This window comes from Homo sapiens, chromosome 9 (genome assembly GCF_000001405.40).
Source record: "Homo sapiens chromosome 9, GRCh38.p14 Primary Assembly".
In the NCBI taxonomy this organism is placed as follows: domain Eukaryota; kingdom Metazoa; phylum Chordata; class Mammalia; order Primates; family Hominidae; genus Homo; species Homo sapiens.
In genome coordinates this window covers 129,515,464-129,753,356 of record NC_000009.12, presented here as the reverse complement: position 1 = coordinate 129,753,356, position 237,893 = coordinate 129,515,464, and the positions used below count along the sequence as shown (strand labels likewise).

The 237,893-nt window shown below is 53.4% G+C and overlaps 5 protein-coding genes and 3 long non-coding RNA genes across 31 annotated transcripts, besides 47 other annotated features; 5 read left to right on the top strand and 3 right to left on the bottom strand.

The window, feature by feature from the left end:
- The first annotated feature begins 314 nt into the window (after positions 1–314).
- PTGES (prostaglandin E synthase) lies at positions 315–15,008 on the top strand. Its single transcript, NM_004878.5, has 3 exons — positions 315–470; positions 4,620–4,702; positions 13,497–15,008. Exons 1-3 carry the CDS (start codon positions 345–347, stop codon positions 13,744–13,746), a joined length of 459 nt encoding a protein of 152 aa, NP_004869.1. The 5' UTR covers positions 315–344; the 3' UTR covers positions 13,747–15,008.
- Positions 10,160–10,660: an enhancer, noted in NCBI's record as "H3K4me1 hESC enhancer chr9:132504976-132505476 (GRCh37/hg19 assembly coordinates)". NCBI's record gives its function as "activates a minimal SCP1, AML or CMV promoter by ChIP-STARR-seq in primed H9 embryonic stem cells {active_cell/tissue: H9 hESC(primed)}" and the evidence as "EXISTENCE:reporter gene assay evidence [ECO:0000049][PMID:30033119]".
- Positions 15,666–15,915: an enhancer, noted in NCBI's record as "active region_29119". NCBI's record gives its function as "activates an Ori minimal core promoter by ATAC-STARR-seq in GM12878 lymphoblastoid cells {active_cell/tissue: GM12878}" and the evidence as "EXISTENCE:reporter gene assay evidence [ECO:0000049][PMID:35858748]".
- Positions 26,413–26,606: a silencer, noted in NCBI's record as "fragment chr9:132489030-132489223 (GRCh37/hg19 assembly coordinates)". NCBI's record gives its function as "represses an EF-1alpha promoter that drives an FKBP-Casp9 reporter gene in an ReSE screen in both phorbol 12-myristate 13-acetate-treated (for megakaryocytic differentiation) and untreated K562 erythroleukemia cells {active_cell/tissue: K562 | K562(+PMA)}" and the evidence as "EXISTENCE:reporter gene assay evidence [ECO:0000049][PMID:32094911]".
- LOC124902284 (uncharacterized) lies at positions 26,490–27,068 on the top strand. Its single transcript, XR_007061815.1, has 2 exons — positions 26,490–26,608; positions 27,025–27,068. It is a non-coding gene; the product is annotated as an uncharacterized LOC124902284 (long non-coding RNA).
- Positions 28,146–28,645: an enhancer, noted in NCBI's record as "H3K4me1 hESC enhancer chr9:132486991-132487490 (GRCh37/hg19 assembly coordinates)". NCBI's record gives its function as "activates a minimal SCP1, AML or CMV promoter by ChIP-STARR-seq in primed H9 embryonic stem cells {active_cell/tissue: H9 hESC(primed)}" and the evidence as "EXISTENCE:reporter gene assay evidence [ECO:0000049][PMID:30033119]".
- On the bottom strand, positions 30,683–87,710 carry PRRX2 (paired related homeobox 2). 2 transcript variants are annotated; one of them, NM_016307.4, is made up of 4 exons: positions 87,231–87,710; positions 33,939–34,126; positions 32,583–32,761; positions 30,683–31,140 (listed from the first exon to the last, which is right to left on the bottom strand). In NM_016307.4, exons 1-4 carry the CDS (start codon positions 87,487–87,489, stop codon positions 31,005–31,007), a joined length of 762 nt encoding a protein of 253 aa, NP_057391.1. In that variant the 5' UTR covers positions 87,490–87,710; the 3' UTR covers positions 30,683–31,004. The 2 variants fall into 2 exon arrangements, with proteins under 2 accessions (NP_057391.1, XP_016870292.1); XM_017014803.1 differs by lacking the exon at positions 87,231–87,710 and adding an exon at positions 54,548–54,641.
- Positions 34,651–40,463, top strand: PRRX2-AS1 (PRRX2 antisense RNA 1). Its single transcript, NR_132102.1, has 2 exons — positions 34,651–34,784; positions 40,096–40,463. It is a non-coding gene; the product is annotated as a PRRX2 antisense RNA 1 (long non-coding RNA).
- Positions 40,120–40,935: an enhancer, noted in NCBI's record as "H3K27ac-H3K4me1 hESC enhancer chr9:132474701-132475516 (GRCh37/hg19 assembly coordinates)". NCBI's record gives its function as "activates a minimal SCP1, AML or CMV promoter by ChIP-STARR-seq in naive H9 embryonic stem cells {active_cell/tissue: H9 hESC(naive)}" and the evidence as "EXISTENCE:reporter gene assay evidence [ECO:0000049][PMID:30033119]".
- Positions 67,058–67,602: an enhancer, noted in NCBI's record as "H3K4me1 hESC enhancer chr9:132448034-132448578 (GRCh37/hg19 assembly coordinates)". NCBI's record gives its function as "activates a minimal SCP1, AML or CMV promoter by ChIP-STARR-seq in primed H9 embryonic stem cells {active_cell/tissue: H9 hESC(primed)}" and the evidence as "EXISTENCE:reporter gene assay evidence [ECO:0000049][PMID:30033119]".
- Positions 73,085–73,585: an enhancer, noted in NCBI's record as "H3K4me1 hESC enhancer chr9:132442051-132442551 (GRCh37/hg19 assembly coordinates)". NCBI's record gives its function as "activates a minimal SCP1, AML or CMV promoter by ChIP-STARR-seq in primed H9 embryonic stem cells {active_cell/tissue: H9 hESC(primed)}" and the evidence as "EXISTENCE:reporter gene assay evidence [ECO:0000049][PMID:30033119]".
- Positions 73,586–74,086: an enhancer, noted in NCBI's record as "H3K4me1 hESC enhancer chr9:132441550-132442050 (GRCh37/hg19 assembly coordinates)". NCBI's record gives its function as "activates a minimal SCP1, AML or CMV promoter by ChIP-STARR-seq in primed H9 embryonic stem cells {active_cell/tissue: H9 hESC(primed)}" and the evidence as "EXISTENCE:reporter gene assay evidence [ECO:0000049][PMID:30033119]".
- Positions 75,382–76,225: an enhancer, noted in NCBI's record as "H3K4me1 hESC enhancer chr9:132439411-132440254 (GRCh37/hg19 assembly coordinates)". NCBI's record gives its function as "activates a minimal SCP1, AML or CMV promoter by ChIP-STARR-seq in naive H9 embryonic stem cells {active_cell/tissue: H9 hESC(naive)}" and the evidence as "EXISTENCE:reporter gene assay evidence [ECO:0000049][PMID:30033119]".
- Positions 83,198–83,697: an enhancer, noted in NCBI's record as "H3K4me1 hESC enhancer chr9:132431939-132432438 (GRCh37/hg19 assembly coordinates)". NCBI's record gives its function as "activates a minimal SCP1, AML or CMV promoter by ChIP-STARR-seq in naive H9 embryonic stem cells {active_cell/tissue: H9 hESC(naive)}" and the evidence as "EXISTENCE:reporter gene assay evidence [ECO:0000049][PMID:30033119]".
- Positions 83,698–84,199: an enhancer, noted in NCBI's record as "H3K4me1 hESC enhancer chr9:132431437-132431938 (GRCh37/hg19 assembly coordinates)". NCBI's record gives its function as "activates a minimal SCP1, AML or CMV promoter by ChIP-STARR-seq in naive H9 embryonic stem cells {active_cell/tissue: H9 hESC(naive)}" and the evidence as "EXISTENCE:reporter gene assay evidence [ECO:0000049][PMID:30033119]".
- Positions 105,224–105,972: an enhancer, noted in NCBI's record as "H3K27ac-H3K4me1 hESC enhancer chr9:132409664-132410412 (GRCh37/hg19 assembly coordinates)". NCBI's record gives its function as "activates a minimal SCP1, AML or CMV promoter by ChIP-STARR-seq in naive H9 embryonic stem cells {active_cell/tissue: H9 hESC(naive)}" and the evidence as "EXISTENCE:reporter gene assay evidence [ECO:0000049][PMID:30033119]".
- Positions 110,840–111,439: a silencer, noted in NCBI's record as "silent region_20387". NCBI's record gives its function as "represses an Ori minimal core promoter by ATAC-STARR-seq in GM12878 lymphoblastoid cells {active_cell/tissue: GM12878}" and the evidence as "EXISTENCE:reporter gene assay evidence [ECO:0000049][PMID:35858748]".
- Positions 111,206–118,752, top strand: ASB6 (ankyrin repeat and SOCS box containing 6). Of its 3 annotated transcripts, NM_017873.4 has the most exons (6): positions 111,206–111,470; positions 112,635–112,816; positions 113,849–113,955; positions 114,047–114,155; positions 114,698–114,784; positions 114,900–118,752. In NM_017873.4, the coding sequence occupies exons 1-6, from the start codon at positions 111,358–111,360 to the stop codon at positions 115,565–115,567; spliced, it is 1,266 nt and encodes a 421-aa protein (NP_060343.1). In that variant the 5' UTR covers positions 111,206–111,357; the 3' UTR covers positions 115,568–118,752. The 3 variants fall into 3 exon arrangements, with proteins under 3 accessions (NP_060343.1, NP_821066.1, NP_001189332.1); NM_177999.3 differs by lacking the exon at positions 114,047–114,155; NM_001202403.2 differs by lacking the exon at positions 114,698–114,784.
- Positions 112,146–112,702: an enhancer, noted in NCBI's record as "H3K4me1 hESC enhancer chr9:132402934-132403490 (GRCh37/hg19 assembly coordinates)". NCBI's record gives its function as "activates a minimal SCP1, AML or CMV promoter by ChIP-STARR-seq in naive and primed H9 embryonic stem cells {active_cell/tissue: H9 hESC(naive and primed)}" and the evidence as "EXISTENCE:reporter gene assay evidence [ECO:0000049][PMID:30033119]".
- Positions 112,703–113,260: an enhancer, noted in NCBI's record as "H3K4me1 hESC enhancer chr9:132402376-132402933 (GRCh37/hg19 assembly coordinates)". NCBI's record gives its function as "activates a minimal SCP1, AML or CMV promoter by ChIP-STARR-seq in primed H9 embryonic stem cells {active_cell/tissue: H9 hESC(primed)}" and the evidence as "EXISTENCE:reporter gene assay evidence [ECO:0000049][PMID:30033119]".
- On the bottom strand, positions 117,222–144,485 carry NTMT1 (N-terminal Xaa-Pro-Lys N-methyltransferase 1). Of its 15 annotated transcripts, none has more exons than NR_104596.2 (4): positions 127,062–127,194; positions 120,556–120,707; positions 119,136–119,303; positions 117,222–118,149 (listed from the first exon to the last, which is right to left on the bottom strand). NR_104596.2 is itself a non-coding variant. In NM_001286796.2 (4 exons), the coding sequence occupies exons 2-4, from the start codon at positions 120,651–120,653 to the stop codon at positions 117,893–117,895; spliced, it is 672 nt and encodes a 223-aa protein (NP_001273725.1). In that variant the 5' UTR covers positions 120,654–120,707; positions 144,179–144,485; the 3' UTR covers positions 117,222–117,892. The 15 variants fall into 15 exon arrangements, 14 of the variants coding, with proteins under 14 accessions (NP_001273725.1, XP_047279215.1, NP_001273726.1 ...); NM_001286796.2 differs by lacking the exon at positions 127,062–127,194 and adding an exon at positions 144,179–144,485 and having other exon boundaries at positions 119,051–119,303; positions 120,492–120,707; XM_047423259.1 differs by lacking the exon at positions 127,062–127,194 and adding an exon at positions 144,179–144,485 and having other exon boundaries at positions 120,492–120,707.
- Positions 121,216–122,006: an enhancer, noted in NCBI's record as "H3K4me1 hESC enhancer chr9:132393630-132394420 (GRCh37/hg19 assembly coordinates)". NCBI's record gives its function as "activates a minimal SCP1, AML or CMV promoter by ChIP-STARR-seq in primed H9 embryonic stem cells {active_cell/tissue: H9 hESC(primed)}" and the evidence as "EXISTENCE:reporter gene assay evidence [ECO:0000049][PMID:30033119]".
- Positions 126,683–127,221: an enhancer, noted in NCBI's record as "H3K27ac hESC enhancer chr9:132388415-132388953 (GRCh37/hg19 assembly coordinates)". NCBI's record gives its function as "activates a minimal SCP1, AML or CMV promoter by ChIP-STARR-seq in naive H9 embryonic stem cells {active_cell/tissue: H9 hESC(naive)}" and the evidence as "EXISTENCE:reporter gene assay evidence [ECO:0000049][PMID:30033119]".
- Positions 126,830–127,069: a silencer, noted in NCBI's record as "silent region_20386". NCBI's record gives its function as "represses an Ori minimal core promoter by ATAC-STARR-seq in GM12878 lymphoblastoid cells {active_cell/tissue: GM12878}" and the evidence as "EXISTENCE:reporter gene assay evidence [ECO:0000049][PMID:35858748]".
- Positions 129,074–129,123: an enhancer, noted in NCBI's record as "active region_29118". NCBI's record gives its function as "activates an Ori minimal core promoter by ATAC-STARR-seq in GM12878 lymphoblastoid cells {active_cell/tissue: GM12878}" and the evidence as "EXISTENCE:reporter gene assay evidence [ECO:0000049][PMID:35858748]".
- Positions 129,134–129,273: an enhancer, noted in NCBI's record as "active region_29117". NCBI's record gives its function as "activates an Ori minimal core promoter by ATAC-STARR-seq in GM12878 lymphoblastoid cells {active_cell/tissue: GM12878}" and the evidence as "EXISTENCE:reporter gene assay evidence [ECO:0000049][PMID:35858748]".
- Positions 131,433–141,132, top strand: C9orf50 (chromosome 9 open reading frame 50). 4 transcript variants are annotated; one of them, XM_011518655.2, is made up of 9 exons: positions 131,433–131,528; positions 131,955–132,071; positions 132,590–133,290; positions 133,527–133,617; positions 133,721–133,837; positions 137,710–137,873; positions 139,760–139,922; positions 140,106–140,250; positions 140,903–141,132. In XM_011518655.2, exons 3-9 carry the CDS (start codon positions 132,783–132,785, stop codon positions 141,008–141,010), a joined length of 1,296 nt encoding a protein of 431 aa, XP_011516957.1. In that variant the 5' UTR covers positions 131,433–131,528; positions 131,955–132,071; positions 132,590–132,782; the 3' UTR covers positions 141,011–141,132. The 4 variants fall into 4 exon arrangements, with proteins under 4 accessions (XP_011516957.1, XP_011516958.1, NP_955382.3 ...); XM_011518656.2 differs by lacking the exon at positions 131,955–132,071; NM_199350.4 differs by lacking the exons at positions 131,433–131,528; positions 131,955–132,071 and having other exon boundaries at positions 132,256–133,290.
- Positions 132,144–132,794: an enhancer, noted in NCBI's record as "H3K27ac-H3K4me1 hESC enhancer chr9:132382842-132383492 (GRCh37/hg19 assembly coordinates)". NCBI's record gives its function as "activates a minimal SCP1, AML or CMV promoter by ChIP-STARR-seq in naive H9 embryonic stem cells {active_cell/tissue: H9 hESC(naive)}" and the evidence as "EXISTENCE:reporter gene assay evidence [ECO:0000049][PMID:30033119]".
- Positions 141,294–141,793: an enhancer, noted in NCBI's record as "H3K4me1 hESC enhancer chr9:132373843-132374342 (GRCh37/hg19 assembly coordinates)". NCBI's record gives its function as "activates a minimal SCP1, AML or CMV promoter by ChIP-STARR-seq in naive H9 embryonic stem cells {active_cell/tissue: H9 hESC(naive)}" and the evidence as "EXISTENCE:reporter gene assay evidence [ECO:0000049][PMID:30033119]".
- Positions 141,794–142,295: an enhancer, noted in NCBI's record as "H3K4me1 hESC enhancer chr9:132373341-132373842 (GRCh37/hg19 assembly coordinates)". NCBI's record gives its function as "activates a minimal SCP1, AML or CMV promoter by ChIP-STARR-seq in naive H9 embryonic stem cells {active_cell/tissue: H9 hESC(naive)}" and the evidence as "EXISTENCE:reporter gene assay evidence [ECO:0000049][PMID:30033119]".
- Positions 142,117–142,206: an enhancer, noted in NCBI's record as "active region_29116". NCBI's record gives its function as "activates an Ori minimal core promoter by ATAC-STARR-seq in GM12878 lymphoblastoid cells {active_cell/tissue: GM12878}" and the evidence as "EXISTENCE:reporter gene assay evidence [ECO:0000049][PMID:35858748]".
- Positions 142,550–142,599: a silencer, noted in NCBI's record as "silent region_20385". NCBI's record gives its function as "represses an Ori minimal core promoter by ATAC-STARR-seq in GM12878 lymphoblastoid cells {active_cell/tissue: GM12878}" and the evidence as "EXISTENCE:reporter gene assay evidence [ECO:0000049][PMID:35858748]".
- Positions 142,630–142,679: a silencer, noted in NCBI's record as "silent region_20384". NCBI's record gives its function as "represses an Ori minimal core promoter by ATAC-STARR-seq in GM12878 lymphoblastoid cells {active_cell/tissue: GM12878}" and the evidence as "EXISTENCE:reporter gene assay evidence [ECO:0000049][PMID:35858748]".
- Positions 145,838–146,475: an enhancer, noted in NCBI's record as "H3K4me1 hESC enhancer chr9:132369161-132369798 (GRCh37/hg19 assembly coordinates)". NCBI's record gives its function as "activates a minimal SCP1, AML or CMV promoter by ChIP-STARR-seq in naive H9 embryonic stem cells {active_cell/tissue: H9 hESC(naive)}" and the evidence as "EXISTENCE:reporter gene assay evidence [ECO:0000049][PMID:30033119]".
- Positions 148,562–149,061: an enhancer, noted in NCBI's record as "H3K4me1 hESC enhancer chr9:132366575-132367074 (GRCh37/hg19 assembly coordinates)". NCBI's record gives its function as "activates a minimal SCP1, AML or CMV promoter by ChIP-STARR-seq in naive H9 embryonic stem cells {active_cell/tissue: H9 hESC(naive)}" and the evidence as "EXISTENCE:reporter gene assay evidence [ECO:0000049][PMID:30033119]".
- Positions 150,219–150,338: an enhancer, noted in NCBI's record as "active region_29115". NCBI's record gives its function as "activates an Ori minimal core promoter by ATAC-STARR-seq in GM12878 lymphoblastoid cells {active_cell/tissue: GM12878}" and the evidence as "EXISTENCE:reporter gene assay evidence [ECO:0000049][PMID:35858748]".
- Positions 152,588–153,087: an enhancer, noted in NCBI's record as "H3K4me1 hESC enhancer chr9:132362549-132363048 (GRCh37/hg19 assembly coordinates)". NCBI's record gives its function as "activates a minimal SCP1, AML or CMV promoter by ChIP-STARR-seq in primed H9 embryonic stem cells {active_cell/tissue: H9 hESC(primed)}" and the evidence as "EXISTENCE:reporter gene assay evidence [ECO:0000049][PMID:30033119]".
- Positions 155,721–155,940: a silencer, noted in NCBI's record as "silent region_20383". NCBI's record gives its function as "represses an Ori minimal core promoter by ATAC-STARR-seq in GM12878 lymphoblastoid cells {active_cell/tissue: GM12878}" and the evidence as "EXISTENCE:reporter gene assay evidence [ECO:0000049][PMID:35858748]".
- Positions 164,992–165,675: an enhancer, noted in NCBI's record as "H3K4me1 hESC enhancer chr9:132349961-132350644 (GRCh37/hg19 assembly coordinates)". NCBI's record gives its function as "activates a minimal SCP1, AML or CMV promoter by ChIP-STARR-seq in primed H9 embryonic stem cells {active_cell/tissue: H9 hESC(primed)}" and the evidence as "EXISTENCE:reporter gene assay evidence [ECO:0000049][PMID:30033119]".
- Positions 166,256–166,365: an enhancer, noted in NCBI's record as "active region_29114". NCBI's record gives its function as "activates an Ori minimal core promoter by ATAC-STARR-seq in GM12878 lymphoblastoid cells {active_cell/tissue: GM12878}" and the evidence as "EXISTENCE:reporter gene assay evidence [ECO:0000049][PMID:35858748]".
- On the bottom strand, positions 168,804–177,950 carry LOC105376292 (uncharacterized). 4 transcript variants are annotated; one of them, NR_188669.1, is made up of 5 exons: positions 177,759–177,950; positions 173,038–173,306; positions 172,799–172,878; positions 170,589–170,710; positions 168,804–168,984 (listed from the first exon to the last, which is right to left on the bottom strand). It is a non-coding gene; the product is annotated as an uncharacterized LOC105376292 (long non-coding RNA). The 4 variants fall into 4 exon arrangements; NR_188668.1 differs by adding an exon at positions 175,704–175,836 and having other exon boundaries at positions 168,804–170,710; positions 172,799–173,306; NR_188666.1 differs by having other exon boundaries at positions 172,799–173,306.
- Positions 169,026–169,583: an enhancer, noted in NCBI's record as "H3K27ac-H3K4me1 hESC enhancer chr9:132346053-132346610 (GRCh37/hg19 assembly coordinates)". NCBI's record gives its function as "activates a minimal SCP1, AML or CMV promoter by ChIP-STARR-seq in naive H9 embryonic stem cells {active_cell/tissue: H9 hESC(naive)}" and the evidence as "EXISTENCE:reporter gene assay evidence [ECO:0000049][PMID:30033119]".
- Positions 172,726–172,775: an enhancer, noted in NCBI's record as "active region_29113". NCBI's record gives its function as "activates an Ori minimal core promoter by ATAC-STARR-seq in GM12878 lymphoblastoid cells {active_cell/tissue: GM12878}" and the evidence as "EXISTENCE:reporter gene assay evidence [ECO:0000049][PMID:35858748]".
- Positions 180,954–181,815: an enhancer, noted in NCBI's record as "H3K27ac-H3K4me1 hESC enhancer chr9:132333821-132334682 (GRCh37/hg19 assembly coordinates)". NCBI's record gives its function as "activates a minimal SCP1, AML or CMV promoter by ChIP-STARR-seq in primed H9 embryonic stem cells {active_cell/tissue: H9 hESC(primed)}" and the evidence as "EXISTENCE:reporter gene assay evidence [ECO:0000049][PMID:30033119]".
- Positions 181,816–182,679: an enhancer, noted in NCBI's record as "H3K27ac-H3K4me1 hESC enhancer chr9:132332957-132333820 (GRCh37/hg19 assembly coordinates)". NCBI's record gives its function as "activates a minimal SCP1, AML or CMV promoter by ChIP-STARR-seq in primed H9 embryonic stem cells {active_cell/tissue: H9 hESC(primed)}" and the evidence as "EXISTENCE:reporter gene assay evidence [ECO:0000049][PMID:30033119]".
- Positions 182,373–182,667: an enhancer, noted in NCBI's record as "tiled region #9056; HepG2 Activating DNase unmatched - State 1:Tss, and K562 Activating DNase unmatched - State 5:Enh". NCBI's record gives its function as "activates a minimal TATA promoter and a strong SV40 promoter by Sharpr-MPRA in HepG2 and K562 cells {active_cell/tissue: HepG2 | K562}" and the evidence as "EXISTENCE:reporter gene assay evidence [ECO:0000049][PMID:27701403]".
- Positions 182,680–183,543: an enhancer, noted in NCBI's record as "H3K27ac-H3K4me1 hESC enhancer chr9:132332093-132332956 (GRCh37/hg19 assembly coordinates)". NCBI's record gives its function as "activates a minimal SCP1, AML or CMV promoter by ChIP-STARR-seq in naive H9 embryonic stem cells {active_cell/tissue: H9 hESC(naive)}" and the evidence as "EXISTENCE:reporter gene assay evidence [ECO:0000049][PMID:30033119]".
- Positions 194,315–194,459: an enhancer, noted in NCBI's record as "145 bp enhancer 89 fragment used in the MPRA reporter construct; PK_construct_427". NCBI's record gives its function as "activates an SV40 promoter by MPRA in HepG2 cells {active_cell/tissue: HepG2}" and the evidence as "EXISTENCE:reporter gene assay evidence [ECO:0000049][PMID:23512712]".
- Positions 194,381–194,394: a transcriptional cis regulatory region, noted in NCBI's record as "HNF1 motif; enhancer activity is reduced when this motif is scrambled". NCBI's record gives its function as "necessary for full MPRA enhancer 89 activity {active_cell/tissue: HepG2}" and the evidence as "EXISTENCE:site-directed mutagenesis evidence [ECO:0005528][PMID:23512712]".
- Positions 194,472–195,117: an enhancer, noted in NCBI's record as "H3K27ac-H3K4me1 hESC enhancer chr9:132320519-132321164 (GRCh37/hg19 assembly coordinates)". NCBI's record gives its function as "activates a minimal SCP1, AML or CMV promoter by ChIP-STARR-seq in primed H9 embryonic stem cells {active_cell/tissue: H9 hESC(primed)}" and the evidence as "EXISTENCE:reporter gene assay evidence [ECO:0000049][PMID:30033119]".
- Positions 195,766–196,411: an enhancer, noted in NCBI's record as "H3K27ac-H3K4me1 hESC enhancer chr9:132319225-132319870 (GRCh37/hg19 assembly coordinates)". NCBI's record gives its function as "activates a minimal SCP1, AML or CMV promoter by ChIP-STARR-seq in primed H9 embryonic stem cells {active_cell/tissue: H9 hESC(primed)}" and the evidence as "EXISTENCE:reporter gene assay evidence [ECO:0000049][PMID:30033119]".
- Positions 196,412–197,059: an enhancer, noted in NCBI's record as "H3K27ac-H3K4me1 hESC enhancer chr9:132318577-132319224 (GRCh37/hg19 assembly coordinates)". NCBI's record gives its function as "activates a minimal SCP1, AML or CMV promoter by ChIP-STARR-seq in primed H9 embryonic stem cells {active_cell/tissue: H9 hESC(primed)}" and the evidence as "EXISTENCE:reporter gene assay evidence [ECO:0000049][PMID:30033119]".
- Positions 197,707–198,354: an enhancer, noted in NCBI's record as "H3K4me1 hESC enhancer chr9:132317282-132317929 (GRCh37/hg19 assembly coordinates)". NCBI's record gives its function as "activates a minimal SCP1, AML or CMV promoter by ChIP-STARR-seq in naive H9 embryonic stem cells {active_cell/tissue: H9 hESC(naive)}" and the evidence as "EXISTENCE:reporter gene assay evidence [ECO:0000049][PMID:30033119]".
- Positions 204,742–205,242: an enhancer, noted in NCBI's record as "H3K4me1 hESC enhancer chr9:132310394-132310894 (GRCh37/hg19 assembly coordinates)". NCBI's record gives its function as "activates a minimal SCP1, AML or CMV promoter by ChIP-STARR-seq in primed H9 embryonic stem cells {active_cell/tissue: H9 hESC(primed)}" and the evidence as "EXISTENCE:reporter gene assay evidence [ECO:0000049][PMID:30033119]".
- Positions 227,807–228,307: an enhancer, noted in NCBI's record as "H3K4me1 hESC enhancer chr9:132287329-132287829 (GRCh37/hg19 assembly coordinates)". NCBI's record gives its function as "activates a minimal SCP1, AML or CMV promoter by ChIP-STARR-seq in naive H9 embryonic stem cells {active_cell/tissue: H9 hESC(naive)}" and the evidence as "EXISTENCE:reporter gene assay evidence [ECO:0000049][PMID:30033119]".

Sequence of the window (237,893 nt, the reverse complement as noted above, 5' to 3'; positions counted from 1 at the left end):
AGCCTCATCATTCCCTAGAAGGCAGGCACCACCACATGCTCCCACACTGTAGATAAGGAAACAGCTTTGAAACAGATTTGAAAGTGTTTGAGGATTTGCCTGGAAGGAGGGCTCCAGAGCCAGGGACTGGGTCCGGGACACCCGGAGACTCTCTGCTTCTTGGAGCTCCGGCAACTGCTTGTCTTTCTCTTCACAGGAGAAGGGGGCCCTGCTGCCGCTGCCGTGGGGCGGGGCGTGGGCGGTGCTGGCTGCAGGAAGGCTCTCCCCTCCCACTTTGTGCTTTCCCTGCAGGCTGCTCCTCTGTCGAGCTGATCACACCCACAGTTGAGCTGCGCTGGCCAGAGATGCCTGCCCACAGCCTGGTGATGAGCAGCCCGGCCCTCCCGGCCTTCCTGCTCTGCAGCACGCTGCTGGTCATCAAGATGTACGTGGTGGCCATCATCACGGGCCAAGTGAGGCTGCGGAAGAAGGTATGTGCCTCCCTGGGGGTCCCCGGCCTGGGTCATACTTGCTTCTCTCCACGTCCTGTCAGGAAAGCCCCGGGATAGGGAAACATGGCCAAGGTGTGTGCAGGGCTGGGAGGTGAGCACCTCTTCCAGCCCCGCCGGGGGGCTTCCTGCCAGTCCCACGTGTCAGCAAGGCCTGCACCTTCTCCTCTCTGGCTTAAGAGCACTTACTCGCTTGCCGTGCCACCGGGCTGAGTTCTTGGCATGGAGAGAGCCAGCGAGTGTCTGTGAGAGAAGCAGGTTCTGGAGGGTGGAGTGTGGGAGCGTGACAGCACAAAGCCTCTGTCTAACCTGGTGGCTTCCCGGCACGGGAGGTCTGATATCTGGGTGGAGTGGGAACCGGCAAAACAGGAGTCCGAGAAACGTTTAAGTGGAAATTCCCAACTCCTGGCAAATGTCACTAACAAGCCCACTGTAGCCTCCAAAGGCCAGCTCCCAGCCGGGCACCGTCGGGGTGCTCAGCGAGGAATTTCCCCACTAATCCGAGCCCCTGAACCAAAACAACATTAACGAGTCCCAGAGCTGGGCCGGGGCAAGTTCCAGTAGCGTCCGTCACACTGGTTGGCGAGTCTGCAAAGTCATAGGCTGAGCTTGTCGGCTGTCCTGGCGGCAGAATGCAGAAAGACCCCAGGCACCTGTTACTTCCTCCCCAGGTATTTTAATAAAGCAATCATTTCCTGAAACTGTCTCTGTCTTCCCCTGTGTCCAGTTCAAAGGCGAGGTGAGGCAAGGCTGGCTCTGGCACTGCATGCGGGTGGATCCTGGGGAGTGAGGATCTTGGCCACAAGCCAGGCTCAGGCCCTGCTGCAGGTACAGGCAGGATTAAAGGCAGGGCAGCTGCCCAAGTGATAGGATGCCCGGAGGCTACAGCACACTGATAGCTTCTGACTTCTCCCTGCCTTGGCTGGTCCTGGGATATGGGATCCGGGCATCAAGTAGAACAGCTGCATTCACTCATTGAATCCTTCCCAGAGGACCGAATGTGGCCCGGAGCTGAGCATGAGATCCCCGCCACAGCCCTGAGGGCAGGGGAGGCGCCATAGTCATCCTGTTTTCTAGGTGAGGAACCTGGGCTCAGAGAGGAGACATCACTTATGAAGGTCACACAGCCCGGTTTGAACTCCAGTGTCCAGCTTCAGAGCCCACATCCTGTCTTGGAGGCGGGGGTTTCTGTTTTGTTTTTTTTTTCTGCTGTCCAGGCTGGAGTGCAGCGGCATGATCTCTGCTTACTGCAACCTCCACCTCCTGGGTTCAAGCAATTCTACTGCCTCAGCCTCCCCGGTAGCTGGCATTACAGACACACACCACCATGCCCTGCTAATTTTTGTATTTTTAGTAGAGATGGGGTTTCACCATGTTGGCCAGGCTGGTCTTGAACCCCTGACCTCAGGTGATCCACCCGCCTCAGCCTCCCAAAGTGTTGGAATTACAGGCGTGAGCCACCGCACCTGGCTGAGGCCTGGGTTCTTACCAGCAGGCCAGCGATTCCTTTTTTTTTTTTTTTTTTAATTATTATTTATTTATTTTAGAGACAGGGTCTTGCTCTGTGGCCCAGGCTGGAGTGCAATTGTGCGATCATAGCTCACTGTAGCCTCGACTTCCTGGGCTCAGGTGATCCTCCCACTTCAGCCTCCCAAGTAGCTGGGACTATAGGTGTGCGTCACTGCTCCTAATTTTTTATGTTTTTGGTAGAGATGGCTTTTGCCATGTTGCCCAGGCTGGTCTCAAACTCCTGGGCTCAAGTGATCCTCCCATCTTGGCCTCCTGGAGTTCTGGGATTACAGGTGTGAGCCACTGTGCCCAGCTGTGATTTCCTTTTAACACGAATTCGGGGAAGGGAGGAGGTGAACCTGTCCCAGAGCCTTTCTGCCTGATTGGCAGGGACACCGCAGAAGGAAACCCCCACTCCTTGGGCTGCTCCTGAGGTGTTCCTCATGACAACGTGGCCCCCTCTTATCTCTGCTCTGGGCGCTAAGTATCATCCAGGAAGGACTTGCTGGAGGTGACAGTCACAGGCCCTGGCTCCTCCACCCACCAGCCTGGGGACCTGGAAAAGTCTGGGAGCTCAGTGTCCTCACCTGTAAACGGGGGTCGTGACAGCAGCGCCAGGAGAATGCAACGCCCCACCAATGTTTGTCCTTAAGACTTATAAGTAACTGAAATTAACATGAGCATCGCAGCCTCAGGTCACTTTCAAGGGACCTCAACCAAAGGCTGGCCTCCACCCCAGCTAAGGTGGCACCTCGGCCGCTGACACTGGGGGCTTCCTGGCCTGCACTGCAGCTGGCTCTGGCCTGGCTGACTTGTATCTGAGTTGTATCTCCAGGGGGAGCAACTCCATGGGCAGTGGACTCCTAAAGGCAGTGCCCACTGTATGCTGAGGCCCCTTGAAACGTATCACAGATCCACGGACAGAGCCTTCGGTGTTGGTGATTCACTGATTTCAGGGCCAGCAGAGAGGAATTTTGGGTGTGAAGGTTCCAATCTCGAAGATCTGAGCTGCATTCTCCTCTGGGGTAGGGCAGGGCAGGCCCACCAGGGAGGACAAACCAGCCCTTGGGGGACAGTCATGAGTCAGAAGCACAGGATTTGCCGTCAGCTGAACAATTTAGAAAACCTGCTCCTGAGATTCAGGCTCTGCTGTGGGCCTGGTGGGGTCTGACTGTCTGGATGCCAGCAGGGAACAGTGGAGCAAGAGTCATGGGCCTCTGATGATCTCAGTGTGACTTTATGTCTCTGCTTTCCAATGAGAGAAAGTGACAATTCACTGAGCACCTCCTTGTGCTGGGCATTGTCCTAGCGGCTTCTCCAGGTCTCCCTCTCACTCGTCACACAGCACATGAGCTGTGATTTCTCCTGAGTTTTCAGAGTTCAGGATCCTGTGGTTAATCAGCGCGGAGCTGGGTTTTCAGCCTGGGGCTCTCAAGACCTTCTCATGGCTTTTAGTGCAAAGTCCAAATTCTTCAGGTGCTGCCAGGACCCCTGATGACCCCTGTCCCTTTATCTTGGGCCCCTGTCCCTTGCCCTCTGTGCTCCCGTGTGCTGGTTTTCTGTTCTTCACACATGCCCAGCTTCTTCCAGCCTCAGGGCCTTTGCACGTGCTGTCCCTTCTGCCTTGAATGTTGTTGCTCCAGCCCTCCCTTCATCTGGTTAATGTCAATGCATCTTTCAAGCCTCAGATTGTTTGTTTTATTTTTTTTGGAGACAGAGTCTGGCTCTGTTGCCCAGGCTGGAGTGCAGTGGCAAGATCACGGCTCATTGTAGCCTCGACCTCCCAGGCTCAAGCAATCCTCCTGCCTCAGCCCTCCTGCCAAGTAGCTGGGACCACAGGTGTGTATCACCACACACAGCTAATTTTTGTATTTTTTATAGAGGGGGTTTCATCATGTTGCCCAGGCTGGTCTTGAACTCCTGAGCTCAAGTGATCCAACTGCCTCGGCCTCCCAAAGTGCTGAGATTACAGACATCAGCCACTGTACCCAGCTTGTTTGTTTGTTTTAGAGATGGGGTCTTGCTATGTTGCCCGGGTTGGTCTCAAACTCCTGGAAGCTCAAGCAATCCTCCTATCTTGGCTTCCCAAAGTGCTTGGCTCACAGGCGTGAGCCACCACACCTGGCTTGTTTTAGAGATGGGGTCTTGCTATGTTGCCCAGGCTGGTTTTGAACTCCTGGGCTCAAGCAATCCCCCTGCCTTGGCCTTCCGAAGTGCTGGGATTACTGGTGTGAGCCACCTCATCCAGCCCTAAGCCTCAGCTTTCATGTCACTGCCTCAGAGAAACTTTCTCAGAGCCTCAGACTGGGTCAGGTCCCACGTAAACATTCTCAAGGCCAGCCGTGCCTTCTTCTTAACAGGTGAGACACCCTGGCCTTCCCTGGTTCATAGGCAACTCCCCCATCGGACTGTGAGCTTCATAAAAGCAGAGACAGGGGGGCCTTTTCATGGTGAGCTACCAGCCCCTGGCACAGGGTAGGAATCGTGGATGATGGTTGGATGGGTGTGTGTGCAACTGCACCTCTGTCCTGCCACTGTGAACTCTGGTCATGGACAAAACATAGCCCCAGGTGACTGGGCCGTTTGTCTCACGAGGAGTGACTCTCAACTGGTATATTTCAGGCCTTTGCCAACCCCGAGGATGCCCTGAGACACGGAGGCCCCCAGTATTGCAGGAGCGACCCCGACGTGGAACGCTGCCTCAGGCAAGTACTTCGGGCCCCTGGCCTGGCCACACCTGGCCATGGCCTGCCCTTTCAGAACTTCTTCTGCACACAGGGGACTTGGAGGACTCCCAGGGGCTGAGGTTTTCTGTGTTCCTGATCTTCTCTGACTGTTTTACTTTATTCAATGATTTAATTTCAAATGAACTTTGGAAAAGTAAGACGTGGTCATGACTCATAATTACAAAGTGAGAAAGGTGGTGACTTCAGTGAACATTCAGTCTCCCTCCTACCTCTGACCTCCAGGCACTACGCAGTTCTACTGGCCAGGGGCAAACACTCCTGCCAATGGCCATGCATCTTCCCACAGAGATTTGCTGCATTTACAAACATGTGTGCCACGCTTTTCCCGTTCTGCCCCATAGAATCACCCTTTATCCTCTGGTCTGTACTATGCTTTTTTTTTTTTTTTTTTTTTTTTAATATGGCAACAGAGTTTGTTCCATATCGGCTCACAGAGGAGTTGCATTCACTGTATTGGTGCTCCAGTATTTATGTTGCCACTCTGTTGAATGTACAGCCCATAACTTCCCTAACCAATTCCCCTGCGATGGGCATTTGGGCTCCTTCTGTGTTATGAACAGAAGGCCTCAATACCTCTTTTTTTTTTTTTTTTTTTTTTTTTTTGAGACAGAGTCTCACTCTGTTGCCCAGGCTGGAGTGCAGTGGTGCCACCTTGGCTCACTGCAACCTCCGCCACCCGAGTTCAAGCGATTCTCCTGCCTCAGCCTCCCAAGTAGCTGGGGCTACAGGCGTGCACCATCATGCCTGGCTAATTTTTGTATTTTTAGTAGAGATGGGGTTTCACTATGTTGGCCAGGCTGGTCTGGAACTCCTGACCTCAGATGATCTGTCCGCCTCGGCCTCCCAAACTGCTAGGATTACAGGCATGAGCCACCGCACCCGGCCTCAACACTTTTTTCATTTGCCTTTATGGGTATGTGTGAGTAAAACCGCAGGATGCAACAAAATCATGTCCCACTACTGGTGTGGGAGCCATTTTTCCATCCCTCTGACAATGCAACTGACAACTCATTGTATTGGCATATTTGGGTGGATTCCTACCAAGGTGATAGGTGAAAATTTATATCACATTTTTGTTTTGCTTTGCACTTCTTTATTCTTAGTGAAGTTGAACATCTTTTCATATGCTTAACATCCCCCTGGTCAATTAAAATGAATTTCCTCATTATAAAAATCAGAACTCATTACAGACGATTTGGGTAATACTGAAAAAACACAGAGACAGAAAGGAAAACCACTCACAGTTCTAATCACAGTTCACACTTGCATCTCTCTCCTCTTTGTCTTCTATAGCTAAATATTTTCCATAAAATTAGGCATGCATTAGGTACACCCAATTTGGAGTTCTGATTTTCTTTTATTAACATTATTTTGCGAACACTTTCCATGTTGGTAAATGTTACTAAAAAAATTATTCTTGACCAGATGTGGTGGCTCATGCCTATAATCCCAACATTTTCGAGGGCCGGCAGATCACTTGAGGTCAGGCCTGGCCAACATGGCGAGACCCTGTCTCCACTAAAGATACAAAAATTAGCCGGGCATGGTGGCACGGGCCCGTAGTCCCAGCTACTCGGGAGGCTGAGGCGGGAGAATGGCATGAACCCAGGAGGCGGAGGTTGCAGTAAGCCAAGATTGCGCCACTGCGCTCCAGCTTGGGGGATAGAGTGAGACTCCATCTCAAAAAAAACAAAAGATCCTTAAAAAACTGGCTTCGTAAAATCCCATCAGAGACTAAATGCTAATTTCACATAATCACAGTCAATATTAAATTTTTTTGGCAGTTTCTGCTCTGCCATCTTTTACCAGTTAGCTGGAGAGTGAGGCGATGGCACTCCAGGGGTTGGGGTCATCGGAAGAGCTTGAAGGGGAAGTGGGGAGGACGGAGAGCTGGACAGGCTGAGGCCGGAGACAAACTGTCTCATGGGTCTCAACACATTCCCCTGCATCACAGGCGGAAATGGGTGGGACACTGTCATTTAAATAATACAAATTTCTTTCACTTGAAAGAAAGTCTGTGGGTTTTTTTCTTATGTTTTTCTTGGCCATTGACAATAATATGTCCACTTGTGGTTTTAAAAAAATTACAGACCTGTGTCATGTAGGAAGTGAAATTCCTTGCTATTTTACCCTTTCAAATCCTTCATATGAGGCCCGTCTCTCCATTAATGAGCCCTTACTACATCCCAGACACTGTGCTAAGCACTGGCTGTACTTTCAAGAACAAAAGCCTTCTCCATACATGACTTCCATTGGTGACTCTTGTCCCCAGCTGTGGCGGCCCTCCTGGACAGTGGAGAAGGATGGGATGAGCTGTCCAGGCAGCAGGAGGCCAGGACGGTGGGTTGCCCGGGGCCAGCTCACAGCAGCCACCAAGAGGATGCGTTTTGGCTCCTCCCAGGCTGCAGAGGTTTTATGTAGCAAAGCTTTCATGTGGCACAATGTGGCACAGGAGTGGCCAAGTGGCCTTACAGATACTTGGTTTATTTTTACTGGCTGAAACCATGCCCCATGGAGAGACGATAGACCCGGGTGGCGCCGAGACATTTCCACCCAACCAATCTTTTTTTTTTTTTTTGAGACAGAGTTTCGCTCTTGTCCCCCAGGCTGAAATGCAATGGCACGATCTCGGCTCTCTGCAACCTCTGCCTCCCGGGTTCGAGCAATTCCCCTGCCTCAGCCTCCCGAGTAGCTGGGATTACAGGCACCTGTGACCACGCCAGCTAATTTTTGTATTTTTTTTTTAGTAGAGACAGAGTTTCACCATGTTGGCCAGGCTGGTCTCAAACTCCTGACCTCAGGTGATCCACCTGCCTCGGGCTTCCAAAGTGCTGGGATTACAGGCGTGAGCCATTGCGCCCAGCCCAAAATAACCCCTCATCTACAGTACTGGGGTTTAAATGGTAGAAATTCATTTCAGCACTTTCTGAGTGCGTCTTATCTAATAATACTTTATAGCCATTTGGTGAGGACTTACTGGAAGCCGACTGTATACTGGGCCCAAGTCAGACCTGGGGAGTGCCTGGGTCCCCTGGGCCCCTCCTCTGCCACCTGATTTCACAGAACCTCATGGAAACTTGAGTGTGCAGAACTAAGAGAATTCTATATCCTGCCGTCTGCTACCGGAGAACTGGCTGGAACCCGAAGGGGGAGACCACCTGGAAGCAAAAGTTGGTTAAATATTAGACCAGGGTTTATGGTATGATTCGAGTCACCCTTCTGTCAAATAGGAAAGCACTTCAGTCTTGGTTCTTGGAGCATGAATCTGCCTTGCAGGTTAGCACATGCTGCAGTCCAAATGTGAGCCTAGTTCTGGGAGAAGCCAGGGACTAGCCACCTTTTCAGGATACCTATCCGGAGTTCCCGGCAATGTGCGTCTGGGCCAGAATCTGAGGTTGGGTGTGTGGAACTGCACGGAGGGGTTACCTGTGTGGTCCCAAAGAAGAGAGGCAAACGTGCGACCTAAGCTTGGAGCATTTCTGTTTGGAGTGTATAGACTTAAACTGAGTGAACTGATTTGTCAGGAAATTGGGTCCCAAAATGTCAGCCCTAGAAGTCCCTTAGATGTCATCCAGCATGTACATTTTGTACATAGTGAACGCAGTCCCAGAGAGTGAGAGAGATTTGCCTGAGGCCATGGAGCTAATAAGCACCACAGCAGAACTGGAGGTTTCCAGCCTAATACTCCCTTCCGGCTGCACCACGAAGTACTCAAAAAAAATTTTTTTTTTTTTTGAGATGGACTTTCACTCTTGTTGCCCAGGCTGGAGTGCAATAGCGTGGTTTCGGCTTGCTGCAACCTCCGCCTCCCGGGTTCAAGTGATTCTTCTGCTTCAGCCTCCTGAGTAGCTGGGATTACAGGTGCGCGCCACCACTCCTGGCTAATGTTTGTATTTTTAGTAGATGCAGGATTTCACCATGTTGGCTAGGCTGGTCTTGAACTCCTGACCTCAAGTGATCCGCCTGCCTCGGCCTCCCCAAAGTGTTGGGATTACAGGCATGAGCCACCTCGCCCGGTCTTTTTTTTTTTTTTTTTTTTTTGTGACAGGGTCTTGCTCTGTCGCCCAGGCTGGAGTGCAGTGGAATCCCGGCTCACTGATGCCTTGACCTCCTGGGCTCAAACGATCTTCTCACCTCAGCCTCCTGAGTAGCTGGGACCACAGACACGTGCCACCATGCCTGGCTAATTTTTAAATTTTTATTGTTGTAGAGACGGGATCTTGCTATGTTGCTCAGGCTGATTCCAGCACCCAAGTGATCCTCCCACTTCAGCCTGAGATCACAGGTGTGTGCCACCACACCCAGCCCCATAACGTGCTTTTGATTCATTTGGCCGGAGCATCTGAGGGCAGTCAGAAAGTCTGGCAAAGCCAAGAGGGTGAAGTGAGCTTTAGCGATGGTGTCCAGGACAGGGCTGGTGATGGCGATGGAGGAGATGGCGGCTTGCTTAAAATCTCCCTACTCAGTCAAGCACAGTGGCTCACATCTGTAATCCCTGCACTTTGGGAGGCTGAGGCGGGTAGATCACCTGAGCTTAGGAGTTTGAGACGAGCCTGGCCAACATGGCAAAACCCTGTCTCTACTAAAAATACAAAAATTAACCAGGCGTGGTGGGGCTCGCCTGTAGTCTCAGCTACTCAGGAGGCTGAAGCACGAAAATCACTTGAACCCAGGAGGTGGAGGTTGCAGTGAGCCGAGATCACGCCACTGCACTCCAGCCTGGGGCACAGAGCGAGACTCTGTCTCAAAAAAAAGATCTTCCTACTCAGTGTCCAGGAGTGTTGTAAGCACTTTCCAGGAATTCACTCACTTGGCACTCTGAGGAGGGGCCTGGCACTCTCGGCTCTGCTCCTGAGGCTGTCCCTCTATGGGAAGGCGATTTCACTGTCTTGTATACCTGCCTTTGAAACGAAGCAGGCACTGCATTGCGTCAACCCTGATACAAAGTCAAGGAAATTGGCCCCACCGTGGATGCCAGCAGGGCTGGGGGAGAGAAGAGGAGACCCTGTGGAGCGGCCAGCAGCTGTCCCTGTCCTGGCCATCTGGGGATCACTGTCCTCACCGCTGTCACCTATGCAGGAAAATGCAGCTGGTGTGGAAAAGTCTGTGGAGGGTGAAGGCAGGCCTGATGCTGCAGGAGGCAATACAAGTCCAGTCTAGTAGGAATTTGCTTTGGGTGGCTTTTACCTTAAAAAAATGGTTATTATTTGAATGATGCATTTCACCCGAGCACGTCTGTGGTACGTGCCTGCCTCCATGTCTCTCGGTTTGGAGCCTGGAGGTGGGAGGAGGGAGGTGAGCTTTCTTCCATCATTCCTTGGTGTCTCCATTGCTCCCTGTCCCTGGCCACTGCGGCCTCGGAGGGGCCCCTCTGCGGTTTGAGACAGACCAGACGAGTGAGGGAGGGCTGGGCCAGCCCCAGGGGCTGACAGTCAGAGCTCCTGACCACCTCTCCTCCCACGCTGGTGACCGCTGAATTGCTGCCCAATGGCTGGAAATAGAAGGTGGGGCTCAGTCCCCGCTTTTTCTGCAAGGCCTGCTCCTCCCCAGCCTGCAGACATGCCAGGCAGAGCAGGATCCACGTCTGCCATGAACTTCCCGTCTTGTTCCTCCTTCCCACCCTGTGTTCCCCAACTTCTTTCCTTCACCCACTCTTCAGGGTTTGGCTATGTTTGTGAACTATCTGTACTATGATTCTCTTAACAGCTTTCCAAACATTGACTTACTCTTTTTTTTTTTTTGAGACGGAGTCTCACTCTGTTGCCCAGGCTGGAGTGCAGTGGCGCGATGTTGGCTCACTGCAACCTCTGTCTCCCGGGTTCAAGAGATTCCCCTGCCTCAGCCTCCCGAGTAGCTGGGACTACAGGCGCCTGCCACCACGCCTGACTGATTTTTGTATTTTTAGTAGAGATGGGGTTTCACCATATCAGCCAGGATGGTCTCGATCTCCTGACCTCGTGATCCGCCCGCCTCAGCCTCCCAAAGGACTTACTCTTAAAATATCAACACATACTTTAAGGAATAGCTGAGTGAACGAGTTGCATATGCTGGTTGTGCTTTTCCTGAAACTTTCAAATAAACATTACAAAACTCCTCATCCAGGTGGCACTCCCTTGTGAATCACTTGTGACAGGCAGACCTCATTTTGGGACATAATCAAAAATGGGTTTTCCAAGGGTGTCCCTCTAATCAGCCTGTAGGGGGATGTGGGTACCCACAGCTCAATTGCCAGAGGACGGAGTGATTTTTGTTTTGTTTTATGTTTTTTTTTTTTTTTTTTTTTTGAGACAGAGTCTCACTCACTCTGTCGCCCAGGCTGGAGTGAAGTGACACGATCTTGGCTCACTGCAACCTCCACCTCCCAGGTTTAAGTGATTCCCTGCCTCAGCCTCCTGAGTAGCTGGGAACTACAAGCACACACCACCATGTACAGCTAATTTTTTTTTTTTGTACTTTTAGTAGAGATGGGATTTTGCCATGTTGGCCAGGTAGGTCTCAAACTCCTGTCCTCAAGTGATCCACCAGCCTCAGCCTCCCAAAATGCTGGGATTACAGGCATGAGCCACTGCACCCGGCCAAGGATGGAGTGATTTTGGAGGAACACCTATTGCCTTTCCTCATCAGTCCTGGTAAGGGACTTACTTGACAGGGAGGTGGCCCCAGTCTTTGGTTTCTCCCTCTCTTTTATTTTATTTATTTATTTTTTTGAGAGGGAGTTTCCCTCTTTTTGCCCAGGCTGGAGTACAATGGCATGATCTCAGCTCACTGCAATCTCCACCTGCCCGGTTCAGGTGATTCTCCTGCCTCAGCCTCCCGAGTAGCTGGGATTACAGGCATGCACCACCATGGCTGGCTAATTTTGTATTTTTAGTAGAGACAGGGTTTCACCATGTTGGCCAGGCTGGTCTCGAACTCCTGACCTCAGGTAATCCGCCCGCCTTGGCCTCCCAAAGTGCTGGGATTACAGGCGTGAGTCTGTAATCTCCCTCTTATGTCTTCCCTGAGGGCAGTACCCCAGGATCTATCCAGAGCCAGCCTCTGACAGACACAGGCAGGCCACAGTGTTCCCCACCGCTGGGTGAGAACTGCCCTGCCACAGACTTGCTTTCCTTGTGTCTGGGTTGCAAGGTCAGGATCTGGGGGAAAAGGAGAAGAGGGGTTCATGTCAGTCTCGGGATATGCGGACCCAGATGCCAGGTGCTGTGTCCTGAGTTTGGCCTGAGAAAGATCTAGGCCCTGCTGGGTTTACAGGAGTTTTGTACACTCAGATTGAATTCCTCTCCCTCTCTTATCTGCCTCACTCCCTCTTGTGCACCGCACTGTAGCCATGGGCTCACCTTTCTGCACATTGAACATGCTGTGCTTATTGTGACCTCAGGACCTTTGCACACACTGGTCTTCCTTCCTGGAATGCTTTTCCCCTGCAGGGCCAGCTTCTCATCATTCAGGCTTCTGCACATATGTCTCCTTCCCTGCCCACCCCCACCCCAGGCACGCTGCAGAGCTTCCTACAGTGTGGGGTGGCCAAGCACTCCAGGCCCCCTCTTTCCTTTTGGTCAGGCCCACACACCATCGCACTGGCCCAAGAATCGTCTTGCCAGTGAGAGGGAAGAGGAGGACCCTGCAGCGGGTCCCCACTCAGTGCTGCTAGTCTGGGCCTGGCCCGAGGAGACGGTGTTATTGGTGGAATGTATGTCAGCAGGAAGGCCCGGAGAACATGCTTCTGTTCCTGCACCTCACACGCGTGGCCTGTCCTTGGGGGAGGTCATGCCCTGGGCACTGAATTCCTGTTTATTTGAGCTTCCAATGTGGCAATCTATGGGTTTAGTTGCTCATTCAGTCTCTAATTTATGGGACTCAACCTCCCCACCCTTCATAAAGGAAGCCGGCCATTAGTAGGAGTCTGGAAAATGTGAACCAGCAGAAGTAGGTGAGTTTTCTGAGTTTTCTTTCTTGGTCATTTATTTATGGTGGGGTTATACAGAGCCCCTCCGCCCCCACCACACATATGCACATGCTTGATTCCTTTCAACAGAAAAAGAGGCAGGAAAGGATGTGTAAAATGAAGAGCTTCACCGGGGGCTGGCCATCGGTTGGCTCCAGTGAGTGGGAGCGGATCTTGTTATGATTGTCCCTGAAAGGACAGGTGGTAGTTAGATTTAGGGGGAAAAGGAGACAGAGCCCGGCATTCATTTCAAAGGCCTGCTCTTGGGCTCTAGCCCCTTCTACTCGGGAGGGGCCCAGGAAGCTGCATTCAGAAGGAGGATGACCTCAGGCCTGACTCAGAGAAGCCCTGCCCTGGAGGTAAAGAGCACAAACTCCAGTCAGAACTCGGTTCCAATCCCAGCTCCTCCACTCGTTGGCTCTGTAAAGCACTCAGCACCTCTGAGTCCCACTTTTCCTGCCTGGTATCCAAGGGCTAGAGAGGAAGGTGGGGGAGAGTATGGCAGGAGTGGGGTCCCGGCAAGCCATAGAGGTATGGTAAGAGCATCCTGGACCAGTAGCCCTCTGACTCCCAGCCCATGACGTGGCCTCGCTGCCTCAGCTGCTTGCAAGCATAAGCTTGGAGCTGCCTTCTTCTGGACTCTGGGGTATCCATCTCCTTGACCTGGCTGTGAATGGATTTGAGTGTGTGATATGCCTGAAATGACCCCCAGTGGGTCAAAGCACCCCCAGCTTCCATGACACTCTCAAAAGGGCCTATGGCCCCAAAGCTAATACCTGGCTGACCGCACCCCTCTTGTCTCCCCAGGGCCCACCGGAACGACATGGAGACCATCTACCCCTTCCTTTTCCTGGGCTTCGTCTACTCCTTTCTGGGTCCTAACCCTTTTGTCGCCTGGATGCACTTCCTGGTCTTCCTCGTGGGCCGTGTGGCACACACCGTGGCCTACCTGGGGAAGCTGCGGGCACCCATCCGCTCCGTGACCTACACCCTGGCCCAGCTCCCCTGCGCCTCCATGGCTCTGCAGATCCTCTGGGAAGCGGCCCGCCACCTGTGACCAGCAGCTGATGCCTCCTTGGCCACCAGACCATGGGCCAAGAGCCGCCGTGGCTATACCTGGGGACTTGATGTTCCTTCCAGATTGTGGTGGGCCCTGAGTCCTGGTTTCCTGGCAGCCTGCTGCGCGTGTGGGTCTCTGGGCACAGTGGGCCTGTGTGTGTGCCCGTGTGTGTGTATGTGTGTGTGTATGTTTCTTAGCCCCTTGGATTCCTGCACGAAGTGGCTGATGGGAACCATTTCAAGACAGATTGTGAAGATTGATAGAAAATCCTTCAGCTAAAGTAACAGAGCATCAAAAACATCACTCCCTCTCCCTCCCTAACAGTGAAAAGAGAGAAGGGAGACTCTATTTAAGATTCCCAAACCTAATGATCATCTGAATCCCGGGCTAAGAATGCAGACTTTTCAGACTGACCCCAGAAATTCTGGCCCAGCCAATCTAGAGGCAAGCCTGGCCATCTGTATTTTTTTTTTTCCAAGACAGAGTCTTGCTCTGTTGCCCAAGCTGGAGTGAAGTGGTACAATCTGGCTCACTGCAGCCTCCGCCTCCCGGGTTCAAGCGATTCTCCCGCCTCAGCCTCCTGAGTAGCTGGGATTACAGGCGCGTATCACCATACCCAGCTAATTTTTGTATTTTTAGTAGAGACGGGTTCACCATGTTGCCCAGGAGGGTCTCGAACTCCTGGCCTCAAGTGATCCACCGGCCTCGGCCTCCCAAAGTGCTGGGATGACAGGCATGAATCACTGTGCTCAGCCACCATCTGGAGTTTTAAAAGGCTCCCATGTGAGTCCCTGTGATGGCCAGGCCAGGGGACCCCTGCCAGTTCTCTGTGGAAGCAAGGCTGGGGTCTTGGGTTCCTGTATGGTGGAAGCTGGGTGAGCCAAGGACAGGGCTGGCTCCTCTGCCCCCGCTGACGCTTCCCTTGCCGTTGGCTTTGGATGTCTTTGCTGCAGTCTTCTCTCTGGCTCAGGTGTGGGTGGGAGGGGCCCACAGGAAGCTCAGCCTTCTCCTCCCAAGGTTTGAGTCCCTCCAAAGGGCAGTGGGTGGAGGACCGGGAGCTTTGGGTGACCAGCCACTCAAAGGAACTTTCTGGTCCCTTCAGTATCTTCAAGGTTTGGAAACTGCAAATGTCCCCTTGATGGGGAATCCGTGTGTGTGTGTGTGTGTGTGTGTGTGTGTGTGTGTGTGTGTGTGTGTTTTCTCCTAGACCCGTGACCTGAGATGTGTGATTTTTAGTCATTAAATGGAAGTGTCTGCCAGCTGGGCCCAGCACCTCGTCTTGGGTTGCGCGTTCCTGGTGTTCCCTGCTGCCCAAGCTGGCCTGATGCTCCAGCGCGCTGGGCGTTCTTGCCGGTGACTGTCTACAGCCAGTTTGGCGGGACAAGATCTCTGGCGCAGACACCAACGCGCCCTGGCTGGGTGTTAATCACACAGCAAGCAGCAGCCTCCTGCCTCCCGTTGGGGCGGGTAAGGTGGCATCTGGCGAGGTGAGCCAGGAGCACCCAAATCCTGCCCCGGCCAGGTCACCCCTCCCTGCGGGGCTGCCCCGCCCGCGGGCTGCCATTATCAGCTCCGTCAACCAGGACACGGAGACTCCAGGAGGCCAGCGCCCGGAAGTGCGGGGCCAGGTCTGAAAGTCGGGGCTGCCAAAGTCCCTGGGCGGAGCCCCTGTGCTGCACGGCCTCACTTTCCCTGAACGCCCCCTCCCAGCACCCCGAGGCCGGAGCCCCTCTAACGGATGGGACCTGCCGTGCCGGGGGTTCTCCAGCAGCGCAGGGACCCCAGGCCCCGCCAGAAAGCGCCGTGAGGCCCCGGGTCCCGTTCGGAGCTGAGAGGGGAAACACTGCCCCCTGGTGGTAAGGGGACGCCTCTGTTTTTGGGCCGCGGCGGCTCTCGGGAGAGAAACGGGAAGGGCGCGATCCAGTATTGAGCACCTACTGCTTGCTAAGCGTTGGGCTGGGCATACTAGTTGGATTTTTTTCCAACTTATGTCTGTAATTCAAGCACTTTGGGAGGCCGAAGTTGGAAGATCTGAGCCCAGGGGTTTGAGACTAGCCTGGGCAACAGAGCTAGATCCCTTTTCTACCAAAAAAAAAAAAAAGAATTAGCCGGGTGTAATGGTGCCTGCCTATGGTCCCAGCTACTCGGGAGGCTGAGGCAGGAGGATCGCTTGAGCCTGGGAAGTTGAGGCTGCAGTGAGCCGAGATCCCACCACTGCACTCCAGCCCGGGCAACAGAGGGAAAATGTCTCAAAAAAAAAAAAAAAAAATCCCCAAAACAATCCGAGGCAGGAGGGATTTCCGCTTTCTAGATGAGGAAGGTGAGGGTTTTTAGATGAGAGAGGCAAGGTTCACAGGAAGGAGGCTTGTAGGGGGTGTCTCCTCACAGGGGAGAGGTGACTTGCCTGCTGTCCCTGGGCTCGGACAGTGTAAGGCCAGAGGGAGGACAGATCCCAGGGCAGGGGCCATCCAGGAGGCGAACCCAGCGTGCATTCTTGTTGTTGTTGTTGTTGTTGTTTGAGATGGAGTCTCACTCTGTCACCCAGGCTGGAGTGCAGTGGTGCCATCTCGGCTCACTGCAACCTCTCCTTCCCAGGTTCAAACCATTCTCCTGTCTCCGCCTCCCGAGTAGCTGGGATTACATACAGGCATGTGCCACCACACCCGGCTAATTTTTATATTTTTAGTAGAGACAGGGTTTCACCATGTTGGCCAGGCTGGTCTCGAACTCCTGACCTCAAGTGATCTGCCTGCCTCAGCCTCCCAAAGTGCTGGGATTACAGGAGTGAGCCACCGTGCCTGGCCACAGCAGCGTGCGCTTTTATATTTATATTTTCCTTCCTGGGGAAAGAGGGGCTCTGTGGGCAAAATAACCTGCTGGGAACCCACCGGACCCAGGTGAGCAGGGGCATCGGATGCCCATGGCAATACTGTGAACCTGGGGCGTGGGTGAAGGAGGCGGCCCCCACCACACTGGAGCCGCAGAGACCACGAGACCATGAGGTCCCCTGCCCGGCACCGCCCCTGTTCTGTCGGCTTGTGAGTGCCTCCTCAGGGTGGGGTGGTGCCCGATGCTGGGGTGGCAACCTCATCCTGCCCCCCGTCCCCATGCATGCAGCTCCAGCCTGGGGTGGGCGGGCTCCGCAGGACGGCGCCCGTGATGACCCCAAGGCTCAGCGCCCTGATGGAGGCAGATGGGGCCTTTTAACCCCTGCTGGGGAGCGGCTGCCTGGGGAGGGGGCAACTCACCTGCGGTGGGGGGTGAAAGAGCGGTTTTAAGGGGACCATCCAAGCCAAGAAAGCAAGGAGCAAAGAGAAGAGCTCAGCAGCTCTCCCCAGACCCCTCCACCTTGAGCTTGGGAAGTGGAGGGCGGTGGGGAAAGTTGGGGAGGAAAAGTGTGAGGGTTGATGGTGTGGAGGGGAGATGTACGGAGGGGCGTGGGGGTAGGGGGAGGGAGTGGGGATGGGGGAGGGATGGGGTATGAAAGGGAGGCGTGGGGGGTGTGGAGAAGGGGTGGATATGGAAGGGAGGGGTAGGGGTGGGGTGGGTGTTGGGGATGAGTGTGGGGGAGGGGTGGGTATGGAAAGGAGGGGCAGGGGTCGGGGTGGTTGTGGGGGAAGATTGGGACATGGAAGGGAGGGGTGGGGTGGGGTGGGTGTTGGGGATGTGTGTGGGGGAGGATTGGGGTATGGAAGGAAGACAGGGTGGGGTGGGGTGGGTGAGGGTGTTGTGGGAGTGGTGCGTATGGAAGGGAGGCTTGGGTTGGGCTGGGTTGGGGGTGGGTGTCGGGGAGTGGTGGGTATGGAAGGGAGGTGGGGGTGGGAGACAGATGGGCATAGAAATGAGGTGTAAGTGTGGGAGGGGCTAAAGGGATCAGCAGTGTGGGGTCACGAGCCTCTGGCCCTTATCAGGGAGTCTGGGGCTGTGGGTCACGCCGGGATGGGCTTGGCATGGCTGGCTTTGTTTCCTAAGAGGACCTCTGGCTCTGCCGTGGGAGGGCAGGGGGTGTGGACAGCCAGGCAGTGGACACAGTGGGCAGTGGCATGGCTCTTGCTTCCCCAGTGGCTTGGACAGTCCCCTGGCTACTCGCCCAGGAGCTGGAGGACCCAGGTGCGGGGGAGAGAAGAGAGGGGCAGTACCCAGGATGGTGTCTGGGCTGCTATGAGGAGCCCATTGAATTTTTTAAGGGAGAGAAGGAGGCCCTGGAGGCCTGTGCTGCTCCCACCCAAGATCAGACCCAACCCTCGGGGATGGGGAGGGCCAGGAAGAGGTCTTCTGGCTCCACAGCCAGGGCCCTAGGGGGCCAGGGCCCATCTCCCGGGCAGCAGTGGAGCACAGTAGGCCAGCGAGGCAGGGAGGGCATCTCATGGTTTTCTTTTTTCTTTTCTGAGACAACAGTCTTGCTCTAGCCCAGGCTAGAGTGCAGTGGCACGATCTCGGCTCACTGCAGCCTCCGCCTCCTGGGTTCAAGCGATTCTCCTGCCTCAGCCTGCCGAGTAGCTGGGATTACAGGCATGCGCCACCACACCAGGCTAATTTTTGTATTTTTAGTAGAGACGGGGTTTCACCATCTTGGCCAGGCTGGTCTCGAACTCCTGAACTCAGATGATCCGCCTCGGCCTCCCAAAGTGCTGGGATTACAGGTGTGAGCCACCATGCCCAGCCGCATCCTTTTCTTTTTCTAACAGATGGGGGCGGGGGGAGTCTGGCTCTATCATCCAAGTTGGAAAGCAGTGGCACCATTGCAGCTCACTGCAGCCTTGAATTCCTGGGCTCAGGCAATCCTCCCACCTCAGCCTCCTGAGTAGCTGGGACCACAGATGTGTGCACCACGCCTGGCTAAAGCACCTCATGGTTGATCGCATCTTCCGAACTGACCAGAGGCAGAGTGGGAATTGGTACCGAGTGCAAGATGACCTCAGGCACTGGCGGGGTTCTTCCTGACCTCATCCCCCACGCCTGTGGCCCCCCACGCCTGCAGCCCATCTTCCTCCCAACTCCCCCCAGATTTAGCTCAACTCCTGGGGGCTGTCTCCTCCTTCCTGACCCTGGAGTTGGGGGCACTGGGAAGGGTGGGCCTCGGCTGTCTGTGGTCTAGGGGGCAGAGGGCACTGAGCAGAAGCCTGGGGGGCCCAGAGCCTCGATTCAGGGAGGCAGGCAAGGACTTTTTCCTCTTGGGGGCAGTGAATGGGGCCAAGGTCCAGGCCTGCAAAGCTGAAGCTGCCCTAGTTGGGGCCCACTGTCTGGAGCATCTTCTCCCGAGCTCTGAGTGAGCAGTTGGAATTCATGTAGACCCAAGGCCCAGGGAACAGGATAGCAATCTGGGGGCCTCTTTTCATGATATGTCAGTGAGATCTCATGTTACAGAAGCCTTCATTCCCACCCCACACACCTTCTTAGGAGGAAGCCCATGGCAGGTGATGGCAGCTGTGCCCTGCCCACCTGGGCTCCCCCATCTCTCGTGACAGGCCCACCAAGGACCTCCTGGGGCTCCCTCGACAAACAGGTTAATGAGTCTAATGTCTCAAGGCTTCTGAGAACCTCCCTGGTGCGTGAGGACCTTGAGGGTGAGGATGAGGGCAGGCAATGATGACAGTGGACAGAGGGACCTGCTGTTCACCGCCTTGGATGCTGGTCTGCGAGGCAGGGATCGAACCTGGGGACCCCCTGGGAAGGCAGAATCCACAGGATTGAGGGGATTCCTGGGCCTCTGTGTGTGTATCCTGGGAGGATGCTGCGGTTGGGAACAGGTTTCCAGGCAGGCCAGGCTGGAAGGTTGCACTGTTTCTAATTCAAGGCAGTCCAAAGAGGGATTATCTGTTGGGGCTGGTAAGAATCCAGGCAGGCTTCCCAGGAGAGGCATCGCTTGAATTAAAACTTGTTTATGTTTTTAGGCTGGGTGCAGTGGCTTACTCCTGTAAATCAACCCCAGCACTTTGGGAGGCCCAGCCAGGCTGATCATTTGAGACCAGGAGTTCGAGTCCAGCCTGGCCAACATGGCAAAACTCCATCTCTATTAAAAATACAAAGATTAGGTCGTGTGCAGTGGCTCACGCCTGTAATCCCAGCACTTTAGGAGGGTGAGGTGGGCGGATCATGAGGTCTGGAGATCGAGACCATCCTGGCAAACATGGTGAAACCTCAGCTCTACTAAAAATAACAAAAATTAGCTGGGCGTGGTGGGCGGGTGCCTGTAATCCCAGCAACTCAGGAGGCTGAGGCAGGAGAATCGCTTGAACCCGGGAGGCGGAGGTTGAAGTGAGCCGAGATCGCACCACGGCACTCCAGCCTGGGTGACAGAGCGAGACTCTGTCTTAAAGAAAGGCTTGTTTAAGTTTCTGAACTTGTTAATTATATGTACTTGCAAGTAATGGTCGATGTCACAGGTTTAGAAACTACAGGAAAGCTCACAAGAGCTCACAAGAGAAACATCAACCCCTCCAGGAATCACCATGCGGAGGCTGACCCAGGCCGGGCTCCGGGCGCTCTGGGACTCCTGTTCAAGCGCCTTGCAGTGAGGCCCTGGGTCACTGCAGTACCTCCCGACTGGATCCCTGAGTCTACCCTGGGCCCTTACGGTCACTCCCCACCCAGAGTCAGAGGCCCCCATCACCCCTGTGTGCGAAGCCCTCAGGTGGCTTTGATCCTGCTTGGAGGAAGGCCAAGTTCTCAAGAGGCCAGCAAGGTACCTCGAGGTCGTCAGTGTGCAGACCCCCTTTACCTTCTGTGTCTTTATCTCATTGCCCGTGTCCCCCTAGGATGTGCACTTGAGGGGCACCGGGATTTCGGTCTGTGCCGTTCTCTGCCGTGCCTGTGTCCCCGGCTCCTGGGGAAGATATGTTAAGTGAAGAAACGGATGTGAATGATGAGTGTGTACATGCACGTGTGTGTGGATACAAGCAGAGGGCCACAGGGAGGTTCAGGTTGTTTTTTCCCCCACCGGACCAAATTGAAGACTATATTCAGGATGGAATTCCACAGCAAAAGATATTTACAGAGGGCTTCTCAGCATCGGGGAGACGCCAGTGTGTCACAGCGGTGAGTGCTGTCTGTGCTCGGGGCTCACAGCCTTGAAGAGACACCTAAGACTTGCTTTTTTTATCATCGCTTGAGAATTTCCTTTGATCATACATCTGCATGTACTCCTAGGGGTCTCGGTGGTCAGTGGCATGAACTGTGACAGTGCCCTTGCACGGTACATCATCATCCTGGAGACCCTCATCATTTATTTAATCAGCCCTCGTTGTTGGATAATTGATTCATCAGGGTGCATGAGCACATGCCATGCTTTCAATGGGCGTCTTCGTACATCAATCTCTGTGCACAGCGGATGCAGGACAGGCGAGCCTCAAAGCAAGGCTTAGCCCGTGATGGTTCTTGGCTTTGCCCAGGAAATAATTCAAGGGCAAGCCATGGTAGAGCAGAAGAAAACAGCTTTATTGAAGCAACGGTGTCACAGCTCCGTGACTGCTCCTGCAGAACAGGGCTACCCCCACAGGTAGAGAGGGGCAGCTCAGGGCAGTTTTGCGGACATATTTATACCTACTTTTAATTATATTTTAATTAATGTAGATTAAGGGGCAGTTTATGCAGAAATTTCTAGGGAAGGGGTAGTCACTTTTGGGTTGTTGGGTCATTGCCATGGAAATGGGGGGTAACTCCTGGGTGTTGCCATGGCGATAGTAAACTGACATGGCACACTGGTGATCTGTGGTATGGAAAGCTGCTTCTGCCCCCGTCCCTGTTTTGGCTAGTCCTCAATTGGTCCGGTGTCTGAGCCCCACCTCCAGAGTTGAGTCCCACCTCCTACCTCACAGCCATTTCGTTAAAGTATGTTTCTTTCTCTCCCTTCCTTCCTTCCTTTTCTTTCCTTCCTCCCTTCCCTCCCTCCCTCCCCGTCTCTCTTTTCTTTTCTTTTCTTTTCTTTTCTTTCTTTCCTTCTTTCCCTCCCTCCCTTCCTTTCTTTTCTTTTCTTTCTTCTTTCTTTCTTTCCAAGACAGGGTCTTGCTCTGTCATCCAGGCTATAGTGCAGTGGCACAATCATAGCTCACTGCAGCCTTGACCTCCTGGGCTCAAGTGATCCTTCCACCTCAGCCTCCCAAATAACTGGGACCACAGGCATGCACCACCACACTTGGCCAATTTTTTGACTTTTTTGTAGAGACAAGGTCTCGCTATGTTGCCCAGGCTGGTCTCAAACTCCTGGACACAAGCGATCCTACTGCCTCAGCCTCCCAAAGTGCTGGGATTACAGGCGTGAGCCACTGTGCCCCTCCTAAAATATGTTTCTAGAAGTAAAACTGCTGGGTCAAAAAGGCATGTCTGTTTGGGACGTGTAGTACATATTGTCCTCCAAAAAGATGGTTCCAATTTGGACAGGATTTTTTAGAGTGTTGTCAATTTTTAGTACCTAAGTAGAGAAATTTACAAGTATATATATAAAGAATAGGGACCACCCAGAATCCCACCTCCCTGTAAAAAGTCACTGGTCACATTATCGTTTATGACTTTCCAGATTCTTTTACTATGCATGTTAAACATATATAATGTCATATGGATATATGTGGATATATATATCTAAAAGAGAGAGTGAGCCTGGGAGGTAGGCAGTGTTTCTCCACCTCTAAGCCCCTTTTGATGATGTTATTGTGATGGTCCCTAGAGATGCAGGTTTGAGGCCACCCAGCTGACGGTGGCTGCCCCCTCAGTATCTACACCAGCCAAGAAGAGTTTGAGTAGCTTCACTTTTAGAAGTTTGAATTATGAAACTAGGGCTTTTTTTTTCCATTTTCCAAATATAAAATTATAACACGGAGTTATATATATTTTTTATTATGTTTGCTGACTGTCCAGAATTGAACTTGGCCAGGCGCAGTGGCTCACGCCTGTAATCCCAGCACTTTGGGAGGCCCAGGTGGGTGGATCATTTGAGACTGGAGTTCGAAACCAGACTGGGCAACATAGTGAAACCCCATCTCGAAAAATAAATACAAAAATTAGCTGGGTGTGGTGGCGCATGCCTGTAGTCCCAGGTACTTGCGAGGCTGAGGCAGGAGGCGGAGGTTGCAGTGAGCCCAGATCATGCCACTGCACTTCAGCCTGGGTGACAGAGTGAGGCCATGTCTCAAAATAATAATAATAATAAATAAAAAAAAATTTAAAAGGTGACACTACATTGTAACCTCATTGGAGTGGATTTTTGCTGGCAAAGGGGTTGGATGGGAAGCTGTTGCTACAGGGAGACAGGGAGGAGGGATACAATGGAAAGAGGGGACCGAATTGTTAGGATTGTCTGAAGAATCTGGCCAGGTGCAGCAGCTCACGCCTGTAATCCCAGCACTTTGGGAGGCTGAGGCGGGCGGATCACCTGAGGCCAGGAGTTTGTGACCAGCCTGGCCAACATGGTGAAACCTTGTCCCTACTAAAAATACAAAATGAATCAGGCGTGGTGGCAGGTGCCTGTAGTCCCAGCTACTCAGGAGGCTGAGGCAGGACAATCGCTTGAACTTGGGAGGTGGCGATTGCAGTGAGCCGAGATTGTGCCATTGCACTCCAGCCTGGGTGACAAGAGCGAAACTCTGTCTCAAAAAAAAAAAAAAATCTGGGTAGGGACGAGGCGGGGTTAAGGTTGGATGGTGGCACTGTAGACACCTGGCCTGGGTGATTGATCTTTGCTGCAAGGGCCCTGGGGAGCCAAGGGAGGCTCTAGGCAGGGAAGAGACATGATCCGTGATCAAGGCTGTGTTTTAGACAACTGGCCTGTTGACTGTGCAGAATGGCCAGGAAGGAGATAAATAAGACAAGAGGCTGTTTACTGTGGACTGGCAGGTAATTAGAGCAGGGGCCTACCATCCAGTCTGCTCTGTGGCAGGTCTGGGGGTTCCCTGGGTGTCCCGTGGGCCAAGGGAGGCCAAGCTCAAGGTGAACTTTCTTTTCTTTCTTTCTTTTTTTTTTTTTTTTTTTTGCGGGGGGGAGACAGAGTCTTGCTCTGTCGCCCAGGCAAGAATGCAATGGGGCAATCTCGGCTCACTATAACCTCTGCCCCCCCGGGTTCAAGCAATTCTCCTGTCTCAGCCTCTGGAGAAGCTGGGATTACAGGTGTGCACCACCACGCCTGGCCAATTTTTGTATTTTTAGTAGAGACGGGGTTTCACCTTATTGGCCAGGCTGGTCTCCAACTCCTGACCCTCAGGTGATACTCCCGTCTCGGCCTCCCAAAGTGCTGGGATTACAGGTGTGAGCTACCGCACCAGCCAAGGTAAACTTTCAAGCTTCATTCCCACCTGTGTTAGTTTTTTATGGCTGTGTAACAAGTTGCCAGTTTAAAACTATACACGCTTACGATCATACAGTTCCTGTAGGTCAGGAGTCTGGGCGAGGCTCAGCTTGGTGCTGTGCTCAGGACCTCCCAGGGCTGCAATCGAGGTGTCATCCAGGCTGAGTCTCACTTGAAGCTCAGTGTCTTCTTCTAAGCTTGTTTGAATTGTAGGCAGAATTGGGCTCCTTGTGGTTCTGAAACTGAAGCCCTCAGCTCCTGGCGGCCTCCCCCTCCGCAGGCACTTCACAGCATAGCTGTTTGCGTCTTCCAGCTCAGCAGGAAAGTGGCTGTCTGCTTGGAATCTCTTCTTTCAGGGACAACCTGGATCTTTCAAAAGGCTCGCCTGATTAGGTCAGGCCCACCAGGGAGAATCTTCCTTTTGCTTACATCAGCGTCAACTGAGTGGAGACCTTAATTACATCTGAAAAATCCTTTCACCTTTGCCGCACTCTATTTGTCAGAAACAAGCCACAGTTTCCGCTCAAGGAGAAGGGATTACACAAAGGTGGGACTACCTGGGGTGGGAATCACAGGGCCATCTTTTTTTTTTTTTTTTTTTTTTGAGACGGAGTCTTGCTCTGCAGTGCAGGCTGGAGTTCAGTGGTGTGATCTTGGCTCACTGCAACCTCCACCTCCCGGGTTCAAGCGATTCTTCTGCCTCAGCCTATCGAGTAGCTGGGATTACAGGTGTGTGCCACCACGCCTGGCTAATTTTTTGTATTTTTAGTAGAGATGCCATGTTGGCCAGGCTGATCTCAAACTCCTGACCTCAGGTGATCTGCCTGCCTTGGCCTCCCAAAGTGCTGAGATTACAGGTGTGCGCCACTGTGCCCGGCTAATTTTTTGTATTTTTAGTAGAGATGCCATGTTGGCCAGGCTGGTCTCAAACTCCTGACCTCAGGTGATCTGCCTGCCTCGGCCTCCCAAAGTGCTGGGATTACAGGTGTGAGCCACTGCGCCCGGCTGGCAGGGCCATGTTAGAATTGTATCTGCCACACCGTCTCTCTTTTGAGTCCCCCTTCTGATTTCAAGGTGCTCATTCCTGACTGCCTTATATCCCAAGCTCAATCCATTCCCACTTTTTCTAAGGTGTGAACTAAGAATTAAGAAGTTCTTGGAGAGCCATTACGCAGTGGCTCACACCTGTAATCCCAGCAGTTGGAGAGGCCAGAGCGGGAGAATCACTTGAGTCCAAGAGTTTGAGGTTATAGTGAGCAAGGATCTCACCACTGCACTCCAGCCTGGGAGACAGATGTTCTCAAACACACTGTTTCCAGTACCTCCACTGACCAGCAAGTATCCAGAGGACACATCTAGCTCTGTGTGAGGCACCAGGGGGACACAAAACACAGGGAAGAAAGCACTTTTTTTTTTTTTGAGACGGAGTCTCACTCTGTCACCCAGGCTGGAGTACAGTGGCATGATCTCAGTTCACTGCAACCTCCGCCTCCCGGATTCAAGCAATTCTCCTGCCTCAGCCTCCTGAGTAGCTGGGACTACAGGTGTGCGCCACCACGCCTGGCTAATTTTTGTATTTTTAGTAGAGACGAGGTTTCACCATGCTGGCCAGGCTGGTCTCAAAATCCTGACCTCGTTATCCGCCCGCCTCGGCCTCCCAAAGTGTTGGGATTACAGGTGTGAGCCACCAGTCCCAGCCAAAAGCACATTTTTTTTTAACCTTTGAAGACCTTATTATGTACTCGAGGCTGTTACATTGGCCTGCTTTCTTTTTAAAGATTGTTTTTTCTATAAAGTTATTTTAAAAATATGGAGACTCGTGGATTGTGAGTCACCATAAAATTTAAGCTAATTGGCCTGGCAGAGCGGCTCAGCCCTATAATCCCAGCACTTTGGGAGGCCCGGGCAGGTGGATTGCCTGAGGTCAGGAGTTTGAGACGAGCCTGGCCAACATGGTGAAACCCTGTCTCTACTAAAAATACAAAAAGTTAGTTGGGTATAGTGGCGCAGGCCTGTAGTCCCAGCTACTCGAGAGCCTGTGGCAGTAGAACCAATTGAACCAGGGAGGTGGAGGTTGCAGTGAGCCGAGGTTGTGCCATACTCCAGCCTGGGTGACAGAGTGAGACTCAGTCTCAAAAAAAAAAAAAAAAAAAAAATTAAGCTACTCACATTTTGGCTTGTGTCTTTCCAGATTTTTTACATTGCACGTATAAAATATGTGATAAACACTGATGTGCACATTGCTTCCCCCGCCCCCCGATTTTGAGATTTTGATTATTTTTCAAAGTAGAGCTTAGAGACGGGTTTGCTGGGGGAAAGCATGTGAATATCTTCACGGCTGTTGGTTCCTGTTTCCTAAGGCTTCTGTAAACGCTGTAACCCCTGCTGGTGGTTTGGGATTTGCTTGTTTCTTTGTCTTTCCAGAGGAGGCTGGGTCAGGAGCCCGTTGCCAGCCCTGGAGATCTCCCAGGAGAGCGGAGAGGATGGGGTGTGTGCGGCCACATCGCGGGAACCCAGTCCAGGGCCCTGCAGCGGCCCCACGGCGCCCCCCAGGGGCGAGAAGCAGAGGTGCAGGAGCCGGAGGTACCAAGTTGATTTGGGTCCCCAGCTGGGGCTCCTAAGGCTAGTGGACATCAAAGGAACGGGGGAAGAGCCTCTGGACCGGGTATGCCGGGTCTCTGGACAGAGAAAGTGCCATTTCACCCCAGGAAGGGGAGTACGTATATTTTCTCAAACTCCATCCCTCACCCTGTGCTCCTCCACCGTAAACACTGAGGCACCCATTTATGGGCGGGAACTTTGTGCCAACAACCCTATGCAGTGGGTTCTGTAATTATCCCCATTTTACAGACAAGGAAACCAAGTCCCCGAGAAGTGCCTTGTCCAGGGTCACAGGACCAGAAACTCTAGTCTTTATTTCTCTGGTTTGGGTTTTTGCAAGAGCTGACTGTCTTTCCTTCAATCTCTCTCTCTCCTTCCCCCTCCCTTTCTCTCTCAAGTTCTTTTATTTCACATAAAAAAAAATAAAAGCAGAGACACGCAATGCCCTCTCCCAAACTCAAGCTCACTTGGCCAAATGGGCAAAGGCAGCAAGTTCTTCAGCCCAGGGCAGGGCCTTAGGTACCTTGTCCTCATGGAAAAATGATACCCTGGGATGGGTGCCCAGGAAGCTGCCCACACAGCCCTGCAATTAGGGCTACAATAGCGACAGCAGTGTTTGAATATTTTCTCTTTTATAGGGAGGGCTGCCTCGACCCCTCCCTCAGCTTCCCGGAGCAGCATGTGTAAACGATTAAGCTGGTTTGTTTTCTCTAGAGCGTTCGGAGGAAGTGACATTAACATCCTCATGGTCCAACGGCAAGGCCAGCACCTCCGTGGGAAGGTCCCCGTTTTTTTCTGAAGCTGGCCTTCCTGGGACTGGCCTCCCAGGCCCCCACCTGGTGTGACCTCATCACTGCACAGGCAGCCTCAGCCTGGCGATTCTTCAGGGTGCCCTCCCTTTGGGTTGAAAAGTAGAAAGGCCTGAGATGCCTGCACCAGGCCTGGAGCACTGGCCAGGGGCCTGGGTTGGGGGGTCTGTCCACTCACGAGCTCCCAGGTTAGTGCTTCCTGGGGGAAAACAGCCTGCTCTTCCCGGCTGCCCGTGAGTGCTCTGCTCTGGGCCCCCATGCTCTGGACCAAATGCGGGCACAGATCCCCCAGATGGGGAAAGGGAGCAAGCTTTGTGCCTAGGAGGACACTCAAGCCAGGTTGGACCCCAGCTCTTGTCTGGGTGGGAGGACAGGCCTGCATCTTCCAGAGGCTTCCACCAGGCAAGTCCCATGGCCAGGATCTCTTCTTCCTGGTCACTCCTGTGTGTCTAACCCCAAACCAGCTTTTTTTTTTTGGCAGAATCTCACTCTATCAGGCTGGAGTACAGTGGCCTGATCTCGGCTCACTGCAACCTCCACCTCCTGGGTTCAAGTGATTCTCCTGCCTCAGCCTCCCGAGTAGCTGGGATTACAGGTGTGCCCCACCACGCCTGGCTAATTTTTGTATTTTTAGTAGAGACGGGGTTTCACCGTGTTGGCAAGGCTGATCTCGAACTCCTGATCTCAAGTGATCTGCCCGCCTCGGCCTCCCAAAGTGCTGGGATTACAGGCGTGAGCCAACGTGCCCAGTCTGCAAACTGGCTTTGAAGGCTCCCAGTCTCCCCAGCCCATCACCAAGTCACCAATTCCTGTTTTTTTTTTTTTTTTTTTTTTTTTGCTGCATCCGAAACATCTCCCAGCTCCACCAACTCTGTCCCCATCTGGCCCAGGCCACAGCCCCTCCCACCTGGACACCCGCCCTGGCCTCCGCAAGGGGCTGTCTCCTTCACTCTTAGCCCACGGTCCCTCTTCCTCATGGAGGCTCAGGGCACGTCCCTCCACCAAGCAAATCCCCTCCATGGCTCCCCACAGACAGGGTGACATCCAAACATCTAGTCCCGGCCACACAAACCTCGTTTGAGCCAGTTCCTGTTCCTCTCCACCTTCACCCGGCACCAGGAGATCCAGCCCGGGAACAGCTCCCACTGGCCCAAAGAGAAGCTTCTGGCCTGCCCCAGGGCTACACTCATGCAGTCCCCTCAGCCAGAAACACCGTTGCCCCTCCCCCCTCTTTGGTGAACTCTTCATCCTCTCAGGCATACCTCCTCCAGGAAGCCTGCCCAGATGCCTTCAACAAGGTTTGGGGCCCCGTCTGTGCTCCCTGGGCCCCTGCAGCACCCCCTCATAGCCTTAGTGGTGCTGTAATTATTCCTTTGTCTTTGCCTCCTCATAGCATGGCGCAGCCTCTGCGGCCAGGAACCTTGCGTTTCATAATATTTTCTCAGTGCAAGAATGGCAAATGGAGGTCCAGAAAGCACTTACCCGAGGCAGAGGCCAAACTGAGCCAGAAAACACAAATCTGACTCCCCCTCCTCCCCCAGTCCAGGGCACAGGCCTGGCCCTCACAGTCAGGTGGGGCTGAGCAGCTGTAGACCTCAGCAGAACTCCCCCTCCCCTCCACCCCAGCCCCCACTGGTGCCCCAGGCTCTCCTGCTGGTCAGAGGCCCTGCTGCGGCCAGGGAGGAAGCCGTCCAGCCACCGAAGGAAGAAGTCACACAGCGACCGGGCGGTCACTCTTCCCCAGGTGTGTTTGCACATCTGAAGGGGCCACGTTCTGTGGTGGAAATCCGGATGGAGTATGGGGAAGAGTATTCAGGGGTGTATTGGGGGCAGGTGGGAGATGGTCCTCACTTTATTCACAAGTGTAGCTGCTGTACCTTCTAACTAAAGTGGGGGCCAGGCACAGTGGCTCACGCCTGTAATCCTAGTACTTTTGGAGGCTGAGGTGGGTGGATCACCTGAGGTCAGGAGTTCAAGACCAGCCTGGCCAACATGGCGAAACCCCATCTCTACTAAAAATACAAAAAATTAGCTGGGCGTAGCAGCGGACGCCTGTAATCCCAGCTACTTGGGAGGCTGAGGCAGGAGAATTGCTTGAACCCCTGGAGGCGGAGGTTGCAGTGAGCTGAGATCGTGCTGCTGCACTCTAGCCTGTGCGACAGAGCAACACTCCGTCTCAAAAAAATAGAATAGATAGATAAAGAAAGAAAGAAAGAAAGAAAGAAAGAAAGAAAAAGAAAGTAGGTTGTCCCCGTGCAGACTACTCATGTGTGGAGCCCCATGGCTGGCACTTTAGGGGCATGGTGACCCTGCATGGGCAGGGCGGGATACTGGAGAACTGGCCCAGCTCATTGACTCCATCGAGATTCCTTGCTGTGCCATCTGCCACCCCGCCACCCCAAGGGCCAGGGTTCCCACCACCATTGCCCAGGGCTGACCGTCTTTGTGCCCTCTGGGATGGGGGAGTGTTGTCCTACCTCCCGGGGGCTGGACTGGGGTGACTTTGAGCAGAAAGGCTCTCCTGACTTCCCTGGTGGGCGTGGGGACAGGTAGAGGGACTGGCCTCAGACCATCCCTCACCCCTGTTTTCTGCAGATCCCTCGTAAGTGGTGTCACTGGCTGGTGGCACCCTCAGTTACTGGCTGCAAATGGGTGGGTTGAGGGACTTGAGTCTTCTGCTGGCCTCAGCTGTCCTGGGAGCCTGGCCGGGACCTACAGTCTGCACCTGTTTTCTGGGCCATTTCCTCAGCCCCTTCATGGTTAAATGGCCGGAGAGATCCCACGCCTTCTGTGTGCCCAGAAGCAAGGGACTGAATGTCCTTCCATCTGTCCCACACACCCTCTGGCCAGTCTAGGAATCCATGATCACCCATCCTGCCCCGCAATAGGATGGGGAGACGATCCCTGCCCAGGTTCACACAGCAAGGCTCTGCCCAAACATCTGGGTGTCCCCTTGGGACTCAAGATGGGAGATGGGGTCTAGGGTGGGTTTCTGTCCTCCTCTCCCACCCCCCCAGCCCCCATTTCTGGGGGCCCTGCAGGGTGACAGAGGACTTCATTCCCGGGAACAGTACAGATATGAGGGCAGTGGGCCTCCCATGGCTGCTGGTCTGAGCCAGGCCGAGGCGGTCTCCATGCCTGCTGCAGGCCAGAAAAGGGCCCAGGAAGGCCATCCAGCCCTGTGGGGTCCCAGCTCTCATCTCAGCCACCAACATTGTTTGCGGCCCTTACCCACCTTCCTGCAACCTTTTGGGGCTTAAAAAAATGGTTTTATTTCTTAAAGACAAAAGCTTTTTGGTTTTAATACACAAACTAAATGAGGTCCTTGGCAGGCTCTTCCACCTTCCGGCCCAACCCCTCCAAGGGTTGTGGGCTGCAGTCTCTGGTGGCCAAGGACAGAAGAGCTGGGCCCGGCTGCAGGGGCCTCAACAGCCTCGTGGGCTCGGGAGTCCAGGCTGGACAGACGGGCCAGGAGAGCTCATCCAGGAGAAGGTCACTTCCTGGGCGTCTGCCCCCTTTTCTATTGCTGTCCACCCAGGGAGGCGTCTGGGTCCTGGTGGGACTGGACTTCAGTTCACCGTAGGCACCTGGCTGTGGTGCAGGCTGAACTCCTTGGCCTTGAGACGGAGGCTGGCGATGCTGTTGGCCATGTTGACCCCTGGGGTTGCGGGGCCTGAGCTCCCAGGGCTGTAGGGTGGCACTGTGCTGGGGGCGACATGAGACACAGGTCACATGGGTGCGGTTGGCTTCTGGGTATCAGTGCTCGACCCCAGCCTCTGGTCCTGCCACCCCCCTCCTTAGCTTGCTCTCCTGGGCAGCCTTCACCCAGGACTGGGGGTGATTTGGAGCTGTAGGGTTTGGGCAGGAGTCAGAAGTCCCCCCAGCTCAGTGCTGGGACACAGGAGCCTCCATATGAGCCATGAGCTTCCTGACAGCAGGGCCTGGGTTGGTCCATGCCCCCCTCCATGCGTACCCTGGGCCTGGCTCTCAGCAGGATGGAGGCAGAATGAACAGGCACCTGGATTTAAGGATGCCCCTTGGGGCCAAGCGTGGTGGCTCACGCCTGTAATCCCAACACTTTGGGAGGCCGAAGTGGACGGATCACCTGAGATCAGGAGTTCGAGACCAGCCTGGCCAACATGTTGAAACCCTGTCTCTACTAAAAATACAAACAATTAGCTTGGCGTGGTGACGGGCGTTTGTAATCCCAGCTACCCAAGAGGCTGAGGCAGGAGAATTGCTTGAGCCTGGGAGGCGGAGGTTGCAGTGAGCCGAGATTGCACCACTGCACTCCAGCCTGGGTGACAGAGCGAGACTCTGTCTCAAAAATAAATACATAAATAAATAAGGATGCCCCTTGGTTTTCCTGCCCCCTGTAACGATGAATAGGGAGGGAAGTTAGGAGGGCGGTGAGGACTAAGAACCCTCAAGCGGACCCACGAAATCCCTGTCCCCCCACATGACCATGGCTCCAGCAGAGCCACCCTCACAGCCCAAGGAGCAGACGGCGCCTCTGGAGCTGTGGGGTATGGTGGCCCGACTCTCGAGCACCTCCTGCCGACCATGTCAGAGTCTTTCCAGCTTTGATCCAGACAAAACTGCCCCAGAACTTGGCTCTGGGCCCCAGCCATGCCCGCAGGCCAGGGAGACCATTTCCTCAGCCCTCCCAGCGTCAGTTTCTCGTCTGGAGGGTGGACACAGGGCGCTGGGGCCCCCGTGACAGCCTAGGAATCTTCCTGCAGGTTTTCTACTCCCTCAGGGTGATGCCTGTACTTTGCTCCCCCTCCAGATAGGCCTGTTTTCTCCCGGCTCCAGGTGTTCACGCACACACTCACACCCCTGTGGACACGCATGCTTGCACGCTCCTTTGCATACGCAGGCATGTGCATGCACACTCACAGTCATGTGTGCCCACATGTACGTTGACACACACACACATGCCAACTCTTACAACATGCACGTGCAGGTGCTCGTGAACACCCACTCACAGGCACACTCGCCACACATCACTTGGTGTACCCCAGATCCCAGGGGCGCGTGGACACCATTCAAGCTCTCTCCAGACCCTCAGAGGAGTCCAGGCCGGAAAAGCCCTCTGGGATTCCTCGAGCTGCCCCTTCCTGGCCCAAAGGTGTTCCCGCTCTCACCTGTAGGGGGACGAGGCTGTCCAGGAGAGATAATCTGGACTCAGGGCGGTGGGCCGGGGAGCCACGGGCTGCTCGATGGCGGCCTCCTGGCTGTAGGACTTGAGCAGCGAGGCAGAGCGGCTGGCCAGCATGGCCCTTTCATTCCTGCGGAACTTGGCGCGGCGGTTCTGAAACCAGACCTGTGGGTGGGAGGGTGAGCAGGGTGCAGCATGGGCAGGGGGGACCCAAGTCCTTCTGGACCTGGGTGTGTGCCTGCTCTGTCACCAGCCCAGGGCTGGCAGCGTCACCTCTCTGACCCTCAGTTTTTTCATCTGTAGAATGGGGATGACAAATGACGCCTGCTGCTGGGTATGTGTTGGAGATTGAGAACACCAATGAATGGAGAATGAATGGAGAATGTGTTGGAGAATGAGAACGAATGGAGAGGCACTCGGCCACTGGGAGCGAGGTGCTTGCTGAGCACTCGCGGGGAAAGGCGCTTGCTGAGCACTCGGGGGGAGAGGCGCTTGCTGAGCACTCGGGGGGAGAGGCTCTTGCTGAGCACTCGCGGGGAGAGGGGCTTGCTGAGCACTCGCGGGGAGAGGCGCTTGCTGAGGACTCGCGGGGAGAGGCGCTTGCTGAGGACTCGCGGGGAGAGGCGCTTGCTGAGCACTCGGCTCAGTGCTGGCACAGAGTTAAGAACTTGAAACTGGAAAAGGACTTCTTTATCAGAACCCTTGGTGCCAGGCATTGTTCTAAGCGCTTTACGAAAATTTATTTTTATTTGTTTGTTTGTTTGTTTATTTATTGAGACAGGGTCTCACTCTGTCACCCAGGCTGGAGTGCAGTGGCGCAATCTCAGCTTACTGCAACCTCTACCTCCCGAGTTCAAGCGATTCTCCTGCCTCAGCCACCCAAGCAGCTGGGATTACAGGCGCGCGCCAGCACGCCCGGATAATTTTTGTACTTTTAGTAAAGATGGGGTTTCATTATGTTGGCCAGGCTGGTCTCAAATTCCTAGCCTCAAGTGATCCACCCACCTCGGCCTCTCAAAGTGCTGGGATTATAGGCATAAGCCACTGTGCCTGGCCGCTTTATGAAAATTTTAACTCTAATCCTCGAAGGACCCCTATAGCAAAGACCTACGTGATCCTCATTTTCCAGGTAGGCAGGTGCCTGCAGCACAGACAGCTTAAGTCACTTGCTCAAGGGCACACAGCCAGTAAGTGGCAGGGCTGGGATCTGAACCCCCGTCCTCCTGGCCTCAGATGCTCCTGCTCAAACACCCCTCCTGGGCAACTGTGTAATCCCGGGTGAACAGTGGCTGTGCGCTCCCACGCGCACGCTCCCACGGGAGGCCCGGGACTGAGCGCTCACCTGAACGCGCGCCTCGCTGAGGTTGACGCGCCGGGCAAGCTCCTCGCGCACAAAGGCGTCGGGGTAGTGCGTGCGCTCGAACACGCGCTCCAGCGCCTGCAGTTGGCTGCTGTTGAACGTGGTGCGGTTCCGCCGCTGCTTCTTCTTCCGCTTGGCGGCGCTACCGCGCCCCGGGCTGGGACACTCACCTGCGGAGGTTGGGGGGGCGGGATGGTCAGCAGGACGGCCAGTGGCTACAGTCACAGTTCAGCCCCCAACTCTGCAGTTTGCTCTGAGTGCTTTAGTGCCGCCGCCAGGAATGCGTCCCTTTAATTCACTCCCTCATTCCTTCCTTCTGGCATCCACCCATCCATTCACTCTTCAACACGTATTTACTGAGCACCTGTGTGGCAGGCCCAGTGCTAGACTCCGGGGAGATAACGGAGAACAAAAGCAGCCACACCCCTGCCCTGTGGAAACCCCAGTCTGAGCCAACTGAGATGGGACCACGGCAAGAGCCCTGGGGACAGGTGTCCCTTCCACCAGGGACAAGTGACCTGCTCAAGGAGGGCTCAGGAGACACCTGAGTGTCCCCAGCACCCGGCCCAGGCTGTGGGGCATGGCACATTCTGCATGGACACCTGTTGCTGACATGTAATAATAATAATAATTAATATGTCATAAAGAGCAGTGGGAGTCAAGGCTCAGGACCCACAGATTCTAGGAAGCTCCCAGGAGCCCTAAAGACAGATGTCGTGATCCTCATCATTCCTAAGGAGGAAGAGTCAGAGAGGCTATGGTCTCGGGCCCAAGTTCAAGGTCCCAGTGGAGTCATTGTTGGTGGAAGGATCTGAACCCACCAATCGGGTACGAGAGTCCTCATCTTCTCCTTTTTAGCCAATCAGGCAGCTGTTGAGAGCAGCCTTCCTTTCCAGAGGGCCTACTAGGCCAGAGGCTGTACTGGGGGCCGGGGAGAGACCAACCAGAGGGATCCATCGGCAGGGGAGGCAGGCCCCGAATAAGCTTTGGTGGGGCCGTGGGGTGGGTCAGGGCAGGTGTGGGCCAGGGCACGGGAGGATGCTCAGCTCTGGTGGGGATGAGGAGCTGGCCGGGGAGGCCCCTCAGGAGAGGTGGAGCTTGCAAAGGGTTTGAAGGATCCCCAAGAGTTCTCCAATCAGTTAGAGAGTGAGGGAGGGTGTCCAGCCAAGGCCCAGCAGGGGCGGTGGAGGATCCCAGCAGGGGACCTGACCGAGGGTGGTGCTGGCCTGTGGTACAGAACTAGCAGCTCTGGTAAGGAGGGCCCAGCAGAACCCTGGGGAGGTCCTGGAGTGGCAACCTCTGGGCCCAGCCTGTACCTTGGGGGAGGGGGTGGGGGGGCGTCCAGCTACTATTTCCACATTTAAACCTTATCCAAGGGCACCTCTGACCCTTCATCCTCTAGGGCTCAGCCTATTGTCCACTCCTCCAGGGGGCCCTCCCTGATCACCTGAGTCCACATGGAACCAAACCCCCTTCCCTCCAGCACTTAGAATCAACTAATGCTGCCGGTTCAGCACTTCTTTTGTATCTGATTTTTTCTCATTAAAAATGTGTATTTTAATAACCAAGTAATCACACTGCTTGTCACAGTAACAGATTCAAACAACACAGATGGGTATAAAGTAAAACAAAATACTCTCCCCTCCCCTATCCCACTCCCCACATTTTCTTTCTTTTTTCTTTTTCTTTTTTTTTTTTTTTTTTTGAGGCGGAGTCTTGTTCTGTCCTCCAGGCTGGAGTACAGTGGCATGATCTTGGCTCACTGCAACCTCTGCCTCCCGGGTTCAAGTGATTCTCATGCCTCAGCCTCTCGAGTAGCTGGGATTACAGGCGCCCACCAACATGCCTTGCTAATTTTTGTATTTTTAGTAGAAACAGAGTTTCACCATGTTGGCCAGGCTGGTCTCGAACTCTTGGCCTCGAGCAATCTGCCCGCCTCGCCTCCCAAAGTGCTGGGATTACAGGTGTGAGCCACCATGCCCAGCCCCACTGCCCACATTTTCTAAGATTACAAATACAAGTTTAAAAAATGGCCAGGCGCGGTGGCTCACACCTGTAATCCCATCACTTCGGGACGCTGAGGCAGGTGGATTACTTGAGGCCAGGATTTTGACACCAGCCTGGGCAATATGGTGAAACCCCATCTCTACTAAAAACAAAACAAAACAAAGACAAAGACAAAAGAAATTAGCCAGGCATGGTCACAAGTGTCTGGAATCCCAGTTACTCCAGAGGCTGAGGCACAAGAATCGCTTAAACCCAGGAGGCTGAGGTTGCAGTGAGCCAAGATTATGCCACTGCACTCCAGCCTGGGTGACAGAGCAATACTCTGTCTCAAAAATAAATAAATAAATAAATAAAATTTAAAAATAAAATTAAAAATTGACAAGCACACACTGGGGCTTCAACTTACCTCTTTTTATTTAATAATATTCTGGATACCTTTCCATCTTAGTGAAACAAACCTAACCATCTTTATTGCGATTGTTTTTCCAAAATGTATTTTCCCTCTTGTTCCCTCTCCCCTACCTTCAGGAACCATTTTAAGAGTTAGTTCTTCCTTTATCCCTCCAGCATTGCTTTTTGCAAATATAACAAAATATGTGTAATATTTTCTCCCTTTCTTCTATCAAAAGAAAGCATAGCGGCCAGGCACGGTGGCTCATGCCTGTAATCCCAGCACTTTGGGAGGCCGAGGCAGGTGGATCACCTGAGGTCAGGAGTTCAAGACCAGCCTGGGCAACATGGCAAAACCCAGTCTCTACTAAAAATACAAAAATTAGCCAAGTGTGGTGGTGCATGCCTGTAATCCCAGCTACTCTGGAGGCTGAGGCAGGAGAATCACTTGAACCTGTGGGGTGGAGGTTGCTATGAGCCGGTACCGTACCACTGCACTCCAGCCTGGGCGACAGAGTGAGACTCTTGTCTCAAAAAAAAAAAAAAAAAGAAAGAAAGCATAGTATGTACTGTTCACTTTTTGCCCCACCTAACGATATTTCCCAGGGATTCCCCCATTCAGCACACCGGAGCCCTTCATGTTCCTTTTCACAGCTGCATAGCAGTCTACCATGTGACTCTGCTGTGTTTATTCAACCAGAGCCCTATTGATGGGCATTTGGAGGGTTTCCAATCTCTTGGAACTAGAAGAATGCCACAATGCATAACCTCATGCAAATATGATTTTCTATTTTTGCCAGTGTATATTTAGGACAGATTCCTAGAAGTGGAATTTCTGGGCCAATGAGTGAATGCTAGATGTGGCCAAATTCCCTCGTATAACTGGTCTTATTTTGCATTCCCACCGGCCGGGTTTGGGGCGACGTGTTTTGCCTACAGTTTGGCCAACAGAAGAGCTTTGGATTTTAGTCCATACCTTGTATTTTTGTTTCCCCAGTTACATGTTCCCATTTTACACCCGATGTTCTTTGCACAGTACTGGGCATTTGTTCAGTGAACTGTTACTGAGCTTCTAGAACATGCCAGGCCCAGTGATGGGTACTGCTGAATATCTGCTTTTAATCAGTTCCCAGGTTAGGAGGGTTTACTGACTCTTGAGCAACCAACTGATTTGATGTAAGGTTAAATTGCTCCATGAGACTGTAAATGAGTGTGTGTGTGTGTGTGTGTGTGTGTGTGTGTGTGTGTGTGTGAGAAAGATGTCCCTGAAGCTGGGTTTGGACCACTGCTTCTCAACCGAGGGCAATTTTGCCCCTGTGAGACATTTTTGATCGTTAGGACTGGGGAAGGGGTGCTACTAGGATCTAATGGTAAAGAGGCCAGGAGTGCTGCTAAATATCTTTTTTATTTTTTGAGACAGGGTCTCACTCTGTTGCCCAAGCTGGAGTGCAGTGGCGCAATCGTAACACACTGCAGCCTCGACCTCCTGGGCTCAAGCAATTCCCCCACCTCAGCCTCCCAAGTAGCTGGGACTACAGGTGCCTGCCACCATGCCCAGCTGATTTTTATTTTAATGTAGAGATGAGGTCTTACTATGTTGCCAAGACTGGTCTTAAACTCCTGACCTCAATTCTCCTGCCTCAGCCTCCCAAAGTACTGGGATTACAGGCACGAGCCACCATGCTTGGCCTTGCTAAATATCTTTCAAGACACAGGACAGGCCCCCACGTCAATGAATTATCTTGTCCAAAATGTCAATGGCACTGAGGTTGAGAAACCCTGGTTTAGAGGGATGACTAGGAGGTTATGTTCAGAAGTTTCCCCCTTTGGGAAATACTTGCAAACATACGGGACCAGGCGGGGGCTGTGGGGGCAGTGGGGAGGGAGCACGTGGTGGCCCTGTGGAGCTGGTCTCATTGCCGGGACCGCTTCACTCTTCACTCCTCAAGCAAAGGCGAGGATGGATGAGAATGTCTGCTGCCTGTGAATGTCTTTCCACCCCCACCACCTCGATGAGGAAGAAACTTTAAACCGAAACAAGAGCCCTTGCGCTGAAAACTGGGTGGTGATCAATAGCCTGAAAGCAGGGATGGAAGTTTCTGGAAAGCCAGTCATTGCAGGGGTCATTTCCACCCCCCTTCAGGCAGTTCCTCTTGGGCACACACCCAACACAGGAGGCATTTCAGCCAAAAAAGGAGACATTTTCGGGAAGTTTCTGAGCAATTCAAACCTGGGGGTGTTTAAATGAAAACCATTTTGCAGCCTTCGCCTTGCCGAGTAAGCGCCCGAAGAAACAGCTCCACTTTCATGCCAGTTAAGCTGTGTGGCGACATGGAGCCAAAATCCTCATGCAGAGGCATTTACCCCCACCCCAGCCAGCCCCAGACCGCCCCCAACACTGGCTGGCGTCCTCACTGCTTCCCAAGTCAGCTCTGCCCAGGGTCGTGCCAAGGCAGCTGTGATGGGATGCGCTCAGCCAGAGCCGGTTGGGACAGGAGTGGTGCCAAGTGCTCCACGTGTGGCCACCCACCGTCCCCTGCATCCACCCTAGGAGGCACTGTGCCATTTTATTTTATTTTATTACTTTTTTTTTTTTTTTTTGAGACAGAGTATCGCTCTGTCCCCCAGGCTGGAGTGCAGTGGTGCGATCTCGGCTCACTGCAACCTCTGCCTCCTGGGTTCAAGCGATTCTGCTACCTCAGCCTCCAGAGCAGCTGGGATTATAGGCTGGAGTACAGTGGCACGATCTCGGCTCACTGCAACCTCCGGCTCCTGGGTTCAAGCGATTCTCCTACCTCAGCCTCTCGAGTAGCTGGGATTACAGGCGTCCGCCACATGCCTGGCTAATTTTTTTTGTATTTTTAGTAGAGATGAGGTTTCACCATGTTGGCCAGGCTGGTCTCGAACTCCTGACCTCAGGTGATCCACCTGCCTTGGCCTCCCAAAATGCTGGGATTACAGGCGTGAGCTACCAATGGAATCATTTTACACACACGGAAACTGAAGCTGTGAGAGTGTCTTGCCCAACGTCGTACATCTGGGATTGAAATCGATGTCTGTTGGCCAGGTGCAGTGGCTCATGCCTATAATCCCAGCACTTTGGGAGGTCGAGGCAGGCGGAACACCTGAGGTCAGGAGATCAAGACTAGCCTGGCCAACATGGTGAAACCCCATCTCTACTAAAAATAAATAAATAAATAAATAAATTAGCCAGGCATGGTGGCGGGCACCTGTAATTCCAGCTACTCAGGAGGCCGAGGCAGGAGAATCACTTGAACCCGGCAGGCGGAGGTTGCAGTGAGCTGAGATCACGCCATTGCACTCCAGTCTGGGCAACAAGAGTGAAATTCCGTCTAAAAAAAAAAAAGAAAGAAAAAAAAGGAAGAAATCGATGTCTGCTGGGAGGCCTGGCCAAGCCAAGGCTGCGAACCCCTCTTCACGGGGCCTCCTCCCTCTTCTACCTCGCTCCCAGGCTCAGCAGCGTAGGGGGCCTGTCACACGCTCAGTCCCAGCTCTCTGATCCCATGGGTGGGCGGGGTCAGGAGATGCCATGGTGGGAGGCCTCCAGCCTCACGTCACCTCTTCGTCCTAAAGGAAGCCCTCACCCCTGGGAGGGTGTGGGATAGCACCTTGCTGAAGGACACACCAAGCTGCTGTGAGGAGTTGAGTGTAGCTCAGTGCCAAGGACATAGTAATTGCTCAATAAATGTTCACTCCCCTTAACATGATTGCTTTTGTGCAGCCAGCTCTGTATGAGAAGACAAGGACCTTTCTCCATGATCCTTTCGTCCCTGTAGCCCAGCCTACAGCAGAAAGATGGGGCTGCACCCCTGCCGTGGGCTGAGGCTGGGAAGGAACGCGGACGGGGAGGAGGACCCAGGCAGCACCTCCCCGCGGACCAGAACTCGAACCCACAGCTCTGGACTTAGCCGGGGGCTCTGGCGCTCGCCTCCGCCTCCGAGCGGATGTGCCGGATATTTGTTGCCCTAAGTTCCTGAATCACCTCCTGAGAAATGCATTGTGGTGGGCGTGTGTGTTCCTCTGGGGACTCCGTGCTTGGGCTTAAAGCATTTAGGAAATCAATAAAATAAATACTCTCTAAGCCTCAGGCCACTGGCGTCAGGTCCCTGCCTTTTCACGGGGGCCCTCTCCTCCGGTCAGCAAACCCTGCGTCTGCACTCTCCAAGGAGGGCCGTGCCCAGAGTCTCTTTTTGTTCAGGAAAAGTTCTGCTTTTCCCTGAGACTGAAACAAAGCATGAAACCGCCTCCCTTTGACCAGGCTGTTTAGCTGCTTTTGTAGGGGGCCTGGATCCCAGAGGAGAGAAACGAGCTCAGATGGGGGAGGCCTGTCTCGCGCTGTCTCCTCCTTAAAACCAAAACGACATCGTCCCCGATTACATTACAGTGAAAAAATGACTGGTGCACGGTTTTCTGCCATTAAATTATTTCACACGTACCATTTAGTTGGCTGACTGGGGGCCAAAGGCATTTAAAAACTCTGCTCTCAGCCAAATGATCAAGTGTTCCCACCGCCCTCCCCTGTGCCTATGGTTTTTCTTATTCCGTGTAATTTAAGGGTCTAAATAGTCTGGAGGGAATTAACTGCAGATTCTTCCTAAGACAAATAAACTCAGCCTCTTCGTTCCTGCCTTTCTCAAGCTGTTGAGAGACACACTCTATTTGTTTTTGCTTCAAATAGTCAGTTTGCGCCTGACCCCCGGGCTGAGGTGAGCTCCAACCCAAATAAATAACTTTTATTAATTAGCATTTATTCTGAGCAAATAAGCAGCCCTCCTCACCACCCCCAACGTGATCTCTGCCAACAGGATCGCAAAAACAAACAACGGGTCCTTGGGACCTCGATGTGGATTTAACAAATTAACACTGGGCCTTCTCAGAGGAGCCTCGGAGCTGGAGAAATATTTACAGCCTGGAACGTCTTAGGCAAGAAGTGGAGGTGGGGTAGGGTGGAGAGGCCGTGGAGGCTTCGGTTTCCCCCTGAGATTTCTTGGTAGAGATTTGGGTTCCTTTGAAGGGCCCCTGGGAGAAGGGCTCAGACAGGAACTCTGAAACCACATCCTTAGCCACTGCCTGGCATCATCAGCAAGGACACAAGTGGCCCTGAGGGAGGCTTGAGGGAGGATTCTCACCTCCCCCAGTAAGGAATGGAAGGCAGTACCGCCTACTGGTTAAGGAGGTGGCCGGTCCGGGTCTGGCTCTCAGGCCGGTCCGCCTCACTAGCAGAGTGCCGTGGGTGAACCTTTAACCGCTCCCAGCCTCAAGAATCTCACCTGAGGCCGGGCGCCGTGGCTCATGCCTGTAATCCCAGCACTTTGGGAGGCCGAGGCGAGTGGAATGCCTGAGGTCAGGAGTTTGAGACCAGCCCGGCCAACATGGTGAAACCCCGGTCTCTACTAAAAGTACAAAAAAATTAACTGGGTGTGGTGGTGTGCACCTATAATCCCAGCTACTTGGGAGGCTGGGGCATGAGAATTGCTTAAACCCGGGAGGTGGAGGTTGCAGTGAGCCGAGATCATGTCACTGCACTCCAGCCTGGGCAACGAAGCAAGACTCTGTCTCAAAAAAAAAAAAAAAAAAAAAAAAGAGAATCTCACCTGAAAAATGGGAATAACAGGATCTACCTCATTTAACCCTCATAACAACCCAACACGGCTGGCTCCTAGTTCCATTTTACGTAGGAGGAAACTGAGGAACAGAGAGTTAAATGACATACTGATGCCACATGACCAGGAAAGACCAGAGCTGGGATTGGAACTCAGAGAGCAGCACACAGTCCGGGGTCTTAGCCACTTCCCCACACTGCTGCCTGAGTCACCTCGGCATGGGAAGCCAGCCCCAAGATCCTCGTGGTGCTGGGATTCTGGGGGTCTCCCTGGTGGCTTAACAGTGTATGGATCAACAAAAAGGAGGGAGGCTGAAGGCAACAGAAACATTCTTGGGGCTGCAGCATGTGGCTTCAGGCACACAGGCAGCAGGGCAGCGAGGATTAAGGATGTGTGCAGGCCCAGCCCCAAGCCCTGTGAGGGTGGGCCACAGTCAGGCCGGGCACAGAGAGAGCTCAACAACATGTGAAGACAGAAAAGAAGGAAGGGGAGAAGGGAGGATAGAGGAGAAGAAACATGGTCCCTGGGGCCTCATGGAGAAGGATCCCGGGGCTTCTAGGCTGTTCCAACCCCAGGAGTGCAGCCCTGCCCCAGCCAGCACCCCGACCAAGGGGCCCAAGAGCTGACTTTCGTTTTGTTTTGTTTTTTGAGATGGAGTCTCACTCTGTTACCAGGCTGGAGTGCACTGGCGCGATCTCTGCTCACTGCAATCTCCGCCTCCCAGGTTCAAACGATTCTCCTGCTTCAGCCTCCCGAGTAGTTGGGACTACAAGTGCCTGCCACCACACCCAGCTAATTTTTTGTATTTTTAGTAGAGACGGGGTTTCACCATGTTGGCCAGGATGGTCTCGATCTCTTGACCTTGTGGTCCACCCGCCTCAGCCTCCCAAAGTGCTGGGATTACAGGTGTGAGCCACCGCGCCCGGCCAAGCTAGCTTTCAATCAGGCCAAGCTGGCCTCAACCCCAGAAATTCAGGGACCAGGTGTAAGGCACAAAGGAGGGTCTTGGGTCCTCTGGTGCCAGTTACAAGGCACAGGTCCATCTTCACCTCCCTGGACCATTGCTGGATGGGGCCACCTAGGCCACTCCAGTAGGCAGAGCCAGGGCAGGTGGCCTCAGGGCTGCCCGGCCGCTGTTCCAGGTCCCTGCCTCTTTGGGGTCACTGCTTGCATCACACACACCACGCCCTCTCACCATGGACCCCTGCCTGAGCTGGCAACGTCTCCTCCCTCTCTTGCTCACTTTCAGGTCTCAGCAGAGATGCCTCCTCCTCCAAGAAGCCCTCCTGGACCCACAGGCTTAAGCTCCCAAAAAGCCCTGTGCCTCTCCCATTGTAGCTCTGTTATACTGTAGGGTAAGTGTGGGGTCATCGGTCCAGTAGGGGCTGGGACTTACTGTTTTCTGTCTCCTTGGAATGCATCACAGGGGCTGGCACAGGGAACCTCTCATCAATCTGTGTTGAGTGCTGAGTGTTGAGTGAAGGGGAGGCATGGGAAGGGCCGGGTGAGCCTGCAGAGCCCGCCCTCCTGTGCAGGGGTCTAGGTTCCTCCCCTGGAGCCATGGAGGCCTGGTGAGGACACGTCCTCCGAGTGAGGAAGAGGCTGGGGGAGGCCGGCCACCACCAGCCACTGCCCTGCCACACTTTTAAGAATGTTTCACCTCATTAATTTTGAACAAAAACCCGTGACGCTGACACATTTTTATAGCTACCAGCCTGGAGAAGGAGAAACACATCCCGGGAAGGAAGGTGATGATGGAAGCCGCAGTGGGGCCCGAGGAGTCAGACAGGTCCCCAGGGGGCCCCATCCCATGGCTTCCCCGGCCTCGGCACAGCACACAAGAGCGAGAGGCATGGGCCACCCAACCTGGGACTGCCGTGCTCTGACCTGCTCCCAGCCCTGGGGGCCGGTAGCCAGTGTGGCTGCAAGAATGGTGGCTAGTGTGGCCTCCGCAGGCTCAGGATGACCCTGGAGTTTGGAGGAGGCTGGAGGAGGTTCCCTCATGTCCCCCACAAACCTCAGCAGAGCCCTGCTTGGAGGCAGTTGCGGTGTATCTGGGTCTCTCTGGGGTCGGGAGCCTCACCCCTAAATACATGACATGCACACATTTCCATGGGGCCACCAGACCCACAAGAAAGCGGAGGGGCCAGTGACCCAGCAGGAGCTGCCCCTGGAAGGGAGCACAAGCACCTTCCCACCTCTGGGCCTTGGTATCTGCTGTTCCCTCTAGCTAGGGCACCCTTCCCCCATCCCCACCGCACTGGCTAAAGCTGACCCAGCCCTGGATTTCAGCCTACATGCCCAGCCCTGAGAGGCCTTCCCGGCTCCCATACAAGCGCAGGTCTCCTTGTTATGGACTCCTAGGCCTTCTCCCTCTCCTGCACATCTGCAATTAACTAAAACAGAGAAATGACGTGTTTGGGTTATCTGCTTCATGCCTGTCTATCCCACATTTGACTCTAAGATCCAGACGGGCAGGGCCTGGGTTTTCCTTGTCAATGCTGTATCCCCAGGACCAGGCAAGAAGTTTGGTTTCAAAAATATTTCTGAATGAATGACTATGTAAATGAAGGAGCGGCTCACTCCAGAAAAGGATCTGAAGTCTCAACTTCCAAAGCCAGGTCCCTTTATCTTCAAAAGGGCCAGACGATGGCTGTTAGATGTGACATCAAAAACACAAGCAACTACAGAAAAAAAGATAAATGGAACTTCATGAAAACTAAACAGTTTTGTAACTGTTATAACCATTAAGAAACTGAAAAGACAACCCACAGAATAGAAAAATTATTTACACATTACATATTTGGTAAGGGACTTATGTTTAGAAAATATAAAGAACCCTTACAGCTCAATAAAAAGACAAATATCCCAATTTAAAAATGAGTGAAGGATTTGAGTAGACATTTCTCTAAAGAAAATACACAAATGACCAATAGGCAGAAAGACGCTCAAAATCATCAGCCAGCAGGGAAATGCAAATCAAAACCATGATGAGACAGACTTCACACCCACTAGGATAGTTAGAATCAAAAGACAGATAACGGCCGTGCATGGTGGCTCAGGCCTGTTTAAGCCCAGCACTTTCAGAGGCCGAGGCAGGTGGACTGCTTGAGGTCAGGAGTTCGAGACCAGCCTGACCAACATGGTGAAACTCCGTCTCTATTGAAAATACAAAAATTAGCCAGGCGTGGTGGCAGGTACCTGAAATCCCAGTTACTCGGGAGGCTGAGGCAGGAGAATGGCTTGAACCTGGGAGGTGGAGGTTGCAGTGAGCCGAGATCACGCACTGCACTCTAGCCTGGGCAACAGAGCGAGACTCCAGTAGGCTGAGCCAGGGCAGGTGGCCTGATAACACCAAGTGCTGGCCAGGAAGTGGAGAAACTAGAACCCTCATACACTGCTGGTGGGAATGCAAGGTACAGCTGCTGTGGAAAACAGTCTGGGAGTTGCTCACAAGGTGAAACATAGACTTACCATCTGACCCAGCAATTCCACTCTTAGGTACAGACGCAGGAGAAATGAAACATGTGTCCACACAAAAACCTGTACACAATGACATATGTCCATAGCAGCATTTTTTTTTTTTTTTGAGACACAGTCTCCCTCTGTCACCCAGGCTGGAGTGCAGTGGCACGATCTCGGCTCACTGCAACCTCCTCCTCCTGGGTTCAAGCAATTCTCCTGCCTCAGCCTCCCTGGTAGCTGGGACTACAGGCGCACATCACCGTACCGGGTTAATTTTTGTATTTTTAGTAGAGACGGGGTTTCACCATGTTGGCCAGGCTGGTCTCGAACTCCTGACCTCAGGTGACCCACCAGACCAGCCTTGGCCTCCCAAAGTACTGGGATTACACGTGTGAGCCACCGCGCCCGGCCATAGCAGCATTATTTATAATAGCCAAAAAGTGAAAGCAACCCACATGTCCTTCAACTGGTGAATGAATAAATAAAATGTGGCCCATTCATGCAATGGAATAGTATTCAGCAATAAAAATAAATGAAACACTTAGAGATGGTAACTGTGGGTTAACCTTGAAAACATGATGCTAAATCAAAGCAGCCAGCCAGAAGGGAATATATAGTGCATGATTTCTTTTATTTATTTATTTATTTATTTTTTGAGACAGAATCTCACTCATTATGTTGCCCAGGCTGGAGTGCAGTGGCGCCATCTCAGCTCACTGCAACCTCTGCCTCCTGGGTTCAAGCGATTCTCCTGCCTCAGCTTCCCAAGTAGCTGAGATTACAGGTGCCAGCCACCATGCCTGGCTAATTTTTGTATTTTTAGTAGAGATGGGGTTTCACCATGTTGGCCAGGCTAATCTCGAACTCTTGACCTCAAGTGATCTGCCCGCCTTTGCCTCCCAAAGTGCTGGGATTATAGGCGTGAGCCACTGCACCAGGCCCTAGTGAATGATTTCTTTTATATGAAATGTCCAGAATAGGCAAATCCATAGAGATGGAGGTAGACTGGCAGCTGCTGGGGCTGGGGGGACTGCAGTGAGGATGCTGGAGAGTGACAGCTAAAAAGTGCAGGGCTTCTTTTGGGGGTATGAAAATGTTTTAATATTTATTGTGATGATGGTTGTACAACTGAATATACTAAAAAATCACTGGACTGCACATTTTATCTTTCTAATTTAATTTTATTTTTTGAGATGGTCTTCCTCTGCACTCAGGCTAGAGTGCAGTTTTGCGATCATGGCTTACTGCAGCCTCGAACTCCTAGGCTCAAGTGATCCTCCCACCTCAGCCTCCCCAGTAGCTGGAACTACAGGCATGCGCCACCATGCTCAAATAATTATTTTTTTTTTTTTGAGATGGAGTTTCACTCTGTCGCCCAGGCTGGAGTGCAGTGGCGTGAACTTGGCCCACTGCAACCTCCGCCTCCCAGGTTCAAGCGATTCTCTTGCCTCAGCCTCCCGAGTAGCTGGGATTACAGGCGCATGCCACCACGTCTGTTAACTTTTGTATTTTTGGTAGAGACAGGGTTTTACCGGGTTGCTCCTGACCTCAAATGATCTGCCCCCCTCGGTCTCCCAAAGTGCTGGGATTACAGGTGTGAGCCACCGCGCCTGGGAAAAAAAAATTTTTGTGTAGAGATGGGAGTCTCACTATGTTGTCCAGCCTGGTCTCAAACTCATGGCCTCAAGTGATCCTCCTACCTTGGCCTCCCAAAGCACTGGGATTATAGGTGTGAGCCACCACATCCGGCCCTGGACTGTGCACTTTAAATGGGTGATTGTACAGTATGTGAAATATACGAAATAAAATTATTCCTAAAAACACACAGAAAAAGGAGGTGGTGTCAAGAGAAGCATTGAGATTGGAGAGAATGGCAAGCAAAGGATATCTCCTGAGTCTCTGGGGGTGCCACAGGTAGTGAGGTGACAGGGGGTGAGGAGTGAGGTGGGCTGGGGTGCCGGGGAGGCCCCAAGAGGTCAGGGGCCTCTGGGTTAGGGTCTTTGGGGAACCCTCAGTGAGAGAGCCAGCAGGAGTGGCTCTTGAACTCCTGACCTCAGGCGATCCACCTGCCTCGGCCTCCCAAAGTGCTGGGATTACAGGCATGAGCCACCGTGCCCAGCCAGGGAGTGGCTCTCGCACAGAATGTCCCCATGCGGCCGGGTCACAGCAGCAGGCTAACGGTAGCGGGGAGCCAGGGTTGGGGACAGGTGAGGCCAAAAGTTCTTCTGAGCCCAGGATCCTTGAGAAAAGGAGTCTTCAGGGCCAGGCACAGTGGCTCGTGCTTGTAATCCCAGCACTTTGGGAGGCCGAGGCGGGCAGATCACCAGAGGTCAGGAGTTCAAGACCAGTCTGGCCAACATGGTGAAACCCTGTCTCTACTAAAAATACAAAAATTAGCCGGGCATGGTGGCACCTGCCTGTAATCCCAGCTACCCGGGAGGCTGAGGCAGGAGAATTGCTTGAACCCGGGAGGCGGAGGTTGCCGTGGGCCAGGATCAAGCCACTGAACTCCATTTGCCTCCTGTTCACAGGCAATCAAAGGGCCAGGGGGGCCAAGGCCAGATGCAGCCGAGTGGCTCTGAGGCCCTGGCTCCCCAGCGTGGCCCTAGCAGGAGCCTCCCCTCATATCCCTCAGCCCCTGCGTTTTGGTGCCTGACTACCTCCCTCTGCACTAGGAGCTGGGGGTCCCAAGTCCAGCTCAGTCTCTCTATTCCTGAGACCCCAAAACTAAGCTCTAGAGAGGGGGGCACCTGTTGGAATGGGGTGCGGGGTGGGTGGGAGGCAGGGAGTCACCCAGGAGGAAGGGGAGCAGCCCTCTGCTCGAAATTTGGTCTAAGAGAGGGGTTCATGTCTGTCCCGTCTGGTTTTAATCTAAGGTTGATGGCCAAATGCCAGGTTTATTGTAAAGCCTACATTTTAATAAGGCGCTGGTATCGGGAGGAAAGCTGCCCTCGTTAACTGTTTCCAGACCACGATGAAGTTTTCTGCTCAGGGCCCAAGGTGGGTTTTTCTCTCCCATTTAAGAGCTCCTGGGCCTCCTAAAGCCCAGAGCCAGTTGGGAACTTGGGGTGAGGGCTGGGGCCCAGGCACAAAGATGTTGACTTCGTGTGGCTTGGTTTTGCAACAAACCTGCAAACAGCTCTGCGGTCTCAAACCTGTCATTCTTGTCGTCTCGAGGACTCAGGGTCTGAAGGGACTTTAGAGGTCATCTGTCAAGACCCCTCATTTTGCTGATAGGAAAACTGAGGCCTGGAGGGGCAGTGACTCGGCCACGCACTCACAGCAAGGCAGTGGAACCCCAAGTTCTGTCTGCTGAGATGTGCTGCCTGCAGACACACATGCGCTTCCTTCCTGCTCCCATCTCTGTTCCCGGGTTTCCTGGGAGGATGCAGGAGAGAATATTCCCAACCCAGCAATTGGGTTAGGGGGGCTACCAGCAGCCCACCCAGATAGCAAACGCCTGCCTGCCCTGAGCATCTGAGAATGAGAAAAATTGCCCCCGTGTGTCCTCAGACAAGAGGTCTCTCCTCTTGGATTCTTGGTTTCACCATCTGTATTGGGACAAAACAGTATCTCTCCCTCCCTCTCAGGTGGCTCAGTGAGGATGGCGTGGCCCAGGGCTCTCCCAAGGACATGCTTAACGTGGTGCTCCAGAAATGACTGCTAACCCCACTATTATTCATCCCATATGAAGGCTAGGCCTGGCCTGGTGGTTCTTCCCCACTTTAATCATGAACCCCCCTTGAGAACTCTGAGGAACTCTACGAACCATTCCCTAGAAAAACACAGGCGTGCAGAAAAGTTTGCATGCAATGTTGTACGGAGAGGTGGTTCACACACTTTGAATCCTGTCCACAGACCCCACCCTAAAGCACCAGCTCCATGGAAAGTCAGTTCTCTCTGTCCTGGAAGAACCTGCCCCTCTGCCCCCTCTTGGGGTCCCCTGGCCAGCCCTTCATGGCGAGCAGCCCAGACAAGGGCAGTGCCTGCGAGGCTGACGGGACCTGCCGTGCCCCTGGCTCTGGGCAGTGCTGCATTCCCAGAGAGGCTCAACTTTAAACATCGCTGGAGGTTTCTATGACCCATTTGTGAGTTCCGGGCAGTGCTGGAAAATGTGAGTCTGAGCCTTGCTCGGCAAAGCTCCAATGGCGTCCTGAGTGTTTCTGCCGCGCCCCTCACCGCAGCATGGGACTGTGGTGAGGCGAGAAGGACTTCTTCCACACCCTTAATTTTTTTTCTTTTTTGGTTTCCATTTAACCCACTTTATTATGCGCCTGGCACTGGGTTATGGAGCCCTGCGTCGTACAATGCAGAGGGTACTGTTATTAAGCCCTGTTCACAGTCAGGGGCAATGAGATTCAGAGAGGTAAAGTACCAAACCCAGGTACCACTGCCAGTGATCAGGGGTGATTTATGTCCAGACTCTGTCCCCAAAGTGGCTGGTATCTGGATGAAAGCTGCCCTTGGAAAAGTTAACCATTTCCAGACCAGGCGAAGTTGCTGCTAAGGGTCCCATGTGGGAAATGAGCTCTTCCCCATTTAAGAGCTCCTGGGCTGCTCATAGTCTGCAGCCAGGACCTGCAGGGAAGCCAGGGCAAGTGCTGGTGGCCAGGCGCAGAGACCGTTCAGACTCCTGCGGCTTAATTGGCCACCCCTCTCTACCCGAACAAGTCGGAATGCTCGGCCCACACCCACCCACCTGGCTCCCCTGCTATGTCTCAGCCTCCACCAGGTACCCACCAGCTGCTGTGCCCCACCCAGGACAGCCTCACCAGTGGGGTGCATGCTCAGAGTCTGGGCACGGGGCCATCTTCGACATCTCCAGCATGTTTCCAATCACATCCTCACACAACAGCCAACCCTGGCTCTAGAAAATTCTCCATTACAGTAGGTCCTAGTCCACCTCCCTGTGGTCCCCACGACATGCTGTGTTTACACTTTGAAGGGCAGCACACAGGACTCTATTCCTCAACGACCCCCTTGCTAGCCTCTGAGGGCAGCTGTTCTGGTGATTTCAGCCACAGCTCTGGGAGCTGCCCCGCCCCCCTTGCCACACTTTGCCACGTGAAGAGGCTGGCACCACATCTTCCGCATTTCTTAAAAGGGAGTCCACTGACAATTTGCCTGGGAATTCCCCGGGAAGCTTGTTAAAGCCAGACACTCCCATCTCAAGGGTCCAGCTGGGAATCTGCAGTAGACACTCCCTCACCCGCAAGTTCAGGAACCACAAGCTTCAGAGCAGACATCTGGGAATGACATGGCTCAGACTGAAAGACACCAGTCCACACTCTAGCTCTGTACCGTCCAACGTGGGAGCAACGAGCTGCACGTGGCCATCTCAATGAAATTCTCACTGATTAAAATGAAATAAAAATACAAATTCCATTCCTCAGTCGAACAGGCCACATTTCAAGGGCTCAATATCCACACATGGCCAGTGGCCGCCACATTGGACAGCACAGATAGGAAACATTTTCATCATCACAGAGAGTTCTAGAAAGTTTTTTTTTTTTTTTTGAGACGGAGTCTCGCTCTGTCGCCCAGGCTGGAGTGCAGTAGCGCGATCTCTGCTCATTGCAAGCTCCGCCTCCCGGGTTCACGCCATTCTCCTGCCTCAGCCTCCCGAGTAGCTGGGACTACAGGCGCCCACCACCATGCCCAGCTAATGCTTTTGTATTTTTAGTAGAGACAGGGTTTCACCGTGTTAGCCAGGATGTTCTCGATCTCCTGACCTCGTGATCCACCCGCCTCAGCCTCCCAAAGTGCTGGGATTACAGGTGTGAGCCACCGCGCCTGGCAGTCGTAGAAAGTTTTGAGACGGAGTTTCACTCTGTCGCCCAGGCTGGAGTGCAGTGGTGCGATCCTGGCTCAGGGCAGCCTCTGCCTCCCGGGTTCAAGCGATTCTCCTGCCTCAGCCTCCTGAGTAGCTGGCATTACAGGCACCCGGCATCAGGCCTGACTAATTTTTTTGTATTTTTAGTATGGATGGGGTTTCACCATGTTGGCCAGGCTGGTCTCCAACTCCTGACCTCAAGTGATCCGCCTGCCTTGGCCTCCTAAAGTGTGGGATTACAGGCGTGAGCCACTGCGCCTGGCCTAAGGACATTTGAAAGGAAAAAAATCTCCTACAAATCCCACGACAACAGCATATCTGTTTAATTCTTTGCATACTTTTTGTTGCATGTCCACATGTATCTAGCTATCACATGACTCCATTTACAGTGTGCATGAATATCATTTTCTGTTTTGGATGGGGCATGGATTAAGAGCCTAGGATTGTGATCAGACACACCCAGGGATGCTGCGTATGGTTGCACAGGCTGTGCACTGTACAACTTCAGGGGTGCCATTCCCACAGACTCCAGTGTGACTGGTGTCCCCTGCAGTTATGCAGTGGACAACCTGCCCAACCATATCCCGCTTTCCTGGAAATAGCTGCATTCTGGTTCTGGCTTTCCATGCCAGCTCTGTGAGCTCTGTGAGACTCAGTGTCCCCACTGTAAGTGGGAACAGCAACACCTAAAGTGCCTCGACAATACCTGGCACCCAGTTAGTGGTCAAGTAACATCAGCTATCGCGTTGGTGACTGCCATGACCTCACCATTTTATGAAGCGAAGTCAATGTGATGGTGCAGGTAGACTGCTTCCCGCTGTGAGCGACACACAGTGAACGATGGTCCCTCAAGCTCCATCCTAAACCCTCTGCTCTGTTTCCTATCTTCTTCCTCACGTTAGTGTGAGCGGCTGCATCACTTCCCCTAGTGGGGATGCCAAAACGGCCTCACAGCCCTTCCCCTCTTGTGGGATATTTAGGTCTCTTGCGATTTTCCTCTATTGTAAACACTGTGAAAAATGTCTCATTTCTTTGTCCTTCTGCTGGATTTCAAGACCCCAAATCCTTCACATAAGTTCTTCCAACAGCGCTCTCCTCTCCAGAAGGAACCTTTTTGCTACCAAGTTGGTCAGAACAGGCCAGCCCACAAAAGGTGGCGTACTGGCTAAGCACCGTGGCTCACGCCTGTAATCCCAGCACTTTGGGAGGCTGAGGCGGGTGGATCGCTTCAGGCCAGGAGTTTGGGACCAGCCTGGACAACATGGCAAAACCCCCACCTTTACAAAAAATTAAAACATTAGCCGGGCATGGTGGCACGCACCTGTAGTCCCAGCAACTCAGGAGGCTGAAGTGGGAGGATCACTTGAGCCCGGGAGATGAAGGTCACAGTGAGCCACAATTGTGCCACTGCACTCCAGCCTGGGTGACAGGTTCAGACCCTGTCTCAAAACAACAATAACGGCCAGGTGTGGCTCTGCAATCCCAGCACTTTGGGAGGCGGAGGCGGGCAGATCACTTGAAGGCAGGAGTTCAAGACCAGCCTGGCCACCATGGTGAAACCCCGTCACTACTAAAAATACAAAAATTAGCCGGGCTTGGTGGCATGTGCCTGTACTCCCAGCTACTCAGGAGCCTGAGGCAAGAGAATCGCTTGAACCTGGGAGGCGGAGAGCCGAGATTGCGCCACTGCACTCCAGCCTGGGCGACAGAGCGAGGCTTCATCTAAAAAAAAAAAAAAAGCCAACAACAACAACAAACCAAAAAAAAATACAGCACCCCACTGAGGAAGAGCTGGACCCTGGCGGCAGGCTGCCTAAGTTCAAATCCCAACTTCACTGCTGTGTGACCCTGAGGAAGTTACAACCTCTCTGTGCTTCAGTTATCCCATCCAGAAAATGGGGATAACAAGATCTTCCTCCCAGAGTTGTTGTGAAAATTAAATGAAAGAATATATATATAAGGTTCTTAAAGCAGTGCCTGGCACGTAGTAAGTGCTAAATCACGTTAGCCATTAGTATATTTATCTGGAGTTAGGTGCGTGTGCGTTCCCCTCCCACACTTGCTGTATATTGGCTGTGCAGCTTTGAGGCAATTTACTGAACCTCTCTAGACCTCGGTTTGTAACTGTCTGGTGGAGACTTGGGATGCTGAGAGGCAGAAGCAACCATGTGCCTGGCACGCTGAGGTCTCTCTCCTGAACAGCTGCTGTCGGTGCCTCAGAGACCAAGTTCTCTGCTCCCTGGGACACTTCCTCCCCAAAGCTTGCACTGACACACACAGAGCAGAGGCTGCCCTGAAGGTGCCCAAGGAAAGAATTCATCCTTCGTGGATGCTTCCCAGAAAGCTGGGCTGGACCATGTAGAAAGCCATGGCACAGTCACACACTGGATATTCTTTATTCCGGGCGGATGCATAGCAGGTCCTCAATAAATACTGAATGAATATGTAAGTGAATGAATGAATGGATTTTGGCTCCTGATGGGAACATAATCTCAATTCTCTGCTTGCCCAAACACCTGAAAATTTGTATGCACTATACACCATTACAAGCCTTCTCACTTCTGGACCCTCCTATCTGCAGAAACTAATATATTGATGGATATATGTATACACACACACACACACACACACACACACACACATATATATATTTTTTTTGAGACAGAGTCTTGCCCTGTTGCCCAGGCTGCAGTGCAATGGCGTGATCTCGGCTCACTGCAACTTCCACCTCCTGGGTTTAAGTGTTTCTCCCACCTCAGCCTCCCAAGCAACTGGGATTACAGGTGCGCACCACCACGCCCAGCTAATTTTGTGTGTATATATTTTAGACGAGGTTTCACCATGTTGGCCAGGCTGGTCTCGAACTCCTGACCTCAAGTGATCTGCCCACCTTGGCCTCCCAAAGTTCTGGGATTATGGGCGTGAGCCACTGCGCCCAGCCTATTGATGGATTTTTTTAATTGACAGGCCAGAGCATGGGCTAGGGAAATCACCTCCCACAGGGAAATGCTTCAGCCTGGCTTTGCTGGTGCTCATAGTCAGAGGAACAGGCACAGCGGCCTTCCTGTGGGGAAGGGCCTCCAGCATGCCCTGGGAGGGAAGGGACAGTCAGGCTATCCTGATGGCCCTCCAGCTGGGCCAGCATCCTCCCTCTACTTCCTAGAGTTTAGGAACGAACCACCTTGTTTCCTGAGCCTCCAGACACCAGGAAGATTTGATCCCAAGCCCAAGGTTTCATCTCTGGAGTCCAGCAGGCAGGGTGGGAATCCTACCTTCTCCACATCCCAGCTCTGTGACTTTGAGCCTGTGACCGCTCCTCTCTGGGCCTGTTTCCCTGTGAAGTGGGCCCATAGGGCCTCAGATGGGATGGTAGTGACGTGAGGTAGTGACGTGAGGGGGCGTCCACCCAGTACTGACAAATGGCCAAAGCCTTGGCTGCCCAGTCTGGGTTGTCTCAACCTCTGCCCACACGCGCCTAGCAGGGATTAGTCTCTGAGTTGATGTGCATGGCTGACACCCCCACCCTACCCAGCATCCCAGCTCCCCTTTTCCGGAACAAGGAAGGCAGGCGTGGCGGGAAAAACCCGCTCTTGCCACGTGTGTTTCACCAAACACCCTCCTCCCGATCATGGGGAAGGGCTGCACACCAGGGGGAACTCGGGGAACTGCTGAGTCCCAAGCCCTGGGCAAGCCCTCTTCTCTGCAGCCAGACTGGGTTGGCCTGGCCCAGCCCGGCCTGGCAGCACCACCGCCTGGTCTTACGCTTCCTTTTGGTGGAGAACCATGGAGACAGAGCCTAAGTGCCCCCGCCCCCCCCCCCCCCCGCCCCATCCAACCACCCATTTCTCCTAAGCTCCCCTGCTGGGAGCTCCCAGCTCCACTGCTCACTTTATAGGCCCTGCGAGGGGGCCCAGAGAGCTGAAGGGGCTGGTCCAGAAAGGCAGAGCACCCCGAAGCTGCCTGGGGACGGGAAGGCTCGGTGCTGACAGCAGCCAGGACCAGGGACCACCTTGTGGTTAAGACAGATTTGGTGCGGAGCTGGGACCGGCCTCAATGAAGCCCTTGTACTCACCCAGTGGGTGAAAAGCCCCCTTCCGAATCCCGGCGCTTAAAACCCTCCAACCTCCACGCTCCCCTCCCCCACCCACATTTTGGCGTTTCTCGCATGCCCCAAAGGCCTCATCTTAGGGGAAGCTCTGACTCAGAATTTTGAAAAATCTTACGCACAAACTTAGGAAAACAAACTTCGGGGGGCGGGGAAGCGTCCCCAGCCCTTTGTGGGGTGGAGACAGCGGGGGCGCTAGCAGGGGGGCAGGTTTCTGAGAAGCCATCTTTCCCTCCCCCGGGACAGGGCCGAGGGGCGAGGCGGACCCCACCCGTCTCGTGGGTGGCTTTCCCATCTGGACGGGGAGCTGGCTTGCTGGGCGGGGGTCTCCCCTCCGCACGCGCGGGTCTGGGGTCGGTCCGAAATCCAGGGGATGCCAGGGCCGGCGCGCCAGCCGCCGCCGCCCAGCCCGGCCATGTGCGCGCCAGCCAGTGCGTGCGAGCGCGCCGCGCTGGTGGCGGCCAGAGCGGCGCCGCGGCACATCTGGTTCCAGACGAGCCCCTGGCGCCTGCCTCGCCGCAGTCCCGCGGCCCAGACACACAGACGTTAATAGATCCCGCGCCCAGCCCCGCGCTGCCCGCGCCGCCGCCGCCCAGCTGCTCCGAGGGTGCGCGCCCCGGCCGGGCGGGAGGGGGCACGGCCTAGGGGAGGGGGAGCGGGACGCAGCGCTCCCCTGCAGCCCAGCCAGCTCCCTCCTCGCCTTCCTTCCAGCTCAGACACCTCCCTCTCCACTCCCGCTCTCCAGGCAGGTCCCGGGTGGGAGCCAGGACTGACTGCTCTTTCCTATCCTGGCACCGAGTGCAAGGGAATCCAACCCCCGATTAGTGACAAAGGCAGTTCCTACGTGTCCAGCTCCGGCCAAGGCCAAGGCTAAGGGCCAGGCCGGGCCGGGCGCCTATGGGCGTGTCTCCACACACGGTAACCCTATGAGGCAGGTACTGCTGCTACCGTCCCCGTTTAACAGTCGGGATAACCGAGACTAGGGAGGGAGGTCAGTCGCCCAAGGTCACACAGCGAGAAAGCTGCAGAGCGGCCATTCAGCTGGTCTATCGGACTCTGGCCCCAGGGGGGTCCGCGCTGCACCCCCTCTTCAACTGCTAGCCCACACACCTGGAACTCAAAGTCACCTTCACCCGGGGCGCCCCTCCCTTGCCCTCCCTCTGTCAGGGACCCCCTCTGCACCTGCAACCTTGATCCCTTAGCGAGGGTCCTCCCACCCAAGCATCTGGGGAAAGTGAAGCTTTGTGGGGACTCTGCAGGAATTTGCCCAGCTCCTTTCCCTTGGCAAGGCGGCAAGACAGCTGCTTATTTGGAATCCACCCCTTATCAAACCGGGAACCGAGGGTAGCTTTGCTTTATAAAATGTATTTTTTAAAAATTATTATTACTATTATTTTTTTCGAGACAGGGTCTAACTCTGTGGCGCAGGCTGGAGTGCAGCGGCGCGATCTGGGCTCCGCTGCAGCCTTGAACTCTCAGGCTTAAGCGATCCTCCCACCTGAGCCTCTAGAGTAGCTGAAATTACAGGCGCCCACTACCACGCCTGGCCAATTTTTGTATTTTTTGTAGAGACGGGGTTTCACCATGTTGCCCAGGCTGGTGCCTAACCCCTGGGCTCAAGCGATCCATCCGCCTCAGCCTCCCAAAGTGCTGGGATTCCAGGCGTGAGCCACCGTGCCCAGCCAAGGTGCCCTGCTTTAGAAGTACCATTCTACTATTCAGGGGTATGTGGCTTGTTTTCGTTTTGAAAAGGGGGCTGTGAGCATTAGGACCCCCCACACTAGATTCCATGATAATACATCTGAGTCTTAGCCAGTTGGTGAGTGGAGGTGGGTTTTGTCTTCCTCCCTTTCTCTCCTTCTGTGACTCCCTACCCCACCTTTCTTTTTTTTTTCGTTTTCTTTCTTTTACTGTGGACTTTAGCTCCTATGGGCTAAGCATGTGTGCTTGCAAATTCCAAGTAATTTGTTGGCTCCAGATTAAACTTCAGCTTTCCGCCTTCTCAGAGGGGGCTTTATAAGGAAATGGGGCCACATCAAAGTGCCATGTTCACCCTTAAAATGGGAGAAGAGTGTTTTTTTCTGAGCTGCTTACATGACAGCAGAGGTTCTGTTTAGAACTTTCCCGTTAATGCTCTCTGAATTCACTTGTGGGGGCTTGTTAACTTGGGCTGTCAGAAATTCTGGATTTTAGAAAAAAAACTCACTTTTAAAAAGTTCCCCGCCTAAAGGTAGTGAGGCCCATAATGGCCTGGTGAATGTGCCTAAGCATCTGAAAGCAGCGGGAAAGTCCTTTTGACTTCCCAGCCAAGTCTCCTGTTAAAGGTTTGGGGTGGCGGGGGCCTGGAGGAAGAGCAGCGTGGGCCAGGAAAGGGAGGTGCCTGCCAGCTGGGGGCTCCCGGCCCGGCTCCCAGCTCTGTGCCAGGCTAAGACTGAGCCCTTCCCCAGCAGGCCTGAAAAGGGGGTAAACACAACAAGGCTGTGGGGTGTATAAAAACCAAACCAAAGAAGCACATTGGTCAAGTAAAGCCCAGAGCAAGAGACCGGGAATTTGGAGGGAAGCTGATTCTTCAAGCATCTGCCATTTCCGCAGCCTCTCTCTTTGAAAAGACAGTTTCCTCTGGGGCTAAAGACAGCTGGTGGCAATTTCAGGTCACAGAACTCTGTCCTCTTGCCTTTCCTTCTCCTCCATGGCCTCTCCTCTGTCCCCCTTAGCCAGAAACCTCTGGAGGGAGTGTTGATTACGGGCCACCTATCCACACTCACGGACTGTGGGGTGGAGAAGGGAATAATCCTCCTAGAACTTCTAGAATGACCCTGGATCTTCATGAGGCCCTGGCCTTGGCCAGGTCCAGCCACTTGCCTGTGGGGTGTTGGGGTTCTCCCTGGACTGCTAGGTGACCCCAAAAGATTAATCAGTGGGTACTGGGACCCTGCCCCCAGACCCCTCTGAGCCAGCCTGCAGCTCGCCCCATTCCTCCTCCATGGTGAGCCCTTTCATCTGGAAGCTGCAGGCAAGTGGGTCTTGGGGGGCTGATGAGAGGGGATGGTGGCTGAATCCCCCAGGCCAGAAGGCTGGCCCAGCCATGAAGCCTTCGTTGGACCACTAGGGTCATGGCACACATCATAGTGTTTATCACTATTCTGAATGGGGCTCCCTCCGCTGCCCCCCATGGACTCCCCTATGTGCCAGGTACTTTAAACACACACACACACAGAGCTTGGAGGAATCCTCACACCTGCAAACCCAGGAAGCAAGTATTAACAAGAGGAAGAAACAGGATCTGTGGGGTCAAGTGACTTCTCTAAGGCCACACAGCCAGTTGGTGGAAGAACTGGGACTCATCCACATCCTGATGCACCAGATTCCAGCACCCAAGCTTCCAACCCCTGAACCGCGCTGCCTCCCTGCCGAGCACGCATGAATCTCCCTTCACCTTCTCCCCAGGAGGCAGCCAGCACAGAATGTCAGAGTCAGAAGGGACTTCTGAAGGGCTGGACACGGTGGCTTATGCCCATAATCCCAGCACTGTGGGAGGCCGAGGCGGGCGGATCACTTGAGGTCAGGAGTTGGAGACTGGCCCAGCCAACATGGCAAAAACCCATCTCTACTAAAAATACACAAGTTAGCCGGGCATGGTGGCACACACCCATAGTCCCGGCTAGTCGGGAGGCTGAGAGAATGGCTTGAATCCAGGGAGGCAGGAGAATGGCTTGAATCCAGGAGGCAGAGGTTGCAGTGAGCCAGGATCAGGCCACCGCACTCCAGCCTGGGCCACAGAGGGAGACTGTCTTAGAAAATTAAAGGGGAGACGTGGGGTGTTTTTGAGCACACTCAGGCCGGGGCTGGCTCATGGTGTCATTTCCCTGCCACTCCTGATCGCCTGCTAGTAGCTGCTTAGAACCCTGTGTTGTGGAGGATTCGGAGGGTCTCTGGTGGATGAGCTTCGTCTGCCATGGGCTCAGGAAGAGCTTCAGAAAAACCCCAAGCAAGGACTCTGCCTTCACTCCCTGCTGGGGGCCCTTTCTACCTCCAAGGACACAGCAAACTATGTCACGTGTGGCATCGTCTTACCATCCCTTGTCCCTTGACACGCTCATTTTGGGAAGTTCCACATAGACCACAGAAAGACATTTGAAGAGAATGATGTTCAATTCTGCCTTTTAAAATAAACAAGCAGCAATGTGGCATTGCCAGGAGGCAAACCCTCGTCCCTCTTCCAAGGCCTTGGTGGTGGCAGGAAAAATTATCCAACCTCTCTGGACATATTTCCAATAGGGACAATATTCTTCCTCCTGCACATAAATACTGTATTAACCAGTAATGATGGCAAGGCGAGTTTTGCCCCAAAAGAACGATCTTTTTTTTTTTTTTTTTTGAGACAGAGTTTCGCTCTTGTCGCCCAGGCTGGATGGAGTGCAATAGCGTGATCTCAGCTCACTGCAACCTCTGCCTCCTGGGTTCAAGTGATTCTCCAGCCTCAGCCTCCCAAGTAGCTGGGATTACAGGCACCCACCACCATGCCCAGCTAATTTTTGTATTTTTAGTAGAGACGGGGTTTCGCCATGTTGGCCAGGCTTGTCTTGAACTCCTGACCTCAGGTGATCCGCCCGCCTTGGCCTCCCAAAGTGCTAAGATTACAGGTGTGAGCCACCGCACCCAGCTGAGAACAATCTATTTTTTTTAAAAGACTATCTACCATGAGAAAACTTCTTTAGCAGATTAAATTATAAACAACCTGATTTTAAAATGGACGGAAGCCCTGAGCAGACACCTCACCAAAAAGACAGACAGATGGCAAGTAAGCATATGAAAGATACACCGTATCTTGTATCACTGGGGAAATGCAAATTAAAACTACAGTGAGATACCACCACACGGCTATTAGAATGCCCAGAATCCAGAACACTGACAACCAAATGCTGGCGAAGATGTGGGGCAACAGGAACTCTCATCCACTGCTGGCGAGAATGCGAAATGGTACAGCCACTTTGGAAGACAGCTTGGCCGTTTCTTACAAAACTAAACATACTTTTACCGTACGATTTGGCCATCACACTCCTTGGTTCCTACCCAAATGAGGTGGAAACTTCTGTCCACAAAAAGGCCTGCCCAGGGATGTTTATAGCAGCTCTGTTCATAATTGCCAAAACTTAGAAGCAACTAACACGTCCTCCAGTAGGTGAATGGATAAACTGTGCTACATCCAGACAAAGGAATATTACTCAGCACTGAAAAAAGGAGCTATCGAACCATGAAAAAATGTGGAAGAAACTTACATGGATATTTACTAAGTGAAAGAAGCCAACCTCAAGAGGCTACATACTGTATGATTCCAACCACATGACGTTCTGAAAAAGGCAAATCTTTGGAGATAGTAAAAGGGTCAGTGGTTGCAGGGCTGCAGGAGGGACGGATGAAGAGGCAGAACCCGGGGGACTGTTAGGGCAGTGAAGCCACTCTGGGTGATACTGCAGTGGTGGATCCGTGTCATTATGCATTTCTCTAACCCCACAGAATGAACAACACCAAGAGGGAACCCCAATGTACACTATGGACTTTGAGTGATGATGGTATGTCACTGTAGGCTCACTGACTGTAACGAATGTAACACTCTGGTGGGGGATGGTGGGGGTGGAGGTGGGGACAGGAGATAGATGGGGAATCTCTGCACTTTCCACTCAACTTTGCTGTGAATCTAAAACTGCTCTAAAAAAATAAAGTCTAGGCCAGGCGTGGTGGCTCATGCCTGTAATCCCAGCACTTTGGGAGGCAGAGGAGAGTAGATCACTTTAGGTCAGGAGTTCGAGACCAGCCTGGTCAACACAGCAAAACCTTATCACTTCTAAAAAAAAATACAAAAACTAGCCAGGCGTGGTGGTGTGTACCTGTATAGTCCCAGCTACTTGGGAGGCTGAGGTGGGAGAATCGCTTGAACCCAGGAGGTGGAGATTGCAGTGAGCCGAGATCACACCATTGCACTCCAGCCTGGGTGACAGAGTGAGACCCTGCCTCAAAAATAAAATAAATAAATAAATAAATAAGTACCGTCTAGGCCAGGCACGATGGCTCATACCTGTAGTCTGGGCAAACACAGTGACACCCTGTCCCTACAAAAAAAATTTTTTTAATTAGCTGAGCATGGTGGTGTGTGCCTGTAGTCCCAGCTGTTAGGGAGGCTGAGGTGGGAGGATGGCTTGAGCCCGGGAGATGGAGGCTGCCATGAGCTGTGATCATGCCACTGCACTTCAGCCTGGATGACAGAGCTAGACCCTGTCTCAAAAAAAAAAAAAAAGTATATTTAAAAAGGGAAAAGAATATTAAAAAATAAATTTCACAACTGGCTCTCTGTGGGGGAGGAGATCCTTAATTTACAGTGTTTGTCAATTTCTGGGGTATAAATACTTCTACCATGGCCAATTTCAAGCCACAACATAACATCAATGAAGACGAAATCGAGAAGAGGTGCCCTAAAGCCCACCAGTGTGTGGTATTCCTACCATCCAGATACCACAGTGCAAATAACCTCAAGCATAAATAACAGCAAAATGTAAAATTATGAGAAAGAGATGAGATCTGAGTATCTATTGCCTGTGTTTTAAATATAATTTCTGTGATTGTAAGTTTATATAATTTTTTTTTTTTGACAGAGTCGCTTTGTCATGCAGGCTGGGTGCAATGGTGCGATCTTGGGTCACCGCAACCCCTGCCTCCCAGGTTCAAGCAATTCTCCTGCCTCAGCCTCCCATGTAGCTGGGATTACAGGTTCCCGCCATGACGCGTGTCTAATTTTTTTTTTTTTTTTTGTATATTTAGCAGAGACAGGGTTTCACCATGTTGTCTAGGCTGGTCCCGAACTCCTGACCTCAAGTGATCCACCCGCCTCAGCCTCCCAAAGTGCTGGGATTACAGGCATAAGCCACTGTGTCCGGGCCTTAATTTTTAATAATATCTGTGTTTGACAACCAGCTTCCAAAATTCTAAAAACTTAACAATAGGCTCTTGTGCAGTAGGACAAGCGGGCACAAGCACACCACTCTAGTTTACAGCCCACCTAAAGGAGAGGGTCTTATTTTTGCCTCTCTCCTCTCATCCTTACCCATATGCAGCTGTGTTTTGTTGGAGATGGCCTCATGGTGTAGAGCCCATTTGAGAGTTAAGAGCTGGCACTGGCTGGGCGCGGTGGCTCATGCCTGTAATCCCAGCACTTTGGGAGGCCAAGGCGGGCAGATCATGAGGTCAGGAGTTCAAGACCAGCCTGGTCAACATAGTGAAACCCCATCTCTACTAAAAATACAAAAAATTAGCCAGAAGTGGTGGCAGGCATCTGTAATCCCAGCTACTCAGGAGGCTGAGGCAGGAGAATCGCTTGAACCCAGGAGGCGGAGACTGCAGTGAGCCGAGATCGCACCACTGCACTCCAGCCTGGGTGACAGAGCGAGACTCCGTCTTAAAAAAAAAAAAAAAAAAAAGAGCTGGCACCGTACTTATGGTGCTAGTCATGTCTGTCCAAGGACTAGCAGCCCCCAGAGCTGCTGCCTTTGGGAGGGCCCTCTCAGGTCTCCAGATCCTGGGTACCTTGATCAGGGTTCAGATCCTACCCATTGGCGTGATACAACCTGTGTGCCAACTCCATCACCTGCGCCGGGCAGCAGGGGCCTTTCTAAAGTGAGTTGTTACCCTCAAAAGTGTGCCCAGAGGGCTGGAAAAGTCATGTTGGAGAAAACTCGGGCCCCAGCTCTTAGGCCAACTCTCAGGGAGAGAATGACGCAGCCCTGAAAACAGAGGATCGCAGCGGAGAGGAGGACAGGCTGGGTAAGGTGGGAGGGATGAAGGCAGCAGGGTGGGACAGGGCCTCGGCCCTAGCTGCACGGGGCATTACTGGGGAGCAGTAGAGGGTGGAGCCTTTAAAAATAAGATGCTATTGGCCAGGCGCGGTGGCTCACGCCTGTGATCCCAGCACTTTGGGAGGCTGAGGCGGGCGGATCACAAGGTCAAGAGATTGAGACCATCCTGGCCAACACGGTGAAACCCCGTCTCTACTAAAAATACAAAAAATAGCCAGGCGTGATGGCGCGCGCCTGTAATACGAGCTACTTGGGAGGCTGAAGCAGGAGAATCGCTTGAACCTGGGAGACAGAGGTTGCAGTGAGCCAAGATTGTGCCACTGCACTCCAGCCTGGGCGAAAGAGTAAGACTCCGTCTCAATAAATAAATAAATAAGCAAAATAAGATGCCAAGCCCCCGCCCCCACCCCGGAGAGTCGGACTCCACAGGTTCGGAGTGAGGCCTGGCCATCAGCATTCATTGAAAGCTCGCCAGCTCATGCTACCGTGCAGCCAGGGTTGAGGACCACTCACTGGCGACACCAAGTGCAAGGTCTTTGCGCATCAGACCAGCCTAGAGTTGAGGCCCAGCCCTATGGCCAGGGACCACTTGTCCCAAATAAGCCTTGGTATCTTCATCTGCAAAAGCGACATCTACTTACAGGGTTGGTATTGGTGATAACTCAAGCAAACACGCACAGTGGGAGATGGGAGAATGGGAAATGATGATGGATGCCACTAACTCGCGTGGAGCAATTCCTTCAAGCGGAGCACTAAGCCAAATGCCTGGTCACACCGAAATCTGGCAGTCCTGAGAGACAAGCATTATCACTTACTCCCCTTTTCCAAACGAGGAAGCCCTGGCTCAGGGAGCATGGTGACCTGCACAAGTGGCAGAGGCAGGATTCCAGCCGAAGCAGGCAGGCTTCTTACTGAAGACCCCTGTGCTCTGGGAGCTCAGAGAAGAGCTTAGGGGTGGAGAAGGCAGGGAAGCTTGAAGGAGGAGAGAAATGGAGAGAAGACAGGAGTGTGTTCAGGAGCACAGGAGTGTCTCTCTGTGCCATGAAGCCAAACCAGCACCCCTAAGCCATGAGCCTACCCGCAGCCAACGACACACAACATTTCTGGCCTCGTGCACACTTCACCTCTTTTCTGTGAGACCCAACCTGAAAAGATTCTATTCTGTATGATTCCAGCAACAGGACAGACACTTTCCTTTCCTTTCCATTCTATGAATGAGAAGCCTGAGGCCGCAGAGGGGAGGATGCTAGGCCTAGAGCCACCCAACCAGAGGGTGGTGCTGTGTGAACTGGTGAAGAGAGTAAACAATGGGCTCCTACTCATCCTACAAGACCCAACTGGAAAAGCCCTCTCCTGATGCCCAGAACCCCTGTGCACGTTTGCTTCAGCCTCCTCACACTGGGTTCCAGGCTTGGTCTCCTGTCCTAGCTCTGCTAGGCTCCCAGGTTTCAGGTGTCTCTTTGGGGCCCATGCCATTGAATGGCAGGAGACAGAGTGACAGAAATGTGGACCCAGTGAGCCCTCCTGGCTGTTCTCCTTCAGAGTCAAGAGACCTTGTCCTGACGTGGATGATGCTTCTTGGGAGAAACGTGAGGTCAGTGTGCTACTGCGTGTTTGCGGGGTAGGGAAAGGAAGGCACCTGGGGCAGAGACTGTGGGAGGGAGTTCATGATCAGAGACCACACTGTAGACACAGGTCCAGGGTAGCTCTTCAAATGACCCCCATTATATCATGGGGCTCTTCCCAGTCCTCAAAGCCATTTCTTGACCGGGCACGGTGACTCACACCTATAATCCCAGCACTTTTAGGAGGCTGAGGTGGGAGGATCGCTTGAGTCCAAGAGTTCAAGACCAGCTTGGGCAACAGAGTGAGACCCCCATCTCTACAAAAAAGACAAAAATTAGCCAGGCATGGTAGTGGCATGCCTGTAGTCCCAGTTACCTGGCAGGCTGAGGTGGGAGGATGGCTTGAGCCCAGAGGCGGAGGTTGCAGTGAGCCAAGATAGCACCACTGCACTCCAGCCTGGGTGACAGAGTGAGACCCCCATCTCTACAAAAAATATAAAAGTTAGCCAGGCGTGGTGGTGCACACTTGTAATCCTAGCTACTCAGGAGGCTTAGGCAGGAGGACCGCTTGAGCCCAGGAGGTCAAGGCTGCGGTGAGCAGTGATTGCACCACTGCACTCCAGCCTGAGTGACAGACTGTCCCCGCTACCTCCAGAAAGCCCTTTCTCATCCACCCTCAATCACTGTGCGAGGGGGCTACTGTCATCAGGTTGCTTTAGAAAAGGAGAAACTGAGGCTCAGAGAGCTGATGCTGCCTGCCTAGGCCTGCCCGGCCAGGGTCTGAGCCAGTCTGTCTGCCTGCCCTTGTCTCCTGGGCCATGCTACCTTTCTGCTCCCCAAATCTCGGGTGTGATGAGTTCCCACACCAACCAGGCTGCTAGAATTCCACGGAGTTGGCGCAGCGATCAAAAGGGTATAGTTTGTGAGTCACTCATTCATTCATCCAGGCAGCATTTACTGAGCACCACCCTTGTGCCAGGCGCCACTGTTGACACAGCCTTGAGTGTGCAGAGGGAAGCCGGCTGGTACAGCGCAAGCAAGTTGAGTTAGTGACGGTGGAGTGGCTGCCAGCCCTTCCTCTGGCACGCGGCTCCTCCTCTCTGTGCCTCAGTTTCCCAGCCACTCATGGATCATTGTAAGGATTCTGAGATGATGCCTGGAAGGTGGTCAGGTGGCAGGACTCACAGGGGTCCCTGGGGCCCTCCACACCCCTCACCAACCCCGAGGGGCCCGCTGAACAACACCCCTGCCAGGCCTCGAGGCCACTTTTGCCCCTTTCCTTCCATGAAGCATCTGTGCATGTTGAATGCAGCCGACTTTTTTTCTTTTTTAATGTTTTATAGAGTTGGTGATCTCATTCTGTGGCCTAAGCTGGTCTTGAACTCCTGGCCCCAAGTGATCCTCCCACCTAGGCCTCCCAATGTGCTGGGATTACACCATGCCCGGCCTGCAGCCTGCCTCAGCCAAGTAGGAGGAGGGCACCTGAAGAAGCAGATCTGTCCCCTTTACTACTCCCCCACCCCCTCTGCAGGGGGCTTCCCTGCAGGTGGCTGTCCCTCAGCCAGCGCCAATCAAATATGGAAAAGAGCCTGCCTGCAATTGCTTAATTCTCCCCTGCCCAGGGCCTGCCCCCAACCCGGGCTCCTCTGATTTCATTAGCATTCTGCCCAGACCCCACTCCCCCGCTGGACCCATCAAGGCCCTCCCCCGAAAAAATAAGGACATTGGAGTATTTTCTGGAAGGGAGGGGAGGGGCCTGGGTGGAGGAGGGGCGGCCGGTGGTGAGGGCGAATCCGGAGGCTGCAGATGACCAGGGATCCCCCTTCTGAGCAGGTCCTGGTGTGGGGCAAGGTGAGGGAGGCACCCAGGCTGCAAAAGTAAGAGGGTCAGCTGTGTGTGGTGGCTGTAGCCTGTAATCCCAGTGCTTTAGGAGGCTGAGGTGGGAGGCTCATGCCTGTGATCCCAGAGCTTTAGGAGGCTGAGGTGGGAGAATCACTTGAGCCCAGGAGCTCAAGAACAGCCTGGGCAACACAGTAAGACTCCTCTTAAAAAAATTAGCCAGTGTGGCAGCGTGCACCTGTGGCCAGCTACTTGGGAGGCTGAGGCGGAAGGATCACTTGAGCCCAGGACATGGAGACTGCAGTGAGCTGTGATCGCACCACTGCACTCCAGCCTGGGCGACACAGCAAGACCAAGTCTCAAAAACAAAACAAAAGTAAGGAGGTCTGCATCCAGATACCCGCCCCTCATGGGCCCAGCCCTAACAGCGATGCCTCCTTGCCTCTGCTCCTGAGGCATCTCACTCCCCTCACCCTTGTCTTGACTCTGGTTCTGAGCAACACCAGAAGGGGAGCCTACATGCCAGCCCAGGGTCTAGTTCCCAGGACCTGCCCCCTCCAGCTTCACTGGGTGCCCCTGCCCCCTACGAGCCCCACCCACTACAAGCCATCCTGGCCTTCCTTATGCTCCTTGGACGCTGGTACTCTGCTACTTCCAGTCTTTGCACATGCAGTTCCCCCTGGCTGGAAGACTTTTCCCACCTCTTCACAAAGCCCAACCCAGCCCTCACCTCTCTTCTTAGACAACACTTCCTGTAGGAACCCTTCCCTCACTGGTCCAGAAAGGCGTGGGGGTCTGGCCACGTCTCCCAGCCACTCCACCATCACTAACTCAACTTGCTTACACTGCACCAAGAACCGGGTTCCCTCTGCGCCCTCAGGGCTGTGTCAGCAGTGGCGCCTGGCACATTGTCGGTGCTCAGTAAACACTGCATGGATGAATGAATGAATGACTCACAAACCACGCCCTTAAGTCTTTGGGTGCATAATACCTAAGGCCCTGGAGCTTTTTAAAGGCCCAGGAAAATGGGAGACTGGAAATTGTTTTTAACTTAGTTCCAAAGTACAGTGAAGAAGGGAAACTGGCCGGGCGCAGTGGCTCATGCCTGTAGTCCCAACACTTTGGGAGGCTGAGGTGGGAGGACTGCTTAAGTCCAGCAGTTCGAGACGCTCGTCTCTACAAAAAATTTAAAGAATTAGCCAGGTGGGGGTGGTGGCACATGTCACCCAGCTACTCAGGAGGCTGAGGTGGGAGGATCAACAGCCCAGGAGGTTGAGGCTATAGTGAGCTGTGATTGTGCCACTGCACTCCAGCCTGGGCAACAGAGTGAGACCCTGCCTCAAAAAAATAAAAATAAAAAAAGGAAATGAACAAACAGTGAGTGAAATGTGGACTGCCTGTGATGGCACGGCAAGCGGACCACAGTCCACCCTGCTTTTGGCTCCGCATACTTGCCATGGTGCTTAATGTAACGTGAGGGGGATGCTGCTACTGGTAGGGGGCCCTGGGCCCAGCCAGACCCCAACTTGCCCTGCTCCCTGGCCTCCCAGGCCTGTGCTTGGAACCAGGTAGGGTGGTGATGACCCCTCCACAGCTTCCTGAGTACCACTCAGCCCACGGGGCCCACTCTGGCCAGAGTGATGCCCTCAGCCCAGGGAGAGGGCAGGAGGGGCGTCAGTGGCACACTGCCTGCCCTGGTAGAGGGGACAAGATGGTGGAAGGGTGGCCCAGTGGCAGTTGTCCAGGCCTCCTGGTTGCTTTGAGAGTCATGATTGACACAGGAACCCCGGAATGAGTTCCCTCAACTCCACCCACAAGCTTGGTGACCTTGGGAAAGCTTCTTGACCTCTCTGAGCCTTGGCTGCCTCGTCTATAAAGCAAGCACAATTAACAGTCCCTCCGTGATTAGGTGAGACAATACATGAGATGTACCTGAAGCACTGCTTGTCCTGTTTAGAGAACTCTTCCTTTATAAACGTGAGTTCTGTTACACCCAGGAGCACCACGTGGAGAGCAACCTCCCTACATTCCCCGTCCCAGAGGTGCCACTGAGGCCCCACCCCACACAGCCCAGGCCTCGGCCAATCAGCACTCCACTTCTCTTGGCCATATGATTGGTTCAGAAGTGGGTAAGGACCCAATCATGGCACAGCGAGACTTTTTCGGAGATTTCTGGTCTCTTTTCTGTTGGGGTGTGTGTGGGTGTGTGTGTGTGTGTGTGTGTGTGTGTGTGTGTGTGTGTGATTTCTGGTATCTTTTCTGTTGGGTGTGTGTGTGTGTGTGTGTGTGTGTGTGTGTTGTATCTGTGTGTGTCTCTCTCTGTGTGTGTGTCTCCTCTATAGGAAAGGGTGAAGCCAGAGAGAGAGAACCCAGGCCCCAGTGTCATTGCTTAAGCCTGGATCCAGCAGTGCCTGAAGTCCCACCCTGGATTTCTAAATTAGGCTAATAAATATATCCTAGTTTGCTTAAGCTAGCTGGGACCAGTCTTCTACCCATCATAGGTGACAGCCTTGACTGATATAATGCCAAAGTCCAACTATAACCGTACCCTTGTCCTCACCCTGGCAGAACTAGAGTAGTGTGGCTCCCACTCCAGGAACCCCTCACCCCCAGGTCTGCAGGGAGCACAGTGCCAGAGGGACTGGTGGACCTGCCTCAGGAATCTTCTCTCCTCTGCTCCCATCGCTGCCTCCACCACATGGGGTCCAGGGTCATGGGTCCCTCTCTGGGCGAATTTAGGATGTGAGTCTCTGCAGCCTGTTGGGAGGGGCTCCCGTTAGCCATAGCCTTGTACAGGAAGAGGGTAGGGACAGGAGGGCTCTGAAGTCTGATCCTGGGCTTTAGCCTTACCTCTGCAGGTGCTGGCTGTGCAGCCTGGGGGTGGCGCTCCCGCCTCTGAGCCCCAGAGGCCCCTGTGCTTCTCTTCGGTGGAATTTAACAGCACTGCAGTAAATTACCTGCCTGTGTCTTTTTTATTTTTTATTTTTTTTTGAGATGGAGTCTCGCTCTGTCGCCCATGCTGGAGTGCAGTGGCGCGATCTCTGCTCACTGCAAGCTCCGCCTCCCGGGTTCCCGCCATTCTCCTGCCTCAGCCTCCCGAGTAGTTGGGACTACAGGTGCCCGTCACCACGCCCAGCTAATTTTTTGTATTTTTAGTAGAGACAGGGTTTCACCGTTTTAGCCAGGACGGTCTCGATCTCCTGACCTCGTGATCCGCCCACCTCGGCCTCCCAAAGTGCTGGGATTACAGGCGTGAGCCACCGCGCCCGGCCTCCTGCCTGTGTCTTTATCAGTTACCTGTAAGCTCGATAAGGGCTGGCAGGTGGGTGTGTGCCCAGGACCTGCACAGAGCAGGGGCTCTCAAGAAATATGTGCTGCAGGAAGGAGCCTCTGTTTCTCATCTCTAAAATGGAAATGTCAATATCTGTCTATAAAGATGAGGGGAGACCGTGTGTGTCATGTGCTTAGTCTGTAGTGGGGGCTTCCTAAAAGGGAGATGATTAATTACTGTTATGAAGGGAGTCCCAGGAGGGGTTCCTGATGGGCAGTGACTTCACCCAAATAAGACTTAATGGTGGCCTGGCAGGAACTGGCATAGCCAGAGGGAATTTTTTTTTTTTTAGACAGAGTCTCACTCTCACCCAGGCTGGAGTGTAGTGGCGCCATCTCAGCTCACTGCAACCTTCGCCTCCCAGGTTCTAGCAATTCTCCTGCCTCAGCCTCCCGAGTAGCTGGGACTACAGGTGCATGCCACCATGCTGGATTAATTGTTGTATTTTTAGTAGAGATGGGGGGGGTTCACCATGTTGGTCAGGCTGGTTTCGAACACCTGACCTCAGGTGATCCGCCCACTCCGGCCTCCCAAAGTGCTGGGATTACAGGCATGAGCCACTGGGCCCGGCCAAGGAGGGGAAGATTGAGGGACGGGTCTGGGGTCTCCATGGTGGTGCTGGAAGACCTGAGGATGGAGCCCCTCTCTGGGGCTGTCCTTGACCCCGCCACAGGCCCAGGCTTTTGTCTGCTGTGCCAAAGACTGGGTAGGGCCACAGATACCTGAGCTGTTTCCGGGATTGGGCGAAGCCATTGCTGAGAGGGGGTGGAGACACTCCCTGCCCTCCTCCCTCCAGCTTCACCCTGGACCAGTCAAGAGACAAAGGAATAAACAAGTCCCTATTCTCACCACCCCGCCCCAGGGTGGGGCTGGGGCGGAGGAGTGGAGTTTTTGCCTTAATATGGAGCTAGTGTGGGTTGGGACAGTTCTCCAACCCCATGCTAGGGAGATGAGCGTCCTTGGGGGCCTGCGGTTGCCAGGGGTATGGCTGGTCCTCAGCCCCTCCTCTCTTAGGGGCCCTCACAGGAGTTGCGAATAATAGCAATGGCAGTAATAGTAACATAGTGCGCACAGCAGCAGCGGCGGGGACATCTGTGCCAGGACTTTGTGAAGTGCTTCCTATCTCTCTGCATCCTCACCACCCACGCCTCTGAGTAGGTGCTGTCACCGTCCCCACCTCACAGACCAAGAAACTGAGGTTGAGGGAAAGAAGCCCCTTGCCCCAGGGAGCCAGGTGGGATCCATGTGACATCCTGGCCCCACTCTGGACCTCCTCTCCCTGGGGTACCTCGGGCACAGGAGGAGGCCACGGGCATTTGGCCAACAGCTCCCCAGAGCTGCTTTCCTCCTAAGACCCACGCCTCCTCCTCAGGGACCAGCCTGTACCGTGGGAAGGTGGAGGGAGGAAAATTCTCGGCGCCACAGGCAGCCCATACGCTTCCAGTCACTGCTGTGGTTCCCCATTTTGAATAAAGCAGCAAACATGTGCCCGTGATCCCCAGGGAGCCCAGAAGCCTCCAGAACCTGGAGGTTCTTCCGCAGCGGGCTCCAAGCTGTCCCTGTGCCGAAGGAGATGCATTGGCCTTTAGTGTTTCTGGAATGGGGTTCACTCCCCACACCGGGGCTCCCATCCCACACCATCTGCCCCAGCCTCAGATCCACTATTCACTTTGGGTTTCCATCTGGTTCTGGTTTTGGGGGGTGGAGGGAGGGCGGGTTTAGGGAGGAGCAGAGAGGGGGCACCGGATGGAGGCAAATCCAAGACATTCACAACTTTTCTGGGTGCCCCAGACACGGGCATCTCCCCACCTGCTGCCGCATCCACAACCCCCAGGGCTGCTTTATCATCAAGGAACCTGCTTTCTGTTTTTTTTTGAAATGGAGTCTTGCTCTGTCGCCCAGGCTGGAGTGCAGTGGCATGATCCTGGCTCACTACAACCTCCACCTCCCGGGTTCAAGCAATTCTCCTGCCTCAGCCTCCCGAGTAGCTGGGAGTACAGGTGCACACCACCATGCCTGGCTAATTTTTGTATTTTTAATAGAGACGGGGTTTTGCCATGTTGGCCAGGCTGGTCTCGAACACCTGACCTCAGGTGATCCGCCCGCCTCAGCCTCCCAAAGTGCTGGGATTACAGGTGTGAGCCATCACACCCAACCAGGGAACCTGCTCTCTGATGCCTGCTTGGACCTCAGTGTCCTAGGCAGAAAAGGAGCCAGCACTGAAACCAGCTCTCCCAGGGATGCCAATGCCACATGGAACCCAGCTTTGCCGGAGCCCGGGGACTGGCTCAGAGTGTGGGTGCGAGTGCATGTGCACGCTCTAGGCACGCAGGGAGTACCCATCTGCAATGCTCCAGGCTGCAAATCTGAACGTGTCAGCCTTCCTCCCCAAGGTCGTCTTAGCCACAGACCTTCTAGATGTCGTAATTAATCTCTAATTTGAATTTTTAACTTCAAACACCACATTACAAAAACAGTTGTGTTTTATAGATGGTATCTGCCATTATATATGGTTACCATTTGTGCTGTGGAAAATAAAGCAAGATGCCTCCTTCTGCACAGGAGTGGCGGTCACATCCAGCCAGAAGCTAGGTTCAGTGCAGTGGATCAGCACTGTCCTTCCAGAGAGGGGATCCCAGGTCGCCAGGCAGGGCTGGGCAGGGGAGAGGGATCTGGGTCCTGTGTGCGGGCTGGGGGCGGGGTGTTGGGCTGGGTAACTTATCTCCCTTTTGGAAAGCATGGTTAGATACCAGCAAAGCCGTGAGGCAAGCTCCTGACACCCAGAACTCTGTTCCTAATCTCAGCTCCCCTTCCTGTGGGGCTTGGGGAAACCTCTCCCTCAGTTTTTCCATCTGTGAAGGGAACGTGATGGTCCTAAATGGGACATCTGCCCCTCCTCCCAGGTGTCTAGGGCGGGTGGGGGGGGTGGGAGAGAGAGAGAGAAAGCAAATTGTTATTTTTCCTTTTCTTTTCTTTTCTTTTTTTTTTTTTTTTGAGACGGAGTCTCGCTCTGTCACCCAGGCTGGAGTGCAGTGGCATGATCTCAGCGCACTGCAACCTCCGCCTCCCAGGTTCAAGCGATTCTCCTGTGTCAGCCTCCGGAGTAGTTGGGATTACAGGTGCACGCCACCACGCCCAGCTAACTTCGTATTTTTAGTAGAGATGGGGCTTCACCATGTTGGCCAGGCAGGTCTCGAACTCTTGACCTCAGGTGATCCACCCTTCTCAGCCTCCCAAAGTGCTGAGATTACAGGCATGAGCCACCGTGCCTGCCTAAATTGGTGTTTACTGAGCACTCTTCAGGGGCGAGGCAGGCGTAAAGCTAATCCCCTACCTGCCTGGTCTTATCGACTCCTCTGAGCAGCCCAAACCCCAGGTACTATTATGATGATCATTTTGCAGGTGAGGAATTTGAGGCTCAGAGACATGAGTGCTTTGCCAAGATCACCCAGCAAGTGGAGCTGAGGTTGGGCCAGAATCTCCACAGCAGAGCCGGGCCACTCCCCAGCGTGTCCTATCCCTGGGAAACGGAGGCCCTGGAGGGGTGCCCTTGGGAGCTCTCTGGAGCTGGCTCTACATTTCTCTGTCTGCATCACCACTGAGCTGCATGGGGGACAAGAGGGGCTGCCCCTGCCCCTAGCCCGCCTGCCTGGGCCAGGGATCACCTCTGGTTTCGTTCAGCAGCCCCTGCTCCAGCGTTATGGAACCTTCTTACCTTTCCCTTCCTAACCAGGCCTGGAGAGGCTGGGTAAGGTCGCAGTCAGCCCAATCCAGGGACTCCAGGTCGGCAGGGGTAGGGAATAGATCACAGTCAAGAGCCCAAGGCCTGGTGCCCCCACGTACTTACTGTGTAACTTGGCTTCCTGGGCCTCAGTTTCCTCACCTAGAAAATGGGGTCATAAAACCGCCTGCCTTCTAGAATGTTTGGGAGGATTTAATGAGATGATCCATGCAGAGGGTGTAGCACTTGGCAGGTGCACAATAAATGGTCCTCTTGGATCATGGGGCCGACGATGATGGAGGTGGGCCCTCACAGCCACCTCCCCCCTGCCACCGTCACCCAGCTCAACTGTTCCGACTCTGCAGCAGCACCCCGGACTCCCTCCATTCCTTGTGGAATACAGGATTCAAGGTCAGATAGCCTGGGATGGCCTTCCTTCCTCATCTTGTGAACAAAGCTTCCACCCCAGGGTCGTCATGCACTTGGGACACACAGCCCTGGTCCTGGGTCCCTGACACCATGAATTCATCACCAGCCATGGCTCCCCAGTGCCTGGACATCTGCACCCCCGTCCCCACCTCCCTGATTGGTGCTGCCGTCCTGCACGTGGTGGACTGCGACGTGGGGCACGGCCACCTGCCCCACCTCTGGCTCTAAATGGCTCCTGGAGCTTTCCCTCCCTGGCTGAGGATCTGGGCTTCTCAGGCAGTGCAGGTCTCACGGCAGCTGGGCCAGGGGCAGCCAGTTAGGGGCTTGTGGTCAGCTCCTTTGGAGACTGGGGCAGCCCAGCGAGCTCTGGGCAACTGAGACACAACTGTCATCCCCATATCACACACTGGCTTCCCATGTGACCGTAAGAGATGCTCACTGAGAGCGCCCCCAGAGAGGGCCGGAGTGAGTGGCCACTCTGGACACTCACAGACACACAGAACGCATCCCCACTGCTCTTAACACAAAAGTCACACACCTCAAACAAGGTCTGCCAGATCACAGGCCCCCATCATGCTCTCTCCCACCCTTTCTGCTCCAGAACAGCCATGCTCTTTCCAACTCGGAGCCTTTCCGTCTGCTGTTTCCTCCACCCGGCGTGCCCTCCCTGACCTCCTCTACTGGACAACTCCACTCATTCTTGAGGTCCCTTCTGAAATTCTGTTTCCCCCAGGAAACCGTCCCTGAACCTCCAGACAATGTAGGGGCCCCGTCGTGTGTTGTCATAGCATCCAGCATGTCTCCTTCACACCAAGGACCACAGCTCCCTTGATTCCTGCAGGGGCCCCTGTGCCTGGCCAGGGCCTGGCGTGCAGTAGGTGCTCAACAATATTTGTGGAAGGAGAGAAGCATTCACAGAAGGCCTCCCTGACTTTTCCTCCCTTGACAGAGAAACCAGCCCCTTGAAAAAGCCGCCCCCTAGGCTGGGCACAGTGGCTCACGCTTGTAACCCCAGCACTTTGGGAGGTCGAGGCAGGCGGATCACCTGAGGCCAGGAGTTCGAGACCAGCCTGGCCAACGTGACAAAACCCCATCTCTACTAAAAATACAAAAATGTGCCAGGCATGGTGGTACGTGCCTGTAATTCTAGCTACTCGAGAGGCTGAGGCAGGACAATCACCTGAACCCTGGAGGCGGAGGTTGTAGCGAGCCGAGATTGCGCCACTGCACTCCAGCCTGGGCGACAGAGTGAGACTCCATCTCAAAAAAAAAAAAAAAAAAAAAAAGAAAGAAAGAAAGAAAAAGCAGCCGCAGCCTTAAATTTGCTGCAACAGCAACAGTTTTCTTTAAACAGCAACCCTGCTTTCAGCTGGTATTAGATCTTTGCCTTTTCTTTCTTCCTTCCCAGTGAAATCAGAGTAGTCCGTTTTTACTTCTTGTCTCTAGCAATTTCCCGCTTTGAGCCCTGACACTCTCCTCCCGCAGGGATGTGGTGGTGGGGCGGCCCGCTCTGCGGGAGAGGCTGGCCTTCCAATTAAAACATGATGTCTCTAGGAAACATGAGCTTCCCTAAGGCAAGGGCCCCTCCCTGGTCACCCCCCTCCCCATCACAGCAAGGCCTGGAGCCTCCCCGCCTGACCATGCCACGGCCCAGTGTCTGCATGGGTGTGTCCCTGCAAATGGGGGGTTTGGAGGGGGGCCTTCCTCAGGACACTGCAGAGCTCTCCAGGCAGGAACCGGGAGGTGGGGAGGAACCCCCCCATCCCTCCTGGGCCTCCCCCAGAGGCAGAGCCTAGGCTGCTTCTAGCAGGAGAACCCCGCGCGGCTCCTTGGCCATCTGAGGCACCGGCGTGAGGTGGCCAGTGTGATACCTGGGCTCTGGGGATCACTGCGTATTTCCTGGGTCAAGTCACTTTATCCTTCTAAGCCTCGGTTTCCTCGCCTGTAAGATGAGGATAAAGCTTCACCTCTCTCGTGAGGCTGCTGAGTGATTCAGTGAGAGGCTCTGCATAAATCCTAGAGCTCGGAGACTGGCAGATGGTAAGAACGGGATCGCTGGGGGCGCTCTGTGCTGAGATTATGCCCTTTGGGACCAGGGCTGGCCTGTTCACTGGGATTTTCCCAGCACCACGCCTCAAAACAACACGCACATGCGCTGAACAAATGAGCAAATAAGGAGAATCCTATGCAGTTTTCTTGCAAGCAAAATGCAGAGCAGGATCTTGGTGGCAAGTGGGGAGGCACGGAGTTTAACATACAGTCTCTTAGGGGGAAGGCAAAGGGGTCTCTTCTGTGGCTTCACCATGAGGGGAAATGAAACAAAATGCCCATTTGTCTTTCTTCCCAACTTAGGGAGGTTTTCTCTGGATTTTTCTCCCTAGCCTAGGATGCAGCCCTTCTTTCTCCAGGTTTGAGGACAGAGCCCCTCTGAGCTGGGGGCATCACGCTTCGGCTTCTGGGGAGGCCCCGGGTCTCCCAGCACCCACACTTGGAATGATGTCTGCATCTGGAGGCCCCTCTGGCTTCCAAGCCCGCAGGGTTAGTGGTGGGGGCCTCAAGGGGTTGCCTGGCCTCAGTGAGGGCTAGGGAGCTCATCCTCTACATCAACTGTGGACTGGAAGCCGTCTGAGGGCAGGGGCCGGTTCAGACCCACTTCTGAATGCCTCAGTCCCTGCTTCACAGTGTCCTGAAAGCACATGGGCTCTGGCTTCTCCACCCCCTGTGTGACCTTGGGCAAGTCACTTAGCCTCTCTGAGCACAGGGTTCCTCAGCTGTAACCACGATTGCAGATACTCTTTCTTCTGAGCACTGTCTGGCTGCCTGCTGAGAACTCCACTTCCATCATCTCCCAAATCCATAAAACCTCCCTGCAAGAAGGTGTGACTCTTGTCCTCCCCAGATGACAAATAAGGAGCTTAGAGAGAAACTAGCCATGGTCCCTCAGCGGGCCAGAGGTGGGGCTGGAGCTCAAGATCTGGCTGTTGCTTCCCATGTTCTTGGCCATGCCACCCCTGATTCCCACCGTCCCAGGGCCCAACCCCTCGCCAACAGACCCTCAGACATGGGCTCTCAGCAAGGAGCGGGTGAATGACTGAGCAGGAGGAAGGACAGAAGGAGAAGGAGGCTCCCAGGTCCCAGAGGGTGCAGACCCAGCCCTGGAAAAACGGGAGGGTGCCAGACATTCTACACCCACCTGGGGTGGGAGCAGCCTCCACCTGAGGCTGAGTTGCCCACCGGCTGCCCACTGGCTGGACCAGCTGCCTGAGGCACCATCTTGAGAGCATTAGAGGGCTGCTGTTAACAGCTGTTTTCTGTTACGCGTTATTTGTTAGTCTAATGAAAGGAGGTGCACTGGCTTTCAAGACCTCGGCGTTCTGCGGGGTTTTATACGGGAGGCCCGCGCAGAGCTCTGGCGGCGAGAGAGGCTGCGAGGCCCCTGCCAGGCGCGCCCGCCTGGCGGCTCCCGCTTTGATTCCGAGGTTTGCAGCCATCCGCGTGGTAATTCCAGCTCTGGTTAAATGTCATTTTTAATAACGCCATCTCTGGCGTGTAAACGTCTGCGCCCACGGCAAGAAGGGAGGCCAGCGAGGGGGAGACCGGCAGTGGGGGAGGACAGACAGGGAGGCGGGGGTGGGGGCAGGAGGACAAAGTCTGGGGCAAGGCAGCCGCCCCCTGGGGGCAGTGGATCCCCATCCCCAAGAGAGCCCTTTGAGGGGACCCCATGGGGGAGGGAGGGTAGCAGGGGGGCAGGAGGTGCCGGCAGGATGCCAGGAGGGGGCTTGTCCAGTGGCTCCAGCTCAGCAGGGGTGCTTTTGACTGCCTCCTACACCCCAACCCTGGCCACCAAAGCTAGAGGGGGTCAGGATGCTGGTGAGGGAGAGACAGGAATCGTCCCTATCACATCACCCCTGCATTCCACGCCCCTGGGCTGCCTTGGGCTGGTACTCAGTAGGTGCTCAATGGATGCTGGTGGATGGTCGAGAGCAAATACTTCCTCCTAGACCCGGCAGTGCAGCTTTGGCACAAAATCCAGTCCCTGGGGATGCTGGGGCTTAGCCTCAGCGCAGCCCCCTCCCTCTCCTGTATACTGGACACTTCCGGGCCCTTCCAGGTCCAGAGCCAGCCTTATGCATCCTGCGGCAGCTCTGCCCGGCCTCTCTGTCCCCTCGAGAGGACCGCTTTCCACTCGGGTAAACTGAGGAGGGTAATGGAGGCAGAGTCAGCTCTGGAAGGAGCCCGCAGCAGGGTACAAGAATCGCTAGGCAGGGGGCTATTGAATGCAGACGCATAGGCCTAGGCTCCGAGTCCGATCCGGTGGGTCAGGGTGGGACCTGGGAACACGCACCAGCTCCCTGGGTGATTCTGACGCAGTGACTCCTGGGACCACACTAAATATGTCCATAAACAAATGTCCAACCTTCTTGTCTTGCAGATGGGGACACGGAGGCTCAGACCAGCCACAGGGTGTGTCTCAAGCTGTAGAGCTGGGCAAGGCGAGGCAGGAACCCCATGTCCTGACTCCTAGTCTGGGGCCCTTCTCACTGCGTCTTGGGCAGCAGTGTTACAGGAGGTCACCTGCCCTCACCTTGTCAAATCTCAAGCAACTGAGGTGTTCGCTCAGCTCTGGGGGCGGGGGGGTCCCTCTGTGGAAGTTTCCAGTCCTCACAGCCTGGGCCTCCTTCTCTGTCATTGTCTCACTCCCAAGTCTTCTCCAAAGACTGCGAGTTTTGCAGCCCACAGCCTGTTGCCCGGTCCCCAATCCTACAGGCCTCAGCTCCTTGGCTGCTCCATCACCCGTTGCCCCCACTCACTCCTAGCCCCTCCTACCGCCCCCAAACTGGAAGGTCCAGGCTGCCCATCCCACGCACAGAAAAGCAGAATCAATCACAGAGATAAACCAGAATAATATCTTCCAGAGACTGCTTCATTTTTAGGACACAAGGAAAGATATCATTAGCCATCAAGGGCGCCATGGGGACCCATTCTGTCATCTTGGTGGCCCCCCAGAGCCTGGCTGGGCACAAACAACTTCCGTGATGTGGAAGGGACACAGAGCAGGGCAGCTGGACCCGGGCTCAGGGCAGCGAGAGCAACCAGGGACCCAGTGCTTTCTGGGTCTCATAACAACCTCTGTTTCCAGGATCTGGTGCGATTCTGTGGCTCCTGGGTTCTGGCTAGAGCGGGGTGTCCTGGTAAGCCATGCTCCTTGGGAGGGGCAGCCGTGGCCAGCTCTGCCTCTTCCAGGCTGGGGATGCTCTGCCACCTGCCCCCCTGCCCCACGTCACCTCCCTACCTGCGGGATGCTGACCGCCGGGCACCCCATCTCTTCGTCTGCTCAGTGTGGGAGCCAGCAAGATAACCCCAACCTCCCTCTGTCTAAACAGGAAGCTCCCACGACTCTCTCCTACTCACCACCTCGCAAAAGGCACTTAACCCTTGGCCCGCACAGGTGCAGATGTATCTGCCCATCTACTCTCCAGCAGCTGCGGCCACCCTGACCACTAACAGCCAGGGCTCCATCAGGGGGCCGGGCTGGAGCCCTCGTGATGAGGGGCGTGTGTGTGCCTGTGTGTGTGTGTGTGTGTGTGTGTGGCATGGGGGGTATGGGTCTGTGTGTGTCTTTGTGTCTGGGAGTCTGGGAAAGCCAGACCATGTGGTTCCCAAATGCCAGCCTAGGACAAAGTTTTCACCGACAAAATGAGAAAAATAGGGGCAATAAGTGAGCTTTTTATGAAGCTAAATGAAGTCAATTTTGGGAACCTTTGTTTGTTTCGTTTTTTTATTTTTTGAGACAGGGTCTTGTTCTGTTGCCCAGGCTGGAGTGCAGTGGTGTAATCACAGCTCACTGCAGCCTCGAACTCCTGGGCTCAAGGGATCCTCCTGTCTCAGCATCCCGAGTAGCTGGGGCTACAGGTGCATGCTACCATGCCCAGCTAATTGTTTTTAATTTTTACTGTTTGTAGAGGCAAGGTCTTGCTACATTGCTCAAGCTGGTCTTGAACTTTTGGTCTTAAGCAATCCTCCAGCCTCAGCCTCCCAAAGTGCTAGGATTACAGGCTTGAGCCACCTTGCCCAGCCAAGAACCTTTCTGTACTCAGAGATGAAGATACTAAAAGGTTCTTTCTTGGATGAAAGGGTGGGAACATAGGGCTGTGAGTAAATGGCTTTTCTTGGCAAACCTTTAACGCTGTCCACTGTATGCCACTTCCTCTCAGTTACTGGAAATTTAACTGGACTTGAAAACTGGAAGTCTGGGAACCACAGGCCGGCAGTGGAACTCAAGGATTGACACATTATAGGTGTTCGGAAAATGACTGTAGAATGAATGAATGAATGAATGAATGAATGAATGAATGAATGAACAAGTGCGGGAGCTGGGGATGGAGGGGGAAAGGGAACCTGTCCTATTGCTGTTACACAGAGACAGGGACCCTCCACAGCTCTCGTGCATCCGGGCAGCTGGAGACAGGTGAGGGAGGCCGTTCCGGTTATTTCTGGGCAGGAGGGGAAGGGCATCACCCCCACACTCCCATGTCAAACACCCCAGCCCCGGGCAGTCCCCACTCTCCAGGCCTGACCCATCTCCCTCACACTTGGGACATGACCCAGGCCAGGTTGCTGGAGATATTAAGGAGAAACCCCCCAACCCCGGGCCACCTCACGGCCCCTGAATGCAGCCTGCGCCTGCCTGGGTGTGGACATCCCTGGTCAGGCCACCCCAGCATTCCCGGGAGCCAGGGGCAGCTTCAGGCAGTGGTAGAGATCAGGGGTTTTGGAACAGGAGGGCCAGGCTGGAATCTTACAGGAATGGGAACGGTGTGACCTTCACCTCACACCTCAGTTTCCCTCTTCATAAAATGGGCTTCACACGGCTGGCAGGAGGACAACTCCAGTGAGGCCTGTGATGCCCCAGCCGACATGCAGAGCACACAGCTGCTGTGCCCACGAGGCTTCCCGGTCACTCTCACCACGTCCCCTCACGCCTTCCTTCAGCCCCACCACGGCCACCCCCTTCTGCTCCACTGGCGCAGCCTCTGGCCCAGGGTGGTACACTGCTGTAAGGGTATCTTCAAGCAAGCATTGGGTCCCCTTAAATCACCCCCAAGGTCCCCTTCCACCCTGGGTGAGCCACTGTCCTTTAGGGTCTAGGAAACCACGGAAGTGCCCCAAGTTCTGCCGCGTCCAGCCTGACCCCACATTCTTGCCTGGGACAAGCCACCGCAAACCTTCCTTCCTGCCCCCACCTACTCAGAAACGCCTAACATAGGCACAGAGCCCGTTCCGTGCTGCCCCTCCCCTCCCACCCGCTTTAGTCCCCAACAAGCCTCAGCCAGAATCTCCCCAACAGCCAGGAGAGCTCCCCTTCCCTGACTCCTCCAGCCCAAGGACTGTGCAGGAGAGGGAGGCCTGGACTTGTGATCCAAAACCAAATCCCTCCTCTCCTTTCCCAGCTGTGAGGCCTCGGGCAGGTTGCTTTGCCTGTCTGGGCCTCTGACAGCCTCGCCTGACTCACAGGCCCTCAGAGAGCATCTCCAGGAGCTGCAGTGGAGACACTTTACTGTGGACTAGGCATGGTACCCAGAACCCTCACCCACTCAGGGCTCGACACGCCCTTTGAGGGATACCACAGCCCTTGTTCCTATCCCACAGATGGCAACACTGACTCGCAGGGTTCTTTTCAGGCCTCAAGGGAGGTGTGTAAGCCGGCGCTGTCACTACTGCTCCAAGCTGCTTTTCTGGAGTTTTCTGGGAGGGGACAGTGGTGGCTCCAGCCTGTTGAGTTTCTGCTCACAGAGAAGGGCAAGCCGGTCTAAGCCCCCTGTGCCAGGCCCCCAAGCTCCACCCAGATGATCTACTGGACAGAGGAGCAAGAGGTCCTGGAACCACAAATAATGAACCAACCCTCCCTGGCGAAAAGAAGGCCGAGATGCAGGCCACTGTCCCGCCCTAGCCACGCTGGGAGGCCCAGCAGTTCCCAAACGGAAGGCCCCCTGGGCACTCAGCCTCTCACTCACTCCTCCTCCCTCCCTGCTCCCCGGCTCCTGCTGAGACATGATCATCTGAGGGTCCAGGCACCAGGCCCAGCTCAGACCCAGGCTCAGAGACCCCACATCCCAGGGAGACACGCCCATCATGGGGTTCCTAAGCCTGAGTCAAATCATCTCAGTCGGGAGGGCCTCCCAACCCTTGTACGCCATCTCCCACTGTTCAGGTGGTGAACGAGGCACAGAGAGGTGACATGACACCCCCAAGGTCACACACGGAGAGGAAGGCAAAAGCAAGGACCCCAACTGGAGCATCCCAGCACCCCAAAGAATGCTCACTGACTGCATGACTCCCCTTGTCCCAGGAAATAGAGAAAGGGGAAGGAAGGGGAGAGGGGAGGGGAAGGAACGCAAGCTGCCTTTCAAAGGCTGGGCTCTGAAGGGACCCCTTTGTCTCTTCCTCCAAAGCCTGGCTCTGGTCTTGTGATGATGCCCTGTTTCAGCATCAGTTACAGGGAGGCCGGTTAAAAACCGAAGTTAGCCGTGGAAAACAGTATTATGGACCCTTAACACATTTAAAGGTAGGGCCGGGCACGGTGGCTCAGACCTGTAATCCCAGCACTTTGGGAGGCTGAGACGGGTGGATCACCTGAGGTCAGGAGTTCAAGACCAGCCTGGCCAACAAGGCAAGACCCTGTCTCTACTAAAAATACAAAAATTAGCCAGGTATGGTGGCACGCACCTGTAATCCTAGCTACTCGGGAGGCTGAGGCAGGAGAATCACCTGAACCCAGGAGGCGGAGGTTGCAGTGAGCGGAGATCACACCACTGTACTCCAACCCGGTCAATGGAGCAAGACTCCGTGAAAAACTAAAAAATAAAAAAATTAAAGGTAGAACTACCATAGAATGCAGCCATTCCAACACTGACTAGATATCCCAAATCATTAAAAGCAGGGACTTGTATACATCCACGTCCACAGCGGTGCTGTTCACAGTAGATGGGAACAACCCACGTGTCTGTAGATGGGTGAACGGATACAATGTGGTCCATCCGTACAGTGGAATGTGATTCGGCCTTCAGAAGGAAGGAGACTCTGACGCATGCTACACGGGTGAGCCCTGTAGACGTCACATTAAGTGAAATAAGACGGTCACAGAACGGCAAATACTGTAGGATTCCACTTACATACGAGATCCCTAGGGTAGTCAAATCCACAGAGACAGGAAGCAGACTGCTGGGTGCCAGGGGCTGGGGGAGGGGGAATGCATGTTCAAGGGGGTGCGGTTTCAGTTTGGGAAGATGAGAAAGTTCTGGAGATGGATGGTGGTGGCGACTGCACGACAATGTGAACGGACTTAATGCCACCGGACAGCATTCTTGTAAATGGTGAAAATGGTCAATCTGATGTTAGGCATCTTTTATCGCAATAAAAAATAATTGAAGGTAGGTCTGCCAGTCTCTTAACTCAGTCTCTTAACTCAGGCCCTGAGCTGAGCCCTGGGGACCCCCACCACAAACCAGACCCACCCCTATGAACAGATGCACCGACAGCCCCTCGAGGGCTCCCACCTCACCCTGCCTTGCCCCGTGCCTTAGATGCAAGCACTTCATCTTCCGAAATCTCTGGAAAATGAATCCACGTGGGATCCCAAGGTTTCTCCTGCAGTGAATCCTGGGGTTTTCCAAAGCAGGTACCAGCCCTGAGCACTGGCCGCCCAGCCTTCCCTGGCCAGAGGCCTCACCCCTGCCTGGCTCTAGGGGCTTTGTTTATTTTCCCAGTGTGTCCACGTCCCCGTTTCCACTCTGCCCACAGGAGGGAATGCTTTAGAGAAAATCTCAGTTATTAATGTGGTTTCTTTTGTTGTAAGTCATTGCAAAGGCAGCAAACCAGGGTTTGTTTTCCTAACGTGCCTGGTGCAGCCCTCAGCGTTTGACTGGCGAGGAAGGAACCCGCGACCCTGGTTTGTTCTGAGTCACTGGCGAAGCCACGGTCTTCCCGGCCATTTCTGGAGGGAGCCTGGTCTTAGAAAGTCATTGGCAGTAGCGGGCTTTATCTACTGGTGGCTTTGTGCAAACAAAAATTTTTAAATTAAAAAAAGTTTGAGCCTGCTATCCCAGCAGATTGAAGACGTATTAATTCCTAACTCATTGGTGTCCCCCATTAACCCTTATTTTTCTTTCTTTCTTTCTTTTTTTTTTCTCCTGCCTCAGCCTCCCGAGTAGCTGGGATTATAGGCGTCTGTCACCACACCTGACTAATTTGTGTAGTTTTAGTAGAGATGCAGTTTCACTATCTTGGCCAGGCTGGTCTTGAACTCCTGACCTTGTGATCCAACTGCCTCAGCCTCCCAAAGTGCTGGGATTACAGGTGTGAGCCACTGCACCTGGCTAACCCTTATTTTTCTAATGGGGGCACTCCCTCTTTGGTGCCATCTCTTTCTTTTCTTTTCTTTCTTTCTTTTTTTTTTTTTTTTTTTTGAGATGGAGTCTCATTCTGTTGCCCAGGCTGGAGTGTGCAGTGGTGCAATCTTGGCTCACTGCAACCTCCGCCTCCCGGGTTCAAGGGATTCTCCTGTCTCAGCTTCTCCAGTAGCTGAGATTACAGGCATGCACCACCACACCCGGCTAATTTTGTATTTTTAGTAGAGATGGGGTTTCACCATGTTAGCCAGACTTGTCTCAAACTCCTGACCTCTAGTGATCCAACCACCTCAGCCTCCCAAAGCACTGGGGTTACAGGTGTGAGCCACCGCCCCCGGCCAGACCATCTTTCTTTGGACCTGAAAACAACTCCAAGAGCCACAGGAAAACCCACCTCCAAGCATGTCTGGATCCGTGGTGAGGGGACCGGGCTCCTGTATGTCCAGGACTGGAGGATGATGCCGCAACCCAAGACTCAGCCCACTGGCCTGGGGTCTGCAGTCCCGGCAAGCCCAGCAAGGTTTGGCTGCCCACTTTCAAAGGGTCGATGATGGGGAAAGAAGGATCCCATCTCCCCCACCTTTGGAGCCTTCAGGACTTGGGAGTCCACAGCAAGTGGCAGTGGTGGGGCCGCCTGACCCAGATGGATGAGTTGGAAACTGGCGCCTGCCCTGCAGTCCCCTCTCTCCACCTTCTGCCTGTAGACCCAGATCCGGGCCACACCCCGGGCGGAGCCCAGGGACTCTCCCTGCCAGGGCTCCATCGTCCTCAGGGCAGAGCTAGGCAGCTTCCAAGACGGACCAGCCCACGAGCGCCTCCTGGAGCCTGGCCCAGACCCCACCCCACCTGATCCCACACCCAGTGTGTCCCAAGCATGCCTGGGTACTCCCAGTGTGCCAATGCCCCTTCTTAGGAGAAGGCCTGGAGGCCTCATGGGCTCTCCAGGAGGGTGGCTAGCCCCAGGGAGCTGCTGGGGAGACCCACTGCACACCCAGCTGCCTGGAGGCTGCCAAGGGCCTTGTCTAGGCGCCCACATCCCCAGCTGACACTAGCTGTTCTGGGATCCCCGGGGAAACCCGCCACCAGAGACCTCCAACACCGTGTCCGGGAGAAGCACGGCCTTCCCTGGCTGTCCCCACAGCAGGGGTAGGTCAGAAATGGGCAGGCCGTCCCCTGGCCAGGACTGGAGTACGAGACACCCTGGCCCCCTTCCTTCCCTCCTCACCCCTCTCTCCTCTCCCTTCCTTCCTCTTCCTCTGTCTCTCCTCCCTCTCTCTCTCCTTTCCTTGCCTTCTCCTTTCCTTCTTTCCCTTCACCTTCAAGTTGTTCCTCCTTCTCTTCCCAACCCCTGGAGTCTCCCTTCATCAGGGTAAACCGGGACCTCTCCTCTGTCCTGGGGTTGGGGGACCGGCTCAGAGCCGCTGAGGTCCTCAAATGACCTTGGGCCGGCAGGGCATTCCCCCAGCACAAACCAGAGGGCACCTGCTTTCCTCCGGGCCAGAGTGGACATCTCCCTCCCCTTTTCTACTGAGGAGCTAAACCCCAACTCCTGGGAGGTCTGCTGGCTTCACACTCACCCCGGAGGGTGCAGCCAGTGGCCAGTCCACTGTGGCCAGTGAGTGGTGGCCGCTGCCATGAGGGAGCCAGTGGCTTCATCTCAGCCACAGGCTGGCAGAAGGTGCCCCGTGAAAGGCAGGCGTGTCGCAGGCGTCCTCGTGGACGCACATGGATTCAGACTAGGCTGCAGCCACCTCTGTTTTCCCTGCACCTCCTGTCTCTGAAAAGCCAAGGAACGCAGCCACCAGCCTGGGCACCCTGAGACCTGGAGGCTGGTGCCGGGAACAGGGTCCCCCGGGGCGGGTGGGAGGGCTGCTGGAGTCAGGCGGGCACACTTCAGGGGCCCAGAGCCCCCAGCAGGCCGGCCCATCCCCAGAGCTAGGGGACAGGGGCCTGGTTTCAGATCACCGGGCCCCCATCCTTAGTGTGTGCTGAGCCGCGAGGACTCCGGTCCTCCCCTCCCCCACTGAACCGTCCGGGGCTGGGGCCTTTGCTTTTTCTCCATCTTCTCCCCGTCCCTCCCCTTCTTACCAAGGGCTCAGGACCCTGCCATCCTGTGTCACTTTTTGAAAAAGGCCACTTGGGTGGGTTGTTTGTTTTTAAAGCCCCTTCCTGATGACCTTTGACCTCTGCCGGGGAAGAGAGGCCTGGCTGGGCCGTTCCACCGAGGCAGCTGCTCCCGGGGCAAACTGGAGGGTGGGGGGGGGTGGGCAGGCACCCTCGCCCCCCAAAGAGCCCAACTTAAGACCGAGGAGGAGCTGGGGCGGCGCTAGCTCGTGCGGGAGGGGGCGGGTTTGAAACCCCAACGTGCAGCTCAGCGGCTTTGCCCGACTCAGGTCTCTGTTTCCCCAGTTGTAACCCGGCAGCAGCCACACCCACTTCCCAGGCTGTTCGGGAGCCGAATACTGGGGAGCGAAGGCAGCGCACTTCCCCGTGGGGACGCACCCCAAGACCCGAAGAGGGTCCCCCTCCCCCAGCCCAGAGTGCTGGTCAACCGCCGTCCACCGTCACTTACACGCGCCCCCAGAAGTCCTGCCGCCGACCACGCGCCCTGCATCTTCGCCCGCCCCGCGCCGGCTCCCCGGACCCCGCGCCCCGGCCCCGGCCCCGGCCCCGGCCCCGCCACCCCCGTCCCTGGCCGGCCGTACTCACCATCCTGCGGCGCCGCCTCGCTGCCGCTGCTGCCCCCGGACGGCTCCCGTGCTGCGCCCTCCCGCGCCTCGGCCCTGGCCCCGGGGCGCGCCGCCAGCCGCCCGGCCGCCGCCACCTCTTCCAGGTCCAGGAGGTGGCTCACCGAGAAGTTCTTGCGCGCCTGGGCGCAGTCGCCGGGCCCCAGCGCGGGTGGAGGCGGCGGCGGCCCCGGGCCCAGCGCCGGCTTGTCCAGGGCGAAGGCGGCGGCCGCGCTGTCCATGCCCGCGAGCGGCCCCGGGGGGGCCGGCGGGGGTCTCGGGCTCGGGTCCCAGGAAGGGTCGCGGGCGCGGGTCGGAGCGAGAGCCCCGGCCGCCCCGCGCTCTGCCCAGCTCCCGCCGCCTCCTAGCCTCGCGGCCCGCCCGGCGCTGACGTCGGGGAAACAAACTTTCCGCCCTCCCCTTCTCAGCCACGGCCGCTCGCTCCGGAGCCGCTGGTGCACGCGCTGCGCCGGCCACACGCCCCTTCTTGAAGCAAACCTCGCCCCCCGTCCTCTCCTCCGCCCTCTCCTCCCCGCGCGCCTCGCCCGCCCCCACCCCGGCTGCTGGCGCTGGGGGCGGGGAAGGGGTGTCCTCCCTTCACCCTCCCCACCCACTTTTTAGGGAGTGGGAGGTTCCGTGTTTTGTCGTTTTCCATCCCCCAAGTATCTGGGAGGTGATGGCAGAGGGATTCCCCCCTTCCCTTTACAATCGCCTCCGCAGGTGGAGGGGGCGGCCCAGAGACGAAGGCGACGAGCCCCCCACTCCCAGCTCCAGCCTCACTCGCCTCAGCGCCCCCAACAACGGCCCCGCCCGCCCGCGCTGGCCGACAGAGCTCTGTGCACACCACCCGCCCCAAGGCTGTCTCTCCCAGCAGGCAGCGCATCCTCAGGCTCCTGGGGTGTACGCGACCCCCCACCCCGCCTCTCCCCCGCTGCTCCCTGCCAGGTCCCCCACACACACCCACACACCCGGTGCCCACCCCCCAGGAGGCCCCAGGCCCTTCCCCAAGGAAAACCAAGCGGAGAGGCAGGCGCTTCGTTGCAGAATTCCTGGCGCACACACAGAGGACAGCCAGCCTGAGACGGGTGACAGGAAAGAGAGAGGCAGACTTAGGTGTCCGCTCTTGTTTCAGTTTTGTTTTTCAATGAAAGCACAGAAAAGATGTGCGGAGTGAGCAGACCTGAGACCCTAAGCCCCCCGGATGCCACTGCTCTTTCTCCAGGACAGCCGCTCACCGGCCCGTCCCTCTGTCGCCCTGCCCTCACTACGAGGCATAAAGTCACATCAGCCAAAGTCGCCTACCGGAGGAAGCCTTCAGCACATCCTTTCCCTGTTCCCATATGGAAAACCGGCCCGCACACATCCCTGAAAGCCTGCGGACCATTATTTTTATTTATTATTTATTATTATTATTTATTTTTATTTTTTTGAGACAAGAGTCTGGCTCTGTCGCCCAGGCTGGAGTGCAGTGTCGTGATCTCGGCTCGCTGCAACCTCCGCCTCCTGACTTCAAGCGCTTCTCCTGCCTCAGCCTCTCGAGTAGCTGGGATTACAGGTGTGCATCACCATGCCCGGGTAATTTTTGTATTTTTAGTAGAGGAGGGGTTTCACCATGTTGGCCAGTCTGGTTTCCAGCGTCTGACCTCAGGTGATCCACCTGCCTCGGCCTCCCACAGTGCTGGGATTACAGGCGTGAGCCACCGCACCCAGCCGGGAACACTATTTTTAAGGAAAGCCTAGCAATACATTATAATACATTAATCCTCACAGCGTGTGTTGTTTGTGTCCGCCCCCACCCCCTCCCGCGCTGGAAAGGAATCGACTTCAAAATGAGGCCGAGTAGGCCGGGCACAGTGGCTCACGCCTGTAATCCCAGCACTGTGGAAGGCTGAGGTGGGTGGATCACCTGAGGTCAGGAGTTCGAGACCAGCCTGGCTAACATGGTGAAACCCTGTCTCTACTAAAAATAATAATAATAAAAAAAATTAGCTGGGCATGGTGGCAGGCGCCTGTAATCCCAGCTACTGGGGAGGTTGAGGCAGGAGAATAGCTGGAACCTGGGAGGCGGAGGTTGCAGTGAGCCGAAATCACGCCATTGCACTCCAGCCTGGGCAACAAGAGTGAAACTCCATCTCAAAAAATATATATAAATTAAATTAAATAAGAAATAATAATTTAAAAAATGAGGCCGAGTGTCCCTGAAGTGTCTTTAGCCACAGCAATCCGTGCAGGTGCACACATGGGTAGGGAGGGTTTGGAGATGACGGGGTTCTCCGTCCTTGGACCTCTGCTCCAAGGAGTGTCCAGCAAGAAAGGCCAGCAAAGAGGCGCCAGTCTCCCTCATCCTAGGCGGCTGGGAGGAGCCCAGTCTGGGCACCAGGGCATACCCAGTGCTGCCCACAGTGTGTGTGGCTGAACCACTTTCTGAGGAACCGAGCAGGGTAGGGCCACTACTGGGCTCAGGATGTCTGGGAGGACCCTGCCCCTGCACCCAGCAAAACCCTCAGAGTGGAGGGGTCTTACCCAGGAAAAGCACAGCCCACTGAGTAGAGGCTTCATCCCAGAGGCAGAACAGTTTTGTGTTGGAGACAGGGTTCCAGCCCCAGCTATGCCCCTACTGCCATGTGGCCTCAAATTCAGCACCTTGGCCGGGCGTGGTGGCTCACGTCTGTAAGCCCAGCACTTTGGGAGGCCGAGGTAGGTGGATCACCTGAGGTCAGGAATTTGAGACCAGCCTGGCCAACATGGCAAAACCCCATCTCTACTAAAAATACAAAAATTACCTGGGCATGGTGGCATGCACTTGTAATCCCAGCTACTCGGGAGGCTGAGGCAGGAGAATCGCTTGAACCTGGGAGGAGGTTTCAGTGAGCCGAGATCGCGCCACTGTGCTCCAGCCTGGGCAACAGGAGCAAAATTCCATCTCAAAAAAAAAATCAGCACCTCCCCTCTCCAAGCCCCAGCTCCCTGACAGTGGAAGGCGCCTAATGAAGAGCCTGTCTCCTGGGCACAATGGGGACTCCATAGTAGGTGAACTTCTGGGCCCATGGCCTGGAACACACAGAGGGTACTGTTGACATTGGCCTGTGCAGTCAAAGGGCCTGAGGGATCATCTAGATCATTCCCTTGGAAGACAGATGGGAAAACTGAGGCCAAAAAAAGGTGAAAGCTCTTCTGGAGCTGGGAGAACCATGGAAATTGTTTGGTTTAAGCCCTTTTGTTTTACAGATCAGCAATGCGAGGCCCAGAGCTGGGAAGCGCAGTGTTCCGATCTCTCGGCATGGCCAGTGGCCACAGTGGCTTCTTCCACTCACTCCTGCAATTACTCATCCTACACATGTTGAGAGGTAACTCCATCTCTGTAGCATGATGGCTGTCTGGCACCAGCCTCCTGGGTGCAGATCAAGACCTTGCCTGAGCTTTGAGCAATCTATTTAGCCTCTTTCTCTTGGGGGCCTTAAATGTAAAATGAGCTGACTGGGTGTGGTGGCTCAGGCCTGTAATCCCAGCACTTTGGGAGGCTGAGGTAGGAGGATCTTTTGAGCCCAGAAGTACAAGACCAGCCTGGGCAACATAGTGAGACCTCATCTCTAGAAAAAAAAAGTAGCTGGTGTGGCAATGCATGCCTATAGTCCCCAGCTACTTGGAGGCTGAGATCGGAGGATTGCTTGAGCCTGGGAGGTTGAGCTACAGTGAGCTGTGATGGCACCGCTGCACTCCAGCCTGGGCAGCAGAGTGAGACCCTATCTCTCTTTTTTTTTTAATTTAATTTTATTTATTTATTTATTTATTTTTAGTATTTATTGATCATTCTTGGGTGTTTCTCGCAGGGGGGGATTTGGCAGGGTCATAGGACAATAGTGGAGGGAAGGTCAGCAGATAAAGAGACCCTATCTCAAAAAAAAAAAAAAAAAGAAAGAAAGAAAAAGAAAAAGAAAATGAGCTGTTAGGAGGATTAAATAAACCAATGTATAAATAAAGGACACCTGGTACCTAGTGAGCATTTAATACATGTTAACAATGATTATTTTTTAAATATCTGGCTGGGCGCAGTGGCTCATGCCTGTAATCCCAGCACTTTGGGAGGCTGAGGCGGGCAGATCACCTGAGGTCAGGAGTTTGAGACCAGCCTGGCCAACATGGTGAAACCCCATCTCTACTAAAAATACAAAAAATTAGCTGGGTGTGGTGGCGGGCACCTGTAATCCCAGCTACCCAGGAGGCTGAGGCAGGAGAATTGCTTGAACCCGGGAGGCAGAGGTTGCAGTGATCCAAGATCTCGCCATTGCACTGCAGCCTGGGCAACAAGAGTGAAACTCTGTCTCAAAAAATAAATAAATACATAAATACATAAAACAAATAAAATAAACATATGTTCTGAGAAGTAGACAGGGCAAGGATGGTGAACTCGGACTGTGCAGCTGAGGGACATGGGTATGAATCTACCCACTGCCATTTACTGGCTGCGTGGCCTTGAATATGTCACTTGCCCATCCTCCCTGAGTCTGTCCCATCGTCTGTAAAATAGGAATAGTAGAGGAGCCAATCCAAAGGGTTCTTGTGGATTTACCATCATTATTGTTGCTGCCTATTCCCTTGCCCAGCCTGGGGATAAGGGCTGGGGTTGGGGCAGGGATGGAAGGGTGGGGCAAAGGGCATAGACTGCTGCACTGTGCAATAAGACAAGAAAGCAATAAGACAAGAAAAAGGGATGAACTAAAAATAATTCGAATATATCTTTGTAGCTTATCTCTATATATCTAGAGAGATGAAGAAAGTTCTATAATATACAGTCCTACATATAGTTTTATGTTTAGGATTGTATACTATAGTCCTATGTTATAAAAGTGGAAGTATGTTTACCTCCTGTTTTATAACCTGCTGAGCATGAGCGTCAGCTCTGATCCAGCCTGGGAATACACCCAAGGAAACTCCAGGGAATCCCAGGAGGGCAGAACTCAGGGACTCATCACCCCAAAGGGATATGGCTAAAAATAAATCATTTCATGATGATTTTGATAAATCTGAGAGGCTAACCCAGAAGAGGAAATGGAGGGCAAATAGGATTCCCATTCAGAACCTCTCAGATCAACTTGTGGTTACTGAGCCGGGCACTGCAGCCAGCCAGGGAGAAAGGGAAGGGAAAGAAAGAGGGCCCCTGCTCACCAGATGGGATTCGCGGAGAAGGAGCTGATTATTCACTGGTGGTTCCATTTGAGGCTAAGTTCTAGGTCTGACCTTCAGTGAAAACTCATATTTGCCCCAGTCTCAAAAGCTCACATGTTAAAAATGAAAAGGTAACTTTTCTTATTGCAAAAGTAATATGTTATGGTTGAGATTTTAGAAAGCATCATTAGAATTAAGAGAATAAAAATCACCTATAACCCATTCCTAAAAGGCCTTAACACACACACGAGGCGTTCAAGACTTTTTCCTTTTTTTTTTGAGATGGAGTTTTGCTCTTGTTGCCCAGGCTGGAGTGCAATGGCGTAATCTCGGCTCACCACAACCTCTGCCTCCCAGGTTCAAGTGATTCTCTTGCCTCAGCCTCCCGAGTAGCTGAGATTACGGGCATATACCACCATGCCCAGCTAATTTTTGTATTTTTTAGTAGAGATGGGGTTTCTCCATGTTGGTCAGGTTGGTCTTGAACTCCTGACCTCAGGTGATCCGCCCACCTCGTCTTCCCAAAGTGCTGGAATTACAGGTGTGAACCACTACGCCCGGCCACTATGGGCTTTCGTTAAGGCTCCTAAACTCTTTAGGCTTCAGTTTCCCCATTTGCTTTTTCCTTTCCTTTTCTTTCTTTCTTTCTTTGTTTTTTTTTTTTGTTTGTTTGTTTTTGTTTTTTTTGAACAGGGGGTCTCACTCTGTCTCTGTCATCCAGGCTGGAGTGCAATGGCACAATCTCGGCTTACTGCAACATCTGCCTCCCAGGTTCAAGCGATTCTCCTGCCACAGCCTCCGGAGTAGCTGAGATTACGGGCATACAGCACCACACCCAGCTAATTTTTGTACTTTTTAGTAGAGACGGCGTTTCTCCATGTTGGTCAGGCTGGTCTGGAACTCCTGACCTCAGGTGATCCGCCCACCTTGGCTTCCCAAAGTGCTGGGATTATAGGCGTGAGCCACCGCGCCTGGCCACACCGTTATTTTCTTAAGAATAAATACCTAGAATGGCCGGGCGCGGTGGCTCACGCCTGTAATCCCAGCACTTTGCGAGGCCGAGGCGGGCAGATCACAAGGTCAGGAGATCGAGACCATCCTGGCTAACACGGTGAAACCCCGTCTCTACTAAAAATACAAAAAAATTAGCCGGGCGTGGTGGCGGGCGCCTGTAGTCCCAGCTACTTGGGAGGCTGAGCCAGGAGAATGGCGTGAACCCGGGAGGCGGAGTGTGCAGTGAATCGAGGTCGCGCCACTGCGCTCCAGCCTGGGCAACAGAGCGAGACTCCATCACACACACACACACACACACACACACACACACACACACACACACACACACACAAAGAATAAATACCTAGAATAGGCTGTGGTGGGCAAATAATGACCTTCCAAAGGTGTTTATATCATAATCCCTGGGACCCATGAATGTGTTAAAGGGGAATTAAGGTAACAGATGGAATTAAGCCTGCCTATCGGCTGACTTTAACACTGGAGAATTGTTCTGGATTATCTGGCTGGGCCCCATATAGTAATCACAAGTGGAAAAGGGAGGCAGCAGAGTTGCTGTCGGAGTGATGTGATGTGAGAAAGACTCTATTGGCTGTTGCTGGCTTTGAAGATGGAGGAAGGCAGCCACAAGCCAAGGAACGCAGGTAGCCTCCAGGAGCTGGAAAAAGCAGGAAACAGAATCCAGAAGGAAATACAGCCCCGCCAGCCCCTGGATTGTAGCCCGGGACTTCTGACTCCAAGAAAGCTAAGATAATCAATTTGTGTTTTATTTATTTATTTATTTATTTTTGAGACAGAGCGAGCACTCTGTTGCCCAGGCTGGAGTGCAGTGGCACCATCTCAGCTCACTGTAACCTCCACCTCCTGGGTTCGCGCGATTCTTGTGCCTCAGCCTCCTCAGTAGCTGGGATTACAGGTGTGCGCCACCATGCCTGGCTAATTTTTGTATTTTTAGTAGAGACGGGGTTTCACCATGTTGACCAGGCTGGTCTTGAACTCCTGACCTCAAGTGATCCATCCACCTCAGCCTCCCAAAGTGCTGGGACTACAGGCTTGAGCCACCACGCCTGGCCCAATTTGTGTTTTTAAAATCATAGGTTTGTGATAAGTTGTTGTTTTGTTTTGTGTTTTTGAGACAAAGTCTCATTCCATTGCTCAGGCTGGAGTGCAGTGGTGTGATCATAGCTCACTGCAGCCTTGACTTCCCGGGCTCAGGCCATCCTCCCACCTCAGCCTCCGGAGTAGCTGGGACTAAGGTGCAGGCCACCACACCCGACTAATTTTTTGTAGGGATGGGATTTCACCACATTGCCCAGGCTGATCTCAAGCTCCTGGTCTCAAGTAATGCACCCACCTCGGCCTCCCAAAGTGCTGAGATTACAGGTGTGAGCCACCTCACCAGCCTGTGATGAGTTGTAACAACAAATAGAAAACTAACATACTGGGCTGGACGTGGTGGCTCACGCCTGTAATCTCAGCACTTTGTGAGGCTGAGGCGGGTGGATTCCCTGAGCTCAGGAGTTCGAGACCAGCCTGGGCAACATGGTGAAACCCTGTCTCTACTAAAAATACAAAAAATTAGCCAGGCGTGGCGGCATGCACCTGTAGTCCCAGCTACTCAGGAGGCTGAGGCAGGAGAATTGCTTGAACCTGGGAGGAGGAGGTTGCAGTGAGCAAGATTGCGCCACTGCACTCCAGCCTGGCGACGGAGCAAGACTCTGTCTCTAAACAGCAACAACAACAAAAAACTAACACACTGGGTCAAAGATTCTACACAGATTGAAGACTTTTGATAATATTACCACTTTGTCTTCAGAAAGGTTGTATCAACTTCTACTCCTGGCAGCTTCTCTGTATCCTTGCTAGCACAAACTACTATAATTTACTTTAAATTTCAAAAGGTATTTCTCTGTTTCAATCTGCATATCTGGAGTTATTGCTAAAGGTAAGTGTCTGATATTTAATGGCCACTTGCGTTTCTTACTTGTGAAATGTCTGTTTATATTCACTACCCATTTTATTTTATTTTATTGAGATGGAGTCTCACTCTGTTACCCAGGCTGGAAGGCAGAAGGGAAATCTCAGCTCACTGAAACCTCTACCTCCCAGGTTCAAGCGACTATTGTGTCTCAGCCTCCTGAGTAGCTGGGATTACAGGCAGACAGGGTTTCGCCGTGTTGGCCAGGCTGGTCTTGAACTCCTGACCTCAAGTGATCCATCTGCCTTGGCCTCCCAAAGTGCTGGGATTACAGGTGTGAGACACCGCACCCGGCCTCACGACTGATTTTCCACTGGAACAGTTCTCTATTTCTTACTGAGTTACATTAGTGTCATTCTTTTTTTTTTTTTTTTTTTTTTTTTTTTGAGACGGAGTCTTGCTCTGTCACCCAGGCTGGAGTGCAGTGGTGCCATCTGGGCTCGCTGCAAGCTCTGCCTCCCTGGTTCACGCCATTCTCCTGCCTCAGCATCCCAAGTAGCTGGGACTACAGGCGCCCGCCACCAAGCCCGGCTAATTTTTTATATGTTTAGTAGAGATGGGGTTTCACTGTGTTAGCCAGGATGGTCTTGATCTCCTGACCTCATGATCCGCCCACCTCGGCCTCCCAAAGTGGTGGGATTACTGGCGTGAGCCACCATGCCCGGCCTAGTGTCATTTTTAAACCATCACAACCTCTGCAAGACACTTGATCGTCAATGACTCAAGGACTAGGCCCGTTTCACAGATGGGGAAACAGAGACCAAGGACAAGATGGAATCCTGCAGCCCTTCTGGTTCAGTTGATCAGCCCCTGCAGCCACAGACCCAAGAGCCTGTTCTGAAGAAGGCAATTGAACAGGGAGGGGACACAGAGGCACACAGGCGAAGTTGTGCTCACTGCTGTGTGTCTGGGGAATCATAAACACCGCAGGCTGATGTGACTCAGACATGACTAGGTGTGACCGTGACAGACCACAGCGTTCTGTAAATATTGTGTCAGGCTGAGATTACAGTGGAGCTCCCTGCTCATCCCAGACCCCAGTCTATCCCCTGGGAAGTGGAGGCTGAGCTCGGGGGGGTAGAATATCTGGCTATCTCTCTTGGCTCGCTGCTCAACATTTCCTAGCCTTGGTTTCCTTCCTGAGGATCTCCTGACTGGGATACCCTGCTGAAGTAAGTGACTGGTGCTCAGCTCTTGGTGAGGGTTGAAATCGTACACCCCTTTGAAAAAGGTTCTGACCTACTTGCAAATTCAAAGATAAAGATGAGCTCCACAATAGCAGGGTCCCACTTAAGGAGCCTTACTGTAAGCCAGGCAATGTATTAATACTAAACCGTATTGTCTCAAAGCCTCCTTACGACTCTCATGCAAGGAAGGGAAACTGAGGCTCAGAGATCTTAAGCTCTGTGTCCCAGTAAGTTTGTCAGCCTCTCAATCATCACGCCAAGTTGTTCCATGAGAATTAAGGGCCAGGAAGTTATCTTTTTTTCCTTGAAGAATTATAGTCTCTCCTTTAAAAAAACAACAAACAAACAAACAAAAAAACAAATAATGAAACCTGGGCAACCTGCTGTATTCCCCTTTTTGCCTTGGCTACCAGGAAACCCAGAGCTAGTGTTATGATGTAATCACAGTAGCTCTATCTGTCCAGGTGGCAAGTCAGTGTATTAGCCCCCCTTTTCTTCTCCTCCCACATGGTTCTTTGTTTTCCTGTTTTTGTTTTAAATCTTTTATAGGTGCTGGCCCCACATTCGACACTCTCCAGCTGCCGGACATTGATTGGGTCACTTCACCTCTCTGGGTTTCAGTTTCCATCCTTGTGAAGCCATAGGTAATAATAGCACCTCCCTGCTAGGGTTCTGAGAATCAAATGAAAAGATCCATGTATAATAAAAAGCCTAGCAGGAGCCCATATGTTGAAAATATTCAGTGAACATCACCTATGGATGGGAAGAAAGGCTTCGAGAAAGCCAACATAGAGAGAGAACCTGTCCTAAGTGGGAAGATCCTGCTGGGTTCAAGGCCGGTCCCACTGTGGGCTTGCGTGTGACTTTAGGCAACTCACTTCCCTCTCTGAGCCTCAGCTTCCTCACTGTAAGCTGTTTGCTGTGCCCTCTTGACGCTGTAGATGAGAGTCCAAAGACTTTGTGTGTCCTTTTCACCATGAAGTCCCCAAAGCCTTACACAGGAGAAACTGCTACAGGAGGCGGGGGCAGCTGGCACATAGCAGGGCTCCCTACACGGCGAGCCCAAGAGTGAGCATCTGGTGGAATGCTGGTGGTCAGGGTCTCCACTGCCCACCTGGCAGGAAATGACCGGCACCAGGGTGGTGGACTGTACTTTGGCCAATCCTGTGGGGGCTGTTAGGTAGGTTGGAATCCTGAGGACCCAGCAGAGCAAGGACAGGCCCAGATCTGGGTGTGGAAACAAATGACAAGCTACTTTTGGGTGCCTACTTGGCGCAGGGCTCCAGGAGAGCAGGGCTGTAGGCCAGGCAACCCCCTTGCCACCCCTCAGGGACTGCAGGCTTCACAGGGAGCCCAATGGGAAACAATCCTGAATGATTCACACCACCATGATTTATTGAGCACCTACTATACACTGAGGCATCCCGGGTGTGCACCGGGCCGTGAACCCCAGTGGGCCTCTTGAGGAGATGCTACGGTCCAGCTGTGGCAGCCTGGTTACTGCAGACTGAACTCGGACAGGCTTGACCACTCTTCCAACAAAGACGTCTTCCAAACTGTGGGCTTTGGGTTTCTGGGACAGACACAGCTCCCAGGATGACCCTTGCTGGAGAACTCCCTTCAGTTACAAATGGGGAAACTGAGGCTCGGAGAAGAAAGGACTAACCGCGAATCTGGGACCCAACTCCCACTACTGCTCTCCAAATTGTCTCCTGGCAAACTTTCCCCACTCTCCCCTGTCGTTCCTTCCCTGGGAGTCGTGGGAAGGATGCCTGAGGCGAGGGGCACAGGCTGAGGCCTGGGGGGCCCTGAGACTTCCCAGAGCCTTCTGGAGCCCTCAGGGCCTGCCTTCCTCCCTCCCCGGGCCCTACATCTTGCTGCGATTCCCCTGCGGTGCGGTGGAGCTGTGTGAGGCTGTCCACTGCACACAGCGTGGGGGGGCATGTGAGGATGGGGAGCACAGTGGCTGACGACCAGGCGGGGCTGAGGATTGGGACCAGGCTCTCAGCTCACGGGCTTAATTGGGGATATAATAGTTATTATTATTTATAACTTACTCTTGAACCCGCGCCAGGAGGGTGTATTCACAGCCTGCACGATCCAGGCAGGCGTTAAATAATTAAACCAAGGGCCTAATCGGCGGCGAAACTCCCCGTGGGCTCCCACTTCCTTAGTCCGCTGATTGCTGATATTTTGGGAGTGAAATATGATCATGTTTACGATCAAAGAGATCAGAGTTCCAAAGGAAAGAAACGGAAAAAAGGAGGAGGGGGTGCGGACTCTTCCAGTTTTCTTTTCCTCTGAGTTAGTGGTCTGGTAAAGTTTCTTTAAACGTGCAAAGATTTACACACCTTTCTGCAGGCAGCCTTAAATTACTCCCCGATCCCTCACACATTTCCCTGAGCAGTGCAGGAACAGTAAGTCATTGAGAAAGGAGCAGGCCTCCCCGTAATCACTCCGGCAGCCTTTGAGAAAGAGAATGTCTAATGACTTTTTTTGAAGTCGAGGTCAAGGTTTTTTAAATAAAACAATCTGTATTAATGCAATTTCCTTTTTAGCTGTAGCATTGGATTTTTTTTTTTCTTTTTGGAAATAGGAGGCAGGGCAGGGAAGGACATCATTTTTCTCTCACCAGACAACGCGTCCCTAATGAGATACATTTATTTAAAAATCTGTATATCATCACCCTGTCAGGGCCTCCAAGCGGGACCCTGAGCCTCCCCGTTGGTTTGTTTCAGATTAGCGGGACGTGTGAATGGCCCTGCAGTCTGGCTTGCTCTCCCGGCCACTGGTCTTCCCTCTCCCTCTCCCTCCCGGGGAGTTCAGTGCAGGTAGCCGTATTTTATGCCCCACCATACCCTGCCCCATCAAATCACCCAGATCTCAGTACAGCAAATTTGGCCTCGGATCCTGGCCTCGGGTCCTCCACCCTCCCACCCACACCCCACCTGCCTCCCGCTGCTCAGCCCTGAATCCTCAGATTCCTGGAGGCCTCCCTCCTTTGCCCCAGGAGGAAATAGCGCCCAGTGGTGATGCCAGTGACTCCGCCCCACACAGATCTGAGTTCGAGTCCCAGCTCTGCCTCTCACCAGCCCACTCACTGAGCCAGCCCCCAGTTTCCTCAAACCTTCGTGTCTTGACAACAAGCCTGGGGTCCACTAAACAGCAGCGGCCACCATCCGGGACTGGGGAGGGGCACTGGGGATAAAGCTGTGATCAGATGGCCCAGAAATGCAGGGAAGTCACTGAGCCAATATTGATAGCGAATGTAGGAGCAAGAAGATCAGGGACCATAAGGGAGGGGGAGAGAGGGGTATCAGGGAGGGCTTCCCTGAGGAAGAGGCATTCAGCCCACTGTTTTTGTTTGTTTGTTTGTTTTTTGAGACAGAGTCTCACTCTGTCACCCAGACTAAAATGCAGTGGCACAATCTTGGCTCACTGCAACCTCCACCTCCCAGGTTCAAGTGATTCTTGTGCTTCAGCCTCCCAAGTAGCTGGGATTACAGACATGCACCACCATGCCCAACTAATTTTTGTATTTTTAGTAGAGACGGGGTTTCACCATGTTGGCCAGGTTGGTCTCGAACTCCCGACATCAGGTGAGCCGTCCACCTTGGCCTCCCAAAGTGCTGGAATTACAGGCGTCAGCCACTGCATTCGGCCTGTTTTTCCTTTTCTTTTCTTTCTTTTCTTTTTTTTTTTTTTTTTTTTGAGACAGGGTCTCACTCAGTTACCCAGACTGGAGTGCAGCGGTGCAATCACAGCTCACTGCAACCTCAATCTCCCGGGCTCAAGCGATCCTCCCACCGCAGCCTCCCTAGTGGCTGGGACTACAGACACACACCACCACACCTGGCTAATTTTTTTATTTTTTATTTTTAGTAGAGATGAGGTCTTGCTGTGTTGCTCAGGCTGGTCTCCAACTCCTAAGCTCAAGCAATTCTCCCATCTCAGCCTCCCAAAGTGCTGGGATTACAGGTGTGAGCCACCGTGCCCAGCTGAGCCCACTCTTGCAGGTGGAGCTGCATTCAGTAGGTGTAGGAGGGCCAGGTCTAGATGTGGCCAGGCAGGAGACCTAGCACGTGCAAAGGATCCTCAGAGCACCTGGCTTTACCTGCTCCCGGGGGCTGCAACTCACAGTAGCATTTTTGGTATCACTGTGCCTCACTTTCCCCTGCATGCCCAAGAGCTCAAGTTTTATATATATATATATATAAAATATATAAATTTCTATTTTATATAAAAATTATATATATAAATTTTATATAAAAATATATAAGTATATATATTTACATATATATATATATATATTTTTTTTTTTTTTTTTTTTTTGAGACAGAATCTCACTCTGTGGCCCAGGCTGGAGTGCAGTGGCGCGATCTCGGCTCACTGCAGGCTCCACCTCCCGGGTTCACGCCATTCTCCTGCCTCAGCCTCCGGAGTAGCTGGGACTACAGGCATCCGCCACCACGCCCGGCCTATATATATTTTTTGAGACAGAATCTCACTCTGTCGCCCAGTCTGGAGTGCAGTGGCATGATCTTGGCTCACTGCAACCTCTGCCTCCCGGGTTCAAGTGATTCTCTTGCCTCAGCCTCCCGAATAGCTGGGACTACAGGTGCGCACCACCATGACCCGCTAATTTTTGTTGTTGTAGTAGAGACAGGGTTTCACCATGTTGGCCAGGCTGGTCTCGAACTCCTGACCTCAGGTGATCTGCCTGCCTCAGCCCCCCAAAGTGCTGGGATTACAGGCATGAGCCACCACGCCCGGCCTCAAGTTATATTTTTAAACTCTGTATGCACCAAGGTTATGGGACATCCATAGGTGCCTGGCCATCTGTAGACCTGGCCCCCCTACATCTCCTGAATGCGGCTGCACCTGCAAGAATGGGCTCGGCTGGGCACGGTGGCTCACGCCTGTAATCCCAGTACTTTGGGAGGCCGAGGTAGGAGGATTGCTTGAGCTTAGGAGTTGGAGACCAGCCTGAGCAACACAGCAAGACCTCATCTCTACTAAAAATGTACCAAGCTCTTTCCTCTGCTCACCCTGGGCTGGACACTGGGGACCAGGTAGAGTGGCCTCTGCCCTTGGGGCCACAGCCAAGAGAGGAAGACTGAAGTCGGCCGTTCCACTCACGCAGTGGAGGAGAATGCAGGTGCCACGGCAGAAGCAGGATTGGACATCAGTCACCCTGGCAGGATGGGAGTAGGGAAGGGGCCCCTGGCTGTCTGGGGACGAGGGCTCCTCTAGGGGGAAGTCTCTGCAGGGGCTGAAGCCAGCTTTGAAGCAGGTAGCAAGGGGCTGGAGTTGGGTTTTAGGAGCCGGTGTTGAGTCTTAGAGGGGAGAGGGTTACCCCAGAGGTTGCTTGCCCAGGCCAGAGGCCATGTTCTCCGCCTGCAGGCATGGCTGAAAGGCCTTTGGGAGACTCGTGTGGGCCTGGGCGCTCTGGAACCTGGGAGGAACCAGTAAGCTTGGAGACCGGGGACAGATGGCTCATGTCATATGCTGGAAACTGTCTGAAAGAGGGGACCAGGCCAGTGTCAGATAGCTCGGCCTTGGGGGTCAAGGTGAGAAAACCATCCGCCATTCCCAGGCCATGAACACCCACCCTGGACCAGCCCGGTGCTGGGACCTGGGGCCGGGAGGGTTCCTCCTCCAGAGGGGCAGAGAGAGAGGCCCCATTGCCTCTGCCCCCACCTCCTCTCTCAGTTCACTCCTGCCCAGGTGGAGGGCCCACTTCAACCACCACTGACTGCCCAGGCGAGGCCACCTGGCCCTGGCTCCCGCTAGCACTCGGCACCTAGCACGCCCCAGGCTTGCTGGGAGCTTCAGGCCCAACAACCACACTGCTGCCTCCCTAGAGCCTAGCCCAGTGCTTGGCACCAGCAAGCACAAACTCCACAGCTGCCAAATGACATCATCACAACCCAAGTGACCCATGCAGCATGTCTAGACAGTACCCAGACAGACTGAGGACCAGATCCCGGCACTGCCACTCCTGTACCTTGTCATCTTGGGCTAGTCACATCCCCTGTCATCTGCAAACAGGAATAATGACAGTATCTATGACCTAGGTGTGTCGGGAGGGTTCACCCCACGAGGCATGTACCAAGCGACTTAGGGGCTTGATCAATGCTGGCCACCCAAGGGATGCTTGGCCTGGTATGTTGGTTTCTGCAATTCTCTGGGACTTGACTTCCTTTGTTTGTCTGTAAAATGGGTCTTTAACCCTTGTCATCGCTTACACCTTCATAACCACATCCCAAAGCCCAGCCTGGCCCACCTCCCCCTCCTTCCTGCCTCTGCCTCTCTCGGTCCTTCTTGATCGGTTTTTCTGTCTCTCTCTGTGTCCATCACGATTTCACTGTCTTCATTTTTTGGTTTCTGTCTGCCTTGTCTCTCTCCCTCTCAATCTGCCTGGAATTCTGTCCCAGAGGAACCAATACTCCAAGGCTCGACTACATTCCCTTTTACAGCAGTGAGATGGGAAGAGGGAGAGAGAGAGAAAGAGAAGGGGGAAAAAAAATCAAAGCCCACATATTGGTTCCAGATGTGGCCCTCTCTCTCAGCCCTCTCCAGCAATTTAATTAAATTCCCCCAGACAGCCAGGAGGGTTTCTTAATGATCAAATTTCCCCAGCTCTCCTCCTCGAACAGCCCTTGTTCGGGTTCACTCCGTCTCCCTGACGGATGGCCGACCGGATTCTTCCTGCCGTCGGCGCTGCCAAGCTGGGCCAGTGGGGGTGGAGTGGGGGGCTTCCCAGGGAGCACAAAGGACTCTGGCCCCCTGCCTCTGCCCTTGCCACTTCCAAAGGGGTCTGAGTGCTCCTGAACCCACCCTGGGTCAGACTGCAGTGGCTGGAGGGGCCCCAGCGGCCCCCACCCCAGAGCTCTGACCTTGGGGCTGGCCTGCCAGCGACTGATGCCAAGTGGGTGCCAGCCAGGGTGAGATGGGGGAATCTTTGGGATCAGGACTCTGGGCCCATTTACCAGCCAGAGCTGGGGCAGGCTCAGACCTACTGGGCGCCCTCCCCGGCCTCCACTGGGCAGAATGAGCAAGGTTTAGAGAAGGCGAGCCCGAGCTGGGATCTCCTCGCCGGGCTTGGGAGAAGCGGGGGCAGGCTGACCCGAGTTTAGTAGGCGAGGATCTGCCCCCGAGACAGGCCGAGGTGAAGAAGCCTTTCTTGGAAGGCTTCCTCCATGGGAAGAATCGCCATGGGCAGAATCCTTGCCTGCTAGGCTCTCAGTAGGACCCTTGACTTCTGGGGTAGAAAGAAATTTAGGGGAACCCTGGGCCCACCCCTTCGTGTGCAGATGGGCAGTGAGGCTGAGAGAGGCCCAGGCCAAAGTCCAGGCCCCAGCCTCCCTCCAGACGCAGGGCGAGACCCCCGGGGCGCTCAGCACCTTCCCACCCTGCTCTGGGCTGCTGACTTACCTCACCTGGGAGAGGCGGGGACCAGGCAGGGCCTTCCATGTGGGCATGGGGGAACAGTAGAGAAAGAGGGGTCCTGCGGCATCCCGTCCCAGGCTCTGGGCTGCCCACCTGGGGGCTTCACTGGGGCCTGGCCCCACCCTTACCTGGCTGTCACAGGCCCCGCCCTTGGACCAAGCACCAGGAACCACCTGGCAGTGTCTGTGCCGGAGTAGGGGGCTCTGGCCGGCAGGGAGGGCTTCCTGGTGGGGGCGGGTAGGGAGGGGAAAGCAAGCCCGGCCATCAGAAGCACAGAGGTCTCTGGGGCTTGTCGCCCTGGGGGTTGGGGCCCCCGAAATGCTCCTTGGTGCTTCTTAGGACAGTAAACAGAATAAGGGAGGGGACAGAAAAAGCCCTTCGCTGGCCCGGCCACTGTCCTGCCACACGGCCCCACCGCACGGCCCCTGCTCCAGCCCCTGCTACCTCAGTTTCTCCCCTGAGCAGACAGACTCTTAGGCCTCTGGGAACCCAGGAATCCAGGCCCTGCCCCTCCAGCCTGAGGACTGTGGCAGGAACAGGCAGGCTGGGCCTCCTGCAGGGACACTCTTGGGTCATGAGGGTCGGGGGTCAGGGTGGGGTCAGGGTGTGGGGGGAGGAGGAAAGGAAAGGAGCGGGGAGCCAGGCAGGAGAAGAAGGGCAGAAGGGGGGGAAGCGGAGGGCGGCACTTCCATGACCACACTTCAGAAATATGCCGGGCCCTCGTCTGTCCCGGTGCCCTGGGGACTTGCCCGGGGGCTGAAGTTGGAGGCTCTGAAATGGTCCTTGTGGTGATGTGTATGTTTCTAAATATCTCACTTTATGGAAATGCCGCCAATCAAAAAAAGAGAAGAAATAAAAGGCAGGGGTTCCCTAATTCTCCCCCTCCAGGGCCTTCTAAGGGACAGGCCTGGCAGCCGACAGCCCCTCCTGGGGAGACAGCAGGCACCGTGGAGGGCGAAGGTGCTGGGATGGGGCCAGACCACTCCTCCCTGGAGCTGCCCAGCCTGGCACGTGTGTGTGAGAGTGGTGTATGTGTGTGGTGTGAGTGGCGTATGTGTGAGTAGTGTGTGTTACAGTGGTGTATGAGTGGTGTATGTTGGTGTGTGTATGGGTGAGTGGTGTGTAAGTGGTATGTGAGTGTGAGTGGTGCGTATGAGTGAGTGGTGTGTGTGCTAGTGTGCATGAGTGATGTGTGTGCGTGAGTGGTTGTGTGTGAGTGGTGTGTGTGTGAGTGGTGTGTGTGTGAGTGGTGTGTGTGTGAGTGGTGTGTATGTGTGTGAGTGGTGTGTGTGTGTGAGTGGTGTGTGTGTGAGTGGTGTGTATGTGTGTGAGTGGCGTGTGTGAGTGGCGTGTGTGAGTGGTGTGTGTGAGTGGTGTGTGTGTGTGGTGCGTGTGAGCGTGTGTGAGTGTATTTCAGTGGTGTGTGTGTGTGGTGTGTGGGTGGTGTGTGTGGTGCGTGTGAGCGTGTGTGCGTGTATTTGAGTGGTGTGTGTGTGAGTGGTGTGTGGGGTGCATGTGAGCGTGTGGGAGTGTATTTGAGTGGTGTGTGTGCAAGTGTGAGTACGCGCTTTGTGGGGCTCCAGTAGGGGTTGGAAGCCAGGCCCTGGGTGTGAAGCCCCCTCCCTGGGCCCCTCACTCACTGACCTTGGCTTGGTCAGCCATCTCTCCTAGACTCTGACACCAGAGTCCTGGGGTCACTTCCTGGGGTGTCGCGATGAACTGATGAGACTTGTTGAGCTTCTTACTGAATGCATGGGAGTAGGACACACTCGAGCAGAGACCACAGTTGCTGCCGATTGGCCATTCCTACAGCCAGCCTGGGCGGGTGGGCGGGTGGACTCACGGCCACTCGGGAGGAAAGTGAGCGAAGCGCTAGTCCAGGTTGAGGGGACCTCAAGGGTGAGTGGCCTGCGTGCTGAGGAGGAGGCTGTCAGTCCATGGGCTGGGAGAGGGAGAAGGCTTTATGGACAGGCCTGGACCCCCTGCTGGTGTTCAGGGCCTGCCTTCAACCCCAGGAGGGGTGTCAGGGCCTGATTCTCTGCCCTGGGCTTACATAATGTTTTATTAATAAGTCTCAGGTAAGACACACTCATTGGAGAAAAAAGAGGAAATATATCCACATACAAAGAAGAGTAAAAATTCCCAGATCCCAACACCCAAAACAACCACCATTAACATCTCAGCATGGGGCGTTCAAGAATGATTCCTGCACACACACACACACACACACGTGCACACACACATTTTCCTAAATGGGACCATATGGTACCTGCTATTCTGTAATGGGCTCTGTTGGATTGTTATAGAGAAGGACCCCACGTGTTACCAGCTACCATCATTGTTGGACCGCAGGAGAGGCTGAGTGTCTATCCCTGTTTTTTGACCATTTTTCATCCTTCGTGACTTGCCTGTGCATGTCCTTTGCCCATGTTTTTATTGGTGTTTTTGCCTTCTTGTTGTTGATTTTTAGCAGCTCTTTATATATTAAGGTCATCCCCCTCTGTACATTGACGAGTCGGAGTGACTCCCAAACTCCCCGAGGACTAGGAGGCAGGGACAGGGCTGAGCTCTGGGTCCTTGTCCCCAGGACCCCCATCCTGCTGAAGATCTCTGGAGGTGGGTGGCAGGAAGGGGCTGGGCTGGCCAGGCGGTGAGTGGCAGTGACAAGGAAAAGAGAGAGAAGCGGAGAGCTGGAACCAGGGGCTCTGAGTGACAGAGCCCTAATGGGAGGCAGATGGAGGAAACAAGTCTGCCCTTGCTGACAGGAGGGAGGTCAGGGGGCACAAAGCCCTCTAAAGTTAGGAGCCTGGGCGGCGGGCAGGCAGCAGGGCCAGCCCCACAGGGTGGTGCCCCAGGGCTGTGAGAGGGCGGGGGTTAGCTCCCCCTCCTGCATGTCCAGACTCGTGAGCCCAGAGCTGGAGGAGCTGAGGACACTCGAGTCTCGGAGGCAGGAAGCGTGGAAAAGTTGCACCGACCGGGGCTGGAGGCCCAACCTCACAGTGCAGCCTGGGACAAGCGCCCAAACCTCTCTGAGCCCGTTTCTTTGTAAAATGGGGTAATAATATCACCTACTTAACAGGATTTAGGGAGATCAGTGCACCAAACATTCAGCATATCTAGTGCCTGGCATGTACAAGGGTCTCCGTAAATACAAGTGGGCTCGTGTTGTTGTTATTATAATGGCCCCCTCCTCACTCCTTCTCTGTCGGCGGAGCCCACCAGCCACGTCAAGGAGTTCGTCATTGGCTCCAAGACTGTCAGAGCTGGGAGGGCCCTCAGGTTATAGGTGAGGAAACTGAGGCCCAGAGACCAGAAGGGCCATGCCTAGGGTCACTCGTGACAGTGGGTTTATGTGTGCTCCCCAAAAAGATATGTTCCAGTCCTAGTCCTGGTGCCTGGAACGTGACCTCGTTCAGAAAAAGGGGTTTTGCAGATGTAATCAAATTAAGATGTGGCCATAATGGATTTGGGTGCGCCCTATAAATCCAGTGACCCATGCCCATTTAGAAAGGAGGGGGAAGGCTGGGCACGGTGGCTCACGCCTATAATCCCAGCACTTTGGGAGACAGAGGCGGGCGGATGACAAGGTCAAGAGATCGAGACCATCCTGGCCAACATGGTGAAACCCTGTCTCTACTAAAAATACAAAAAAAAATTAGCTGAGGGTGGTGGCACACGCGCACCACTGCACTCCAGCCTGGCGACAGTGCGAGACTCTGTCTCAAAACACAAAACAAAAAAGAAAAAGAAAAAGAAGGGAGCGGGGGATTTGGACAGTGGCATAGACAGCAGGAAGAAGGCTGTGTGGAGACAGAGGAAGGTGGACACTGGGGTGCTGCTGTCCCAAGCCGAGGTACCCCTGTGGTCACCAGGAGTGGGAGAGGCAAGAAAGGGACCTTCTCTGGAGTCTTTGGAGGGAGCGTGGCCCTGCCCACACCTTGAATTTGACCTTTCCGCCTCCAGAACTGTAAAGGAGTGAATTTCTGTTGTTTTAAGCCATCAGGTCTGCAGCACCTTGTTATAGCAGCCCTAGGGCAAAAGCAGGGCTCAGACGAAGTCAGCCCACCCAGCTCCACCGGGACCCCACGGGACTGCACCTCCCGCAGTTACTCACCATGCGCCCTTGGGTAAGTCAGGCCTCCGTCTCCTGAGGGTTGAGGGCCAAAGGCCATCACATAGGTGAGGAGACCGAGGCCTGACTCAACACGGGCATGGTGTCACGTGATCAAATGTGTTGTGTGATCAAACGAGAGAGGGGCTGTGAAGACCTGGGTCGCCTGAGAGCGGCTGTACCGTTCAGGGCCTCGCGATCCATTGAGGGGGACCCTTCAAGCAGGGGCAGACACTTCCAAACGCTCAGAGTCATGCCCAGGCAGGTGCACCCAGGGCAAGCACCCCATCTGGATGCAAATCGCTGTCTGGTAAGAATCTGGGCCCTTCTGATTTTTACAAGGCAAGTTGGAAAATCTCCATTTCCCTGGGAGCAAAATGTCCCGATTTCCCTCAGGAAGATACTTCTTTCCCTCAGCAAGAATCAAGGCAGACATGTGTGGGGAGCCGTGGGCCCTCGTAGTCTGCAGTTGCTTCTGGGACGCCCAAGCTAGTGTTGCCTTAAAGGGTCTTGAACCCAGCTGCCCACCCCCACCCCTCCTTCCTACTCCTTTAGGTAATGGAAGAGGAAGCAAACTGAGGCACTCTGAATGCCTGGCGTCGGAGGTGGTTTTCCGAGAGCCTGTCATTGGATCTGACAACAGCTTTAACAACCAGAGCCAGCAGTTACCAGCCGCTGCTGCCACACCCTCAACCTTGCCGGTTGAGGCTCGTTGCTTTGGGTTTTCTTGTACAGTTTGTTTTGCACATGGTAGAGGGCCTTACTCTGCCCATTTAAAAATGTTTCATCTGGCTGGGCGTGGTGGGCTCACGTCTGTAAGCCCAGTACTTTGGGAGGCTGAGGCGGGTGGATCACCTGAGGTCAGGAGTTCGAGAATAGCCTGGCCAACATGGTGAAACCCCGTCTCTACTAAAAATACAAAAATTAGCCTGGCGTGGTAGCGCATGCCTGTAATTCCAGCTACCTGGTAGGCTTGAACCCAGGGGTTGGAGGTTGCAGTGAGCCGAGATCCTGCCACTGCACTCCAGCTTAGGCAACAGAGTGAGACTCCGTCTGAAAAATAATAATAATAATAATAATAAATAAATAAATATAAAAATGTTTACTCTAAGACCCATCGGATTGTCTTGAAATGCGCCTTTAAATGTTTTTTTCCTGGGCTGGGCAACTCTCGCTGTCTGGCAGGTTCCAGGGAGAGGGGCCCAACTTGGCAGAGCAAGGCCCAGGAGGCCAACGCTGTGATGTGGACTGCTGGGGCGGGAAACCCCTCTTCATCATCAGCTTCCCAGAAGCAAGAAGGCATCAAGGCCCCCCCACGCAGACTCCAGGTGGGAGAGGAGGCTCAAATGCATGGCCCAAGGGGAGGTGCCTCGACTCCAGAAAAGTGGTTTTTCCAAGGCAAGCTGGAAATGTCCATTTCCATGTGAGCAGAATTTCCCGATTTCACCCAGGGAGAAATTTCTTTCCTACAGCGAGAACCAAGGCAGAAACGTGCTGGCAGCTGTGGACTCTGCGGCCTGGAGCTGCTTCTAGGAAGCCCAAGCTGGTGTTGCCCTAAAGGGGCTTAAACCCGGCTGCCCACTCCGCCCCTTCTTCCTGAACCAGAGGGTTTTGGCTCCTTCCCACTGAATTCCACTTCCACCAACAATTACAGTGCGCTGGCTCCAGCATCTCAGGTGAGTGTGATTATACTTTTTTTTTTTCTTTTTGAGACAGAGTTTCGTTCTTATTGCCCAGGCTGGAGTGTGATGGTGCGATCTCCACTCACTGCAACCTCCGCCTCCCGGGTTCAAGCAATTCTCCTGCCTCAGCCTCCCAAGTAGCTGGGATTACAGGCGCCTGCCACCACGCCCGGGTAATTTTTGTATTTTTAGTAGAGACAGGGTTTCATCATATTGGCCAGGCCGGTCTGCAGCTTCGAACTTCTGACCTCAGGTGATCCACCTGCCTCGGCCTCTCAAAGTGCTGGGGATTCTACCCATTTTACAGATGAGGAAATCCAAGTTCAGAGACAGGCGGTAGCACACTCCTGTGTTCCCAGCTTCTCGGGAGGCTGAGGCGGGAGGATCACCTGAGCCCAGGGGTTCAAAGCTGCAGTGAGTCATGATCACTACACTACACTCCAGCCTGGGAGACAGAGTGAGACCCTGTCTCTAAAAAATACACAAGATTCGGGCTGGGCACCGTGGCTCATGCCTGTAATCCCAGCACTTTGGGAGGCCGAGGTGGGAGGATCACGAGGTCAGGAGTTCGAGACCAGCCTGGCCAATATGGTGAAACCCTGTCTCTACTAAAAATACAAGAATAAGCTGGGCGTGGTGGCCAGCGCCTGTAATCCCAGCTACTCGGGAGGCTGAGGCAGGAGAATCGCTTGAACCCGGGAGGCGGAGGTTGCAGTGAGCCGAGATCGTGCCATTGCACTCCAGCCTGGGCAACAGAGCGAGACTACGTCCCCCAAAAAAACAAAAACAACAACAACAAAAAACAAGATTCACTGAGTCCATCAAGGCAGAGGTGGAGAGGGCTAGCAGCCGTCCTGGCCAGGTGCTCCCCGGGACAGAGAATAAGAAACTGAGGAGGGGACGTGCGAGTACCCTGGTCCTCATCATTCCAGTCAGCGGGCCGGGTGGTGACAGAGGTGGCCCAGCCCCTCTTCAGGGAAGGCGAGGGCCAGCCCGAACCGGAAGGGGCAGTGTCTGATGACCACAGCTCTCAGGGGCGCCCAGGGCCAGTGGGGCAGCGGCAGGGCCGAGAGCACGACCGGCGGAACTCGGACGGCGCCCAGCGGTCGCGGGCGGGATCGCAGGGCGAAGCCGAGCCGGGCCGGGCCCTGGCAGGAAGGGGCGGACCCGCCTGAGTCTCGGATCTGGCTTGGCTCGATCCTCCACTCTCCCACTCCGCTGGGGCCGCCCACTGGACATCGCCCGAGTCGGCCTGGCGGTCGTGCCCCAGGACGCGCCGAGGTCCTCCGAGCCCGCAGGGGGCGCTGTCGCCATATGGCCCACCCTGAGTCGGCGCGGGCAGGAAGTACGAGGGTCACTTCCGGCGGGGGCGCGGCTTGGACTGAGGAGCGGACCCGGCCGGGCGCAGGGGCTGGACTGGCGGAGCAGGTGGGGTCCGCGGCCGCCGGAGCGTTCCGGTCGGCGTCTGGGCATCTCGGCCTCGGCAGAAAGCGCGACGGCCCTGCTGCGCGGGGCCCGCGGCGATGCCGTTCCTGCACGGCTTCCGGAGGATCATCTTCGAGTACCAGCCGCTGGTGGATGCGATTCTGGGCTCCCTGGGGATCCAGGACCCCGAGCGGCAGGAGTCTCTGGACCGGTAACTCACCCCCTCCCGTGAGCTGGCCGAGGCCGCTCCGACCCCGCAGCGTCCCACTTTATCACCACAAGCCGGGCGGGGTGGATGCGTCCCCCTTGACAGAGGAAGGGACGGGCGGAAGCCGGGGTTGCGTGGCTCGGAGTGCGCGCTGCCCCGCGCGGATCCCACTCCTGCCCCTTGCATGGCGGAGACGAAGGGCGGGGAGGGCCCGAGGGCGGAGGCCCGCGGGTTGTCGCAGGGCCTGCGCCTCAGCCCCACCCTGTCGCCTGCCTGTCCTGTGCCACCCCCCGGCGTGGCAGAGGAGCAGGGTGGAATCCGTGAGGCCTCAGATGTTACCCCAGAGCAGTGTGAAGGTGGGCTTTTGTAGCAGAGTTTGCGTTTTTATAGACAAGAGCTGGTCTGTCGTGGACCTGCAGGAAAGGGGTCGGGAGCGAATCTGCATTCACTGCCCATGGTACTAGGCACCTGGGGTCCATCAGTGGCTCAGCAAAACCCCCGCCTTCTTGGCGCATGTGCTCCAGAGGAGAGACTGACAAGTAATTGTACGGCGGCACGCGAGGTGGAAGGGAGGGGAGAGCAGAAGGAAGGGGCTCGGCTCAGGTGTTGAGGGGGTTGTCAGTTGGTATTTCCAACACGTGGTAATGATGAGTCTCGCCATCCAGGGACTCTGGTGGAAACGTAGGCTTTCTTCATCAATATCAGCTGAAGGTCTCAATGTGAGGGGAGGGAGGAGGCTGTGTTGCTGTCCTGGCTGCAGGTGTTGCCGGGGCTGGGGTCCTGCGGGTTTGAGGATGGAAGGGCTTTCTGAGGAAGAAGCATCAAAGTCGGGCTTGGGCTCTTGGCCTCCAGGCTGGTGGTCCCTTCAGTCCCAGCAGCCCAGGTGTGTGAGGCTTTGTACCTAAGTCTGCGACCGGACTCTGGGCAACGCGGGAGGAGAGCGCAGACAGACCCAGCCCATTCTCCGCAAATCCCAGTCTGCTCCCGTATTAAGAGATGCAGCGTGGCCCTCTCTCTACTTCAGAGCTTCCCCCAAGCCCCTGTGACCCACAGAGCCAGGGCCCTGCTTGCTGATGATGATAGCAGGACTAAAGCCCACCAACCCACAGGCTGCGCGGTCACCCGGTCCCACAGCTGTGCCTACCCTCAGCCTCTCTCCTGTCCCAGGCCCAGTTATGTCGCCAGCGAGGAGAGCCGAATCCTTGTTCTCACTGAGCTGCTGGAGAGGAAAGCCCACTCTCCCTTTTACCAGGAAGGCGTGAGCAACGCCCTGCTCAAGATGGCTGAGCTGGGGCTGACGCGGGCGGCCGACGTTCTCTTGCGGCATGGGGCCAATCTCAACTTTGAAGGTCAGCGAGAGCCCCGGGGGTGGGCAGGTGGCTTAAACGCGGCCCGACGCTGGGTGGGCGCCCATGTCCCCAGCCTTGGCTTCTACCATCCTCTGAGGAGTGACTTCCCCCCCTTTATTTCCTGGGTGGCTGCAACTAAGGAAACTCCCATTGGGTGGCCTCCCACCCCCTGCGGGTTTTCACATGGCTCTTCCCACCTCTGTTCCAAGAGCGAGTGTTGCTGCTTCTACCATGTGATTGATTAGCAAACTTTCCCCAGCTCCCAGATTAATCCCCACTTCCATTAATGCAAAAATGCGGCTGCTGGCACTGTGCCCAGAGCTAAGGGAAGGTAATTTTCTGCTACTTACTCTGAGCCAATTTGTTTTTTTTTTTCTCATGCCGTAGGGAGAGGGGAAAACAGGCTGCATTAGGCATAAATCACCACAGGACACCCTGGCTCCTGGCTCCTGAGTGCCAGGGATGGAGATGGAGCCGAGCTCCTTTCTCTGTGTTTTTCAGCCCAGGGAGGGCAGGGTTAGTCGGCAGACAGGCAGGGCTGCCTTGTGACCTAATAGGGGCCTGAGACAGCCAGGCACGTCTCCTTTCCCCATCCGAAGACGGGCTTGGAGTCTGCTGGGCTCCTGGAGGGTCAAGGAGCTGAGACGGGAGGGCCGGTTCTGAAGCCAGTGACTTGGAGACCAGCTTGGAGAACCTGGCTGTTACCACCAGGCCTACAAAGCAGAGCCGCCAGAGCTGCTGTGTAGCGCGGCCTCCCAGCCATTCTGAGAGGGTGCGCCCCGTTTTATGGTCCCTTCTTACAGAAGAGGAAACTAAAGCCCCCAACAGCTTCAGTAGCGTGCCCACTAGAACACCCCGAGGGCCCTCTAGTATCTGGTGAGGACAGCTCTGTCCTAACCCTTGATGGTGACAGGAGGCTGGGCCTGTGCTTCTGGACACTTTAGGTGGGAGTTTGGGGCTGGGCTCTGGGTCCGGGGGCCCCATAAGAATGCGGACAGATAGGACCCACATGAGCTGTGTCTGCACCTTCAGACCCAGTCACCTACTACACGGCCTTGCACATCGCCGTCCTGCGGAACCAGCCGGACATGGTGGAGCTGCTGGTGCATCACGGGGCCGACGTTAATCGGAGGGACCGGGTAAGTGCCAGGTCCAGCTTGCTTTGAAGCAGGGTTGGGCAGGGGCCTGAGCAGCTTCCCAAGCCAACCTGGCTGTGCTTCCTTGGCTCAGATCCACGAGAGTAGCCCCTTGGACCTGGCCAGCGAGGAGCCTGAGCGCCTGCCCTGCCTGCAGCGCCTCCTGGACCTTGGAGCTGATGTCAATGCCGCTGACAAGCATGGTGGGTGCCTCCTGCAGGAAAGCAGGACAGCTGGGCCCCCAGGCACCTTGTGGGGGACACCCAGGGTGCCCCAGGACAACAGCTAGGTGGGCAGACTGGATGCTGGCCCTGGCTGGTGGCACAGCATGGCTGGGCACACAGGGATTCTGCTGACTTGCTGAGCTCAGAGGCTTCAGAGAGGCAGTGCAGTCATTGTCCCTGTGCTGGCCCTCAAGGGCCTTCTATAGGAAGAAATAGGGCATGTGTGCACTTAGTTTCCAAGAAACAATGGCTTCCCATTGGGAGAGGCCCAGCCAACATCTCAGGTAGCATCTTGGGGTCCAGAAAAATCCTACCTTTCCTGGCCTTTCCGCTCCCACTTCTCTGGGTGGAAAGGGAATGGCCAGAAGCCTGTCACCCTCAGCCCTCACCTGAGCTGAGAGTTGTCTCTGAAAGTTCATCTTCTGATCCTCTGAGTGTCTGGATTTCTGCCACCTCCTCTGGGTTGCCCTGACCTGGGCTTCCTGGCCTCCTGCTCCTCCTTGCTCTCCCTCCCTCCCTAGGAAAAACTGCTCTGCTCCATGCTCTGGCCAGCAGCGACGGGGTGCAGATCCACAATACTGAGAACATTCGTCTCTTACTGGAAGGAGGTGAGGCTGGCGCGCTCCTAGGCCTCGTCCTCTCACCCGCCCCTTCGATGTGTGCTGTTGCTTTGCCAGGGTTGAAGGCCTTCTCCCAGCATCTCTTGTTCTATGGCTCTTCTAGGGGCAGACGTCAAGGCCACCACCAAAGATGGGGACACAGTGTTCACCTGCATCATCTTCCTGCTTGGTGAGACCGTGGGAGGGGACAAAGAGGAGGCCCAGATGATCAACCGCTTCTGCTTCCAAGTCACACGGCTGCTGCTGGCACACGGGGCCGACCCCAGCGAGTGCCCAGCCCACGAGTCCCTCACCCACATCTGCCTGAAGAGCTTTAAACTGCACTTCCCTCTCCTGCGCTTCCTCCTGGAGTCCGGAGCCGCCTACAACTGCTCCCTGCACGGTGCGTCCTGCTGGTCTGGCTTTCACATCATCTTTGAGAGGCTCTGTTCCCACCCAGGCTGCACGGAAGACGAGAGCCATGCGGACCTCCTGCGCAAAGCTGAGACTGTCCTGGATCTCATGGTGACCAACTCTCAGAAACTCCAGCTGCCCGAAAACTTCGATATCCACCCTGTGGGCAGCCTGGCGGAAAAGATCCAGGCCCTCCACTTCTCCTTGAGGCAGCTGGAGAGCTATCCCCCGCCCCTCAAGCACCTGTGCCGTGTGGCCATCCGGCTCTACCTTCAGCCGTGGCCTGTGGATGTGAAGGTCAAAGCCCTGCCTCTGCCCGACAGGCTGAAGTGGTACCTCCTTAGCGAGCACAGTGGCTCCGTGGAAGATGACATCTGATAGGTCTCAGGCTACAGGAACGGGGGACACGGGCAGCTCAGGTCAGCCTGTTGGTAGATGCTGGGACAGCATTAGAAGAGGGTCTTTTTGATCTGGGAGATGAGACGGGATCCTTCATGAGAAAAGCCAGCCAGGTAGAGCCTGAAGCTGTGATCACTCCAGTGGTGAAGGGTGCAGCTCTGGTTCTTCCAGAGAGACTGCCCCCTTCCCTCCAGCGGCACTCCAAGTCCCCCCCATGTTGGAAAGAGGAACAGGGCTTGGATTGATGTTTATACCCTCTGAATTGGAGGGCAGTGCCAGGGCATTTGCAGAAGCTGGGAAGGACCAAGCCTCAGCACCCCAGGGCTGCGGGGCTCTTGTTGGCCGCACGTGGCAGTGCAGCTGGAGAGGAAGCCTGGGGCACGTCCTGTGCGGTGCCACCAAGGCCCCACCCCTGCCCCTTTTCCTTCCAGGTTCTGTTACTCACAGAAGTGTTTCTGGTGGGCTCTGCGGGAGAAGACACTAAGGGCCCCACAGGCTTGTTTCATGGTGTTGCAAGCCAAGCTGGCCCCTGCCTGTTCCTGTAGCTCTGGGGCCAGGTCAGCCGTGGCCCCACCTACCAGAACTGTGCTCTGCTGGCAGCTGTGCTTTTGCCAAACCCAGGGCCTCAGCGACCATGACTTCTGCTAAAAAGCAATCATGAGTGCGTGGCTGGGGACAGACCTCTCTGAAGTGTCTCCTGTTGTGAGGGGCTCACTTTGGAGCCACTGAAGAGCCGACTGTGCCACCCACTTGCGAGCCTCAGTCCCTTCCAAGCTGCACTGGTCATTGGGAATTGTGTAAACACCTCTGGGGATAAGCTGAGGTGACTAAATGATATATTTATATTATAAGATTAAACTGACTTTCTTGGCCTTAACAAGGTCCTTATATAAAATTTCCACCCCGCCCCTCCATAGTTCAGGATAGAGGCTCCCACAGCAGCCGGTAAGGAAGTGGGTGGCAGGTGTGAGGGGATGCTGTGTTTGGGGGGTTGTTTCCAAGTCCCTGCAAAGAAGCACCACTCTAGACTGGCAAGGGCCTCCACAGTGTGGAGGTCCCATTTTATTATTTTTTTTTTTCGAGACACTCTGTCACCCAGGCTGGAGTGCAATGGTGCAATCTCGGCTCACTGCGACCTCTGCCTCCCAGGTTCAAGCAGTTCTCCTGCCTCAGCCTCCTGAGTAGCTGGCATTATAGGTGCCCACCACCATGCCTGGCTGATTTTTGTATTTTTAGTAGAGACGGGGTTTCGCCATGTTGGTCAGGCTGGTCTCAAACTCCTGACCTCAGGTGATTCGCCTGCCTCGGCCTTTCAAAGTGCTGGGATTACAGACATGAGCCACTGTGCCCGGCCCCCATTTTATTTTAGTTTTATTTTGAGACAGAGTCTCGCTCTGTCACCTAGGCTGGAGTGCAGTGGCGCAATCTCACCTCACTGCAAGCTCTGCCTCCCGGGCTCACCCCATTCTCCTGCCTCAGCCTCCTGAGTAGCTGGGACTACAGGCGCCCGCCATCACGCCTGGCTAATTTTTTTTTTTTTTGTATTTTAAGTAGAGACGGGGTTTCACCTGTTAGCCAGGATGGTCTCAATCTCCTGACCTCGTGATCTGCCCGCCTCGGCCTCCCAAAGTGCTGGGATTACAGGCGTGAGCCACCGCGCCCAGCCCCATTTTATTTTTTACTTTAAATGCCTGCCAAGGAGCAGCCTCAAGCCCAGAGAAGACTGAGGCTACGGGGAACTTCCCTTGCTGCAGGCTGTTGTAACACTTTAAGGGCCCCAGGTCTCCACTGCCAAGCAGGACTTGGCACATGAGCACCCACCCCACAGCACCATCAGGCAGCACCCATGGGCTCCACCAGCCCAGCTCTGTCCCTCCCCTAGGTAAAGATCACACTGAAGTCTTCAAGTCCCCAGCAACCAAGTTGGGGGTGGTTTCCTTCCTCTTCAGGCAGCCAGGCCCATGGCTGGAAGGCCGGGCTGGAGGCCCAGGGAATCGGTTACTGATGTGGCCACCCTATTCCCACATGGGGAGCACCAGGAGCCCTGGAGCCCCTTCCACCCAATCCCATCTCGCAGGAGAGCAGGGTCTGGGCTCCTGCCTCACCGCTGGTTCAGCAGCACCCTCCCCGCCGGGTCCCACCTTGCCTTTTGAAGAAGAGCCCGCATAATGAGTGGACGGCAGACAGCTATATTTAGTGGTGCCTCGACACTCACGAACCGCCAGCGTGGCGCCTGGATCTTGCCCAGCTGCCAGCTCCCCCCACCAGGACTGTGGTTCCTCAGTTTCTCCTGCCAGCCCCGGCTCATCTCAGGGCAAAGCTATAGACATGGTAGATCTCATCGGGGAGGTTCTCCTGCCTCTCCTCGGCCAGGAGGCTGAGGCCTGCACTGCAGATGATCCTGCGGACCACGTCAAGGTCCCGGCACACGCTGCTGTCCACGTCGTCCAGAATCACGCCCTCCTGGGCCATGTTGTCTTTGATGACGATGATGCCGTTGGGGCGGAGGCTGCCCTTGCAGCGCCGCAGGAACTCGGCCAGGTGCTGATCGGTGAGGTGGCCTGGGGAGGGCAGAGGCAAGGTTACCAGGGCACCATGCAAGCGGATGTCGGCACTGGATGGGATGTACTTCTCAGCCCCGCTGAGCCCCTCATTTGTGCCCAGCATTTTGTGTGCACACATGGCCTCATTGGCTCTCAGTCCCGAGAGATTTACTAAACCCCAATTCATAGAATAGGAAACTGTGGCTCAGAGGTCATCTACCTAAAGACACATTAAGCCAGAATTTGACTTGACGGGATGGCTTACAAGTCCTGCCTGATACCTACACACCATGATGCCCCACCCCTGCCAGGCTTGGATCGGAGGAGTGAACCTGGGCTAAGAGTTTGGCATTGCAGGAGCTCCCAGAGAGACTGCCTTCCCTACACTAGAAGTCCCCACAAAGGCTTCTGAGACCACAAAATACAAGGCCAGACCTAGAGTGTCCACAGCAGGCCTGTGCTGCCCGCCTCAGGAGGTGGCCGACTGCTGCTAGCGGCCTGCCGCCACGTCAGCAGCCCAGGGCACAGCGCTCGAGGTGTGCTGTTAGGCTAAGAGGGTGCAGGGCTAGACACGAAGCTTAAACTATTCATCTTATTAAAAATAAAACCCTTATAAAACTCCTCACTTTGAATGCAGTAAGTTATTGGCCATTAAAATTTTTTCAACAAAAAACTGCACCCAAATGGATGGTAGCAGGTATTCAACTGAAACAAAACCTAGAAGGAAGAAATCTACCTTTTAGGCCGAGCCTGTCCCTCAGTCCTGGGAAGTACGGGGTGGGGGTGGGCCTGGGCGGGGTGGGGAATCCTCACTGGCCCACTTGCTGCAGGAGTGCAAAGCCCTGGTCCTGACACCTTATGGGGAACGCGAGTGGCAGGAGACATACAGGTGAGCAGGGAAGGGCGGTGGAACCCTCACCTATCACCCACTGGATCCAGATCACGTCGTAAGAGTCCGGCTCCGGGGTGAAGTCCTGGAGCCCACAACAGAAGTAGTTCCTCACCCTCTTGCCCTCCTCCCCCAGGTAGGTCTTGGCTTGAACCAGGAAGTCCTCCGTTATGTCGACCATATCCACCTCTCTGAACAGCGGCAGGAGCAGCCGCTTGGTGATCCTCCCAATGCCAGCTCCACAGTCCAGGGCACAGGACGTTCCTGTCTTGTTCGGGCCTTCCTGAAAAGCAGAGGCATATAACCTATCAGAGGGACCCTGTCACCGCACGTGCGGCCCTTCCTCACGAGCCCTAGGACTTAGACTCAAGTCAGGATTCCAGGACTCCGCACAAGCTGAGCACTGGTGGGGAGGTCTGTGCTGGCTGCCAGCTTGTACGGAGTCGAGGGGATGAGCATGGGAGGACACACTGCTGGGCCACACATTCCTTTATCTTTGAAAGTTCAGGTTGCATTCTGCATTCTGTTCAGGTTGGAATGCAGTGGTGGGATCATGGCTCACTGTAGCCTCGAACTCCTGGGCTCAAGCCATCCTCCATCTTCCCACCTCAGCCTCCCAAGTAGCTGGGACTACAGGCATGCGCCACCATGCCCAACTCATTTTTTTTTTTTTGTATTTTTTGTAGAGACGGGGCCTCGGTCTGTTGCCCAGGCTGGTCTCAAACTCCTGGGCTCAAGCAATCCTCTCACCTTGGCATCCCAAGGGGCTGGGATGACAGGAGTGAGCCACTGCCCCTGCCCTGGGCCACACATTTCTAAATGAAAGCTAATTTCCACTTAAAGGTGATAACTTGAACAGGTGCACTAATCTCTCCTGAGTCTCCAGGTAAACAACGGCAGAGAGGAATGGGGAGAATGGAAGCGGGGCAACAGGTGAACAAGGGTGCAGAGAGGGAACATGGAGGGAGGGGAGGCGCTGGATGGAGCAGGTGGCCAACAGCAGCCTCCAGTGCCAGCCATGAGACAAGAAGGTGGGGGGCTCCAGGACTGGGGGTCCCAGCCTGGTACAGAAAAGGCTGGGGGTGGAGCAGAGGGTGGAAACCATGGCACATAACTAGGAGTCTTCGTCCAGAATAGCCAACACCCTCAGTCCAAACACCCGTGGACATGGCAGGAGAGCAAGGGTTTCGTCCCTGGCAAAACCCAACAGTTGAAGAGAGGTTTGCCCAATTCAGGCACCTCAATTCTGCCTAACAGCCAGCTCCTGTCTGGTAACCCTGAGGCTAAGTCCACAATCTAGAAGTTACCCCACTGTGCCCACCCAGCCCAGCTCCTCAAGGCTTTGGGGTAGGTACCAAGAGATAGCCAACAATCCTGCAGTGTTACATGTGTAAAAGGTGGCACCCCACATGGACTCGGCAGTGCCACCAGAGCCACAGCCTCTCCTGGAGAGCACGCCAGACCTGCCTACCCTCAAAAACCTCTGCAGAAACTTCCGGGAGCTGTTGATGTCGATGCTGGAGATGTGGCCATACCCCCCAAGCATGCCGTCCACCGTGGGTGGGATTTGTTTCCAGTAGGTCTTGGCCTTGGAATAGAATTGCTTCTCGTCTTCTATCACCTCGCTCGTCATGCTGTCACCAACCACGGCTCTACTCAAGCACCACGATCAGCAACCGCGACTCTCCTGGGTAAGGAAGGGGGCGTGAGTCAGCGGGCCAGGGACCTGGCAGAAAGGCCCCCAGGGCAGAGGGCCAGTCTCACACCAGGCTTCACAAGTCACACATCCTGCTGAGTGCAGAGAGAAGTCCAGGGTCCCCAAATCTGCTTCTACCCCTTGGATAACAGCATCTTCTGTCTTTTGCACTCAGAGCACCCGCCCCAAGTCCTGGCTTCAAGTTCTTTTACATTTTTATTTTTTCTGGAGTGCAGTGGTGTGATCATAGCTCAATGCAGCCTCCAACTCCCGAGCTCAAGAGACCCTCCCACCTCACCCTCCGGAGCAGCTAGGACTACAGTTGTGTGCCACCATGCCTGGCTAATTATTTTTTGTAGAGATGGGGTCTCACTATGTTACAAAGGTTGGTCTTGAAGTCCTGACCTCAAGAGATTCTCCCACCTTGGCCTCCCAAAGTGCTGGGATTACGGGTGTGAGCCCATGTGCCTGGCCTGGCTTCAAGTTCTTGATATGCTCTATATGACACCTGACTCAGTGGCTTCAGGGCACAGAAAACCCTGATCAATAAAGAGAAACGACCGCAAAGCCGAGAGCACCAGCAGACCCTGGAGGGCCAGGGAAGCTTCCACGCCTCCCTTCCTCTGGCTCAGAGCACAGCAACAACTCACGGTGGGGTCCAGTCCTCCGTTAACAAGGAGTGGGGACTCTGTGCCAGGCACCGGGCTGTGAACCAGGCAGCCAGCCAGGCAGAAAACAATTCTACAGACACAACCACACCTGCAGGGAGGGCTGCAGAGGAGAAGCGCCAGTGCCAGCAGAGCACGGAGGGAGGAAGTGGAGTCGGGTGCGGGGACCAGGGAAGGCATCCCTGAGGAGGGGACGCGTAAGCTGAAACCGATGGATGGGCAAGAATAAGCGCAGTAGGTGGAGGGCGACGGCACTGCTCCTGGAGGGAAGGACAGACAGCCCTCGCGGCTGCCAGTTCCTGGTCTCACAGTCAACTCTAGCAGTTTCGACTGCATCCTACAGAGCAATGAGTCAACCACCCTGAGGCCCAACAGAGAGTGGCCCGGGAAGACCGATGCTTCTGAAGACTGCTGGCGGCGGTGGAGATGGCAGGGGGATGAGGAGACGGTTGCCACGGTAGAAGGAGAGAGAACTAGAAAGCCTCAGCTGGGTCCTGGCAGCAGAGCCCAGGCCCACCTCACCCTTCAGGACAGCGATGACAGTTGGGCGGCTCCGTGCTCCACGGGTGGCCATTCTGCCATAAGCTTCCCAAGGCACAGTGCTGTCACCAAGGCACACCACGCTTAGGGGCTGTTCTAGTTGCTGTGAGGCTTGCCAAGACCTCAGAGAGCTCTAGTCCAGGAGGACAAAGAACAAAGGGAAAGAAAATACACAGCAGAAAAATAAGGATTCTCATGGACCCACAAAGTGTCGAGGACACTCAAAGGGCAGAGGAATCTCCTCCCAACAGCAGATAGGGGCAGCCGCCTGGAGGAGGCAGCCCGAGCTGGGCAGCCAAGCACAGGGAGTGCTGGAGGGGGTGGGGCAGACAGAGGGAGCAGCCGTGGGACAGCATGGGCCATCAGAGGGCGGAGAGTGGAGCGGGGGAAGACTGTGGAAGGTGAGCTCGGAAAGGCAGACGGGGCCTGGATGAGGGTGGCCTCGAGTGCATGCTGGGCACCAACTCTCGGCTGATGTGTTTCCCACACTGCCAAGGCCTAACCTAAAGGAGGCAGAGTGAGAATGGCAGTGGCCGTGCTGAGGACACACAGCAACAGTGGGTGGTAGGAATCCCAGCAGCAGCAGCTGCTACATCCTGATAAACCCATGGTAAAGGGAAAATACCCTCGGTGGAAAACGCGCAGCTGACTGGGAGCTGCAGCTCACCGCCTCGCACGTGCTGCCTCCACACGAGGAGAGCAGGGGGCTTCTAGCAAATGCCTGTCGCCAAAGTTGACAAATCGTAGGTCCAAGACCGTCTGCCTGACTCCTGGAGCTACAGGGTCAACACGGAAGAGTCCACATATGGAACTCGGGTACAGTCCTCAAACACAACTCAAAGCTTAAGACCCAGGAACACTCTAGGGGCTTCAAGAGAAGTGGTCAGAGGGAAACGGGAAAATGCCCTGAGAAGGAGCACGAGGCCTTTGGGAAGCAACTATGAGGAAAGAGAAGGGAAACTAAACACAAGACAAGCTGGAGAATTTTTTCTTCTTTTTTTTTAGAAAGGGTCTCACTGTCGCCAGACTTGAGTACAGCTCAGGTGATCCTCCCATCTCAGCCTCCAGGGTAGCTGGGACTGCAGGCACATACCGCCACACCTGGCTAACTTTTGTATTTTCTGTAGATATGGAGTTTTGCCACGTTGCCCAGGCTGGTCTCAAACACCTGGCTGCAAGCAATCCACCTGCCTCAGCCTCCCAAGGTGTTGGGATTACAGGCAGAAACCACTGCACCCAGCCAAGATTTTTCATTGGTCAAATTTGTTACTGGCCCCAGAACTATATTCTGCACTACTATATTCTGAACCTGTCCTGAAAGAGAAGGAACTTTCCAGAAGCAGTAGGCCCACCCCGCCCAGCCAGCTCAAGAATACTTCTAACAGATGCAACGGGGTTCTTCTTAGATCCGTGATTGGGTCTTCTCACCCTTAGCAGAATCCTTTGGCTGTGCCTAGAGAGAAGCCTGCTTAAACTTCTCTTCAGATTCTTGTTTTTTTGAGATGGGGTCTTACTATGTGGCCCAGGCTGGCCCCAAACTCCTGGGCTCAAGCCATCCTCCCTGCTCAGCCTCCCAAGTAGCTGAGATTACAGGCGCACGCCACTGCACCTGGCTTCCCTCTTCAGATTCTTGAATCCGCTCGCAGACTGACCCCTCACTTTACTGTTCACGCACAAGGGTTTCAGCCACAATGAAGAAAGGCAGCAGTCACTTCACCAATCAGGGAGCCCTTTGGGGTAACAGGCTGGGGAGGACCTTAGTTCTAAATATTGCACATAACACCCTCCCCGCAAGCTGACCACAAAGCTCCCACACTGGTGTCCCAGCACTGGGAACAACACTGCCGGAAGGAGAAAGAAGCCCACGGCTCAGAAACCCCATCTCTGTCAAAAATACACACATTCTAGTAGCTACTAGGGAGACTGAGGTGGGAGGATCACTTGAGCCTGGGAGGTCAAGGCTGCAGTGAGCCATGATCCTGCCTCTGCATTCCAGCCTGGGCAACAGAGTGAGACATTGTGTCAAAAAAAGAAGAAGAAGAATGAATTCTTCTTCCCACCAGACCTGCCAATCCTCAAGACTGCTAGATGTGCCCGGGTAGCTGACAGGAAAAAGGGCCACCAATCTGAATGTCACCATGTAGCTGGGTTTGGTGGCTGCTATGGTCTGATGGCGTAAGGACCAGGTTAGGTGGGCTGCCTGCCCCTCTGCCAGCAGGTACCGGAGCAACCATGTCACAGCCCTCCATCAGTCACTCAAGAGAGGACGGCATTCAAAACTACTCTATAACCTATAACCTATAACCTGAGCCCTTTGGGAGGCTGAGGTGGGAAGACTGCTTGAGCCCAGGAGTTTGAGTCCAGCCTGGACAACAGAGCGAGACCCTGTCTCAAAAAACAAAAAACACTTGGTGGCTGGGAAAATTAAAGACAAAGGTTAAAAAACGAACTACTACTCTTCCACACCATGCTGGCACAACTCCCATTCAGACTGGACCATGGCGAGAGCAAGCCTGTCTCCCTCTCACCGCCCAACTTGGCAAACTGAAGGTTTTGTATTCAGTTCTCTCTCTCGCCTGGCCGGGGAGCTCCTGAGAGCAGTGGCAACATTTGAGATTTATCACCATGCTTCTCTTGCATCCCATGAAACACAAATATTCAACAGAAAGTTCACCTCTGATCAAATGAACAGAATAAATCTGGGGGCAAACACATACCAGGCTGGACTCCATCCGTCTCCTCTCCCAGCATGCAGCTTCCTGGGGGTAGAGACATTACCTTGTACACCATTAGCCCAGTGCCTGATACCAGGTGGGCATTGACTAACTGGTTGCCAAATAATGCAAGAATGGGCTTTGTGCAGCTATAGCCATTTTCCACTCTAAGAAAATCCTACAGACAAAAGTCCAACCATTCAGAACTGGTAAATACTGAAGGCCTGAAGGCTGCTACCGACAATATAATTCTGTGCTTTACCAAAAGCCTTGTAACATGATTCCTTTAAATGTCAGGGTCCCCTGAATAATCTAATTTACAAGAATTCCACTTACACGCAAATTCTGGGAACAAGCCAGGGGAGGCACATCCTGGCCGGGAAATAGCAAGCCTGACTTTGACATCTGCCCTAACAGCTGATTCATTAATAAACGGGATTCCTGGGGTCCTGGCTACATTTTGCCTCGTGGTGTCCAGATTGGAGTGGGGCAGGAGGAGGTCCCTAAGAGTCTGAGGGAACAGCAAGGTCAGTCAGCCAACAGCAGGTGGTCCTGCTACACTCTGCTCCAGAGCACAGATGCCGTATGTGGCTGAAGGGCCTGGGAGGGGGCCAGGAGCACACGGGCTTTGTGTGCACTCTAGGCTAGCTCAGAGAGGAAGACAAACCCCTCATGCCTGGTAAATGGCTGCTCAGCCAGTAAATGTGATCCTACATCCTTCACAGTCACCTGGCTGCTGCCTCCTCCTCCCCGCCAAGGTGTTCAGACCCAAGGTACTGCATCTCTTCTCCCACGACCCATGGAAGAAAACAGTGCTGAAACTGTCACCGGCAGACTTTTGCAGTCATCTCATCCTCCTCACGTAAGTCTCTACGGAAAAGCCTGCCTAAAAGTTACCTCCACCCTCTAGCAGCCTAGTGGACAGAGTCCATCCTCCCTGGATCTTTGTGGACAGCAGCAGGCCACATGCAAACGGCAGAGTGCTCTAAGAAAAAGAAGGAAGTGAGAAAGGGAGGGAAGAAGACAAAACAGGGGATACATTTAAAAACTAACAAAGGCTCTGATGGAGCCAGATGAACCAGATCTGAATCTTGGCTCTGCACACCTGCTGTGTAAGCACAGACAAGACATTAAACCTCACCATTCCTCAGTTCACCTATAAAATGGAACAGTAATACCGACTTTACAGAAAGGCTGTGATTAAAAGTGCATATGAAAAGCTTAAAGTGCTTTGCACAGTGCCGGGCACATATTCTCTCTTGAGCTTAGAAATCTCTGTCAAATGAGATTCTTGTCAACTCTGCCCACTATGAGGATCAAATGGGAAAACTGCCTTAGAATGCCACAGAAGCTGTATTGGACACACCTAGGGGACTGTTACTGGTATGCTGGGCGGCCAAGCCAGCAGACTCAAACAGCTCTGCAAATCAGCCAGAGTGGGGAGTGAGCTTCCTCTGCCTATAAGCACAGAACCCCCACCGAGATTTTTTAGATGCCATCCTTGTGATCCTAGGGCTTCCGGCCTCCACCAAAACGCTCCATGCATCCTTCCAACCCCCGCACAGTCCTCAGTTTACATAGAGAAAAACCAGCACACTAAAGGAAGTGACGTGTCTTTAAACATACAAACAGGAAGCCGAGAACAGAATTAAGGAGGGAATCCAGGCTCCTTATACCAGCCCTGGTTCCTCCCAGAGGCTCATCCCATCTCACTGGGCAATCATTCTACACACCACAACCACCGGTTACACTGTCCCTCCCCGCTGTCAGGGCCTCTGACACCAGTTGTGGCAATCACTTATAGTACAGAGGAGAAACCAAAGTCCAGAGGGAGAGATCACACAGTTGGTGCGCAGCAAAGTCTGGGCTTTTCGATATGGCAGCCTCCCTGCAGACAGGCTGACCTTGGCCGCAAGGGCTCTCGGGCTGTCTTTTTTGAGCTGCACCTGTGTCGGGCTGGCGCTCGGGTGGCACCCAAGGTTAAATACGACAGCAACTTCTGTGCAGCGGGCACTTAACTGTGCCAGGCTCTGAACTGGGCATTTTACCGATTTTACCGATTCCTCCCATCCATCCTCCAAGTGGGCGCTCTCCATATCCCTGTTTCTCGGAAGGGAAACAGGCTCAGAGAAAGGGATTTGCTGCGGTCTGGGGACCGGGGTGGGGGAGTGCCCTGCCTGGGCTTTGAGTGCCTTGACTTTCCTCCTGTACCCCGACCCATGGACTGCTCCGTAGTCCCTGCCCAGGTCCGGCCCGTAGACCTCTTGGGGACGCGCACGTGAGGCCTGTGCCGGCCCGCGCGCACGCGCCGGGTCACGTGACGAGCCGGGGACCCGGGACCTCAGGGCGCCGAAACAGTTAGGGGTCGCAGCCTCCCCTCTCCCAGCGGCTGCCTACCCTTCGCACCGCCTCGCGCTACTCACTCCGGGCGGGGGCTCCCGGGACCGAGAGAAGAAGATGGGGAAGAGGAAGGGAGGGCGGCGGCGGCGGAGACGCCACAAGCCAACCGCAGCTCCGCCAGACCACGACCAGACGCGACAGCTCGCGGCGCGCGCTGCCTTTGTCCGCCAACGTCACTTCCGGGCGTTTAGGGGCGGGCCCATGGCTGGCTCCACCCCCTCGCTCAGCTCGCCCCTCCCCCGCGCGGGCTCCGGATTTAACTTAACTTCTTTTGAAAAATAATTTAAATTTTTTTTTTTTTTTTTTTGAGATAGAATCTTGCTCTGTCAAGCAGGCTGGAGTGCAGTGGCGCGATCTCGGCTCACCGCAACCTCTGCCTCCCAGGTTCCAGCGATTCTCCTGCGTCAGCCTCCAGAGTACCTGGGACTACAGGCGTGAGCTACCACACCCAGCTAATTTTTGTATTTTTAGTAGAGACGGGTTTTCACCATGTTGGCCAGGCTGGTCTCGAACTCCTGACTTCAAGTGATCCGCCCGCCTCTGCCTTCCGAAGTGTTGGGATTATAGGCGTGAGCCACCGCACCTGGCCTAATTTGACTTCTTTAAAAAAAAAAAATTAGAGACGGGGTCTCACCCTGTTGCTCAGGCTGATCTTGAACTCCTGGCCTCAAGCGAGGCTTCCACCTCGGCCTTCCAGACTGCTGGGATTACATGCGTGAGCCACCGCGCCCAACACAGGTTACAGCTCAAAACTTGACTAAATTGACTTTTGGGAATCTAGAAGGACCTCCCGAACGGAAAAGAGCCGCAGCGTCGCCCTCTCCCCGTCCCCAGCACGTACAACAGTTCGTTTGGAGGCTGCAGGCTGGACTTCTAAAAACGAGTGTGTTGTGCGGGCTTTGAGTAAAAAGGGAAAAAAAAGCCATTGGTCCTCAAATCCACCCATCTCCATTAGCATCTTAAAATAATACCGACCCCCCAAAATAAATAAAATAAAAAGAAATACTCTCGGCAGTGCCATGGGATTCCCACTGAAATGAGCAAAACAAGCCCATGACGTTTCCATTCCAAAAGCGTGGCCCTTCCCTAGGCTCCTCCCATGCAAAGAAATTCTGGAGCTATCTCCGAGGCAGCGGTGATGGAAACGGGAGCTTGCAGGTGGGTAGAGCCTGTTAACATTTCCGAGCTTCAGTCTCCTGTCAGAAGAGGAAGTTGAGCAACGTAATAATTACTCAACTTCTGATGCTCTGAGAGGGTTAAACTTGTGGGACATTGCACGTCAGACCTTCAGCTCAGCACCTGCAGTGGGTTCTCAGGAAATGGAAGCTGTTATAATGACAATATCCATCTTAAGTTCATTTTTCCTATACTATTAATAATATCCTTGTGTTGGCAGGGCACGGTGGTGCACGACTCTAATCCCAGCATTTTGGGAGGCCAAGGCAGGCGGATCACCTGAGGTCAGGAATTTGAGACCAGCCTGGCCAACATGGCAAAACCCCGTCTCTACTAAAAATACAAAATTAGCCAGGGATGGTGGTGCATGCCTGTAGTCCCAGCTACTCTGAGGCTGAGGCAGGAGAATAGCCTGAACCTAGGAGGCAGAAGTTGCAATGAGCCTAGATCGCGCCATTGCTTTCCAGCCTGGGTGACAAGAACGAAACTCTGTCTCAAAAATAAAATAATAATAATACTATCCTGGTGTTCCTTCCTCTGGGCGACGCACACAGAAGGTGCTTAAAGTGTGTTTGCTCTAAATGTGTTGAAAGCTACGGTAGAAAGGGGATGCTAAAAAGCCCCTTCTGCATTGAGTCCGCAGGATGTGTGTATGTGCATCTTATTTGGCATACCCTCTAGACTATTCTAGGTCACAACTGCTACCCCTGGTCTGAGCCCCTCTCCCAAGCTTCATTTTCTGTGTCTTTAAGCAAAGGGATTGATCCTGGGCAATTTCAATCGGTGGGGGTGTCCGGAATCCTCCGCCAGGGGGCAGCTCTGATCCAAGCTCTCTGTATGCCTAAAAATCCAGCCCTGTCTTATTTCCTGTCAACAGAAGAGCAAGCCCCTTCCCCACAGCCACGCTCCAAGGCCTTCCCAGGACTGGCCGGCTCCCTGACCTCAAAGCCTCTGGCATCTCTGAATTCCCAAGCCTAGCACATAGTAGTTCCTTGATAAATATTTGCAGAGTGCAAGGGCTGGAGGGCTCCTTAGAAACCATCTAGTTAGGCCAGGCGCAGTGGCTCACGCCTGTAATCTCAGCACTTTGGGAGGCCGAGGCAGGTGGATCACAAGGGCAGGAGATCGAGACCATCCTGGCTAACACGGTGAAACCCCGTCTCTACTAAAAATACAAAAAAATTAGCCGGGCGTGGTGGTGGGCACCTGTAATCCCAGCTACTCGGGAGGCTGAGGCAGGAGAATGGGGTGAACCCAGGATGCGGAGCTTGCAGTGAGCTGAGATCGCGACTCCGTCTCCAAAAAAAAAAAAAAGAAAAGAAAAGAAAAAAAGAAACCGTCTAGTTAATCTGGTGTTTCGCAGCCATTAAAAAAGACACATACCCTTTAAATAAATACAAAAATATCTCCCTCCCCCACTCAATATTGTAGCTCTCCAGGAAAGTATGTCCCTCCATCCCTGGTGAGAAGCATTGACAGAAAATAGAATATATCTTTGGCGACGCGTTCTCTAGTGAGTCACTCTGTTATTTGAATTACAAAGTCGTTTCTTCATTTTCAAATTATGAAACTATGCCACGCCAGTGAAATACTCATGTAAATGACCTCTGTCTCCCACCCCAGCTTCACAATACTATGAGCTTCCTCTCGGCCCTCTCCCAGCCAAGACTCAGAGATAAGGCCCAGGGAGTCCTGAGAAAGAAGACACTTCTCCAGGATCACACAGCAAAACAGCAGACCATGGACTTGAAAGTGGGTCTGTTAATTTCTTTTCTTCCTTCCTTCCTTCCTTCCTTCTTTTTTTTTTTTTGAGATGGAATCTTGCTCTGTCGCCCAGGCTGGAGTGCAGTGGCGCGATCTCCGCTCACTGCAAGCTCCGCCTCCTGGGTTCACGCCATTCTCCTGCCTCAGCCTCCCGCGTAGCTGGGATTACAGGTACCCGTCACCACAACCAGCTAATTTTTTGTATTTTTAGTAGAGACAGGGTTTCACCGTGTTAGCCAGGATGGTCTCGATCTCCTGACCTCATGATCCACCCGCCTTGTCCTCTCAAAGTGCTGGGATTACAGGCGTGAGCCACCGTGCCCGGCTCTTTCTTTCTTTTTTTTTTTATGGAGATGGAGTCTCACTCTGTTGCCCAGGCTGGAGTGCAGTGGCGTGATCTCGGCTCACTGCAACCTCCGCCTCCCGGGTTCAAGCAATTCTCCTACCTCAGCCCCCCAAGTAGCTGGGACTACAGGCACACGCTGTCACGCCCGGCTAATTTTTTTGTATTTTAGTAGAGACGGGGTTTCACCATGTGGCCCAGGCTGATTGCGAACTCCTGAGCTCAGGCAATCCACCTGCCTCGGTCTCCCAAAGTGTTAGGATTACAGGTATGAGCCACTGGAACCTGGCCTCTTTTTTTTTTGTGAGACAGAGTCTCAAATGATCTGTGTAACGGATTAGAGTTGGAGATGTCAGCATGAGCTCATGTTTAGCTTAATATAAGTACAGATGGTTACCTATAGAAATATTTATAGATATGTGTGTGTTTCATAGTATACACACACATTTCTTTGTCAGCTGAGACTGCCTGAAAGAAATGACATCTCAATAGCAAGAAGCACACCTAGCACCCAGACCTTGGATTATTATTATTATTATTTTTGAGATGGAGTCTCGCTTTGTCACCCAGGCTGGAGTGCAGTGGCATGATCTCAGCTCACTGCAACCTCCGCCTCCCAGGGTCAAGCGATTCTCCTGTCTCAGCCTCCCAAGTAGCTGGGATTATAGGTGCACAACACCATGCATGGCAAATTTTGGTATTTTTTGTAGAGACGAGGTTTCACCATGTTGGCCAGGCTGGTATTGAACTTCTGACCTCAGGTGATCCGCCCGCCTCGGCCTCCCAAAGTGCTGGGATTACAGGCGTGAGACACCGTGCCCCGCAGGGTCTGTTCATTTCTAGGTCCATTGTATTCTGACTGCCTGGTCTTGGGGTGGAAGTTCTACTTCCAGAGCCACCCAGCCTAAGCCTCCCAGATCTGGAAAGGGTAGGCCTGGCTGCCCTGGTCAGAGTCCCAGTGCCCCAGGTGGCTGCGGCCAGGGCATCCAGGGCACAATAGCCCCACCCTTAGTCCCCAGGCCTCAGTGCCCACTGCTACTCAGATGCCCAGGGGTGAGGGGCGGATCACAATGACCCTGAAGCGGCCCAGAGGCAGCCGGGAGGGGCTGGGAGAGGCACCAGGCAGGGATGATGGGCTCTACAGCCTGCCTGTAGAGAGCTCTAAACTCACAGGACCTTCTAGGGCCCCACCCAGAAGCCCACCAGGGTGAGTGTGACACTGCCCAGGAGTCAGCTCAGAGCTGACAACAATCTGGGAGTGGGGTGTGGTTGGGAGGAAGCAGGCTTAGAAACCCCTCAGTGTCAGAGCTGGGAGTAAGACTGGGGCTCTGCCTCCCAAAGGGGGAGTTTGTTAAAAGTCTGTGTCTTGGCCAGAAGTGGGGACTCACGCCTGTGATCCCAGCACTTTGGGAGGCCAAGGCAAGTGGATCACTTGAGCCCAGGAGTTCAAGACCAGCCCGTGCAACATAAATACAAAAAAATTCTACCCCATTTCTACAAAATATACAAAAATTAGCCAACTGTGGTGGTGTGTGCCTGTAGTCCCAGCTACTCAGGAGGCTGAGGCAGGAGGATCACTTGAGCCCAAGAATTTGAGGCTGCAGTGAGCTATGATGGTGCCATTGCACTCCAGCCTGGGTGACAGCAGGACCCCGTCTTAGCAAGACCCCATCTCTTTAACAACAACAACAAGAACAACAAACTGTCTTGGCTCCAGCAGAGACGTACTGAATCAGAATGGGGGCTGGGGGTAAGTCATCTGTATTTTCAACAGGCTCCCCACCCAGGGGTCTCTGAGGCAGCACCAGGGCTGGGAGGCTGCTGGTCAGGTCTCTCTTCCCTCAAGCTGGTTCCAGGTTTCCTAATTCCCAGTAGAGCGCTAATGACGGTAACAGTTCCACGCTTTGAACACTGCAAGGCAGGCTAAGTGCTCTCTCTACCAGCGGTGATGCGGTGATGCCGTTTCACGGCTGCAGAGAGGCAGGTGCTGCTATTATCCCCATTCTGCAGACCAGAGCCCCCAGGGAAGGCAGAGGGAAGTTAATTGGCTTGGCCAAGGTTACAAAGCTAATAAGTGGTGGAGCTGGGACTAAATCCTAAATAATAATAACTTTGAAATACTAAGAATGGCAGCTAGTCTATGTGTAAGCTTGGCCAGCGTGCCTGGCACTGTACCGAGCTTGCTGTTCTAAGACTGGCATGTACTTGCTCATTTAAACGTCACAGCAACCCCCAAAGTTGGCTACTCTTGCTGTCACCATTTTTCAGGTGAGGAAACAGAGGCTCTGGGAGCTCTCGCCTGAAGCCACTCGCTGTCCGCCGGGCCGGTGGCGTTCACCCCGCACCGCGCTGCCCCGCCCGGGGCACTATGGCCTGGGGCTGGACTATGCCCTCCCCACCTCAGCCGGCGCCCCCCACCCACGCGCGCTGAGGGTGCGGTGAGCTGAGTGCGGGGCCAAGCATGTTCTGGCGTCGACTTCGCCCAGGGGCCCAGGACCTGGCGCCCAAGGGGCTCCCTGGCGACGGAGACTTCCGACGCAGCAGCGACCCGCGGCTGCCCAAGCTGACCCCGCCCGCGCTCCGAGCGGCTCTGGGCGCGCGGGGCTCCGGGGACTGGAGGATCCCGGGGGGCGGCGCCGCGTGGTGGCCGGAAGGGGACGCCAAGCCCGGGGTGGGCGTCGGACGCCTCCCGCCGCGCCTGCCCGCCTTGCTCACCGCGACCCGGCGGGCCGTGCGGAAGCGGGGGCTGCTGCGGTCCCTGCTGCCGCCTCCCCTGCTGTCGGCCGGCGCGTCCCGGGAATCGGCGCCCAGGCAGCCAGGGCCTGGAGAGCGCGAGCGCCCCCGGAGGCGCGTGGCCAGGGAGGACCCCGACTTCTTGGGCGCCTTCCTAGGAGAGCTCCTCCCCAGCAGGTTCCGTGAGTTCCTGCACCAGCTCCAGGAGAAGTGCGCCGAGGAGCCGGAGCCACTGAGTGAGGCCCCGCGGGGCCCGGGGGGCGGGCCCGAGTCATTTCCGGTGGGGGGTGGTCCCTTGTGTCCCCGCACCCACCACCCCACCACCCAGGCTAGAAGGATGCTAATGTTAGCTGAGTATCTCAGAGCCCTCGCAACCCGTCCTTGAGGGCTGGTCTGCCATCACCCCGAGGCCACATGACTAGAAAGGACCGTCCCCCAGCCAAGGCTCACAACTGTTTCCTCCTGGCTCCAGCATCCCCAGCACCGCAACATCAAAGGGGTGTATTAGAGCACTGCCCAGGGTCTCCGCGGTGTCCCAACTGTTCATTCCTCCCAGACCTGTGGTAAGCGTCAGTCCGCTTCTTGGTGGGGACGGGGTTGCCATCGATGTTTCCAGGGCGGGACAGCCTGGCCACTCATGCCAGATGTGGCCTGTTTGTCTTTAAGGGGCCAGTCATCGCACCTCCAGGATAGTCTTACGAAGATTTCGCTCCAGCAGACACCTATTCTGGGGCCCCTGAAGGGTGATCACTCACAATTCACCACTGTCAGAAAGGCCAACCAGTGAGTGATGGGCGGGATAAGGGTAGGGTAGTGGAGGAAAGGGGCATTTCTTTCCTTCTTTCTTTCCTCTTTCGCCCATGAATGTATTCATTTATCCACCTATCTACCCATTCATCCATCCTTACATATGGCTGTCCGTGAATCAGATCTTCTACCAACCCATTCAAGATTCATTCGCCAGTTCATCAATGAATCAACCCATCCATTAATGAGGTCTTCTACCAACACATAATTCATCCATGAATCTATTCATATATTCATTTTCCCATTCACCCATCCATCTTTGCATCCATCTCATCCATGAACCAAGTCTTCTACAACCCGTTCATGAATCTCTCCATCTATCCATCCATCCTTCTGTCCACCCATTAATCTATCATGGACCCATGACTCCATCCATCCATACATTCACTCACCCACCCACCCATGAATCAGGTGTCCTGTGGATCCATTCATCTACCTGGCCAACCAGCTAGCCAGTCATCCATCTAAAACTCCCACACTTCGGCAGGGCACGGTGGCTCACACCTGTAATCCCAGCACTTTGGGAGGCTGAGGTGGGCGGATCACGAGGTTAGGAGATTGAGACCACCCTGGATAACACGGTGAAACCCCGTCTCTACTAAAAATATACAAAAAAAAAAAAAAAAACACAAAAAATTAGCCGGGCGTGGTGGCGGGCGCCTGTAGTCCCAGCTACTCGGGAGGCTGAGGCGAGAGAATGGTGTGAACCCGGGAGGCGGAGCTTGCAGTGAGCTGAGATTGTGCCATTGCACTCCAGCCTGGGTGACAGAGTGAGACTCCATCTCAAATAAAAATGAAATAAAATAAAATAAAATAAATAAAAAATAAAACTCCCACACTTCTATCCATCCATCCATTGATCCAATGACCAACCATCTACAAATCCTTCCATCCACTTGTAAACCCAGGACACTGTCCATCGCTAATCTAGTCATAAAGCCATCCACAAACCTACATACCCATCTACATAATCATCCAGCCACGCATCTGTCCATCTACCCATACATTCATAGTTCAGTTCTATTCAGACCCTTTCATTAACTCACCCATCAGTCCATCCACCCATCAACCCACCCACCCAGTCTTCCATCATTTTACCCATCCCACCATCATTTGTCCATTTCTTACTCTAACTTTTATTAGGTTTTACTATATGTTGAATATTGGGAGAAAACTAAGGGATGGAGGTAAGAGAAGAGCCTAGGAATTGGAACCTACCTGGGCCTAGACACCATAGTTTTAACAGAGGAGGAAAAGAAGACAGAAACAGTTCCTCCAGGTTAAAATTCCTCCAGGCTTAAGCAGGGGTGAAGGGTGAATGGCACTGCCCATGAGTTTAAAGACCAGGGAGAGTAAATACATCACAAACATATCATTCTTCCTCATCTCATACCCACAGCAGACAAAACTAATGGATCATATTTCCCCACTGAGCCTCAGAACCATTCCTCACACAGTACTCTAGGTAGATACTCCTGATGGATCAGGGTAGGAACTAGAAATGGAACACATGGCCAAGCATGGTGGCTCATGCCTATAATCCCAGTGCTTTGGGAGGCTGAGGCAGGAGGATCGCTTGAGCCCAGGAGTTTGAGACCAGCCTTGGTAACATGGTGAAACCCTGTCTCTACAAAAATTACAAAAATTAGCTGGGCGTGGTGGTGCATGCCTGTGGTTCCAGCTACTCGGGAGGCTGAGGTGGGAGGATTGCTTGAGCCTGGGAGGTTGAGGCTGCAGTGAGCCAAGATCGTGCCACTGCACTCCAGCCTGGGTGACAGAGCAAGACCCTGTCTCAAAAAACAAACAAACAAACAAAAACAGTGAAACACATTTACCAACCTCAGAACGTTCAACCAATCAGGCCAAATATACACATGACTTCTCACAAGATACAAATAAATAAAAGTATGGAATTCATTCTCTCAAATGTGAGCAAAAGCAGAGACAAACACAGTTACAGACTTTCACATTCAAGAGCAAATACTTGAGCACCTTACTGTGTGTGAGATTCCCTGGTAGGCCCTGCAGGGGACACTGTGGTGCCTCAGAACAGGCTCCAGTGGCCCTCGAGTGAAGATGCTGAGATTTCAGGCAGGTGGGCAGAGCTGGGTTATGCCTTTGCCTGGCCCAGCAGCCAGCAGAGAGCAGGGGTTCCTGAGCAGACAACTGTTAGATGACTAGGTCCCAAGGCATGTAGCCAGGCACTGTCCTGACACCTCCCAACTGCTTGGCTCTTTGGAGGCTGATGAAAAGCATTCCCTCTGCATCTACACAGACATACAGATGTGGTCAGATGAATGGATGCAGACATATAACTATGTGCATACTAACGGTCAGCCATGACCTTCCTCCATAACAGAGTTATAGGTGGGTCAAGCAGGCCTTCCCGCAGCCTTGCCCTTGAGGCTGATTTTTTTTTTCTTTTTTTTTGAGACGAAGTCTCACTCCGTCCCTAGGCTGGAGTGCAGTGGCACGATCTCGGCTCACTGCAACCTCTACCTCCTGGGTTCAAGTGATTCTCAACCTCTCGAGTAACTGGAACTACAGGCGCACGCCACCGTGCCCAGCTAATTTTTTTGTATTTTTGGTAGAGACGGGGGTTTCACCATGTTGGCCAGGATGGTCTGGATCTCTTGACCTTTTGATCTGCCTGCCTCCCAAAGTGCTGGGATTACAGGCGTGAGCCACCACACCGGGTTGAGGCTGAAATTAATAACAATAAATGGAACAATGTTATCTATGAAATATACATATAACAGATACCCTTGATTAAGGCCAAACCCTGTGCCAGGCCACGTCCTACATGCCTCATGTAAATCATTTGATACTCACCAAACCCAGGAGGATGGTATTATTGTGCCTATAATTTAAAGGGAAAAAAACCTGCAGAATGGAGACTTGGAGACAGTCTACCAAAGGCCACGTGGCTGGGATGGGGCATGATTGAGATAGACAGTTACAATAAGAACAGCTCAGGCAGGCGGGCGGGCGGTGGCTCATGCCTGTGATCCCAGCACTTAGGAAGGCGAAGGGGGGTGGATCACTTGAGGTCAGGCGTTCGGGACCACCCTGGCCAATAAGGTGAAACCCCGTTTCTACTAAAAATACAAAAATTAGCCGGGCGTGGTGGCACACGCCTGTAGTCCCAGCTACTCGGGAGGCTGAGGCAGGAGAATGGCGTGAACCCGGGAGGCGGAGCTTGCAATGAGCCGAGATGGCACCACTGCACTCCAGCCTGAGCCACAGAGCGAGAATCTGTCTCAAAAACAAAACAAAAACAAAAAACAGCTCCCTGTTAGTGATGTTTCCTCTGGGTCCTGCAGACCCTGGGCTGGATGCTTGTACGGCCCATTTCCTTTCTTCACAACCCTGTAGGGTGGGCACAATGATTCCCATTTTACAGACAAGAAAACTGAGGCTCAAAAGGGTCAGGAATGAAACCCAGGACTGCATGACTCCTGGGCTGGCATTCTTATTCTCTCTGCTAAATTGCTTTACGTGCGAGGGCGCCAGCTCTGGAACCAGGATGCAGGTCTTGGCTCCATGCCTGACAGCTGCATCGCCTTGGAATAGTCTCTGTGCCTCTGTTTCCTCAACTATAAAATGAGAATGATAACAGCGTTTCATGGGGACTGTGTGCATTTGGTGGGTTGGTGTATGTGCGTGCTTGAGCCTGCCTGGCAGGTAGGAAGTGCTCCGTTAAGGCCGGCTGCTGTGATTGGCGTTATCCATTCTTCAAGACCAGTGTAGGGCACTTGTCCAGGATCTCACAGCGAGTCTGGGGCTGGTGCGTGTGTGCTGGGGTACGGTGGGGGGCTTCGAGCACAGGCCCCTCTCCCCTCTCTCAGCAGGCCCCACGGTGCACAGGTCCCCAGGCTCAAGGCTGCGCTGACCCACAACCCCTCGGGGGAAGGCTCTAGGCCCTGCAGGCAGCGTTGCCCTTTCCGGGTGCGATTCGCTGACGAGACCCTGCAGGACACAACGCTCCGCTACTGGGAGCGCAGACGCTCAGGTAAGCAGACAGGATGGGGAGCCTCGAGACTCCCGAAAGTTCTAGCCAGGAGGGCAGAGAGGCTGTAGCTCCGGGCCCCTAGAGTGAGGGACTGGCTTTGCAAAGGCCAAGAGATCAGTGATCCTGCAGAGGATGTGCCTGAACTGGCCTCCTTGGAGGATGTCAGGTTGACCTTCGAAGACCAAGTAGAGGGTCCAGAGTCCAGTGGAGGTGTTCCAACGCAGGCAGCACCTTGGACTGCTCGCTGCCAAGGGGTTCCCATATGCTGTATCTGCCCACCTTGAGACCCGTAGCCGGAGCCTCCAGAGCCCACACTTGCTCCCCTCCGCAGTCCCCACAGCCTACAGGGGCTGGAGGAGGTCCAGATGCCATTGGAAGCATCTTCCTTTGACATCCATGAAGGCAGACCTCGAAGCCTGCCTGAGGAGGTGCCCAGAAAAGCCGCGAAGCGGAAACTTTCTCTCTCCTGGAGACAGTTGGCACTGCCAGGTCCAGCAAGGAAGCTAAGAGCCACCAGACCCTGGATGTAATGGTGTCTGTTTTGCAGTTCCCAGTGAGTTTTCTTTTTCTTTTTTTTTTTCTGATACGGAGTCTCACTCTGTCGCCCAGGCTGGAGTGCAGTGGCGCGATCTCGGCTCGCTGCAAGCTCCACCTCCCGGGTTCATGCCATTCTCCTGCCTCAGCCTCCTGAGTACCTGGGATTACAGGCATGCGCCACCGCCCCTGGCTAATTTTGTATTTTTAGTAGAGACGGGGTTTCTCCATGTTGACCAGGGTGGTCTCGAACTCCTGACCTCAGGGATCCACCTGCCTCTGCCTCCCAAAGTGCTGGGATTACAGGCATGAGCCACCGCGCCTGGCCATTCCCAGTGAATTTTCTGAAGTGTGTCTCGAGAAGCAGGCGAGAAGTCCCTGTTCTTACTCTGGTATAACCTTGACTAAGCTCCACCTTTTTCTGTGTGCCCAGCCTCTTCTCAGGATCCAGCAGCCCCCAGGGTCCCCAACAGTCAATGTCCTCTAGCTGTTTATTGAGCACCCACTATGTGCAGTTTCAGGAAATGTCTGCCTCAAGGTCTAGCTGTGGGCGATGCCCTGCAAACCTAGGACCTTCGCTGATTTGGGAGGGATCTGACGCAGCCTCCTTAGCGTGACAGGAAGCTGGAGTTAGAAGCTGTGATTTTTGCCCAACTTCTGTTTGTTTGGTGGGGAAACCAAGGCCCCAGAAGCAGGATGGGCTTGTGTGGGTGACGCAGAGCCACATATAGAAGCCAGAGTGACCCCGGGCCCCTCTTGGGAATCCAAGGCCAGGACAAGCCCAAGAGAAACAATTTCATGTGAATGGCAGTTGGTGCATACAGGAGATGATTCCGTGTCAGCCACTGGCCATAAGGAGCTATCATGGTGTCCCGGGCAGCAGGGTGCCCAGGAGACGTGGGGGCCAGCCTGCTGCTTCCCAGCCCTTTCCATCCTGGGGCAGCCATTGGGGAACTCAGGGTCCTTGGACCACCTCGCATGGCTGCTGTTGGACAGGAAGAGCCCCCATCCCTGAGACAGCCCTCCCTGAAGCCCTCAACGCTCTCAGCATGGTTTCTGGGATTTCTATGATGGGGTAAGTGGTCTCCCCACTGCGAGAAAGGGGGCACGCTTCCGGCTGCAGCGTGAGTGGGGGTGCGCAGGGGCACAGCTTGGGTATAACAGAAATGGTCACGCAAGGTGGTTTTAAAACCCAAGGCTTCTCTGGAGGCAGCCAGAAGGCGCTGGGGAGCCTGGGGTTGCCATGGAGACAGGGCTCTGACCGGCCCTGCCTGCCAGAGGGAGGAAAAGAGGGTGGGGGCACCAGTGCCCTCCTCCTGGGCAGAGATCTCACCCTGCCCTCTTTCCTGCAGTCCAACAGAGCGTCATTGTGAACCAGAAGGCCGCCCTGCCAGTGGCGTCCGAGCGGGTGTTTGGGAGTGTCGGAAAACGGCTGGAGAGTTTGCCCAAAGCCCTGTACCCTGGGGCCAAGGAGGAGACCCTGGCCAGCTCCTCGTGTTGGGACTGCGCTGGCCTGTGAGGCTCCAGGGAAGCGGATGGGACTCGTGGACATTGCCAGGGCCCTCCACCCCCCTTGCCTACAGACCTCCCCACCCAGCAGCAGGCGGGTTGCCAGTGTGGGTCCTCAAGGGCCCTGCCAGCCATGGGTGGGCCGGGGACTCAGAGTCCAGGAAGCTCATGGGGTCCTGTCTCCCCCAGGTCCACCCAGAAGACACAGGGCTACCTTTCTGAGGACACCTCCATGAACAGCAGCCTGCCCTTCTGTTCATGGAAGAAGGCCGCTGCTCAGAGGCCGCGAAGCAGCCTCCGAGCCTTCTTGGACCCGCACAGAAACCTGGAGCAGGTGGGCAAATGGTCTTGCTCCTGGACCTAGAAGCTGGTGAGCCCCTGCTGGCAGCTGGCTCCGGGAGCAGCCCTGTTTGGTGGAGTGGCTGGGGCTGGGAGTGGACCCTCCCTGAGAGCCAAGTCACCGTGGGGGCTTGCAGTGGCCACGCCCTGTGTTCCTGCATCTCCCTCAAAGGGCAGCTGTCAAGGGGTGGCTCTAAGCCAGGTGCCTGGGTTCCGATCACAGTTCCTTTCTGCATCTCCCCTCCCCTCCCCTCTCCTCTCTTTGCTTTTTTGAGACAGAGTGTTGCTCTGTCGCCCAGGCTGGAGTGCAGTGGTGCAATCTTGGCTCACTGCAACCTCTGCAATGGGGACACCCACCACCACACCCAGCTAATTTTTGTATTTTCGGTAGAGACAGGGTTTCACTATGCTGGCCAGGCTGGTCTTGAACTCCTGACCTCAGGTGATCTGTCCGCCTTGGCCTCCCAAACTGCTGGGATTACAGGCGAGAGCCACCGTGCTTGACCTTGCATTTGTTTCCTCATCTTTTAAAATGGGGCTGACAGCACTACCTGCCCAACAGGGCTTCAGCACAGAATCCCACTGGGAGCCCAGTCCCCTGCCCCGAGGTCCTGGTAGCAGCCAGCTGGTCCTCTGTCTCACTCTAGGAGTCCCTCCTGCCCAACCGGGTGCTGCAGTCGGTCCTGAAGCAAGGCTGCCCTAAGGGGTACCATCTCCTCCTGGCCTCCGCAACACTGCAGCCAGATAAGAGGTGAACACTCGCGAACCCAAGGCCAGGGGCACACATGGGCCAGGCAATGAGGAGCGTCCTTCCTTGCCCCACAAATAAAGGCACATCCCAGGTGGCTGGGACCTGCCAGTAGGTGTCACACCACAAGCCTTTCTGGGTACCTGGTTGCTGGTCTCTGGGGGTTCCTGGAAGGAAGGGGATGGAGACACAGCCAGGATGAGGCTGAGGGGTGGGGACAGGGCATCCCTGGGGTTCAGGACTTGTAGTGAACCCCTCTTCTGGAAGGTGGGAGACCCTGCCACATACCTGAAACCTGGGAACATGCTGGGCACAATGGTCCATGCCTGTAATCCCAGAACTTTGGAAGGCTGAGGTGGGAGGATGGCTTGAGCCCAGGAGTTTGAGACCAGCCTGAGCAACATAGACCCTGTCTCTTAAAAAAAGAAAAAAAAATAGCTGGGCGTGGTGCTCCACGCCTCTAGCCCCAGGTACTTGGGAGGCTGAGGCGGGCAGATTGCTTGAGCCCAGGTGGTTGAGGCTGCAGTGAGCTGTGATCCCGCCACTGCACTCCAGCCTGGGCGAGAGAGTAAGACCTTGTCTCAAAAAACAAGCAAACAAACAACAACAACAACGAAACCCAAAAAACTTGGGACCAAGCCTCTGTTGACCTAGATCAGCCCACACCTGAAGCAGGCACCTGCTGGAAACTCAGCCTAGGGGTGGAGAACCCCCACCCCAAGCCTCTGTCCTCCCCCACCAAGCCTCCATCTGACATCCACAATGGAGTGAGGGCGTCCAGACTCCAGCCGAGGGAAGAGAGCCCTGTGTTGGTCTCATGCGTTTCCCCGGAAGGGTTGGCACCCTCTGGTCCCAGAAGGCAAAGCACCTGTGTGGGACGGGCTGGGGCCCACGGTTTCTCTCCTAGTCTGGGGATGAGGGGGTGGATGTTCAAATCTGCATCAGGAGGTGGCGAAAGACAAGGTGGCAGACCCTGCCCACCAGGTTTGCCCCTGCCACACCTGCGTTCCAGCCCCCTGGAGAAAGTTTGAGCCGCCGCCTCTTTCCCTGAAGCTGTCAGTGGCCCCCAGACCCGCGCCATTGCCCAGGATCCGGGTCTTTCTCGCCACCTCCTGGCCGCTGAGGAAACAGCAGGGAATCCACACCCTGGCGCCTTGTTTAATGGCAAAGGAATGGGCTGCAAACGGTGGGACTGGCCTGGGCGGTGGCTGGTGGGGGTCCTTAGGGCCGGGATGGGTTGTGGATGGGGGACGCCTTTTGGGAGAGGCGCCCTAACTCCAGAAGAAGGGCAATAGAGCTAGGGTTAGTTTAGACAAACTCTGCAGGGATGGGAAGAAGACAGCACTGCCACCGCCCCTCCACCGGGTACCTGATTGCTGGACTCTGGAGGTAACTGGAAGGAAGGGGGTGGAGACACATCTAGGACGAGGAGTGGGATTCAGTCCCTGGGACGTCCCCTCCCTTCTGTCTCCCTTTCTGGACATTCACGCCCCGTCCCCCGTCTCAGCAGGCCTGATTCTACGGCCCCTCCTCCAGGTGGCCTTGCGCAGCCCACGTCGCCCTCTCTGAGCCTCAGTTTACCCCAAGGGTCGCGGCGGGCCCCGGCCCCTGCGCCGGCTGCAGCACCGCGGCGCGCCCACGCGGGGGCAGTGTTGGCCTGGCTTTGGCGCCGCCTGGCGCGGCCGAAACTTCTCAGCCTCTCGCTCCAGGGTCGGAAACTTTTCCCCTCGCGCGGCGCTCGCGCCCGCCCGCCTCCGCCTCCGCGCTGCTGGCTCCGCACAGCCCCGCTCCGGCCGCGCGACCTCCTGGCACCTGCTCCGAGCCCACGACCGGCCCTGGCGGGTGGGGGGAAACGCGCCGCCCCCGCCCCCCAACTTCCCTCTCTCTCGCTTTTGTTGTTCAGCCCAAAATTGCTAGGCTTGCAGCCGTGCGGCAGCGCCGAGCACTGAAGCCGGAGTCCGCGTGGAGCCCCCGGGGCGGGTCTCGGCGCCCCCGCGACCCCGGACTCCACGCCCTTGCTCGCGCCGGGGGCACCACGCCGGTGGGGGGGGGGCGGGGCCTGCAGGGAGACCTGGCCCCCGCCTACCGCTTACCCCTCCCCTTCCCCCCTTTCCCCTCTCCCTCCCCCTTTCCCCTCCCCCTCCCTCCTCCCCCCCTCCTCCCCCCTCCCCTGTGGCTCGGCCCGCAAGGCCCCGGGATCCCGCAGCGCTCCTGTCCGCTCCCTGCGCTGTCCACTCCCTCCCCGCAGACCACAGATGGAGGACGGAAGCCTCAGTCCCGCCGCTTTCGGCACTCACACCCACCACCGAGATACGCACCCCGAGACACACACAGGCACACCACAGGGCCACACCCACACGGTACACAGACAAAACAACGCCCCACAGACACCCCCTTCAGACACACACACCACACACATACCCGGACTCCTGCCCTACAAACAGCCGGTGAACACAGGCCGACCTCACACATACACGGCCTCTCACGGGGTCTCCCAGGGCCGCAGCCCCCACATTCGGGGTCATCTGCTGCCCTGGAGGCCCAGACGCCTCCCCCTGGCCCTCTGTAGCCACTTGTCTGTCCACCAGCATGTCCCCCACCATGAACAGGGGATGAGGAAGAGGGAGCGAGGCATTCAGGGGATGGACCCAACCCCAGCTCTTCCCCGGGGGCCCTCCGGGGGCCTATCTCTCACCCTCTTTGGCAGAGACCCCAGATTGGGGGCCTCCCCAGGGGCCCCAACAGGGCCCTTTTCCGTGGGGCATTTCCACTCAGGGCTGGCGGGGGTGGGGTGGGGTTTGGGGTGGGGGGGCTGCCCCTCCTGGGCTTCAGGAAGCAGCATGTCAGGGAGGCCAGGAAAGCTCTGCTCCCCCCAACTCAGACCCATCTGAGCAGCTGGGATCAAGGCAGGCGCACCCTCCAACCCCACGCCTGCCATTGGTCATGGACAGTCCTGTGCCCAGCCAGGGCAGGGGAGAGTGGCAGCCCGGTCTAGTTGGGGGGAGGGGGAGGAATGACTCTGACCCAAGGCAGAAGGCAGAGCTGGGAGAGGCAGGAGGTCACTGCCCCTTTCTAGGTGTCCCCACCTCCCCACGCCTCTGCACCCCTGCAAGCTGGCTCCTTAGCCCGTTTGCTGATAAGGACACTGAAACCCTGAGGGCTCAGGCGGTCTCACCTGGGCGTGCTGGCGGTGCCCACTGGAGCTGGAACTGGTCCTACAGATGTCCTGAGCCAGCAGAGCCCTCGGCGGCGCACACAGGAGCTCTCTCCTAAGCCGCTCTCTGTACAGCCTTTGGTTGTTGGGGAAGCCAGGGCCCAGAGAGGCTCAACTCTTTCTCAAGATCACACAGTGACCAGGTGTTGGAGTGGGCATTCGCACTCAGCACCTCTTCACGGGGAAGCCCCGTCTCCCGCTGAGCGCAGTCCTGTGGAGGCTGCTTCTTCCTGCCGCACATGGGGCACCTCGGAGCAGGGAGGATCAGGGCAAGGTCAAGGAAGGAGAGGCGTTTATTTGGAGAGGGTGGAACTGGGCAGGTGCACAGGGTCCGGAAGGAGCTGGAAGCCTCAAGGCTGGTGGGCAGGACCCACGACTGGAGTGGGGAAGAGGGCGCTGGCTCCAGGCAGGAGCCTGGTGGGAGGGAGAGGAGGGAGCCAGGAGCTAGGGAGCCCTGTAGATGCAGGGCCAAGGGAAGCCAGCCCCAAGTGGGGCTCCAGGGATGGCAGCTGCCCCACGGGCCGATTGCCATTCTGCAGGCGGCTCATTCAGCTCTGTTATGGACTGAACGTGTCCCCCCAAAATTCATATGCTGGAACCCCAGGTCTGATGTGATGGTTTGAGGAGGTGGGGCCGTTGAGGGGTGATCAGGTCATGAGGGTGGAGCCCTCACAAGTGGGATTCCTGCCCTTATAAAAGAGGCCCGAGGCCGGGCGCTGTGACTCACGCCCGTAATCCCAGCACTTTGGGAGGCCGAGGTGGGTGGATCACCTGAGGTCAGGAGTTTGAGACCAGCCTGGCCAACATGGCGAAACCCATCTCTACTAAAAATACAAAAATTAGCTGGGCATGGTGGTGGGCACCTGCAATCCTAGCTACTGGGGAGGCTGAAGCAGGAGAATAACTTGAACCCAAGATGCGGAGGTTGCAGTGAGCCGAGATCATGCCACTGCACTCCAGCCTGGGCAACAGAGCAAGATTTTGTCTAAAAAAAAAAAAAAAAGAAATAAAATAAAAGAAAAAGAGGTCCCAGAAAGGCCTTGCCCCTTCCTCCTTGTGCGGATACCGCAAGAGGCCAGCAGTGTGCAACCCGGAGGAGGGCCCTCACGGGAACCTGACCATGCCAGCACCCTGATCTCGGACTGCCAGCCTGCAGCCTGGGAGGAATACACTCTATTGCTTCGGAGCTGCCTAGGCTCTGGTCATCTGTTAAGCAGCCCAAAGAGACTCAGCCAAGTACCACACCCGTGCTGGGCCCTGAGTGGGTAACTGCCTGGGCAGCCCCGCCCCTGGAGCCTAGAGTCATGGGGAGCATTGCTCAAATTGAGCAGTTCCAGGATGCAGTGACAAGTGCTGGGATGGGAGGCCTTGGGAGCAGAGAGTAGGGCCTCAATCCTCTGTGCAGGGCATGGGGTGGACACCTGGGCTTTCTGACGGCAGCCAGGTGGGGGCGTGGTCAGAACACAGAGGCACACAGGGAAAGGCAAGTGACTGCTACTGCCTTTCCGGTCCCACAGGAAGGCTGGTGATGCAATTCTCAGCATGGACCAGGGGAGGAAACAGACATGGGAGGGCTGTTGAGCAGGCAGAGGGAAGGGCTGGTGTTCGCCTAGCCAAGATAGACACACACACACACACACACACACACACACACACACACACCACACCACACACCACACACCCTGGCTCCCAGCCGTGTGGGGCTGCCCAGCACTCATTCCAGCTGCTCTGCCTTTATCGGGGCCATTTGTTCGACCCCACCCCCACCACCTGCCCACCCTCACCCTTTCCCATCATTTCTGCCTCTCTGGGTCCTTCTGTCTTCCCTCCCAAATACACCCTAAGTGACAGATGGTCTGCCCCTTCCTGTTGGAGGCAGTGAAACCCTTCCATGGGGACATGTGACACCACCTCCGGGCAGCCCCACAAGCCTCAACATTCCCCTATGAACAGCACCAAGAAGGGGGATGCTCACTGCTGTTTCGACCCATCGGAGCCAGCTTTGGATGCTGGATGGTGTCTAGGCCAGAAGCAGGGATTGGACTCACCAGGCTGGGCCAGGTGTCTCTAGGGCTCTGGAATTCTCCCAGTCAGACTCGGACCCCAAGCACGGCAGCCGGGAGCAGCTCCTCTGCCTCTGCCATCATGGAGCCCGGGCACCCTTAAAGACTCACCCACCAATGTTTCCCTGGCTTATTTACTGCACCTGGCAGCTGAGGGGGCTTCAGTGATGCCCCCAAACTCCCAGGGAGCCCCCCTGCCTGGCTCTGGGAAGACTTCTCTGATGGCTGAAGAGCGCAGCAAACCTCAAAAGAATCTTCCAACAGGAACGTCCTGGTCCATACACTTTGCAGCCATCTCAGTGACCCGAAGCATGTTCTCTGGGGGACGTCACCTCCCCAGGCCGGCCACAAGTAACTTCTAGTAACTTCTAACACAGCCCACAGCTGTTCTGGTCATGTGGATTATCTGGCCATGTTAATCAGGGCAGCCAGGAATCCGTGAGAGCAAGATGAACCCGGGCCCTGACCTCATGAAGCTCAGAGTCCAGCAGGAAATCGCAGAGGAATCAGGACGAAAGCTATCGAGCAAGTGCTATTTGCAGATGCTGCTCTAACACGTCCGTGCTTAAAGCTTACCTCCCCTTGAAGGAGGGCACATCTCTGGGGAGTAGGCCCAATCCCTGCAGATCAAGAAACCAGCCCACAGAGAGGTTAAGTAACTTGACCAGGGTCACACAGCTGAGCTCCAGATAAGAAATCATATAAGAAAGGGAGGTTCAGGCAGCTGTGCAGGGGAGCACAGAGCAGCTGCCTCCTCTGAGGCTGAGGTTTCTTCCTCCAGGAAGCTGGCCTAGATTTCCACTAGCCCAGCAGGGCCATAGCCAGTGCGTCCAGGCTGGCTATCCTGGCAAACTCTGTCCTGGGGAGCCAGTGTCTGGATTGGGGAGATATAGATGGGGCCAGCTGCACAGATGTGTGACCCCTGCAGGCGCACAGGGCCCCAGGCTTAGAAGGGCCCTGCACAGGCTTCATGCTATGTGGTTGCCATCTTGAAATTTGCAATACATGAGGCACGAGGGGTCCTGCTTTTCATTTTACCCTGGGCCCCACAGACTGTAGCTACCCCATACACAGACACTAAATTATGGCGATGCTGAGCTGCGGCTGGGCGGAGGGCTGGTGAGAGGGTCGCAGAGGGTCTCCTGGAAGAATCGGCCAGACAGAGAGGCCGAGGGGCTGGAGCGAGGCTGGTCAGATGGGCAGCTCCCTGGAGATGATAGTCAGGAGTGAGCTTTGTCCTGCCTGACCCCAAAACCCTGCCGTGGCTCCCCAGGACCCCTCAGGGCAGCTCCCTGGGAGCTAGGCCAGCATCAGGCAGGTCAGGAGCAGCAAAGCTCTGAGAGGACTTTTATTTTTATTTTTGAGACAGGTGTTTCTTGTTATTTTTTGAGGTGGAGTCTCACACTGTTGCCCAGGCTAGAGTGCAGTGATGCAATCTCAGCTCACTGCATCCTCCGCCTTCCGGGTTCAAGCGATTCTCCTGTCTCAGCCTCCCAAGTAGCTGGGATTACAGGTGTGTGCCACCACGTCTGGAAATTTTTGTATTTTTAGTAGAGACAGGGTTTCACCATGTTGGCCAGGCTGGTCTTGAACTCCTGACTTCAAGTGATCCACCTGCCTCGGCCTCCCAAAGTGCTGGGATTACAGGCGTGAGCCACTGCGCCCAACCAGAGAGGCCTTTAAAAATACCCCTACACTGCCGGGCGCTGTGGCTCATGCCTGTAATCCCAGCACTTTGGGAGGCTGAGGCGGGCAGTTCACAAGGTCAGGAGATCGAGACCATCCTGGCTAACACGGTGAAACCCCCGTCTCTACTAAAAATACAAAAAATTAGCTGGGCATGGTGGCAGGCGCCTATAGTCCCAGCTACTCGGGAGGCTGAGGCAGGAGAATGGGGTGAACCCGGGAGGCAGAGGTTGCAGTGAGCCGAGATTGCGCCACTACGCTCCAGCCTGGGCAACAGAGCGAGACTCCACCTCAAAAAAAAAACAACAAAAAACACCTGTGTATTGAGTAGATAACATGCTTGTGTACAGCATTTGGAAGGCACAAACAAGAAACCAGTGGGAAGAAAGCCCCTCCCCCCGGCCTCTCACCTAGCCCTGGTCCCTCCCACTGGGAAACCCAGTTTCCTGTGTACCTCCCAGAGGTATTCTGTGCACATACAAGGAGGCGTGTGCCTGCGTGGTTTTCAAATTTTCGTGTGGATTTCACATACATTCTGTATTGTACACACTCTTCTGCACTTAGCTTCTCACTTCACAGTCCAAGCAGGAAATCATAAAAGGCTCTCTCAAGGCCACTGAATTGTATAGATGGAGAAACCGGAGCCCAGAGTGTCACACAGCAAGTGTGGGTGTTCTGGTGGTCCAGGCGCAGAGCCTGGCCTTGGCGCAGTGGAATCCATGTCCTTCTGCGTGCTCGCCAACCCCCCCTCGGCCTCCCCACAGCTTCTCTCCTGCCCTAATTGCAAGGGCTGCCAAGGAGGGAGCCAAGGAGGTACTGTGATGATCCCCAGTTCCACATGAGGCTCAGAGAGGTGCAGCCACTGTCCTGAGGCCACACAGCAGAACCAGGATTGGAACTCACCAAGCTGCAGTGGCCCCCCAGGAACAGGCTCATGTTCCCCAGGTGGGCACTGCCCCTCACCACAGACTTACAATCTCCCTGATACCAGATGGGGAAGCCCCCAGCTTCAGCAGGTGAGGTTTGGGTAATAGACCCTCTCAGCCTGACGGAGCCACAGGATGGAGCTGGCGGGAGTCCCAGCTAGGCCTGGAGGGTGGGGTGGGGCCAGGTGGCTCACTAGGGGGACCGGGCTGATGTGGGTGCTTGGTCTCCTAGGCTCCAGCTGTACCACTGAGGCTCCTGGAACGCCCCCTGGGCCTGTCTGGTCGCCAGGGAGGACTGGCATCAGCTGGCTGAATGTGCCTGGGATTGCTGCTCAGTTCAGCATTTGGGTTCAAAGCATTATTTTTATTGTGTTTGTTTATCCAAAGCTCGCCTTTGAAATCTGCTTTTGCGCCTCCCCATCCTGGAGAAGGGCGCTGGTTTAGTTACAAAGTGCGTTGCTGTCTCAGCCTTTAAAGAATTCTTGAGTGAAGGGGCTCACTTTCCCTGAGCATGTGTGGCCTCATGTGTGGGCGACTATGGCAGGTCTGCAGGACAACTTGGGTCCTGTCCTGACTAGCCGGGGGCAGGTGACAACAGCCCCTCAAAAGCTGTGTGTGGCTCACACCTGTAACCCCAGCACTTCGGGAGGCTAAGCAGGAAGATGGCTTTGAAGCCAGGAATTTGAGACCAGTCTGATCAACAAAGTGAGACCCCCCCCCATCTCTTTAAAAAATAAACTCATTAATTAAAACTAAATCAATCAATAAAAAGTTGTGTGGGATGAAACCTCCAAAGTACTGGAGGTGCCACCACCCTGGTGCAAGGGACACAACCTGAGGGGTCATGAGAACACTGTAAGCTGAGGACCTGCTTTGTCCAGAAAAACACCCCACTCAACCACAAAAACTTTACAACCAGTTCTAGGCCCTTCTAGGACCTTCTGAGACCCATCCACAAACCCTTTCCTCCAGTTTAGAGCCCGTTCCTAAAGAAATCTCATGGTCAGCCTTTTTGGAATAATAATCATAGTAGATAAAGTTGAACACTAACTCTATTTCAGGCACTGTGCTGTGGGATTTCTCTGATTTACTCATTTACTCCTCACACTTGAGGCACAGAGAAGTTGGGTCACTCACCCAAGGTCACACAGCCAGGAAGTGGCAAAGCCAGGATCCAGACCCAGTCAGTCCTGCCCAGGTCTGCACTCCTAACCACACACACGCGCACACACACACAGCACACGCATGAACGCATGGACACGCATGGCACCTGGCTCCTGAGTCAACCCGTGGGTTAGGCCCAGGGAGGGCCTGGGGTGGAAGACCTCAGGTGAACTGCCCAGGCTTGGGGTCTGGTGAGCTGGGTGACTGAGGTCGAGTCCTTTTGTGAGGATTAGGTGGGCACCACCCGGAGATCCCTGGCCCAAGGCCAGCAGCGGGGAGGAGCTGATACCATTATGAGGGAAGTGACAGACAGTGGGGACACCCCTCCCCAGTGACTGCCACTCGGCACAGCCTCCTCCCCCTTCCCTCTTCCTCTCCCCTCTCCTCTCCTCCCCTCCCTCATTCTCCCCCTCCTCCTCTCTCCTTTCCTCTCTCCTCCCTTTTCCTCCCTCATCTCTCCCCTCCCTCCACATTCTTGCCCCCTTCCTTCTACCCCCTAATTTTCTTCTTCCTCCCTTCTTACCCCTCCTTCCTCCCTCCCTTCTCTCTCCTTTGCTTTCTCCACTTGTTCCCTCCCTCCCCCTTAACTCCCTCATGTCTCCCTCCCTCCTTCCTCCCTCCCTCCTTCCTGTCTGTTTTCCTTTCCCCCTTCCTCTCTTCCTTCTCTCCCTCCCTGCTGCTTGCCTCCTCTCTCCCCTTCTTCTCTCTGTTTTTCCCTCTCTCTCTCCTCCTCCTTCCCGCTTTCTTCTCTTCTGACTCCCTCCTCCTCCCTGTCCTTCCTCTCCCTCCACTCTCTTTCCCTCCTTCTCCAGACAAGGAATAAGAGTTGCTCACCCCTGGCCAGCTCAGTGGCTCACGCCTGTAATCCCAGCACTTTGGGAGACCGAGGCGGGCAGATCACTTGAGCTCAGGAGTTCCAGACCAGCCTGGCCAACATGGTGAAACCCCATGTCTACTAAAAATATATGTTTTAAATTAGCCAAGCGTGGTGGCGCGTGCCTGTAATCCCAGCTACTCGGGAGGCTGAGGTGACAGGGTCGCTTGAACCCGGGACGCAGAGGTTGCAATGAACTGAGATTTCGCCATTGCACTGCAGCCTGGGCAACTGAGCAAGACTCCCTCTCAAAAAAAAAAAAAGGTGTTCACCACCCTCCTCCAAGCAGCTGTCCATCCTACCAGAGGAACAGCCCATCCCTGTAAACACTGCACTTCTGAGAAGGACCAGACCACACCTGGGGACACCCCTGGGTCTACCTGGGGGCCTGCCCAAGAAGGATGGGGAGGGGCCCACTGGCTGAACAGACCCGGCCAGACCTTCCCACCCAGAGCCTCTTGGCTCCCCTCCCGCATCCCCAATGCTGGGAGGACAGGGAATGGCCTCCATGGGCCTTCCAGGCTGAAATTTCTAGCGTTTGTGGAGTTAAGACCCTAATATTATGGGCCGGGCAGGGTGGCTCATGCCTGTAATCCCAGCTACTTGGGAGGCTGAGGCAGGAGAATTGCTTGAACCCAGGAGGCGGAGGTTGCAGTAAGCCGAAATCATGCCACTGCACTCCAGCCTGGGTGACAAAGACTCCGTCTCAAAAAGAAAAAAAGACCTTAATATTATTTATCGACAGTTTTTGGTGGTTTAATAGAATTGAGGGTAAATCTAACTTGCAAATTTTCCTTTTGATCTCCTTTTTCTTTTAGGAGAGAACAGAGCCGGCTTTAGAGCAAGACTGGAGACCGCTCCCTCTGCTCTCCTGTTCCCAGTCAGGACTCTCCTGGGGTTTGCAGTCCTGGGGTGTCCCTGAGCACGTCCGTCCGGCAGGATTCCTGGTTGCCAGCCTTGACTCCCCCTGCTTGTCCCTCCCCCCGGCACCCCAGCACTGAAGTCCTGGGGACTCCTCTGAGCCCCAAGGCCCCGGCCCCTCTGCCTCCTCCCTCCTCTCTCCTTCTTCCCCCTCTGTGCTTCCCCTCACACTCTGCAGTAGGCCTCTGGCTTCTCCTTTAGCTCCTGAGCCAAACTCCTTCACACCCCAGGGCCTTTGCACATGCCCTCCTCTCTACCCAGAATGCTCTCCTACCAGCTTCACGGGTTCCCACTTAACATCAGATCTCAGATGTCACCTCCTCAGGGAAGCTCTTCCAAATGAAACCAGCTCCCCACAGTTCTCCTTGTGTGGCACTTACCACAATCAGGACGGAACAGTGGTGGCATTGCTGGCACACATGGACCATACTCAGTAGCCCCTGAGCTCCAAGAATGCAGAGACTGGACAGGTCCCTAACACAGAGCCTGCCACAGAGAAGGCCCTGAATGAACGCTGCGCAAAGGGATGGGGATCCTATCTGTGAACATCTCCCTGCCACATACCGTGCCTCAGTTTCCCTGCCTATACGGCAAGGGGGAGGGTCCCGTGCCTGCACTTGCAATGCAGTGTTTCTCAGATGTTCCCTCTGGGCTTCTGGCAGGGATCACATTCATTTCACGGTATTTGACTTCTTTGATTATCTGATTTTTCCAGGGAGGAATTTTAAATCTCTGGGCTGGGGCGGCATCTGCTAGATACCTGGGCACTTGTCCCAGCCCACCAGCCTGGGTACATTCAGCATCATGCTGGAAGCCCGTTAAAACTGCCCCCTCTTGGCAGATTAGGCCCCACGCAGAGACACCCTTCCAGGGCTCTGGAACCATGCAGTGTTTGGTGCGAGTGGGTAAGCAGTACAGCTCTCTTTGGGCAAAGCTCTAAATCAAGTGCAGGGGCATAGGAGCCAGGCAGACTGGGTTCCAATTCTGACTCAGTCACTTCTGGTGAGACTGGGGCCCACCATTTACTTTTTATTTGAGATGGAGTCTCGTTCTGTCGCCAGGCTGGAGTGCAGTGGTGTGATCTCAGCTCACTGCAACTGCCACCTCCCTGGTTCAAGTGATTCTCCTGCCTCAGCCTCAAGAGTAGCTGGGATTACAGGGGCGTGCCACCACGCCCAGCTAATTTTTTTGTTTGTTTGTTTTGAGATGGAGTCTCGCTCTGTCGCCCAGGCTGGAGTGCAGTGGTGCGATCTCGGCTCACAGCAACCTCCACCTCCCCGGTTCAAGTGATTCTCTTGCCTCAGCTTCCAGAGTAGCTGGGATTACAGGTGCCTGCCACCACGAGTGGCTGATTTTTGTATTTTCATTAGAGACAGGGTTTCATCATGTTGGCCAGGATGGTCTTGAACTCCTGACCTCAGGTGATTCACCTGCTTTGGCCTCCCAAAGTGCTGGGATTACAGGCGTAAGCCACTGCACCTGGCCTAATTTTTGTATTCTTAGTAGCAATGGGGTTTCACCATGTTGCCCAGGCTGGTCTCGAACCGCTGACATCAGGTGATCCACCCGCCTCGGCCTCCCAAAGTGCTGGGATTACAGGCATGAGCCACTGTGCCTGGCCTCACCATTCACTTCTCTGTGTCTCAGTCCCAGGCCTGCGCAATGGTCGTATCACTGTCAGAGGTGTCTGAACCAGGGCAATTCCATCTTGAATGGGGCTGGGTAAAATGAGGCAAGACCTACTGGGCTGCTGCATTCTCAGACGGTTAAGGCATTCTAAGTCACAGGATGAGATAGGAGGTCGGCACAAAATACAGGCTATAAAGACATTGCTGATAAAACAGGTTGCAGTTAAGAAGCTGGCCAAACCCCCCAAAACCAAGATGGCAACCAGAGTGACCTCTGGTTGTCCTCATTGCTAGACTCCCACCAGCGCCATGACAATTTACAAATGCCATGGCAATGACAGGAAGTTACCCTATATGGTCTAAAAAGGGGAGACATGAATAATCCACCCCTTGTTTAGCATATCATCAAGAAATAACCATAAAAATGGGCAACCAGCAGCCCTCAGCGCTGCTCTATGGTGTAGTCATTCTTTTGAGACAGAGTCTTGCTCTGTCGCCCAGGCTGGAGTGCAGTGGTGCGATCTCAGCTCACTGCAACCTCCGCCTCCTGGGTTCAAGCCATTCTCTTGCCTCAGCCTCCTGAGTAGCTGGGATTACAGGCACATGCAACCATGCCTGGCTAATTTTTGTATTTTTAGTAGAGATGGGATTTCTCCATGTTGGCCAGGCTGATCTCAAACTCCCGACCTCAGGTGATCTGCCCACCTCAGCGTCCCAAAGTGCTGGGATTACAGGGGTGAGCCGCCGTGCCTGGCCTATTCCTTTACTTTTTTTTTTTTTCTTCTTCTTCTTTAAGACGGAGTCTCGCTCTGTTGCTAGGCTGGAGTGCTGTGGTGTGATCTTGGCTCACCGCAACCTCCGCCTCCCAGGTTTAAGCTGTTCTCCAGCCTCAGCCTCCCGAGTAGCTGGGACTACAGGCGCGCACCACTACGCCCAGCTAATTTTTGTATTTTTTAGTAGAGATGGGGTTTCACCATGTTGGCCAGAATGATCTCGATCTCTTGACCCCGTGATCCGCACACCTCGGCCTCCTAAAGTGCTGGGATTATAGGCATGAGCCACCATGCCCGGCCTATTCCTTTACTTTCTTAATAAACTTGCTTTTACTTTATGGACTCACCCTGAATTCTTTCTTGCGAGAGATCCAAGAACCCTCTCTTGGGGTCTGGATCTGGACCCCTTTCCTACACCACCACCTCCCAGCTGGGGTTCTTGTGTTGATCAAGATGCTTCCCAGCCTGGGCCTGACACACAGTAAGTGCCCTGCCCCTCTCACCCCAGAGGCAGTGGCTAAACCTCAAGTCTCTGGGGCCCCAAAAATCTGCGTCAATACCCAGCTCTGCCCCTTGTCTGGCTTCGCAACCTCTCGGTGTCCGTTTCTGGGTCTGTAAAGCGGGGGTGATACTACTCCTGCGCCTGCACCCCACGTTATGTCAGTGTCTGCTTTCCAAATTCCCAGCCTGGACTCACCTCCCCTATGACTGTTTTGCAATCAGTGGGGACCACGGGCAGGGAGGAAGGTGGAGGAAAGCCCAAGTAACTTTGTGTCAAGTCCCAGTTTTCCTGCCAGCTGAGACCTGGGGCAAGCGACACCCCCTCTGCCTCAGGCTGTTCACCTAAAAAAAGGATGTTCTTAATCTACACACAGGGCTCTGTGGGGCTTGGATGGGGCACGCGGACGGCTACAGAATGTCAGGCAGCCACTTCCTTATGGTTACACCAGAAAGGGAGAGCCATTTCCCTCCACCCTTACTTTAGGGACCGGGAAACAGGACGGCAAGAAGGAATGCGCTACACCTCAACCCGGAGGGAGGGCATTCAGCCGCCACCCCCTCAGCCTTCCAGGAAGCTGAGGCCCAGAGAGGGCCAGGCTGGACCACGGGTTACACTGCGGGCAGGGCTTGGCTGATGCAGGAAGCGGTTCCTCTCCGGTGGGATGGGTGGGGTCGGGCAGGTACCCCAAGGAGAGCCCGGGCTCCCAGCTTAGCTTCCTGTTCCTATCTCAGCTGTCCAAGGGCCACTGAATGTTCCCGAATGCCCCTCCCCAGAGGAGTCCTGGGCAGGGAGTAGGGCATTCAGGAAAGCTGAGGCCCAGCGACAGGTAGGCGCTGGCCTGAGGTCCCACAGCGCAGGCGGGTCCGAAGCCCCCAGTCTGGGTTCAGGCCTCCCCCGCCCTGCGGCGCGGCCTCGTGGCGTCCCCAGCCCTCCGTTCCCGGTCGCTGCCCTGCAGGGACTTGCCCAGCGGGGACGCGCCGGGCCTCCCCGAGGTCTGCGCCCGGCTGCAGCCGCGGGATGAAAGGGGAATCCACCGAAACCCGCCTCCCTCCCAGCTCGCCCGCCCCACCCGCAACCGGATCTGGCTGGGGGCGGCGGGCTTTGAAGTCCGCGCCAGCGGCCCCAGCGCTCGGACGGCTCCGGAGACTCCGGGAGGCCGACTTGAAAGGGCAAGCCGCGGGCCGGTCCAGCCTTCCCGGGACAGGGCCGGGGAGAGCGGGGAGGAGGAGGGGAGGGGCGGGAGGGGGAGAAAGGGGAGAGTGAAGGGGAGGGGGCGGAGGGAGGGACAAAGGGTCCCGCCTGACGCCCTCCCCAGGGCCCAAGGGCGGCCCAGCCCCGCGCTAGGAGCGAGGAATGAGTTATCCCGGCATTCAAGGCCCTGCCGTGGGTGCCCTGCGCGCCACCCGTTTCTTCCTCCCTCCTGGCCCCTTGGCCAGACAGAACTGCTTCTCAGCTACTGCCTCACTCCGGCCTTAGCACACGCTGTTCCTTCTGCCAGGAGCGCCTTTCCCATCTTCCCCTCCCAGGCTCCAGCCTCAGCTCCTCCCTGCGGGGGATGGGAGGGAAGGGCGTCCTCTCTTCCTGTGGGGCCTCCCATAAACCTCCTGCCCTACCCTCTTCCCGGGTGCCCTCCTCCCCGGCCCCCTGCCTCAGCGTCCCCCAAGGCTGCTCAGACTCTGGTAATCCCTGGCCCAGAACCCCAGCTGTGGACACCTGGAGGGCATCCTCGCATCCCCCAGTCTGGACAGCTGTGGGTGGGCGCAGGAGACAGGGAGAGGGGGTCCTTCGATAATAGCGATCACAATACTAATAAGCCTTGGGGACTGGTCAGTGTGTGGGCGGGTGCTGAGAGAATTCCAGGGTCCTAGAGCCCATCGGCCCCGCGCACTGGAGCCTTATAGCTTCCAATGCACCCATGCAGGCGCACCATAGCCTCTTTCTCCTCCCTGCCCATCAGATTGCAAAGCTGGGTGACCCCTCTCCCGACCTCCAGCCGGGACCTCCTCCTCACTGCAGAGGGCCCCCAGCTGCCGCCTCGGCCCTTGGGTTCAACCACTGGCAGCCCCTAGAAAGCTCCAGCCCCACCCCCAGGGTTCTCTGTCCTCAGAGTCCCAGGAGGCTTTGCAGCTGTCTCCTGGAACCCTCTCCTCTGCCCACCTAGTGGGCTGATTGCCTGGTTTCTCCCAGCTCCCCAGGGCTGCTGGCTGAGGACAGAGTTTTTGTTCCAAGTTGCAGATGAGGACACTGAGGCCCACAGAGAAGTTGAGGTCTCGAAGCTGGTGGGATTGAGGTGGCCATGCTGGCCCCTGAGGAGCCAAGAGAGAGGGGCCCCCAACAGGCTGTGTCTAATAGGACAAGAGTGCCGCCATCTTCACAAGTCTCCACCATCTTAAAAGTATCAAGTTTCCATGTCTCAAAACTGTCCGCAAATGTCAACCCTGCCCATAGCTTCAACAGAGCATAAGGCTGTAACTGCAGCAGAACCTCACAAAGTCCCCAACAGTCACAACCAGCCAGCACTTCCCCAACTCCTCCACATAGAATCTTTCCTCAAAGCACACTTCCGGGCTGGGCGCGGTGGCTCATGCCTGTAATCTCAGCACTTTGGGAGGCTGTGGTGGGCAGATAACCTGAGGTCAGGAGTTCAAGACCAGCCTGGCCAACATGGTGAAACCAGGTCTCTACTAAAAATACAAAAAAATTAGCTGGGTGTGGTGGCAGGCGCCTGTAATCCCAGCTACTCAGGAGGCTGAGGCAGGAGAATTGCTTGAACCTGGGAGGCGGAGGTTGCAGTGAGCTGAGATCCCACCATTGCACTCCAGCCTGGGCAACAGGAGTGAAACTCTGTCTCAAAAAAAAAAAAAAAAAAGCACACTTCCCCAACCAGGCCCTTTAAAAAGCCTCAGGCTATATGAGAAGCTTGCTCCTGAGCCTGCTGGCCAGAAGCCCTTCTCAGGTTTACTCTTAATAAATCCATCTCCACTGTAGAACTGCCTTCTTGCCTCTTCTTTCCTTCATCTTTCTATTCCAATACTTGCTGCCAAACCCCGGGATGAGTCTTGGGGCTGAGAACTCTTGCAACCCAGGAAGCAGTGGGCCCCGACAGCTCATCCCTGGCTAATTCCTGGATCCTGAGGGTTCTCTGGCTTCCCGCCTAGTCCCTCAACTCTTCCTCTTTTTTAAAAGTGATTTGCATGAGGTAATTGAGTGACAGGAGAGGACTTCGAGGCTGTGGCCAGGGCTACCCCTGGATGGGTTCTCAAAACTCCCGGACCCAGAATTTTGCCTCCAACCGCTGGATCTGGGCAATTTACTTTCTGTTTCTCCCCAACGGCTCCAGTTTGAGAGGTCCTTTGCTGGTTCCTTCTAAAACATCCAACACCAGACACTAATTAGTAAGGTTTGCCCCCACCTGTCTCTCCTGTGCTACCCAGGAGACTCAGGTCCGCAGTCCCGGTCTCCTGGGGACCATTAGGACCATCAGAGACCTTGGGAGGGTGACGTTCAGGGATGCCTGACCTTTCCCCTCAGTCTACCTCCTCTTGAGAGGATCTCCCGTCTCTGCCCTTTTTCTGGGGATGCCTAGTCTAACGGCAGACACCCCTGGCCTTTCCTTGCCAAATCTCAATGGGCTCCAATCAATCTCAAATTACTCCTTCCTCCCCTCTAGGTTTCCTGATTTGTAACCTTTCTAAACTCGGTATAAAGGGGGACATTAAAGTAAAGTGCCTTATATTCTTTTGCAATACTGCCTGGCCTCAGGCCAAGGGCAACCGTTGGCCTGAAAACGGCACATTCGACCACCAAATTTTAAGGGATTTAGATAACTTCATTTATCGAAATGGCAAATGGCAAGAAGTTCCTTCATTTACCTTTGCTCACGTCCTTCCCTCTGCCAAGATTGTTCCCCACACCTCTAATTTGCTCCTTAATCTCTGTTGTTGGCATAAAGGGCATTCAGAAAACTCCCCTCCAAACACTCCCCTTATATTGTTCCTTTCGGGACGTCACCCTCATACATTGCTTCCTGTTAATCCCACATTGCCCCATGCCTCTTCTAAGTAGAGACCTGCTGCACAAATTGCGTGGCTTCCTCCACCTTTGGGCTCTTGGCCAAAGCCATCCCTACTTATTTTTATGCCAGGAACCCAAATTCTCCCTACCTGAAGTTAAGGAGCCAACACCTGACCTTAGCATTATAACTCAAACAAATCCTATTGTTTGGTCAACACAAATTCTGCAGTCGTGGCGGCCCACCACTCCCCATTAAAATTTCATTAAAGGATCCTTCTCATTAGATCACAGTCCAACAGTATTCTGTCAGCCCTGAGAGGCTTCGGGGACTCAAGCCCATCATCTCCCAACTGTTAGCTGCCAACATCCTCATTCCAACCCATTCCCCTCATAACACCCCTATTGTCCCTGTCCGGAAGCTGGATGGGTCCTACCGGCTTGTCCAGGACCTTCGTCAAATCAATTCTGCTGTCATCCCTACACACCCAGTCGTTCCTAATCCCTATACACTCCTCTCCAGAATCCCCCCTCATACCAGTCATTTTTCAGTACTAGACCTCAAAGTGCCTTTTTCAGGCCAGGCACAGTGGCTCTCGCCTGTAATCCCAGCACTTTGGGAGGCTGAGGCGGACGGATCACGGGGTTGGGAGATCAAGACCACCCTGGCTAACACGGTGAAACCCCGTCTCTACTAAAAATGCAAAAAATTAGCCTGGCATGGCGGCGGGCGCTTGTAGTCCCAGCTACTCAGGAGGCTGAGGCAGGAGAACGGCATGAACCCGGGAGGCGGAGCTTGCAGTGAGCCGAGATTGCGCCACTGCACTCCAGCCTGGGCGACAGAGCGAGACTCTGTCTCAAAAAAAAAAAAAAAAGATGCCTTTTTCACTATACCTCTATACCCTTCTTCCCAAAACCTGTTTGCTTTTACCCAGATGGATCCAGATACCAACATTTCCCAACAGCTCACATGGACTGTCCTCCCCCAGGGTTTCAGACACAGCCCCCCAACTTTTTTGGACAAGCCCTTCAAGCAGACCTCTCTAAACTTTGCCTAACACCTCCCATCCTCCTTCGCTATGTAGATGATCTGCTGCTCTGTTCCCCTTCAGAGGAACTCTCTATTCAGCATACTGTTACCCTTTTAAACTCCCTCACCCAGTACAGCTACCAGCTGTCCAAAAAAAAAAAAAGGCCCAATTAGCCTCCTCCAAGGTTTCATACCTGGGCCTCATGATTACCCCTGCCACCTGGGAAATTCCCTCAACACACAAGCAGATGGTCCAGAGCATCCTATTCCCTCATACCAAAAGAGACTGTCTCTCTTTCTTGGGACTCATGGAGTACTTCCAGCTATGGATTGCCAATTTTGTAGTGATTGCCACGCCATTATATGAGGCCTCAAAGGGAAACCTCGCTGAGCTTATTGCCCCTACTCCTGAACTTCATCATGCTTTGTCCTGCTTAAAACAAGCTCTAACCTGGGCCCCTGCTTTGGGTCTCCTTAACCCCAGCCGACCTTTCCATTTATACTTACACAGCTCCCAAAACGGAGCTTTAGGCCTTTTGGCCCAGCCCACAGGGGACTCTCTTCAACCTGTTGCATACTTCTTCAAGCAGCTAGATCTTATCTATAAAAGTTGGCCTCACGGCTGGGCACGGTGGCTCATGCCTGTAATCCCCACACTTTGGGAGGCCGAGGCGGGCAGATCCCCTGAGGTCAGGAGTTCGAGACCAGCCTGACGAACATGGAGAAACCCCATCTCTACTGAAAATACAAAATTAGCCGGGCATGGTGGTACATGCCTGTAATCCCAGCTACTAGGGAGGCTGAGGCAGGAGAATCGCTTTAACCTGGGAGGCGGAGGTTGCAGTGAGCCGAGATCGCGCCATTGCACTCCAGCCTGGGCAACAAGAGCGAAACTCCGTCTCAAAAAAAAAAAAAAAAAAAAAGTTGGCCTCTTTGCCTAAACATTTTAGCCACAGCCTCTTTAATTATCCCAGAGGCACAAAATTTCATCTTCTATAAACCCCTGCAAGTTTATTCATCACATGACTTGCAAGATATGCTCAGCCACAGGGCACTTCAAACAGTATCCCCTTCCCGCATCCAGACCCTGCACTCAGCCATTCTCCAATCCTTTCTCTCCCTCCGTAAATGCTCCCCTCCTAACACCGCCACCCTTTTACCCTCAACACCCCTCTTAGAGTCACCCCTGCACTCCTGCACTGATATCACTGATGACTCCCTTATCACGTTCCATCATTTAACCAACGCACCTATAAAGGGAGCTCCAGGCTGGTTTCTAGACAGCAGTGTGTCCAGAGTTCCTCCTTTCTCAGCAGGGTATATTATCATGGAAGGATACCGTGATGACACCCCCGTCCTCCCTCCCTGAAGAGTCATAGAAGCCTCTTTCTTACCAGCAGGCACATCCTCCCAGCAGGTAGGCCCATAACCAGGGCCCTAACCCTAGCAGCAGGAAAACAGGTCAATATTTACACTGACTCCAAATATGCATAGAACATCATTCATTCCAATGCCCAAATTTGGAGTGAACGCGGTTTCCTCACCACAAAGTGAACCCCCATTGTTAATGGAAAGCTCATTCGCCATTTGTTACAGGCTGCCTTGCTCCCAAAAAGTGGCAATAATTCACTGCAGGGAACACCAATCAAATGAGGGTCATATTTCCTTAGGAAATCGCAAGGCTGACAAATGAGCCAGAATGACCTCAGCAAATCAAGAAATTCCCCAATATCTTTTTTTTTTTTTTTTGAGATGGAGTCTCGCTCTGTCCTCTGTCGCCCAGGCTGGAGTGCAGTGGGGCGATCTTGGCTCACTGCACCCTCTGCCTCCCGGGTTCAAGCGATTCTCCTGCCTCAGCCTTCCGAGTAGCTGGGACTACAGGCGTGTGCCACCACGTCTGGAAATTTTTTGTATTTTTAGCTAGATACATGGTTTCATGCCCCCTGAAAGCCTCCCTGCCACCAATAAAAGAGCCTCTACTGTGGCCGCCAAACTACTTTCTGTGTGTATGTGTATGTGTGTGTGTGTGTATATATATATATATACACACACACACACACATACACACACACACACACATATATATTTGAGACCAAGTTTCACTCTTGTTGCCCAGGTTGGAGTGCAATGGCGCGATCTCAGCTCACTGCAACCTCTGCCTCCCGGGTTCAAGCGATTCTCCTGCCTCAGCCTCCTGAGTAGCTGGGATTACAGGTGCCCACCATCACACCCAGATAATTTTTTGTATTTTTAGTCGAAAAAATACTTTAGTATTTTAGCCACCTGCCTTGGCCTCCCAAAGTGCTGGGATTACAGGCATGAGACACCAGGCCTGTCCTCCCCAAATCTTATAAAAGCCCTTCATATTACTTGGAAATTCCATATTCCTTACTGATCTCCATCTTCTGGGAAGGTAGAAAGGATGAATTGCATTCTAAAAAATACTCTCACAAAATTCTCCTTACAAACCCACAAAGACTGGACCACCTTATTGCCCCTCGCCCTTCTCAAAATTAGGGCTCTCCCTCGCAAACCCCTAATGATTAGTGCATTTAATTCATGTACAGGAGACCTCTTGCCTCTTTTACGCCATCTCAAAAAAGCCCCTTCACTCCCCGATTCCCTTGTTACTCCACTCCTACAGGCAGTCCGCAGTTTCCTTTGGAAATGTGTGAACTGCACCTTACCCCAACCACTCCCAAGCACAGACAACCCCTCTCTCCATCAGTGAGACTAGGTTCTCCAAACCCCAAGAGAAACCCCCAGCAACCCTCTTAAGCCCAAGCAGGATGGCCCTTATTAGATTATTCTGGCTACCCCACAGCCACTAAGCTCAAGGGAATTCCTAATTTGTTCCACCCCTCATCCCTCAAAGAAACCATCCAGCCCCCCACCAACTCAGAATAAAACCCTCTCAACCTTTTCCTGTGTTTCCACGGGGCCTACATCTGTCTGCCTAACCAGGATTCCCAAAGAAGAAACTTCCACCTAAACCTCTCTATTAAAAGCCTATCACCCGGGCGCGGTGGCTCATGCCTGTAATCCCAACACTTTGGGAGGCCGAGGCAAGTGGATCACGAGATCAGGAGTTTGAGACCAGCCTGACCAACATGGTGAAACCCTGTCTCTACTAAAAATACAAAACTTAGCCGGTTGTGGTGGTCCGCGCCTGTAATCCCAGCTACTCAGGAGGCTGAGGCAGGAGAATTGCTTGAACCTGGGAGCTGGAGGTTGCAGTGAGCCAAGATCGTGCCACTGCACTCCAGCCTGGTGACAGAGAGAGACTCCGTCTCAAAAATAAAAATAAAAATAAATAAAAGCCTATCAATCTTCTATGTTGCCCTCTCCCCACAATTTTCACCTCTTCCTCACACTCCTTAGCTCAGACATTACCTGGTCCCCTCACGAGGAGCCTCTAGTTTCCCCTAATCAAACCTTTAACCTTCTGTTGGACTTATGGCTTCAAGGTACCTCCTAGGATTTCTCCCCCACCCAAATAACTTTCTTTTCCTTCTGCCTGATGTTCCCTCTCCCCTAAGTTTACCTTTCCTCACTACAATGGGATCCGCAGCCCGCATCAAGTCACTCCTCAAAGCTAAGCATCTGGAACTTTCTTTGAATCTCACTCAGTCCCTGCTGTGGCAAGCTAATCCTTCCTATGCTCATAATTGTTGGATGTGCCTATCACTCTCCTCATTGTCGGCATATACAGCCCAATCGGCGCTTCTCCCTACAACGTTAACTCAAAAAACATTCCTGACTTATAAACTCCAAAAGCGGTCTTCCTGCTTTGAAAGGGCAGACACTGTACTTGGCAATTACCCTACCCAATTTGCTAACCAAGCCAATAAACTGTTCCAAACATATTATAACTCTCTAACAAAATATGCCCACGGCCAGGCGCTGTGGCTCATGCCTGTAATCCCAACACTTTGGGAGGCCAAGGCGCGCAGATGGTTTGAGGTTGGGAGTTCAGGAGCAGCCTGACCAACAGGGTGAAACCCCATCACTACTAAAAATACAAAATTTTAGCCGGGCGCAGTGGCGCACACCTGTAATCCCAGCTACTCGGGGAGCTGAGGCAGGAGAATTGCTTGAACCTGGGAGGCGGAGGTTGCAGTGAGCCGAGATGGCAACACTGCACTCCAGCCTGGGCAACAGAGCGAGACCCTGTCTCAAAAACAAAACAAAACACAAAATATGCTCCCCCCCGCCCCCTCTATTGAAGGACCCCTTACTCTTCATATCCCTCTCCTTCAATGGGCTCCACTGTTTTTCAGCCACACAGGGCATGTGCCCCATAGGATCCCTCATTCCAGGAGAATGTAACAAAACCATTTCTATCCAGCACGCTACAGACCATCAAACTAACCGGGTTGAATATCAAGTGTCACCAGAAGCCAGTGGGTTGCTCCTCCAACCAGTTCGCTTTATAGCCACCCCCCACATCACGGCTACCTCCTTTAATTGCTCTATCCCCAACACACATCTCTATCCGTGGCTATCCATAACTGGTCCTGCTCCAGATCGCATCAAATGTTCAAAGGTTGACTCCCAACACATCTTCACCATCATCAGAGCCTCCTTGCATCTACACTGTCTGTTTGGAGCCAGGAACCCACCACAAACAACCAAAGGCCCTTAATCCACCTTTTTTCCCTTCATATCTCTACCTGCATTTCCGAAGCAGGCCTGTTTTCCTGCCTGGCACCAACACTTACCTCTGCCTCCCAACCGATTGGACAGGCACCTGTACTCTGGGCCCCCTTTCTCCAGGCTTCGGAATAATTCCCCCTAACCCAGCCCTGCCGGTGCCTTCCATTCAGCATGTCAAACAGACAAGGGCAGTCCAAATCATTGCCTTATAGGCTGTTCTGGGCATCAGCTCAGGCATTGGTTTAAGAGCTGGGGGATTAGCCACTTCACTCTCAAATTTTAAGTCTCTCTCCACAGACCTACAAGAATCCTCAGAAGATATAGCCAAGGGCCTTGTAAGAATCCAAGACCAGCTAGACTCCCCAGCCGGAGGAGTCCTCCAAAACCGGAGAGGACTCGACCTCCTTACAACAGAGAAGGGAGGTTCCTGCCTCTCTCTAGGGGAAGAATGCTGCTTCTATCTCAACCAGCCAGGCTTGGTAAGGGATGCCGTCCAAAACTTAAGGAAAGAGCTCAAAGAATGAGGGAGCGACAAGAAAACCAACCAAATCAGTTCCTGGTTAAATGTTCCTTACCGACAGGATCACAGCCATCTCACAAACTACCCCCCAACAACACCTGAAGACGGTGCTACTCCTCCAGTCAATCCAAAACCAGCAATCTTACGGCCCCCTTTCAGCAGGAAGTAGCCAGAAAAAGCACGCCAGCCCATCTCCCTATCTAACCATAGAGTCTGGATTGATAGGACAAGAGTGCTGCCATCTTAACGAGACTCCACAATCTTCTTTTTTTTTTTTTGAGAGAGAGTTTCACTCTTGTTGCCCAGGCTAGAGTGCAGTGGCGCAATCTCTGCTCACCTCAACCTCCGCCTCCCGGGGTCAAGTGATTCTCCTGTCTCAGCCTCCCAAGTAGCTGGGATTACAGGCAAGTGCCACCATGCCCGGCTAATTTTGTATTTTTAGTAGAGACGGGGTTTCTCCATGTTGGTCAGGCGGGTCTCGAACTCCCGACCTCAGGTGGTCCGCCCGCCTTGGTCTCCCAGAGCGCTGGGATTACAGGCATGAGCCACTGCGCCCGGTCTCCACCATCTTAAAGTATCAAATTTCCATGTCTCAGAACTGTCCGCAAATGTCAGCCCCGCCCATAGCTTCAACAGAGCATAGGCCCTAACTGCAACAGAGCCTAACGAAGTCCCCATTCGTCATAACTAGCCAGCCCTTCCCCAACTCCTTCCCAATAGGATCTTCTCTCAAAGCACACTTCCCCCACCGGGCCCTTTAAAAAGCCTCAGGCTGTAATGCCGGCCAGAGCCCTTCTCAGGTTTACTCTCAATAAATCCATCTCCACTGTACAGCTGTCTTCTCCCCTCTTCCTTCCTTTATCTTATTTTTTTTCTTTTGAGACGGAGTTTCACTCTTGTTGCCCAGGCTGGACTCACTGCAACCTCTGCCTCCCGGGTTCAAGCGATTCTCCTGCCTCAGCCTCCCTGGCAGCTGGGATTATAGGTGTCTGCCACCACACCCAGCTAATTTTTTCTATTTAGTAGAGATGGGGTTTCACCATGTTGGCCAAGCTGGTCTCAAACTCTCGACAAGTGATCCACCCGCCTTGGCCTCCCAGTATGCTGGGATTACAGGTGTGAGCCACTGCGCCCGGCCACTTTCCTTAATCTTTCTATCCCAACAAGATCAAACCTGGAACTCCATTCCACCTGGGAGGTGAGAGGCCCAGGTGCCGTCCATTTGTCCGGGGTGAGCAGGGGCTCAGTACGTTTAACATAATAGCAAATTGGCCTCAGGTCTCAAGGTGGGGTTCAATGTCAGCTCTCAGGAGTTGGTGTTCTGATGCGCACACAGCACCTACAACTGGGCTGTATGCACACATACGAATCTGCGGCTAAATCTGCAGCTGTGCCTCCCCAGGAAGGCAGACAGTGTGGGGAGGAGGGAAGAGGGGGGCAGGGGTTAGTCCTGGGGCAGGGAGGGCGGTGCTGCCCACTGGAGCCACAGCCTGGGTGGGTGGAACCAGATGTGAGCTTCATCCGCCTCCTTCCCTGCCAGCTGTAGCTCTTCTGGAGATCTAGGAGCTCAGCGTTCTCGCCTCTGCCTCCCTGGGGGATTCTATCTGCAGCTCCTACCACCAACTCCCACTCCCCCACTCCTACCCAACTCCACTGCCAGGTTCAGCAGGCAGAGGGGAGAGGGGAGGCCGGATGGGGGGCTCCCCCTGGGGGCAGCAGACAGGAGACCTGACCCACCTGGGCCCAGCTTCTCAGCTGGTTTTCTCATCTTTCCTGGAGGGCTGGACTAAGTCTCCTCCTTCCTTCCTGAGCACCTACTATGTATAGCCCTGTGCTAATGCTGTGGATACCTCTGTGCATAGGCTCACTGTATAGTGAAACAGACATGAATCAAAGACACCCACAAATATGTGCTGTGATGGTGAGACTACAGGCAGCTCAGCGTAAAGGCCCTAAACCAGCCACAGACATCAGGGGAAGGCTTCTGGGAGGAAGTGACATGGTTGAGCTGAAAGCAAAGGTTAGGGCTAAGGAGAGTGAGTGGAGGGAGGGGAAGAGTAGGGGGCAGTGGGAACTGTGAGCTGGCTTTTATGAGGGGAGACAGAAGAAGGGCTTGCTGTTGAGGGAAGGGCAGTTTGATGTGGCAGAGGTAAAGTGGTGGCAGGGGGTCTGCTAGGGCCCTGGTTAAGCGGGGTCTTGCAGGACCTGGGCACCAATAGAATCCAGACCACAGTGTCCCCATCCCCCAGTTGAGGAAACTCATAGGATGGGACCCAAAGAAGCAGGAGGGCCCAAACTCGGTGGCTCATGCCTGTAATCCCAGCACTTTGCAAGGCCGAGGTGGACGGATCACCTGAGGTCAGGAGTTCTAGACCAGCCTGGCCAACATGGCAAAAACCTGTCTCTACTAAAAATACACAAATTGGCTGGGCATGGTGGTGTACACCTATAGTCCCAGCTACTCGGGAGGCTGAGACAGAAGAATCACTTGAACCCAGGAGGCAGAGGTTGCAGTGAGCCGAGATTGTGCCACTGCACTCCAGCCTGGGAGATAAAGTGAGACTCTGTCCCCTTCCCTCCACCACCAGAAAAAAAAAAAAAAACGAAAAAAAAAAGCAGGAGGGCTTAGTTGGGGTTAGAAGAACATCTCAACCTGGATTTCAGACCCCACCTTGAATGGACTGGCCAGAGACAGAAACAGAAATTGGAAGCTAGGATCTGAAGAGGCCTGGTGGATGGGGCCGGCCCCAAAGTGGATGGGGAATAGAAAGGGCCTGTGATCCACTCCCCTAGAATATCCTTTCTTCCCACTATCTTAGTAAAACTCCTATACAACCTTCAGGACCCAATCTAAATGCTCCCTCTGCTATAAAGACCTAACAGACCCTCCCAGGCTTTACCCCATCTCTGATTTCATTCACATTTCACCTGTGTCTTCTAAAACAGTAATCTTTCTTTATTCCTTCTTTTCCCCTTCTTCCCTCCCCTCCCTCCCTCCCTCCCTCCCTTCCTTCTTTCCCTCTTCTCACTCTTTCTTCTCTTTCTTTCTCTCCTTCCTTGCTATGTCACCAGGCTGGAGTATAGTGGCACAATCATAGCTCACTGCAACCTCTGCCTCCCAGGCTCAAGAGATCCTCCCACCTCAGCCTCCTGAGTAGCTGGATTACAGGCCTGTGCCACCACACCTGGCTAATTTTTGTATTTTTTGTAGAGACGGGGTTTTGTCATGTTGCCTAGGCTGGTCTTGAACTCCTGGGCTCAAGCTATCTGCCTGCCTAGGCCTCCCAAAGTGCTGGGATTATAGGTGTGAGCCACCACACCCCACCCAAAACCATGATCTCTCGTTGAACATCTACTATGTGTCAGGAACTTGCTGAGCACTTTGCCTCAGAGAGAGGAAGGGGAGTGGCTTGCCCAGGTCCCACACCGGGGGAGAGGCAGGGCCAGGCCAGGGGCCCAGGACCCCCGACTCTTGAGGCCTGTGCTCTGAATCACAGAGCTGAGCGGCCTCCTTCTGTGCTCCTTCATTCCCTTTGCAGGGACACTCTTCCCTGCTCTTCCCAGTTAGATGGTAGCTAGCTGCCTCCTTCTTCAAGAGTCCTCCCAGGGTCGGTCCATGCCTCCTCCACTCCCCACCACGTTCTCTGGCCCATCGTTCATAGCTCTTTTCATAACCACCACGACTTCCTTCTTTGTTTACATGATTATTGTCTCTCTCCCCAACTAGACAGTGATTCCCAGAGGGCAGGGGCTGTGCATGTTACTCTCTGCTGTGCCTCGTTAAAGAGGATCTGGTTGTGCTTCCAACAGGGCAGACTTCAAATCACACCGGTTTAAACAATCAAGGGTTTATTTCTTGCTCAAGTAAATCTAAGCAGTCCAGGGCTGGTAGGGGCTTCATGGCCCCTAGGGGCTCCAGCTCCTATTGCTTTGTTGCTCTGCTATTCTCAACACACGGCTTCAACCTCACAGTGCACAACAGCTGCTCCTGCTCCAGACTCCATGCTCACATTCTGGTCAGCAGAAAGGAGAAGAAAAGGAGAAGGCATTGCCCCTGTCCTTTAAAGAAAACTCCCAGGAAGTGGGCCAAACCACTTCTCCTGGCATCTCATTGGCCAGAACTTGATCACATGGTCACATCTAGCAGCAAGGGATGCTGGGAAATGTAGTTTTGGGCCAGGTGGCCATACACCCAGCTAAGGATGGGGTGAACTATTCTTATGGAAGAGGAGAGAAGAGACCAGCAGCCTATGTCACAGTCCCCATCTCCTGGCTCATAATAATAATAGTAGTAGTAATAATAATAATAGCTGATATGTATTTAGTACTTTACTTTGTAGTAACTCATTTAATCCTTGCAATAACACTCAAGGTGGGGAAACGGAGGAACGGTATTGGTCAAATCACCTATCCAAGGCCACCTGGCTGGTAAATAGCAGAGCTAGGATTTCAATCTAGGGCCACCTGGTTCCAGAGCTGACACTTCTCTACTTCTCCACCATCCCTGTTTAATCACTATAGAGTGGATGACGCAACCTACTGAATTTGCTCTTGTCCGTATGGGCCCCTTAAAGGGGCTGGGCACACAACAATGTAGGTTCCTCGCCCTGCCCCTTGGGCTGGCTCAGGGCCTGAGCTGTGGCCTCCAGGGCTGAGCCTGGCCTGATCCAAGAGGACTTAGAGAGACCAGCTCCTGGGGGTTGGGGGTTTTGCTCCTGAGCAGGGAAGGAAGGGCAGGGACATCTATGATGGAGGGTTCCAGAGAACCAGTGGGGAGAAGGGACATGGAGGCAACCTCTGACCTCCTTCCAAAACTGAAACTGAGTCAGTGTGAAACGAGGACCTTTCCAGGGCAGAGCAGAGCCTGGGGTGGCCCTGCCGAGACTCCTGGGGTGCCCTGATCTTAGTGGAGGTGAAGGGATGGACAGGCTCTTGTCGGGTCCGAGAGAAGCCCAGGGATGTAGCCTGCCCAGCGAGTCTCTAGCTGTCTCCCTTGGGCAGTGGCTGCTTCCTCCTGGGGACATTTTCCTACTCAATCTGGGTTTCATGCAGAAAGAGGAGGTCACAGGGACTCTGGAAAGACCTGGCTTCCAATCTGTGGTACTGTCCTCTAGAGATAGAGACCTCAGACAATCAGAGGGTGCCACTCTCTCCTCCACCCAGCCCTGCCTTGGGCACTAGGTTATCCACCTGTCAGGCCCCTGCAGGCTTCCCTGCTGTGCCTGGGAAGCCCAAGCTCCTGGTTCTTGTCCACATAGCCAAGGTCCCCAGTGCCTTTCTCTGAAGTAGGTGGTTGTGACCTTTTCTGTGCTGTGGGCTGCTGTGGCATCTGGTGACACCTTCATGCCCTGTCTTCTTTGTACATGCATAACAAATACGTAGGATTACACAGGAAACCGAGTCACTGGAAATATGGCTATCAAGATATTTTTAAAAACCACATTTAAAAACCACATTTGTGGCAAGGTGTGGTGGCTCATGCCTGTAATCCCAGTACTTTGGGAGGCTGAGGCAGCCGGATCACCTGAGGTCAGGAGTTCCAGACCAGCCTGGCCAACACGGTGAAACCCCGTCTCTACTAAAAATACAAAAATTAGCAGAGCGTGGTGGCATGCACCTGTAATCCCAGCTACTCAGGAGGCAGAGGCAGGAGAATCACTTGAACCTGAGAGGAGGTGACTGCAGTGAGCCGAGATTGCGCCAGTGCACTCCAGCCTGGTTGACAGAGTGAGACTCCATCTAAAAAAGAAAAGAAAAAATAAATCACATTTGTGATGTGATAATAAATGTGCCTCTTTACTAAGCATTAACAAGATGTGGCGGCGGGTCTGCAACGGAGTGATGAGTGAGATTTTGAGAAATCTGCACCAGCTTTGTTGTGATCAGAAGACAGCTGTGATTTCTGTTGGTAACAGTGCCGCAGGTACCACTGACTTCTGGCTTTGCTGGGTATGATCATCATGGAAGGAAATACTACACTGTAGTTAGATGTTAGAGAAAATGGAGATGGGATTTTTTTTTTCTCCATCCAAGTTCATGAATGTCCTGAGTTCTACTCATGGCATACCCCAGGTGAGGGACCTCTGTTCTGCTCCCATAATTGGGGTGCAGACACTATGCCCAGCAAGCAGGGAGTTCTCGGGCTGCAGGGAAGAGAGGTTGGGGAGGGGTTGGGGAAGAGCCGATCGCTAAGGGGGAGGAGTTCTGGACTGCAGAGTCGTGTGACCCCAGCAACTGAAGAATTGTGGAAATTGAGGGAGAGGGAGAAATCAACTAGCTTGCTGATTTCTCCAGCCTGGGGTCCTGGGCTGTAGAGTCCCTAACAGCAGACAGAAGTGAGAAAGAGGGCCTACAGGGAGTGCACCAGCTGCAACTAGATGCAGCTGGGGAGAGTGTGTTGGTCACCTCTTGCTGGATTGTGCTGTGGTAATGAACAACCTCCGTGTCTCAGTGCCTTGGAAGCAGAAAGATCTTTTTGCTTGTGTTGGGTGTCAGCTGAGCTGCAAGCGAGCAGCAGCTCTCCTTCTCATCCCCTTCTCTCCAGGACCCAGGCAGGGCCATGGCTGTCTTCATGGTACCATGGAAGCCCCATGAAGGCCCATGTCTGCTTAGCACAAGATTTGTCCCTGGCGTCCCTGCCTCTTCTAAATAGGCAGGGCATGCTCAACAGGTTGCACTGACCCACAGGACCCAGGAGGGAGGCTTTGAGGGTATCCCCACCTTCCTAACAGACCCCTGAGGCTCAGAGAGGGAGCAAGAGTCCTTCTGCTCTTGCTTCTTGCTCAGCAGGTATAGGGCAGGGCAGGGCTTCCCTGCTCCAAGCTCCCTGGACATGCCCTTGGTCCCAGGCCCTGGAGTCCCCTCCTCTTCCCCCCAGAAGGGAGGTCCAGAGCCTAGTGCGGCCCAACTGATCAGCTCCTGGGACCATTCCCCAAACCAGGAGGTACCGATCCCTAGGAGAATCTGCAGAATCTGTAGGGACTTAGGAGTCCCCGTCAGAGCAAGCTTCAGCTCTCCCTTAGGCCAGCTCTTACTTCTGGCAAGGGAGCAGGACTACAGGCCTGGGCCAACAGAGCCCAGCACCCTTGGGAGCATCTTTATTTGTTTATTTATTTATTTTTGAGATCAGGGCTCACGGTGTTGCCCAGGCTGGAGTGCAGTGGAGCAGTCATGGCTGACTGCAGCCTTAACCTCCCAGCCTCAAGGCCTCAAGTGATCTCGCTTCAAAATAGTTGGGGACTACAGGTGTGCACCACCACATCCAGCTAACTTTTTTATTTTTTGTAGAGATGGGGTTTGCCCATCACTGTCCAAGCTGGTTTCAAACTCCTGGGCTCAAGTGGTTCTCCTGCCTTGGTCTCCCAAAGAGCTCGGATCACAGGCATGAGCCACCATGCCCAGCCATTTCTTTTTTCTTTGAGCCTTGGGAACATCTTGATGCCTTCCCAGGAAACCTGGAGAGGGTCTCCCTATCCTCTGGGCAGCAGTGATGGGCCCCATCCTTGTCCTGGGCAATGGGGTGCCGTGGAGGAGGGGGTCTTCACATTCAGGCTGGGGAGGATGGACCCATTTTAGCCACAAAAGTGGATCCTTGTAACAGAGAGGCAGGAAGGTCAGAGCGAGAGAGAGGAGCCGGAAGATGCTACATGCCTGGCTTTGAAGAATGAGGATGAGGCCACAAGCTAAGGAACGCAGGTGGCCTCTAGAAGCTGGAAGTGCAAGGAAATGGATTTCCCTAGGGCCTCTGGAAGCAACACGGCCCCGCTGACATCTTGGCTCTTACTTCAGACTGTAAGAGAGTAAATCTGTGTTGTTTAAGCCACTGACCTTGTGATCAGTTGTTATTGCAGCAAGAGGAAATGGATGCAGGCTGTTGCTCCAGCTCTTCTCCCAGTTCCCAGCCAGCTCTGATGTTCCAGAAAGAAAATAGATGCTCTGTGTGGCCCTGCTTTGTAAATGATTAAAGGGCTGAGGGGCGGTGGGGGGAGCTTCTTAAGGCCACCAGGTCACACGGAGCCCATGGCTGGGACTTTCCATCTGTGGTTTCTCCAGGAAATGAAACCCACCTGTTTGCTGGGTGTGGCCTACAGGACGAGCAGGAGGCTCAGGATTCCAAATGAGAGGGAAAAATGCCCTTAGAAAGTAGCGTTGCTGGGTTTCTCTGGGTCGGGCTGTCTCTGCCACTGTCCTTCTTCACCAGGAGGTCTCAGAGCCCAGCAGTGACAAGCTCAGGATGGACTCCAGTTGCCCTGGGTGCCAATTCTCAGCTCTGCTGAGTTGTCGTTTGTGTGACTTGGGCAAGTCCCTCCACCTTTCCCAACCTCGGCTTCCTCCTCTGTAAAATGGAGATAATAGGATGAGCTTACCTGGAGGACCCAATGGGATGCCATGTTTGTGAAGAGCTCAGCTCAGGGCTGGGCGCTCAGGTGCACCCCTGTGGGTGTCTGGGTGTGCAGGTATGCATGTATGCAGGAGTGCTCGTATACAGGTATGTGTGTACAGGTACAGGTTGCAGGCATGTGTGTACAAGAAGGCACATGAGGTATGTGTGTGCAGGTATATCTGCAGCCCGGATGAGCATTCTGAAATTCACCTTTGCCATGTTACTCCCCTGCTCAGAGCCCCCCATTGCTCCAGGGAGAAGTTGAAATCTTCACCATGGCCAACACCACCCTGCCCGGCCTGGCACCTGCCAGCCTCTCAGCCTCATCCCCCCAACTCCCCAGTTTGTACCATGTGACCTAGGCCTGCCATCCTCCTATCCATTCCTGAAGCGGGCCATGTTTCATGGCAGTCCAGGCCTTCACCCATGCCATTCCTTCTGGAACACTTGTCCTTAGTCCTCCTTCCTGACTAGCTCCTACTCAGTCTTTGAATTTATCACCTCCTCCAGGTAGCCTTCCCTGACTGCTACCCCACCAGAGTGATTGCCCCTCCCCTTTGAACCCATGGCATCACCATCCCCCATTTGCTCCCCTGGTCTCAGCACTAACTACATCGACAATAATCACTCATGACATCTCTCTTCACTCTGAGGCCATGTGCCCCCTGTCTCCAGTGCCCAACATGGGGCCTAGCCCGGAGTAGAGGCTTAGAACACTTGTTGAATGGATGAATGAATGAATGGATGAATGCACACATCTGGATGCATGAGCAAGGAGGCTGTCAGTGCAGAAGGGGTCTGCAGCACGTGTGCAAAGGTGATGTGGGGAGATATCAGATTTGGCCAAGGCTGTGCCTTGGGGAGGGGCTGGAGAAAGGGGGATGGACAGGGTGCCCACTCCCCATCCAGACCCCTTTTCCCTGTGGAGACTGTGGACTTACTGAGGTTGCCTTGTTGTTGGGGGAGAGGGAGGATGGAGAGAGTAGAGGGTGAGAGGGGAGGTGGACGCCAGCAGTGCCAATACATTCTGCTTCATCTTCCCTTCCTGACCTCTCTGTGACTTTCATCTGCCCAGCCTGGGCCCTTCCGCTGGATGGGGAAGGAGCAGAACTTCCCAGGGTCACCAGCCCAGTGGCCCTTCTGGTGTCTCTAGCCGCCATCCCCTTAGCTCGTTCCTTGGGCCCCTGGTCAGGCCAGGAGGAGGTGAGAGCAGCGGCTCTGGGGGAAGAGGGGATAAGGGCCTGGCCTGGCCTCGGAGCCCAGACGGCGGGCCCTGCCCCTTACTCATGCCTGGGGTGAGGCAGCCCATGACTGTGTGGCCTGGAGCGGGTCACTTCCCCTCCCTGACCCTAATCCTGACATCTGTAAAATGGCATAGCAGCCCTTCTGAGTAGTCTTGCAGCAATTAACAAGCTCCTGCTTACAGAAGGCTCGACACAATATCTGGCACTGGAAAATGCTCAGTAAGTAGAATTTTGTCATCATCATTATCATCTCTTTCCTCTCTCCCGCCTCCCTCCTGCCTTTCTTCCTCTCCTCCTTCCTGCATTCAGACCATGCAGTTTGTTCCTAGTGCACCCCTAGTAGGGCAGGACAGGTATCTCACTCATCTTTATATCCCCTGTCCCTGGCACAGTGCCTGGGCACCTAGTCAGTGCTCAATAAATGTTTATTAGGGCCAGGCATGGTGGCTTACGCCTGTAATCCCAACACTATGGGAGGCTGAGGTGGGAGGATCACTTGAGCTTGGGAGGCGGAGATTGCAGTGAGCTGAGATCTTGCCACTACACTCTAGCCTGGGTGACAAAGTGAGACCTTGCCTCAAAAATAATAAATAGCCGGGTCCGGTGGCTCACGCCTGTAATCCCAGCACTTTGGGAGGCCGAGGCGGGTGGATCACCTGAAGTTGGGAGTTTGAGACCAGCCTGACCAACATGGAGAAACCCCATCTCTACTAAAAATACAAATTTAGCTGGGCGTGGTGGCGCATGCCTGTAATCCCAGCTACTCGGGAGGCTGAGGCAAGAGAATCTCTTGAACCCGGGAGGCGGAGGTTGTGGTGAGCCAAGATCGTGCCATTGTATTCTAGTCTGGGCAACAAGAGCAAAACTCTGTCTCAAAATAATAATAATAACAATAAATAAATAATATTTGTGGAATGAATATTTTTTGCCCACTGAGGGGCAATGCACTTCCTCTCTCTGGTCTCTGGTTTCCTCATCTTAAAACAAGTCCATAAACCAGGAATCTCCAAGGTTCCTCCAGTTTTGAAATAAAGACTGAATGTTATAGTCACTGCTGTGCTGGAGTCTTTGGTCTTTTTTCTTTTTTTTTCTTTAATATTCTTACCAGCTAATATATCCCTGAGGCCTCTTGCCCATGCACAGGACCGGCCTCTTGATTTTCTGCCGGCCTCCGTGCTTTGACTCCTGTTCTCCATCACGCAGCAGCTGGTGTAGGGGCTTCTGAGCACAAACCTGTGCTGGATAAAGACAAGCGTCTTCATCATGGCCTTAGGGCCTTGCACGGCCCAGCCCTTGGGAGCCTTTCCAGCCTCATCTGGAAGACTCACCTCCCCCCAGGTCACTGGGCTCCACCTGGCAGGCCTTCTCTGCCCCTTTACTTCCCGGGTCCCTCCCTGCACAGGCCCTTCGCACATGCTGTTCCCCTCCAGCTGCAATGCTGTTCCCTTTTCCTTCACCCAGGCAACTCCCACTCATTCTTCAGATCTAGGCCCTGGTGCCAATCCCTCTAGGAAGCCTTCCCCAGCCTCCCCCTAGACTGGCTCCAATCACCCCATTATTGACTGCCTAAGCCTCTCCCAGCATCTGTCACAGGCAGGAAGTGACATCCGCTTGTGAAGAATTGCACGTATTTCCTCGGCTAGACCACGCACTCCGGCCTGGCTTGGCTCTCTGCGCCGAGGCTCCAGCCGGCAAGGAGCCTGGCCCATGACACGTGCGGTTGCCCGCGTTCCCTCCCCACGTGGTGGGAGTCTCTGAGGGTCTCTGCGGGGCGCCCGGATGCCTGAGGAGCCAGGCAGCCGCACAGGAGCCCCCAGGGCGGCAGGAAGGGCAGGGTGACCCCCGACTGCACATGCCAGCCCCCACCCCACACTGCTGTCTGCTCTCAGGGAAGAACCTGCGTTAGCTGCGACATTTTGGAATCAGTCTCATTCTCTGAGTTAGGCCACTCCTGGAGATGGGCTGGCCCCGAGACCAGGGCCAAATCCCAGCCCCACCGAGGGCTGTGGCGCCTCCTTGAGCAGCACCCTTCCCCGCTCCAGGCCTTGGTACGGCACAGGAGGAGGGCACCCACCTGGGCAGGGTCAGGTGGGGGCGTGGAGGTCCCCAGGGGAGCCCCCAAAGCCACTGTGCGGCAACAGACATTCAGGACGGCAGGAGGGAGAGCCTCGGGTGGCTGCTGGAAAGGGGTGAGCATGGAGTGTGAGTGTGTGAGAAGTGTGTGTGAGAAGTGCATGAGTGTATGAGGAGTGTGTGTGTGAGGAGTACGTGTGAGAAGTGCGTGTGTGAGGAGTGTGTGTGTGAAGAGTGTGTGAGTGTGTGAGGAGTGCGTGTGTGAGAGGAGTGTGTGTGAGGAGTGTGTGTGAGGAGTGCGTGTGTGAGGAGTGTGTGTGTGGAGTGCGTGTGTGTGAGGAGTGTGAGGAGTGCATGTGTGAGGAGTGCGTGTGTGAGGAGTGCATGTGTGTGAGTGTGTGTGTGAGGAGTGTGTGTGAGGAGTGTGTGTGTGAGGAGTGCGTGTGTGAGGAGTGCGTGTGTGTGAGGAGTGTGTGTGTGAGGAGTGTGTGAGGAGTGTGTGCGTGTGTGTGAGTGCATGTGAGGTGTGTGCGAGGAGTGCGTGTGTAAGGAGTGTGTGAGGGTGTGAGGAGTGAGTGTGAGAGTGACTGAGTTTGCAAGTGTGTGTGTGTGAGTTTGCAAGTGTGTTTGTGAGTTTGCAAGTGTGTGTGTGTGCGTGTGTGTGTGTGTGTACACGTGTGCAGCTGGCAGAAGAGCCTTCAGTGGAGGGCCGGGAGGAAAGGAGCTGGAGAAAGGCTGCTCCCCCGCAATGCTGAAGCCAGCAGCTCAGAGGCAGGGACTCAGAGGCAGGGACTCAGAGGCAGGGACGTGGAGCTGCCTCCAACAAGGTGAAGGAAGGAGGCGGGTGGCTGGAGGGAGAAGCCACCAAACGCAGGGGAGGAGACTGGGAGAATTCTGGACCTGAGGGTCTGAAGACCAGCTTGGCCCTCTGGCAGCCCCATCGCCAAGGACTTGAGCCCTGCTGCCCAAAGACTCGGGTTTGAATACGGGCTCTGCCTCTTACTAGCTGTGGGACTCTGGGTGAATCCTTTGCCTCTCAGAGCCTGGGTTTCTTGGCTTGTAAAATGGAGATGATAAGAGAACATACCTGTGGATTCGTTTCCTGGGGCTATCGGAGCAAGGTGCCATGGACAGGGTGCCCTAAACAACAGACACTTATTTGCTCACAGTTCTGGTGGCCAGAGCTTGAGATCAAAGTGTCAGCAGAGCTGGTTTCTCCTGCAGCCTCTCTCCTTGGCTTGCAGATGTCACATTCTCCCTGCGTCTTCACATGGCATATGTCTGTGTCCTAATTTCCTCTTCTTATAAGGACATCAGCTATGTCGGACTGGGGTGCACCCTGATGACCTCATTTTAACTTAATCACCTCTTTTAAACCCTTACTTAGTCTGGGATGCTAAAACAAAACATCACAGACTGGGCGGCTTAAAAACAACAAATTTATTGCTCACAGTTCTGGAGGCTGGGAAGTCCGAGATCAAGGTGCCAGCAGATTGGTGCCTGATGAGGACTGTTTTGCTTCCTGGTTCATAGATGGTGCCTTCTTGCTGTGTCCTTACGTGGTGGACTGAGTAAGCAAGCTCCCTGGAGCCTCTTTTTATTTATTTTTTTGAGACGGAGTCTTACTCTGTCACCAGGCTGGAGTGCAGTGGCGCAATCTTTGCTCACCGCAACCTCCGACTCCCTGGCTCAAGCAATTCTCCTGCCTCAGCCTCCCGAATAGCTGGGATTACAGGCATGCGCCACCACGCCCAACTCATTTTTGTATTTTTAGTAGAGACAGAGTTTCACCAAGTTGGCCAGGATAGTCTCGATCTCCTGACCTCATGATGTGCCCGCCTCAGGCTCCCAAAGTGCTGGGATTACAGGCGTGAGCCACCGCACCTGGCCCCTGGAGCCTCTTTAATAAGGGCATTGATATGGTTGGGATATTTGTCCCACCAAAATCTCATGTTGAAATGTAATCCCTGGCCAGGCACGGTGGCTCACGCCTGTAATCCCAGCAGTTTGGGAGGCCGAGGTGGGTAGATCGCGTGAAGTCAGGAGTTCAAGACAAGCCTGGCCAACATGGTAAAACCACCTCTCTACTAAAAATACAAAAAATTAGCCAGGCATAGTGGCAGACGCCAGTAATCCCAGCTACTTGGGGGGCTGAGGCAGGAGAATCGCTTGAACCCAGGAGGTGGAGGTTTCAGTGAGCTGAGATCACGCCACTGCACTCCAGCCTGGGCAACAAGAGTGAAACTCCATCTCAAAAAAAAAAAAAAATGTAATCCCCAAAGTTGGAGATGGGGCCTGGTGGGAGGTGTTTGCTTGGCAGTGGATACCTCATGGCTTGGTGTTGTCTTCCTGACAGTGGTGGGTTCTCATGGGAGCTGGTTGTTTAAAAGTGTGTGGTACCTCCCCCTCAACTCTCTCTTCCTCCCGCTCTGGCCACGTGAGACACCTGTTCCCCCTTCACCTTCTGTCATGATTGGAAGCTTCCTGAGGCCTCCCCAGAAGCTGAGCAGATGCCAGCACCATGCTTCCTGTACAGCCTGCAGACCCATGAGCCAATCAAACTTTTCTTTATAAATTAGCTGGTCTCAGGTGTTTCTTGACAGAAATTCGAAGACGGACTGATACAGGCATTAATCTTATTCGTAAGGGCAGAGCTCTCACCTCCCAAAAGCCACCACCTCATAATATCATCACACTGGAAATTAGGTTTCAACCTGAATTTTGGTGGGATGCAAACATTCAGACCATAGTACCCTGTCCCCAAATACAGACACATTCTGAGGACCTGGGGGTTAGGACTTCAACATATGAATTTGGAAGAGCACAATTCAGCCTGTAACATCTGCTTTGGTTTGGTTTGGGCTCCCCTGCAAGTAGGCCTCAAAGGCTGTTGTACTTGTAGTTTGTTTGGGACGAGTACTCCTAGGGGCAAGAGTGAGGGATGGGGAGTGGGAAGAGCAAAACAGGAGCGGCAAGAAAACCAATGCAAAGGCCAGGCGCGGTGGCTCACGCTTGTCATCCCAGCACTTTGGAAGGCCGAGGTGGGTGGATCACTTGGCATCAGGAGTTAGAGACCAGCCTGGCCAACATGGCAAAACCCTGTCTCTACTAAAGATACAAGAATTACCAGCCTGGCGAACACGGCAAAACCCCGTCTCTACTAAAAATACAAAAATTAGCCAGGTGTGGTGGCAGGTGCCTGTAATCCCAGCTACTTGGGAGGCTGAGGCTGGAGAATCACTTGAACCAAGGAGGCGGAGGTTGCAGTGAGCCAAGGTTGTGCCACTGCACTCCAGCCAGGGTGACAGAGCGAGACTCTGTCTCAAAAAAAAAAAAAAAAAAAAAGAAAAGAAAAAAAGAAAGGCTGAGCATGCATGATGGCACGTGCCCGCCCATAGTCCCAGCTACTCAGGAGGCTGAAGTGGGAGAATTGCTTGAACCTGGGAGGTGGAAGTTTCAGTGAGCTGAGATCGCACCACTACACTCCAGCCTGGGTGACAGAGCGAGACTCTGTCTCAAAAAAAAAAAAAGAAAGCCAATGCAAACGTGCATTGCTGAGTTCACCATTATGGAAGCTGGGGTGCCAGATCCCCCAGGATCATCGGAGCTGCCTTGCAAAATGCATCTCAGAACCATCCGCCCAGGGGAAGAAAGGAGGGAGCATTGGTTCCAGGGCTCTGCTGCCTTTGAGGAAGCGTTGGCCTGTAGGGTGTTCACACCTTTGCACTTGCAGTTGAGCATGTGTAACTGCCGAGTGGGTTACTGTGGAGGGGCGGAGGTGGGGGGATCCCACACTGTGGCATCAGCAAAGCCCCGGGCTGGAAGCAAGAGGCAAGCACAGGGGCCTAGGGCGGGCCATTGTCAGCTCACAGCTGTATGGAGCTTGTCAAGGCCTGTGAGGTCTGTTTACTGCAGCTGGGCCTGGATTAGGAGGTGAAGCCAAGAGGTCTGAAGCGTTCAGGTGAGCTGCTCAACACAGTCCGCCCCTTGTAGCACTCAGCCCCGCCCCTGCCCCCCGCTGGGTCCACCGTCAGAGTCCCCTTCGAGGTGCTGGTATCTGCAGTGCCTGCAGACAGCTCATGCTAGAGGGTTACCGAGAAGAGCTCAGAACCCACCTGAGTGGGAACCCCTTTCTTTGCATGTTGGTCCTGGTCCCTGGCACAAAGGCCCCAGTGTGACAGATGCAGTCACAGGTTTGAGTTCGGTGGGATCCACCCTGTGCCCAGTGGAGCCCTCCCCTACTTCCCTTCTCCCCTGCCCTCTCTCCCCTCTCCCCTGTCCCAGATAGCTGGGGCCTCTCATCTGACACACCTAAAGTTGCAGGGACAAGAAGCACAAATCCACAAGGAGGTCCCCGGTGGAATGGGGTCGGGGGGCGGGCAATCCTATTTCTACAACTTGTCCCTGGACCATGTGTTCCAGCTTCTGGGGACATGGCACCTGTGACTGGTTGTTGGCTCTGTGCTTGGGGTGCTGCACAAGCTGGCCGCCCCTACATTCCATCAGGCCCAGGCTCCAGGGTGAGACCGGTGGGCATCACGCTCATGTGCCCACTGGGATCCTTCCTCACCATAAACTGTGTCCCTAGGTCCGGGGCCTAGGTTGGCAGGATCCCACATCTCCAGATGGGGCATTCCGAGCTGCATTCTGGATGCAGTGGCGGCATGGAGATCTGTCAGGTGGCACAGAACTACTGCCATGGCTGGATTCCGAGGTGAAGACGAGAAGAACGAGGGTTGTGGAATAGCGGGTGCTGCTCACAGGGCTCAGAGTGCAGATACAGAGAAGGCTCAGCACAGGATCTGGCACAGTGGGTCTACCGAATTGCCACTATGCCCATTTTACAGATGGGAAGCCTGAGGCTCAGAGGAGGAGGCAGCTTGCCCAAGGACCCAGGGCTAGCGGGCAGCAGAGCTGGGTTGGGGACCAGCCTTAAAAATCCTGTGCTTGTAGCTGTGAGGCTGTCTTCCCTGCCTCACTGCTGACCCAGTGAGTACATGTCTCTTTACAAAAAGAGTATCGTTCTGTGCCTGTGCTGGCCCAGGGAACGTCGAGGAGGCCAAGGTCACCCCACATGGCCTTCTGGGGCAGCTCCTCCTCTGACCGACAGAGGCCTTTCTGAGATGGCTGGTGGCCAAAGCCACTAACTGAGGGGCAGGACAAGGGGACTCTGAGCACCTTAGTCCCTACCCCACATCCCAGCTTCTATCCAGGATCCAAAAGTTTCTCCTGATGGGCACTCCTTCCCCTCCAGCTCAGACAAGTGGGCAGGGCTCTGGTGTCAGACGGACCTGAGCTCTGCCCTCTTCTCCCTCCTGGCTTTGGGACCCTGGGTGAATCTTGGTCTCTGTTCCTTCATCTCACTTCATGGGGACTGAATGAGACCCAGGGGTGAGGCCCCCAGCCCACAGCTGCTGTTAATCCAGGGCTCTCCTCTCTTAGGAAGGACACAGAGTCCACTAATGACCATTGGTCCACCAAGGCACAGAGAGGGCAAGGGGCCTGCCTAGGTCACCAGCAGGCCTGAGTCTAGTCCTGACTCCCAATCCAGGCCTCCTTTGACCATACCCCAAAAGAAAATGAAGGTGGAGACGTGGGGGTTGCGGGGAGAGGAAGGAGATGGGGAAGCGGGGGGACCTTACACTCACTCCCCCACATAGTGCCTCACACATAGTTGGTGTTCACTAAATATTTGCTGAATGATGAGTAAATGTTAGGTGGTTGGATAGATGGGGCCTCAGGCGGGTGAGACCCAGCTATGTGCTGTTTCGAATCCCAGCCCACGGCGTCCTGCCAGTCCCCCTGCTAACCTCATTTGGTTGCTAGCAGTAGCCTTCATTTTCTGCTGAGTCACTACTCTCAACCCAGACGTGGGGTTGGGCGTGCCAGGAATTTGGAGGGAAGAAAGATTGACAGAACCTCAGCACCTCAACACCAGCTCCATTTTTAAGATGAAGAAACCGAGGCGGGGGAGGAGGTCTGCTCAGTCCTGGAACACCCCACTTCCCCAGCAGCCTTAGGCCGCCACCCCTGCCCGGCTTACCCACCTCCATCGGGGAGCCTCTGTCATTCTGGTAGCTGGGGGGTGGGGGACTGGGGAACAGAACACATTCCCCAGGGCCCTTTGAGTCATGCTGAGTCCTGTAGAAGTCCCAGCACCACCCATGGTGCTCCCAGGAAGCTTTAGCTGGCCTCTGGGAAGCAAATTGGGGCTCCTGACCCCTCTAAACAGAGAATGGCACCCCCGCTCCATGAGTCTCTTTCCTCCTTTCCTCTCTGGCCCCTCTTGCCCTTCTCTGTGCCTGGTGGCAGGATTTAGGAGCCCATCTCTGTCCCCCATAAGTACTGTGGCTGGGCGAGCCCCTGCCCTTCCCTGGGCCTCACTGGCCCAGCTGGGACCAGGCCAGCAAACCCAAGTCTCTCTTGACCTGACCCCCCAGGACACTGTGTCCATTGGAGCTCTGACTGTACCCCCTTTGCCCTGGTGCCCTCCAGTCCCCACCCCTCTCTCTCTCTCTGGCCCTCTTATGGACTCTTCCAGAGGGAGACTGTCCCACCCCACCTCCTGGCTTCTCCTTCCTCTTGGTCTCTCTCCTCCTGGCCATCCTCATTGGAAAATGCCAAGTCTGCAGGTTTCCCATGACCTTGAACAACCGGCAGTTTGGGAGTGAGCAGCTCTGAGCTTTGCAAGGAGGGCCTAGGGTGAGGCCCACCATGGGTCCTGGGGGCTGCATTGCCTTTGCACCCCACACCCTGTCCTGCTGACCTTGCTTCATTTTTCTCCATGGCAAGTGGCATCTTCTCACTGCTTACTTGGGTATTGTACGTCCATGGCCTCAGTAGAATGTTCCTTCCACAACGGTAGGGGTTTTGTCAGCTGTGGTCACTGCTTGGTCCTCACCCGGAAGGCCTATAACAGTGCCTGGCCCACAGGGGGCCTCCATGAGTGCTGAGGAAGGAGGATTTCCTCCAAGCCACCTGTGGGGAGCACTTCCTTGTGGGCATCACTGCCTCTGATGCACCATCTGCCTGCCCAGGATATGCCAGGCCCCTTTCAGAAGATGGGGAAACTGAGGCTCAGAGAGGAAGAGACGAAGGGAAGGAACGGATGCAACCTCACACAGTGGTCCCTGGTGGGAGTCCAGAGGAACGGATGCAACCTCACACAGTGGTCCCTGGTGGGAGTCCAGAGTCGAACCCACGCATTCAGGCCGTGGCGCTTGACTTAGCCCTTCCTCCCACCAGCCAGCCAGTCCGCCAACAGCTGAGAGGGGCTGGGACAGCCCCGCCCGCACCCCACGTCCCTGACGCCTTCGGCCACGCCCCTGTGGTAGAGTGAAGAAACTGAGGCACCCCGCCTCCTCGGATTCCTTGCAAGCCTCCTTCCCACACCCGCGCCCGCGCCCCCGCCCCCTCCTCGGGCCCTGCCCTCCCTCCCTGGCCTGGCCCCGGCCCCGGCCCCGGCCCCGGCCCCGCGTAGCCCCCGGCCCTTGGCAGAGCTCAGCCCGCGCCCACCCGGAGCCGGGGAGGGAGAGAAAAATGAGTTTTCCTGCCGCCCGGTGGCGGTGTCAATTGATCGCGCGCGGGCGGGGCTGCGCGCCGGGCTGGGGGCCTTGCTCGCAGCTGCCGGCGCGCAATTATCGGGAAAAAACTGGGGCGGCTGCCGCGGTGAAATTAGTTATCGATCCCTCGGTGGGGCCGCGGGGCCGCGCTTGGCGCTGAGGGCTGCAGACCCGGCCAAGCCCGCTGGGCGGGGCGGGGGCCTGGGGGGCGGCGGGGGCGGGCCCTCCCCCTGCTCCGGCCTCTCCCTCCTCCCCCTCCTCCTCCCTCCTCCTCCCGCCCGCGCTCCCCTCTCCCATTCATCCTGCCGCCGTATCGACCCGCGGCCGACCCCGCGCGGCCAGGCGCCCCCGCCCGCTGCCCTCTCCTTTCCCAGCCCGGCCTCCCCCGCGGGGGCTGTCACCGAGCGCCTGGCACGGCCGGGCCATGCCCCGGGGAAGGAGGGACCAGGGCCGGGGGCGGGAGCCAGCCCTTGTGCTCGCAGCCCTGGGTTCGGAGCCCAGCTGCCCGGGAAGGTTTCCAGATCTCCCTGAGCCTCAGTTTCCCCATCTGTAAACTGGGTGGTGGTGGCTTCGTCCCCCGCTTTGAGAGGACAGCAGGAGAGGCGTCCTGAGAAGTGAGTTCGCCTGGAAGCTGCCGGGCTGTAGTTTGCGTTGATACCACCGATCTTCCCGGTCACTCTAGGAGACGGGCCATATCCCCGTTTTACAAATGAGGAAACTAACTCAGCGAGGGGAGACGCCGTGTCCAGGGACACACAGTAAGCAGGTGGCCCAGGAGGACCCCAGAACCCGGCTGGAGGTGGCGGTGGGGGGCGAGGGGTGCCTGCGGAAGGAGAGGAACAGGAGCAGCGGGAGGTCAGCGCTGGCACCTGCAGCCCTGTCAGCCTGCGGGGGTGCGGAAGTTTGGGAGGTCTTAGCAGAGTGGTGCTGACAGATCGTAGAGCGTGGGTGGAGGTCAGGGCTCCCCAGCCCTCGCTGAGCCATTGGCTCGGCAGCCTCCTGGTTGGAGAGGAAGAGTGGGGAGGGACAGAGGAAGGAGAGGGAAGCAAAGAGGAGAAGGGGAGTGTCTTTGCCCAGAGCCAGCCTGCCACCCTCTCCTTTCCCAGCACTAGGCTGCATTTGGAAGGGAGGCGCCAGGCTGGAGAGCAGGGGATGTGAGTTCCAATCCTGAGGCTCCACTAGGTGGTGTGACCTTGAGCAAGGCCCTGCCCCTCCCCAGGCCTCCTACAAAGATGGTATTTGGTCCTATGTCCCTCAAGGCTCCTTCGGGCTCCCCTCTGCCTGCCAGCCACAGCCTCATGCATCTCAGAGTCTCAGAACATTTTTTTTTTTTTTTTTTTTTTGAGAAAGAGTCACTCTGTCACCCAGGCTGAAGTGCAGTGGCATGATCTCAGCTCACTGCAACCTCCACCTCCCGGGTTCAAGGGATTTTCCCGCCTCAGCCTCCTGAGTAGCTGAGATTACAGGTGTGCACCACCATGCCTGGCTAATGTTTTTTGTATTTTAGCAGAGATGGGGGTTTTACCATGTTGCCCAGGCTGATCTCGAACCCCTGAGCTAAGGCAATCCGCCCACTCAGCCTCCCAAAGTGCTAAGATTACAGGCGTGAGTCACTGCGCTCGGCCCTCAGCACATCTTCATCCAGCATCTACTGTGTGCCAGGACTGTGCTGGGCACAGCAGATACAGCTGAGGACAAGACAGCCCCTGTCACAGCTCTCTCGGAGCAAGATGGGTATTAAGCAAACCATTGTATGGCCGTGCACTTACACCTTGGGGGGCGTTCAAGGGGACTGACAGGATATGTGCGCTGGGGTGGGTGGGTCACCGGGGAAGCCTCCCAGAGTCAGTGACATTTGAAGGTAGGACGTGGCAGGGGCAGGGAAGAGCAGGCTTCGCGGGGAAACGACATGAGCCAAGGCCCAAGTTCAAAAGGAGCTCTGAGCATTGCAGCAACAGAGAAAGGCTGGTATGCTGGAGGCAGAGAATGCCGGAGGACAGGTGAGGGGGATGAGGCTGGCAGGGCCAGGCCGTGGTGGGCTTGGGTGTTGCGAAGGAGGTTACGCCCCTTCCCGAAGGCGGAGGAACACAAAGTATTCGATCGCGGAGGGACAGGGTCAAGTCCGGCCCCTCGGCTGGAAGCCTGCGTGTTCCTGTTCGCCCATGGGTGTTGCACGCAGAAGTCCTGCTTTGGAGGTCTGGTTTTGTTCTTGGCCTCTCTGAGCCTCAGTTTCCTATTCTGTAATAGCCTCCAATGCTGTAGTGGCTGTGGGTTTTGGTGGGGACAGCCCTGGGTTCAAGTCTTCCTTTATAAGTCGTGAGTCCTTGGGCGGTGTCCAACAAGCGGCTCAAAGGGGCCCTGTGTTCTCCCTCTCCCAGCTTTCCTGGCTCCCCAGATGGGATTCTAGAGGCGTCCTCAGGATCCAGAACAAGGTCTCCTTGGTGACAGGGGAGGCGATGGGTAGCCCCTCCGCTGGCCTGATGGTGAGGAGAGGCAGGGCGGGAGGGCTGGAGGCCAGTGCTGGGGGTCACTGTTCCTGCCTCTTCCCCTCTGGACTCCCCTTGCTCGCTGCAAGGGGACACAGAAAATGACAGAGGGACAAGCTGGCCTGTTGGGACTGGGGCTGCCTTATGTCCTGTAAAAATTGGTCCTCCCCTGGCTTCTGGGGACCACACTATATTCTATTCTTGATTGGGACATGGTTATTACAGATGAGTTCACTTTGTAAAGATTCACAGAACTGAACACCTGGGATGCATTTCTGTGTATGTGTCACACTTCAACAAAAAGTGCCACTGGGGGCTGGGTGCAGTGGTTCATGCCTGTAATCTCAGCACTTTGGGAGGCTGAGGCGGGCGGATCACATGAGATCAGGAGTTCGAGACCAGCCTGACCAACAAGGTGAAACCCCATCTCTACTGAAAATATAAAAATTAGCCGGGCCTGGTGGCACACGCCTGTAATCCTAGCTACTCAGGAGGCTGAGGCAGGAGAATCGCTTGAACCCAGGAGGCGGAGGTTGTGATGAGCTGAGATCGCGCCACTGCACTCCAGCCTGGGCGACAGAGCAAGACTCCGTCTCAAAAAAAAAATGCCACTTCTCTGAGCTGCTGGTGGCTGACCGCAGCCTGTGAGGTAGGCGCAAACATCCCCTTTGGCAGAAGACAAGAGTGAGGCCCTGGGGGAACTGAGCCCTCACCTGACTGCAGTGGGTCCCGAAGGAGCCCAGGCATGTACCCGCTGGAGAGGGCTCTGTCTCCAGCTCCCCCAGGTCTGAAGAGCACACCTGGCTGGTTTCTGGGATTCCTGTGACTATAGAATGCACCTGCTGACAGGGGCCACTGAGAGAGAATTAGCCATGGCATCGCAGGATCAAAACCATCTGGTTGGCCGGGTGCAGTGGCTCACGCCTGTCATCCCAACACTTTGGGAGGCTGAGGGGGACAGATCACTTGAGGTCAGGAGTTTGAGACCAGCCTGGCCAACATGGTGAAACCCCGTCTCTACTAAAAATACAAAAAATATGCTGGGTGTGGTGGTGGGCACCTGTAATCTCAGCTACTCGGGAGGCTGAGGAAGGAGAGTCGCTTGAACCCGGGAGGCAGGGGTTGCAGTGAGCTGAGATCACAACACTGCACTCCAGCATGGGTGATAGAGTGAGACTCTGTCTTAAAAACAAACAAACAACAAAAAATACCAACCATCTGGTTGACGGGTGTGGTGGTTCACGCCTGTAATCCCAGCACTTTGGGAGGCTGAGGTGGGCAGATCACATGTGGTCAGTTCAAGACCAGCCTGGCCCACATGGTGAAACTCTGCCTCTACTAAAAATACAAAAAATTAGCCAGGCATGATGGCGCATGCTTGTAATCCCAGCTACTTGGGAGGCTGAGGCAGGAGACTCCTTGAACCTGGGAGGCAGAGGTTGCAGTGAGTTGAGATTGCGCCACTGCACTCCAGCTTGGGCGATGAGCGAAAGTCCATCTCAAAAACAATAACAACAGCAAAAAAAACACAAAACCATCTGGTCTTCTCCCTGGCCCTAGGAACACTGAGGCACACAGAAAATCAGTGACTCAGCCAGGTCTTCCAGTGTGGAGATAGAGCCAGGATTTCAAACAAGACCTGCCTACCTGGCTACAAGGCCACAAAGCCACGTGTTTTCCATGGCACCCACCTCCCTCCTGCCCTGTGTTTGCCCCCTTCATCAATATCTGACATCCCATCTGCCATCATGACACATGGGGGTGAGCAGAGGAGTGCAGGGAGGGAAGGAGAGGAGGAAGAGGAGAGTAGGAGGAAGATGAACTTCACGGAGCTGCTGGGCCCTGAATACCCATTCCCTAGCATGACACTCAAAGCCATGGCCAACCAGGCCCATCCTCAGTCCTGTTTTTCCCTTCCTCCCCTGCCCCCCGAACTGTGTCTCATTTCCAGCCACATGGGACACCTGGCCACTCCTCACACTCACCTCTCATACTCCTGCCCCTGAGGCTTTTCCTAGACTATTCCCGGTACTCTGCCTAGCAAACCTCTGTACCAGGGATCAGACACGCAGCTGTGAGCTAGGGGGGTCATGGCCCTGGCCCTCATAGTTTTCAGTGAAGGCGACACATGTATATCTGGGTGAGTATCTGGAGGAATGCGTGTGTGCACCTTTCGTTAGCCTTTTTTTTTTTTGAGACAGGATCTCTGTTGCCTAGACTGGATCACGGCTCACTGCAACCTCCATCTGCCCGGCTCAAGGGATCCTCCCATTCAACCTCCCGAGTGGCTGGGACGACAGGTGTGTGCCACCATGCCTGGCTAACTTTTATATATATATATATATATTTTTTTTTTTAAGAAATGGGGTCTCACTATGTTGCCCAGGCTGGTCTTGAACTCCTGACCTTGTGATCCGCCCGCCTCAGCCTCCCAAAGTGCTGGGATTACAGACGTGAGCCACCGTGCCTGGCCTAGTTAGGCTTTTCTAAGCATGAGGACACGTTGCACACACGTCTCCGTATGTATATAAGTGTATGTGCATTGTGACCATAATGGACACGACTGTTGTAAGGGTGAAGGGAAAGCTTCTCCTTCACCCTTGAAGGTTTGCTGAAAAATCACCTCACAAAAAGTCAGATTAGGCCGGGCGCGGTGGCTCACACCTGTAATCCTAGCACTTTGGGAGGCCGAGGTGGGCGGATCACGAGGTCAGGAGTTCAAGACCAGTCTGACCAATATGGTGAAACCCCACCTCTACTAGAAATACAAAAATTAGACGAGTGTGGTGATGCACGCCTGTAATCCCAGCTATTCAAGAGCCTGAGGCAGGAGAACCGCTTGAACCCAGGAGGCGGAGGTTGCAGTGAGCCAAGATCGCCCCATTGCACTCCAGCCTGGGTAACAGAGCGAGACTCCGTCTCAAAAAAAAAAAGTTAGATTGATACAAAAAAAGGATATAAATTTATTATTCCATTGCACATGGGGAGAGTCAGAGTGACTGCCCCATATCCCAGTGGGATACAGATGCTTGCATACCCTACTTCTTAGGGGAAAGGGATATCGGGAAGCATGGGTGACTTTAAGGGGATAGTAAATGATTTTTAGGGTCTGGCACGGTGGCTCACGCCTGTAATCCCAGTACTTTGGGAGACCGAGGTGGGTGGATCACAAGGTAAGGAGATCAAGACCATCCTGGCTAACACAGTGAAACCCCATCTCTACTAAAAATACAAAAAATTAGCCAGGCATGGTAGCACGTGCCTGTAGTCCCACTTACTCAGGAGGTTGAGGCAGGAGAATCGCTTGAACCCAGGAGGCAGAGGTCGCAGTGAGCTGAGATCGTGCCACTGCACTCCAGCCTGGGAGACAGAGCAAGACTGTCTCAAAAAAAAAAAAAAAAACAAAAAAACCCGAATTTTTGGGGAATTCGATGGGCTCAAAGAACATCCAATGGTAAGTCTATTCAGCCTGCAGAGCAGACAATCATTTGTGACAAAAGTCTGTCCAGATTCGTTGACCGACTTTGTCTTCCTTCCTGTGATATGGGTTTAGTTACTGAAAACTCAGAGAAGGGCCCAGAGGTCTTTGTCTTCTTCTTTGGTAGGTCCGGACTCTAGGCAGATAAGGGAACCTCAGCCTGTGCTTTGGAAGAGGTGGAAGATTGAGAGACAGGAGCTGGGTGGGCGGGGGGACAATTGTTCTCCTCAGTGGATCTGTCTGGTCCTTAAGCAGGGAGGGGAAAAGTCTCTTCTAGCATCTATTGATCTCTAAGGGTCTTTAATTCTAAACACTCATGATACCAGGGAGCCGTATTGGGGGATAAAGTTCCCTGCATTCCTTCGCTGTGTCTGTGTAATGCTGACTGCATGGACAGATGTAGAAACACGAATAGCTCCATGCATGCACAATCATGAATATGTTCGCGTGCATGTGAGCATTTACGTATATGTGCATCTTTGTGGACATTTGTATGTGCATCTTACATGTGCCCATGTCTATCCATTTGTACTTGGTTTTCAGTGCACATTTGCGAGCGGGTGAAAATTTCTGTGAATGTTTATAAGCACATGGAACGGGCATCTTTGTGGCTGCGGGAGTTGCACGGGTGCGTATGTAATGGCTGTATGTACATCTGTACGTTTAATGTGCAGTTGCATGCATAGTGCCATGCACAATCTCTGTGCACACCTTTGTGGTTTCTTTGCATATGCATCTGTGTCATTCCCCTTCACACACGTGTGTCTGTGTGGGTATCTTCCCCTGAGTGCACGAACATTTCTGTGGGTGCTTGTGCCTCTGTGCACATTCTGAGAGGTGCCCTGGGTGTGTGCAAGGGCACACTCATTAGGGGTCACAGCACACTGCCTGCCATGGGGAGGAGCGTGCTTTTCCGGGTTTGCTGGAGGACAGAGAGAATGGGGTGGAGCTCGGCTGCTGGTTGCCTGATGGGGGATGCTGAGGGAGGCAGAAGCCATCCAGCGCCACCCAGCTGCCCCTCACCCCTGCCTTCCCACTGCCCAGCTGGGGTTCAGGAAAATGGCTTCCTCCTGCTTCCCGCAGGCCTGCAGGGCTGGTAGGGGCGGGAGCCTGCCGCAGCCTCGAGCAGGCTGAGATCTCCTGGGGCCCTTGCCAAGGGAGCCTCTCAAGCGCCTCTGAGGTTACTGAGCCGTGCTGCGCTCCTGTGTCCACTGCGTGCGCTCGTCGCAGCTGCGCCTGGGCCTCTTTTCTAAAGGTGCCGTGCTCCAGTGGCCGGCTGTGGATCCTGGCTTCTCTCGAGTTTTTCTCCATCTCACAGCCCTGGCTTCAAAGTGCAGGCCGGGGGTGGGCCAGGGCTCTCCTCTTCCGCAACTGGAGCTGCCCAGGCAAGCCAGACACACAAGCATGTCCGTCCTTGGGCTGCATCCTGGCTGACAGCGATGTAGCCCCCGGTGCAGAAAATCAGCTTGCGGGCGATATCTCAGTAATTCAGAACACTTTACCCCAACCCCGAACACCCTCTCTCTGTGTTCCTGTCACCCCTGCACCGGGGATCAGCTACTCACCTTCTGGTGTGACCCCTCATCCTCTAAAGACCTGGGGTCACCCAGAGTCCTCTCTCCCCACTCAGAGTGTCCCTTCTGGGTACCCAGAAAGACACCCTGGCCGACACGCTGGCCTCTCCCTTCCTGCACCCCATCATCCTCAGGGACCTCCACTGTGCCCCCTGTACCACAGACACCCTGACCTGATCACTGCCTCCTCGGCCCCATTCTGAGGTCTGAAGGTCAGATATCCCTAGCTCCACACTGCCCCTGGCCACCTAGCCCTCACTGTCCTCAGAAGCACTTTAAGCTCACCCCCCTCTTCCAGAACCCTCTGTCCCCACAGATCCCACCCCTCCCAGAACTCCTCATGCCTACCACTTTCCATACAATATCCTGTGACAGTTCCGCCCTGGTGCCAGCCCCAGCTGGGGGAACCCAGACCAGCCTCACCAGACTTGACCTTTAAGCAATGGCCTTGTCACTCTAACCCAATCTCTGACACGTATCCTTCGGTTTCCCTGCTGGCTCTCTGCAGGTCACTCATGAGGCCGCCCACGTGGCGCTTGTTGCTTCACCTCTCGAGTAACTGACGGTATGTTCTGGCCCTCAGCTCTCCCGGGCAGTGTCCATCACACTCATGGCTTCCTAGACTTCCATCTCCGGTCTAATCACCTTCCGAACGCCAGAACCATCACGTCTGCTGCCCTTGAACACCTCCCCTAGGTGTCCCTGTGGGCCACCCAGGTTCCCTCCACCCCAGTCTTCCCCACCTGCTTCTCCTTCATGCTTCCCTCTCAGGGAGTTTGAGACCAGGCTGACCAACATGGAGAAACCCCGACTCTACTAGAAATACAAAATCAGCTGGGTGTGGTGGCGCATGCCTGTAATCCCAGCTACTCGGGAGGCTGAGGCAGAATTGCTTGAGCCTGGGAGGCGGAGGTTGCAGTGAGCCGAGATTGCACCATTGCACTCCAGCCTGGGCAACAAGAGCAAAACTCCGTCTCAAAAAAAAAAAAAAAAAAAAAGTAAAAGTAAAAGAAAGTCAATCACCAATAATGCTGGAATATGTCAACTTTTCTCCCACCTCTTGCCACTGATCCAGACCCCATTCCCTCTGCCCGGGTGATCCCTTATAGCTACCCAGGGCTGCGGCTTTGCTCCATTCAAGCCATTTTCCACGCAGCAGCAGCCAGGGCCGTCTTTCCAGAGTGTATTAGGTTGGTGCAAAAGTAACTGTGGTTTTTGCAATTAAAAGTAATTGTAGGCCAGGCACAGCGGCTCATGCCTGTAATCGCAGCACTTTGGGAGGCTAAGACAGTTGGATCACTTGAGGTCAGGAGTTCGAGACCCACCTGGCCAACATAGTGAAACCTGGTCTCCACTAAAAATACAAAAATTAGCTGGGCATGGTGGCACACGCCTGTAATCCCAGCTCCTGGGGGGGTGGGGGGGCAGGGCTGAGGCAGGAGAGTCGCTTGAACCCAGGAGACGACAGCTGCAGTGAGCTGAGATCACGCCACTGCACTCCAGCCTAGGCGACAGAGTGACTCTGTCTCAAAAAAAAAAAAAAAAAAGGAATTGCAAAAACCGCAATTACTTAATAGATCTGACCAAGACTCTCCCCAGGTTCAAACCCCGGCTTCAAACCTTTTGCTCCTTATAGTCTTTTTTTAAAACTCTTATCTGTGGCTCATTGTGTCTCAAGACAGCCAAGCAAACCGAACTGCTAGGAATTTTCCCAATGGAACATTCTCTCTGCAAGTCCTTTGCTCTTGCGGTTGCTCCTCCAGGAGCTCCTGCCTCCCTCTTCTCTTCCCTTCCTTGAGGCTCAGCATGGGAGAGGCCCTGCTGCAGGTGCCCTCTGACCTCTCAGGTAGGGGAGGGGGCCTCTGTCCTCTGCAAACCTGCGCTGAGTGCTCTGGATGGTTCCGTCCCTTGGATTGGGCCTCCCCAAGGGCAAGACCCTGCCTGGTTCACCCTGGCCGCTCATGCAGAGGCCTGCCTAACATAGCTGCTGAATGAATGAATGAATGAATTGAATTGAATAATGGACAAAGCCCAACAGGGAGGGTTAGCATAAAGGGGAGACAGGCCAGGACTGTGGGTCAGCAGACCCTATCCTCCTCCCAGTCCCCCCAGCTTGCTGTGGGCTTCTTTCTAGCTGGTTACGGCTCTGAAGTTCTGTTTTATGCATGACAAAGTGGTCTCCAAGGCATCTGGCTCCAACTGCCACATGCTCACCCATTTCCACAGCCACATGGAGGGAATCACAGTCATGCTGAGCCCATCCTCCTTGGGTGACTGATGGAGAAACTGAAACTCAGGGGTGGGGTGGCTGTGGGTAGGGGAAGAGCTGGACCTAGCGTCGCTCAGCGCTGGAAGCCCACGTGCAAGGAGTGTGGAGAGAAAGGAGTCCCTCATGCCCTGTGTGCTGGAGTGGTGGCCTCCTGGGCTGGCCGGGGCCCTCGGGAGTTGGGGTCAGGACTTCTCCTGTCTGGTCCTTCCCCAGGATTCAGAACCTACCAATAGGGAGGAAGAAGAGCAGGGTCGCTCTGAATGGGTCACATATCCAACTGGGGGAGGACATTGCAGCGGGCAGCTCAAGGTCATCCCGAGGTCAGACTCTGTCCAGCTTAATTATTCATTAACCAGGCGAGTCCAGGCATTGAGTTAATGACCAGCACCAGGCTGGGGCCAGTTCCTCCCCGGAGGGTGGGCGTGACCTGCAAGGTCGGGGCAGCCTGCACCTGAGTAGTTGGTGGAGCATTCCTCCCTCTGTCCCTCCCTCCCTCCCTCCCTCCCTCCCTTCCTTCCTTCCCTCACCCTGTGCCTGGCGATTAGCAGGGCCCTGGAGTCCAGATGGGCAGGGGAGGGGGGCGGGGCAATGGAGACAAGGACAGCTCAAAGTGGTCTGTGCATGGCAGGGATGGCACAGGAGTGCTAGGGAGCCCAGGGGAGACCCCCGGGCAGTGTGGGTGAAATCAGCACAGCTGGTGGAGGGGAGACGTCCCGAGGAGCCCCGCAGGGTCCGTGCAACTGGCCCATATCCCACTGGTTTGGTGCCGTCAGGGTCCTTGGCAGGCTCCCAGCCCACTCCAGCCTGGCTCACCTTTGGCGGCACCCCCTTTTCCTCAGGGCTGTTGCCATCGAGATGACTTCTATCCTTGCTTCCCTTTCGCCGGGGCTCCCTGGGGACTGCCTCCAGTGGCCTGGCCGCCAGGCCACCCCATCCGCTGCGCCTGGCTGTCCTGCAGGGTTTGTGGCCTGGTGGCTGAGGAGGGGACTGAGGGTCCCCGCAGTGGAGGCTGGAGCAGGATGGCCAGAGGACAGTCCCCAGGGGAGTGAGCAGCCAAGGGGAGGGTCCCAGGGGGCGTCGGGGAGAGGGAGGCTCCGAGGACCCGGGCTGGTGGTCTTGTCCTGGCACTGGGACGGGATAGCCTGGGCTTGGGGATCTTGTGTGCTGGGGCCCCGGTATGCACGTGGGAATGGTGGGGTGGGAGAGGAGAGTGAGGCAGAGTTGGATGGAGATGAGTTTTCAGGGTGTGCAGGGTAAGAAGGAGACAGACAGGGAAAAAGCTAGACTGAGCCCCAGCGGACAGGGGTGAGGCGGGGACCACCATGGTGGGGATGTGGGGACAGGGTGTCTCTTTGGAAGGTGTTACGACCCCCCTGACAGCCAGGTCCCCAGCATGGGGGGCCAATCTGGATCCTGACCGGGTGGGCCTAGCACTGGCGCCCCCACTCAAGTAGGAACCCTCGAGAAACCAAGGGGAGAGGGGAGTGGGAGGTGGGCTTCGGGCTTCTGGGCCTGGAGGATGGGTGGTGGGGGTGAGGGTGGAAGCCCTGACCCCAGCCTGGCTGGGGTTGCCCTGGCAGGGGCGGAAGCTGCCACCGCAGCCCTGGGCCAGCCCCACCTCTCCCAACAAAGGCCCAGCGAGGAGAGGGCGTGTTTGTTCAGGCTGGAGGCTGGTGGGGGGCAGGAAGCGGAGTTTCAAAGCGGTGTCACCCTTTGTTACCCCCTCTTCAGTTCCACCTCCCGCCCCAGGCTGCATTCCAGAACCGGAGGGGGTCCTGCCCTGGGAGAAATCCGCTTAGCCAGAGGCTCGGGTTACATACAGCCCAGCTGCGGGCGAGGCCCAGGCCTTCCCAGACTGACACTGAGGGCTGCCCGGACTTTCCCAACTGCTAGACCTGCTCCTGGACCACCCTGTCCCCACCCTGGGACCCCCTTCTGGACCTTGGGCCTTAGGAGGGAGGAGGAAGGAGCCGGGAGGAGAAGAGAAGGGGGAAGGCCCCAGCCCCATCCTCTGTAGATGATGGGGGATGGGGTTTGGGTTGTTTTTCTGGAAGGGAGCGGGGACTGTTGTTTTCTGCCCCGAAGCTGACCTCGGAACAAAGCTTGCCAGGAGATTCCTGGTTTGAAGGAGGTGGGCTGTGGGGAGGGGGATTCTTTCTTTCCTTGTAGGCCACATAGTATCTTCTCTTATTTTTAGTACTTTTTCTTTTTAGTACTTTCTTGATGTATATTTTACGTTTGGTAAAATGCCCTGATCTTCAACGTATAACCCACAATTTCTTACATGTTTGTTGGCAAGACAGCCGATGGCTTCCATCCCTCCAGAGGGAACCGCCAGCCTGACCTCCATCACCACCGACAGTTTTGCCTTTTCACCCAACTGAAATCAGAGCACGCACTCTGCCTCTCCTGGTTTCTGCCCAGCGTACTATTTGGGACCTGTCCCTGTCCAGGCCTGTCTCCGTAGCCCTCCCCTGCCATTGTTCAGTAGTATTTCCCTGTCTGTTCATCCCCTTGCTAATGGCCAGGCCTATTGTTGCTGGTCCTGGGCAATGATATGTGAAGCGCTGTGGGTCACCTGTCTTTGAGGAGAGGCAGGGACTGATGTGACTTTTTATTCCCCAGTACCCCACCAGGAGCAGGCATTGACACAGGGCCCTGGCACATGCTGTTCTCTCAGCCAGGAGCCACTCCGCCCCCTGTCCTTGGAGTGACTGGCTCCTTCTCAGCTTTCAGGTCTCAGCCTAACCGTCACCTTCTCAGAGACACCGTCCCTGACCACTTGGTCTCACAGCATCTCCCATCCCTTCACCCCAGATCTTGTTCTTTGGTTCAGTTATCATGGTGGGATCCCGATCCCACCATGGATCCCGATCCAGACCCCAAGAGAGGGTTCTTGGATCTTGGGCAAAAGGCCGAGGCGGGTGGATCACCTGAGGTCAGGAGTTCGAGACCAGCCTGGTAAAACCCTGTCTCTACTAAAAATACAAAAAATTAGCCAGGTGTGGTGGCCAGTGCCTGTAGTCCCAGCTACTCGGGAGACTGAGGCAGGAGAATCACATGAACCTGGGAGGCGGAGGTTGCAGTGAGCCGAGATCTCCCCACTGTACTCCAACCTGGCGACAGAGTGAGACTCCATCAAATAAAAAAGGGTGGTTACTCCATAGACATAGCAGCCAGGGCTGCTTGTTGCCCACTTTAATGGTTATTTCTTGATGATATGCTAAACAAGGGCCTTCCCAGCCTGAGACGGAGGGCCGCCCGGACTTTCCCAACTGCTGGCCCTGCTCCCGGCAGTTCATGCCTCCCCTTTTTAGGTTATATAGGGCAACTTCCTGGCGTTGCCATGGCATCTGTGAACTGTCGTGGCGCTGGTGGGAGTGTAGCAGTGAGGACGACCAGAGGTTACTCTCATCACTATCTTAGTTTTGTTGGGTTTTAACCAGCTTCTTTATAGCAACCTGTTTTATCAGCAAGGTCTTTATGACCTGTGCCTTGTGCCGACCTCCAGTCTCATCCTGTGCGACTTAGAATGCCTTAACCATCTGGGAACGCAGCCCGGTAGGTTTCAGCCTGATTTTACCCAGCCCCATTCAAGATGGAGTTGCTCTGGTTCACATGCCTCTGACAGTGGGGCCTTTATTGCTATTTGCTGCCATCTTATCCCTGTGCTATTTCTTTTCTGTGGTCCCCACCAGAGATTTTGCATCCCAGTGCCCAGCACAGGACTTGGCACGGGATGATTAATCTGTGGGTTCATCTGTAGGCATTGGGTGGTGCAGACTATGCTGGGCTGAGAAATGCCTGGCCCTGTGCTTGCTGGATGCGGCAGAGACCAGGAAGAGGTGGACACAGCCCCTCACACTCTAAGCCTGGTTGAGGGGGGGCTCAGGCTCCAAGCCCCTGTCCCTGTCCCTGCAGTGAATGGTCTTTTGCAAACAAGAACCAAACATCCTCCTTTTTTTTTTTGAGATGAGGTCTTGCTCTATTGCCCAGGCTGGAGTGCAGTGGTGCAATCATAGCTCACTGCAGCCTCGACTTCCCAGGCTCAAGGGATTCTCTCACCTGAGCCTCCTCAGTAGCTGGGACTATAGGCATGTGCCACCACGCCTGGCCAATTTATGTATTTTTTGTACAGATAGGGTTTTGCCATACTGCCTAGGTAGTCTTGAACTACTGGACTCAAGTGATCATCCCACCTCAGCCTCCCAGGCATGAACCACCTCGCTGGCCTGCCCTTCTGTTTTATCAGTGTGTAGCGGCACTGGATTGGGGGATGAGCCAGCTCTAGGTGCCGGCCTTGTTTAGGCTCAGCCAATTCCTTGGCAGTTGATTGGTTCAGGAGCTCTGGTCTAAGCCAATCAGCACACAGCAGCATCTCCTGGGGATCTAGGTTGGTCCAGGCTGGACCCAGGAGGCCCTCTCTCCCTCCTGCTGGGCTCAAGGAAGGAAGCAGGTGGCCTCCGCTGCTCCCTGAGGAATAAGCTCCCACTGAAGAAGGGACTCCAGAGGACTGCCCACCTCTGGGCTTCCTGTTGTGTTGTGCCATGTGATATCCTTATTGCTTAAGCTAGCCGGGGTCAGATTTCCTGTTACTTACAGCCAAAAGCATCCCCTCTGAGGCAGCGTGCGGAAAAGGAAGCCATGCCATCCAAGCAGACTCCCCTGTGTGGCCCTCAGGCCTCGAAGACCTGGTCCCACCTTCTCTTTCCTTTTTTTCTTTTCTCTTTACTTTTTTTTGAGACGGGGTCTCGCTCTGTCACCCAGGTTGGAGTGCAGTGGTTCGATTTCAGCTCACTGCAACCTCCATCTCCCTGGTTCAAGCGATTCTCCTGCCTCAGCCTCCCGAGTAGCTGGGATTACAGGCGTGCACCACCATGTCCGGCAAATTTTTTGTATTTTTAGTAGAAACGGGGTTTCACTGTGTTGGCCAGGCTGGTCTCAAACTCCTGGCCTCAAGTGATCCACCCGCCTCGGCCTCCCAAAGTGCTGGGATTACAGGTGTGAGCCACCCGCCTGGCCCTCACTGCTAATTTACCACCAGCTGTGAGATTCTCCATTCTCTCAGCTCAGCGTTTCTTGCCTCCTGTCTCTTGCACCTCAGCGGGGGAGCACAGTGGGGTCTGAGTCAGCTCCTGCTAAGGAAAGGACTAAGTGAGCAGAATCTCCTCCTTGTACCTGATGGGCAAAGGTGCAGATGGCACCTGCTAGAGCTGCGTCCTTAAGAGACACACAGGGATCAAGTGCTTGGGGAAGAGCATTAAAGGGGGTATGGGGCCATGCTGCCAGACACCCTTTAGCAAAAGTTTGAGGCAATAGCAAAACCCCGTCTCTACAAAAAATACAACCAGCTGGGCATGGTGGTATGCGTCTGTAGTCCCAGCTCCTCAGGAGGCTGAGGAGGGAGGATTGCTTGAGCCCAGGAAGTCGAGGCTGCAGTGAGCCATGATTGCACCATGGCACTGCAGCCTGGGTGACAGAGCTAGACCCAGAAGGCAACCCCTCTTGCCCTTTCCGTTGATGCCCTGCAGCAACAAAAAACCCTGTCTCATTTTTGCCAGGTTAAAAACCACTTCTGTAACAACACTTGATTTAATCGGATGACAGTTATGATCAGATTACATCAAGCACTTTCTGGGTGTGCATCGTCTGTTAAGCTCTCTATGTCCTTGACTTTGCTGGACTGTGACCTTGTGAGAGGCATGCCGTATGTTATTCTTAGGATAAGGATATGCTTATTGCTTAAGCTAGCCGGGGTGATGACACAGAAGGGAAACTGAGGCCCAGGGAGGGTAGGTGAATCACCCAACATCACCCTGCTTGGGAGAGGCAGGGACAGGATTAGAACTCAGGCCTCCTGATCCAGACTTGAGCACGTTCTCCTGCACACTGCCACACACTGCTGCCTGCAGAGGGCCTGCTGGCCAGTTCTTAGGATCAAAGTCGGGGAAAGGGGGCAGAGAAAAGGGGAGGGGAGCTCTGGGTTCCAGGGGTTGCTCCATCTGGTCCCAGAGGGGTGACTCCATCCAAGAAGGAGTTTCACTTTTTTGAGCTTCAATTTCCTAATCTGTAAAACAGGCACAGTACTGGTATCCACCTGACAAGATTTTTGTGAAAATGACAAGGGCATTTTCATAGGCTGTTCCTCTGCCTCTGAAGTTCTTCCTGGCTTTTGGAGAGACCAGCTCATTCTCACCCTCAGGTCTCAGCTCCAGTGCCCCCTGCCCACCTGCTATGGGTTGAATGTTTGTGTTCCTCCAAAATTCACGTTGAAACTTAATCCCCAATGCACTAGAGGTAGGGCCTTCAGGAGATGATTAGGTGGTGAGGGCTCTGCCCTCACAAAGGAAATTAATCCCTTTAAAAAAGGGCTTGAGGGCCAGGCGTGGTGGCTCATGCCTATAATTCCAGCACTTTGGGAGGCCAAGGCAGGAGGATCACTTGAGGTCAGGAGTTTGAGACCAGCTTGGCCAACATGGTACAACCCCACCTCTACTAAAAATACAAAAATTAGCTGGGCATGGTGGTAGGCGCCAGTAATCCCAGCTACTTGGGAGGCTGAGGCACGAGGATAGCTTGAACCTGGGAGGCAGAGGTAGCAGTGAGCCGTGATTGCCACTGCACTCCAGCCTGGGCAACAGAGGCTCTGTCTCACAAAAAAAAAAAAAAAAAAAAAAAAAAAAGGAAAAAGAAAGAAAGGGCCTGAAGCAGTCTGCTTGGACCTTTTTGCCCTTCCTCCATGTGAGGACACAGCTAAACAGCTAAAAGGTACCATCTTGGAAGCAGAGAACAAGTCCTTAACCAGACACTAAATCTGTTGGTGCCTTGACTTTGGAATTCCCAGCCGCCAGAACTGTGAGAAATAAATTTCTATTGTTTATAAATGACCCAGTCTAAGGCATTTTGTTATAGCCCAAGACACCACCCCTATCCAAAGCAGCCGCCCCGTCCTCCCTTGCTGGCTGGTTGCTGTCCATCTCATTACCTCGCTGATTTCATTTCTGGTCCTTATGACAGGCTGCGCTTCGTTCTGAATTCATTTGTTGTCTCTTCTACCAGTCTGTGAGCTCCATGAGGGCAAGGGCCTGTCTGCCTCCCCACTGCATAGCCCCAGCATCTGGCACAGTGCCTGGCAAGGGGAGGGGCTCTGTAGAAAACTTGCTCAAGTGGTGAATAAAGGCACAAAAAATGCTTACTGCAGTGCTTGCTGCATAGAAAGTGCTCAATACATGCTAGCTGTTGTTCTTAACGATAAAACAAACACAGACTCAAAATTGGAGCCTGTCTCCATATAACAGACCTTTGGGCCACTCTGGGCTCTACCTACTCCAGGCTGGAGTGCAGTGGCTCGATCTCAGCTCACTGAGAGCAGAGGGTGGGGTAGAGTTGGGGACCTCCACCCCCCCGGCCCAAGTATGTTTTGAGTCCTATTTACCATAGCTGTGGGAACAGAGTGGGCAAGGGCTGCACTCCTAAGGTAAGTTCTGGAAGTGGGGAGGCTGGGGGCAGGCCAGGTAGGTGCCAGTGCCCCTGTGAAGTCCTCAGAGACACCCCACACCTCAGCCCTGGGTGAAGCCCACCTGTCATTCCTTTTCATGCCTCTCCCCAGTTCCTTCCCAGCCCCAGAGCACCTGTCATGACCCCTTTGTCTCCTGTGAGGTCCTTGTCTAGAGTTCCTAGCTGCAGCCCTAGGGCTTAGAATGCACTTGGAGCATAGTAGGTCTTCAATAAATAAGTGCTGCATAGATTAGTAAGGTGCATGGGAGGCATCACTGGGGCTGTGGTGTTCTGTTTGTTTGTTTGTTTGAAACACAGTCTTGCTCTGTCGTCCAGGCTGGAATGCAGTGGCTTGATCTCAGCTCACTGTAACCTTCTCCCAGGTTCAAGGGATTCTCCTGCCTCAGCCTACCAAGTAGCTGGGATTACAGGCATGCACCACCACGTGCAGCTAATTTTTGTATTTTTAGTAGAGACGGAGTTTCACCATGTTGGCTAGGCTGGTCTTGAACTCCTGACCTCAAGTGATCCGCCTGCCTTGGCCTCCCAAAGTGCTGGGATTAGAGTTGTGAGCCACGCACAGCACCTGGCCTGTTTTCATTTTTTTAGACACAGTTTCCCCCTGACGCCCAGGCTGGAGTGCAGTGGTGAGATCTCAGCTCACTGCAACCTCGGTCTCCCAGGCTGCAGTGATTCTTATGCCTCAGCCTCCCGGAGTAGCTGGCATTACAGGTGCGCATCACTACATCCAGCTAATTTTTGTATTTTAGTAGAGACGGCGTTTTGCCATGTTGGCCAGGCTTGTCTTGAACTCCTGACCTCAAGTGATCTGCCTGCCTCGGCCTCCCAAAGTGCTGGGATTACAGGCGTGAGCCACCGCGCCCGACCTGGGACTGCTTTTTTTTTTAACCTTTCTTAACCACTGGTGTCTTTGAGAAACCGATGAAATGTTTGGATTCTCTCCAGACAAATGCACCCCAAATGTGACACAGAATTTCAGGGACACCCCCCACCCAAGGTCATCCACAAAGCCCAGCTTAAGATCTGTTTGTCTGAGGGAGAGGGGGCTCCTGAGATCCTGGGGAGACGGTGGGGAAGGTGTTACCAAGGGGGACATGGGGACCCCAACCACCCCACAGCGGGCTGGCGAAGAGTGGGGTGGATGAACCCCTTTTCTTGTACTCTCTGCTCCAGAAGGAAAGGGGGCGAGTAGGAGGTGATCGGGGAGGAGCGGGAACACAGGAGGGAAAGAATCCGAGGCAGCGGAAGAGACCGGAATCGGAGGGTAGGGGCGCGGTGGAGAGGCTCAGCCCCGCGGAGGGAATCGGAGCAAGCGCAGCGGCGCCAGTGGGGAGAGGGCCGGGCCAGGGCCGCCCAGGAGGGCCGAGCGCCGCCAGTGCCGAGATGCCCGGGCCGCCGTCCAGCTCCGATCGCCTGCCGCGTTCCTGGCAACCGCGCGCGGCTTCCCGGCGGAGGCGGGGCCCGCGGAGAGGTTACATCTGCACCAAGTGCCTGGGCGCAGCCGGCCCGGAGGGCAGTGATGTGGGGTTCGGGTGGGGGAAGATAGGGGGCCCTGGAGGGGGCGCGAGGGCGGCCGGCGAGCCGGGCGGGGAGAGGGAGGAAAGGCTGCGGCGGCGGCGCGGTCCGGGCCCCGGAAACATTCCTCCGAGGGGCGCCCCCGCCCGAGCTTCTGGGGTCCGCGCGTCCCGGCCGGGGCTCTCTTGGGGGTCGCCTCGCCCGCTTTCCGCCCCAGAAGGCCAGTGAACCGTTCCCCCACGGCCTCCCCAAATCCCAGAGTCCGGCCGCTCCCGCTGGCCGTCCCCTCTCCCCCGAGAACGAGCCCGCCTGGAGCGGTCGCGTGGGCTCTGACACGGGCAGGAGGGCTGCCACTTGCGCCCACCCCCTCCTTCCCTCGCGGTCCGCCGGGTCCGCCCAGCTCTCGTGGGATTGGGCTGGTGTCTTCTGCACCCAATCAGGTGGTGTGGGCACCGCACTGCGTCACTCCCCTGCTCCCGGACCATCTGCGGCTCCCTATTACCACCTCTACATTCTGGTTTACAGCCTTGAGTAGGGCCCAGCACCGCGGGTAGGCTCGGGTGTCCCACTCTCCAGCACCGGGGGTCCTCCTCTCTGGTTGGGCTGTGGGTTGAGGGGCTCTGGACCAGACACCGGCCTACCCCGTGAGCCTCCTCCTATTTTTCTTTCTCTTTCTCTCTCTCCTCTCCCTCTGTTCCTGTGTGTCTGACAGCCTCTCTGTCACGCACACACATTGTATTGCTTCTGTCAGTAGACTGAATGCATTCGGTGCCACCTAGATACCAGCCAGGTCCTGGGCCTTGCACTGGGCCCTGGACGGCACCTGGGCTGAGCCGGAAACAGCCCCTGCCCTCTGAGAACTCAGGCCCTGGCAGGCAGAGTGGAGGCTGCCCAGGGAGGAGGGTAAAAGCTGAACTCTGGAGTCCAGTCAGTAGCTTTGGGTTTAAATTCCGCCCTTCCACTTCCTGGCTGGGTGTGTCCTTGGGCAAATTATACTTGGAACCTCAGCTGGCCCAGCTGTCAAATGGGAATAGAATTGTCAGTCGGCGCCACCTCATGGGGCTAGGTTGGGAGGGTTTAAGGAGATAACACCAGTAGCTCTTGGCATACACGGTCCCTTTTAGTAAGCTTCCAGCATGGAAGGAAGTACGAGGACAGAGACTGGACAAGAACCGAGGGTCCATTTGGAGTCCTTAGAATCGATGCCTTTGAGCAGACAGACTCCCCAGCAGCCCTGCAGGCATCATCAGAGAATAACCGAGTTTTCTAACCCCCTCATGTCAGACCACTATCATTCAAGCACAACCATGGGTGTGAGCCCCAGTTGGGAAAGTTTACTATTAAGGCTCTAAAAGAAGCCTGCAAATACTGGAGCCCAGTGCATAAATAGAGAGGGAGCCTCAGCTGAGACGCCTGAGCTAAGTGTCCAGGAGGCAGGGGGATTTGGGCCAGGGCTGGTGGGTGTATCATGGCACTCCAGGAACAAACAGGGAGCCAAAGGCAAAGGTCCAAAGCATGACTTCCACAAGGACACACACACACTCAGACCAACCAGGGTCAAGGCTCCAGTTCTTGTTTCACGGGTCCTGGTGGAGCCTGGCCGCTTGCCTCTGGACACAGCAGCCCGGGAAGTCACCACCTTCCGGCGGGCTGGGACAGGGTTTCCTCTGAGCCCAGCAAAGCAGCAGGCAGGACGTGCTGCTGCCTTCTGGGAGAGTTGGCCTTGCAGAGCCTGGGAAGGGGCAGACGAGGGAAGGAGGCCTGTCACATAGGGTTCTTCCAGAGATGGGTCGGGCCCTTGCAGATCTTAGAGCCTCCGTGAGATCCTGGGCTTCTCAGAGAAAGGTTTGTAGCAAGTGGGGAGGGGACAGGGCAGCCAGGAACAGCCTGTGCTCACTGCTGCATGTACATCACTCCTTGGGACCTCAAGATCTGGTTCTGGCTCTGTCCCTGAGCCAGTGGCCCTCTCCAGGCCGTGAGCCCTGGAAACTTCAGCCAATCACAAAGTGACAGTTGGCACTGAGTTGGCACTTAGGACATGCCATGAGCTTAAAGGTATTGTCTCCCAGCAATCCTAGGGAGTTGGTACTCATTACATTCCTTTCTATGGATGAGGAGACTGAAAGGCAGGGCCTGAGCTGCTGACACGCAGTCAGTCACCGGTGAAGCTGGAACTCAAAGCCAGCCTTGCCAGACACCCAGGTCTGAGCTCTTAACTGTGAGCTGCGAACCCCCTCCAAGGTGGACCCAAGAGACGTGCAGCAAGGAGTGGGCAGTGGTGAGAAGCTCCCCCACCCCCCTGCTGCCAGGCTTCCTCCAGTAATGTGCCCATTTTACAGATGAGCTACCAGGATTTCGCTTTGGTGACTTGCCCAAGGCTGCACTGCTCAAGAATGGAGTCCATAAAAAAATAAAATCTGAGCAGATTGGAGCTGCAAGGGGGCTCAGAGCTCTTCTAATCAAAGCTTATTTTCCAGTCAGGGAAACTGGTCCAAAAAAGGCCAGGCCTCCCGGGACCGACTGGAGCTCTTTCTCCATCATCTTGGGCCACACAACCCTCCCCAGTGGATCCATAGCCCGCTAACTAGTGAGTCCCATTGAGTGGAAATGGAAGGTGGATTAGGGAGAACAGCTCAATAAAAGAGTCCAAGTTTTGGCCGGGCGCGGTAGCTCACACCTGTAATCCCAGCACTTTGGGAGGCCGAGGCAGGCGGATCACCTGAGGTTAGGAGTTCGAGGAGTTCGAGACCAGCCTGGCCAACGTGATGAAACCCCATCTCTACTAAAAATACACACAAAAATATTAACCAGGCGCAGTGGTGTGCACCTGTAGTCTCAGCTGCTTGGGAGGCTGAGGCAGGAGAATCGCTTGAACCCGGGAGGTAGAGGTTGCAGTGAGCCAAGATTGTGCCATTGTAATGGCAGCAAGAATGAAACTCTATCTCAAAAAAAGAGTCCAAGATTCACCCAGGGGCGGATGAAAGAACTCCCTGAGCCCTGGTGGAATTCCCCAGCGTGGGAGAGGGAGAGTGCAGCCCATGGGGGCAGGTCACAGCCCACACTCTTCCTTCAGGATCTTCTCAGCTCCCAGAGCTACCTTGCCTTTCCTGGCCCTGTGGAGGGGAGAATGAGGGCAGAGCAGGGAAAGTGGAGGGGTCCTGGGGCCCTCTGGGGAGAGGGAGCTTCTGTTGCTGTCCCAGCTCATGGGGTGTCCCTTGATAACCAGGAGAGAAGACTTTTCCTTCGCCCCCTTTCCTTCCTTCTCTCCATTCCTCTCCTGCTCCAACAACCAGAAGTGTGAGGCGGAAGCCCTGAAGTTTCTTGGTTTTGCATCTGCAGAATAGGGGTGCTGCCCTCCACATCCTTCAGTCTAGGGTGCTAGGAGCCCAGCAGTCTGTGATCCTGCTATGGAGAGGCTGGGAGCCCAGCGCTCTGATAAGTTGAGGCTAACATTTCATGTATTCATCCTTCTGAGAGATGAGGCCCCTTATTGGTGCCAGGCCAGCCCTACACTAGGGGCTGGGGTGCAGCCATGAATGAAGGAGACCCACACCTGCCCCCGTGGAGTCCCAGGTGAGAAGGTCTAGTTCTCAGCCTGAGAGTCAAATGTTGTGAGTCTACAAGAGCCTTATTCCCACCACATGGCTCTGTCAGACCCGTGATGTTTCTGGAAGCAGGAAGGAGGAAAGAAGGAGTGGAGAAAGGTGGGGTCACACAAGGGCACTAATTTTAATGTTCACTTTCAGTGAATGTAATCTTCTGGGATCTAGCACACCTACAATTTTGAGTGCCTTAAAATGCCACTGCTAATAGACTCATAGCACTTGTGTCTTTCAGGGGACCGTTCTCTGAAGCATCACAAATGCTCTGTGAACATTCATTAATTAGGACCCAATTAAATAGTTATCATTGGCTGAAAATATATTTATTGCAACGCGTTTGACCAGCTACTGGTTTCCCGGCTGGGCCTCCACATGTGTAGTTGTGCTTGAATGATGGTGGCCTGACAGGAGGGGTTAGAACATCGGGTTATCCTCTGACAATGCCTGCAGGGCTGCTGGGGAGTCTGTCCGCTCAAGGGCATTGATTCTAAGGACTTTCAATGGACCCTCAGTTCTTACCCAGTCTCTGTCTTGGTGCCTTCTTCCATGCTGGGAGCTTACTACAAGGGACTGTGTATGCCAGAGTCTTCCAGAAGAAAAATTCAAGGTTGAGCAATAACCTGGTTGCTCACGCCTGAAGTCCTTCCCTTTCCTTTTTTTTTTTTTTGAGATGGAGTCTCGCTCTCTCACCCAGGCTGGAGTGCAGTGGCACAATCTCGGCTCACTGCAACCTCTGCCTCCCAGGTTCAAGCGATTCTCCTGCCTCAGTCTCCCGAATAGCTGGAACTACGGGCACACACCACCACACCCAGCTAAATTTTGTATTTTTAGTAGAGACGGGGTTTCACCATATTGGTCAGGCTGGTCTTGAACTCCTGACCTCAAGTGAGCCACCCGCCTCAGCCTCCCAAAGTGCTGGGATTACAGGCGTGAGCCACCATGCCCAGCCCTGAAGTCCCTTTTAACTCTGTCATTCGGTAGCCCCCGAAGTCTCTTACCCAGTGGTCTAGAGCTCCTCCCGTTCTCTGCCTTCTACTAGAGGAAATTTCCCTCTAGAGGAAGTGCTGCTTGGCCAGGCTCTGTGTTGGCATTGGGGTGGAGGATGAAGGAGATACGTCATATACTGAACTCTTAAGGCCCAGCCCTGTGTCAGACCGGGGCTGAACACCTTGCACTGAATCCGCTTAAGAGCTCTGAGAAGTAGAGAATGGGTTCCAGTACAACAGGGAGGCAAACTTGAGTTACCTGAAATTCCTCACCAAGATTTCCCCAGGGGACTGGGGAGGATGGGGGCTGCGTGGCTGGCATGGAGATCTAGGATTCTCTGGCCCTCCAAGAGCAGAACAGCAGGTGGGACCAGAAGCCCCCCACCCAAGACTGGGCTGATGTGGCACAAAGGAAGGAAGCACGTAGGATCAGCTGCTAGGGAGGTGTTTCAGAAGCAGACAGAGAAGGAAAGCTTGTTTTTAGCAGTGGCCACCAATGTGGAATTTTGAAGGTATTTGTGTAAAGGGGAACCCTGGGACCATGTGAGACACTGTGCCACTCCATCATTTTTTGAAAATGACTGGGACATTTAGTACCCTGCTTGTATTCAGGTTACATACGATGACAGACACCAAGCCGAATGTGCCTAAGGAAAAGGAGAACTTAGGAGTCCACGTGAAACAAAACAGGGATAAGGACAGGAATGGAGCAGCCCTGAGTAAGGATGAGATCATGAGACTCAAATACTTCCAGACCCCTAGCTGTTCCTGTCTTCCTTCTGCCTCTGAGAAACATCTCGGTCTCATTTCTGTCCACCGCATATGGGGTTTCTCTGGGGAGGTGGAGAGTAGGAGGGGTGATTTTTTATTTTTTTAAGTTTTATTTATTTATTTTTGAGACGGTGTCTCTGTTGCTCAGGCTGGAGTGCAGTGGCATGATCTCGGCTCACTGCAACCTCTGCCTCCCAGGTTCAAGCAATTCTCCTGCCTCAGCCTCCCGAGTAGCTGGGATTACAGGTGCGTGCCACCACACCTGGCTCATTTTTTTTTGGTTTTTTTGTTTTTTTTTTGAGATGGAGTCTTGCTCTGTTGCCCAGGCTGGAGTGCAGTGGTACCATCTCAGCTCACTGCAATCTCTGCCTCCCGGGTTCAAGCGATTCTCCTGCCTCAGCCTCCTGAGTAGCTGGGATTACAGGTGCGCACCACCACGCCTGGCTAATTTTTGTATTTTTAGTAGAGACAGTGTTTCATCCTGTTGGTCAGGCTGGTCTTGAACTCCTGACCTTGTGATCTGCCCACCTTGGCCTCCCAAAGTGCTGGGATTACAGGCATGAGCCATCGCGCCCGGCCAAAGCGTGATTTTTTAAAATGCTGATTTCTTTTCTTTAATGGCCATTGATTTATTTAGGGTTTCTCTTGTTTTTGTGTGTGTGTGTGTGTGTGTGTGTGTGTTTTGAGGCTGAGTCTCACTTTGTCGCCCAGGCTGGAGTGCAGTGGTGCGATCTCAGCTCACTGCAAGCTCCGCCTCCCGGGTTCACGCCATTCTCCTGCCTCAGCCTCCCGAGTAGCTGGGACTACAGGCGCCCGCCACCACGCCCGGCTAATTTTTTGTTTGTATTTTTAGTAGAGATGGGCTTTCACTGTGCTAGCCAGGATGGTCTTGATCTCCTGACCTCGTGATCCACCCGCCTCGGCCTCCCAAAGTGTTGGGATTACAGGCGTGAGCCACCGCACCCGACAGGGTTTCTCTTGTTTTTGAATAAACTTTGATCATTTATGCTTTCCTGTAAATTCTCTATTTCATTTATGATTCTTAAAACTTCCAGTCTATCTGTAGTTTCATACTTTTTAAAATTCCTAATGTTAGATATTTGTGCCTTTACTCTTCTTTTCCTTGATTAATCTTGCTAGATGTTCTTCTATTTTGTCATTTCAAAGAAACAGCTTTGGGCTTTATTGAATATTCTGTAATTGTTGATTTCCTTTTCATTGATGCTCTTATCTTTATTGTTTATTCCCTTCCACTGTTGTTTTTTGTTTGTTTGAAGCTTCTTTAGTTAGTTGAAAGCTTTACACATGTATGTTTTAGTCATTCTTGTTTTAAAGTAAATGCACTTAAGATTATATATTTCTCCATAAATGTCCTTTTAGTTGCATTCTGCAAATTTTGTTTTGTATTGAGCAAATATTTCATATTGAGCAAATATTTCATAATTCCCATTGGGATTTCTGTTGTCTTTGAGTGGGCTCAGTGAATAACTTCCCTTTTCCTTCCTGGATTCTGAACTAACTGAGAGATAAGGCAAGAGTCAGCAGAGGAGGGAAAATTTTTTTTTTTTTTTTTGCGGTTAAAACTTTTTTTTTTTTTTTTTTTGTAGAGATGGGGGTCTTGCTTTGTTGCCCAGGTTGATCTCAAACTCCTGGCTTCAAGGGGTCCTCCTGCCTTGGCCTCCCAGAGTGCTGGGATTACAGATGTGAGCCACCGCACCCGGCCTTAAAAAATCATTTTTAAAAAAACTGATAGAAATAAGATTGGAGGATGAGGGTAGGTAAAACAGCCAAATGGGTTTCTGAAAAGGGGGATTTGGCCACCTTAACCCCTGGTCACTGTGATGCTGGCGGTGGCAGGTGCAGGAGCAGAGAATGACCACTGCCTGTGGGCGGCTCACTCACTCCCAGGAAGAGAAAGGGAGTGGGTGAGTCAAGTGGGCCCATTTTACGGTTCCCACATTCACCAGTCAGGTAAGTCACTCTTTCTCCAGGCCTGAGGGTGGAAAGGAGAAGGGAGAGGCTGGGTGTGTCATGCAGATTTAGCTCCCACTGCATGGAAGGAAGCATCAAGATTAGGAAATAACGTTCCTGCAACAATTTCCTCTTGAACCTATGAAATAGAAATGTGCTTCTTAGTTTTCAAAGACAGGATTGTTGGCTGGGTGTGGTGGTGCATGCCTGTGATCCCAGCACTTTAGGAGGCTGAGAGGTAAGGATTGCTTGAGCCCAGGAGTTCCAGACCAGCCTGGGCAACAACGCAAAACCCCATCTCTATAAAAAATCTAAAAATTAGCCAGATGTGGTGGCACACACCTGTAGTCCCAGCTACTTGAGAGGCTGAGGTGGGAGGATTGCTTGAGTCTGAGAGGTTGAGAGGCTGCACTGAGCCATGATCATGCCACTGCACTCCTTGCCTAGGCTACAAAGCAAGACCCTGTCTCAAAAAACAAAAAAAGAAGATATAGTTGTTATTTTAAGCTGCCTTTAAAAAATATATATATATATATGGGTCTATTTCTAGATTCCTTGCTCCATTGATCTTTTGGTTTGTCCTAAGGCCAACATCCCATTGTCCTGATTACTGTAGCATTATAGTAAGTCTGGAAATATCATAAACCTTGAAAAATAACCCTGGTTACTTTTGTCTGAAATGTGAACTCCACCTTTTTAACAGTTAGATAGTGTATAAATTTACTGCCCGTCTTCTGAATGTGATTTGACATATCTTAGTGTATCAATTTAATTCTTTTGTGTGTGTGTGTGCCAGAGTTTCACTCTTGTTGCCCAGGCTGGAGTGCAGTGGCACAATCTCGGCTCACTGCAACTTCTGCCTCCCGGGTTCAAGTGATTCTCCTGCCTCAGCCTCCCAAGTAGCTGGGACTACAGGCACCTGCCACCACGCCCGGCTAATTTTTTGTATTTTTAGTAGAGACCGGGTTTCACTATGTTGGCCAGGCTGGTCTCGAACTCCTGACCTTGTGATCCACCTGCCTCGGCCTCCCAAAGTACTGGAATTACAGGCATGAGCCACCGCGTCCGGCTCTCAATCTAATTCTTAACATTGTCATTTGCATGATCTTCCATCTTTGTGAAAGTCTTAGTCTTTTCTTATTATATTTTAGATGGAACTTCTTGATTTTAGATGGAAATTTCACTCTTTTGCAGACACTTGACACTGAATGAGTGTCATTTTGCAAACTGTACAAATGATCATTCAATACATATCCCTGCTCCAGGCTTTCTTGCCTAGATACATTTCCTTCTTGATTTAATTATATTATTTCATGTCAAAAATTTCATTAGGATTATATAGTTTTTACAGACAATGGTTGTGGCAGAGTTGCTGGTTGTCCCCCAATATCCACTCTTCCTGTCTTGCAAAGTAATAAAATTTTTTATCTGGACATGTGGTAGACCCGATAAGAACTATATTTCCCAGCCTCCTTTGGAGCTAGCTATGGATTATGGGATGTAAGAGGAGTGATACAGTGTGTGTGACTTACAGATCCTACTCTTGAAAGGAAACAGCACACCCTGCCCTTTCTGTTGATGGGAAGGAGGGTGCAGTGGTGAGCCATCTTGAACTAGGGGGTTCAGAGCAATATTACAGGGATCAAGAAGCAAGAAAACATAAGGGGCAGGGCGTGGTGGCTCACGCCTATAATCCCAGCACTTTGGGAGGATGAGGCGGTTGGATCACTTGAGGTCAGGAGTTCGAGACCAGCCTGGCCAACATGGTGAAACCCCATCTCTACTAAAAACACAAAAATTAGCTGGGGGTGGTGATGTGCACCTGTAATCTCAGCTACTTGAGAGGCTGAGGCAGGAGAATCACCTGAACCCAGAGGCGGAGGTTGCAGTGAGCTGAGATTGCACCACTGCATTCCAGCCTGGGCAACAAGAACAAAGATCTGTCTCAAAGAAAAGCCCCGAGCTGGGCGTGGTGGCTCACACCTGTAATCCCAGCACTTTGGGAGGCCGAGGCAGGTCGATCACGAGGTCAGGAATTTGAGACCAGCCTGGCCAACATGGTGAAACCCCGTTCCTACTAAAAATACAAAAATCAGCTGGCATACTGGCGGGCACCTGTAATCCCAGATACTTAGGAGGCTGAAGCAGGACAATCACTTGAACCCGGGAGGTGGAGGTTGCAGTGAGCTGAGATCATGCCACTGCACTCTAGCCTGGGCAACAAGAGCGAGACTCTGTCTCAAAAAAAAAAAAGAAAAAAGGAAAGAAAGAAAGAAAACATAAGGAACCTGAGTCTCCAATAACTCGGAGCTGCCGTATGACTATTTATGCCCAGACTGTTACTTAGGGAGAAAGAAAATTCTATCTTTGTGAGCTGCTAGTATTTTGGATCTCTGTCAGAGCAGCTGAACTTCTATCCTAGGATAATAGCTAGATTTACCAATATCATTTATTAAATTATTTGTTCACTACCGCTCCTTGATACTCCTTCCCTTTTAATTTATGTTTCTTTTTGGCAGAGAATCTCTTTTAAGAGTTTTTGCAGCAAAAGTTTGGGGGTGAAAAATCTTGGGATTTGTAGGTTTGAAAATGCTTTCCTCTCCAAGTGGATAGTGTTGAAATGAAGAAGAAGAAAACATTGGGCCAGGTGCGGTGGCTCATGCCTGTAATCCCAGCACTTTGGGAGGCTGAGGTGGGCAGATCACGAGGTCAGGAGTTTGAGACCAACCTGACCAACATGGTGAAACCCCATCTCTACTGAAAATACAAAAATTAGCCAGGTGTGGTGGTGGGTGCCTGTAATCCCAGCTACTCAGGAGGCTGAGGCAGGAGAATCGCTTGAACCCGGGAGGCGGAGTTTGCAGTGAGCCAAGATGGTGCCACTTCACTCCAGCCTGGGCAACAAAGTGAGACTCCATCTCAAAAAAAAAAAAAGAGAAAAGAAAAAGAAGAAAACATTTTCCTTTCACTCCCCTTTTTTGTTTTAGCTCTGTCACGCGGGCTGGGCTGCAATGGCATGATCAGGAGTCACTTCAGCCTTGATCTCTCCAGCTCAAGGGATTGTCTCACCTCAGCCTCCCAAGTAGTTGAGATTATAGGCATGTGCCACCATGCCTAGTTAATTTTTAAATTTTTTGTAGAAACAGGATCTCGCTAAGTTACCAGAGCTAGTCTCGACTCCTGGGCTTAAGCGATCCTTCCACCTTGGCCTCCCAAACTGCTGGGATTACAGGCATGAGACACCTCACCCAGCCTGCTCACACTCTTTACTGACAGTTTAGCTAGGTATGTTAATCTGAGTTGGTAGTTAATTTTCCTCAACACCCTAAAGGTATTATTCCATTGTTTTCTTGCTCCTTTTGTGGCTCAGGAGAATTCTGTTGGTTTATTTGTCATTTCTTTGTAGGTAATTGTTTTTCTCCCTCAGAGTTGCTTTTAAGATTTTATCCTTATTTTTGGCATTCTGAATTACAGTGTATCTAGGCGAAATGTGTATTTTTACTTATTTAGCCTGTCTTTCATTGGGCTTCTTTATTCTGAGAACTCATGTCTCTTTATTCTGAGAACTTACTCACTTTTTGAGAATTCTCAGCCTTTATGCCTTTGACTATGCCTCTCTTGTCATTCCCTCTATATGGTACTTCTAGAAATTCCTATCATATGGATGCTTGACCTTCTAATATTATCCTCCATTTCTCCTAATTTTCTTTGATATTTTTCATCACTTTTGCTGTATTGCCTTCTATGTGAATTCTTCAGTTTTAGCTTTCTATTATCCACCTCTCTCTTTGTGTCTAGTCAAGAGTTTATTCCATCTCGTGAGCTTTTATTTATTTATTTATTTATTGAGACAAAGTCTTGCTCTGTTGCCCAGGCTGGAGTGCAGTGGTGCAATCATGGCTCACTGCAGCCTCAACCTCCTGGGCTCAAGCAATCCTCTCACCTCAGCCTCCTGAGTAGCCCAGCTAATTTTTTAAAAAAATTTTGTCCACAAAAAAATTGAAAATAAAAAAAGACCAGGAATGGTGGTGCCACCTGTAATCCTAGCACTATGGGAGGCCGAGGTGGGTGGAACACTTGAGGCCAGGAGTTTGAGACCAGCCTGGCCAACATGGTGAAACCCTGTCTCTACTAAAAATACAAAAATTAGCTGGGCATGGTGATGCATGCCTGTAATCTCAGCTACTTAGGAGGCTGAGGCATGAGAATTGCCTGAACCCGGGAGGTGGAGGTTGCAGTGAGCCATGATCGCACCACTGCAATCCAGCCTGGGCCATAGAGTGAGACTCTCTGTCTCAAAAAAATAAGAATAAATATAAATTTTTTGTAGAGACATGTCTCACTATGTTGCCCAGGCTAGTCTCGAACTCCTGAGCTCAAGGGATCCTCCTGCCTAAGCCTACCAAAGTGCTGGGTATTACATGTGTGAACCACTGTGCCCGGTGCCTTCAGCTTTTATATCAGTGTCCTTCTAGCCTTAGCATTTGATCTATGGCTTGTGAAATTTTGTCTTCGGTGAGTGAGGCTTTTAGGATATGTATACACTGAATGGGGTGGCCCACCAAAGTGTGAACAGGAGTGGGAGAATATGGGTCATTTTTATTCTCTTCTATACCTTTTAGTATTTATCAAGTATTTTTGAATGATATCTATATAAAACAAGCCAAAGCTGTTTGCTTAAACATTTTGTTTTTATTTATTTATTTATTTTTGAGATGGAATTTCGCTCTTGTTGCCCAGGCTGGAGTGCAATGGCGCGATCTCGGCTCACCGCAACCTCCGCCTCCTGGGTTCAAACGATTCTCCTGCCTGAGCCTCCTGAGTAGCTGGGATTACAGGCATGTGCCACCACGCCCAGCTAATTTTGTATTTTTAGTAGAGACGGGGTTTCTCCATGTGGGTCAGGCTGGTCTCGAACTCCCGACCTCAGGTGATCTGCCTGCCTCGGCCTCCTATAGTGTTGGGATTACAGGCATGAGCCAACGCGCCCAGCCAAGTAAACATTTTATTAATGAATAATATACAGAAAATGGCAGAAATCTTAAATGTTTAGTTTGATAAATTTTTACAAAGTGAACACACCTATGTAATTACCATCAAGATTAGGGCATGATCAGCATCTAGAAGCGTTCCTCATACCCTCCAAGTCATTAACTCCTAGAAGATTACCATGGATTCGACTTTTATCATCATAGAAAAGTTTTGCCTGTTTTTGGAATTTTTATAAATGAAATCATTCAGTATATTCATTTACATTTGACTTATCTTATTCATATTATGTTTGTGAAGTTCATAAATGTTGTTCTGTGTAACAATAGCTCAATCATTCTCTTTTCACATTTTTAATTTTTTTTTTGAGACAAGGTTGCCTAGGTTGGAGTACAGTGGCACAGTCTCAACTCACTGCAACCTCCATCTCCTGGTCTCCAGCAATCCTCTCACCTCAGCCTCCTGAGTACCTGGAACTATAGATGTGTGGCCACCACACTCAGCTATTTTTTATAGTTTTGGCACAGACAGGGTTTCACCATGTTGCCCAGGCTGGCCTCGAACTCCTGCGCTTGAGCAATTCGTCCACCTTGGCCTCCCAAAGTGCTGGAATTCCAGGCATGAGCCACTGTGCCTGGCCTAATTTTTAATTTGTGTGGGTACATAATAGGTGTATATATTTATGGAGTACGTGTGATGTTCTGAAGCACAATTGTACAATTGTTCTTTTTTTTTTTTTTTTTTGAGACAGAGTCTTGCTCTATTGCCCAGGCTGGAGTGAAGTGGCACAGTCTCGGCTCACTGGAGCCTCTGCCTCCCGGGTTCCAGATATTCTCCTGCCTCAGCCTCCCAGGTAGCTGGGATTGCAGGCACGCACCACCACGCCTGGCTAATTTTTATCCTTTTTTTTCTTTTTGAGACAGAGTCTCGCTCTGTTGCCCAGGTTGGGGTGCAGAGGCGCGGTCTCAGCTCACTGCAACCTCCACCTACCAGGTTCAAGAGATTCTCCTGCCTCAGCCTCTCGAGTAGCTGTGACTACAGGTGCCTGCCACCATGCCCGGCTAATTTTTTGTAGTTTTAGTAGAGACGGGGTTTCACCATGTTGGCCAGGCTGGTCTCGGTCTCCTGACCTCGTGATCCACCCTCCTCGGCCTCCCAAAGTGCTGGGATTACAGGTATGAGCCACCGTGCCCGGCCCCAATTTTTATACTTTTAGTAGAGATGGGGTTTCACCATGTTGGCCAGGCTGGTCTTGAACTCCTGACCTCAGGTGATCTGCCTGCCTTGGCCTCCTAAAGTGCTAGGATTACAGGCGTGAGCCACTGCACCCGGCCAGTTCACTTGTTCTTAATGTTTAGTATTCCATTGTGTGACTAGCCCACAATATAGTTCCACATTCTCCTATTGGTGGATATTTGGGTTGTTTCTGGCTTGAGGTTGTTGGGGCTCAGAAAACAATGCCTCAAAGTAAAAGCTTCAGAAGCAAAGTTTCTCCCTGACCTTTCCCTGCCCTTCTGTCTCTCACCCCTCATTCTCCCCTGAGGCGAGCCATGGAAACTACAATTCCTGTTCCCCAAAGTGGATCATAGAAACCAGAACCCTCTTCCCTGAAGCCAGCCACAATGCCTACAAATATGACCCTAACCCTCCTTCACCTTTCTGTGTAACAGCTGGCCAGAAAGACATTTTTCTGACCTACCTTGTTTGATTGTAGGTCATGGGACCCTCATTCCAGGGAACGTCCTGCCGCATACCTGGAAGGAAGGAACGTGCACAGAGAGGCCAAGAAAAGTCTAAACAGACTGGCCTTGCTGGGTTTCCATACTCAGCCTCTTACTATTAGATCACACCCTTTTGGTCCAATCATATTTCTATGCAGTTGTCTATACTTGATTGAACCTAAGTATAAAAGTGCACAGTTCACCCTGGGTCTTTGGGTCTTCATTCTGAAAGCTCCCATAATCAAGTAAAACTATTATGAAATATATTTATTATGTTCTTTTTTTTTTTTTAATGGAATCTCGCTCTGTTGCCCAGGCTGGAGTGCAGTGGGGCACAATCCCGGGTTCAAGTGATTCTCCTGCCTCAGCCTCCAGAGTAGCTGGTTCTACAGGTGCATGCCACCACACCAGGCTAAGTTTTGTATTTTTAGTAGAGACGGGGTTTCGCCCTGTTGACCAGGCTGGTTTTGAACACCTGACCTCAGGTAATCCACCCACCTCGGCCTCCCAAAGTGCTGGGATTACAGGCATTAGCCACTGCGCCCGGCTTTTTTTTTTTTTTTTTTTTTTGAGAAGGAGTCTCACTCTGTCACCAGGCTGGAATGCAGTGGTGCGACCTCTGCTCACTGCAACCTCCAACTCCCTGGTTCAAGCCATTCTCCTGCCTCAGCCTCCCAAGTAGCTGGGACTACAGGCATGTACCACCACGCCCAGCTGATTTTTGTATTTTTAGTAGAGACAGGGTTTCACCATGTTGGCCAGGATGTCTCGATCCCCTGACCTCTGATCTGCCCGCCTCGGCCTCCGAAAGTACTGGGATTACAGGTGTGAGCCACCGCGCCTGGCCCTCTGTTATGTTCTTCTCTTATTAATCTGGTTTTTTGTTTGTTTGTTTGTTTGTTTTTTTGAGACAGAGTCTCACTCTGTCACCTAGGCTGGAGTACAATGGTGAGATCTCGGCTCACTGCAATCTCTGCCTCCTGGGTTCGAGCTATTCTCCTGCCTCAGCCTCTGGAGTAGCTGGGATTACAGGCATGCACTACCACGTCTGGCTAATTTTTGTATTTTTGGTAGAGATGAAGTTTCGCCATGTTGGCCAGGCTGGTCTCAAACTCCTGACCTAAGGTGATCCCCCCACCTTGGCCTGTGTTTCACTGTGTTGTCCAGGCTGGTCTCGAACTCCTGGGCTCAAGGGATCTTCCCACCTCAGCCTCCCAAAGTGTTGGGTTTACAGGCGTGAGCCACCGTGCTCAGTCTTATGTTGGTTGATTTTTTAAACTCTTAAAATTATTGAATCACTCTTGCTTCCTGGAATAAATCCGGCTTGGTCATGCTATGATATTGATAGCACTTGATATTGTTTGTTTTTTAGAACTTAGCCATTTTAATAAGTGTAATAGCATCCCAATGTGGTTTTCATATAAATTTTCCTAGTGACTAGGGAATGACATTGAGTATCTTTTCATTCATTAATTTACCATTCATATATCTTCTTTGATAAGTATCTGTTCAAATCGTTTGCCCATTTAAAAAATTGTATTGTGGCCCGGTGCGGCGGCTCAGGCCTGTAATTCCAGCACTTTGGGAAGCCAAGGTGGGTGGATTGCTTGAGGTCAGGAGTTTGAGACCAGCCTGGCCAACATGGTGAAACCCCGTCTCTACTAATAATACAAAAATTAGCCAAGCGTGATGGCTCACGCCTGTAATCCCAGCTACTTGGGAGGCTGAGGCAGGAGAATTGCTTGAATCCAGGAGGTGGAGGTTGCAGTGAGCCAAGATTGTGCCATTGCACTCCAGCCTGACCCACAAGAATGAAACTGTGTCAAAAAAAAAAAACCATATTGTTTGTCTTTTTTTTTTTTTTGGAGACAGGGTCTTGCTCTGTCACCCAGGCTGGAGTGCAGTGCTGTGATCATGGCTCAGTAGTACAGCTTTGACCTCCCAGGCTTAAGTGATCCTCCCACCTCAGCCTCCCAAGTAGCTGAGACCACAGGTGTGCACCACCACACCTGGCTAATTTTTGTATTCTTTGTACAAGTGGGGTTTCACCATGTTGCCCAGGCTGGTCTCAAATACCTGGCTCAAGCGACCCATGAACCTTGGCTCCCTAAAGTGCTAGAATTATAGGCGTGAGCCACTGTGCCTGGCCTGTTTGTCTTTTTATTGTTAAGCTCCTAGAGTTCTTTATATAATCTGGATATAAATCTTTTGTTGGATATTTGGTTTGCAAATATTTTTTCCCAAACTGTGGCTTATTTTTCCATTCTTTTTTTTTTTTTTAGACAGATTCTCACTCTGTCACCCAGACTGGAGTGCAGTGGCACGATCTTGGCTCACTGCCACCTCCGCCTCCCGGGTTCAAGCGATTCTCCTGCCTCAGCCTCCCAAGTAGCTGGAATTACAGACATATGCCACCACGCCTGGCTAACTTTTGTATTTTTAGTAGAGACGGGGTTTCACCATGTTGGCCAGGCTGGTCTCAAATTCCTGACCTCAGGTGATCTGCCTGCCTCGGCTTCCCAAAGTGCTAGGATTATAGGCGTGAGCCACCGTGCCTGGCCTTATTTTTTCATTCTCTTAACAAAATTAATACAAGTAAATGTTTAAATTTTGAAGGAAATCTAGTTTATTATTTCTTTTATGGATCATGCATTGGTGTCATATCTAAGAACACTTTGCTTATCCCAAGGTTACAATTCCCCAATGTTTTTTTCTAAAAGCTCTATTGTTTTACATTTTATATTGAAGTGTATGATAAATTTTGAGTTAATTTTTGTATAACATGTGAGATAAGGGTTGACATTCTTTTTTTTTTTCCCACATGTGGCCATCCAGTTTTTCCAACCCCATTTCTGGAAAAAAAAAAAAAAAGTTATCCTTTCTCAATTAGATTGCCTTCGCATCTTTCTCAAAAGTCACTTGGCTGGCCGGATGCAGTGTCTCATGCCTGTAATCCCAACACTTTGGGAGGCTGATGCGGGCAGATCACCTGAGGTCAGGAGTCAAGACCAGCCTGGCCAATATGGCAAAAACCCATCTTAAAAAAAAAAAAAATACAGGTCGGGCGTGGTGGCTCACGCCTGTAATCCCAGCACTTTGGGAGGCCGAGGCAGGTGGATCACCTGAGGTCAGGAATCGAGACCAGCCTGGCCAATATGGCAAAAACCCATCTTTAAAAAAAAAATAAAAAAATTAGCCAGGCATGGTGGTGTGTGCCTGCCTGTAGTCCCAGCTACTTGGGAGGCTGAGGAACGAGAAGTGCTTGAACCTTGGAGGTTGCAGTGAGCTGAGATCACACCACTGCACTCCTACCTGAGTGACAGAGTGAGACTCTGTCTCCAAAATAAATAAATAAAAATCACTTGGCCACATTTGTGTGGTTCCATTTATGAATTCTCTGCTCCACTGACCTGTATGTCTGTCCCTTTACCATTCCCACACTGTCTGCTTACTGTAGCTTTATATTAATACTAAGTCTTGAAATCAGATGATGTCACTCTCCTAACTTTGTTCTTTTTAAAAACTCTTTTTGTTATTCCATTTCCTTTTCTTTTTCATATAAATTTTAGAATTAGCTTGTTGACTTCTACTAACAATTATCCTTAGATTTTCTTTGGGATTGGATTGAATCTGTAGATCAGCTTGACCACAGTTGACAGCTTCACAATATTGAGTCTTCTAATCCATGAACATGGTATATGTCTCCATTTATTTAGGTATTATTTCATTAATGTTCTGTAGCCTTCAGCATACAGATTTATACTCAAATATTTATTTTTTCAGCACTATCTCTTAGTTTTCATTTCTAGTCATTCATTGGGAGTGTATAGGAATATACTATTTATTTTTTATCTTTGTATATTGATTTACATCCTGTGACCTTGCTAAACTTTTTAGTTCTATGGGATTTTTAAACATATAAAGTCTTTTTTCTTTTTTTTTTTGAGATAGAGTCTCACTATATCACCCAGGTTGGAGTGCAGTGGCGTGCTGCTGGTTCACTGCAACCTCTGCCTTCCAGGTTCAAGTGATTCTCGTGTGTCAGCCTCCCAAGTAGCTGGGACTACAGGCATGTGTCACCACGCCTGACTAATTTTTGTATTTTTAGTAGAGATGGGGTTTTACCATGTTGGCCAGTCTGGTCTTGAACTCCTGACCTCAAGTGATCTGCCCTCCTCAGCCGCCCAAAGTGTTGAGATTACAGGCGTGAGCCACCTCATCCAGCCAACATATACAATCTTGTGTGTGAAGACAGGCAGATTTCTTTCTCTCTCTCTCTTTCTTTCTTTCTTTCTCTTTCTTTCTTTTTTTCTTCTTCTCTCTCTCTCTCTCTTTCTTTCTTTCTTCTTTCTTGGCTGTATGTCTTTTCTCCTTGCCTTACTGCATTGGCTAGGAATTCCTTTCTGGTGTTGACTAGCAGTAGTGACAGAAAACATCCTTGCCTTGTTCCTGATTTTAAGGGAGAAAGCATTCAGTCTTTCACTATTAAGTATGATCTGAACAATCCAACACCAAATCTCAAACCAAAGGTTGCTTTCTAGGGCCACTGTCTAGGGCTTGAGAATTGAAGTAAAAGTGAAGGGCTAGTAATGTGTTAGGGAGCGCAAGCACAGGAAAGCTAGAAGAGGGGGAAATAGGAAAAAAGGGAGAACTCATATGAAAGTACGTGATTGATCTGGCCACTGCTTGATGTTAATCACGATTGATTTCTTGATCTTGGGGAACCATCTGGCACATGCATGGACATTGAGTGGATCCCATAGCATTTGGAACACAAGCAAGCATGGAACAGCCCGTGGGGGCCGGAGGTGAGAATACTGTCGGGTTGTGCCTGCACGGAGCTGTGCCCATGCGGAACTGGTTGGGACAGAACAAGTGGCCAAGACCCTCATAAACTGATGGAGCTGAGAGGATTCAAGATGGCACATATGATTATATGGGAAACTTATCCAAATTTAAATCTTTCTCAACTGCTTTTCAATTTTCATTTGTATACGTGTATGCAGTTTAAAGCATCAAGTAGGTCCATAATGTTTATTATGAGAAACTACAGCCTCCTGTCCCCCATCCCTGAATTCCTCAGCTTTTTTGCTCTTAGATGCAAACTCTTTGAACTCTTGTAGCTGTTGCTTTTAAAATTTACCTCTGTATCACTAAATAACTGTGTGTGTGCGTGTGTGTGTGTGTGTTTAGTCTTAAGCATTGTGTATCAACTTTCCACAAAAGAAAAAAAATGTGCCAGGCGTGGTGGCTCACGCCTGTAATCCCAGCACTTTTGGAGGCTGAGGTGGGCAGATCACCTGAGGTCGGGAGTTCGAGACCAGCCTGAATAACATGGAGAAACCCCATCTCTACTAAAAATACAAAAATTGGCCAGGCATGGTGGTGCATGCCTATAATCCCAGCTACTCAGGAGGCTGAGGCAGGAGAATCGCTTGAACCCGGGAGGTGGAGGTTGTGGTGAGCCGAGATTGTGCCATTGCACTCCAGCCTGGGCAACAAGAGTGAAACCCCGTCTCAAAATAAATAAATAAATAAATAAATAAATAAACTGTCTGACTTTCACCAGCACCACTACTCCCTCTACCCTCACCCTACTTACTGTTTCATCATTCTTCCAACATACTTCAGTCATAATTTGGGCTAGCTCAATATTGAAAGTTTACAATATTGTGATTGTATAAATCCTCTTCATCTCCTGTGCTAAGTAAAACACTGCAGTTATTTTTTTTCTTCCACAGTCTTTTGTTTTCCTTGTAATAATATTGCCTTATTTTTATTTATTTGACTTCTTGGTTTTCTTTTTTCTTTTTTTTTTGAGACAGAGCCTCACTCTGTCACCCAGGCTGGAGTACAGTGGCGCCATCTTGGCTCACTGCAAGCTCCGCCTCCCGGGTTCCCGCCATTCTCCTGCCTCAGCCTCCCGAGTAGCTGGGACTACAGGTGCCCGCCACCACGCCTGGCTAATTTTTTTGTTGTATTTTTAGTAGAGACGGGGTTTCACCGTGTTAGCCAGGATGGTCTGGATCTCCTGACCTCGTGATCCGCCTGCCTTGGCCTCCCAAAATGCTCGGATTACAGGCGTGAGCCACCGCGCCCGGCCGACTTCTTAGTTTTCTATCTCACTTCATCCCAAACCCTTATTCAGCAGCACAAACTGCTGCTTGGTACATCCAAGCACATCAGTTAATCTTTCAGTTGCATCTTCTTGGAAACATTTTTTTGCAGATCCTTCTGGTTTGTTTCAATCTCTCTGGCAGCTTTCTAGGCCTGCTGAGATCTCCCTTCACCACCATCTTGGGAGTTCTCACTGTCTCTCTTCTGCCTTTGTTTCCCACTTTCCCCTCTTTCTTGGTTTATTCCCTTGTTTTGGTGGAGCTTGTCCTCTAGTAAATTCTCTAGAAAGCATGCACAGGAGCTGAACTTTTTCTGTGTTCATTTCTGAAAACGTCTTTATTCTGTTCTCACAACTGATTGATAATGTGGTTGGATATAGAATTCTATATTTTGAAATATTTTTTCCTTGGGATTTTGAAGGCATTTGCTCCACTGTGGTTTGGTTTCAGGAGGGCCATTTGAAAAGTCTGATGTCATTCTGATTCTTTGTGCTTTGTTTATAACCTGTTTTTTCCTGTTGAAATCTTGTATGACTTTTCATTTGTTCCCAGTGATCTGAAATTTTACGTTAGTGTATTTTTTTAAAATAGTACATTAGGCCGGGTGCAGTGGCTCAAGCCTGTAATCTCAACTACTTGGGAGGCTGAGGTGGGAGGATCACTTGAACCCAGGAGGCAGAGTTTGCAGTGAGCCAAGATCATCCCACTGCACTCCAGCCTGGGCAACAGAGTGAGACTCCGTCTCAAAAAAAAAAAAAAAAGGTTCATTAATGTGTTTTAGTGGGCAAATATCTTCATCCATTTTGTTAGATACTTGTTACACATTTTCAATCTGGAAACTCATATCTTTTTGTTTTGTTTTGTTTTGAGACACTGTCTTGCTCTGTTGCCCAGGCTGGAGTGCAGTGGCACGATCAGGCTCACTGCAGCCTTGACCTCCTAGGCTCAAGTGAACTTCCCATCTCAGCCTCCCAAGTAGCTGGGACCCCAGGCACCTGCCACCATGGCTGGCTAATTTTTAAATATTTTTTGTAGAGATGGGTCTCACTATGTTACCCACTGTGGTCTCCAACTCCTGGGCTCAAGCAATCCTCCCTCCTCGGCCTCACAGAGGGCTGGGATTACAGGCATGAGCCACTGGGCCCAGTCCCACATTTAATTTAAAGAAGTCGGCCAGGCACAGTGGCTCACGTATGTAATTCCAGCACTTTGGGAGGCGGAGGCGGAGGCAGGTGGATCACTTGAGGTCAGGAGTTCGAGACCAGCCCGACCAACATGGTGAAACCCCATCTCTACTAAAAACACAAAAATTATCCGGGGGTTGTGATAATTTTTGTGTAAAAATTAGCCTGGGAGACAGAGCAAGACTCTGTCTCAACAACAACAACAACAAAAATACACATAAAATAAAATTTTAAAAACTAAAGAAATTTACTTTAGTAACTTGGTTGATGATCCCTCTCCCTTTTATTTTCTATATTCTTTCTGAGACTCCTCATACTTGGGTGTTAGATCCTCCCAGAATAATTCTGTAACTTTCATGTCTTTAATCTCCTATGCTTTGTCCTTTTGCTCTGCCATCTCAGTTATTTCCTCATCTTTATCCTTATCTTCTAACCCTTCCACTAAGCTTTTAATTTGTGCTATCCAAATGATATGAGATATTTTTTGTTCTCAGAATGTTCCTTTTTTTTTTTTTTGAGACACAGTCTTGCTTTGTCACCCAAGCTGGAGTACAGTGGCACGATCTCTGCTCACTGCAACCTCCGCCTCCCAGGCTCAAGCAATTCTCCTGCTTCAGCCTCCCAAGTAGCTGGGATTACAGGTGTGTGCCACCACACCTGGCTAATTTTTGTATTTATTTATTTTTTTTTTAGTAGAGATGGGGTTTCACCATGTTGGCCAGGGTGGTTTAGAACTCTTGACTTCAAGTGATGTGCTTGGCTCAGCCTCCCAAAGTGCTGGGATTACAGGTATGAGCCACTGCGCCTGGCCAGAATGTTCCTTTTTGATAACATCCTGTTCTTGTTTAATGTGTGCTATAGCTCATCTTTGGTACTACTAATGATAATTTTTTTTTATATTTTCTTCTTATCTCTTTCCCTAAGCTTTTTTCTTTAAAAAAAGATCTATTTGTTATTGTTTGTCTCCCCCAAGTGCCTTGGTGACCATTGGCTTCTGTGTGTAGAGGCTGCTAGGAAGCTGAGAGCTCAGAGTTTGCTACCCACCAGGAACTTCACTGTTGGGTGATCTGGCTGGGTTCCTTCATCAGTGAGCTCACAATGTCAGTGTCTTTAGATCTTTGCTCTTGGGCTTCTCAGATCCCCAGGGAATTATCTTTGAATCTCCTGCCTACAGGTTCATACTAAGCCTGGATGCCAACTGGGAGTCTTCATATTCAGTACAAAGACCCTCACTGTATTCCCCTGTTTTCAATAAGATGCACCCCGTCCCCAGCTGGACTTACTTTTCCTCAGTCCAGAGACCCTTGGCTTTAGCCGCTCTGCAGAATAAACCATCTGTCTTCTGCTGGGGTGTGGTAGAGAGAGTCACCTTGGGACGTTACTGATGGCTCTTTAAACTGTCTTTCAACAAATCCCCTGTGGTTCAATATGCTCCTTACCTCTGCTGCCAGAAGCACCTGGTACTCAATTCCTAGCCTTTGGGGGTTTCTTTTGTGTCTAGGCCCTCCTTACTGCCAGTTTAGGACTGTTTTTTTTTTCATCCACTAAGGTGGTTCTCACTCATCCGTCTGCTTTCCAATTTGAAAATTTTGTTTCTCTTACCTCACATCCCATTTTCTTTGTCATTGTGATATTTTGAAAATGCCTATTCTGCCATTTTAAAGGCATTTCAGGAGGTAGCAGGGATAAATACCTGCGTTTATTCTGCTGTCTCTAACCAGAAACTCTGCTTTTTTTTCATAATATCTAATTCATTTTGATATTTCCCAAAACTTCTTTATGTCTTTTTTTTTTTTTTTTTTTTTTGAGATAGAGTCTTGCTCTGTCACCCAGGCTGGAGTGCAGTGGTGCCATCTCGGCTTACTGCAACATCCACCTCCCAGGTTCAAGCGATTCTCTTTCCTCAGCCTCCCGAGTAGCTGGGACTACAGGTGCACACCACTATGCCCAGCGAATTTTTGTATTTTTAGTAGAGATGGGATTTTGCCATTTTGGCCAGGCTGGTCTCGAATTCCTGACCTCAACTGATCCACCTGCCTTTGCCTCCCAAAGTGCTGGGTGTCTTTTTTTTCTTTTTCTTTTTAGACAAGGTCTTGCTCTGTCACCAAGGCTGGAGTGCAGTGGCACGATCATGGCTCACTGCAGGCAGCCTCGACCTCCCAGGCTCAAGTGATCCTCCAACCTCAGCCTCCTGAGTAGCTGGGACCACAGGCATGCATCACCACGCCATGCTAATTTTTGTATTTTTCATAGAAATGGGGTTTTGCCATGTTTCCCAGGCTGGTCTTGAACTCCTGGGCCCGAGTGATCTGCCAACCTCAGCCTCCCAAAGTACTGGGATTACAAGCATGAGCCACTGCACCTGGCCTGTCATTAGTAATTTTAATCATAGCTATTTTATGGTCTCTATCTCCTGGATCTATCATCTGGGGTTCTTGGGGTGTCCACTTGTACTGTTGGTTTTGCAGCTGGATCTCACTTATGGCTACTTTTGTTTTGTAATTTACCTTTGTGAGCTCATCTGCAGGGGCATCTGTTGGTGGGAACCCTGGGCAGCCTGGGTTGAGGTCATAGCCCTCTAGTGCACGTTTGCATTTGTTTCTGCCCCGTGCCAAGGGACCTGTTTTTGTGTTAAGCTTTTGCTTTGGGAGTCCCCAGAGCCTATAAGTAGCAGTCTAAATTTAAATCTCAAACCCCCTGAGGCTAAGCCTATGGTTACAAATTCCCAGAGCAGCCTGCTTTCCCCACTCCAAGCCCAGGATGTGGCAGGTGATCTGCCTGAGTGGAGACTGGTTTTTACCCTTCTCTACCTTTTCACTGAGAATGTAACTCTGGAGAGTCTGGTTTGGGGGTGGGTCTCATTTACAATCCCTTGCTTTGTGGAGCCCAAAGCCTCATTTATTGTCCCCAGAGGGGCTATAAACTCCAATCCCCAGACTGCAGAGACCAACACCCTCCACCTCACCCATGCTGCTCACACCACACCAACATCGGCTGCCTGATTCCTGCTCTAGTTTTCAGCTACTTCTGTGTTTTTGTCGCCCGATTCCTGCTCTAGTTTTCAGCTGCTTCTGTGTTTTTGTCCCTGGGGAGTTCTTTTCCTTTCTTGCAAGCTCAGCCATGCATTTAAAAGGATAGTTGTTATAGTTTGGCCACCATTTCCAAGTAGTATGTTGTAGCAGGAGGGTTTTCTGCTGTCTAGCCTGCAATATGGCTGGAAATGGAAGTCCAGGGTTTTGTTTGGCTATTTTTTGGTTTCCTTAAAAATGCTTTTTGTTACAAAAATTAGCTGGGCGTGGTGGCATGTGCTTGTAGTCCCAGCTACTCAGGAGGCTGAGGCAGGAGACTCACTGGAACCCGGGAGGCAGAGGTTGCTGTGAGCTGAGATTGCACCACTGTACTCTTGCCTGAGCAACAGAGCAAGACTCTGTCTCAAAAAAATAAAAAATAAAAATAAAAATGCTTTTTGCATCTCTGTATTCCCTGCAGCAGACCATCAATAGTGGTCCATGAATATTGGGGAAATGGAATGGAATTGCCCCATTTCTACCTAATTGGCAATTGTGCCAAGCAGTCCTGCTGTTTGGAGCAGGAGTCTTAGAGAACAAAGGACCATATTCATACTCTTGAACCTGGTATTGAAGGCCCACCCTGGCCTGGACCCAACCTGCCTCGGGTCCCATCTCACGGCTGGCCAGTCTCTCTGGCATTCTGCCCTCCAGCCACACACCTGATCAAAGGCTCCGTGCCACCCTGCTTTGAACTTCCTGCTCCCACCGTCTGGCCCAGGCTGAACGTCCACCCACACACATTGCCCACGCGTCCCCTGCAGGCCCTGGCACTTCACTGTGGCTGTTTACTTGCTGTCTTCTCTGCTGCACCAGACTTGCACTCCCTGGGGGCGAGGCCGGCCTCCTCTCCTCTCTGTATCTCCAGCATCCTCACAGTAGCTGCATAAACATCCAAGGCGCTGGAGAGATGTGTGTCTAATGCGCCAACGAGCAAGCCGCATTCCCACTCCACCAGCTCCAAGCACCAACTTTGCACTTTACAACATTAAAGCAGCCGTGGCAGGCCCCTTACTAAACCCAACCTTAACCTCACTCCCCTGTCCCAGATGGTCCCAGATACTGCAGGAGCAGAACTGTCGTCTGGCATTTTAATAGGGAGGTGACAGGTCATTTGGGTTAAAATGGACTCTAATTAGTCCTCGTAAGAGCTCAGCCTGGGGGAGGGTGAGAAGGAGCAGACCTTTGACGAAGTGAGAGAGCCTCACCTGTTTTGACACACTAAAAAAAAGGGCAGAGAATGTTGGGTGATAATGATGTGTCAGTGTGGGTTCTCAACTAACACATCTGGTAGGGACATTGATAATGGGAGGCTATGCATGGTTGGGGCAAGGGACATATGAAATGTCTCAACACCTTCCTCTCAGTTTTGCTGTGAACCTAAAACTGCTCTAAAAAGAAAAAAAAAAAGGGTGGAGGCAGGGGAAGACTTGATCACTGGCTCCTCCCCAGCCCCGCCCCTCTCCCTCTCCGGGGTGGGGTTCTAGAGCCCAAGCTTGGGAGGAGAGATCTGTTTCCACAATGGGAACCAGATGTCTGTCTCCCCAAACCTGTGCCCCCTCAAAAGCAAGAGATGCAAGTTCAGCAACTTTGTCTGTGTGGGTCCCTTGGTGGCCAGGGCAGATGACTGGAAGGAAGGTTACAGTGGCCGGCTCACAGTGAGGTTACAATGCACTTTCCCTCCGTGATAGCTGTCTGACCAAGACACACCGGGAGGAACTCATGGAGACTTAGAGATGAGAAGGGACTTGCTCAAGGTCACAAGGCAAGCGGTGGTGACACAGCGGAGGCCAGGGCTGCACTGTCCTGCACGCAGGGCACTCAAAATGTGGCTAGCCTGAACTGCTGTGTGCCTTGAGTGTGAAATGCACACAAATGCAAAGACTTAGTATGGAAAAAAAAGTAAATATCTCATTAATAATTTTAAATATTAATTACCTGTCAAAGTGATAATATTTTGGATCTATTGGGTTAAATACAAATAGTATGAGAAATAATTCTACCAGTTTCTTTTTTTCTTTTTTTTTGAGACAGGCTGGAGTGAAGTGGCGCAATCTCGGCTCACTGCAACCTCCGCTCACTGCAACCTCCGCTCACTGCAACCTCCGCTCACTGCAACCTCCGTTCACTGCAACCTCTGTTCACTGCAACCTCTGCCTCCTGGGTTCAAGTGATTCTCCTGCCTCAGTCTTCCAAGTAACTGGGGCTATAGGCACACACCACCACGCCCAGCTAATTTTTGTATTTTTTAACACAGATGGGGTTTTTCCATGTTGCCCAGGCTGGTCTCAAACTCCTGGCCTCAAGTGATCTGCCCGTCTTGGCCTCCCAAAGTGCTGGGATTACAGGCGTGAGCCACTGCGCCCGGCCCCAGTTTCTTTTTATTTGGTTTTAATGTAGCTACCGGAACATTTAAAATGGCTTATAGGTCTTGCATTTGTCTAGCGCTCAGGCCAGGTGACTCCTCGGCAGATGTGAGGGCCAAGGGGCCTCTGCCGGCTCCGGATTAGATGCTGTGGGTTCAGGCCTCAGCTCCACCACTTTTGACCTGTCTGACCTTCCTACGACAACAGGCCCCTCCCTGCACTCCAGGCCCCAGTTTTCTCACCCATAAGTGGGCACAGTTGGGCCCCCAGAAAAGCCAAGTAGTCTGAGGTTCAAAGACGGTGCTTAGCCGATCACCCATCCATGAAACGATTCCCCGCGTGATGATTCGCCCAGTCTCTGTCTTCACCATCAGGCTGTGGGGGCCATGAGGGTGGGGCCTTGTGTGATGTCCTCAGTACCTAGCACAGAGCACGTGGCCAAGAATGAATGAATGAATGAGTGAGTGCTTGTTCAGCACCACTCAACCCTGGCTTCCGAATGAAACGGTTCACTTTGGCTGTGAACAGGAGCCATTCTCAATCTATTTTCCACCTTCGCATTTATACCATATCTGTGAGGGGCACTGCCATGTGAGATTTTTTTTATACCTCTGTCCTAATTTGGGGTCCGTTGAAAGCAGAGCCTGCATTAAGGACTTGGGGGCAATGCCAGGAGGAAGGAGAGTGTGGCAGGGGAGGAGGAGAGATGGAGGTGTGTGTGTCTGAGATGGCTGCTGTCTGGGAGGGGAGGCTGGATGCCTCTGGGAATTCTGGAAGCAAACAGAATGCCTCCCAGAATCGTCTTCTGGAAGATTCCAGGTGGGGGTATCTATCTGCTGGTTCCTGCCCTCCACTGCGGAAGTTTGCTCCAGGAACCTTCACCCCCCAAGGCAGGAAGGACCTGTGGGAGGAGGCCCCTGGCCAGCAGGAGGTGGAACCCGTGCTGCAGCCCCGATCAGAGGCGGCCGAGGGGATGTGATGTGGCACAAACAGTGTCTGCCACAGTCTTGAAGTTCACAGACACCAAAAAGCACTCATAATGGCTACAACAAATAGATAAAGATCAGTAGCAGCGGCTGAGGTGGGTGGATCACCTGAGGTCAGGAGTTTGAGACCATCCTGGCCAACATGGTGAAACCCTGTCTCTACTAAAAATGCAAAAATTAGCCCGGTGTGGTGGTAGGTGCCTGTAATCCCAGCTACTTGGGAGGCTGAGACAGAAGAATGGCTGGAACCCAGGAGGCAGAGGCTGCAGTGAGCTGAGATCGTGCCACTGCACTCCAGCCTGGGTGACAGAGCGAGACTTTGTCTCAAAAAAAAAAAAAAATCATAGCAGAACTTAAGGGATGTGGCATAGACAGAATGGGCTGCAGCTCCTGATGATTCTGGCAATTTCTGGCAATATAAGCAATTTCTGGCAAGCTAGCGGAAATCTCACTTGTTTGTTCATTCATGCACCCATTCATTCATGGGGTTCGTCTGCTTATTCATTTGTCAACCAATATTTACTGTACACCTCATCTGCATCAGGCCCTGGCCCACCCCAGAAAGGATGGTGGAACGAAAGGGAGGGTAAGGAAGTCGTGATATCAACCGAAGGGAGGTTTTCCTGCTTCATGTATTAATTACATCAGTCACTTGCAAGCTTCAGCCCCTGCATCTTCATTGGTAACGAGAGACTGATGCTGAATGTCACTCATTGTTGGGTGACAAGACAGCTGAAGGCCCTGAAGAGGGCTCAGCCCTGTCCTGAATGAAGGAGGACTTAGAAATGAATTCATCCACCTAGCCAGGTGCGGTGGCTCATGCCTGTAATCCAAGCACTTTGGGAGGCCGAGGCAGGCGGATCACCTGAGGTCAGGAGTTTGAGACCAGCCTGGCCAACATGGTGAAACCCCGTCTTTACTAAAAATAAAAAAATCAGCCGGGCATGGTGGGGCACACCTGTCATCCCAGCTACTCAGGAGGCTGAGGCAGGAGAATCACTTGCACCTGGGAGGTGGAGGTTGCAGTGAGCTGGGATTGCACCACTGTACTCCAGCCTGGGCAACAGAGTAAGACCCTGTTTCAAAAAAAAAAAAAAAAAGAAGCCATAAGCAAGAAAAAAAGAAATGAACTCATCCACTCATCCTGCCTTCCCGTGTCCACTTGGCCCACAGCCCTGGTGCCTACTTACTGCCAGGCTTTGTACCAGTTGCAGTTGTGGTGAACAAGAGGGAGTCCCTACCTTTGGGAGCTCATGGAGGCGGAGAAGGAACCATCCTGCAGATGATTCAGAGGCAGACTCCAAGCCCTGGGGAGAGTGGAGAGGGGGCCAAGAACTGCTGGGTCTTGGAAGGCTTCCTGGAGGAGGTGCCGTTGAACATTCACCCAAGGCCTCTGGGCCCCAGATGTGAGCTTCTGGCACAGATCAGACCTGGCTGATCCCAAAACTGGCTGCTTGGCAAAGGATATTGGCAAACTCAGGCTTACTTGAGCTATTTGCATATCATTTGCATCTATCTGCATATGTGGTGGCACAGCCTGGTCTCTTATGCATTTAAATTGCAAGTTATTTGTCTCTCTTTGAAAGCTCTCATTTTTTTCCCCAAGGGGAGCTGGCTCCATTTCCCCTACTTGCCTTAAGACTGTGGAATTTGCCCAGTGAGGTTCAAGGCTGTGGATCGCTGGGTGCGCTATGTGTTTGTTATTCTGGGTTTCAGGGCACCGTATTATTTCTGAGGTGTGGCATGTGCCCCTGTGTTACAGATGGAGACACTGATGCAGAGACTCACTGAGGTGCCCAATCCCACTTACCATGTGGGAGGCAGGACCATGGTCAGGGGTCAGGGCTCCTGATTTCTGATCCCATGTTGGGGGGGCCCTTAGAAATCATCTCTCCACTGGGTATGGTGGCTCACACCTGTAATCCCAGCACTTTGGGAGGCTGAGGCGGGCAGATCACTTGAGGTCAGTCTGGCCAACATGATGAAACCCCATTTATACTAAAAATACAAAAATTAGCTGGGCACGGTGGCAGAAGCGTGTAATCCCAGCTACTCGGGAGGCTGAGGCAGGGGAATTGCTTGAACCCAGGAGGCAGAAGTTGTAGTGAGCAGAGATCACACCATTGCACCCCAGCCTGGGTGACAGAACGAGACTCTGTCTCAAAACAAAACAAAAACAAAAACAAAACAAATCAAATCAGCTCTCTGTGCAAGTGATGGGAGGAGCCCCAGAGAGGTGCGGGGACTTGCCCAAGGCCACACAAGCTAGTCCAGGACATAGCACTGGCTCCTACAGCTCTGCCTGAAGACAAGAGTCCCCTCTGCCAAGGTGCTTGTTTTGGCTCTGTGTCAGTGACCTCTGCCACTTCAGAGGGGGACTGTCCCCATCAATACCAGGTGTTTTGATTTCTTCCTATTTGGGTTGTTGTTGAAAGCCTGTTGAGTGTCACCCAAGCTGACCCCTTCCACTCAATCAGGAATTGATTTCACTCAGAGATGAGCCCTCTAACTGGTGACTTTCTGCTGCCCAGGAGGCACAGTCTGGGCCATCCCAGGGGGTACAAGTCCTTGCACTCAGCAGGTGCACCCCTGACATGACAGTGAAAACTAAAACCAGACTTGTGGACATCAGCTTGTATGTCAAAGCATGTCACTAGAGGAGGGTGGGTTCTTACTCAAAGCCAGTGTTGGGTCTAGGCTACTGTCACATCATCTGGGGATCTTTACTTCAGAAAAGAACTGTGGAATTCTTTTTTTTTTTTTTTTTTTTTGAGACAGTGTTTCGCTCTTGTTGCCCAGCTGGAGTGTAATGGTGCAATCTCAGCTCACTGCAACCTCCGCCTCCCAGGATCAGGCGATTCTCCTGCTTCAGCCTCCCTAGTAGCTGGGATTACAGGCACCCACCACCATGCCTGGCTAAGTTTTGTATTTTTAGTAGAGATGGGGTTTTACCATGTTGGCCAGGCTGGTCTCAAACTCCTGATCTCAATGATCTACTGCCTTGGCCTCCCAAAGTGCCAGGATTACAGGTGTGAGCCATTGCGGCTGGTCTGTAATTCACTCTTAACAATGTGCTGGGTTTCCACTGGGGTTCCTTCCATTCCTCATCCTGCAAGACAGGGTGATTCCCATTACACAGATGAGGCCACCGAGGCTCAGTGAGGTAAAGGGGCTTGCCCAGGGTCACACAGTGAAGGGTCACGGTAAAGGCTCAATATCAGGGTTGGCTGGCTCCAGACCCCAACAAAAGGGCCTGTACTTTCCACTAAGTCATATCACTTCCAACGTCAAGTCTAAAACCAGACGGAATATGAGCCCTAAGTTCTAAGTCTTAGGTAGTATGGTGTAGTGATTTACAAAGCAGACTTGCTGGTAGTGGAGAAGTAGCTTGTGTCAGATTAACTTTCTGGAGCTAACAATTATAAAGTCTGAAAAAATATATAAAATAATTTGTTTAGCTGGGGTGGTGGCTCACGCCTGTAATCCCAGCACTTTGGGAGGCCAAGGCGGGCGGATCACCTGATGTTGGGAGTTTGAGACCAGCCTGACCAACATGGAGAAACCCCATCTCTACTAAAAATACAAAATTAGCCAGGCATGGTGGTGCAGGCCTGCAATCCCAGCTAGTTGGGAGGCTGAGGCAGGAGAATCGCTTGAGCCCAGGAGGCGGAGGTTGTGGTGAGTGGAGATTGTGCCACTGCCCTCCAGCCTGGGCAACAGAGCGAGACTCCATCTCAAAACAACAACAACAACAAAAAAAAACAAAAAAAGAAATTAAGCAGAAAACAGAAGTCTTATTGGCTCAAGACTACATAGTTGGAGTTGAGGGCTTCCAGAGCAACTGGAAATTGAGAGGGAAAAAAAATATCCCAGAAAAGAGAGCCACAGAGGGAGAAAACTCCCCTTAAATCTTTGGCTGACTCTGGCATGGGGCATGACTCCAAGAAGCCTAGGGGAAGACACAGATGGAAGACTAAAAGAGGGGAGCATAGGTTCCTGTAGCTGCTTGATATTTGGGAGATGGATTTTCCTGTTCAAATCTCACCAAGTTAGTGGGGCTTGGTAAACACTCCAGGCTTTTTCATTGAGATCCTGGGAGATCATGACTTAGGAAGAAGCACTAAAACAAACCTACCCCAACACAGTTTCAAATTGAGACTCCACCAAATCAAGGTGAATGGTCAGCAACTAAACAGAGCAATATGCAAAATTCTTCAGAGAAAGACAACACAATCCAGAATCTCTATACTGTATTATTTACAATGTCCAGCATAAAATAGCAAATTACTAGATATGTAAGGAAACAGAAAAGTGAGACACATAATTAAGATTTTAAAAAATAGAAACAGGTGCCTATTTTGGAATTCATAAGCAGACTTTAAATCATTATAATACATTTCTTTATTATAATCTACAAGAAGACTGGGCACAGTGGCTCATGCCTATAATCCCAGCATTTTGGGAGGCCAAGGTGGAAAGATTGGTTGAAGCCAGGAGTTCAAGACAAGCCTGGGCAACATAGTGAGACCCCATCTCTGCAAACAAATTAAAAAATTAGCTGAGGCCAGGTGCGGTGGCTCACACCTGTAATCCCAGCACTTTGGGAGGCTGAGGCGGGCAGATCATGAGGTCAGGAGTTCAAAACCAGCCTGGCCAATATGGTGAAACCCTGTCTCTACTAAAAATACAAAAATTAGCCAAGTGTGGTGGTATGCGCCTGCATTCCCAGCTATTCGGGAGGCTGAGGCAGAAGAATTGCTTGAACTTGGGAGGCGGAGGTTGCAGTGAGCTGAGATCATGCCACTGCACTCCAGCCTGGGTGACAGAGTGAGACTCCATCTCAAAAAAAATTAAAAAAATAAATTTTAAAAAATTAGCTGAATGTGGTGGCACATGCCTGTTGTTCTAGCTACTTGGGAGGCTGGGGCAGGAAGATTGCTTGAGCCCGGGAGTTTGAGGCTGCAGTGAGCTATAATTGCATCACTGGATGAAGAAAAGAAAAGAAAGAGAAAGAGAGAGAGTGAGAGAGAAAGAAAGAAAGAAAAAAAAGAAAGAAGAAGAGAAAGAAAGAAGGAAAGAAAGAAGAAGAAAAAAGTAGCAAAGTAAAATTCATCTATAAGGAAAAGCAAAGGCAATCATAGTGGACAAAAACAAGAGAAATTTCCGGAGTGTACTCGTTTCCCAGGGCCGCTAGAACAAAGTAGCACAAACTGAGTGGCATAAAACAAAAGACATTTTCTCCTTCATAGTTACAGAGGCTAAAAGTATGAAATTCAGGTATGATCAGGGTGGATTTCTCCTGAGGGCTCTCAGGAAGAATCTGTGCCATGCCTCTCTCTAGCTTCTAGCGACGCCAGCAGTTGTTGGCATTCCTTGGCTCATAGATGCGTCACTACAATCTCTTCCTTCCTCGTCACAAGGCATTCTTCCTGGGTCTCTCTCTTCTTATTTCTTTTAAAATTTTAATCTATTTATTTGTTTATTTATTTTGAGGCTGGGTTATGAGACTGGCTTGAATTTTGTATTTTTGGTAGAGACAGGGTTTCACCGTGTTGCCAAGGCTGGTCTTGAACTCCCGGGCTCAAGTGATCCACCTGCCTCAGCCTCCCAAAGTGCTGAGATTACAGGTAAGCCACCACTCCCAGCCTCTGTCTTCTTTCCTTTTTTTTTTGAGACGGAGTCTCACTTTGTTGCCCAGGCTGTAGTGCAGTGGCATGATCTCAGCTCACTGCAAACTTCCTCTCCTGGGTTCAAGCTATTCTCCTGCCTCAGCCTCTGGAGTAGCTGGGATTACAGGCATGCATCACCACGCCCAGCTAATTTTTGTATTTTTAGTAGAGACAGGGTTTTGCTGTGTTGCCCAGGGTGGTTTTGAACTCCTGGCCTCAAGTGCTTTGTCTGCCTTGGCTTTCCAAAGTGTTGGGATTATAGACATGAGCCACTGTGCCTAGCCTCCTGTCTTTTCTTAAAAGGACACCAGTCTGGCCAGACATGGTGGCTCATGCCTGTAACCCCAGCACTTCGAGATGATGAGGCTGGTGGATTACTTGAGCCCAGGAGTTCAAGACCAGCCCCGGCAACATGGTGAAACCCTGTCTCTACTAAAAATACAAAAAATAGCTGGGTGCAGTGGTGCATGCCTGTAGTCCCAGTTACTCAGGAGGCTGAGGTGGGAGGATTGCTTGAGCCTGGGAGGCAGAGGTTGCAGTGGGCCAAGATTGCACCATTGCACTCCAGCCTGGGCAACAGTGAGACCCTGTCTCAAAAAAAAAAAAAAATTGACACCAGTCATATTTCATTAAGGGCCTACCTTATTCCACTATGATATTATCTTAAGTAATTACATCAGCAATGACACCATTTCTAAATGAGGTCACAGTCTGAGGTATTGGGGGTTAGGAATACAACGTATCTTTTGAAGGTGGTGGATGTAATTAAACCCATAACAAGGTTGTGCATGGTGGCTCATGCCTGTAATCTCAACACATTGGGAGGCTGAGGCAGGTGGATCACTTGAGGCCAGGAGTTAGAGACCAGCCTGGCCAACATGCCCTGTCTCTACCAAAAATACAAAAAATTAGTCAGGAGTGGTGGTATGCACCTGTAGTTGTAGGAGGGAGGCTGAGGCAAGAGAATCGCTTGAACACAGGAGACGGATGTTGCAGTGAGCCAGGATCATGCCACTGCATACCCTGGGCAATAGAATGAGACTCTGTCTCAAAAAAAAGGTGTGTGGGGGGGAGATATGGCAACTATTTTTTAAAAAGAGAGAATCAGATTAAATTTTAAGCTAAAAAATACAATGTCTGAAATTGAATATTCATTTGATGGGACTAAAGCCTGTTAGACTTGTCTGAGCACAATGGCTTATATCTATAATCCCAGCACTAAGCCAAGGCAGGAGGATTATTGAGACCAGGAGTTCAAGACCAGCCTGGGCAACATGGCAAAACCCCATCTCTACAAAAAATGCAAAAATAAGCTGGGCATGATGGCATGTATCCACAGTCCCAGCTACCTGGGAGGCTGAGGCAGGAGGATCGCTTAAGCTCAGGAGTTT

What these genes read in the sequence shown, in the direction of transcription:
- PTGES (NM_004878.5), top strand. Translation starts at nt 345, where the DNA reads ATGCCTGCCCACAGCCTGGTGATGAGCAGCCCGGCCCTCCCGGCCTTC. An exon ending in AAGTGAGGCTGCGGAAGAAG is followed by an intron (nt 471 to 4,619) that starts GTATGTGCCTCC and finishes GGTATATTTCAG; the next exon opens with GCCTTTGCCAACCCCGAGGA. An exon ending in GACGTGGAACGCTGCCTCAG is followed by an intron (nt 4,703 to 13,496) that starts GCAAGTACTTCG and finishes TTGTCTCCCCAG; the next exon opens with GGCCCACCGGAACGACATGG.
- PRRX2 (NM_016307.4), bottom strand. Translation starts at nt 87,489, where the DNA reads ATGGACAGCGCGGCCGCCGCCTTCGCCCTGGACAAGCCGGCGCTGGGC. An exon ending in TCAGCGAGGCGCGCGTTCAG is followed by an intron (nt 32,762 to 33,938) that starts GTGAGCGCTCAG and finishes TCCCACCCACAG; the next exon opens with GTCTGGTTTCAGAACCGCCG. An exon ending in ACAGCCTCGTCCCCCTACAG is followed by an intron (nt 31,141 to 32,582) that starts GTGAGAGCGGGA and finishes TGTCGCCCCCAG; the next exon opens with CACAGTGCCACCCTACAGCC.
- ASB6 (NM_017873.4), top strand. Translation starts at nt 111,358, where the DNA reads ATGCCGTTCCTGCACGGCTTCCGGAGGATCATCTTCGAGTACCAGCCG. An exon ending in GGCCAATCTCAACTTTGAAG is followed by an intron (nt 112,817 to 113,848) that starts GTCAGCGAGAGC and finishes CTGCACCTTCAG; the next exon opens with ACCCAGTCACCTACTACACG. An exon ending in TCGTCTCTTACTGGAAGGAG is followed by an intron (nt 114,785 to 114,899) that starts GTGAGGCTGGCG and finishes TGGCTCTTCTAG; the next exon opens with GGGCAGACGTCAAGGCCACC.
- NTMT1 (NM_001286796.2), bottom strand. Translation starts at nt 120,653, where the DNA reads ATGACGAGCGAGGTGATAGAAGACGAGAAGCAATTCTATTCCAAGGCC. An exon ending in TTCTGCAGAGGTTTTTGAGG is followed by an intron (nt 119,304 to 120,491) that starts GTAGGCAGGTCT and finishes TCTGCTTTTCAG; the next exon opens with GAAGGCCCGAACAAGACAGG. An exon ending in CTGGATCCAGTGGGTGATAG is followed by an intron (nt 118,150 to 119,050) that starts GTGAGGGTTCCA and finishes TGCCCTCCCCAG; the next exon opens with GCCACCTCACCGATCAGCAC.
- C9orf50 (XM_011518656.2), top strand. Translation starts at nt 132,783, where the DNA reads ATGTTCTGGCGTCGACTTCGCCCAGGGGCCCAGGACCTGGCGCCCAAG. An exon ending in ACTGTCAGAAAGGCCAACCA is followed by an intron (nt 133,838 to 137,709) that starts GTGAGTGATGGG and finishes CCCCTCTCTCAG; the next exon opens with CAGGCCCCACGGTGCACAGG. An exon ending in CTGGGAGCGCAGACGCTCAG is followed by an intron (nt 137,874 to 139,759) that starts GTAAGCAGACAG and finishes TCTTTCCTGCAG; the next exon opens with TCCAACAGAGCGTCATTGTG.